General features: G+C 36.2%; 1 protein-coding gene across 2 annotated transcripts; it reads right to left on the bottom strand.

Moving 5' to 3' along the window:
• Positions 1-168,825: 168,825 nt before the first annotated feature.
• On the bottom strand, positions 168,826-288,115 carry CPS1 (carbamoyl-phosphate synthase 1). Of its 2 annotated transcripts, XM_005574178.4 has the most exons (38): positions 287,849-288,115; positions 271,324-271,433; positions 268,281-268,425; positions 267,233-267,322; positions 264,660-264,716; positions 261,730-261,822; positions 256,305-256,394; positions 254,141-254,269; positions 253,470-253,576; positions 252,486-252,624; positions 251,507-251,584; positions 249,865-249,963; positions 248,932-249,027; positions 244,926-245,115; positions 243,052-243,209; positions 241,382-241,510; positions 237,815-237,959; positions 236,124-236,334; positions 234,358-234,556; positions 230,960-231,136; positions 226,631-226,749; positions 205,912-206,053; positions 204,539-204,604; positions 204,019-204,082; positions 201,428-201,609; positions 197,755-197,949; positions 197,275-197,342; positions 195,043-195,118; positions 191,448-191,525; positions 188,924-189,031; positions 187,185-187,274; positions 185,226-185,396; positions 182,705-182,779; positions 179,674-179,772; positions 172,971-173,030; positions 172,100-172,212; positions 170,798-170,927; positions 168,826-170,046 (listed from the first exon to the last, which is right to left on the bottom strand). In XM_005574178.4, exons 1-38 carry the CDS (start codon positions 287,972-287,974, stop codon positions 169,948-169,950), a joined length of 4,503 nt encoding a protein of 1,500 aa, XP_005574235.3. In that variant the 5' UTR covers positions 287,975-288,115; the 3' UTR covers positions 168,826-169,947. The 2 variants fall into 2 exon arrangements, 1 of the variants encoding a protein (XP_005574235.3); XR_012421450.1 differs by lacking the exon at positions 226,631-226,749 and having other exon boundaries at positions 169,767-170,046.
• Between the last annotated feature and the right edge of the window lie 243 nt (positions 288,116-288,358).

Raw genomic sequence — 288,358 nt, 5'->3', positions numbered from 1 at the left:
CCTAAAACTCAAGCAAATTAACTTAAAATATGTCTCTAATTAAGAATCATCATTTCAAAAACAAAGTTGTAAAAGAACAGGTAAACCTCCCAATCCTAAATTTGTTACATAGAGATCTATTTCTCTGTGTTTATTCATAAGGCCAAAAAATATACATTGATTACCTACTCTAAGCCAGGCATTGATCTACGTAGTATTTGACAAGGGTGGCAAGGTTTATGTTCTAGTATTGTGTACATCCAATGGGACAGATAGAAAAAAAAGTAAACAAATAATTTATAAAGATGGACTGGACTGGGGCTCTGGGAGACATGAGCAGAGTGCTGTGGCAGGAATGAAGAAGAGTAGTAGGGACATGGCTGATCAGTCATGGCTGCTCTAAGGAGCAGCCCTTCTTAAACCATTAACATGTGTAAGATGGTGGGATTAGGAGTGTCCAGGAGGGAAGAATTGAGAGTGAGATCATTTGGGCATGAATAAAATATGCTTAAATATTGTGTATTAAATGAACGCTATCTGTGTCTTCCTTCATACATCTTCATAAGGGAGACCACCAGGTTTTTAAAACCAGGTGGGTGTTTCCCAAATTGAGTCTGTATCATTTGTCCTCCTGGACCATAGGCTTCAATATTTACAGGCGTATTAGGATGTTCCTATGCTCATGGTTCCTAGAGCAATGGTTTTCTGTTTTTAATGTGCATAGGAACATTCTAATATACCTGTAAATATTGAAGTCCTGGATCCCACTCTACAGATTTGATTTCCTAAGTTTTAATAAGGAGGTCCTGAAATTTGTCTTCATGAGTGATTCTGATACAGATAGTCTAAGAACCAAACTTTAAGAAAAACTTCTCAGGCCGGGCACAGTGGCTCACACCTGTAATCCAGCACTTTGGGAGGCCGAGGCGGGTGGATCACCTAAGGTCAGGAGTTCAAGACCAGCCTGACCAACATGGGAGAAACCCCATCTCTATTAAAAATATAAAAATTAGCCAGGCATGGTGGTGGGTGCCTGTAATCCTACCTACTCAGGAGGCTGAGGCAGGAGAATCGCTTGAACCCCGGAGGCAGAGGTTGTGGTGAGCTGAGATCGTGCCATTGCACTCCAGCTTGGGCAACAAGAGCGAAACCCTGTCTCAAAAAACAAAAAACAAAAAAACAAAACAAAACAAAACAAACAAAAAAAACTTCTCTCAAAAATTTCTTCTCCTCAGCAGCATAGCCTGGACTTTGCCTAAGAGTTGACATCATAAGTGGTTAAGCTAAAATTGAGGTTGGTGGCCTAACATTCTTGATTCTGCCTTATCCCAAAGCCACTATTAAGGCAAAAATGCCTTTGTATATGTTAGGAAAAAAACCTCTCTCATCTGAGTAGGGCTTTATAGAAAGTCTCCTTTCCTCTAGCAGAGATAACACTGAACTGGGATGCAAAGTTTGGCTAAAAGAGAATGTACTGGATGTTGGCTCCACTATCCCCTGAACTAAGTTGGGCCTGTCAGCAGGGCTTGACCAACTGCAGACTGTAGCCCTACCTTCATCGCAGGGCATACATATCAAGATGTGCACCAGCAGACACAAAGATGGAAACAATAGACACTGGGGACTCCAAAAGAGGGGAGGAAGTGGGTGGGGGTAGAGTTGAAATACTACCTGATGAGTACTATGTTCATTATTTGGGTGACAGGATCATTAGAAGCCCAAACCTCAGCATCATGTGATATACTCACATAACAAACTTGCACCTGTACCCCCTGAATCTAAAATAAATATGCATCAGAATCAAGAGTGCCAAATTATTTTCCATTAAAGTGAATTCATCTTGTTTTGTCTTTCTCCTAGTTTTCAGCGGCTATAACTAGTTTTACTGGTTTTGTGTTGCCAATCACATGTTGCTTTTTCATTTGGCAGCATAATTTATATGATGTGAGAGACACTTCGGGGACATTTTTTGTATATTCTAATTCTTTTACTGTCCTAAATCCAGGAAAGCCTCAGCTCTTTCTTAGTCTTTTTGCAGGTTCTTCGTCTACCAGCCAACCTCAAAATCCTTAGGATTCAGTTCAAACCCCTTTTTCTCTTGTCTTTCTATGTCATTCCCACAACTATAAGCACCATCAATATCTGATAATTCAGAGATTGATAATTCATAGTCTAGTATGAATTCTAGACTTGCATACATAATTAACCCTTGGATGTTTGTATTTAAAGGTATGAAGACCAGGATTTTCAAAAACGAATTACTGACTTCCCTCTTTCAAAACTATACTTGTCCCAGTTTTCATACCCCTTTGATCAAAGTTGAAACCTGGGTAACATTCTTGTTTCTTTTCCTCTACCCTCTGCATTTATCATGGTCTAAACAGGAAAGGAGAAACCACTTACATATTTACATCCAAGGAAATCTTATGCAGGGAATTGATTACACAGGTAATTAAAAAAAAAAAATGCTGAGCAGCTAAACAGGAGTTGATGAGACAACTCAAAAATTAGCAACAGAGCCAGGGAAGGACATGGTGTTATGGGGGCTTAGAGGCTAGCAACATCTAGTGGAAGCTAGAACCAGAGCAAGCCAGTCTGGAGTGAGTTGGCGCCATGAATGAAATGCTGCACCTGCAGAGATGTGCTCTCTTATTTCAATCTGCAGCCGGTGCCTGTGGCAGTGGAAGCCGGCCACAGTCAAGGAATGCAGCCTGAAACGCAGAACAGAAAAGGTAACAGTAAGGGGTGGATCTGATGGCACAGCCACCGACACAAACAAATATTCCTAAAAATCTATCTCTTATCTTCATCCAAGCTATCTGTATTCTTCCTGCAGGCTTCTAACATGTCTCACTCCAATTTATACTCAATAGAGTAGCCAAATAAATCTTTTCAAATGTAAATTTGGCCTGTGTGAAATATAATGGCCCACTTTCACTCCTCTGTCTGCTGAAAACATATCAATGGCTTTTTTTTTGTACCTAGCATTGGCAAACACTTAACTTCTGCCTGCAACACTCTACATAATCCAGGCCTTGCAACCTCATCTTTGACTACTATCCATCTCACCCAATTCATTGCATGACCCTAGCCTACTGTTAGCTTCCAGACCATACCAAACTCTTTTGATTCTTAAAGCTTTAGCAATCTTGCCTCTGTTCAGTTCTTAAATGAATGCCTTCTTTTCATCCTTCAAAGTTGACGCGATGCCACCACATTAGATGGCCTGCCCAGGCAACCACATCTGAGTAGCACACCTGCCCACCACCCTGTTTGTTATGCTCCGAGTTTTTTTTCTCAGTTTTTTTTTTTTTATCTGTTGCTCCTGTCTTCTACTATTAAACTATAGGCACCATGAGATTAAAAGCTCATACTATTCCCATTTTTCTTTATATATTCAGAATTTAGCACAGTGTTTGGTACATTATCTCTATTAAAACATGTTCATTGAATAAATGAATGTATAAATCTAGAGAAGACATTGAAGATGAGTGGGAATTTGAATATATTAACTTTAAAAAGAAGGTACAAACATGAGACAAAGAAAAAAATCTGCACAGATGACTGGTATTTTTGTTTTTCTAAATAGTCATTATTATAGAACATGGCAATTATAGTACTAAAGATATTAAGAATATCATAAATGCTATGAAGGAAAAGTTTCCTGGATGTGTTATGGAAATCTAATAATTACACATACTTTTAGAGGTATAAAAATCACTTTTTAACTTCCTGTAAAGCTGTATTTCTGAAGCTTGTTAAACTACAGATGCTGATGTAATAGGTCTGAAATGGGACCTGATATTCTGTATTTTTAACAAGCATGCTGGTGATTTCCAAGCTACTGATCCAGGGATAACATTTTTGAGTAGCAAGAAAGTCATCAAGTTGATGAGCTGGATTTACATGAATGTTTTCTAATGTCCACACCTTTTTAGCTTCTTGGCATTCTGAGCTGGAAAGCAGAAAGAAACTACAAAATCAATACAATGCAATGTTCAATTAGTCTAATCAGTTTCTCAGTTTCATTTTGTTCATCTGAAATTATAGTCTCAACCTCCACTTACTTTACACCAGCATTCTCTAACAGACATTTTAGTTAAAATTTTCATCATTAAGGCATTAACTAACTCATGTTCAAGGACCAACAATTAATGTAGAAATCAATAACCGTAACTTTCATTTGTACAATGCTTTACAGCTTACAAATAACTTTCAGGTACATTATCGTGTTTAATACTCACAGCAATCCAAGATGTAGCCAAGAATCATTAACCTTATACTATAGAAGAAAAAGTTGATGTAGAGAACATTAACTGTGATAATAATCAGCAATACATTCATAATTTTACATTTATAAATCACTTTAATATGCATTAGTTAATTTGATTTGCATAATGATCCTCAAAAGCAAATAAATATCTGTACTTGGTTATTGATCATATGCAGCTGTAATGCCCCAAAACATTTTTTCACATCAGTTTTTGTGCATATCTTCCTCCTTGACTATGTTTAAATAATCTAGACCATGGAATCAGAAAATTTAGATTTGAATTCTTGCTCTATTATTCAATCCCTGTAAAACTTTGTGCAAGTAACCACAATAAGGCTCAGTGATTTTATCTACAAATTGGAAGACATAATAACTTGTTGCAGGAAGTCAGGAACCCTGAACAGAGGGACTGGCTGAAGCTGCAGCAGAAGAACACAAAGTGTGAAGATTTCATGGACATTTATCACTTCCTCAATCAATACTCTTATAATTTCCTATGCCTGTCTTTACTTTAATCTCTTAATCCTGTCATCTTCATAAGCTGAGGATGTATGTCCCATCAGGACCCTGTGATGATTGCGTTAACTGTACAAATTGTTTGTAAAACGTGTGTTACAACGATATGAAATCTGGGCATCCTGAAAAAGACAGGATAACAGAGATTTTCAGGGAACAAGTGAGATAACCATAAGGTCTGACTGCCTGAGCGGCTGGACAGAACAGAGTCATATTTTTCTTCTTGCAGAAAAAGCCAATAAGAGAAATATCGCTGAATTCTTTTCTCAGCAAGGAATAACCCTGCAGAAGGAATGCATTCCCAGGGATAGGTCTACAGATGGCTGCTCTAGGAGTGTGTGTCTTATGTGGTTGGAGATAAGGGATGAAATATGCCCTGGTCTCCTGCAGCGCCCTCAGGCTTACTAGGATTGAGAAATTCCAGCCTGGTGAATTCTAGTCAGACTGGTTATCTGCTCTCGAACCCTGTTTCCTGTTAAGGTGTTTATCAATGACAATGCATGCCTAGCAGGACATGGAACCTCATCAGTAATTCTAATTTCACCCTGGCCTTGTGATCTTGCTCTGCCTCTCTGCCCTTGTGATCTTTTATTGCCCTTTGAAGCATGTGATCTTTGTGACTTACTCCCTGCTCATGCCCCCTCCCCTTTTGAAATCCCTAATAAAAACTTGCTGGTTTTGCAGCTCAAGGGGCATCATGGAACCTACCCATAGGTGATGTCACCCCCAGAGGCCCAGCTGTAAAATTTCTCTCTTTTGTACTCTTTCTCTTTATTTCTCAGACTGGCCAACACTTAGGGAAAATAGAAAAGAACCTACATTGAAATACTGGGGGCTGGTTCCCCTGATAAAAACTTCCATTAAAGGAAACCACATTCCTCTCCCCAGGTTTCCAAAAAGGTGACATCCACTCCATGACCTGGGAAAGAATAGCTTTGGAACAACACTTTGGGACTATCTGTCTTTATACTCCTAGAGCATACTTCCTTCCCAGAAGTAGACACTGACTTATCTAATTGGAGAGATGGGAAAGAGTCTGACATCACTGATCACACCTTTCTACTGAGAAGGGTTAAGTTATTAAATTGATGGTTTCCATCTGGTATTCTTGATATCTTGTGTGCAAGACTAAAGCATTCTCCAGCATACATTAATACTCCTGTTCAAGGATGAGGGTTTTCATCTAAAAGCAGGTGTAGAGTGTCAAGTGATTCAGAATCTAGACTCTGGAGGTTCTTTGGACACAAAGTTATAGAAAAGACTGAGATTCTTTCATGTAGTTGACAAGGTATCTTCTCCAAGTACTTTATCAACCTACAGATGGGGACCATGGTTTAAATCCAGGAGAAATATATTAGACCAGGAGGTTAATTTGTGGTTGTATTATCCAGTCCTGCTTTCCAACTAAAAAGTTTACATTCTAACCCTTCTCAGATACCTGTATCTACTTCTCAATTGGTTTAATGCTTGGAAAGTAGGTAGAGTGTAATTAATTATCATTTTTCAGAAAAAAATCCAACATCTGCATTGAACTAAAGGGGAACTATAGGGGAAATAAAGATTTATTGTGTTTCATAGTTTGTAACACCCAATTATTGGAGCTACCATTGTTAATATTGCATCTTAACTGGCTTGTTGGAATGGGAGTAATAAATTTCCATGTTATATAAAAAGTGAAAAGAGACAAAACAAAAAAAAACTGAGGCTATATGATAGATACATCAGCATTTATGAAGATATAAGTACCAATTGTTAATTTTAGCTTAACAAAACAAATTAACAGATCACATTCTTGAATATGGTTCTCCCTCCTTATCCATGGGGGATACCTTCCAAGATCCAACTCCTACCCCTGCCATGAATACCTGAAACAGCATATACTACTGAACCCCATATATGCTATGTTTTCTCCTATACATCCATAATAATAATGAACATGAAGTTTCATTTATAAGTAGGAACAGTAAGAGATTAACAATAACTATTAATAATAAATTAGAAAAATTGTAACAATGTACTGTGATACAAGTTACACAAATCTGGCCTCTCTCTTGCTCTCAAAACTAGCTTATTTGCATTGTACTCACTTTTCTTCTTCTTATGATGATGTGAGATGATACAATAAGGTGAACAATCTGCAATGAGTTGAAGTGTGAGGAATGAAGTAGGTATTGTAATGTAACATTAGGCTACTATTGACCTTCTGTATTCTTGAATCTCTGCCATCATCCTTGACTTGCAATAAATGACTTGGTGTCACTGTTTCAGGGGATCCTTTGCTGAAGTCTTTGTATAAGAGCAATGTTTTATGGCACAATATATTGCTGTCAATTGGAGCATGCTTCCTGTTTATGTCATACACTTACAAATTTAATGCCTTTTCATCTTAACTAAGCACTTACCATGCACTGTGGCTGTAACTTCTGCAGTTTGAGGTACGACAGTAAAGCTAGCACAACTTTCTCTCTCTTCACAATTTTACAGACAAAAGATTCATTCTTACCATAGATCCTAGCAACCTCAGCATGATTTTTTTTCTTTCTTAAGTCAATAACTTTCATCTTATTACTTAAATGAAGCATTTTATGGCTTTTCCTTGGCATATCTGAATTGCCAGCACTACCACTTTTGTGTTTTGGGGCTATTATTAAGTAAAATAAGGGTTACTTGAACACAAGCATGGTTATACTTGACAATTCATCTGACAACTAAGAGGGCTACTAAGTGACTGATACTAAGTGATTGATGGGTAGCATACACAGTGTGGATTCACTGGATTAAGGATGAGTCATGTCCTGGCCAGGAAAGTAAAGGATGGTACAAAATTTCATCATGATACTCAGAATGGTACACAACTTAAAATTTATGAATTTCTAGAATTTTCCATGTAATATTGTCTGACTGTGATTGACCCACAGTAACCAGGGAAGGCAAAACTGCAGATATGGAGGAACTACTTTATTATCTTTAGCTCTGTTTAGCAGTTTAGAGTGTAGAGTCTCAAGCAGGTGATTTGCCCAAGGAAATATACTTGATAAGTCTCAAGGCTTAGGCTTGAAGAAGTGATTTTTTACTTATATGCTTAATTGCCTCTTATTTCAATTGTCTCACTGATATAAAACAATATCAAGATATCAATTGATATAAAACATAACTAGATTATAATCTGCAAAACAAAAAAGTATATATACATCTCAGTTATACACTTTGAGGTCTTACAATTAACCAAATATCATCTGTAGGCACTGTAGATTTTTTCTTTATTACATATATAATTTTTAAAAATTTATCTTACCTTACAAATTTCTCACAATCAAATTTTACTATTACTACAATAATTATTATCTATGTTTACATTTATAGATTTTACTTTGAGTCAAAGATTTCAAAAGGAAAAATAACAGCAATTGTTATAACATAGGTTCAGGCCCAGAAAATTAAATATCTTATAAGATATCTCCTGATATGAGAGCCATCTGCTTTCCAGGAAAAAAGGGGAATGACCCTGGGCCATTAGCACTGAGGAATGTCCAGAGAAGCAACCAAATATCCACCATGACCAAATTGGTTCAGAGTCTCATTAAGGCAAGAAATGTCCTATTGAATCAGAAATACCATAGTCATTATCCAACTGTAAAAAATTGTGTTGCTAATTAAAAAATATAAACACAAGGGGAAAAAATCCAAACATCTTTCTTCACAAAGGTTTTGACTGACAAATGAAGGACAAAGGAATGTTGAAAATGACCAAAAGATTCATGAAAAAAGTAATTTGGAATAAGAAGTACCCAAAACATATTAGATACATATACCAGGTTTACATACTACCTTTAATTTCATCTGAGAGCGCTTATAGATAAAGGTATAATGACTGCTAATATTAGGGCAAAATATAGATTTTCCACATCTTCCCAAGTTGAGTACAGTCTCACTAAATACTCAGGATTTAGAGGCGCTTCTAAATTTTTGATACACCTATTTGAGTGAGTCCTGAAACTGAATAGAAGGGAAGGGGACAAATAAATAATCTAATCTCATATAATACAATTATATTTTTGAAAACTCTTTACAAAAGTGCTTCATAATTAGATTAATGAACTCCCAATTTAAGCCCTCATTTTAATCAATTTAATAAATATATGTTAAGTATTTACAGAATAAACAAAGATGAGCACAATACTATGTTGAGCCTCAAGGGCATTCACATTTATCAGAGTTGAACCCCATGGCAATTATCCAAAATCTAAATAATAATTGCATAACAGAGGTACATAGAAAAATAATGGAATCAACCAGGAGGCTAGAGAAAAGGACATATCAATGGAAAGAAAGTCAGAGAGATCAAATAAGATCTACACAATTAGGAAAACACAGCTCTCAAATGCTCAACTTTCTTTTTCTGGCTTATCCATTGAATCACATAGTCTCTTTCTCAAAAAAGCCCAAATCACAAAATTCAGTGATATGGCCTAAATCTGGGTGGGGGTTGGAGTGTTTCCTGGTGCATCTAATGCACGGTGTGTCACATAGGCAGACAGTATGCAATAAATGGCTCTTGTTGATAACGACATAACTATAGGTAATTTACACTTTCAGTGTATATAATCACAGCCCACTGATTATCAAAAGATGATTAGGTGAAAGTTTACAGTCACTCACAGAAAAGGTAGCACATAGATAAGAAAGAGAAGAGAAATCTGTTAATCATATGAATGACCTAGGAAATAGAGCAGAAAAGCATCAATGTCATGAAAGGCATGAAGCAAGGTAACATGCTAGCTTCTGTGCAAGCAGTTTCATTAAAACATGCCAGGTCTGGAAAATAGTGAGGAAATTGTTATTTTTAGGGTGCAGAGAACATATTCTCAAGTCCTATGAAATGGTGTGAATACAGTGGGCTTCAATGGAAAAATGTATTACTTTACACAGAAGGCAAATGACAAGAAGAGTAAGAGAAAAATCCTTTCATTTAAAAAGAAATAGAAAGGAAATAAAGGAAGAAATTCTCATTTCCCATGATATAACTGTATTTATTCAATAAAATATAATGCAGACATGAGAAATACTACACATTTCCTGTATTTTCCTCTTCAGGATAAAAATTATATCATTTAAGAAGTCAATGTAGAAAATGTTATTTTAAAATCATGTGCTACATTCAGGGGGAAGAAGGCTCTAACAAGATATTAAACATAAGGAAAAAGAGTTTTAAAGTAAAAGAGAATGTTAATTCAAGGAGATAGTGACTTTGCATTTTCATGGTGTTTTATAGTATGCAAAATATATCACATTATTTGAGGTAGGATGAATAGATATTATTATCTAATTTTACAAAACAGAAATGAGAGGAAGAAATTTAAATGTATGGAATGCTTTCTATACCTGGTAATATTCCTACAATAAAATGTTGAGGAGCTGTAGAAATTAAGTTAAAACAATTTTTGATCAAAAAGCTGCCAAATTAGGCAGTACTTGAGGGTCCAGGTTCATTGAGAAAAGGAAATCAGGTTGAAATTAATCTAACATTTGGTGTTGCTGCTTTTACCTCATGGCATTTGATGATTGGTGATTGGCATAAGGCCAAGAGGCTAAAAGGTTGAGTTGAGTTTTGTGGTTGAAAGCCTGGAAATCTGAGCCAAATTTTTAAGTCTTAGAGGGATGTAGGGGTAAAAACTGAAGTATGGAGCTTCCAAAACATCCAAGATTAGAGGCCAAGACACTGGACAGAAAGGAAGTGCAATGAGGTAAATCCAAAATTCTGTTCCTATTAAGATGAGGAGAGCTTTCCACTATCTCCCAGAGCATGGGACACAAAAATTGAAATCCAAGGCCAACCAAGTAAACATATCCCTGAAATATACTTTAGAGTTTGAGTTAGACTCCTGAGAGGAAGACAGCATCAATCAGAACCTCACATCATTTGTAGAATTTTCATACACAGCTCTTGGCCCTCAGTAAAATTACCAGACATGCCAGAGGACATGAAGTGAAGGTCAAGACCTCAAGAAAATCAGAAAATAGAACTGGTGATTCAGATATTAGAATTACAAGACTTGGACATTAAAATTACTCTGGTTAATGATTAAAATAAAACAGATCAGAAGGAGAATTTCACCAGATAATGGGAGTCTATAAAAGGTACCAAATAGAAATTTGAAAACTGAAAAAATATATATAACAAAAGTTAAAAATACGGAAGTTGAATCTAACACAGCAGAAATGATCACTGTAACAACTACAGTATACACATTCTTTTCAAGCAAGATATATTTTTGGGGGTGAAAATTGACACACTGAATAAGCCAAATAGCCAAATTAATCTTGATGATCAACATCAGATGACTTATATAACCAGCTATCAATATCTATCACATAGGTATATTTATTCAGACAAAGTAAACATGACACAACTATAGTCAATGGAATAGAATAGAAAATCCAGAAGCAAACCCATATCTAATTAGATAGTTGATATATTTCAAAAGTCATCGTTCAGTGCAATGTGAATGAATAGTACACTCTTTTCACAAATAGTACTGGGTCGATTGAATATACAGATGGAAAAATTAACATTGTTTATATTTCATAGTATAAAAAAATCAATCCCTGATGGATCTTTTTATCAAAATTTAACGGTTTGCAATAATGTTTTCTGAAGGTAACACAAGAGAATATTTTAGTAACTGGCGAATATCCAAAGTTATCTTAAACAGGACACACACACACACACCCTAAACATTAAAAAAAATGATAAATTGAACTGCACTAATATTAAGGACTAGGTTCATCAAGAGGCACCTGTAGAAAAATTTAAAAATAAGACACTGGGTGGGAGAAAATATTAATACCTGCAACAGAAAAAGGGCTCTTATCAAGAATGTCACAATGTTTAATGACTTTTTTTCCCCAAGATGGCAGATAGGAGGCTTTGCTAGTATGTCTAACTGACTTGGAAAGAGCAAAACAGTGTGCAGAGATACATACTGTGAACTTTTATCCAAGAAGCAACACAGGACCACGACAGAAAAAGCTGAAAGAAACTACAGACACTTTTCAAGAAGCAACAGGCAGCAGCCTACATGAACCAAGTGGAAATCTGTGTCTCCAGAGTGTGAAAGTGCGTGACTGTCTTGGTGATACACACTCCCACTGGGGAGCTGGGCGATCTAGACCATAGAAGAGCATCTTAACCCTGCCCAGTGCTTAAGCTGATTTGAGCAGATGCTTGCATTAGCTGATGGGAGATGAGAGGACACATCCATTCATTCCAGCCCCACCCAACATTGCCCCACTCTGGACTTAAGAGCAGAGCCCAAGTCATTACATGTCCTGCAGAACTGTCCACAGCCTGAGCATTACAGAGCTTCTCCAGTTGGCTGACAAGAGATATTAGTGACAAATCCTCCTCAGAAGGAAGAACCAAAATTACAGATGAATAATCATAGCCAAAATGGAGTGTTAAGGAGAGAGTAGTACAGCATATATGAGAGTTCACTGGAAGAATCTAACACGCACACACACACACACACGCGCAGGGAGAGATCACACTCAGAGACTTAGTAATCAAGGAGAAGGGTGGGTGAAAGTGCTCTTGGCATCCCTCACCCTTACAGCAAACTTCTGGTATCTGAGCTCAAGGAGAATTTCTTTGCCCTCACAAGCACAGATACTGCAGGGGGCTGCAATTTGGAGACTTCTTGAAGGCATTACCTCGCTTGCACAAGGTTCCCCATTTTTCCTTGGACATGAGCTGTAGTAGCAAGTGCCATACCGGGTGCTCACCCATTGTGGGACTTTGTTCAGCTCAGTGTCCTTCAATTCTTATATCTTCACGTCACTAGATCCCTTGCAGATATTCCCCAGCACCAGCCTGGATTGTGGCTGCCCTACATGGCAGCTAGACCCAGAGGAGCAGCAAGATTCACAGTAGTCTGGCCCTCAAGGACTGTCACTTCTAGGGGAAGGGGAAGTATACCATATCAGGGGAGCACCTCACGGGACAAAGTAAACCAGAGTGCAGATCTTGAGTCCAAACTTTTCATTTGTTGAAAGTTTCTTTCAGCAGAGGCACAGGTGCAGGGCTGGGCTCAGTGAGAAAAGACTGAGTTTCTACTCCAGCAGTTGGGCAGCCCCAGTGCACATGAAGGGACTTTGAAAAGGGAACTCCTTCTCCTCCTTGCCCACCACTGCAAACACAGCTGGGGCTTCTCCCATAGGAGCTTGGTGCAAGTGCACCTGTAGATGACCTTTCTGGAAACCTCCAGGGTAACTGGATCCCCACAGGCAGAGTGCCCTCCAGGCTCAGGCTTATATGAGTCCCAGCGCCTCTCTATATTGAACGTCAGCACTCCCGCAGAGAGAAAGAGGTGCCTATCTGATCTAAATAGCTAGAACATTGGGATAGGAGCATGACAAGGAGGTGGATTGCTTTTCTACCGGCCTAGAAAGGGAGCTGAGCTAGCTCCCTCCCTTCCCCCTGAAAAAATCACAGTGCATTTCACTATAAATATAATTTGTATTAATATATCTTAGGAACAAAACAGAAAAATGAACTTTAACAAATGATACAATGTATAGTAGCATCAAAGAAACATTGAATACTCAATAAATCTAAAAATGATGTAAATTATATGGACAGCTATAAATTATTATTGAGAAAATTAAAAATCTAATTTAAAAAAGTAAGTGGTAGAATATATAAAGTAGATTAATTGGAAAACTGAGCTTTGTAAAGATGTCAATTTTCATCAAATGGATAACCATTTCTTCAAACAGATCAACTAGCCATCTGTCAAGGTTGAGACCTCTGCCCACCATTGAGGCATTGCATATACCTACTTGCTTCTGCTGCAACTGTTTTTTACCCATGGTTATCTCCTACTGTCCTGAAGGCTGAACTGTTCAACTTAGTGGAAAAAAATACTCTGGAAAAGTTAAAAAGTGCACACCACTATAGAAGGAGATATAATTTGGATGTTTGTCCTGCTCAAATCTTTTGTTGACGTGTAATTCCCAAGTTGGAGGTGGGGCCTGGTGGGAGGCGTTCGCATGAATGGTTTGGGCCATCCCTTTGGTGATCAGTGAGCCTTTGCTCTGGGCTCCCATGAGATCTGGTCATTTTAATATGTATGGCATTCCCTCCCCAACTCTCATTCCTACTTTCATGATGTGAAGTGCCTGCTCCTGCTTTGCTTTCCATCATGAGGAAAAGCTCTCTGAGGTCTCCCCAGAAGTCAAGCAGATCCCACTGCCATGCCACCAGTACAGCCTGCAGAACCATGAGCCAATAAAGTCTCTTTGCATTATAAACTACCCAGCCTCAGGTATTTCTTTATAGCAATGCAAGAGCAGCCTAATACAGATTAATGACACCTCTGCTATTCTGGCCCCACAGGAGAGAGTGAACCTACCCACACACCCAACATATTACTACTACAACCAGCACCTCAGAAAGCGATTGCACAAAGATTGTATATCACCAAGGAATTCATACAGAGACTTTGCCACTGAAAACACTCAGAGTCTAAGATAGGTGACCATAAACTAAACACATTAAAGTCACATGTTCAAGGGGAAAAATATTCTTTTAACACCCCAGTAAAATAAAAAATAAATTTAATAATAAGAAGAAAAAATAGTCTACCCAAATGAGAGGAAAGCAGAAAAGTAATTCTGGTTAAATTAAAAAAACAGTTTCACAACACTGCCAAAAAATCACACAACCTATCCAGTAGTGGATCCAAACTAAAATGAAATCTTTGAAATACCATTAAATAATTTTAATCGTTGATTATAAAGTTGTTCAATGAGATCCAAGAGAAAGTTGAAAATCAACATAAAGAGATTATAAAAAACAATTCAGGATATAAATTAAATTTTCTAAAAAGAGAGGTATTTTAAAGAAAAACCAATCTGAACTTCTGGAAATGAAAGACACACTTAGCAAATATTAAAATGTTGCGTGAATTTTTTTTTTTTTTTTTTTTTTTTTTTTTTGAGACGGAGTCTTGCTCTGTCACCCAGGCTGGAGTGCAGTGGTGCAATCTCAGGTCACTGCAAGCTCCGCCTCCTGGGTTTACACCATTCTCCTGCCTCAGCCTCCCTAGTAGCTGGGATTACAGGCGCTCACCACCATGCCTGGCTAATTTTTTTTTTTTTTTGGAATTTTTAGTAGAGATGGGGTTTCACCATGTCAGGCAGGATGGTCTCGATCTCCTGACCTCGTGATCCACCTGCCCTGGCCTCCCAAAGTGCTGGGATTACAGGTGTGAGCTATCGTGCCCAGCTAATATGGTGTGAAATTTTAACAACAGACTAGACCAAGTAGAAAAAGGAATTTCAGAGCTTTAAGGCAAGGCTTTTGAATTAACCAAATTAGACAAAGATAAAGAGAAAAGATTGAAAAGAAATGAATAAAGCCTTCAAGAAATATGGGATTATGTTAAACATCTAAACTTAAGAATCATAGATGTTCCTAAGGAAAAAGAAAAAGCAAAATGTTTGAAAAACCTATCTGAGAAAATAATTGAGGAAAGTTTCCTTGGTCTTGTTAGGTATTTAGACATTCAAATATAAGAAGCTAAAAAACTCCTGGGAGATCCATTGCAAAAAGGACATCACCAAGACATATAATCATCAGGCTATCCAAACTCAATGTGAAGGAAAGAATTATAAGAGAAGTGACACCAAAGATTCAGAAAACATACAAAGGAAAACCTATCAGACTAATAGCAGACTTCTTAGCAAAAACCTTACAAGCCAGAAGGAATTGAGGTCCCATGTTTAGTCTCCTTAAACTGTCATGCAAGAATTTTGTATCCAGAAAAGCTAAGTTTCATAAATGAAGGAGAAATAAAGTCTTTCCCAAACAAGAAAATGCTGAGGGAATTTGTCATCACTAGATCCCTACAATAAATGCTAAACGGAATTCTAAATCTTGAAAGGAAAGGTTGATATGGACCAGTATAAAACCACTTGAAAGCATAAAACACACAAGGTTCATAAAATAGTAACATAATGGAGAAAACAAAGTAATTACGTAAAAAAATCAATATAATGACTAAAACAGCACCTTACATATCAATATTAACATGGACTATAAATGGTCTAAATGCCCCACTTAAAAGATGTACATTGGCAGAAAGGATTGAAGAAACACAAACCAAATACCTGTTATCTGCAAGAGGTATATCTAACATGTAAAGATTCCTATAGACTCAAGGTAAAGGGATGGAAAAAATATCCCATGCAAATGAAAACTAAAAGTAAGCAGCAGTAACTAATTTTACATCAGATAAAGACTTTAAAACAACAAGAGTAAGAGAAGACCAAGAAGGTCATTACATAATCATACAGGGATCAATTAAACAAGAAGATATAATCATCCTAAATATATATGTAACTAATATCTAGAGATATCAGCTTTATTAAAAAAATTACTATTAGACCTAAGAAAAGAGACAGACAGCAACATAACAATAGTGGGGGACTTTAACACTCCACTAACAGCACTAGACAGATCATTGAGACAGAAAGTTAACAAGGAAGAAACACAGGACTTAAATTGGACTCTAGAACAAATGGACATTTACAGAACATTCTACCCCAAAACTACAGAATATACAGTTTTCTCATCAGCACATGGAACATTTTCCAAGACAGATCATATGACAGCCAAAAAACAAGTCTCGATAAATTTTTAAAAATCAAAGTCTTGTCAAGTATTTTTTCTCAGACCGCAGAATAAAACCATAAACCAATTCTAAGAGGAACATTCAAAATTACATAAATACATAAAAAATTAAACAATCTGATCTGAATGATCTTTGGGTCAAAAATAAAATAAGAAATAAAAATTTTTAAAAAAATTTAAATGAATGATCACAGTAACACAAGTTATCTAAACCTCTGGGACACATCAAAAGCAGTGCTAAGAGGAATGTTTATAGAGCTAAATGCCTATATCAAAAACACAGAAAGGTTACAAATTGACACCGTATGTGATACCCCAAGGAACTAAGGAAACAAGAAAAAAATTAAATTCAAAGCTACCAGAAGAAAATAAATAACAAAAAATAGAGCAGAATTAAATAAATTTGAAGCCAAGAAAATACAAAGGATCAATGAAACAAAAATTTAGCTCTTTGAGAAGATAAATAAAATTGACAGACCACTAGCTAGATTAACCAAATAGAAGAAGATTCTAATAAGCTCAATCAGAAATGAAAATAAAGGCATTACAACTAATACCATAGAAATACACGGGATCATTTAAAAGCACTGTGAACACCTTTATGCACACAAACTAGGAAATGTAGAGGAAATGGGTAAATCCTGGAAACATACAATCCTACAAGTTTGAATCAGGAAGAAACAGAAATCCAGAACAGACCAATAACAAAAAAAATCTATTCCAAAAGATTGAAGCTATTCCAAATGAAGAGTGAGAAGGAAGGAATCTTCCCTAACTTATTCTGCAAAGCCAGTATTCCCCTGATATCAAAGCCAGGAAAGAATATAACAAAACAAGAAAACTGCAGGCCAATATCCCTGCTGAACATAGATAAAAAAATTCTCTACAAAATACTAGCAAAACAAATCCAATAGTACATTAAAAAGATAATTCACCACGATCAAGTGGGTTTTATCCCAGGGATACAGGGATGGTTCAACATACTTACGTCAATGAATGTGGTACATCACATAAACAGAATTAAAAACAAAAACTATATGATCATCTCAATATATACAGAAAAAGCACTGATAAAATTTAGTATCCCTTTATGATAAAATCCCTCAACAATCTAGGCATAGAAGGAGCCTGCCTCAAAATAATAAAAGTCATATAGGACAAACCCATAGCCAACATCATAATGATTGGGGCAAAATTTAAAGCATTCCCCCTGAGTACTGGAACAAGACAAGGATCCACTTTTACCACTTCTAATCAGGAAAGAGGAAGAAACAAAGGGCATCCAAATTGGAAAACAGGAAGTCACACTATCTCTGCTTCTGATAGGTTATTATATCTAGAAAACCCTAAAGACTTCCCGAAAAGGCTCCTAGATTTGATAAATGAATTCAGTGAATCTCAAGTTACAAAATTATTGTACATAAATCAGTAGCACTGCTATACACTAACAATGACCAAGCTGAGAGTCAAATTAGAAACTCATCCCATTTACAATAGCTACAAAAGATACAAAATCCCTAGGGATATACTTAACCAAGGAGGTGAACTGTTTCTACAAGGAGAACTACAAAACACTGATGAAAGAAATCATAGATGACAAAAACAAAAGGAAAAACATCCCATGCTCATGTATCCGAAGAATCAATATTGTAAAAATGACCATACCACCACCCAAAGCAATCTACATATTCAGTTCAATTCCTACTAAAATACCACTGTCATTTTTCACAGAATTTGAAAAGCCAATCCTAAAATTAATATGGAACCCAAAAAGAGCCTGATTAGCCAAAGCAATCCTAAGTGAAAAGAACAGATCTGGAGGCATCACATGACCTGACTTGAAATTATACTACAATCAGTATGATACTGATATAAAAATAAACACAGACCATTGGAACAGAACAGAGAGTGTAGAAATAAAGCCAACTACTTACAACAAACTGATTTTTGACAAGAAAGTAAAAGCATACACTGGGTAAAGGACATCCTATTCAATAAATGATGCTGAGAAAATTGGATAGCTACATGTAGAAGAATGAAATTGGATTCCTATCTTTTACTGTATACAAAAATTAACTCAAGCTGGATTAAGTATTAAATTTAAGATCTGAAACCATAAAAATTCTACAAGAAAACCTAGGAAAAACTCTTCCAGACTTTGGCCTAGGTAAAGAATTTATGACAAAGACCCCAAAAGCAAATGCAATGAAAACAAAATAAATCAGACCTACCTAATTAAACTGGAAATTTTCTGCACAGCAAAAGAAATAATCCACAGAATAAACAGACAACCTATACAATGGGGGAAAATATTTGGAAACTTTATAACTTTGATAAAGGACTAAAACCCAGCATCTCAAACAAAACTGCAAGAAGATGCAGCCTGGGAGACAGACTGAGACCCCATTTCAAAAACAAAACAAAACAAAACAAAAACTGCAAGAAGAAAACAAATAATCCCATTAAGAAGTGGGCAAATGACATGAACAGATATTTCTCAAAAAAAGATATACAAATGGCCAATAAACACATGAAAAAAATGGTCATCACCAGTCATCAGGGCAATGTGAATTAAAATGACAATGAGATACCACCTTACCCCAGTCAGAATGGCCATTATTAAAAAGGCAGAAAACAACAGGTGTTGGCATGGATGTGGTGAAAAGGGAACACATACACTTTTGGTGGGAATGTAAATTAGCACAACCACTGTAGAAAACAGTATGGAGATTTCTCAAAGTACTAAAAGCAGATTTACCATTTGATCCTACAATCCCACTACTCGGTATCTACCCAAAGGAAAATAAGTTTTTCGATTAAAAAATCATCTGTACAAGGTTGTTTATCAAAGCACAATTCACAATTGCAAATGTGGAACTGTGAATAGGAATTAACCTAAGTGCCCATCAGCTAATGAGTGAAGAAAATAAACGTGGTATATATACACCATGGACTACTACTCAGCCACAAAAAAAGAATGAAATAATGTCTTTTGCAGCAACTTGAATGGAGCTGGATGCCATTATCTTAAGTGATGTAACAAGATTGAAAACTCAAATACCACAAGTTTCCACTCATAAGTGCAAGCTAAGTTATGAGCACACAATGGCATACAGAGTGGTAAAATGAACATTGGAAACTCGGATGGCAAGAGGACAGGCAGAGGGAAAGGAATGAAAAGTTACCTATTGGGTACAATGTACACTATTCAGGTTGACAGTTACACTAAAAACTCAGACTTCACCACTATACGATGTATCTATGTAACTCAAAACTACTAGTACCCCAGCAACAGCTGTTGAAACAAATAAAATTTTAAGAAACAAAATAAAATAAAATTTGCCCTTCCCATAGAAAAAAGAATATTTGAGGAAAAGATAATTGAAAACAATGACAAAAAACACAAATTGCTCGAAAAGGTGCTTTATAAAATGACTAACAAACATATAAAATATTCTCAACTACTATAATCATGAGTAAAATATAAAGTAAAATTACAATGAAATACCACCACACACACACTAGAAGGACTAAAATAAAAAGACTGACAATATAACGTGTTTGTAAAAATATAAAGAAACTGGAACTCTCAAACACTACTTATGAGAGTGTAAACTGATACAATAACTTTGGATTTTATTGGTGTCTAGTAATGTTATACATAAACCCTGTCACCCAAGGATTTGAATTTTAACAGTTGTACATATATGTTTATATGAAAACAAATATAAGAATATTCATAACAGTATTGTTCTTGACAGCCCAAAACTGGGAGCAACCCAAATGTCCAGCAATATTAAAATAAGTAAATTGTTTTATTTTTACACAATGCAAAATAGTGCATAATGAAATTGAACAAATTACATGCAACATAGATGAATCTCAACATGATGTTGAATTTTAAAAAAGGCAGACACAGAAGCATATATTCTTTATAATGTAATTTATTTTTTAACAGAATTCAAAAATTCTGTTAAATGGCAGAATAGGGATTACTTTGGGGAAAAGAACCTAAGACTAGGCATGACTGGGACTTCTGGGCTATCTGTGATCTTTCGTTTCTTGATCTGGTTAGTGAGTATATGAATGTGCTCATTTTGTGAAAATTCATTGAGCTGTATACTTATAACATGTGTACCTTGCTGTATACATATTACCCTTCAAAAGTAGCTATATTTTTCAAAAATATGTTAAGCACTGTTAGGTGCCAGGCACTATGTACAATGCGTAAGGTTGGCATTTTTTTCAGAGCTTTTTCATACTAGAACTGAAAAATATCTCACCCTTCTTCCTTGTTGATGTCATGTGTTAAATCCTAACTAATAAAAGGGGGCATTTGTAAGTACAATCTCAAGTGAGAAAATGCATACAGGATATTTTAGCATAATCAACACAGAGACGTGGAAAGAAAACCATTCTAGCAATGGAAAACGTTCGACTCACAAATATTCCACCTAAAATATCTTGTAGGGCTATCACCCCTCAGCCCATCTAAAATAAAATATGATAGAATTGAGTGACTAGTGACTAAACTGAAGAATTAACAGAATTCAACTCTACAAGAAAAGGATGGAAGAGTGGTTGAAAAGAAAAGAAAATATGTCAATTCAAAGAGAGAGGGATATGAGTTCACAAGTGATGACAGACTCAGACTCTGAGACCTGAGAGAGAAGAATCCATGCCTGAAGAAGATCTCAGTGACACTTTTCAATTCAAAATCATGAAAGGAGTACTCTACAACAACCACTTTCTATGGATGTGCACAAGTTGGTAGATACAACTGGAACTCAAAGTAATAGTTATACTAAGCTCTGAATAGGTATTTGCCTAGCAGGTAAGGGCATTCAATAATGCACTGTACAAACCTTCCCAATTACCAGTTAATGCATTGCACTAGGATTATCCTGCTAGGGGAAGGGGTACAGAAGGTACTACTATAGCGCAGGGTAAGGCTGCGCCTGAGTCAAAGTAAGCCATGGAACTGAGTCGAAGAACAAGCTGCCTGTAGTGAAAGTAGATACCAAATGAGAAGTAATTGTGCTTAGAACACCCTCATCAAAAGAGAAGGACATGTTGAAGTTAGCCATGTTCTCGGCCCTAGAGTTGCTAGGAAAGCAGGCCATTTAAAGTAGATACTTAAACTAGATTACTGGAAACGTACCTTGATATGGAAAGATAGTTTCTGCATGTTGCTCAGGGAAAATGCCGGGAATAGAAGACCTAGGAAGGGCAGTATATGTAGCCACATCATTCATAAGATAATTTTAAATAAAATCTGTACTGTTTTTTGAAATACAGGAAAGATCCATCATCAAGATAGAAGAGCTGGTAGAAAGTCCAAAGAGAACTGTGATCTGTATTATAGTCCCGGTCATAGGACCTACAATAGAAGATAGGAGAAGAAATGCAGCCATGTGGGAATGCTATTAAGGTACTGCAGCCGAGGACTTCTAGAAGGTCTAGAGTGGGTGCCGGGAAGGAGGAGTTTGCATTGTAGATTAAACAAGATGAATAACTGTAACAATAATCTCTTAGAAAATAGAAGTGTGTTATGGAGCACCCTTGGGATTCCTCCTCCTGGTGATAGGAGGTTGAAAGACCCAGGATGTATCAGCCTTAATGCAGGACTCATGGTGTGTCCTAAAACCAGTTTTTAGGAGCAGAAAAGGCCAAAAAGGCAAATACCAAATCCTTTTACCACAAATAAATGAGGAATAAAAATAATTCTGTTCCTGAGGTAAGACTGGAGAAACGTGTACAGTGTAATAGAGAAGGAAGATAGGGATTCAGTCAGGAAACCAGCATGGATCAAATGAAAGTTAGCAGGAGCCATTGAAAGTGGGTTGGGGGCAGATCTAGAAATTCAGTTTTAGATAATTTGGACATTAATGATACCTTAGGATCTGAGCGATGGGAGGAAAAATTAAAGGGAAGCTGATGCTAAACTGTTTTTTCCTTCGTAGATCTGCAGCCACCATCCCCATTTGTGTTTTTCTTTTCTATACAGGTTCCATTTGAAATGCAAAGGCAGACTTCCTTGAAACAACTTATCTTCCTATCTTAGGGATAGCCTAACTTATCGAGGAGATTGTGTTTGGAGTTCCAGAGAAGAGGGAGGAAAGGAGAGTGACAGCGAAGGGGAAGACTTCCATGACACAAAAAAGGAGAAAATGCCTGCATATTATTTCCAGACTCTTTTTCAGTGTTCTGAGGAGGTGGCTTCAACTCTGGGGGAAATGGATGTAAAGTATACCTAGGGATGTTGGATTCGGATTTCCGAGCTCTGGTGCATGGACAACTGAGCTATGTGATTTCAAGTGTGCTCTTGGTCCCCAACAGCAATGTGTATCTGCATATCATGGCTCCTACACGTTCCTGATATTGCTTCAGTATTATCAGCTGTGGAAAATGCCAAACTGACTCAGTATAAAGGAAAGGAATCTGTACTGTTGTGCTATGCTTATAAAAAACCAAGGGAGGGTTTCACACTATTTAAAATCAGATATGGCACAGGCATCTCTATATCAGGCACTGGCCCTGAACAACATGCATGAATATCAGACATAAATATCTCAGCCCTGGGCATATGTCTTAAAATATATATGATTTATTTTATTACATGGGAAGATAGACGTGTTCAAGTAAACATTTAAATATTTTATGATTTTAAATAAAGTTAGACTCTCATCTGTACATACCTTCTGGTTTATTATATAGGTGACTAAAGCCTAGTCATAATAATTACTGGTGAAAGAAGGCTCTGGTTTATAAAATAATCACACACACACACCTTGTGTCAGAAATGTTCTTGTTAAGATACCCGAGTTGCAGATGCCCCAGCTCAGCTTTCAACAGTAAAACCTAAGTCAATTTTGTAGCTCTGGGACCAACACAGCAGGGCTTCACTGCTACTCACAGTGTGCTCCATGTATTATCGTGCAGAATATCAGTCTTCTCCCTCCACTGCCCCCACAAACATTAAAGTTTGAGAAGCACAATGGCATGAGTTTGTCCAATTTAAGAAAGTGCATGATTTAGCCTCTATGATCCCCTACTGTTTCAATTCAGTTTGGGCAGTTTAATTCAGTTCCTTCTAAGTGCATTAGAAACTCCTCTTCCCACAGTAATGCCCCAAGAAAAGACCTGATTCATGGGGCTTAAAACATACCCACATACAGCTTTAATAGCTAAAGACTTGCACAGGCTTCAAGGACATGGACTGCTAGTGATAAAAGACAGAATGCATTTTGCATTTTCATTAGTAACATAAAAGTAGCTTCATGTCCCAAAGTTTTCATCAACGCTTCCACAGAGAATAACATTTAATGATCAAAATAGGTCAACAGTGAATAATTCCTAATCATTATAAGTATGACCACTAGGTCTGTAACATACTTAGGGCCTTTGTTTTATGAATTCTACCTTGTTTTCCTTGAATATCTACCCTTTTCAAATTCTGTAGTATTTTTATAAAAGGTAGGAAAACATAAGTTTATAAGTAATGCTATTGGTGAAAAATTCTAAGAATTTTGGTAATGCATAAGGCTAAACAAATTAGCTGGTATAATTCTAGATTATTAGTTTTTAAATTTACTTTAACTTCTAGGATACATGTGCAGAATGTGCAGGTTCTTTACATAAACATGTGCCATGGTGATTTGCTGCATCTATCAACCCATCACTTACCTATTAAGCCCAGCATGCATTAGCTATTTATCCTGATGCTCTCCCTCCCTCTGCCCCTCCGACAGGCCCCAAGTGTGTTGTTCCCCTCCCTGTGTCCATGTGTTCTCATCGTTCAGCTCCCACTTATAAATGAGAACATGTGGTGTTTGGTTTTCTGTTTCTGTGTTAGTTTGCTGAGGATAACGGCTTCCAGCTCCACCCATGTCCCTGAAAAGGACATGATCTCATTCCTCTTTATGGCTGCATAGTATTCCATGATGTATATGTACCACATTTGCTTTATCCAGTCTATCATTGATGGGGCATTTGGGTTAACTCCATGTCTTTGCTATTGTGAATTTCACTCACTTTTCAATTGCATCGTTTTTGTGTGGGTACCTAGCAGTCTTCATTTTTTAAATATAGAAACTGAGGCACAGAAAAAAACTAAATAAGTTGCCTAAAGGTACATAAGAAACTTACATAACTTTAGAACAAGAACAAGAAACAGTAAGGTCAGGATTAGAAAGCTCATGTTCTTTGTATACTACAACACAGTTTCTTCTTTCAGGATTAGGTTGAGGGCTTTATTTTAATAAAAATATAACTGCAAACTTCAATAAATTCTCTAAGAAGCTGATGCCCTTCTTAGAATATAGCATTGTTTAGATACCATGTTGGTTTGCTGCACCTATCAACCTGTCATCTAGGTTTTAAACCCTGCATGCATTAGGTATTCGTCCTAATGCTCTACCTCCCCTTGACCCCACCACTCCAACAGGCCCTGGTGTGTGATGTTCCCCTCTCTGTGTCCATATATTCTTATTGTTTAATTCCCACTTATAAGTGCTTATGAGTGAGAACATGTGGTGTTTGGTTTTCTGTTCCTGTGTTAGCTTGCTAAGAATTATGGTTTCCAGCTTTATCCATGTCCCTGCAAAGGACATGCACTCATTCTTTTTTATGGCTGTATAGTATTCCATGGTATATATGTGCCACATTTTCTTTATCCAGTCTATCACTGATGGGCATTTGGGTTGGTTCCAAGTCTTTGCTATTGTAAATAGTGCTGCAATAAACATACATATGCATGTGTCTCTACAGTAGAATGATTTATAATCCTTTGGGTATATCCCCAGTAATGGGATGGCTGGGTCAAATGGTATTTCCAGTTCTAGATCCTTGAGGAACAGCCACATTGTCTTCCACAATGGCTGAACTAATTTATACAGTGTAAAAGAGTTTCTATTTCTCCACAGCCTCGCCAGCATCTATTGTTTCCTGATTTTTTAATGGCCACCATTTTTTTTTTTTTAACTGTGTAGAAGTTCTTTAGTTTAATTAGATCCCATTTGTCAATTTTGGCTTTGTTGCAATTGCTTTTGGTGTTTTAGTCATGAAGTCTTTGCCCATGCCTATGTCCTGAATGGTATTGCTTAGGTTTTCTTCTAGGATTTTTGTGGTTTTCAGTTTTACATTTAAGTCTTTAATCTATCTTAAGCTATTTTTTGTATAAGGTGTAAGGAAGGGGTCCAGTTTCTGTTTACTGTATATGGCTAGCCAGTTTTCCCAGCACCACTGATTAAATAGGGAATCTTCTCCCCATTGCTTGTTTTCGTCAGGTTTGTCAAAGATCAGGTTGTTGTAGATGTGTGGTGTTATTTCTGAGGCTTCTGTTCTGTCTGTTCCACTGGTTTATATATCTTTTTGGTACTAGCACCATGCTGCTTTGGTTACTGTAGCCTTGTAGTATAGTTTGAAGTCAGGTAACGTGATGCCTCCAGCTTTGTTCTTTTTGCTTAGGATTTTCTTGGCTATATGGGCTTTTTTGGTTTCATATGAAATTTTAAGTAGTTAATTCTGCCAAGAAAGTCAATGGTCACTTAATGGGAATAGCATTGAATCTATAAAATACTTTGAGAAGTAAGGCCATTTTCATGATATTGATTCTTCCTATTCATGAGCATATAATTTTTTCCATTTATTGTGTCCTTTCTTAATTCCTTGAATAGTGGTTTGTAGTTCTCCTTGAAGAGGTCTTTCACGTCCCTTGTAAGCTGTATTCCTGGGTATTTTATTCTGTTTATAGTAATTGTGAATGGGAGTCCACTCGTGATTTGGCTCTCTACTTGCATATATTAATTTATTTTGAGCAGAAAAATAAAATGATTCACACTGAAATAAAAATTATTCTGGAAAACATATGCAGTGGTTTAAGAAGGCATGTTTTTGTCAATTCCCCATTAAATCCCTTGGTTTCTAAGCCAAAGCTATGGCTAACATAAATACCAGTTAACATTTATTACTTTGTGTCAGGTGCTATGCCATGGCAAAACTGTTGTCATCCTGGGTTCTTGAATGATTATGTGGCACAGAGCCTGCCTACTAGCTTGTTATACAAACAAGAAATAAACTTCTATTTTATTTCAGCCATTACATTTTTGCATCTATTCATTACAGCAGTTTGGCATACCCTAAGACAAGTAGGTATCATTTATTATTCCATTTGTTACAGGTATGGAAATGAAGACTTGGGATACTTGCTCAATGTTTCACAACTAGTAAGTGGTAGAATTGAGATGGAGTTGACATTGTCTAAGTCTAGAGCAATTGTTCCCAACCACCAGATCACAATGGCCCAAAGTTATAAGGCTTCATGAAGGGTTCAATTTCTTATGTAATATATATGGCTCTACATTTAATCCTAAATTCATAAATATAATTCCTCAGCATTTTAATGTTCCTGTACCTTTGTCTTTAGTATTTTCCACCTTGGAATGCCCTTTCTGTCATTGAAATCCTTTCAGTTTCCCAAGAATCTGCTCATATGTTACTGCCTTAATGATTGACCTGACCCCCTAGCTAAAACAATCTCATCCTCCCATAGTATACTTTTTAACTTTGTTAGACTACATGATAATCTGTCTTGCTCAGTGATTTACTTCAAATTATCATCTCCTTATTCAATTTGGAAGGCTTTTGTTTTCGCCTCGTGAAAGGTGCTCCTGTGTTCTCTCCATAACCATTTGTCCTTTTTTTAATCCAGATGTACAATCTTGTTCAAGGGGCAAAGTGTCTAGCTCCAGATGAGGAAAGATAGTAAAGGCATGATGGTCTTCTAAATCGATTACACTTATCCTTTGACCCATTTTCAGATACTTTCCCATCTTTCCTGCACCTAAGAGTTGCCCAGTGACAGGGTCTAACTAATGAAAAATAAAGGATAATCTGCTAAGAAAGCAGAATTTTTTCTTCAAGGAAAATATTCCTTCTGATGTGAGAGAGACAGAGAAAGAAAAAAAAAGACAGAAATCAAAGAAGAAAATCTGCTTCCTCCTTCCTGATTTGGGATGGACAAATGAGGATTTGATATTTATAGCTATAGAAGTCTTCTGAAAACCATAAGATGGCCAGGCTAAGGACAAAAATCCATGATTCTGGGAAAAGTAGTACAGATATATGAAAAAAGCCTAATCTTGTATATCATCCTCGAGCTCCTATATCAGCTTTTAGACTGCCTATCTACCCTTATTGTGTGAAATAACTGAATATCTTTATGAGCTAATCTTAGCCATGTTTTAAAGCTAAAATCATTACCGATATAGAATAACACCTGAAACAGTGCCTGATTATGGTCACCAGGACTATTCACAAGTATTCCACTTCCCCTCCTTCCACATTCATATTCAAATTACCACTTCCTCACCCACTTCGCAGTTAGGCGCATGGCCATGTAACTTGTATTAGTTGACAATATGTGAGCAGATGTGTTGTGGGACACCTCTGGGTGGAAGTTTTAAGAGCGTATACAACTCACTGTAAGTATCCTTTCTCCTGGCACAGTCATCATGGTGCACATGTACAAATTCAAGTCTCAGTCCGGATTCTCTAAGAACTATGAGGTACAGAGCTCCCAGATTCACACATGTTAGACATGTAGATAAGCAACAGATGAGCCCTTGGTTTATTAAGCCACTGGGATTTTGTAGTTGTTTTACGTGTAGCGTAATTGAGCCTACCTTTACTTATCCTAACAGAATCAATAGTCACAGCCTGAGGACACATACTTCCTTTCTCCAGGATCTGCTACATCAATTCCACTGAAACATATTAAGTTTGAGAAGTATTAAAACAAAGAAATGATAAGCACAGTTTAAAAACAAAATTATTTAGAAGAATATTTTTGTGCATGTGAAGATGTATTGTTAGCAGAAACTCAATTTTTACTACAAGTAGAGAACTAATACTTATTAAATGCCTATTAGCCACAAGACAATAAAATATAAATAAAAGATTAAATAACATAATGAATAATGTTACCAACACAGAAAACAATGGTAGTTTCATTTAAATAAATCTTTAAACAAGATATTTTAAAAGAAAATGTGTGTGTAAGTTCCCAGAAATATTATGAAACACTAAGTATCATTTAACAAAGAATAGTTGTCTTTCTTATCACTGTGGAATGCTGCCAATCAAGGTTTTAGCCTCGATATAATTAGCTATAGTACTAGCAAAAGTTAAACTAAAAAACAAAAAAAGCCTTACTTTATAATAATCACTAACGCCAAAAAAATTTAAATTTATAATTTAACACGGTAAACACTGTAAAAAAAGACTAAATTTCAAAATCAAAAGCTCTAATTTTAGGCTAAACTGTATTAGCTTGTATATGCATCAGAAAGTCTTTGGAATTTTATTAGGACAACATTTTTGGAATTACATAACACCAATTTTTTAAATAAACCAATATAAAACATTACAACCCAGTTGTGGTGATTAATTTATCTGTTCACTTGGCTGGGCAACAGTACTCAGATGTTTGGTCACACACCAGTCTAGATGTAGCTGGGAAGATATTTTTTAAATGTGATTCAACTTAAGTCAGTAGACTTGGAGATTATCCTACATAACGTGGGTGGGCCTCATCCAAACAGTTGAAGGCCTTAAGAGAAAAAAACTGAAGTCCCCCCAGGGGAAGAAGGGATTCTTTCTCCAGATTACCTTTAGCCTGGAGACCAACATCAATAGGTCACCAAACTGCCAATCTGCACAGATTTTGTACTTTCCAGCCCCCATAATCACGTAAACCAATTAAAATTAATCAATTAGTATCATTATTTCTCTGTGTGTGTGTGTGTGTGTGTATATATATATGCAGAAATGTATACACACATAATGAATATATATCCACACAATCAGTTAATATCTCTATATACAAGTACACACATACATGCATAAATTTTATTGTGTGTATGTATTGGTTCTGTTTCTCTGGAGATTCCTGACCAATATACCCATTATTTTAAATTTTTCATCACATGGCTTCAAAAGTCCTAGGGGTTAGAAATTATGTCAGCCAAAATTAGGAGCTATGTAATATAGAAATTTAATAACATGTATAGCTCACAGAGTGTAAATCAGTCCTATTTCAGAAATACCAGTGTTACAAGGGTGTCAGGTTTTAAGGTTTATAGATACATAAAGACATCCACAAGCAGAATTCTTCAGCATGTAAAACATTGTATAAAATCTTTCACCAGGCTCCTAGATCATGCTACCAAATTTGATGACTAAGGTATCACTTACAAATCTGTTATGGGTAATTTATAAGCACTAAACCAAAAGTTGAAAGAAATGAATAAAAGAGACATCATGATATACTGAAGCTTGCACATTCTCTTCACAGCAGAGAAAGCATCAAACTGAAAAGATCGCTGTTACACAATAGATTAGCTTCTGGAATGACATTGCTAAAATATGTTATTTTTAGCATTACTATCATTTAGAAATCACATTGTTGTGTGCCTGGACATGTAAAAAGCATTCTTCCAGGATCAGTGACAGTGATAGGAGAGACAAATTTTAATAGAAGTGCATGTTCAAAGTCAATCATTTCTTCTGATACTCTCTAGGCTAGTTCCAGTATAAACATCACTTTTGTGAGTTTGGCTTTGTCTAGTGGAAAGAACAAAGGCTTTCAAATCAGGAGTCCTGAGTGTTTTTCTCTGCTCCAAGTATTTAGACCACGTAAGACCATGGGACCACATAAGACCATGGGACCACATAAGACCACTGCACTTCTCTGTTCCTCAATTTCTTACTTCAGAAATAAGAGAAGTATTTTTCCTTAAAGTAATAAATTAATTAGTTAATATGCAAGAAAGCAGAACCCATGAAAGATATGGATATTGAGCACAGTATTGAATAAAATCCCAGGATGAAATCAATTATAAGAAAGTATCAAGTATCAAATACTGTGCTTCTGTTTCTTTAAGTATTGTATTTTTCACGCAACGTTTAAACTTGTTTTACAGGCAATAAACAGAAATTATAATAGAAAACAGGCTGGGAACCATAGCTCATGTCTGTAATTCCAGAACTTTGGGAGGCTGAGGTGGGCAGATTACTTGAGGTCAAGAGTTCAACACCAGGCTGGCCAACATGGTAAAACCCTATCGCTACAAAAATATAAAAATTAGCTGGGAGTTGTAGGGCACACCTGTAATTTCAGCTGCTCAGAAGGCTGAGGCAGGAGAATCACTTAAACTCAGGAGGCAGAGGTTGCAGTGAGCTGAGATCGTGCCACTGTGCTCCAACCTGGGAGACAGGGCAAAACTCCACCTCAAAACAAACAAACAAACAAACAAACAAAAACAAAGTCAAGTCATGTCATACAGAAAATAGTATTGAATGAAAATAGTTTTGAATCTCATGGTACAAAGTAAAGGTGAACTATATGAGACTTAGTAACTGTGATTTGAGAAATTATTGAATTGTTGAAACAATTATTTTTCTACCTGAAATTGACAACACATACTAAGGTGTCCATGTTATAAAAAAGATACGTGGGGAAATATCAGAGCAAAAGAAAGATACCCTATGAATAAAGAAGCTCATGCCCTCCTAGAACAACTAAGAAAAGTATTGAGCTTCAGAATAGACGCTACAGAAATTAGAAATGTTCTGGTCTTTATTGGTTACTTATGCATGCCCTACAGAGGAGGTTATTTGTGCTTCAACAATAGACTTCATCTGGGTACCATCTTTGATTCAATATTACTTAGAAAAATTAGCCAAATAACTGGAATATAATTTAGAAAATTACCACAGAAAGTGTCAACACACTGGGTAATATAGATAATAGTTTAAGAAGAGGAGAAAAATACATGCAAGCTCTAATTGTGCCTGGAAGTATACCAATAACACAACCATTGAGTCATCTGTTTATCTTATGGTTCATCAGCAACCTATACTGACAAGGATATCTGAAAATTGGATCCATTTCAGAGAGAATGGCAGAAGGAATTAAGGCTCAAGGTAAAATATGCCTTGCTAAGCAGGAAACTGTTAATTAACAAGGCAAGCACAAAAGGCAGTTAGTAAAAAAATGGAGACTGAGACATGGGTGAGAGCTTTACCAAATAAGACTCCAAAAAGAACAGATGTTTTTGCTTTAAGTCTATTCATAAATACAGACAAGAAAATGAGGATGTTTGCTCTGAACATTTTACAGTTAGGTTCAGATCATGGGAGTTAATTGTCCTTCACACTCATGAGCCCAACCATTTTAAAAACACTAAGTGAGAAATACCAACTTAGAAGACAATGCAGTGTCAATGATAATAGCCTATGTTTATTCAGAATGTATTATATACCAGGCACTCTGCAAATCACTTCACATGCATTCTTTCAGTGAATTCTTAGCAATCTGGTATGTACATCTTGTTATTATTGCTCCTCACAGGATTAGATTCTGAGGGTAGTAAAGATCTCACAGCAAATTAGTGGTAGATATAGGACTCCACTGGTAAATCTTTATTTTTTGCTTTTTTTCTTAATTCCAAATTCTATATTCTTAGCACTATGCAATCACTATATCATCTCTTGACACAGAAATTACACAATGGACATGATGATATAAAGAGAGCTTTAATATTCTTTATTCTTTTTGTTGATGAAAACCTATCTTACAGGAAAGCAGAATGACGACATTTCTCTTACACCATTCAATAACTGCCTGGCAAACAACAGCCTAGGACATTATGTTCAATTAGTTCATGTCAATCACATGCATATTGTCATCCCCCTTACAAATTCGAGATGTCTTCATCAAACCGTTTTTCAAAGCACATTAATTTGCATAAATCTGAGAGAACTAACTAGTACCTTGACTACATGCATACACACAAACTACAAATACATATGCATATACACATATTGGTGTTTGCCTGTTGTAATGAAACTGTTTCTTCCTAACCACTTTTCACACAGGCAGATAGAGGTCTACTTCTCTCCATTGCTCCTGTCAGGGATGATGCCTGATTGCCTTGTTCTATACCTAAATTATTATTTAAAAGCACAGATACCAACACTATGAACTCCAGTTAAAAGGTTACAGAGCTCCACACTCTCACCCTGCCATAGTCATTATATTGTAAAATATATTAGAGATTAAGAAAGCCTCCTGCAAAAATCAATTCCCAGTTGTCAAAGCCTGCCTTTTGAGAAAATTTCTAAAGCAAAATCTAAGCCCTAGGAATAACTCACTAAAGCAAAAAGCCAACTTCTCAGTACAGATAAGATCACACAGAAGGAGAACAAAGAACCCTCGCTGTAGCAAGGCCAATCCCTTAGTCACAGCAACTCAAGGCCAATCTCTTAGTCACAACAACTAAGGGTATGATGCAAAGAGAAACAGGAAACTACTTAAATATCTTTGATAATTTGTTATACAGATAAATATGCACAGCAATCTCGGTATTGTTCTTATTACACACAGTGGTTCCCGTCATTCTCAACAAATTCTATTGTCGTCCACAGAAAGTTTATAGGTAAAGAATATTGTCACAGAGTGTTGAATCAAGGAGAAACTACTTCTCTGTTACAGACTTGGCAAAAGTTTTTATACCACATGTCTTGCAAAAGGCAGTAGTCACCTGTGAGATACAAATATATGTCAGGTGTTTTTAACCTGAATATCAGAAACTTTCATTTTAAAAAATCTGTAAATCTCTTGAAATTACGGTACATGCAAAATTCATATGTATATTAATTTTTTCTGTAAAAAATGTTTGGCTTTCATCAGTTTCTCAGAAGTATCTGTGACCTCAGAAATGGTTAAGGACTACTATACTATAGTATGGTATGTTAGGAAAACATGCATGTACCACTTTAAAAGATAACATTGTAAAGCAAAGATCCTCTCACCTGTCATCTGGGGTAAAGAAAAAATAACAGCAAAACAAGCATTCATTGGGGGAGAAAGCAAAAAATAAAAATTAAAAAGTAATACTCCAGGAATAATAGACATAGAGAAATGATTCTTTCACTTCTCTACAACATCTAAAGCCCAAATTATATTATTCTCAGATTTTCTTGATGCTATTTAAAGGGAAATAATTCACCTAAAACTTGGAGACAACAAACAAGCAGCAATGATGGGTGTGGGTTTGTTGCAACTTGTTTTTATTTACAAATGTATTATGAATATCTTTTTCTTTCAACATAAGGGTGAACAGATTGTCATCTCTTAATTTTTATGGAAAGATAAAGAAGCAATAGCTGATTAAAGCACACATATAGTAGAAAGGTCAAAGAATAAAGACCTATGGGCTCACTCCAAAATTCAAAAACAAAAAATAAATAAAACAGATAAAGAAAAAAAAAAAAGAACTGAGAAAAGGTTAGGCATTTACATTGCAGAGTTAATCTAAATATAATTAGGCCTAACTTGGCCTTTCTCCCAGAGTTCATAAACCTACACCAAGAAGCTCTCTGTGGAGCAATATAGTCAAATGTGTCTTCTTTTAATGGCCCACTTAAAGGGCCAGTCTTGTCCTACCTGCTCTCAATTTTTCTGTTTATGCCATCTACTGCTTTTTTTTTTTTTAAGTACTTGACTATTTGCCTGTATATAAGCTGTTTATTATGGCAACTTGAAACTAAAGCAAAAAGAACCTGTACTATAATGTCTATTCTGTCCATTTCAGCCCAGTTACACCTAATTTCCCATTTTATTTAATGTAACTATGGACAGTTACATGAAACTCACATGCGTCTGTGACTCAACTCAGAGAGAAAAACTAGAAATGTAAGAAAATGCCATTTTAAAAATGTTTAACTAGAAAATCAAATCTTATTAATGATGGGATTTTTAAAAATTAATGAATCATTGCATAAAGAAAAAATCTAAACATCCAAGTCAGGCAGATCCAGGTTTGAATCCCAGCCTCAGACTTCGGGTTTCAGTGTTCACATGAAAGACCTTAGGAACTGTCATTCTCATCCTTACAAAAAGAAATAAACAGCAACGACAACAAAAGAATGAAGTGAAAATAAATTATTTTCCTTGGATTCAGACAGCTGAGGTCTCAGGGCAAACTTGAAACTTGGAGAGACAGACAAGATCTGCTTACCTGGAGGAGAAGCTGCTAGAGCCATTTACTGTAGAATATTTAAAATGATCACTTTGATGAATTAGTAGAGGCTGAATGCAGACAGTCCTGAAAGTGAGAAAGTACTGGGGCCAAAAGTGTTCAGAGGGATCCCACATATTCACGGGTTTTAACCTCCGGGTACCTCATAAAGTTTTCATGGTGAAGAGTCAAGAAAGATTTTCTTGTAGCTCTTGCAGGGGAAGGAAATGTAATCATTGTGAAATAAGCCCTAAAGATTCTTCATAACACAGGCCTACTCTCCAGAGAAAAAGACTTTACCAGACCTACGGGAAGGGCATTTCTCCCATTTTAGCCCCCTCCAGCCCTCCTGTCTAGTCTAAAGGAGAAACAGTGTAGCCTAATAGAAACAATTGAAGGTCACAGTCCAGAAACAAGTCCACCAAAATTATAAGATGACAGAACATTTTTTCTTCTCTATGACTTACTACCATGCCAAGTCTCAAGTAGATTATAGCTGAAAGAGCTGCAAGACAACTGTTTGAGGAGGGAAACTTAGAGAAACTCAAAGCCAAAAAAAAGAAGAGAAAGACACGAAAAACTAACACTTACACTTACAGAAAACACTTGAAAAAGCAGATTAACATAAAACTTTACACTAAAGCCCTATTTACTTCAGTTATTATTACCCAATACAGCATTCTGGTTTTCAACAACAACAAAATAGAAGATATTCAAAAGGCAAATAACACAGATTGAAGAGACAAAACAGATATCAAAACTAGATTCAGATATGACATAGACATTGGAATTATTAGACAGAAAATATAAAATAACTGTGATTAATAAGCTAAGAACTCTAATGGAAAAAGTAGACAACATTCAAGAATAAATGGGTAGTGAAAGCAGAGAGATTGAAATTCTGAGAAATAATTAAAAGAAAATGATAAAAAATTTTAAAAACACCATAACAGAAATGAAAAATGTCATTGATGGAGATATTAGTAGACTGGGCACAATGGAGAAAAGAATTAGTGAGCCTGAAGATATATCACTAGAGACTTCCAAAGCTAACATGCAAAGAGAGAAAATAATGGGGAAAATAATAAAACAATAACATCCAAAAACTGTTGTGGAAAAATTTTTAAATGTGTAACATAAGTGATATTGGACTATGAGACAGAATATAAAAAGAGAGCAGAAAATTAAAATAATAATTGCTGAAACAATTTTAAAGTTAATGACAGACACTAAACTATAAATTCAGAATATTTAAACATCTAGCAGAATAACAACAACAACAAAATTAAATCTAGACACATTAAATTGAAACTGCAGAAGGCTGGGTGCGGTGGCTCACGCCTGTAATCCCAGCACTTTGGGAGGCCGAGGCAGGCAGATCACCTGAGGTCAGGAGTATGAGACCAGCCTGGCCAACATGGTGAAACCCTGTCTCGACTAAAAATACAAAAATTAGCCAGGAGTAGTGGTATACGCCTATAATCTCAGCTACTTGGGTGGCTGAGGCAGGAGAATCGCTTGAACCCGGCAGGTGGAGGTTGTAGTAAGCCAAAATCATGTCATTGCAGTCCAGCCTGGTTGACAAGAGCAAAATTTCATCTTAAAAACAAAACAAAACTGCAGAAAACCAAAATTAGAGGAAAAAAAAATAATGTTCCAGTGGTAGAGAAATAAGGATACAAATTACAATGGATTTTTCATTTTCTATTAGAAACTGGAAAAAAAAAAAAAAAAGCAGTAGAAAAAAATAAAGTGTCTTTTAAAAAAAAATCTAGAATTATATAACTAGTAAAATTATTCTTAAGTAGATAAGCGAAAATAACTACTTCCTCATACAAACAAAAACAGAGAATTCATTACCATAAGACTTACTCTACAAGGAATGTTAAATGAAGTTCTTCAAGGAAAAGAAAATTCTTCAAGGAAAAGGAAAATTATGTAAGTCATAATTTCAGATCTACACAAAAAGAAAGTGTATCAGAGAAGGAATAAATTTTTAAAAATATTCTTGCTCTAAATTCATCTACAAGAAGACTTTGTTTAAAATAATAACAGTAATAAGTAAATAAATGACAGAAGTGTCATAAGGAAAGGGAGGGAGATGTAGGAAATACTTTATAATAAAGAACCTTACATAAGAAGTGGTATAGTGTTATTTATAGGAAGACTTAGATCAGTTAAAAATGTATACAGACTGTCAACAGTAATTTATTGTACACTTTACAATAACTAAAAGAGTATAATTGGATTCTTTGTAAAGGATAAATGCTTGAGGTGATGGATACCCCATTTACTTTAATGTGATTATTATGCATTGCATGCCTGTGTCAAAATTTCTCATATACCCCATAAATATGTATGTATACTATACTATTTACACACAAAAACTAAAATTTAAAATAAAAAAAGTATACTGAAACTCTAGGGAAACCACTAGTTTTTTTTAAAAGAACTATAATTGCTATGCAAAGAGAGAGAACAAAATGGAAGCATACAAAATAGTCAACTAAAACAATAGAAGACAAAGTGTGGAAAGAAGAAAGAAAAATAAATGTAATGAATAGAAGAGAGACATGGTAGATATTAACCCAACTATATTAATAAGTTTTTAATGGGAGTGGGGTAAATGTACCAATTGAAACAGAGATCAGAGTAAATAAACCACATACTGTCTACATACTATTTACAAGAAACTATACTGTATGCTGTCTATAAGAAGCCTACTTTAAATATAAAAATACAGATAGACAAAAATTAAAGGGATGGACAAAACTATACCATGATGACACTACACAAAAGAAAGTTCAAGAAGTACATTAATTTCAGACAAAACCAACCTCAGAACAATAAAAAGTATTGAGGATAAAGAGTCATTACATAATGATAAAGGGATTGATTCTCCAAAAACACTATTAAAGGAATGGACAAAACTATACCATGATAACAATAAGCAAAAGATTTGGAGAACTACATTAATTTCAGACAAAACCAACTTCAGAACAATAAAAAGTATTGAGGATAAAAAGAGTCATTACATAATGATAAAGGGATCAATTCTCCAAAAATACATAACAATAATTAACATATATGCACCTAAAAACTAAGCATCAAAATACAGGAGGCAAAAACTTACAGAACTTAAAGTAGAAACAGATGAATTCACTATTGTAATTGGCGATTCAACACCCTTCTTTTCCCACTTAACAAATTAAGCAGTCAGAAAATCAGTAAAGATAAAGTTGACCTGAAGAGCATGATCAGTTAACTTAACCTACTTGACATTTATATAACACTCCATCCAACAACAGCAAAAAACACATTTTCTCAAGCTTGAAAAAAAAATTCACCCAGATAGACCAAATTACAGGCCATAAAATACACATGAACAAGTTTAAAATAATAGAAATCATACCAAGTATATTCTTAGACCCCAATGGAAAGAGAATCCAATAGCAGAAAGATCACAAGTAAATTCCAAAATATGTGAAAAGTAGGCAACACATTTCTAAGTATCATATAAATTACCAATAAATGTCAAGATAAATTTTTGAAATATTTTTAACCCAATGAAAATAAAAATACAACCAGTTAAAATTATAAGACAAAGTGAAAGTAGAGCTTAGAGAGAAATCTATGGCTATATATATTTGAACAAAAATCAATCATCTAAATATGTACCTTAACAAACTAGATGAAAAAGAGCAGTCCAGTCTAAAGCAAGCAGAAGGAAATAAATAATAATTCATGCAGAAATAAATTAAATGAAAAATAGAAATAGAGAAAAATCAATAAAACCAAAAGCTGTTTCTTTGAAAAGATAAATTCCAGCCTCACCATTTAACAAAATGTAAATTACAGTAAACAACATGCTTTCTATGTTTACTCATTTTTTTTTTTTTTTTTGGTTAATAAAAGTGAGACAGTGATGCCTATTTGATAGATAATTATGAAAAGGCAATTGACAAGGCATCTGGTACTAAGAGTTCAATAAATATTACTTAGGAATTATTAAGTTTATATCTCTCATAATAAGAGGTATACCAAAGGGCATATGTAAGACAAATAAATGAAATAAAGAGAAAAGGGAAAGAAAAAAGAGTTAGTGTAGATCTGAAAACACATCAGAAGCAAGTTGAACCTTCCAAAACTAAGCAGTGCCAATAGTGTTACTATTACCTTCTTAATAAAAGGTTTTCCTAATTGAATTTCATCCCACAATATATTCTGGATAAGCAGCATGAATTAACACACAGGCTGAAGCTGAAACTAAGCTTCTTTCTGTTTCCATTTTCTCATTCAATCCTCACTCCCTCCAAAATGCTCAGCTATTATCCTCTAGATAACAGTCAGGTTCCTACTTGGGTCTCTGGTTGGAAATAAGATTGTAGTTTTCAAGTGTATTCTTTAATCTTCCCCCCCCCTCCCATTGGATAAGGAAACCAGAGCTTGAATTACAGAATGCTGTTATCATCAAGAAATTATATGTATTTTCTAAATATTATAATTGTGAGGTTGTGCTCTGATAGCTTGCTATTGAAACATTTTATTTTGGAAAATTGGAAGTATGAATTAATACAATTTTGGGTGTCCTTTGTTATCTCTACCATTTCTGGGGAAAATGACTCAGAGCATATTTGCTGGCAGAAACCAGAGAGCAACCAGGCATCTATGTAGGATTCCTATGGCTGAAAATGAGTATAAAAAAATAAGGAATAAATGATACCTGGATTTTAAAATTTCTTCAAAAGAGAAGATATTTTATGCTATAAATTAACATATCTTTGGTAATTAAATTTTTTGATTTGCATTTTAATTTCCATTATGGAAATTAATAACAGAGGGTATTTATTTTGTGACTGTATATTTTTAAAACAATACTGTACAATACTTTTTGCATACTCTCTCTGATGATCTGGATTGGCTAATATAACTGACTATAGTTTGAAATGAGAAATAAAATACTGAGTGAATCCTCAGCAAAACCCATGACATTTTTCTAGTTAAAATGAGTTATTATGAGCAAATAATCCAAGCTTTTGCAGGCAATATCTAAACTGTTCATTCTATTAGCACTATTTGGTAGGCTGTGGCTATGACCCAGCTAGGTTCACTGAAAGCTCAAGTATACCAAATGACACAGCAAGGAATAATTATGGATACATGTAACTGTGTCACCGCAATACATTCCTTCTATAAGGATGAGGTAGGGCCTTGAGGGTTAACATAACCTCACCACAAATAGTACAAAGGCAGTGAATCTACACTGTTGAGTTTCTCTGAATTGGTAGATTCCTTACTCCATTAAGATCTCCATGAGAATTAGGGAATGAGCTGGATGCTATATTTTATTACCTGAATGCATTAGCCAATTGTCTTCCCATGATAACACGTGGCAAGATACATCTACATCTTCTGAGGCCACCTTTCCCAGGAAGTTGTATCCTAAAAAATACTCTAAGAACTATAATTTCTTTTTCATGAATTTCTATCATGTTCCATCTCCCAAAGATTAGATGAGTGTCTAATGAACTTATTCTTTAGCTTGGAAATCAAGTTATCATATTTACGTTACATTTGTAAATTTTGTTAGTTGATAAGACAGCAACAAATAACCAGTGCATTTCATGTGTCTTTGACTATTTTAACAAAATAAGGTATAGGAATTAACCTATACACTGTTAATGCTTTGGAAATTTTGAGAATTCATTCAAAATTTTTCTTTTCTAAGTAGTAGTTTTAACATGATTTATACAAATAATTTACTCAAATAATTTTAAATCTGATTTGATGTAAATTAGAAAAAATTAAGTATTGATCAGGTAAAAATATATTAAATTTAAATAGCAATTATAATCCCAAAGAACTACAATAAGAAAGAGTGCTTATGACAGAAGATTACAGAACATTATATTTTATCTGGGAAAAGAGACCACTCTTCAGGTAAATTAATAATAATTATTACCTACATGATAGATTATGCAAGATGTTGGCCAGCTGTTTCTCATTTCCACTGAGTACTGACTATGAGAAAACATGTTTCAAAACTCAGCAGAATTTAAAAAAAAAAAAACCTGAAGAAATATTTTGGAAAACTTTTTATGGTAAAGAGTGATAATTAACATAGAAAAGTGTAACTATAAGTTCGATTAAGATTTCTTTCTTAAGGGATGTGTTACATATTAGCATACAGACTAAGTATAATATTCAAACATTTGATGGCCAGTAAAGTACTTACCCTCTAATGTTAAAGTTTTTCCTACAAGACTAAACATGTTGTAGTTAAAAATAATGTGACTTACTTTAATTAGCAACATTTGCAGATGTGTTATTCTCCTTGAGTGTTTCACTGTTGCTATCACATTGCATATGTTTGAATCTACTTGCTATTTTAGTAAATAAGTGAGGGGAAATAACTTACAATGTCACACAGAGCCCTACATTGTCTACCTGCTGGCGCATGTTACCTTCATAACCTCCTATTATTAGTCTTCTTCTTCCTTAGTCCTCTCCAGTCATAGTGACCTATTTGCTACTCCTTCTGCCTGGAACTCTCTTTCCCATATATTTGTGTGGCTAAACCCCTTATTTCTTTCAGGAATTTGCTGAACTATTACGTTCTCATGAGATGATCCCTGGTAACTCTATCTAGCATTAAAATCTGCTCCCTCTATTACCATTAGCCAGGACACTCTCAATTCTCCTTTCCCTGTATTTTGTTTTTCTTATAACACTTGTCACCTTCCAATATATTATATAATATTTTTATTATGTTTACCATTTACTGTCTCATTTCTTCCCACTAAAATGTAATCCCCATACATTTAGAAAACTTTGTTTCATTCACTGAATTACAGGTATACAAAATGTCTAAAACAGTGTTTGGTACTCAGCGCATATCCATTGAATAGTGAGTAAATCAGTGAATAAAAAATCTAGATTCAACTGAGTACCCAAATTGAGTCACTGAATACCTGATTATACATAATTCCAAAATGTCTTGTCTGCTGTTAACCCATGAGGATTCTGTAAGTTCAAGTGCAATGAATTGTAGGCACAAGAAATAGATGGAGATATACATGTATACAAACATAAAAGTAGATTAGATGTCCTGGAATCAAAAGATAATGGCAGGAACTACCTATACAGATTTTCTAGAGACTTGAAACCCCAAATACCTTAGAATTTTATGTCAGTCTTCATATAATTATATTTGCCAAGTTTCTGATACCATTAATCTTATCTCAAATATTGTGATAGCTAATTGGCAAGTAAAAGAAGGATACTATTTTAAAACTAGGAAATTTTAATTCAAAGAAAAAAATTGCAAGTTTGTTACATAAGAAAGGTGCTAAACTGAGTTAACCTACTCATCCAGTGCTTGCCTTCTGTAACTTTCTTTAAGCCATGACATTTACTAAATTTTTTTCTAAATCAAGAAATAAGGTAGGTGCTTTACGTTAACTACTTCTGATCCTCTAGTAATTATTGTAAAATAGGTATTGGTGTCACGTTTTACAGGAAAGACAAGATTTTAAGAGGTTAAATTCTGCAAACGCACAGCTAAAATGTAAAAGAGCCTGGTTTCAGGCCGAGATGGTCTGGCTTTAAGACCCATGGTCTTTCTACTAAGGAAGCACCTCCCTTACTTATGATTGTTTCTGTCCCTTTCCCTAGAGGGTGGCATTGTTACAGGTCATCAATTCAGCCAGTATTCTGGCTCCACGGCAGCCATCATGAAAGGGAAGCCAGGGATGTGGAGAAGAAACTTGTAAACTCTCAGACCCTTTTGCCCATAACACATCGCAGGTTTTTGCAAGACTTCAGATCATTAAATCAGTTCCTTCTTGACTCTTCTCCTCTGCACTCTACACTCTACTTTTTAGGCAGAATATTTAGTGCTACAAGCAAAAATAAAATAAAATAAAATAAAATTGAAAACCAACCATGAAACCTATTCTTAGAAGGTCTGGTAGATCAAGCCTTTGGACGACAGCATAGCTTGTGTTTTTAGCTCTAGTTGGAAATTATTCTGTTTATTTAATTTTGTTTCAAACTAACAATATATGATCTCATTAAATAGAAATTGACATTTCAAGACCATATAAAAATTGCCAGAACATTATACATAATATCTATACAAAAAGTTTTAATGTGAACTTTTTATGACTTCATTTTTTTTTTTTTTCATTCTCTCTCCTTCACACACTACCTTTACCTTTTCTGTACCTAAAACTTGTAATTGTCACTCACTGGTAGAACACAAGACTCAAGCAGTGAAATTCTCTCAAGGAGAATTAATTATTCTTTCATTAATCAATGAATTAATCATTCATTCATGCTCACTTTCTACCCAGGAACATCTGAAGCACAGTAAAGAATAAAAGCCAATAGGTACTTGAATTTTAAGTAGAGTCTACCAGTTGAATCAGATACCATTTATTGACAAATGGCTATCTCAATTGCCAATGAATGAAGGTAATACTTGGCCTCTGCTTTCAAGGATTCTATGGCTTATGAATTGTGGAATTTAAAGTCAACTATGTATATAGTCACCATGCGCTATCCAGTTGGGTGATGTTAAGTCATTTCACCTATCCGTATCTATAAATATAATAATAGTGGTAATTATAAAATGATACCAGATATGTAATACACACCTTTCAATGTTTTAGAGTTGTAGCAAAGGATAGATGAGCTTGCAAACTGAAAACATGCAGCAGAGACATTTGCCATCATTCTAAACATCACATGCTCCCCACATTTCCCAGCCATGCTTGCAACTAGGCAGGACCATGTATTTCTTGCCAATGGCTTATCCTAAGTGTTATGAGTCACATTCAAACCAAGCCATTTAAGAAGTGAAGGTCGACACCACTAGCATTTTCCCTTTGCTGAAAATGGATACTTTGTCTTCAGGCATCAGAGCAATGAGATGGGTAACCCTAAATCACTGAGTCACTGCACTGGTAATGGAATCATAATAAAGTTTTCATGTGTTAGAAATAACCTCTCCTTTGCTGAGCTACTAAGAATTTCAGTTTGTTTGTCATTGCAATATAAGTATAGCCTTTCTTGAAAAACAGAAATATCCTGGTATAGTGAAATATTGTGGATGCTCGATAAATTTTTGCTGAAAAAAATTCCATGGACACTACATTCTACAAGACAGTATGACATTTGGTGCTAGACTGTGCAGTAAAAACCACAACTGGGAATTTATCTGGGACGGAGGAATATCATCAATGTTGAATGGGATTTCATGAGGCAAAGTAGACAGAAGAGTTATTTATGCAAATAAGAAAAATTACATTAGCAAAGGAAAGGTGAGCTGGGATGAGCATGGTAAGTTTTTGGTAGAGAGATCTGCATGTCTTGAGCAGATATGTGAGTTGTAGAATGTTCATTGTGAGATAATGAACATGCTGAAAACTGGACAGAATTTAGATTTCATTCAAAGGCCAATAACAAATTAGAAGAGATTATGAGTCAGTGATAAAAGTAGTGATTAAGGAAAATGTCTACCTTTACCATTTATAAAATATAAGTCAGAACAGGATTTCTCAAGTGTGCCTGTGCATTACAATCACAAACAATCCCATTACTGGGTATATATGCAAAGGAATATAAATCATTCTACCATAAAGATACATGCACGTATACATTCATCACAGCACTATTCACAACAGCAGAGACATGGAATCAACCTGAGTGCCCATCAACAGTAGACTGGATGAAGAAAACGTGGTGCATATACATGGAATATCATGGAATAATACACAGCCATAAAAACAAATGAGATCATGTCCTTTGCAGTAACATGGATGAAGCTGGAGGCCCTTATCCTAAGCAAACTAACACGGGGACAGAAAACCAAATACTGCATGTTCTCACTTATAAGTGCAAGCTAAACACTGAGTACACATGGACACAAATAAGGAAACAACAGACATAGGGGGCTACTCGAGGGTGGAGGGTGGGAGGAGGGTGAGGATTAAAAAAAAACTGTCAGGTACTATACTTATTACCTGGGTCATGAAATAATCTGTACACCAAATCCCCAGGACACATAATTTACCTATATAACAAACCTGCACCTGTACCCCTGAACGCAAAATAAAGGTTAAAAAAAGAATCATATGGGAAACTATTAAATGACACCAAGGACCCTCCCCTTATTCCTGATTTAATGAAGGCGTCTGGGGATCAATGTGCTTTTAAAGCTGAGAAAGTGCTTCTAATTATTCTAAACTGCAACAAGCATTGAGATACCGGGGAATCAGAGGATCTTGTCTTCTTGAAGGCCAGTTATAAGAATGATACAAGATACCCTTATAAGTATAATAATACCAAGATTTTGCTTATTTTATGCAGGGTTGAAGTGGGTGTCATAATGAGGAAGTAATAGTCTGTATCTTTGCCATTTTTAATTCCAAAAACATTGGAGCAAGAACAAACTGCACTGGGGCCCTTCTATTCTTTTCTCCATTTTTTAAAAATCTTACTCTGTAAATTCAGGGTTCTATTGCACAAGTTGAGAAGCTGAACTACACAAATTCCTCTCTGTATTCCATCTCAGCAACCCAACATTCTAAGTCCTGGATCTAACCATCATATGAAACACTGAAGATTAAATATTTTGTTTCATGTACTTGTTAAAGATTTATCCAAACCTCTAAGTGGTTTGACCAGGCTTTCTGTCTCCGATGCTTTAAATTTTTTAACTCTGTAACATACTAAAAATTAGTGTGGCCTTATCACAAATATCACCTACTTGTGATCAGTCCTATTCCAAATCATATACCCAAATTATAAGGTACCAATATAGTGATTTCCATCATTTATTACATAACTTCTTGTTCCCAATTCCTTTTCCCACACTCCCTACAGGCACCCAAACACATATCCCAGAATATGCACACAATATTTGAGGCTGAGTGAGCTAAAAAACAAAAACAAAACAAAACAAACAAACAAACAAACCAATCAGCTTTTTCAAAACATACAGACTTCAGCACAATGGAACATTTCCTCACCAGAGACTTTTATGATGGTGGTGATCAATTTCTTAAAAGGCTAACAGAATTCTCTTTAGCTTTTTAACAAAATTATCCCAGTCATTCAGACGTTGTACAGGCCAGAGACTCTAGCATGTTCAGCTTCATAATTTTGCATAAAATGTTTTAAATATCTGAGGACCTCTTACATAATGACACTTATTTATTGGCCCCACATAATATTATGTTTGTGTGTTTGTTGAGGATAGCTTTTTGTTTTACTCTTTGTGGTTTGCAGGCTTTGAAAAACTGTCTGCCCCCATAGGAAGCCATTTTGATCTAAAGGAGTCATTCTCCAAAGAGCATGAAACTGTTGCGATATTTATGAAATCTAAAACCTCTATTCTTGATCTTTTTAATAAAGATCCCAGAGGAAGGTGTTGAGGCTAATAAAGAAGGAAGGAAGAAGGAAAAGCAACATATAAAAAATCTAACAGTGTGCTCTCAGCAGACTGCTAAAATGTAAACAGAGTGATCAATGATAGACTGTTTCTAAATTAAAATCTTAAAATGCATATTAATGAGTGCTTTTTGAAAAAGCATGTTATATTGAGAATGGCACTTAGGCAAATAGAAACGACTTTTATTTTAGATTCCAGTTCTCATTCAGCTGAGTTTCCTGACTAGAAAATACTTGCCTAGTTAGTGCACAGAGTTGTATGGTTCATTTTTAAAGTAACCTGGAAAGATTATTTTTAAAAAATACCCCAAACATAAACAGGTCAAAATGTGGCTCTCAACTTATCCCTGAAGGGTCTCTTAGAAAGCCTCACAGATGCTCATTTTTATAAGGCCACCTGCCATACTGATGAAAAGGATGGGATCGCTTTGAATAGCAAGGGAAAAAAGCCAACCACCTGGAAATAAGCATGAAAAACTGAAAAGATTAGAATTCAGTATCTCGATTCTAGGAAACAACTGTGCAACATAAAGCAAATTCATGAATCCAAGAAGAAACAAATTTAGAATTGGCCTAATTCAAATGGAATATTTTTCTATGGTCAATGGCATAGTAAAACCCCATCTTTTTTTTTTTTTTTTTAATCAAGTAAGTGTTTAGATGAGTGTGATGAAGCATAAATTAAAAGGCAAGAGGGTTTTAAGGGATTGGGCTGACAAGTTGGTCAGTGGGGAGGCAATGCAGACTGTTATCACAGAGGTTGGTGGCTTTCAGACTTTGTTAAAGCACTCAGTTCCCTCCCTGCCCTCTACCTCTTTCATCCATTTACCTAAAAGAAAATGCTTTGTGGAACTAAAATATCCAAAAGGATAAAAATGGAACTAGTCTGGTTAAGCAGGGAAGTACAGAGTAAGAGTGCAGTGAGAAGACAGAAACCGCTTAAATTTCCCCTCCTAGCCCCATCACCACCACAGGGACCCTGAATTACTTCCAATAATCCTTAAGGCTTTCAGAGAGCCATTTTGAACACTACTTAAATAGACAATGATAGATACTTTCACCCTTTAAGCAAAAGGTGAACATGTCCAGATTATTATTCAGATGCCAAGCATCATTCTGAGAGGATAGGTTTGAGCTTGTGAGTTTGAGGGCAGGGAAAGAGTTGGGAGACTATTGCATTTGTCTGGAATAAAGAAGGCTAGGCGTCTCAACTAAGATAGAAGTGATCAAAATGGAATGGAGACATATTTGGGAGGTGATTTGAGAAGACTTGGTGATTGATTAAACATGGGAAATTCATGGATAAGGTGGATTCAGTAGTATATCCTAAGTTAGTTCCAAGCACCATGACTGGTGAAAGGGTACAGAGAATTTAAGAGGAAAAGGTAGATGTTTCCGGGGGAAAATAAATTGTTTTAGCTATTACCAGGTTGGGGGTGTGTGAAATGTTTAGTTGGCAAGAATATATATGAGTCTGAGTCTTGAAAGACAATTCTAGTCCGCAGATTTTTTATTTAGGGTAACTAACACATACACGGTAACTAAAATCCTAGCAAAGAAATAGGAAAGAATAATCTATTTAGACTTGAAATCTATGGGCCAACAACACTTAAGGGATGGATAATGAAGAGAAGTATATGATGGAGTCAGAGAAGACAGTGTGAGAAAAGAGAACAAGGAGAATGTCCTATCAAAGAAACCACCAGAAAGTTCTAATTAGAAATAAAAATGTCAGCACTGTGAAATGCAGCAAACAGATCAAGAAGGATGAGGATAAATAAAATATACTGAGTTTAGCATTTAAGAAGCTATGGGGGGCCATAACAATCAAAAGTCAGGCAGGCTACAATTGGTTGACAAATGAATAAAAGTCTAAAAGGAACAGGTGATGACTACCAAAAGAGCAGGAGGAAAAAAGAACTGGACAATGGAAAAGGATTTCTAAGCCAAGTGGTCTAGCACACAAAACAATGGCAAATAGTACATATACAATCAATATTTCTTGAAGGAATAAGTGAGTGAGTGACTGCCAGAATTAATTAATTAAATAAGTGGGCAGAATAGTGTAACAGGTAGCATGAAATTGGAGAAACATAAGGTATGCTTATAGGGATTATTTTAATTTATGTTCATCAAGCTCCTTCAAATCCTTTTGGGAACTGGATGAGAAATTAATTATTTAATCAATAAGGAATCCTTACAGTATTCAAATTTGCTACAAGTCTGGCCACATTTTCTAATCCTGGCACTTGTAAGAAAAGGAAGGGAACTGCGCTAACATTTATTCATTGAGAGCACTTTGCCGGCATTATAGCATTTGATCTTCAAACAACCCTGTGAGGCAAGTATTATTATTTCATCATCCTACAAATGAGGAAACTGAAGTTCAGAGGGGTTAAGTGATTTGCCTCAGGTCTTACATCATTATTTATATGGTACTATTCTCAGCTATCAAAATCAGCGGCTATAAATACTGTATAAAAGAAGAAAATAGGTCTGTGAGTGTAATTTAAAAACCATTCTGACTGGGGAAATTGAGTGGCAACAGAATATGTTTAGAAAAATTGAATGGAAGTCAGGAAATTCTTTGAACACTGCAGTATATAGAGGATGAGAGAGTAACAGTAGGTTTTGGAATCAGATTGCCTGTGTTCTATGACCTTGGGCAAGTTATTAATTCTCTTAATGCCCCAATATCTTCATCTGACAAATGGGTGTTAGAATTCTCTCTCCCTAATGCATGAAATAATATATGCAAAATACTTAACACATTGCCTGCCACATAGTAAATTCGAATATTTTATCATTTGTAGCATTATTATTATCACTTTCTTATCTGGTACTAGAGTGACATAGAGGAAAATTGTAACTGTGACATTCTTTTTTTAAAAAAAATGTGTGGCGATCCTGTGATACGAAGTGCAAAAGGGGATCCTAACGAAACCTGGTGTCAGAGTATGCTCTAAGCAGAAAAACTCCAGCAGCACCTCATAGGTGAGAGATGTAGGTTTGCTGCCCAAGGGAATGAGAGTCAGGCCAGATTTATCCAAGCTCTATACCTGAAACCATGAAAGAACAAAAATAATTTCCTGATATGTGCTATATAGATCACGGAATGAAAACATCCTTTAGCTCTGTAGCTGAATGATAAGGTGACTTGATTTGGAAGAGTGGATATTCATAATATATGACAGGCAGTCACGCCAACATGGCGATGCTGCTTCTAAAAGGTATACCCTGCTATGGAATAAACCAGCCATCTGGTAGTAGAATTTTTTTTTCTAAGGTGAGAAATCCAAGGAAGAAAAGGCAATTCCGTTTCTCTGGATGTTCTGGTAATTAACTGTCCTTGAAAAAGTGCATTCGTGCTCCATCACCCTGAAGTTAACCACTGAATTATTTGTCATCACCCTGTTGCATAGCCTCCCCTTAATGCAGCTACCCAACTCTGGATAAATCCAGTCCTGGAAAGAGGGTTCAGTGTTGAAGATACTCTTCCCCCTCATAATATTGATGACACTGATTAAATTGATTGAAAGGAGGTAAGGAGGTTTTGATTCTAGAAACGAATGTATGAAAACAAAGTGACATTCTGGAGCAAATCAGGATGACAAAGTAAAGTTATTTATCAAGCTTGGCCTTTGAGTGCCAGAGTTTGCAGGGACCATGTTCTGTAATGGAAACAAATTTCTTAAAGGATGCCTATGGGAGTCAAACAGCACATAAGGGTAAAATATAGCTGAGAGCTGAAAATGATGAAAAGATGACCTGTGACCCTTGGGCATAGCTTCAGTTTAAGGAAACATTTTATTAGCTTGGGATAAAAGGATCAGCAAATGATTTTCCCTCCCTCATTTATGTTCTTGCTATCTTTGAATATAAATATCATCTATGGACAGTGAAGATAAATACTACAGAAGGGCACAATGGATTGGAAGAATATGACTGAATTATGTGCAAAAATGTAATAAAAACATAATAATACAAATGCAAGATGTCCCTAGACAATACTACGAGAGGAAATATATTATCATTATAAAGAGCCTACAGGCACTAGCATCAAACTGTCTAAGCCCGAATCCCAGCTCTATCATGTATTATTAAAAATATGCTTTTTGGGGGCCGGGCACGGTGGCTTACGCCTGTAATCCCAGCACTTTGGGAGGCTGAGGCAGGTGGATCATGAGGTCAGGAGATTGACACCATCCTGGCTAACGCAGTGAAACCCCGTCTCTACTAAAAATACAAAAAATTAGCTGGGCGCGGTGGTGGGCGCCTGTAGTTCCAGCTACTCGTGGGACTGAGACAGGAGAATGGCATGAACCCGGGAGGCAGAGCTTGCAGTGAGCCAAGATTGCCCCACTGCACTCCAGCCTGGGTGACAGAGCGAGACTCCATCTCAAAAAAAAAAAAAAGAATATTCTTTTTGGGGAGTCATTTAACTCCTGGTGGTGTCAGTTTCCTTATCTGAAAAATGAAAATTACATTGGTACCTTTGTCCTGGGGGCCAGGTAAAAAATGTTTCTCCTCTTATTTAAGTATGTAAGAGTTTGTTTAGGTCTCAGGGTTTATTTCCTGTATTCATATTTATATCCCAAATTCCTGAGAGTATCTGGCACATAGTAGGCACTAACATACTTGTTGAATAAATATGGAACAAATTATCTGTTTAACGTAATCACTGGATCACCGATGAGTTTTCCTATGATATATTCAAATTTATATGTGGCTTAATGCCAAACAGAATCAAGGGTAGTTTACATGGTCTTAAACTGATAGTTTATATAATCTGAAAGATTATTTAATAAAAAGTGTAAAGATTATAATCAAATCTTGGCAAGCCACAAAAATGAGGGGCAGTAAAGAACTGCTTATTAAAAATATTTGAACACGGAAAAGCTTAATAGACATTCTAAAATCACATTGCTTCTTAGTGTTGTTAGTTATATAAAATTAGGCTGTCAAATACTGCTTTACGAATAGTCAGTAAGGAAAGAAAGAATCACAAGGGACAAATCACTGTCATTCACAGAAGACTACCTGGCAGACTAAGAATTAAGTTCACTCTTCAGGGCACGCTATCCTCAGCTGTTGTAAATACGCCGGAATGTCTCTGTCAGCAGGCTCAACACACAGGCTGCCTTCACCAATATGGTGCTTGCAAAGAGCAGTCTGTTGCTCAGAGGGAAAGGGAACAAAGACATTTTGTTTCCAATTATTGTCACTTTGCCTTTTAGCTCAACTGAGCAATTTTAGGACCAGTAAGACAGAAAGGATTCTGAACAGAAGAGTAACTAAACAAAATCCTTCTAATTAAATGCCAGTTGGCTAAGGGCAGAGAACACCTACAGTCTAGTTTGGAGGAAGTCGTCTCTACATGGAGTCAGTAGGTTAGAATTTGGGGATTAGAAAACACATTTGCAGACTACTCCACTGCCTCTCTCTGACCCACATTTAGTCCTTAGCTACCTATGAATTTTCTCAGGGGCTTGCCGATTTATAGATTTTCATGATATATCATAAAATAGAGGTCTTGGGTATGACCATTGTCTTTTATAAGTGATGCACAATAGCAGTTTCTTGGTCTATTTTTCTGCCTGCTGTTTTAAGCATATACAACCTTATCTATATACTTGCATGCCTGACATTACTTAAGATTCTCATATTTACATATTCAGCTGAATTAGTAGAAGTCAGAGAGCTGGTTTGTACACTGTGTTCAGGAAAATCTCAAGATTTTCTTTGTCAAATGATGACCTGTGCAAATCATAATAGAGTCAATCTGTAGCTATCCTTTTAGTTCCAGTTCTGAAGTCACAGAACCTTCTGGAGCTCTAAGGTCTAAGATACTCCAGGGGCCAGGGCAGGAGGTGAATGATGATACCTGACCAACAGGTCTTCATGGACCACTGAATGAATGAAAGGAATATCATTGTACAAATAACAACACAAAATGTTAATGATTCTATTCTTATAGTCATTTATGGAATATATAACTGTTGTTCTAGAATCTTCTACTGGAAACCACAGAGTTGTAACCTACCTTGGGGGCTATGAATCCCTTGGAGCCTCTCTGGAGTAATCAATGTTCTTCAAATCCAAATGTAAAGGAGGCATTGTTAGAAGAATGAATAACCATCTCTTAATACATAAATGTACTTTGCAAATGTATACTGAAATCAATAAATACATCAAGTTAATAAAATATTTCCTAAAAGCATAATATCTACTCATTGGTACATATTTTTACCATTAACTAATTTTAAAAGTTGAAGATGGAAAGTGACTGCAAAATAAATGCTGATATTCAAATGAGGTCCTCTCATTCAAAAAGATTAGATGCAATCCCAAAGAGCAAACAGTAAACTTGATAGGCGTCAAAATGGGCAAGAAAAAGGAAAAGTGTCTCAGCTATCCAATCTTCAGCCCAAAGAAGAGATCTGGAGTTACTGAAACTTATTTTAGGTGCACTAAAACCTGTCTACCTTCATAGAGTATCAGTATTCTGCTGTAAGATACACATCAATGTGGCTCTCTAATTAGCACGGTGATATTTTCTCCTTCTTCTCCTTTTACATAATAGCTAAATCTAAACACTAAATTTGCCAGTCTACTATTACAGCATAAGTTTTATGAGACTTTCAGTAAGCCATTATTCTTGATTATTCATTCTTTCCATTTCCTCTATCACCTTCTATCTGCAGAGATCTTAGTCATAGATGAGTGGCTTATGCTGACATACTGAGATTTTTAAAAACATTTATCTTGTGATAGGTGAAATGGTCTATATGTTTTAATATCTGAATATATGCTCCAAGTCTGACTCAATTCCCCAAGCAGTATAGAAGGGGCAATCTAAACACTTCAGGTAGAAGTGAATCATTTACACTAAGAAATAGTTCTTGCTAATAGCATGTACAATGATTTCTACTTTACTCACTTCTCAGTGAGATGAATGCTTGCCTCTACTAATGACCTTCATATTATGACAGGGATCATATGGAAACCAAAAGTGGAATTATTAACGGTTGGTTCTCCAAGAGCAGAAAATTAGTTGTTTTTTATTTTATATTATACCATTACCTCCTAGCTTAATAATTGGTATATTGAAGATGCTTATTAGCTTTCAAATGAATAAATGAGTGAATTATATCAGCAAATTAGTAACTCAACAAACTCACTTTGGCCTGAAATAATTAACTCAGTAGTAAGAACAAGATGTAGATTAGAATAGTTGAGCAGGGGTTTAGAATCCATACCCCCACTAACTCTTCCTCAAAGTCATTTTAAACAAATAATATGCAATTTGAGTGAAAACAGTCTGTTATCTTTCTAGGCAAATCTTTCTTCAAGGTAGCTTCTTTGGCACATCCTTCCAACAAGACTACATCCCAACCCCAAGCTTACCTTATAATATCATTCTAGAATTGCAACTGAATCATCGACTAAGCCAAATGCATACTTTTTCCTCATTTCATTTTCCTGCCAAATATTTTTGTTGAAATTTCCAAAATTCTGTACAAGCCAGCCATGGCATTACCTTTCTTGATTATTCTGAATCATTTGAATATAAGCTCCACAAGGACAGGGATCTTTAATCATTTTGTTCAATAATTCATTCTATGCACTCAGAACAGTGACATATAATAAAACTAAATATTTGTTGCATTTGTTAATGTTCCATCTATCACACTTAAACACACCATAGCCTTTGAGGCTCTGTGCCACTGTAAAATTCTCTGCCTACATTGATTTCTTATTATCTGCCTTGATACTTTGTTTTCCAAATTCTGTTTCCTTTACTCAAAAGCCAATTATGAGAAAAAGCACTTAAATGATACAGTGGAGACATTTCATTATTTACTAGACTTCTACTTAGATATTGTTTTTTGGGGATGTTCACTGGTTCCACACTATAAGACGCTACTACTAAAGTGACAGAACAGGAAGGTGTCAGATGAAGGGGGTGAAATAATCTTTACACACATCAACAGTTACAATTTGTAAAGCACTCTGTATATGCCACCTTATTAAATCTTCATAACTGTACAGTAAAGAAAGGAAGGTCTAATTTTCTCAGTATTCAGAAAGAGACACTGAGGTTCAGAGAGGATGCCTGGCCCAAAGCACACACAACTAATAAAAGTTTGAGCATTTCTGTATCCCTTCCCCTTACACATTTGCTTCCCATCTAGCACTTTAGGTCCAAATGCATTCTGGAGGTGGATGCATAGGAAGTTAAAAACAAATGAATGAGAGACAAGGATACATCTTACGTTTGCTACTCTAGATTGCTGTGTGATGGCTGTAATCACACTATGTGAGTAAAATGAAAGACTGAAGAACAAGCCTTCATCTCTTAAAAACAAGCCCTCCAGTGGAACAAATCTATGTGCAGTAAAAATTGGAAAACTGTGCGGAAGGTAGAGAAGTATGTAACGGCATAGGTGGACAATCTTTCAAAGTGAAAGAGATAATTGTAATTCTGCAGGGATGCACACCCTCCAGACCATGTGGCAGCTGCTTTTGAGACCTCTGTCACACTCTGCTCTGCATGTCCCTGAAGTCAGTGGGGGAAGGCGGGCTTCTTTCCTTTCTCACTAATCATCCTTGACATCCAGTTGGCACACCCATCAGAAATAGTCTATTTGCGGCTTACTAGGTCAGCCTGGCACTGTGCAAGGAGAGTGTCAGTATTTATAGGTAGCCTAGGATTGTAATTAGAGTTACTCTGCATAGTTTGGGGAGCTCTGTGATACCTGTGCTATCCCTGGGATTCAATTTGCCGATATGTTTCTGTGTCCTTCGAGGGAGGCAGATTCAACCTGAAGTTAAAGAATCTTAAGCTTTAAGGTCCTTCACTTTCATGGGCCTATTCCAAGGCCCTAAGAAGAGTCAAAGTAATATCTGTACATAGCCAAGTATTTTGTTTTAAATTAACAAAAAGTGCTGTGTTTACCTATTCTGTCTACTCTTCCATTACATTTTCCTCGTGTCTGGTGGCATTGGAGTAGCTGCTGGTACTTATTAGAGAGAGCTAAAGGTGGTTTAAATTGGAGATACATTTTATATATATATATATATGTGTGTGTGTGTGTGTGTGTGTGTGTGTGTGTGTGTTGTATTTACTATGGAATATATAGTGGGATATATTACATATATATGTTATTTATATATGTGTGTATATATATAGTGGGATATATCTATTATATATATTACATATATATATATATATATATGTTATTTACAGTCACTTCCCTGAATAGTTCAACTGTTGATATTAGGATAGTCCAGCTGGTAAGTATAAAAGATGGTACACAAACTGAGCTTTGTCTGGCTCTAACCCTAATAAATTTAGCACTACAGTATATTGCCCTTCAAATGCTTGGTGATCTGTCAATAGGTGTTCAATTCCTTACATTAAAGGCAAGAGAGGAGAGGCTTAGCCATTTGACATTTGACACTAGATGCCATTTTTTTTTACCTGGCCCCAACACACTTGTCTCTTATTGCTAATTGTTGCCTTCTTGTACACACCAAAAATATGCTACATTTCTCTATATCCTTATCTATATATTCTTGCATATGCTCTTTCCTTGGCCCGAAATGGCCTGAACCAATAACATTTCTAGAGGTTCTAAGTAAATTCTGGTTGATTTAACATGAGGTACTGAAATTGATGGATAAAAAAGTCGTAATATGCCAGTATTATGAAGATGCTAATAATTGTTTAATGAATGTTGTCAAACAGTATTTTAAAATTCTTATGGTACATGGAAACTTGTAATGACCCAAAATCTTACAGTTACATAAGAAATTTTTTTCTAAATTTGACAATTCCAAAATCTCATGACGACACCAATAATGAGTTCTGACGATAAAAATAACTTTTCTAAGTTGTCTATTATCCAATGTAATTTTTTAAAATCAAGCCTGGTCAAAAAGACTTAATTGTGTTTGTCTTTTCTCTGTAGAAAATGATTATTACAAAACTGTTGTCAAAGATTATGTGGTAAGAATGTAGGTAAAAAGTTATTACAGAGGTGTGTCAGACATTGAGTTAATAAAAAAGTGTGCCTTTTTAGATTTTGTTATTTCTGTAGTATTTTTTACCTTATTAAAATTTGTACTTTGATATTTTTTCATCCTATTTATTTTGTTTTGATAATTTTACACTATTTTCCATAAAGAAGACCATCAAATTTTATAAGCTCTTGGCTCTTTGAAACTTGAGTTTGGCTTTACTGGTGGATTTTATAGATAATACAGATTAAGGATGTGTCCTACAGACCTGAGTTTAGATGCTCTCAGGGCAGCACAATGGGCCTCCCTGGCAATATAGAGTAAGATGAAAGTCACCAGGAGCTGAAGAACTCAAGGACTCCTGCCCTACTTCAGGACTCAGCAAAGGAAGCCCTTGGGAGTCAGGGTTGCAACATTCTCTTATGTTCCATAGATTTGTTTCTTTAGGCAATTACAAACAATACAGGGAGAATTCTTAGGAAAGTTGCTCTCAGCAGACCTGCATGTGAGTGGTGTTGATGCTGGACAGCTGAGTAGGAAGATGATTTTGCATGTCCTCTAGGGAGGTTGGGGGAGAAGCCTAGGGGAGAGCCTCTAGGAGTTACTATAAAGGACTTCTGGAACCAGGATATCTGAAACCCTCAAGGGCTAGTCAGTGGTGACAAAGGGTCAAGAAGCTTTCTTTTAGAACTACTGATTCACAGGATGTGAAAAAGCAGAATGGGTGAATGCAGAGAGCAGCAATGCTCAGTGGGAGCCATATCACACTTACAGGATGTTTGGAAATATGTAGAGATATATTTTGTTATTGAAATGATAATGAAATGCTGCTGGCTTTAGGGAGCAGGGATTCTGGATGGTCTTCATTGTGCAGAATGGTTAAAACCAGTAAATCCATGCTCTGCACTGGTTTATAGTCCTCTGCTGGATATTAGCATTGAATGGGTGGTGACCCCATTTAGAGTTACTTGCGTCTTTTTATATAAACACAAAGTACCTTTATACAGTTTTAATATACACTGAATTTTATGCCATGTAAATGATAGAAATTTGTTTATAATTCCCCAGGCTTGTTCATCTCTTCAAACTATGATGACATTTATTTTTGGCAAAGTACAGTGTGTCATTTCATTATTAATATACCCAAATTATTCTCTATGTGTAGTGTTGCATTTATAGGAACTGTATGTATACACAGAAATATATTTACAAATCAACTTCAAATTGTCAACAGTATTTTAATGTCTTATAACCTATCCACTATAAGTATGTGTAAGCACAGATTTCATTATTTATTCTATTGTAGTGGTACCTGAAAACATATGACCAAAGAATAATTCAAAGATGTTTACTTAGTTATTTTTCCACAGAAAATTGGTATCTTATATATGAAGGAGTCAGCTGATAAGTTGAATCAAGTAATAATGGCAAGGCAGACTATATGAGAGAGAGGGTTAAGTTGCAGTCTGGAGACAGTGAATTTTGTTCATACAAAACTTTAGGTAATGATATTGGCTGGCAGCAAACATGGAAGTCAAGTTAATGCATTTTGACTTCAAGTAGGATAGTTAGGTTACAAAATAAAACAATTTCAGTTATTTATGGATTCTCTAGGAAGCCTTGAGGGTTGTTGACATGAGCATACACGACAGGTTGCCTGTGTTGTATCCCCTTAGTTAGGTCTGCATCATTTCCTTCATTACAAATATTAAGTCTTAACACATTAATAGTTTATTTTAAATTATGTCTTTTAATTCTCTTTTATATTAAACTAAAGATAACATTTAGTTTTTAGGAATTAGGTAAATAGAGGGTTTACATCATCTATGACTTTTATACCAAGACAATAAAGGGGTTTTATTAAAATATTTGCTATAAAAAGTTGAGCATGATAGGGTTTGGGACTGTTAGTGCCAAGCAAAGTGGCAAGCAAATTCTTAGAGGCTTTAAGAGTCTCCCCTAACTCACAGGTGTCTCCCTCACACAGAAAGGGATCTCTAGCAGAGTATCTTCCATATGAGAGGAATCCAATTCAGGTCTAACAAACAGACGAATGCATTTAAAATAAAATTAGATTTCACAACCCTCATGTGCCTGCCTCTGGAAATAGAATGAAGGAATTTTTTTGTTTTGTTTTGGGTTGTATTTAAATGATCCACTGAATAGAAAGGTGACTTGAGAAGTTTGGTGTCTCCAAAAAATTGTAAGAAGAGAAGTAGAAGAAACTCAATATTTCTCCTCAGAAATCCTTCAGATTTGGCCTGGGGAAGTTCAATTGAGTATCTTCTAAAAATGAATAATTTTAAAGAAAATTTTATGAGAAATAAAATCAGAAGGCTTCTAATTACCAAAACAGTGAGGCCATGTTAGATATGCTTGCAGCTAAATAATTTTATTGCTTCATGTAATAAATGGACAAACCAACCTGGATATTGCAATTTTTTTCAGGAAGAGTGTTTCACATATCAGAACGCAGACATATCAGCACTTTATTCTGATACGAATAGTCACATCACAATTTTTCTGAAAATGATGGAGATTGTGACACACATGTGTGTACATACATGTGTACGCATATGGGCAAATGTATATATACACACACATGCCTTATCCATGAATTCTTGCTTCCCCTCCCAATGCAACAGTTGAATATACTTTATTTTATTTATTTTTTTTTTTTGAGACAGAGTTTCGCTCTTGTTGCCCAGACTGGAGTGCAATGGTGTGATCTTGGTTCACCACAACCTCTGCCTCCTCAGGTTCAAGCAATTCTCCTGCCTTAGCCTCCTGAGTAGCTGGGATTACAGGCATGCTCCACCACGCCAAGCTAATTTTGTGTTTTTAGTAGAGATGGGGTTTCTCCATGTTGGTCAGGCTGATCTCAAACACCCAACCTCAGGTGATCTGCCCGTCTCGGCCTCCCAAAGTGCTGGAATTACAGGCGTGAGCCACCACGCCCGGCCAACAGTTTAATATTCTTAAGTTTGTAGTAGATTCACAATGATGTTACCTTTGTAATACTTCTCAAAAATTACTCATTTTGTTGTATTGGTTAAGATTTCAATTGTCATGATACAGAATAATTAAGCATTTAAAACTAATAAGCAAAATGCCATTTAAGAGTTTTGCTTATTAAAATATATCATAATAAACATGATATAACAAATCAAAAACTGGGAACAGATCTTTGCAAAAAATACAAAGAATCTATATGTTAAATTTAACTAACAAAATACTGGGGGAAAAAATCACAAAATCCTAAGGAAAAAAAAGCAAACTTCTGAATGAGACTATCATAGATGAGCAAATATGAAAGATCATTCCTTATAAAAAGTCAAACTCTTAGGTAATCACAAAAATGCAAATGAAAATCAGAGTGAGTTACCTTTACAAAGCACTGGCTTAGCAAAGATTTGAAATTCTGATAATACTGAAAATTAATGAATACATAGAATAATGGAAGTTAGTAAGCATTAAAGGAAAGCACTAATGTTTAAATTATGATTTTATACCACCAATCTAGAAAATAATACAGCATCAGTCGTTAAATAACAGGTATATATCCATCAATACAACCTAGAGATTTTACATATAATCCAAAGAGTTTTAATTTCAATAAACAGAAAGAAATATGAAAAGGAAGAAGGAAAAGAAAAGAAAGGAAGATAAAGGAGAGGGGAGAAGAACAATCTAAGTGTGTCTGTCAACAGAAGAGATCAGTGTTTTGCTATTTCAATAATGGACTACTATGTAGCAGTGAAAATGGAAAAAACTGCCACTATACTCATCTGTGTAAATGAAGTTTAAGCATTATGTTGAGAGAAAAAAGTAAGTCACAGAAGAATATATAATACCATTTACATATGTTCAAAAAAGCAAAACTAAAAAAATAGATTTAAAGATACATATGTAGATCACAAAAATTTAAAAACAAGGGAATGATAAACTTTAGAACAATGTCTAGCTCCTGAGAAAGGCAAAGAAATATGATTTAGAAAGACATTCAACAAAGTTTTGGAGGCATTAGTAATGCTCAAGTTTTTAAACCAATCAGTGATTTTCTTATTTAAATAATAATGAAATTATTGAAATAATTATATTTTCTATAGTAATTATAACTATATAACATACATATGTTACACGTGTATGTTTTGCACATAAAATATTTTAATTTTGGGGAAGAAATTAATAAGCCCCAATTTTAAAAACCAAAATTTAAAGTATAACATATAGAAAACCCTTCACAGTCAACATCTTTTGGGTAGTCTTCATCTTCTAAACCCTGGATATTGGTGCAGGAGTGGAGCATCACAGTCGCATCTCATAAATAGCACTGCTCCAAGTTTAAGTCTAAGGCAGGAGAGAACTATGCATAGAAAATAACTGCAAACTTCTTTAGGTTTCCTCTGGCTCCCAACAACTGGCGGAAGGATATCAAATATTAATACAAGTGATGTTGAAAGTAAAAAGTCACATGTGTAAGAAGAATAGTTGAATCAAGAAACAGCTCATGAGAAAAACTGACATTAGAGACTTTCGTGATATATGGGATTTGTACATGAAAAATGTCTTCAAAAACTTCATAGGCTGACATCTGCTGCCAGGAGGCAGGCTCCTTGACACAAGACTCTTTAAATTGTCTGCTAAGCGTGGCATGTACTGTAGTCTCTCATTCAGGATGAGTGGGGGCATGGTTTTGTCTGGGCCTTTACCCTGTGCCTGGCTCTATTTCACTTGCTTGCGGAGAATATATGGGCTAGAATGGCTCTCCCTTAGGTCCAGTTTTCCCTAAGAGTAGGTACTAAAAGAGAGGCTGGCGATGATAAATGCTCTCTGAATTTGATATTTATGAGTCAGAATATGAGGAACTTCTGTTGTCATAAAGTGTGACCATATTCAGTACAGTATTTCCACCAGTACTCTACCTCTGTCTCCACTATCACCACTTACCTATTAAGTGGAGGAAGAGCCTGTTCCCCCTACAGCTCCAATTCATGTCACTTTATGAAAGCAGAGCTCATACTACAAAAAAAAAAAAAAGGAGGCCACCATAAAAAAACAAAAAAAGCTCTGAATCCAGAGATGGTTCTGCTATAACAGGGAAGGAGGTACAACCACACGCTGACAAGCAGGAAAGGTCTAGTCACAGGATTTGGTGATGAGCATATGTTACAATCAGATATGCAAGGGTAGCATGGCCCAGAGAAGGTTAATGGTAAATAGCCAGTGTTTGGTTCCAAGAAGTCAAAAGGCAGGTAATTTGTGAGGCTGCAGTGAGGGAGAAAGGCAGCATCAAGGAGGTCTGAGAGCAGATGCTTGGGTTACTTTTGTGCACTGAGCTTCTGAGGTGAAATTCAAGGGCCACAAACTGGCAAGAATAAGGCAAGACCCTAGTCTCAGAGGAACTGTGAATGAGAAATCAAAGTAGAGATGAGAGATGAGAGTACAGGAAAATGGAAATAGCATTCATTCTCAGAACCTGAAGTACACAATAAAAGACGTGTTAGAAGAAATAGTAAAAGTCAGAATGAAGTCGAAGCAGGAATCTGGTGAGAGGCTATCAACAACAAAGCTGGCAATGCATGCATACTCTCTCTGTTACAAGGCTGGGGCTTTTCAAAATCCCCTTCAGATAAGGAATCCCAAATCCAAAGCAGATTTGAATTTGCAGATGGAAGAAGAGTTTCACAGCTCTAAGGAATGAAGTGATGAAAATGCTAGGCGTATGAAAGACTCTTGTTTCATTCCAGCAGACAAAAATGTTCTACAAAACTAAAGAGTAATATAGAAATTGCCTGACCAAAGTTGGACATTAAAGCTGACTAAGGAGGGAAGGGGATCAGAAAATATGATCCCCAACCATGCCTGTTGACTCCCAGAGCATTGTCTTTGTACCCAGCAGCACCTAGAACACGTGCTGGCAGGTACCTAATAGACTTCATTAAACACTGTTGAACGGATGAATGCACAAACCTGTGGGCATAGGTGGACTTGCGATTTCCCATGAACACCTGGAAACTTGATATCTGCTGTAACACCCTCCTTCAAAAATCTAACCAGGTGAATAAGCCAATCTGACACTTGGCAATTTCCAGTTGGGTGAAAGTATGTTTCAGGTACTCCAAAATTATTCCACACATCCATCGCAATTTCTTCACTGCAAGTAGCTCCTCATTCCTATACAAAAAGAGCCTACTAAAAATACCACATTCATACTATTTTTTAGTCTTCCTTCTTGATTTACACAGGTCAAGATCAAGCTTTCTAAGTACAGTTTGAACTTTTTCCCTAAGTTGCAAAATGATGATATTCATACAAGCAGCCAATATTTTATAACTGGGTAACCAAGTAAGTGCCAGTAAAGACTTTGATGTTCTATACATACAAAATTCAAATGGTATTCTGCTGGTTAAATTGTTTCCAATTGCAACTCCTCAAGAAATACTCATTTCCAAAGTCATCTGTCCATACCAACACCTACAAATACCTTTTCTGAATAATATAGTCATCTTACACTTCCCATAGACATATATCCCAGATAAACTCTCATCTTAATTTTTTCCTGTATCTAAGCGGTGCCTCTATTATAACAGACCTCAAAACCAACTTTCTTTCTTAGACTCAGCCTATCTTGCCAGCTCTTGGCTCTTAGTGGTGCTTTGTTCCTTTCTGCAAATTACTAGCAATTCCAATGATAGTAATGGGTTGACAGTGGAGACTTACTAGGAATTGCTGTATTTCTGAAAGTTTCTTAGTATTCACATATTCAAATACAACATAGGTATGATATATATTGTACATATTTATGTATATTACATAATATTACATATATATATAGGTTTGTGGTTTTGTTCATGGTTTCTGGCTCATAACTCCCATAGTCCTTGTGATAGTGAACAGAATCCCCCTCTCTGCCCTCCTTTTCACCTGCCCACTGAAGAGCTCTAATCTGATCGTGGGTCATAAAACCCCTATTCCAGAGGGGGTCCTCCCCTTACTCTGGAGGAAGGAACATTGCACAGAGAGGCCAAGGAGAGTTTGAGCAGACAGGCCTTGTTGGGTCTAGATCATACCCCTTTGTCTAAACACATTTGTACATGGCTGACCTGACAATTGTGTCTATCCAATGCATTCTCCATAAAAGGCCCAAGAGAACAGGGTGTGGGGGCTTCCAGAGAGCTGAACACATGGAGGCTGACAGGAAGGTGAATAAGAAGTCATCCACATGCTGAGATGTGGTGCACCCCAACTCCACGAGGACAGAAGCTCCTGAGTTCTTGGGACCTTTCCAGAACTCACCCTATGTATGTCTTAATTCAGCTGTTTATATATATTTAGAATATTGTTTGTAATAAACCAGTAAATGTGTTTCCCTAAGTTCTATAAGCTGCTCTAGCAAACTAATCAAACCCAAAGGGGGGGTCAAGGGAATGCCAACTTAAAGCCGGTTGGTCAGGCTTGCAACTGGTGTCCTTAAGGGACAGACTTGAGGACTGAGTCTTCAACCTATGGAATCTGATGCTCTCTCCAGATAGACAGTGTTGGAATTGAAATGGAGGATGCCTAGCCTGTGTTCATTGCAGAGCACATTGCCTGCTTGCTGGTGGAGGTTAACATATTTTAGGGTCATAGAAGTCTTCTCTTGATTGTCGTCATTGTATGAGAGTAGAGGAAAATGGTTTGAGAGTTTTCTCAACAATAGGATAGCATAATAATTATTTCATTCACTCATTCATTCACTCACTCACTCACTTACTATTGGACAAGTCGTTACATTTTTCTTTGGGTACTTACCGTGGCTTCAAGTCTGACACTGTATCGGCTAGTGCAGAATGAACACATTGCCATCATGAGGCCAAATATTTTCTATCGTTTGTCAGACTGCTGCCAAGGTGGCAAAAATCACTCTCTGTATCTGACAAGGCTCTTTAACTGAACAAAGAACTCATATGAAAATGATGGATGACTAAGAGTCACTAAAAATACTTTTCAGGCTTTTGGAAGTCAAAGAAACAATTTGTGATTTTTAAAATAGAGCAACTTAAATCTTTTCTGGGTCTTTTCATTAAAACACTGTGAATCGGAGTTCATAAGTAAAACTCTAAACTTTTTTTCTGAGATGTAAACTGTGATGGCTATGGCTTAGAACTACAACCAAATGAGACAACATCCCAGGCACTAACACAATGCAAGCAGAGCATCACAAAACATTTGACTAAGCAAAAAGTAATACACAATCTCTACGCTACTTTTAATTGATATGTTTTTAAGATTTTTTTTTTCTTGATCCTAAATATGGCAACCCTGCCTAACAATATTTAGGCAGGATATTACTGGCTATTACAAAAAAATTAAAATTAAGGAAAGGAACTGAATTGGATTATTTGACTTAAAAGTGCTTTTACTACTCATCTTTCTTTTCCAGCAGCAGCTGAATAAAGGCAGGGACAACACCATGCTTCGGTTCAGCTATTCTTTTCAGCCTGGCTGGCTCCAGATGCTAGGATTGCTCTGGAAATGTAATTAGTTTCAATTACCTAACATCTGTCTAAAAAAAACAATATATTTGGAATTCAGGTAAAGGAAAGCACATTTCCACCGTGCAAGCTTGTTTACTAAACAGTCTGAAAAAAGAAGGCTAAGAAATCCTGTTTTGGCCATTAAGAGCTAATTTATTAGAAATGGATTTTAAAACATATTATCTGAGACTTTCTTCATTTTTAGGTCTCTAGGTTAACCTCCAACATAATTACATGAGTCAAAATCTGTATACATAATACTAAGCCAAATCATATTCCAACAAATACCAATTCAGCTGAAATCTCCGCATGTCTCAACTCCAGCCAAGAGTTCATCTAGTCCAAGGAAAAATGTAAATCTAGCTTCAATATGACAAAAGAAGAGTCCCCTTGGAATTGGCTGTAGCAAAATTTGAGTGGCTTTTCCATGGAATGACATGCATGAGGGAAGAATTTGGCCTCATGATAGTTACGAGTGATTCTTTATATAGGAGCTATCCATAATAATAGAGATGATAAATCTCTAATTTCATGTACCACATGGAGAGATCATACTCAACATTGTCAGGCTTAGTGGGAATAAAACTCGTGCTTCATTAAAGAGAGCTTGTGCTTCACATGTGCTTATGGAGCCATTAGCATGATACACTTCTATTCAAATCTGAGACTTCTGTGAATGCAGAATTGCCCATGGCTGAACATTGTAAACACCGAAAACAGATTTTAATCTGACTAAAGATGGTAAATAATTCATGTCCTATAAGACCTATGTGGAAAAACACTTGGTGACTTGCTCATTCTCATATTTGTAATACATAGGTAGAATTTCCTTTAATCATCATCCATAATAAAAATTCAAATCAAAAGTTATGTTCAACTTTAAGGGGTTAAAAATTTGACGCTACTAGCTTCAAGCCTCTACCAAATGAAGATTTGTAAAGCACGTTGGCACTTCACTGCCATCCTGTACCAGAGGAAGAACTAAGCCAATGCAGACACTACATTTGACCTTCTAAAAGTAGCTTTTTCACATTAACTATTCTATGTATAGAATGAGATTGTCAGTGGTGACACGTTTCAATCTAGTCAGTCTATTAGCATCATGGCTATATTTCTCACAGCCCAGTTCAGTTACATAAATCATACACTTAGAATAAACAACAATACTAAGAAACAGATACTATAGTCGTAAGATTAAAGTCACTAAAAGACAACTTCAGCCGGGCGCGGTGGCTCAAGCCTGTAATCCCAGCACTTTGGGAGGCCGAGACGGGCGGATCACGAGGTCAGGAGATCGAGACCATTCTGACTAACCCGGTGAAACCCCGTCTCTCCTAAAAAAAAATACAAAAAAATAGCCGGGCGAGGTGGCGGGCGCCTGTAGTCGCAGCTACTCGGGAAGCTGAGGCAGGAGAATGGCGTGAACCCGGGAGGCGGAGCTTGCAGTGAGCTGAGATCCGGCCACGGCACTCCAGCCTGGGCGATAGAGCGAGACTCCGTCTCAAAAAAAAAAAAAAAAAAAAAAAAATTCACATTTAATTCTTCCCTTTGCATTTATACATACTAAATCTTCCCATTTGGGAAAAAATCCAACATAGACACACACACACACACACACACAACAAAAAAAAAAAAAAAGAAAAAAAACATCCTTAACACTATATACTTCTAATTCATGACCAAAATTCTTGGTGGAATAACCTACATTGATTCTCCATTTTCTCATTACTCATTCATTCTCAAACGATGCTCTAGTTTTATCACTTCACTAAAAAACAAATATCTCTCAACGTTCTTCTTACATTATCTTTATGTTGAGTTTAACACAATTAGCCTTCCATTCATTTGAAAATATTTTGCTATCTACCAGACTCTTGCTTCTATTTTCAGTTTCCTGCTCACTCCTTCCCTGTTGGCTCCCCTCCCTCTGTGTCCACTTTAAATGTTGGTGCTGCCTTGGGTTTCATCTTAACTCTCCTGTGTTCCCAGGCTATGCAGTCTCCATGGCCAATCCCATTTATGGCTTCAACCACCATCTCTCTGCTGACAACTATATATTGACTCCATATCTCCTTTCTAAGCTCTAAACCTGAATTTCTAACTGCCCACTGCTTAGTTAACTCTACATGATTGTTCTCTATGTCCAAAATGAACCTCTTCAACTTTCTTCATCAATTGGCTCCTCCTACTAAACTCCCAATGCAATGTATCTCATCATCATCCACACAGTCTCCCAAACCAGAAAAATGAATATTGTCCCAATTTCCTCTGTCTTCCTGACAACCACTGTTTCAGGTCAGGCCATTATCTTCTCTCATTTGGATAAGTACAACAGCCTCATAACAGCCTCCTTGCTTTGAGAGATCACCTCCCTACCTTCAACCCCAGGCCTTAGCAATTCATCTTTCACAGTCTAGATGCAAACTGACCATGTTACTTTCTTAATTAAAAGTTATAATTGGCAATTAAATGTCTTAGGGGTAAAATTCTTTCACTTAGGAAATAAAGGCTTTTTTATTAGGTTAATATCAACTTTTTCACTTAGAGTTACATACCACCAAGCTCTGGTGTGCTAGATGTTCTGTTGTCAAGTTGGCTACACTGGGAACTACATTTTCTAGAATCCTCTTTTTCTATACAGTTTCAGGTAAAAACGGACTGAAGGCAAGATCATGAGGCATTTAGGAGTGAGAAGTAAAAAACATTATTACATTCTGAAGGTCATCGATAGTTAGAGGTGATGACAGACAGACGCACAGGTGCTGGAAAGTTCTAGCTTAGTCTCTCTCTATTCCATGTCAAGCTCTCACTCATGACTGCCAACTCTGCTAAGTGATGGAGGCCTCAGGCCCCACAGCAGAAATTCCGCTGCAAATTCACTCAGGTGGTAGCCACACAAACTAACAAATATCTGCAGCCTTTTATACCAACCCTCCCTTACAGCTCTACTCCAGAAGCTGCTGCTACCTCCCAGGTTTTCTTGGCAGCTTCATACCAAGAAGACATTTTTCTGATTCTTCAACTCTCCTTTTTGAACCTTCACTTTCCCACATCCTCCTATAATTGTGTAAGTCTAATCCTTATAATAAATTCCTGATTTGGTAATATTCCCTGACTGAACCCTGACTGATCCATGAAGATTGTGCATCAGATGTACCATACTCATGTACTTGAGGTCCTCCAAGCAGGCTTGTGCCCATGCTGTTCCTTTGGTCTGCTGTCTATTTTACCCAGGCTAGCTCTTTTCTCCCCAAGTTTCTCTGATTAATCTCATATTAAGCCTCATATTCAACATCATTATAATTTCCTGTCATGATTTCCCTGCTATGAACTGCTTGCCTTCCCCTGACATTATATCAATTACCATAACATATCATAATTGCTAAGTCATCTGCTGTCATCCTCCCTAGATGGTGAGACTCCTAAAGGTAGGTACAATACTATAATATGTCTATATTTTTAAGGCCTTGCACAGACTTTGTGAATGAGATCTGAAATAGTAGCCAGATAAGAAACGACTTCAGTCAAATTCCCTGACATCCAGATATATGGAACAAATTTTTTCTTTATTTGCAAAAATTTTGGCCTCAAAAGACCCACACTAATTGAAATGTGACCTCAGATAGCAACTACAAATATTTTATAGAGTTCAAAATTCAAATTCAATGCCCAAAGGACTGTTATCTCCATTCCCATTTCATTTTATAACGTGTTAAAAACCTTCCAGGTATACTTCATTCTAATGTAGTAGTTTTCTAACGGGGTTTCTAAAATCCCAAGATTTCCTTGGAATTGCTACAATGTTCCTTGTAGAGGACAGGAAGAAGCTGGTAAACCCCAGATAGGAGAATGGAGGTGCTTAGCCCAGGCACTGACATCATCAGTGTTCAAAAAGTCATTATTGAATGAAACCCTTCCACATATAAAGGATCACAATTCACTAACAATTTTAGACTAAAGAAAAAGAATGAGAAAAAGAAATAGATGGTGACTCTGTTTACTTAGCTCCCAGAATGTGCTAGTCTATTTTTATACATTTCCTATTTGACTCTCGGAGACATTATTTGAAACTGATATTATTGTTCTTACTTTACAGGTAGGAAATTGTGGCTTACAGAAGTTAGGTAAATCACATGGAACTGGGTGTGTAGGAAGTGAGTAAAAAGAATTAGATTTCAGTGTTACTTCAAAATCCATGTCTTTATGCTAGAATAACATGTCAATACTACTAGCCAAGGGTGTGAACCTCTGCTCTGTGTAAGTCCCCCATAGTATTACAGTCTATTTGGTTTTTCCAAATTTTCCTTGCAACCAAGATTTAAAAATAAAACAAAGAACAACAGTCTATTTCTAAGTATATGACACCTACTTAGTCAATTTAATAAACATTTATTTAGTACCAACTAAATGCAAGTCACTGCATACAGCCTTAGGAAAGATATAAAATGAGAAAGGCATGGTCCTTGCCCTTCAGGAGCCCATAATCTAAAAGCATACATTAACAATTCTGAATGGAGGCAGATGGTGATAAGTGCTGTAACGGAGGCACTTACAACGTGCTAAGGAAGCATAAAGCAGGGAGAGACTGATTCCAACCATGGCGTAATAAAACACCTTGGTAAATGTATCTTTCACTCTGCATCCAAGAAAATCTTTTATGACCCAAGCCAAAGGATGCATTTCTTTGTAAAATACCAGAGCTTATTCAAGAAACTAATAAACAGGACTTTTGCTAGCAAGAATAGAATTTAGTTACAGTGGAAGCAGACCTACCTATATGCGTTTTTGATAGTAATTGGAGGAAACCCACAGGTCTATTTATTTGAAGGGCCCTCAGTCTCTTTAGAAGAAACTGTACATGGTTCTACCTACAAATTCCAGTTCATTCATAGTATTTCTTTTCAGTTCAGTTATACTCTTAAAATGAGACTAGTCAATCTTGATGTAGGAAATGTAGGAGATTTCAAAGGAGGCAGGTCATATCTAACCAGTGAAAGATGAAGGTAAATAATTTTATTTTCTTTTTACATTTTAACAAGAAGCAACTATAGCATCTTAGCTAGTTGAAACTTCATTTCAAAGTGCTTAAATAACTGTGAATGAGGCCAAGAAAGCTAAATGACTTCCTCTATGTGTCAAGTCGATTCATTAGGTGCTGGCACCACTGTACCAGCTTAAATTGGTTAGACTAGACATAAAAGTGAAAGCACAGAAAATTCATACAATTCCATTACTATAGGATCAACTTATGGAATTTGCCCTGTTGTTTAGAAGTCAGAAGTATGCTCCATACACAAAGGAAAATAGATCATACAAAGTAATAGTATTTTAAAATAAGGAGGCCCTTGCGTAATGTAACAGTGCATCATATAGAATAAGCTTGTTTAAAAAAATAGTTTTCTTAAGGTAAATATATCCACCAAAAAATGTATATTAATAAAAGGTCACAGTATTATTATTTCTAAAAGCTGTCTCCCTGGTAGAATATTCATACCATATAGCAAAGGACAAGTAGGAATTTGCCGAATGCCAATGGATCAACGAAAGGTTTTGCTTGTGTGAAATCTTGGATTTGCTTTAGACAGAACAAGGAAATTGAGGGGAAGTTCTATGTTTTGAATTTGGGTTGTCCCCAATACTCATGTTGAGGCTTGGCCCTCAATGGAACAGTGTGAAGAGGTGGTGGGACCTTAAGAAGCATGCAGGTCATGAGAGAACCTCCCTTCATGAAAGGATTAATACAGTAGTCTTTTTGGAATGAATTTTTGCTCTTGTGGGAATGAAGTAGGTCCCACAAGAGCAGGTCATTATAAATTAACCTCTGGTGTTTTGCCTTTTTTCACACGTCCCTTCCAATTCTCCACGTGTTTTTGAGGAAACACATGGTCCTTACCAGAAGCCACCAGATGCAACCTAAATTACCTCATCTCAGATGTTCTGTTATAGCAACAAAAATGAACTTTGACAGTAAGAATTCATGATCTTATTGCCTTCTAACTTTTTGAAGCCTTTCTACTTCAATTATTCTCTCTCTCTAGCATCCTCAATCTTTCATTCTGTAATACTAACTACCTCTGTAGTTTCAGAGTTGAAAAGAACCTTCTTATATTGGGTAAAAACTCCATTCCTACCAATATATTCTATTATAGTAGATTTGTTTCTCTTTTCTTTAATTGTAACAAGCAGTTTATAACAGCTGCTTCTACTTTTTCACTAGTGGTTTTTTTACTTAGGGCATTTAACCTGGCATTTGTCCCAACTCTGGCCATTATACTAAAATAGTCACAATGTCTATCAATTACATACTCCAAATTTGATAGCCATTTTCTAGTTCTTATAATAATGATAGCTTTCTTTAATCTAATTCCAATACTGCTTATTAGGTGGAAAACACTTCTTCCCAACTCCTGACATCTTTTTCCTGTGAAGAAGGCTCAGTTAATATAACTCAGGGCCTTCCATTGTCCCTTTACTCAGTCTAATCTGGGAGAGATGATGCGACTTACCTGATTTGTAAATTTGGTAGGAAAACTGCACATGTTGGGCTCATCTCCAGCTTCTTCTTTATCTTGGGGTGAAGGTGCTGTTAGTCCATTCTCACACTGCTATAAAGAAATACCTGAGACTGGGTGATTTATAAAGAAAACAGGTTTAATTGGCTCACGGTTACGCAGGCTGTGCAGGAAACATGATGCTGGCATCTGCTCAGCTTGCAGAGCAGGAGGGAGAGACAGCAGGGAGGTGCCACACACTTTTAAACAACCAGGTCTCATGAGAACTCTATCACAAGAGCAGCACTAGGGGGGCAGTGCTAAACCATTAGAAACTGCCCCATGATCTAATCACCTCCCACCAGGCCCCAATTCCAACTTTGGGGATTACATTTCAACATGAGATTTGGCTGGGGACACAGATCCAAACCATATCAGCTGCCTACTGAAAGCTTGCATTCTTTTCTGCTTCCCTATACCCCAGTTTTACACATTCAGTCACCCACATCAGCCTAGATAGAGAAATGAGTGTGATCAGATAAGTTAAACTGGTCTAATTCTAAGTTCCTGTTAACAGGACTATTTAAATCCCATTTGGCTCCTGGCCTCCACCAGTAGTAAAGTTATCTTTGTGTCCTTAATTTTTCTTTATTGAGCAAAACCTAGGTATAGAAGAAAAGTGTCTCTTCTAAACCCCAATAACATTTTGTTCTTGAAAACCCCTCTCCCATGACTTCTGTTTTTCCTCCCACCTCTCTTATGGTTCCTTCTTTATTGTTCTTGTATTAATAATTCCTTTTCCTCTTCACAAAGATGTCATGTTTAATGTACTGTTTCTCTCTTCCTTCCCCCTTTTTCCCCTCTCTACACACACACACACACACACACATACACATCTGATACATACATATACACATATGTATATATACACACACGTGTGCACGCACACCCATATATATAGCTGTCCCTTCATATCCATGGGTTCTGCATTCATGGATTTAACCAACCATAGATGGAAAATATTTGGGGAAAATATTCCACAGTTTCTAAAAGCAAAACTTGAATTTGCTGTGTACCAAGTACTACATTGAATCTACAAAAATGAAGTGATGTGTAAGCAGGCATTGTATTAGGTATTATAAGTAATCTAGATATGACAAACTATATAGGAGGATATCATTAAATGATATGCAAATACTATGCCATTTTATATAAAGGACTTGAGATTTGTGGATTTTAGTATCCAAGAGGAGTCCTGAAACCCATTCCCCATGGACACTGAGGAACAACTGTATATGTTCTCATTGAACACATGGGGGAAGTTCAGCACTTTCTTCTACTGAATAAATCTTCAGACTGCTCCTCCTACAGTGTCCATTGTTTTTGTGATTAAAAATGACCATTAGGCTGGGCGCCATGGCTCATGCCTGTAATTCCAGCATTTTGGGAGGCCAAGGCAGGTGGATCACCTGAGGTCAGGAGTTCGAGACCAGCCTGGCCAACATGGTGAAACCCGGTCTCTACGAAAAACGCAAAAATTAGCTGGGCGTGGTGGCGTGCCCCTGTAATCCCAGCTACTTGGAAGGCTGAGGTGGGAGAATTGCTTGAACCCAGGAGGTGGAGGCTGCAGTGAGCCAAGATTGCACCACTACACTCCAGCCTGGGTGACAGAGCAAGACCCCATCTCAAAAAAAAAAAAAATTACCATTAAACCCACCATTCTGCCTACAAAAAATGGAGTGATCTTAGACATCTTTTATCTAATTTCCTATATCCAAGCATTTGCTAATAACTGTCTGTATATCATCATTAACTTTTAGAGCTTTGTTTAAATATTCTTAATAAATTATCAACAAATTTATATTTATGAAAAATTTACAACATGACATGCATATTAGATAAACAATAGTAATGAACAAAACAGACATGGACTCCACTCTCAGGGAGCTTACATTCTAGAAAAGAAGGTATATAATAAACATCTCTAAATACCAACTGTGACACATTATGGAAAAAAGTGCTATTATAAGAAATAACAGAAGGAACTGATTTACAGTGACAGATAAGGGAATGCTTCACTGATTGACATGTAACCTGAAACCACAATAATAATTTAGATTAGGTGAGATCAAGCATAAATCATAATTCTTAGATGGAAATAGATGCTTATTTTATTATACTTAAGTGACACACATACAACCTTCATTCAATTGCAAATTATAAATGTTATAAAATTAAAAAATCAAATATCATTGGAAGATGTTTTTTCTAGATTATAGGAGAGATATTATGTTACAAGGTTGTATATATAAGTACATATGTATAGATATACACGTAAACCTGCGTATTCTTTTTAAGTTCTGAGATACATGTGCAGAACATGCAGCTTTGTTACACAGGTATACATGCGCCATGATGATTTGCTGCACCTGTCAACCCATCATCTAGGTTTTAAGCCCCACATGCATTAGGTATTTGTCCTAATGCTCTCCTTTCCCTTGCCTCTCCACCCCACAACAGGCCCCAGCGTGTGAACTTCCCGTCCCTGTGTCCATGCGTTGTAATTGTTCAACTCCCACTTATGAGTGAGAATATGTGGTATTTGGTTTTCTGTTCCTGTGTTAGTTTGCTGAGAATGATGACTTCCAGCTTCATCCATGTCCCTGCAAAGGACATGAACTCATTCTTTTTATATGGCTGCATAGTGTTCCATGGTATATATGTGCCACATTTTCTGTATCCAGTCTATCATTGATGGGCATTTGGGTTGGTTCCAAGTCTTTGCTATTGTGAACAGTGCTGCAATAAACATACATGTGCATGTGTCTTTATACTACAATGATAATCCTCTGGGTATATACTCAGTAATCGAATTGCTGGATTCAATGGTATTTCTGGTTCTAGATCCTTGAGTAATAGTCACACCGTCTTCTATAATAATTGAACTAATTTACACCCTCACCAACAGAGTAAAAGCATTCCTATTCCTCCACATCCTCACCAGCATCTGCTGTTTTGACTTTTTAATGATCACCATTCTAACTGGCGTGAGATGGTATCTCATTGTGGTTTTGATTTGCATTTCTCTAATGACTAGTGATGAGCTTTTTTTCATATGTTTGTTGGTCTTATCAATGTCTTCCTTTGAGAAGTATCTGTTCAGCTACTTCACTCACTTTTTGATGGGGTTGGTTGTTTTTTCTTATAAATTTGTTTAAGTTCCTTGTAGATTCCAGATATTAGACCTGTGTCAGATGGGTAGATTGCAAAAATTTTCTACCATTCTACAAGTTGTCTGTTTATTCTGATGATAGTTTCTTTTGCCGAGCAAAAGCTCTTTAGTTTAATTAGATCTCATTTGTCAATTTTGGCTTTTGTTGCAATTGCTTTTGATGTTTTAGTCATGAAGTCTTTGCCCATGCCTATGGGTATTGCCTAGGTTTTTTTCTAGGGTTTTTATGGTTTTAGGTTTTACATGTAAGCCTTTAACTCACCTAGAGTTAATTTTGGTATAAGGTGTTAGGAAGGTGTCCAGTTTCTGTTTTCTGCACATGGCTAGCCAGTTTTCCCAGCACCATTTATTAAATAGGAAATCCTTTCCCCATTGCTTTTGTCAGGTTTGTCTAAGATCAGATGGTTGTAGATGTGTGGTGTTAATTCTGAGGTCTCTGTTCTGTTCCATTGGTCTATATATCTGTTTTAGTATCAGTACCATGCTGTTTTGGTTACTGTAGCCTTGTAGTATAGTTTGAAGTCAGGTAGTATGATGCCTCCAGCTTTGCTCTTTTTGCTTATAATTGTCTTGGCTATATGTGCTTTTTTTTGTTGTTCTAAAATGAAATTTAAGGTAGTTTTTTTCCAATCCTGTGAAGAAAGTCAATGGTAGCTTGATGGGGAATAGCATTAAATCTATAAATTATTCTGGGCAGTATGACCATGTTCATGATATTGATTCTTCCTATCCATGAGCATGGAATTTTTTTCCATTTGTTTGTGCCCTCTCTTATTTCCGTGAGCAGTAGTTTGTAGTTCTCCTTGAAGATCCTTCATGTCCCTTGTAACTTACATTCCTAAATATTTTATTCTGTTTGTAGCAAATGTGAATGGGAGTTTATTCTTAATTTGGCTCTCTGCTTGTCTATTATTGGTATATAGGAATGCCTGTGATTTTTGCACATTTATTTTGTATTCTGAGACTTTGCTGAAGTTGCTTATAGCCTTAAGGAGTTTTTAGGCTGAGACTATGGGGCTTTCTAAATATACCATCAGGTCATCTCCAAATAGAGACAATTTGACTTCCTCTCTTAATTTGAATAACCTTCCTTTCTTTCCCTTGCCTGATGTCCCTGGCCTAACTTCCAACACTATGTTGAATAGGAGTGGTTAGAGAGGGCATTCTTGTCTTGTGCTGGTTTTCAAAGGGAAGGCTTCCAGGGACAGTATCATATTGGCAATGGATTTGTCATAAATATGTCTTATTATTTTAAGATAGTCTATCAGTACCTAGTTTATTGAGAGTTTTTAGCAAAACATGCATTTTTTTTTGGAGAAATCCATTAAGCTTCATGAATGCCAAGAACCAAGTTAGCCAAAGACTCTTGGGCTCAAGTTTTTTAAAAAAAATCTTAATCTTTGCTCAGTCGACATATTTTAAAATGGACCTGCACCAATAAACATAACATATATGATTTTCACATCAGTCACACTATAGCCACTCCTTTAAAAATGAACTTAAAGTAGGAGGTTGACTCCAAATTCATTGATTACCCATCCTGTTACCCTCAAAAATGAAGACAATGATGATGATAATGATGACAGCAGCTCCAATTTCATAAGGCCAGAGCATGAACATTGTACTCAGATAGGCCTAAAATTATATCCCAGATATAATTTCTCTTTCCTTATAAAACTGAACTCCTAAATTTAAAGAAATTATAGTACTATCATAGCAGCCTATAGACTATATTCTTATCATTTCCCAGAATAGCTCATTCCAACTTAATCTCTACATCATCTGACAGGTGTACAGACATGAAGTCTTACGTTGATGGGGATTAGGCAAATTCCTGAGTTTCTCCATGTAGCATTTCATGTTTTAAAGCAGAGGATTAATTACTCATATAATTATCACTGCTTCCTGCTAGGACATTTTTGTTTAAGTTATGAAGTCTTCTGACAAATAATAAAATTATTATGTTGAAACTACTTCAAAAAAACTTAAGATATTTGTTGGAGTTAAGATAGTCAAAGAATATGTTTAAAACATGATTAGATAAATATCATACTTTTATAGCTCAGTATATATTTTGTGAATTTAGTTTTCTAATGAATATGTGCAATTGCTTCACAGGTATGAAATAAATAGTAAATGCATTTCTCATTTTTGTTAAATGGATATTTCTAAATTTTGAACCCAGTTGTGACATTGCTTGTTATTTAGGCAATTTCCAATGTTGCGTGCTTAGGATCAATTTTAGATGTTGAAAACTACAGCCCAGGTTTCCATCTAGATTTCACACCCATCAGTACTGCAGGCTAGAGCTTAGTCCTAAGGGGACTGGTGCTCAGAAAGTATCGTTCATTTTCCTTACTAGTCATTAAGGTTTCAAATACACAGTTAAGAATGAAAAATGAATAAACAAATTGGACTTGTCAGAGCTTGCATCGCCCAGAGAGGCAAGGAAGGAAAACAAAGAGAAAAAGTTAATATGGTCTTGTTCCATTGGCAGAGCAGCGCTAAAGCACATAGTTCAGAAAAATTCCCTTTGCCTCCATTTACCCAACATGGAGACAAATGTAGTTCTAGTAGTGCGGGGAAATACATGCTTGTGCAAGGAATCTGACAGAAAAGGGCTTCCGCACAAACTTCCCACTGTTCGCTCTGCTCTCCTCGAATGCAGGACTGTGTAGAGACTGCTGACAATATCACATGCTAAATTCATTTTGTGCTTTGGTGGGCATGATTTGTTCTCCTGACAGAGACAGAAATTCACTAGAGACACAAATGAGACTGTGACACTCATTCCACTTGTGTGCTAAAACAAATTGAAATGCCACAGTTGGCGGAGTGGGGGTTACATAAAGAAGTAGTTACTGGACCCCCTCAGTCTTCTTTCTTAGTGAAATCAGAGCAGAATAGCTGAGGCAGGCATCTTTCTCAGCTCTCACTAGGGAGAAATCCTCAACAAACATCGCCAAATACATGTAAAAAGGAAAGGGCAACCCATCATGATTCTTTTAAGTTTAGGTTTAAAATGCGTTGGGGGACTTTGAGTTGTTATTTTAAGTAGAATCATCCTACTCTGTAAATGAATATATATTTTGACTCCTTTTTCTGTCTATCCAACTCCTCTTCACAAAATACCCTCCCACGTTTCACCGCCCCATGCATCCCCACATCCTCTCCTAGGAAGAGCAATTAAACCCCATTATCCTTTAGGGGTGCCACTCAAGCACAATGGTTACTGACAGCCTGTGAAATTGTTACCAGATAATCGCCATCAAAGTGGCTCAGAGCTTCTGTCAAGAGCAGCCTGAGGAATTCAGCCTGGAGCCCTGCAAGCTGCTCTAGCACTCTCAGGAGTCCTTCCCACTCTCAGGGAATCCTGTTTCAGGAGCGTCCTTAATGATCAGTTCCCACTGGAATAAAGTCTTCCATGGGGAAGAAAGCTGCCTGCCCGGTCATTTTTCCAGAGTATTTAACTGCCACCAGTATGGTAGTCCTTAATGTGGCCAGTTCACATGACCCTGGAGGGAATAAGAGCTTCCTGTCATTTACATATCATTAAAGAAAACCCCAGGGCAAACCACAAGATGTCATCAGTAGCAGGGAAGGTGACAGTCATGTATCATCCTATGGCAAATTCCAGCCTTGTCAGTCATTTTGTCCTTGGACACCTACAAGGTCCTTTCCCTGCTGGTCTGAGAGCAGGATTTGAAGGCTTCCATAGCGTAGTGTTTTCTGTTCAGTGCTCCTTCTTTACTCTCAGACTGTACTAGGTATAAGCGCAGTTTTCATAAGTCATGTCAGTCTATTAACCTTTAGAACATTGCTATTTTCTAGGCTTGATGTGAATAAATCTTGTAAGAAATGGAGATAGACAATCCCCAGTATGCAACTCTGAGAGCAGCATTTATAGGCATCTGGCCTGGCTTAGAAAGGGCAGCTATCTCCAGCTTCCTCAGTACACCTTTCAACAGGCATCCCATAGAAAATGCTTAACAGTGTTGCCTTTGCTCCTCAGTTCATAGAAGTACAGGGGAGTCAACCAATGGGGTGCGGATAAGAAATATTCACAAAATGCTTTCTTTAGATAAGTTTTCCATAGAAGAAAAAGGTGAGTTATAATGTGATCCTTCCTATAAAATTAAAAAGGAGAGAAAAAGAAAAAAAAAAAATGGAAGGAAGCAAAACCATACTTGTTTTGCATATTTAGATTTCATGAAGTCAGTGGTTTTTATACCAGCAATAAATTACTTCGGGATAAAGCTTTTATGAAATCAGAGTTTATAAATATTTAGTGGTTAAAAAAAAAAAAAAAAAAAAAACCTAAAGGTAGACATCATCGAGCACTTAGAATAGAAAACTGGATGAACTGTAGAGATTATTTTTATTAACCTTCTTCATTTGCTGATAAGGGAAAGAGAGCCCTGGTGGGTAAATGGCTGAGAGCTAGCACACTGTAGTGTAAACACTGTATAAATACTCTGTGAATAAATAAATGAACGGATTGGCCCAAAATTACCCAGAAAGTTAGTACAGACAAAAAATTAGAATGACTCTGGATTCTGAAGCCTGTGTTTTCTTGCCATATATCTCTGTATATTATTCAGCCCATTTATGCAGATGAAAAGTCAGGAAACTACTATATGGTAATAGTAAAATATTTATTATTGAGGATAAAAGGACAATTAAAGACAGAAAGAAAAGCAATAAACAGGCACTGTAAAATCAGTAATTCTAAGTTCCCGGAAGATGGCAGGGAGAACTGCCCTGCTTGGGTGAAAGCCAATTTTATATACTTTTCAAACTTTCAAGAACATTCAAAAATACAGATAGTAAATTGTGGTCTTAAGAAGCTACTTCTGAATCAATGTTCATGAAAACACACGCACTTTGCTTCATGTGTGGATATAACTTCTCAAAAGGTATGTGATGGGGATGATATTTTGAAAATCCTCCAGATACATTTTATTTCTTTTTAATACAAATTTTCTCTTCTCCATAAGCCCTTGTACTACCACAGGTGGGCCAAGAAATGTATTGCATAGAAGACGGAAAAAACAAAATTCAGTGTAGAAAGCCATCCATCACAAAAGAAACTACAGGGAAAAACCTCCTTGGAAAGAGTATGGGGAAATGATGATGGAGCCTGGACAGGAAGAAAATAGTCAGATCAAAGGGTGTGATATCACTGTTTTCACTTCCTTAAGCTCAAAGCCTCTTAAGAAGACCTGGGAGAAAGGGAGAAGTTATAGAGGTAGATACAACTAGGTAGATTTGACGGAACCCACAATTACATAGGCTAGGACCCTACTACTCTCCACATAAACTGGAGGGAACTGTGAATCTTAGAAAGTCTTCATTTTGGCATGGTACTCAATCCAACATGGCATCATTGTCTCTGCATGAAGTGGCTGTGGCTGAGCAGGTACCTGAGTGCAGTCTCCCTGAGCCATGCCCATTGCAAATGAATATGCAGAGAAACAGTGAAGAAAGGGGTGTGTGTGTGTATGTGTGGTGGACAAGCATATCCTGGGCTTATAGGTTCTAAGATAAATAGTGGACTGGAGTCAGCCTGGAATAAATACAGGGAGTCAGTGGAGGCCTCTGAAATCCCTGATTTTTCACATGTAAATGAATCTCTTACATTCACAAATTTGTCTTCTTTCACTTGGTTGCTCTGAGACCTAGCTCATTTTGGAGGTAACTGTCTCTAACTGCTGGTGGTTTTTCCTTTCCTATTCTTCACATGGCTGGTTTTGGAGATCGCTTCTCTCATCTCTTCAACTGCTCATTCTATCCGACTGGACCCCTCCTGCACTACCTTATCTCAGTAACCCACAGACTCAGAGTGGGCTGTGGAGTCACTTCTTTCCATTTCTTGAAATGTAAGACCCTGGTTCACTGACAATCTCACAAGCACCACTTGTTTCACAACTGACATTTCCATTTCCACATAGTTACACACAAAATGTTCAGATGTACCGGCTTTTTAATTCCTGGCTTGGTCCTTGATCTGCTCTTTAATGGTCTTCCAGTTTTTTTCTGCAAATAAAACTAAAAGCCATCTTTGACTCTTTTTTTTTTTTTTTTTTTTAACTCCCACTGGCCTATCAGCTTTTGGGGCATCTACGTCACCTCCAAGTAGCCCATTTGCTTCTGAAGATGGTTCTGGGGATGAGGAGGTAGGGGAGTATCTTGCTAACTTGAGCCAAACTGCACACCCCTGCCACAGTGACTGGTTCAGAGAAGGGAATATGATCCACATGGCTCAGTAACTATAAGGAGATGTCTGTGGGGAGCTTTTGGAAAAGCATCCTTCTTGATCATCTGAGAGAGCTACCTAAAGTTCTTACTCTTTCTGAACAACATGGTATAAAAATGTGCCATCTGGAACTGCTGCAGACAGTTCTGCTATGATGTTATCTGCTCTGAATCAAAGCATACCTAAAATTAAGTGAGCAAATAGACCTCGTGGTCTATTTTAATGCACTAAGGCAAAAAAAAATAGTCTGGGAAAAGAAGTGGCCAGAATTACTAAAATAAATAAATAAATAACCAAAGCTTTGATTGGCTGAGATACACCAGCAAATTCTTCAGAGAGTTTCTTGAATCTTGAGTTGGTAAATTCATTAAGAAACAGGTAAATTACTTAATTTTTCAGTATTCCCTTAGAAAAATTTAAGACCACTCCAAAACTGTTACTGTGTTAACCACTGAGAGGTTGTCTGTTAGAGCAGCAGGCACTATCCTAACTAGTGTACCCCTGAAAACTCTGGCAAGAAGTTTGAATTCTATTCTGCATGCAACAGGAAAAAGTCAGAGGAGGGTAAAAAAGCAAGAGAGTGATGTAAGCATTCTTTCTAACTTTTCTCATCTACTCTCTAAAATTTCAAGTCTCAATGAACAGATTCTGACTGAAAAGTGGGCCCTCATATATAGACTAGTGCATTTTTAAAGGCTGTATTCACATAAAATGATGATAGCTATCACTCTATGAGGCTTCCTTATGCACTATAGGTCTCTCTTGAATTTGTTTCTTTCAATTTTTCCCTAATAGTCACTTAAGTCAGTAATATATTCAGAAACACAAGGAAGGCAACTTCAATTCTACCCAAATAATTGTACATTGCTCTGGCCTTTTATTTAACATAGGCCCTCATGCTTTCTATTGCTCCTTGCTTGAATCAGCTGTATGGGCACACAACCTGTGTGGTCAAACAGCCCACAGATTTAACAGGGCCCAGTGCTTGATTTAATTTTTTTGTCGCTATCTTCGAATTATTGATATTTTGAACAAGAGGATCCATATATATTTTCATTTTCCCTGAGTCCCTCAAATTATATAGCCAATCCTGCTTCCACTCATCACCATTACACATACCACACACACATATACACACTGACAAAGACTCTCTCCTTGACCTAACTTTAGTCAGAGTTCCTCTAAGCCCACTTTTGAAATAGGCCTTGATCTTGGCCCCCATTCTGTCTTTGACCTGCCCAGCCAAGTAAAGAATTCTGCTTAAATCATTTTGGAGATAATCTTCCACCCTTGATACCTAATCAAGATATTTATCCCTCACTTTTGATGTCTAAGTCCTTGGTCTGTCTTTAGCAATGATTTTCTTAGAACAGTTTTGCTAGAATCCCCTTACCTTTGATGTCTCCTTTTAGTAATTTTTCATCAATTGATCCCCTCACTCTGTTCATTGATTATCAATCTCCACCTGTCTTACCTGTCTTTTCCATTTTTGGAGTTGAGCCTGATCTTGTTCCTCCATTGCAATACTTCTATTGCAATAGCCTTGAATAAAGTCTTTCTACCATTTTAACAAGAATCAGTGATATGGTTTGAATTTATGTCCCTGCCAAAATTTCACGTTGAATTGTAATCCCCATTGTCGGGGGTGGGGCCTGGTAGGAGGTGTTTGGATCATAAGGGTATATTCCTCATGCATGGTTCAGCCCTTCCGCTTGGCAGTAAATTCTCTGAGTTCTCACAAGATCTAGTCATTTAAAATTGTGTAACACCTCCTTGCCCACTCTTTCTCTCTTGCTCCATTCTCACCATGTGATGTGCCACTCCCCATTTGCCTTCTGCCATGATTGAAAACTTCCTGAGGCTTCCCCAGAAGCAGATACCACTATGCTTCCTGTCCCACTTGCAGAACCATGAGCTAATTGATTCTTTTTCCTTATAAATTACCAGGCTCAAGTCTTTCTTTAGAGAAATGCAAGAATAGGCTGATACAGAAAATTGGTGCCAGGAGTGAGGTATTGCTATAAAGATACCTGAGAATGTGAAAATGCCTGTGGACCTGGGTAATGGGCAGAGGTTGGAAGAATTTGGAGGGCTCAGAAGAAGACTGGAAAATGAGGGAAAGTTTGAAACATCTTAGAGACTGGTTAAATGGTTGTGACCAAAATGCTGATGGTGATATGGGCAGTGAAGTCCAGACTGAGGAGTTCTCAGATGGAAGTGAGAAACTTATTGGGAACTAGAGCAAAAGTCATTCATGTTATGGCTTAGCAAAGAGCTTGGCTCCATTCTGTTCCTGCCCTAGGGGTCTGTGGAAGTTTGAGCTGGAGAGTGATAACCTAGAATATCTGGCAGATAAAATCTCTAAGCAGCAAAACATTCAAGATATACCTAGCTGTTTCTAGCAGCCTATGCTTAGATGCAGGAACAAAGGAATGGCTTAAAGTTGTAATTTACATTTAAACAATAAGCAGAACATAAATGTTTGGAAAATTTGCAGCCTGGATATGTGGCAGAGAAAGAAAAACCTTTTTTAGGAGAGTAATTCAAGCAGTCTGTGGAGCAACCACTTAATAGAGAAATTTGCATAACTAAAAAGGAGTCAGGTGCTAATAGCCAAGACAATGGAGAAAAAGCCTTGAAGGCACTTTAGAAACCTTTGCAGCAGCCCTGTCTATTCCAGACATAGAGGCCTAGAAGAGAAGAGTGTTTTCATGGCTAGGTTCAGGGCCCCACTGCCCTGCACAGCCTCACAACACTGCCCCCCATATCCCAGCCATTCCAGCTCCAGCCATGGCTCAAAGAGGTCCAGGTACAGCTAAGGCTGCCACTTTGGAGAATGTGAGCCATAAGCCTTGGCAGCTTCCATATGGTGTTAAACCTGTAGTTGCACAGAATGCAAAAGTGAAGAATGGTTGGCATTCTCCACCTAGATTTCAGAGGGTATATGAGAAAGCCTGACTACCCAGGCAGAAGTCTGCTACAGGGGCAGAGTCCCCACAGAGGGCAGTGCCAAGGGGAAATGTGAAGCTGGAGCTCCCACACAGAGTCCCCAATGGGGTACTGCCTAGTGGAGCTGTGAGAAGGGGGCCAATATCCTCCAGACCTGAGAATGATCTATCCACTGACAGCTTGCACCCTGGTCCTGGAAAAATCTGAAGGTACTCAACTCCAGCCCATGAAAGCAGCACTGGGGGCCAAACCCTGCAAAGCCACAGAGACAGAGCTGCCCAAGGCCTTGGGAGCCCACTCCTTGCAGCAGTGTGCCCTGTCTATGGGACATAGAGTAAAAGGAGATTTTGGAGCTTTAAGATTTAATGACTGACCTGCTGGGTTTCAAACTTTCGTGGGGCCATTAGAACCTTTCTTTTGGTCAATTTATCCCTTTTGGAACAGGAATGTTTACCCAATGCTTGTAACTCAATGCCTATAATGTATCTTGAAAGTAACTAACTTGGTTTTGATTTTATAGACTCACAGGTGGAAGGGATTTGCCTTGTCTCAGATGAGACTTTGGACTTTTGAGTTAATACTGGAGGAGACTATTGGGAAGGGAAGATTGTATTTTGCAATGTGAGAAGGACAGGAGATTTGAGAGGGGCCAGGGGCTGAATGATATGGTATGAATATATGTCTTTGCCCACATTTCATGTTGAATTGTTATCTCCAGTGTTGAAGGTGGGGCCTAGTGGGAGGTATTTGGACCTTGGGGGCATAACTCTCATGAAAGGTTATCTGATTTCCTTGGTGGTAAGTGAGCTTTCTGAGTTCTTAAGAGATCTGGTCATTAAAAAGTATATGGGATGGCCCCCATCCTGCTGCTCTGATCTTGCCATGTAATGTACCTGCTCACCCTTTGCCTTCTGCCATGATTGGGGCTTTCTGGGCTTCAGAAGCAGATGCTGGTATGATTCTTGTACAGCCTGCAGAACCATGAGACAAATAAATAAATGTTCTTATAAATTACCTAGTCTCTGGTATTTCTTTATAGCAATGCGGGAACAGCCCAATACAATCAGAATAATTTTTTCCTCAACGCACACCCATACACATGCCACATGTGCACACAAATATACAGTTTCACTCCATTGCATCCATTCTTGAATAATAGCACAAATAGCTAAGTTTCAATAGGTTTTATTCCTGTTATTTGCTAAGCAGTGAACTTAGTGTTTCATACACATTACCTCACTTTGCTTTGATAATTACCCAGTAGGAATAAGGTTTTTTATTTTGCCTATTTACAAGTGAAGCAGGAAGAGATTAAGTCATTTACCCAAATTTGCCCATCATTTAAGAGACTGCACTAAGATTTGAACCAAGGGAGTCCAACTTTTAACTGCTTAGAAATCTTTTAAAGTAGACTTTAGGTTCTGTATTTAAAACGGAGAGAAGGAGGAAAACACTGCATCTGGTTTTACTTTTCCCTGCAAATCACCTCTGCTACTTTTATTCAGAACCACATCATGTAGTCCATATGATTATCAAAACCACAGATAACAACAACCTTTCTTGAGTAAAACATATGAATATGTGGCTTCAGTAAGAGAAACAAATTTATTTCAAATTGTGCTCCACTAATATTCTATGAGGCAGCTAAGAAAACTAAAATTTATGCACAATATTCCCCTTAATCTCCTTAAATATCAAATTTTGACTCATTCAGTTGTTTAACATTCATAACATAATGTTATCGGAGTTGGGGATGAATTATTAATCAGAATCTGAAAAAAATTCATAATTACATATTTATAAAAGTAATCCCTATCTTTGGTTCTACACTTGCAAAGAAAAGGCAGCTGAGTCTGTGCTATAAGGATCCAGCTGCCAGCTCTTTTCATTGCAGCAAGAAACAATTGCAGATGTGATATCTTTTAAATATGCTCAAAGTGCACATTTTAAAAATACTTGGATACTTCTAAAAAATAAACTGAGAAACAATATTTCTCAATTTTTTAGAAAAATCCAAGTATAATATCATTGATGTTACTAACATCAATCTGTTAGTAAGAAACAAAGGCCATTTATTCATTTTTTAAAAAATCAGGTTAATTTCTGCCAATGTCTCAAGTTAACGACACTTAACCTAGGGTGCCTTCTCCTTCTCATTTGGGGCACTGAGATGTGACAAACCATTCTACATTTAGAGATGGATGATCGTTTCTCCCTGCTCTGTCACCTCCTACTGTACGATGCTCTTTTCAAATCATTGCTTTACTTTCTCCTTACTTCCAAGGGATGAGCCATACTTATTGTAGCAATGACTCATTTCATTTTCCAGCTTCATGATACAAAAGCCCTAAATGAGTTCCATTTTCCTATGCCATAGGGTAACAACAAGAAATTGTCATTGCATTTATCTTTAAAATAGTCATGTTTTATTTGCTTATGATCAAACATATCCTTTTTGAGAGGCAACTCTTTAAAACTTTAATTGCATTTTCCCATTCATAATAAATCACATCAAAATTATTTTTAATTTTCCTAAGATACTATGTTTCTTATATTCCTGTGCCTTTAATATTCTCGTTTGACTCACCTGGCAAGTGAATCCCATCCTTCCAAAATAACCTCAGAAGCAGCTTACTTAAGAAGATTCCCTGCACTCATCCTTCCCCAATAAGTATGTGGAAATCAAATGCCTTACTCATAACCTTACCTTTATTATAGCTCTGATTATCATATTGTAGAATATCAGCATATTTTCCTGATTGGATCTTTGATGTTAGATCCTATCACAATCTAACACATCATAAAAAATGTTTGTTTAAGGAATATCAAAGATAATAGAAATTTTAGGGAATTTTTTTCTGTACAACTATTAAGGTTATGTGTGGCTTTTTATATGTGTACAATGGGTTACATCACTGCACAGTGTTAGTACACACTGTTTGATCAAGAATCTCCTAGTGATTATTTGAATAATTTCATAATGGTTGAGCAACAACACTCCCAGTATTTATTCTGGTTGTACATTCTACTGGTGTCAGTCAGAATGTGATTCCCAGATCAAGTTTATAGTATTTGAGAAAAACATCCCTAACAGCTCGCTTTTTAAGTCCTCACTTTATTTCATGAAAGAGATGCTGAAAAAGGTGACAGCCAATTTAGTTCCCACATGGGTTGTGTTTGTTACACGGTATTTAGTTACTTTTGTTTGACTCTTAAACTAGGTCTTTCCTTGGAACAAATTAAGGTAACTTACATACCATCTACTTACAACACCAACCACCTAATAAAAACACTACCTGATAATACCCTTAGGAAAGAGATTAATTCCTGAAGGGTAATACTCCCCTCTTTATCCCTGCAAAAGCGTCGAAGTAATGACTGTTCATAAACCATATCACTAGGACTAAGCATGATGAATTATTTTCTTTAGAATATACCTTCTTTAATGGCATGTGACTTATTCTCATCTTATAAACCCCATCTAGGCCACCTGGAAATATCAAGTATTTATGAAATCACTAATAATTTCAAAGAAATGTTTTTGGTAATACATAATTTTATAAAAATATAAATGTTAGTGTTCTCATTGTACATGTGCAATAAGGTTTAGCTATAAAGTAAATTCTGAGTAAATAAGTCTTGATAAGAGTAAATATTAAATCTTTATTGTGTGCTTACATGAAACAATGAATTTTCACAACAAAATGACAATGAAGCTTTTGTGCATTATGACATTCTGCACTTCCTGTAAGAAAATTTGTCTATATTCTTTCAGAATTCTTTGCTCTTGGTGATCTTTTTACTGTTTTATAAAAAGCTAGATTTCTCTTTTTATAAAAAATAAAAATACATATTTCATGGGTTTAGAGTAAATGATGGTACTGAAAATATACGCCACCAAGCATTCTCGAAACACTCCCTGTGAGGCCTTGGAGGGAGGCTCTTCAGAAATAAAAGCCAGCACCTCAGAAAAGGTGAAATGGGGGTATATAAGAGAGTCATGTAAATTTCCAATTGCAAAAATCATATCATATATATTTAGAGTCCAGAAAAAGGAAAATGTGGCTTCAAATATAAGCCTCAAAGCTATTTTCAAGGATAGATGTTTTAACTTGCAGGTGCAAATTTTCTATCTAGCTGTTTCTCATATGGAAAACTGTGTAATTCCAAAATAAATATCAACAAGAATTTATTTACTTAACAATAAGTAATGATTATCTGCAACTCCAAGAAGGTAAGCTAGTATGGTGCGAGTTTGGGAGAACACCTAAACACAAACGCTGAATATTTAAATGAAACATACTGCTACTTTGGAAAATAAATTCAAATAGGCTAAACATTCCGCACACATATACACAAAAAAATTTCATTAGTGAAGGGAATTATTTCCTTTCATATTCATTTAAAGTTTGGAACATCATGTGTTTATTGTTAAGTATTCTGAGTAGTGAAATGTTGACAAATCAGGACATTCATTTAAATTACCTAATAATCCGTCATTTGTATTTTACGAAATGGAAAGAATTTAATTTAACATCTTGCCAGTTTAACCACTGATCTAGGTTCTTTTATATGCCAGTAATTTTGATAATATTTGCTCATAGAAAACAAATACAAAGCTTATCCTTGTAGGATATATAAACTCATTTATATGAATAATCACCAACAGATTATGACTATGATGTAGCTTCACAAATCCCCAGTATGTAAAACTGAACAGAGAAATTAAATAAATCACAATAGCCCAAATCAAACTAAGCAAATCTTTCTTCTTGCTGGATTTTACATTAAATTTCACAAGGTCGTTTGATTTACCCTGAGGTTACCAGGGATCATTTTACAGGTGCTAGAGACAGACAGAAAGCAAGCAGCTAATAACTTGTGCCCTCTTGGAATTTATATTCTAGCAGAAAACAACAAAATAAATGACTACTAAGTTCCCTCTGGTTTTAGCAAGATTGGTTGCTAAAATTTCCATTCCTGGGACATCTGATTGCCTGTAAGTTAACATCCTCCTTTCACAAAACAGCAGAATGACCCAACCTGACTGTCCCACCAGTAGAGGAAAGATAGCCCACTGAGAGCTCCTATGGGAGGAATGGCTGATATTTCAGATTTGTAACAGAACACAGCCGTATCTCTGGTATTCTTGCCAGACCTGATGTTCCCAATTTTGTGTTATAAAACCAGAATCATTATGCCCAAAATAATCCCAATGAATACAATCTAATTCCTGGTACCTTATATTTTAGACTCTAAGAAAAATATGTATGTGATCTGTACACAACATGCTTTGGTTCAAAGTTAAAGTCTGATTCCTTGAAACTTTTTCCCAGCGCTCATTGCATGCTGAAGGGACAGGATTAGCCAAGAGTAATTTTTATAGAAAAAAAAGGGAGTTTCTGAAAGCATGTTCATCTTTTGCCTCTTTTTCTGGTCTAACACAAAACAATTCCCAACAACAAACCAGTCTCTCTTCCCTTGATTGAATAACCCATCACTAGAGATCAAACACATTGCAGCCCTTCCTTACTCGAGTGCTTTGAGAGTCTTGCTAAATACAAAACAAATGTTTTATTTGCTCCTACTTTCTAACTCACCCACTTTCAGTTTGGGCTTTTAATGATTACTAGTCAGATTTTTTTAAAAAAAACAAACAAGACTGACCCAAGGTCTATTTTCTTTGCCAAGGTCATTCTCCTTGCTCAAGATTTCTAATCACTTCTTCAAGTAGATTGGCTTCTACATGAAGTTTATCCACACTGTTGTGAACAGTGAGGACATACTGAATGATCTTATTTGCCAGTATACAGCAAATATTGTTACCAAATTTTATGATGTTTTCACTTTGGCCTAAAGTGTTTCTGCCACAACAAAACAAGCAAATGTTAATTTGGCTAGTGTAGATGCTAAAAGGGGATTTCCCTTGAGGTTAAGCGATACAGACAAAAATCAAGCCCCAAGACATAAAAAATTATTTTAAAAATAAACCTTCAATGAACCAAAAAATTAGAATCATTTCACTCACACAAAAGTCTCATTAAGCCCCTCCTTTCCTGCACTCATTTAATAATTTATGCACTCAACAAATCTTTACAGAGCAATTACTTTGGATCATTTTATAGGTGCTAGATAAAGATAAAAAGAAAGCAGCTAACAACTTGTGGCCTCTTGGAATTTATATCCTAGCAGAAAACAATAGAATACATTGTCTACATAAAATATATGTCAGATGGTAATCAGTACTGTAGCAAAAAAAAAGAAGAAAAGAAAAAGAAAAAGCACAGAAGTGAGGTAGGGAACAGTCAAGGAAGGAAGGGGGCAAGAAAGGATAAGGAAGGTAAACAAGCAGAGGACCCACAGGAAAGGAGGCATGTGAGTAAATGCTTAGCAGAGATGGGGGAATAAGCTGAGGGCCTATCCAGGGGAGACAACAGACCTGTGTCTGAAGGCAAGTGATCCTGAATAAGGAGATTAAAGGATAGAACTGAGGCAAGGGCAACCAAGGCTGGAGCGGGTCAGGATGGAGGAGCGTCATCCTGCACAGCACCCAGGCCCAGCCTGGATTTACTCAGTGAGGTGGGGTGACCTTGACAGAGTTGGAACAAGAGAACAACACAATCTGGCTTCGGTATCACTTTGGCTGCTACATACAATGAGGAAGGGGTTGGAAGGATAATGGCAGGGCAGAGAAGCCTGGCTGCCCAGAACTGTCAAACAGAACTTTTGGACCTGCTTTCTCTAATGAAGATTCTCAGCATCTGTTTCCTCATGTGATAAAAGCATAAGTGTACCTGTCACATCTTCCAAAGGGAAACTCCTCCACTAATACCAAGGCAACTTCCTGTATGTTAAGAGTCACTCTATCAGTGCAGCCAAAGCTCCCTCTGGACCTAAATGCTTTGAGAGGGCTTCTTAATTGCATCTAATTGAAGAGCATGTAAACAGTCTTAATTTGAGATGTCTATGTGAGGATGAAGTTTAATTATATAATATTAAATTTAAAAACTCTTCTCTATAAGTGGATTATTTTCCCCTCATATGAAAAGCTGATATTGCTACATTCTGTGGACTAGACATATGGTGTGGTAGTTTTATAACCAAGAAAATATAAACAATTTAACTCTGACACATGCTTAGAATTCTATCATATGGTATCAGATCACATACGTTAAAATTCAGAATTATAGAAGATAAACTTAAAAACATTTTTGTGTTTTAGGGAGATGTTTTTAATCTTCACATCAAATTACCATTGGATTTCATTAAATAGAAAGTTCCCATAGGGAATTTTTAATATAGTAATGTCAACATGTTTAGAGAAATGTAGTTATGATTTAAATTGAGATTTCTAATTTGGGCTACTAGGGTTCATTATTAGTTTTCCTGGGTTCTGCAAAATTCATAAAATTATATTCAAAATATTGTGTGTGTGCACGTGTGTACGAAAATTGTGGTCGTAGATTTGCCAGTTTCAAAGAAAAGCTTTACCCAGTGAATTTTAAAAGCTTGGCACGCTCAGTATGAAGAAATAATTTCATCACAAGAGAAGTAAGAGTATAAGTAACATGTTAGTATTTATCCTGAAATGCTTTTTCAGAGTCTTCTAAGTACAGAGTACTGCAGAGCCCACAAAGAACCTAAGGCAAGAACTAACTCTCCTAAAACTTGCAGTTTTCCCCTAAAAGATAAATAAAATCTACACACACACAAAAATCTACACACAAAAAAAATCAGGAAAATGACAAGGAAGTGATCTAAGCCAGGAGCAGAAACCCAATCTCACTGAATTAGGTAAAAGTGAATTTATTATTAGGTCAGTGACAAATAATGGCAAAAACTGCAATTACTTTTGCACCACCAACCTAGGAATCAGAAGAAATGCACAGATCCCAAGTGCCTGAAGTATGCCCAACTGTCACAGGAGTTGAGACATTTTTTTCTTGCTCTTTTCTTTTTCTTCTGCTCTGCAGAATATCTGATCCATTCTGCTGTCTGCCAACTGTTTCTGAGAGGCTTACAATTATTGCTTCTCCAAAAATTGGCTTATGACCAGTTTTGGACTGCCATAGTGACAATGGGGAATGCCTAATTCACCAAGCTTCTCTGTCTCCCAGCTTGACAAAATCTGATGCAGCCTCTGTGTTTCTTAAGAATACATCAGTTCTTTAGAGAAAGGGAATCTGATATTCACACCTTGAATTCTGAATCCATCCCTGGTCCATGAAGAGGTAGCATCATCTAGTATAAGCCTAGCCACCTGGGGACTTAAACACATCCATAGACAGTTGCACAATACAGGTTGACAGCCCAAACCCATCTGTCTATCCTGGTAGTCTGTGACTAAGTGCCCAAACTGGCCAGTGTTACGTTTTGTCCTTTAATTTGTAAAGCATCTGGGACATAATTTGTGCACATTAAGTATTTTTTTAAGTGAAAGCAAGTTTATTTAGAAAGTAGAGGAATCAAAGAATGGCTACTCCATAGACAGAGCATCCCTATATTCATTAAATATTAATGCTTTCACCAAACACACACTTTCATGAGTCTCACATACATATTCAAACACAACTATTACACTTACAAGGTCTCACCTTGTCCTGGGTAGCCAAAAAGATAATGACAATTATAAACCTCCTTCCTGTCCTCAGGGCTCTTACAATTCATTATAATATAAAAGAGTATGTGGTAAGTGCCAAATGGGTGATCCATACAGGAGTGCTAAAACTAGAATATCCAATACCTGAGGCAGATCATTTTTCAACACACCTCTGTTCTGTATGACAAAATTATTTTCACCAATAACCTTTCAATTAGCCATAGTAATAAATCCTTCAGTAAGCATCATATCTTTCCATATAACATGAAAGTTAACTTGGACACCTCCCGGTATATTTGTAATGGGTCAGAAAAGTTACATTGAGCACGGTTCTTGTCCTGGACTCACACAGCACAACATATTCCTGCATTTAAGCAATAGATTTGAAATAAACTATGAGAGCACAATGATTGTAAAGACAAAAAGCATTGAGTTACTTCGAATCTCTCATTCTGGAGTCTTAATTGTGCTTAACATTAAAATACTAAAATAGAGTGGCTAGAGTGAACATTTACAAATCAGACCCTGCTGAATCTGATTCCAGAGAAAATCTCTTTAGTTTCTTCTTTAAATTAACATGTGTATCTGCATCTGCATGTCTTGATTTAGTGGTAGTTACACATGTATTACTAAAACTCACAAGTAACTAGAGCAAATGTTTACAAGTTAGATCAACAAAATGTATTTTTAGGAAACAGGGTTTATTATTGATGTTATTTAGAATTGCCATCGGTGGTGATAATAAAACAGACCGAGATTTAGCCTGTGTTATTATTGTTTTTATATTCTCTACAGACAATGCATCCTGGGCAGACTGCTCCTTCTGCCTCCAATATCCTGCCTTAATATGTGATACCATATACCAAATGCCCTGGCAGTGGAGTGAAAGGAGATTTTAATACTAGTACTATTTAGGACATAAATACCACTAGCTAAGTCTGAAAATATATATTAATATATTGGCTTAAGGGCTTAAGACATGGAGATGAGTGAAAACTGTGCTGCCAGGAAATGTTAGGAAATATTATCAGGACCTTCTCGCACTCTATCTCTCAGTTGTAATTCTTCCTCTGTCGTGTCCATTCTCAGATAGGCTCATCTTGTCAGGTACAAACGTATCTGCCAATAGCCCTCAGCCCTCCTTCAATTCTCTAAGCAGGCCCACCAGAAAAAAAAAAAAAAAAAAAAAAGTGTTTTTTTTCCCCCTTGCTGTCATTCTAACTCTGACTAGGTCATATGCCCATCTTAAACAAATTAGTGAGGCCAAGGATGTGCAAGGACTGGACAAATCTGGTGACTATGTCTATTCTTAGAGCTAAGAGTCAATTAACTGCAATCCAACCATAAGAGTGGGAGTAAGACATGGTGCTTCAATTAGTAGAGAAAAGAGAACCTTCTGGGCAACAGTCATAGCTACCCTGTGCCAGTCTTTACGCTTACCTGTGATGGTTTAATTTGTGTGTCAGCTCAGCTAGGCTACTGTGCCATTGTGTGGTCATATACTGATCCACATGTTGCTGCTGAGATTTTTTTTTTTTTTAGTTGTAATGAATATTTAAGTCAGTAGACTTTTAAAGTAGATGACCCTTTATAATGTGGGAGAGCCTCATCCAATCAGTTGAAAACTTTAAGAGAAAAGGTTGAGGTTCACTGAAAAGGAAGGAATTGTGCTCCCAATTGCCCTTGGAATCATGACTGCAATGTCAATGCTTGCCAGAATTTCCAACCTGTCCTGGACCTATCAGCCCTGATAAGTGCCTCCATCTTCTGTAGAGGAACGGCTCCAAAAGCCGAGGGAGATTGTAATGTTAGAGTGCATTTATCACTTAAGACCTGCTCACCTACCCTGAAAGGGTCCAGAGGGCACATCTTTAACCACGTGATAACCATGACTGAGAAATCACTTTGTGAGGGAAGCCTGGCATCCTTGAAGAGTTCTGTAGTTACTCTTCTCTATAGGTCAGAAAGTACAGTGGGGACTGCTGCCACTGAATTGGAAACCTAAATGCAGTGGGGAATCATTGGATCTGGAAGTGGCAGGGGCTAAGATGCAACACTTGATTGCTAAAGGCATGATGGGCATGATTACCACAAGGGACAGCAGAGTCAAAGCAATAATCAAAATAGTCCAACTTACAGAAAACTATGGCTAGTTGATCACAGTGTTCCTAGATATAAAATAGTTGAGCAGTCAACTAAATTCTTACTTCATCTGTGTAAGTGGAAACGTTCTAGGTCCAGTGAACTAAAGTCTTACCTGAATCACAAAAAGTGAGCCATGGCCCATCAATGAATTCTCTAGAGAACCCTGGCTGACCTAGGGTTTTTCCATTTTGAGATAGTATAAACTATCTTTATATACATAAAGAAACTGAGGGTGAGAGAATTTCAGTAATTTGTCCAAATTCATACATTAAGGAATTCTGTAGTCCTGGGATTTTTACCATGCTCTAGAAATATATCCAGATTATTAACCACTTAAGTCTAGCTCCTAGCCAAGTACATGACCTACATATAGTAACTGTTCAATAAATATCTGTTGAGTGTCCAAAAAGAATTTTACAATGGTTTCTCAAAATATATTAAACATTAATATTACAATGGTCATTATAAATATATTACTGATAATATTCTAATAACTAAAAGCTAACAAAAACATGTTAAAGTTACTAATAAAACTGACTTGGTAGACAGAGGGAGAAAAAGTGAGAGGGAAGTTGCATAACAACCACAGAAGAATTTTAAGATTAATATACTATGGTGAAATGTTAGAAGATGAAGACTTCATTTATCTTACTTTTTGCTCTTGATAAATATAATAAAGGAAAATTTAAAAAGAAAAGTACAATTTTTAAAGAATATCAACTTTTTGTGCTATATTTTTCTCCCAAACTATTATTCTTAAATTTGACCTACATAAATAGCTTTGAAGAAGAAAAAAAAAAGTTTTCACTTGGAAGTAAAAGACTATAAATCTTCTTTCCTTGCTCTGGCTATAAATTTGTTGGGGGAAAAAAGCCCATCATGGGTTCCTGACTCTGTCATCATTCCCAACTCTGTGAAACTAAAATGTAGGTGGTACATTTTCCTGACCAGAATTCCATCAAGATATTACCTCATTAAATTTTAACAATGACAATGAAAAATAATTGAGTGACAGTAAGTTACTGGTAAGATCTTTGTATCTATCAAGTGATTTTTAAATAGATATATAATAGATACTTTATTGACTACAAAAGTATTTATATGTTGGCAAACATTCAAATCTAAATTCAAGATAAATAAAAAATGATTGTTTTCCATCTATTCTGAAATTTCATTATTTCTCTTTTTTTTCACTAAACATATATATTACTAAATATTTATAAGTCTCATTTCTTCAGACTCCTCAGCCTCCTGAGCTTTAGGAATACATTTCAATTGTTTAGGCCACCCAGTGTTGGGGTGATCAGACCCAATAACAGGTCGCAGGGGTGACAAAGTCTGGCGGAGTCAAAGGAATGAGAAAAGACAGTTTGAGAGAGAAAGTGGGTCCAGGGGGCCATCACTAGTGTATGGAGGCTGCGAAGGCCCTGAGCTCTGGGAGTCCACCCTATATATTGGTAATCCAACAAAGAAACAGGTGGTGAGAATGCAGGGGTCGAAAGGGCACGTTGCGTTAAGCACATGATTTACAGCTGTGATGGTTTAGCATTTCCTCTGCTACTTTACATAATGGAGAGCAGGTTCTTTTAACTCAAGATACAATCGATCCTGGGAAAGCAAGGAGCCAGCAAGTCTAGTCACATTCCAGAGCCACGAGCCCTGGATTCTATCCAAGCCACGAGGGGTTTTACGCCCTGGGCTTAGATTATGGTGCCTCAGGGTAGCCTCCCACCCTCGAGCACAGGGCTTGGCATTCCGAAGGCCACAAGGGGTTTTAGACCCTGGACCCCAGACATGTTCCAAGACTCTTTTACATTATGTCAGACATGCAAGCCCTGCCTCAGCTTCTCCCAACACTCAGCTTTTCTCCCAACAACCCAGAATATAGTAATTTGGTATAGAAGCACAAACTGACTGAGACATGAACACATATGGCCACTCCCAAGGTCTTGCTAAAACATCCAAATGATTTCTTTAAATTGTATCTGACCTCAATGGGACTTATTTTATGTTATTACTATTGCGGTATATATGGCCTATAAAAATAAAGGAAGGAAGGAGAACTTTAAGTTTGGTAATTTGGGAATTTGAAATGTGAGTTCAATATGCTTTTATGTAGGCCCAAATTTCTGCAGTGGCCATGCAGTAACGTAGAAAAGCATAAAGTAATAGAGAAGGCAGAAATGTAAAATTGTAGAATGCAGTCAATGTAAAGTGGGATTGTAGAATCTCTTCATTCTAGTTGAGATTTGGCATGTAGGAACTTGGGTGTAGCATTGTCAGATGCTTTAGATTTTCAAGATAAGCCAGAAATCCAAATTTCATGTGATTTTAAAATGTCACTAACAAATGTTTTAACATTTAAAGCTGTGTGGGTGTGGCAGGATGCACATGTGATGGAAAGCTCATGTGCTCTATCTTCAGACCTATGGCCCACTAGCTTGTAATTCCTGGTTCAAATGGTACACAAAATTAGTTTAATATTATACAGCCTTCCTTAACTGATGGGAGCAGAGTGCTACAAACTGCAGATGTTCAGAAACAAAACTGAACTATGATTCAGCTTATGAAAAACAATATAGAAAATAAATCAATTCCTAGTATAAAACTAATTGAGCAATCTTACCTCACACATGCAACAGAACTGGGGTGGGCTTATTTCAATTCAGTAAACACACAGTGCTCTGCCAGGCAGAACCATTCTAGGAAGTAAAATATCAGGAAAAAATCCGACATAAGCAATTATGTCATAATCACAAACTGCTTCAAGTCAACATCATCAATCTGTTTTAAATAAGCAAAAAACAACTAATTAAATCCAGAATCATAACAGATTCAACAGTTAAAAATTCTTGTTGCCAAACCAGCTATTTTTTGTCTACAGATAAATCTTGATTTGACATACCCATAAGTTACAGCTTCTAGGCTTCTATGTGCCCACCCTCCTTTTATAAAAGCAAAGAACACATCATTTAATTATTTCACAAGTGCAACAATTACAGAATGCAATCCAATCAAAAGTTTGGTCAGCATCCTAACTTAGAAATATTTAGAGGCTTGACTAGTGAAGTCAGTTTTATTGTCCCTTCCTGTATCCTGCCTGTAGCTGTCCCTGATATTTATTGTTTCACTTCAGACTTGAAAAGTCTACTCTAATAAAAAGGCTGGCAAGACTTAACAGTATTTACGTCAAAGTCTCAATACGCAAAGGAATTAATATTTTCCCAATGGAAACATTTCCTAAAGCTTTCAAAAATGCCCCTCTGCTTCTAGAACTCTAGATAGGTACCCAACACCTGACCTTCTTACAGAGCGTTTGCCCATGCTTCAGATTTAGCATTATTATAGCACTTGTCACAAGTCTCATCTTGTTTTTAAATAACTCATGTATGTGTTTGTCTCCACAGACTTGTTCTAGATATCTGGAAGGTAATGATTTGGTCTTATTTATCTTTTATTATTCTTTGATAGATGACCAACCCATAATAAGGCCCTACTCAGAGTAGATACTTAACAATGTTTATAAATTAATTACAATATAAAAACCTGAAGATTTAGAGATATGAAAGCAAACCATCCTTTCCCTTGTATTTTTTGTTTTAGATGGTAACTTCTTTCTGACTGTAGCTGTTGCCACTCCATAATGTTAGAAGATATACATCTTCTTGTTGAATTACACAGAATAGCTTTTGAGTTTCCCATTTGTCAACAGACGATATCTCTTAAGACTATGGGGATAATACACATATACATTATATACACTGACTCTTTAATAGAGTGTGGTAACCGATGAGAGCAAGGATCGCATTATATTAAATTCACTCTTTATCTCTTGCTTAGAATACAAGTCCTTGAGAACACTGATCATTGCAAGTCTCTTCACATTTCGAACACTAAACAGAGCGTAGAGCTCGACAAGATATACTCAGTAAATAACATCTCTTAAAAAATGATCAATAATATATAAATATGAATAAAAATGATAATAGCAGGCCAAGTGTGGTAGCTCACACCTGTAACTGCAGCACTTTGGAAGGCCAAGGTGGGAGGATCACTTGCGGCCAGGAGTTTGACCAGGAGTTAGAGACCAGCCTGGGCAATATAGCAAGACCTTGTCTCTACAAAAAGTAAATAAATTGAAAAGACAATTGCCAGGCATGATGGTACACAACTGTGGTGCTAGTTACTGAGGCAAGAGGTGAGAGGAGGCTGAGGCAAGAGAATTGCTTGAGCTCAGAAGTTCAAGGTTAAGTGAACAATGATTGTGCCACTGCAGTACAGCCTAGGTGACAGGTCCTGTCACAATTTTTTTTTTAAAAAAAAGACAATAACAGACAAAAGAAACGAAATAAAATGTAGTAAAAGGATTTCTGGTTAAGATAATGATAGCTGTCTAAATTTAAATCTCCAGGTATCATCCAAAAATTATACAGATAAACAAAAAGAAAAATAATTATAAAATAAAATTTATAATTTAGATTATATAATTTAGATTAAAATTACATAATTATATAGAAATATTACATAATTTAGATAAAAAATAAAATTTTTATCTTTTCAGAAAAGCTTAAAAACAAAAAATGCAACAATCTTCATTTACCTCAAAGTAGAAAAATATGTACCAATTACTATGGGAACTATTTCTATAGCTCCTGCTACAACCTTTTGCAGAGACTATGTGGGATTTGGAAAGTGTATAAAAAAGAGAAGAGGGGATTGAGAAAAAAAAATATGTTCCCACAAATAGAAAGTCCCAAACTAAGAAGAAAAGATAGATTAAAAAGAAACAAAATAAAAACAAAAATAGTCCAGGTACATCCAAGCATTGACCATAGAGATGTGATGTAAAAAAATCACACACAGAATGACTTCAACAAAAATGGCAGTGTAGGTAGCTCCAAGGACCTGTCCATCCACAGAATTTCTGAAAAATCAAGGATAACTTTGAGAATCAACTTTGTAATAATTCTGGAAAAATTCAAAGACTTACAGGAACCAAGGAAACCCTGAATCAAGGAGGACACAACTTAGAAATTGTAGAAAAGCTTTGTGGCATTGCTACTTGCCCTAGCCCCACCTAACTTCCCAGCCCAGTGGTTGTCTTGAGAGGGCAGCCCACATTCATACTGTGGGACACTGGTCCCTGATTCTGGGGACAGCACAGCAGATCTTATTCTTGAAGAATTGTGTTTGTCTATGCTAACTTGCCTGGGGGCTACCTTAGGAGCTGACTCAAAACATTTGCTTTTGTTTTACCTAAAGCAGAGTACACTCACGGCAGTAAAGCAGGTATGCAGAGGGTATTCCTAAAAGTCATTGCAAGGGAAGTGAATAATTGTGGCAAAAAAAGGACATGGCAATCCTGGGAGGAAAAGTTGGTGAGAACATTCCTTTGGGTTATTAGGAAATTCAGAAGCACTCCTGTATACTGAGAAATTTAGGAAGTCATGTGCATATGCAAGGCAAAGCACACGTGCAGAAAAGACTTTAGAAGACCCTAAGCTTTCACCTCTAGCTACTCAGGGTGAGCAGTAAGTTAAGGTCTAGGCAGAGATGTACATAAACCAGCCAAGTGTTGGAGAGCCAGTCTGCAAAGACTGACAGAGTTTTGTTTTCCTGTTTTTTTCTTTCTCTTTTTGGAAGAACTTAAGAGGGATTGGTATTTTCTTAAAAAGGCAAAACTATACTGAAAAGGAAGAAAAAAACTGGACCATTGATACTTCTCTACTTTAAATCTGACTACTAAGCTACAGTAACTGAAATCATGTGGTACTACCATACAGATAAGCATATAGACCAATGGAATAGAATTGAGAAACCTGTACTTCTATGACAAAGGGTGCAACAGTCACTCAGTGAAGGAAGAATAGTCACCTAAGTAATGCATGCCATAGCGATAATAAATGACGCATTCATGAATAGTCACTTTAACAAATGATGCATTATAGGTACCCATATGCAAAAGAATGAAGTTGGACTCCTACCTCATACCATATACAAAATAATAAACTCATAATGGATAAATAACTTAAATATGAGTGCTAAAACTATAAAGATGTTAGAAGAAAGCATAGGAATAAATCTCCATGACCTTGGATTTGGCAATGGATTCTTAGGTATGACACTAAAAGCATGAGCAACAAAAGAAAACTCTTACTCCTCAAAAAGCATAACAAAAGAAAACTTATTCCTCAAAACTAAAAACATTGCTGCATTCAAAGAACATATTCAAGGAAGGGGAAGGATACCTACATAATGGGTGAAAACATTTGCAAATAATATGTCTAAAAAGGATCTAATGTCTAGAATATATATTTTTAAAACTCTTAAAATTCAATAACAAACAAGCATTTAAAAATCACCTTAAATAATTTTAAAAATTAAAAACCAAATAAGTTTATTAGATTCAGGAAAGATAAAAAAGGACAAAATTATATCAAGAAGGAAAAAATTAGAAATTGCCAAAGAAAATTAAATTTGAATGCAATATAATAGCATTAAAGAAACACAACTAGGAGATTAAAAATAAGAAAAAGTTGTACAAAAAGTCAGAAAAAATGGCTATGAAAGTATTCAAAACAATCTAATATTTGTACAATTTGAGTCCTTGAAAAAGGAAAACAGAAAGAAAGACAAAACAACCTTTAACCTTAGCACAAGGAACTATTCTAGAAATAAAAGATCTAAATTTATTAATTGACAGGGCCTAATTAGCACCTAGACAAATTGACCCAGATTTATGAATGCCTAGATATATCATAGTAAAACTGTTAGAATTTATAGAAAAAATATCTTCTCAGCATAAACCTCTAGGCACAAAGATCAAATAATGTACAAGTAGAGTGTCAGGAAATTATCCAAAGCAACCCACAAAGTAAAGCAATAGTGGGGTATCTTTAAAAAAAAAAAAAACTCAAGAAAAGCAGATATGAACAAAGGGATTGTTTTAATCCAACCAAGCAATCCAATCTCTTAAGTGTCAATAATAAAGGAAAACAAATTTTAAAAAGCAAGAATTTAAGCAGCTATGTAACTATGAGTTCTTTTTGAGTTATCTACTAGACAATGAACTTCATTCAAATAAGAGATACCAAAGAAACTAGCAAAGTAACTTATGATGAAGATTTAATGTATTTAGTTACAGATCTGAAACTTTCATAAAAAAGGAACCAAACATTTGAGGAAGAAATTATTCCAATTCTCTATAAACTATTCCAGAAGATGGAAGCAGAAGCAATACTTTCTAACTCATTCTAAGAGACCAGCATTACCCTAATACCAAAACTTAACAAAGACGTTGTAAGAAAACTAGAGCCAATCTCTCCCATGAATATAGAAACAATCCTCACCAAAATACTAGCAAACTGAATCCAATGATGTATAAAAAGAATTATACACCATGACATGTCCAAGTAAGATTTTGTCCCAGGTATGCAAATCTGAATCAAATTTTAAAATGAATTAATGTCCTAACATAAACATTGCAATTAAAGAATATAAATATATATGAAAAATTGTGTATATACTGAACATGTACAGACTTTTGTCCTTGCCCTTATCTTCTAAACAATACAGTAAAACAAGTATTTTAATAGCATTTACATCATATTACATATCATAAGTAATCTAGAGATGATTTAAAGTATGCAGGAGAAGCCAGCTGCGGTGGTTCAGACCTGTAATCCCAGCACTTTGGGATCTCTTGAACGAGCCAAGAGGCAGAGGTTGCAGTGAGCCGAGATTAAGCCACCGCACTCCAGCCTGGGTGACAGAGCAAGACTCTGTCCAAAAAAAAAAAAGAAAAAAAGGAGACAGGAGAATATGCACAATTTATATGTAAATACTATGGCATTTTATATCGGGGACTTTTTTTTTTTTAATCCATACAGAGTCCTAGAACCAATTCCTCAAGAACACCAAGAGACTGCTGTGCTTTCTTACAAGACTTTTCAGCATTCATGTAAAAGAAGCAATTTAAACTACAAATTTTTCTTTATTCCCTTTGATATAAGGGGCAAAAGCAACATGGTTTACATAAAGTAAAATACTCTTTTTTTCTTTTAAAAAATAAAGCCTGCAGTTTTTTTATATTAAAAATGAATTAGTATAATCCATCATATCAACAGGCTAAAGAAAAGAATCATAAGATTATAGCAAGTTATAGCAAAAGATGCAGAAATCACATTTGAGAAAATGTAACAGCTAGTCATAATAAAAAACTCTCAGCAAACTAGAGAGGGGGACTTCCTCAACTGAATCAAGATCGTCGACAAAAGCCTACAGCTGACATCATACTTAATGGTGAGCTTCTGTCCTACTGAAACTGCAGCTGGAGTTGCCCCTAAAGCAGAAGGAGAATTCCCAAGAAGGACTACCCCAAACTGTCTGAAGAAAAGGCTGGGTGGAATTCCCAAGAAAGAAGCACTAAATGCCAGGATGATGAAACCAAACCATTTATTAAGGGAACTTAATAGAGAGGGGGCTTCAGCTTCCTCGTGATGGACAGCGAGGAAAGATTTTCTACCTAGGAATATCCACTACAAAGGGGTGGGGTGATAGAGTTTATATGGAGGTTAAAGAAATTTAAACTCAGGGCCCAGGCTAGTTTCTAACTGTTCAGAAACATGTTTGATCTTTCAGTGTTTTGGGCATAACACCAAGAGTGAACGCTAATTTACACTACGGACTTTGGGTGATAATAATGTATCAGCGGAGGTTCATGGAGTGTAGCAACGGTACCACTCTCATGTGTGATGTTATAGAGGAGGCTATGTACGTGTAGGGACAGAGGCATATGGAAACTCTTTGCACTTTCCGCTCAATTTGCTGTGAACCTAAAACTGCACCCTTAAATGAATGCGCTTACCTCGATTTGACTTAATAAAAGAATCCATGAATCTAGGCTGATATAAATAAATGAATAAACAAATAGACATAAATCAAATTTCTTCCTTATAATGGAATCCAACTGACAAATGTAGAAACAGTGAGGAAGTTAAAAAATTAGCATTAGCACCCATGATAATGAGTCAATTATGCAAAAATATTTATTGGATGCTAAAACTGATGGTTAAAGGTTTGATGAAAAGCAAACTATTTACACAATTCTAAAGTACCTTCTCACAAATTACTTAGTAATTACAAAGAGTAAAAAACTACTTTCTAGGGGAGAAATCAGGCAAACTCTACCTCAACCAAATGATTAAAGTTGAGATCACTAGTAAGGGGACAAACCAACATCATATGACTTCTGATATGACACACTGAGGATATATCACATCTGTGGCGCTCCTGCCAGAAAGTCATATAAAAATATCAAACATTAAAAGAGGTATCTGGGGTTTTTGTTTGTTCCTTCAATTTTTAATTTTTGTGAGTACATAATAGGTATACATATTTATGTAGTATATGTGATATTGTATACAAGTATACAGTAGGTAATAATCACATCCGTCAGGATGAGTATACATCACCTCAAGCATTTATCCTTTGTGTTACAAACAATTCAATTATACTGTTATTTTTAAACGTACTTTTAAATTATTATTGACTATAGTCACCCTTTTATCAAATACTAGATCTTATTCATACTGTTTTTAAAAAACATTACCTAAAACCAGTTAATACAAAAGCTGACATAATACTAAAGCATATGAAAGTAGCAATTTAATAAAGAGAATTGAAATACTGTCTTTGACAGATATATATCCCTTAAATAACATTCATTCCTCATTATTCTAAGGGTCTTTAAATTCTTCATAACTGGAACATAATCATGTGGAAAATATCAGAAAAACTGAAGTTGATGGCAATTCTACACAAAATTAGCTTGTACTAAAAAATGGCAAAGTCATGAAAGAAAGAAAATACTGAGAAACAGTTCCAGAATAAAGAGATATTATAACCAAACTCAATGTGTGATTTGGGTTCAGATCCTAAACTAGATAATATATATATATGTATACACACATATATGACTATAAATGACATTAAAAGTAATTGGCAAAATTTGAATAAACCCTGTAGATTAGACATCTCTACATTAAGTTAATGAGTTGGGTCACTATTTTGTGTTGTATAAGAGTGTCCTTGGGTTCTTAGATAATATATGTTGAAGTATTTAAGGATAAAGGGGCATTTACTCTCTCCATAAGGTTCAGAAAAAATAATTGTGTGTGCATGTGTATATTCAGAGAATGATAAAGCAAATGTGGTAAATGTTAGCAACTGGGAAGTCTAGGTAAGAAGTAAATAGTCATTCGACTTCTTGCAATTTTCTGTAAGTTTGAAATTATTTTAAAATAGAATATTATAAAAATTTTAAAAATAAATCTAAGTATGTAGTAACAAATGTTACAATGTTTAGTTGTAGGATATGCTTATACAGTAGGTTGTAGGAATAGGATATCTAGTAATAATTCTGATAAACCTATTTCCTTGTTTGGATGGAAGAAAAAAAGGAACTGGAATTGACTCTACTGCCTACTATTCTTAATGATTCACTGAAATGCAATTTTTTGAGCATTTTATGGCAGTAACCTAACCTCTCTTCTCTTCCTTATTCATCTTTTCAGAAAACCATGTTTCTTTATCGTTTCATGAGATCCTCTTTGGGCTTAGTATAACAGAAGCTTCCAACAGATTTGTAAAATACAGAACCACAAACTCTCTAAGCAGAAAACCCTTTATCTAAGACTTAGTTGATTCCTGGATGAGTATCTCAATTTGAGGTACTGGAAGTGAATAACTTATAATGTTATTTCAGCAGTATGACTTAGATTTCTGATATAAACCTATTTAAATCAAATAAAATATTAAACAGTTAAAAATATAACAGATACGTGTCAGAAGCATCAATTTCCTAAAACCAAACAAAAATGTTATAAAAATCGACAAAATAAAGCATGTTAAACTAGCAGTGTAATAAACAGAGAATAATTTTTTTCTCCTGGGCGCAGTAGCTCACACCTATAATCCCAGCACTTTGGGAGACTGAGGCAAGAGGATCACTTAAAGCTAGGAGTTCAAGGCCAGCCTGGTCCACATAGTGAGACCTCACCTCTACAAAAAAATTTAAAACAGTGCTGTCAGCTATTCGGGTGGCTGAGGCAGAAGGGTCATTTGAGCCCAGCAGTTCAAGGCTGCAGTGAACTATAGTCATGCCACTGCACTCCAGCTTGAGTGACCGAGCAAGAACTCATCTTGAAATAAATAAATACATTTTTTCTCTCATCAGGCATATCTCTCTTAAATATGCATGCATTCTTCTAGTGTAAAGATTTTTCAACTGCATTCAAAATTATCAACATCACTCTCAAAAATTTTATTGCCAATTTTATTTTAATGAACATGTCAAATTATTTGAATGAAAAATTCTAGAAGATATAAGATTTCATGGCTGCTATTTATTCTTAAATAATTATTCCCCACTTTATAAACATTAGATATCTGAAGTAAGCAATAGCATTTCCATTGATTTCAGCTGGATTCAGTGCTAAAATTCTTCAGTGTTTCCATAACCACTGGTAGCTTACCCCCAGACTTTGTGGCTATTTCAGTCCGAATTTCTAAAGTCACCACTCATTTTTTGCAATAGCAGCTAATTTCTATACAAAGCAAAAGATGTTGTTTTATTTTGAGACATATGGATTCAGTGAGTCTGACCACGCACCCATGAAAAATCAATGTTTTCCACATCATGACTTAGCTTATCTTGTTATCCACTGATTTAATTGATCAAAACGAATCAACTTCAATCATAGGTTTTGTGTCCATATTAGCCATTTGCATAAGCAATTGTAAATATATATTTTTAATGTTACTGTAGAGGGTTCTATACCAGTAGTGCAGCAAATACCTACTCTGACCTGGCAATTACCAATGGTAATGTAGAAAGTTGACTTTTAAAATGATCATGCACTGAGTAAACATATTGCGGTATGTAGCCACTCCACCAGTATTAGCATTTATTGGTTCTCTTGCTATATATAGTATTTGATAAATGGTAGGATACTACTACAGATTAAAAAAAAAATGAGGAGCATTATGCATGATATACTTCAAACAAATCCAGCATCTTAAAGACTCCCATTTTTGTCATTAACTATCCAATAATAAGGTTTGAGATTCACATCAAAACAATATAGAACAAAAAGAAAGAAGGTGAAGGTACAGATGACAAAAAACTGCCTGAGAGTTATTAATTTTTGAAGCTGGGTGATAAGTTGACGTAAGTTCTTCATAATGTCTTTCCTATGGTGCCAACTTTTATGTATGTTTGAAATTATCCATTATGTTTTAAATATACCACCTTTCATGCTATTGACATAAAACTATATGCAAAAAAGTCAAAGTTTAAAAAAAGGTACAGAAGATAAGGATAATATGTTAACTTTTGGGATTAAAAGAATATGAAGGTAGGGGTACACATTTATTTATGTGTATAAAATTGATTCTAAACAAAATAAAACTTAAAAATTAAATCATACTACTGTATAATTTAATAAAAATGACTGGTTTTAATTAATCACCTTAAAATAATTGTGTTTAAGACGTTGGACTGGAACTTGTGATCATGTATGACTGCTCATAGTCCACCAGGACATGGCTCAACACATTTTTACTGTCAAGCATCATATGTATCAGTGATTTACTGGTATTAAGGGTTAGGTAAAGCTAAGAATTTAAGTTACATCAGAAACATTAAAAAACTGAGACCATAATTGATGAACTGAGTATTTTCAGGTCCATAAAGAAACAATTCTGAAGAGTTTACATTTCAGCAAACAGTTAAGAGCATGAAACAGACTGCCTGGTATCAAAATCTGCCTCAATTACTTACTAGTTGGCTAGCTCTTGGGCTAATTCCTTGACCTCACTGATACTCAGTTTCTTCATCTGTATAATGGGAATATCATACCTCAGAGGGTTGTTGTATTATTGTGTCTGGAATCGGTTCCTTCCGGTGGGTTCTCGGTCTCGCTGACTTCAAGCATAAAGCCACAGACCCTCACGGTGAGTGTTACAGTTCTTAAAGATGGCGTGTCCGGAGTTTGTTCCTTCCGATGTTCCCATGGGTCCAGTTTGTTCCTTCCGATGTTCAGATGTGTCCGGAGTTTCTTCCTTCCGGTGGGTTCATGGTCTCACTGACTTCAGGAGTGAAGCCGGCAGACCTTAGCAATGAGTGTTACACCTCTTAAATTAAGGTGGTGCATCTGAAGTTGTTTCCTCCTTCCGGTGGGTTCGTGGTCTCGCTGACTTCAGGAGTGAAGCTGCAGAGGTTCCCAGTGAGTATTACAACTCATAAAGGTAGTGCAGACCCAAAGAGTGAGGAGCAGCAAGATTTATTGTGAAGAGTGAAAGAACAAAGCTTCCACAACATGGAAGGGGGCCTGCAGGTTGCCGCTACTGGCTGGGTGGCCAGCTTTTATTCCCTTATTTGGCCCCACCCACATCCTGCTAATTTTTCCATTTTACAGAGTGCTGATTGGCCCGTTTTTACAGAGTGCTAATGGTGCGTTTATAAACCTTTAGCGAGACACAGAACGCTGATTGGTGTGTTTACAATCCTTTAGCTAGACAGAAAAGTTCTCCAAGTCCCCACCCTACCCAGAAGCCCAGCCAGCTTCACCTCTCATTATTACATGAGTTAATCCCTGTATAACTGGGTTTAAGGTTTCCTTTTAATATTTTTAACCACAAAATCAGTCACATAACAAAAGTAGGAACAAAAATAATAGTTCTACAGTATGTATTTTGCTAAATAATTTACAATGGTGGTAGCACAAGTCCATAGTCCCTTAACTAAAACTCTTAAGCTTCATATATTTCAGAAATCAGAATTTTTCAGATTTTCGAAAGATAATACACAGCAAAGGCTGCATATTTTATACCTCCAGTGAGGTCTGAAGTAGCACCCAATAATCAAACACATTAATATTCTGTATAGAAATGCATGAATATTCAAATCGAATATAGCTTTACCAAGATTATAAGTCACCTCAGCTCAGTAGAGGTCAGGTTTTGCAGCCAAATGACTTAAAAGAAAGCTTTTAGTTTTCCGAGATTTGAGATTTCAGAATTGTAGATAAGAAATCATGGATCTGTGGCCGGGCGCGGTGGCTCAAGCCTGTAATCCCAGCACTTTGGGAGGCCGAGACGGGCGGATCACGAGGTCAGGAGATCGAGACCATCCTGGCTAACACGGTGAAACCCCGTCTCTACTAAAAAATACAAAAAACTAGCCGGGCGGCTGGCGGGCGCCTGTAGTCCCAACTACTCAGGAGGCTGAGGCAGGAGAATGGCGTGAACCCGGGAGGCGGAGCTTGCAGTGAGCTGAGATCCGGCCACTGCACTCCAGCCTGGGCGGCAGAGCGAGACTCCGTCTCAAAAAAAAAAAAAAAAAAAAAAAAGAAATCATGGGTCTGTATTTGCATAGCTATTAACAAAGCTAGGCACACAGAGATTTCTTTACGTACCTGTTAACTGGGTGATTGTCTGATATAAGGAAGTTTTCACAAAAACATTCTTGTCTCTTGCAAAAAAAGAATCAAATGTGCACTTTACCCACATTAAGTTTTATGACTTAACTGTGAACTCATGTGCTTTTCTAGCCAAAAAGATCTGGTACGCCCACAAAATACGGCCATGTACCCACTAGGATATCTGTAACAGTTTCTATATCTGGATTAGATTCTCTTTAGGATATTCAGTAGCTTTGCTTCAGGTCTTCCTAGACTACTAAAATACAAAGTAACATACAGGTAAAAAGGATTTCATTGAAGGAAGAGAATAAGGAGGAGGCGGGAGAGAAATCTTCTGTTCAGATTAATTGGGTCCTTTTGCAACTCAGAGTTTAATCCTATAATAACGAGCATTTTTAACGGTTTTGTCCAAATTTTTGTCTATACTTCTTTTTAATGCTATTAATATAATCCAAAGAGTGTAAATTTTATCTTTTCCAAGAAAAGTGTGTCCATATAATTTTTTTCTTTTTCTTTTTTTTTTTTTTTTTTTTTTTTTGAGACAGAGTCTCGCAGTGTCGCCCAGGCTGGAGTGCAGTGGCATAATGTCAGCTCAATGCAACCTCCGCCTCCCGGGTTCAAGCGATTCTCCTGCCTCAGCCTCTCAAGTAGCTGGGATTACAGGCGCCTGCCACCACACCCAACTGATTTTTTGTATTTTTAGTAGAGACGGGGTTTCATTATGTTGGTCAGGCTGGTGTCAAACTCCTGACCTCGTGATCTGCCCGCCTTGGCCTCCCAAATGGGATTACAGGCGTGAGCCACCGCATCCTGCCTAAGTGTGTCCATATAATTTTCTAGATGTCATTCGTTTGAATGGTCTTTAGAAAATGACTTTTTTTTAAAACAAATGGTCAATAAATAACTATACTTTTAGTTGTTGCTCTACTTGCCTGGATTTATACTAATTACTTAACTCTCCATGTATTTAATTAACAGGAGAAATCAGAATGCTTTGTCTGGGTGAAAGGCCTTATAATTATGCTGACAACTATTATTAATAATTACGAAAGTAATTCAGGATAACTTAATTTTGCATGTAGTAAAATCAATAAGAAAAACCACATACTGAGCCTGCAAAAACATTATTTATAATCAATTTTAATTTCTTTCTCAGCAAATTTAGTTTTTATATTTGCCATACATCAAAGCTATGGATGTTTAAAGCCCAGAAGCCGAGAAATAAAATGAAATAATCCAACAGGCATTTTTAAAGTGAGAGGCATTTCTATTTATAAGTGGAAATCCTATCATTATCTCAAATAGTATATTATACTTGACCAAAGTCACTTTTAGGAAGATAACCAAAAAGAATGCTAAATGTTAGAAAAATTATTTTTCTAATATTAAAGAATCTTACTTAGGACCCCTGTTGATCCATTTATGTGGGATTTTTATTATTTTTACCTTTCAGGCTACAAAAATCAACAGTTGACATCAAAGCCAAGGTAGACACGTAAATTTTAAACTTGTTTATTCTTCGTCTAATGAATGCCTTAACCATCCATGAGAAAGAATCGACAACCTTCTACTTAAAAGACAGCAGTTGTTTTTAAAGCTTCATGCTTTATCCACTATGTCTGATAAGAGTGATTACTGGGGATCATGGTCCATTCATTTAAATCTCCAGAGTAAAGTTTCAAACTCAATGGGAAAAGACCATACCTACTACCACTGCTGTACCTGACCAGGCTGGAAGTACTTGTTTATCATGCTCAAAGCTGAGGTACAAACCTTATCTCTTCCCAAACCAAAATAAATCACTCAATGTCCAGCTTGACACTAACTACAAAAGATTTTACAAAAGAAGTAAAGGGTCTCTTCGGTTTTACTGAAGGAAAGGAAGAGACATCTAATTCTTGTGAGTGCCAATTGCAAATGATTAATTGAATCAACCCAAGCTAACAGGAATGGGAGTAAATCAACACAGGGTCAAGTGGTCTAGGTGTCAAAAGGCTGAGCAAATAAGCAATTTGTTGTGATGTTTGTAGAGGGTTTTCCCAGGGAAGGTCACAAGGTACTGTGACTGCAAATAGAAGAGTTATGAAAATTCCTCTGCTGACTTCTGGGGAGAAGCCCGTCTGCATTCCTGATGGGTGCACACAAAAGCGTCTGTCCTTAGGTGCCTGCTGATCTTGTTAGAAAACAAGGTGTCTTGAGAACGTTTTCTCTCTACTCTGTTTACCAGAGCAGACAAACAGATTCTAGACTGCACAAAATGAATATTCAGAAAAAGGTGAGAGGAGAGGGAGTGGGAGGAATCCTAGAAGGTGAAATAAACAGAATATAAGCCGTCATAAACTGAAAGGAAGAACATAAGAAAATCTGCTTCTCTGTTTATCAAAGTTTCAAAGGTTTGCAGAAATTGTTGTTAGTAATAAAGTTCATAGGCGCTTACCACCTACTGCAGATAAACAGAGGATCTTTAGGCCGTAATAGACAAGAATCTCTGTTCTACACATAAAGAAACCCTTTCAAGAAGAGAGAAGATTGCATTCAGACCAGTTATTACTAACCACTGTTACTGTTTCTGGTAACCACTGGGAGAAGCAGACTGCTGTTCTGCTGAGGCAGAAGCAAGATGAAAAAACACTTACCCATCAAACAACCTGTGTGTTCTGCAATCTCAGAAGAGTGAAAAATACCTCCAAAAACGTAACAACAAAAAAACCCTGGGTTGTAACTTCTGTGTGAGAGTATTGAATCTAGGGTCCACAAACACTATATTAAAAGTCCCCAAATCTTTTTTTTTTTTTTTTTTTTTTTTGAGACAGAGTCTAGCTCTGTCGCCCAAGCTGGAGTGCAGTGGCGTGATCTCCGCTCACTGCAAGCTCTGCCTCCAGAGTTCATGCCATTCTCCTGCCTCAGCCTCCCGAGTAGCTGGGACTACAGGCGCCTGCCACCATGCCCAAAAGTCCCCAAATCTTACTCCCTCCATGTACATGTGATATACTGATTAATCTGTGTGCATTGTTCTGACTCTTATAGCCTCCATCAGATTCTCAAATGGTCCTTAAAGGTTTAATAACCACCACTTTAATATCCTCATAGCCAGTAGGAGGTAGTACAGGACTGAAAGGAAGAAATAGCAGTGATCCTCTGTTTAGCTAGCTAACTCCAAAAGAGGGTTTGTCATGACCTTCTCTTTCTCTGTGTATCTGTGTGTGTGTGTTGAACAAAAAAACTGAGTCAAGATTCAAAAGTCTTGGTATATTGTTAATATTAATAATCACACAATTTTTAATCAATTTTATAACAGAGTGGAGAATTTTACCAAGTGACAGGAAGACTGTAAAAAGAACTAAGGATAATATGTTAGATAGGGTATTTGTTGATTAATCAACATATTGTTAAATTGAAATTTAAGGAAATGTTTTATAAGTTCCCAAGCAGATACAAGGCATAGCATCAAAAGGTAAATTGAAAGAACCATGGTGATGCATATATGGGTGAGCAAATACTCCTCAGATTTCATTGGTTCATATAAAGAAATAACACAGATTAAACATTTTCATTATTAAGGAGTACATATCTTGCATATTTTTTCCTTTTCTATTCTGCTGGTGCTCCAAAAGGAGTATTCAAAGTCAAATGTTTTCTCATGAAACATCCACGTGAAATTATTTTGTAAGATAAGTGAATAATAACCTTTGCATTGAAAAACTTAGGAATTTTTAAGACTGCTTATGAAAGATAATATATTGATATGAGAAAGCAAAATCATTAAAATCCTGATTAAAATCCTTTAATTTCAAAATTGAAAGAGTAAGAAGAAACATAATTTACCGATAACTAAAATTAAATACAATGTAGATAAGAAGATATGTAGCTTTTTCCTTGCAAGATGAAATCCAAGAGACATAAGTTCTTAGATGAGGTGAGTAAATTGTTATTTGAATCTTCAAATTATGGAAACCTGAAAGAGGGATTATAACACTAACACAGTCAAATATTTTGATTTTCAAAAAGAGATTATTAAATTCTGCTTGCACCGAATGTTTAAATTGGCATTGTTCCCCTTCCAAAGTTTAGAATAGGTTATTAACAATGGATTTGAGTACTTAGAATAGAAAGTGGGGCTACTCATGGCCATCATGAGCTTACTGGGAAAAGTGATGCCAATATGAATGGTGTTCCTTGTGACAGAGCTTCTTCATCTTGGAGAGTTCTAGATCTTTGAGCACACTCTGTGGGTATTTCTCTGTATTGATCAATATTTCGTATCAATGAATTTGAGTGAAGGCCTAAAAAGGGAGAAAATAAATGCCTACTGCATTTGGTGGGATCAAGGCAATTATGATAGTTGAATGATTCAAAAGCACAAAGACTAAAACTGGAAGGACTTGGAACCAAAACAAGATGGAACTTCTTGCAAGCTCAGTGGGATCCCTGTAAGATATGTGTTTATCATAAAAAGTAAACAAACAAGAATGTATAGATATTTTAGCTTAATTATACAAGCTAGAAAATAGTAGATATTCAAATAGACTGAGGTATAATTAGTGATAAAATATATGGTCATGAAAATGCAATACTCAGAACCACAGGGTATGTAGAGTCAACAATTCACCCTCATCCAACCATTCTCACGCTCTTCTTTAAAGTGCCAAGCTCAGGATACGGATATAGTGATCTACCGGATTCCTTGGTTCTGAGACCCTTAAACTTTCATACTTGAGGCTAGGTAACTCCCAGATGCAGACTCTGAAGCAGTGACTGCAAACTCAGAAACTCAGAGCTAAGAAGCATGAATGATAGGGTTGCTAACAAACCAGAGGGCCCATAGGCTTCCAAAGGGGGAGACCCAATTCTGTTCCAGCCTGTTATCAAGTGGCAATATAGGCCCATGTGGACAGACCTTCCAAATGCTTGACAAAAAACAGAAATATGCATTTTCAAATGCAATCTACTGGTTTCTTAATATATTGGCAAGTAATTTTAAAAATTGTATAAATGGAAGAAGATACATTAGTGAAATAGATAAGTTAACATTGCTTTCTTATGGGAAATTTAAAGTGCTCTAGGCCTAGCTTTCATTAAACCTTCATGTTAGTGCTACTTTGAACTTATTCTTGGGTTTCACCTTCCCTCTTTTTGTCCTAACTCCTCTAATACAAGCTTCTACCTTGGTTCTTGGCATGGTCTGGAATCCTAAGGGCCTGGTCTGATTGTTTTTGCTCTTCACTGTTCTGAAAGCCCTGCCAGGGACAGTGGAACTTCTCAGAATCTTCATTTCTGTAGCTTTTGTCACAGGTCTCCTCTATTGCCCTCAGATGTGCACTGCTTTCATGTCTAGGCTGGAAAAATTGCACATTGTTGCTAAAAAAAAGTCCACTCCCTTTTTTGTTTAGTGTCTGATAAATGAAACAGGGTCACGTCATAACGTCAGGCGTGTCAGGCAAAACATGCAAGGTACACCATCAAAGTCATGGTCTTTGCTATTTGTAGTGTATTATGGCAATTTTCTGGCAGAAGGAAATAAACTGTCTTAAGTTGGGAGTTCTCTTTCTAATTTACACAAAGGTATCTTTTGGGCTGGATGTGGACCTTCCCACTTTGCAAGTTCTGCCCTTATAGATTTTACTGTAAAATGTTTTTGTTTTCAGTTGGATTGGCTACAAATAACAGAAATTAACTCAAGCTGGCTTTAGCAATATTAAAAAAATAAATTAGATGTTATAGAATCCCAGAAATAATGCAGATTGGGAAAAAGTGATCTAACTACATTACAAATACATAGAGCAACTTCGTTAAAACACCTGGGAGAGAAAGGTGATGACATGAAGAACTTTGGAAACGAGCAAAGTCTATAAAAGGCAAAATAAGCTTCACATTAAGCACTGTAATCTAGTTGATAAAGTTATTTTCCACAGGCAGATGGGTTAACAATTCTGATGTTGCTATCCATGTATAATGGAGTTAAGTAAATGAAGTGCAGAAGATGAGAGAGCCATGTTTTTCACTGTTCAAGTGAGAACTTAAAGATAAACAAGGGAAACAGGATAGAATAATTCATGTGGCAGTGTGTTTGAGGTGTAGACATGAGTATGAACTTAAGTTTTGTTTAATATAGATCCAGATGATTGCATATAAAAATATTTATAGATAGGTGTATATGCACGTTAGTATATATAAGGGTTATTAAGTATACATCTATTTCCTTGCTCTGTCAGCTTAGAGGGCCTGAAAGCAATGACACTCCATTAGCAATGAGCATACCTAATACCCAATGTTGGCTTCTAATACTATTCCTCAATAATAATAATAAAAAAGAACAAGGGCTCTTTAGAGAAATGGTTGATTCTAGGACTGGAGCAGGAAATGTACAACATGAACCTGAAATATCTTACAGTGCCAGAAAGTAAGGAAGTGCTTTAAAACAAAAGCAAAAAAGAAACAACCCTACAACAAGATGTACTCATTTGCTTGGGCTGCCATAACAAAATGCCAAGGACTGGGTGGTTTAAACAACAGAAATTTATGTCTTACAGTTCTGGAGGCTGGAAGTCTGAGATCAGGGTACCAGCATTGTGAGTTCCGGTGAGGGCTCTCCAAATTGAAGATGGCCACCTTTTCACTATGCCCTCACAGGGGTAGAGAGAGATGGAGAACAAGCTCTCTGGTGCCTTTACTTATAAGGGCACTACCACTTTATGAGGGCTCCATGCTCATGACTTCATCTAAGCCTAATTACCTCAAAGGCCACATCTCCAAATACCATCACATTGGAGATCAGGGTTTCAACTTATGAACTGCAGAGGTGGGGACTACAAAGTTCAGTCCATAGTAATGAGGACATGTCAAATGGACAAAAAAGCCAACTGAAAGAGGTTCCATTAGCCACAGGAACAATTTGGGCAACAAAATTAAGTTTCATGGGATTATAACCCAAAGTATAAAGTAAATACCCATGAACCCATACTTACATGAATGTTAAGTACATAAACGCAGAATAAGAGAAAAATCTCTCATGCAGAATTTCAAATAATATATGTGGATACTCAGTTCTAAAGGAGATGAATGAAACATAACTCCCTAAGTCTTAAGTGTAGGCTGTGCATAGTGATTTCCTTCCAAAGATTACGTTATAAAAAGGAGGAGGTAAAAGTATAAATTTATAGTTAAGAAATCTGACAAACGGTATCTCAACCAGGCCATTAACATTAATATCGATACAAATATGCCACCTGGATAGTATATATCTTGATATGATGTGATAGAAGGATACTTTCTTTTTCTGGTCTTCCTTTCAAAAACATGTAAAGCTCAGTCTAACCATGAGAAAAACATCAGGAAATAATTGTGGGATAATCTACAAAATATTTGGCCAGTACTCTTCAAGACTGCCAAGGTAATCAAAAACAAGGACCATCTGAGAAACTGTCAGAAACAAGGAAGCTGATGAGCAAATATAACCTGGTGTCCTGGATGGGATTCTGGAACAGAAAAAGAATATTAGGCAAAACCTAAGAAAATCTGAATAAAATACTGACTTTAGTTAATAATAGTGTTTCAATATTGCTTCATTATTTCTAATATTATAAATGCATGATACTAATATATGTTAATAATCAAGCAAACTGAGTGTGAGGTATATGAAAACTCTGTGCTATCTTTGCAATTTTTTGATGAATCTAAAATCATTACAAAATGAAAACTTTATTAAAAAATAAGTACATCGGGAGACTGAGGCAGGAGAATGGCGTGAACCCAGGAGGCAGAGCTTGCAGTGAGCTGAGATCACGCCACTGCAGTCCAGCCTGGGTGACAGAGCGAGACTCCATCTCAAAAATAAAAATAAAAAAATAAGTACATCAGTGTGAATATACAGGAATATACTACTAAAGGTAAGGAAGACATTTGAACAACCAGACCTCAAGAAAAGCATGAAGAAGTAAAACTCTGTAGACCTCAAGTGTGGAGTTCTTGTGTCTTCATCTGGTTTACTGCCAGTAAAATGATTCAACAAGCACCGGGGCCTATCATGGGGAGGGGGGAGGCGGGAGGGATTGCATTGAGAGTTATACCTGATGTAAATGACGAGTTGATGGGTGCTGACGAGTTGATGGGTGCAGCACACCAACATGGCACAAGTATACATATGTAACAAACCTGCACATTATGCACATGTACCCTAGAACTTAAAGTATAATAATAATAATAATATTAAATATTCAACAATTGATATAAAAAAAAAAAAGAACTACTCACAGCCTTTGCCTTTCTCTTGTCCAAATTCTAATTTCCAGGAGAAAATGGTGATCAGTCTAGCAGAGATCAGATGTCCAACATGAACTTAAGTGGCCATAACACAGAGAGCAGTGGTTTAATGGCATGTCTGCATTCTGTTTATTGTGAACAGATCCAAGAAATAGGGAATGGTAGTCCCAGCTACCGAAGAATCTATACTCTAAGGAAACTTGAAAGGAAGCTATTGAAACAGAACTGGGCCAAGCTATACCCAGACAGAAGGATAAATGAAAGCAATGAACATTTCACTGCCTTACATTTTTAATTGGTATATCACTTAGGGTTTGAGTGAAGTGCTATAACAACAAGAGCCAAAAATTAATTCAATAAAATAGAAGTTTATTTTTATTACATATAACTATCCAAATATGAGTAGCTTCAGCCTGTTGGGTGGCTCTGCCATCCTCAACACTTGGCTTTCAACTCTGGGACCATGGCTGTTCATTTGTTACCACCATTTCCTGGCTACCAGGGAGAGATTAAAGAGTAGAAGACAATAAGCTTTCTTATGAAAAATAAAAAGTAAAGAGAAATTGTATACATCATTTCTATTCACTTCCCACTTCACTCCCACCCCTCACCAAAACATTTATTCTACCTGTTACAGGTCATGCCTCATTGCCAAAGAAGCCTGGGAAGTATAACCTCCATCCCGGTGTCCATAACCAACTATAACTTGCAATATTCTATTTTAAAAATGAAGAGAGAATACTGGGGATTATTAATTATCTCTGCCACCACCAATAATCCTTATCCATTTGTTCCCATGGACAATATTTTCTATGTTGATCAATTCACCTTGCTAAAATCTTATAAGCCTCCACCACCTGTGTTTAAAGGTATCCAGTGAAAACTTGCAGTTCTATTTTATCCTAGGATTTTTAAGTAGGTTTTATGATTGGCCTATTACTATATAGTTAGAGTTGAGATGACGTGATGTAGTCTTGATATAATCTAAACACCACAAATATTGGGATTCTTTCCCAGTATCCATCCTATTCTCCACAGTTATGAAATAGCCCGGCTCATAGAACCACTCAAGCTTCAGAAAGGTGATCTAATTCCCCTTGCTCCAGTTATTAGTTCAGGGGCAAGCACATGAAATAATTGGATCTAATAACAGTGAATCTCAGAGATTTTGTTTAATGGTTTGGGATAGGGAAGTTCTTTTTCTCCCCCAGGAAATAGGATCATCCAAAGTCCTGATGATATCATAAACTTCTGCATCAAACCTACACCACTGATGAAATTTCTGTGCAAATTGCTTATTATATATAAGCTGGTTTGAGCTGTGCTTTCTATTACTAGTAAGAGAACTCATTCTGACTGATGATTTTTGTGTCTACCTTATCAAATGCTTCTGACAGTTAGGAAGGACAGTATGCCTCGGAGCAGCATTTTAACAGGGACACCTTAATCAATACAGGATTATCAAGTCCTGGTTAATTGGTGCTCTTTCGTATTTGAAGGGCACATGTAAAAAGGATAAGATGCGTTGTTAAAACCTTGAAGACAACTCTGAAGTGAAGACAGAGTTTAAATTGTTGACTTGCTCTTCTACTTCTCTTATTGTCTAATCAAAGATCTCACCCCTTATAATGAAATGGCTACTGTTAGGATGATCAGAGGGGGTTAAACTGTGAAAAGATTATTATGAATGATCTTAACATATGATATGGAAAGATATGGTGTAAATAAACTTGTAAAAGTTTATTCCTTTAAGTTACACTTTGAAATGTTATCACGTAACCCCATGATGCCAACATGCATCTCAAAGTCAGTGGATCTTTTTAAGATTTGGTGAAGTCATATACATCTTTTAGCACTATGACATCTAGCTCCATGGAGGGCATATCTACTGTCTGCAGCATGGGGAGAGGGTGAAATGAACAGACTTTCAAGCCAATATGTGTCAAAGATTAAATAAAGCTAAACAAAAAACAAATAATAGCAACACATATAGACACTAAGTCAACAACTTTTTAAAAAGCCAAGCCAAAGTGTTTGGCTAAATTTGACTAAGTCTTCTTTTTATTTAAGCAGGGGGTTGGGGGGAATATGGTCAACGCCTAGGAACACTTAATTTTTACTCTCTTTAATGTGACTGCAAGATTCCATGGGGATAAATACCAGTTTTACATTTCTCTTAAATACCTTCTCCCCACCTTCCCTGCAGAGCTGAATTTCCACATTCCTCATATAAAACTTACTTGTTGACCAGGTACGGTGGCTCACGCCTGTAATCCCAGATCTTTGGGAGGCCGAGGTGGGTGGACCATGAGGTCAGGAGACTGAGACCATCCTAGCCAACATGGTGAAACCCCATCTTTACTAAAATACAAAAAAATTAGCCAGGCGTCGTGATGTACACCTGTAGTCCCAGCTACTTAGGAGGCTGAGACAGCGGAATCGCTTGAACCTGGGAGGCGGAGGTTGCAGTGAGCCGAGATTGCCCCACCGCACTCCAGCCTGGTAACAGAGCAAGACTCTGTCTCAAAAACAAACAAACAAAAAAACTTACTTGTTGATGGATGGGTCTGAGTTCAGAAAATCCCCAAATAAACCTTTTTTATATCATAATGGCTACCCAATGACTTATTTTACCTTTTGTTTCCTATTTTTCAATTATTTGTGGACTGTAATAAAGATGTATCCAAAACACTGCATAGAAAGACAGTTCTTATAATTATACAATCTACATGAATGAAAAAAATTTAAAATAAGAGCACTGATGAATTAAATGTAATTAGATTTGGTGGACTAGACTGCTTCATTACTGATTCATTTGAACCTGAGGAAATGGTAGCTCATTAAATGCTTTTCAACATACTTATATGAAGCTGAAAGATATTATTTTTTCTATATCGTGATTAAAACAGAAAAAAAGGAAAAAAGTGGCTGAGAACTGATAGTGAAACTCCAAACTAAATTGTATGAAGATTAAGACAAGAGACCAAGCGCCATTTACAAATTGGCATAAGGAACTTGGAGTGATACATTCTTCCCCTCTTAAGCATCTAGGGAATTTCATAGCAGTGGGAAAAGGTTATAGTAGAAGAGAATAAGATACTGCTTTCTTCCTTAGGTTATGTTTATAAATTCAGCACAGAGGTTCTTCTCCAGAGTTTGGTAGAGAGGCTGAGCATAACTACATAGTCCAGCAGTGTCTATTACCATTGTTTGGATGCAAGCAACAAAACCAGCTATGGATAAATTAAGAAAAATCTGTAAACAATTCAACGTATAGCAGAAGACTCCCTCCCCCCTGCCCCCCGCAAAAAAGCTAGATAAATGAGGCTTAGGAATTGGCAGAAACCAGATTTGTTCATTACCTAGGGAGCAGGCAGTCCCCCATAATCTCTTCTCAAAAGAATGAACTCCAGATGTTTTCTGTCATTATTTTGCTTGACACAAAATTCAAATTCAAGGGAGAGAAGTCTCATAAACCTAGCTTAGTCTCATGGTTAGAAGGGCTACAACCTCCCAAGTAATAATTGCAGTACACTCTATACAAAGAGAAGACAAGGAATCCCCCCTGTCAAATTTGGGATTCTATTACCAAAAGGATGGATGTCAGGCCATTTTTAAAAAATGACAAACATCCACTTCCACAATTAGAAGTCTGAATCAGGCATTAGACAAATGTTCATTTCACCACCCACCTTTTTTTTTTTTTTTTTAAGAAATATCAGGTTTTTTAAAATCCACACTGAACATAAAAGTACCTGCTAATCATTCATCAGAACAAAGATAGATTCTTACAATTTCATTTGCAGATAAGCTAATGATTGCATCAGACACTAAAATTAATATGAAGTTTCAAAATAATTGGATCTACTTTGGAAAGATAGTTATTAGTTCAAGAAATGAGAGAATCAGTAGACAACTCTCATTTTAAAATCTTTCTTATGTAGACCAATGTGGATTACATAAGTGAATAGGTTTTATAATAAAAAAAGACAAGATTCATTGTGAGACTGAGAAATGAAAGCCTATTAATTCACAATATTACTCATTGAGGGGGCTTTCCTAGCCTTCTTTAGGCTTTAGCTGGAATGTCCACTTTTAGTAGACATCTGCAACTATCTTCCCAGGAGGTGGTGGAACTAGCAGTCATACTACCCTACAGTAGCAAGAGCTGTTCGTTGTTCCCCAACATATGTTTTCCCCTGCTTTCATAATAACACAGTGAATTCATAGCCAATCAAATAAACACTGTGTTTCCCACTCTTTCTTTCAATGGTCCTCTATGTTTTGGTAGATGAAATAAAACTTCATGAGACACCTTCTGAAATCCTCTTGAAAAGACTTTTAACAAAAAGTCCATTGCCTTTATATCTATGGACTTTCTTTCCTGATAACTGGAATATAAATATGAAAGTAGGAGCTGGAGCAGCAACATTAGAGTATGAGGTCATCTTGAAATGGATCTTGAGACTTCTTACATCATAACAAAATAAACTTGAGTCCCTAAAACTTTTATGAAGCAGAAGTGCTCCTTAGACTTCATTCTTGCCACTACTGTAATTGGAATCTGTTACTCACTAATCCTAACTATAATACAGCTACCAACCCCCCCTAGTAAATGGCCACTGCCCCCACACCCGGCTCATTACAGTAGACCCTTACCCCACAAGGTGGTCTTTCTAGCAAAAAGCACAGACTTCAAGTTGTACCAATTAGTGTCCTTAATGGAGACTTCATGTATAGAAGCCTACATCCTTTGGGGCTGTCTAATTTGAATAAGTATAGCATTGATTGCAATAAGCATAGCAAAGGAAACTGAGAGGAAACAGCTGCCAGTAAGATCAGAAGAGTATCAGAAAGAGGCTTTCTCATGGGCAAGTGAGGCAGATTTCTAGGTGGAAGGAGTAATCAAATACTCCTGATCAATTTATCTTCAAATTTATGGTTAAGAAGTGTTCCCAGCAATGCCACTCTATCAATGCTCAGTATGCCCCCAGCCTTAACCTTTACTCTGTCATGAGCATAAGACACCAGTACACTGACGCCTGACAAAGATTGGTTCTCTCCTAGCAACTGGAAAGTATCATTTTAATTCTTAACATCTCTTCCCCAAAATATGGTAACTAAATCACATTTGTTTTGGGGCCAATGCAAGGTATAGAAGAAGCAAAGAAAAACAATTCATGCCTAGTGCACAGTTATAGGTGCTCAATGTGTGTTGATTGAAGAAGTGAATAAAAGAAAGAGGTTGGGCTACTTTTCCGCTGTGATCATACCAAAGATAGGAAGGATAATTGTGAAAAGAATAGTTTTGACTACATGCTATTAGGATAGTCCAAAAAGTTTCATAAAGTTATATATGATGGACTCTCTTTTTTTCATTATAATTAGGAAGCAAGGAAAATTATCTTAGACATAAAATTAGAAGTTGTTTTAATCAGGTAGAAAACTTTGCAATCCTTTGGCATTTTTAATTTTCTTGCCTCTGTAACTCACTATGGCAATATCACATGCAGCTCAAGGATTACCCCAATTTAGGAGCTTCAGTTTTTCCCATATTGAAGGTAATTCTGATTGATGGTATTAATATTATAGTATTATATCAGAAAAGCTGTCAAAAAATCCAACACCAATTTTTATTACGTGGAATGACAATAACAATTACCTGGGAAAGTACAGACAATTTGCCAAATGAATTCTAAGATTCCTATAAAGTTTTATTGATTTTACTTTGGAAGCAGAGACCGGGACATCAGATGAGTTAACTAAGTCTTTCTCAAAGTATGATCCTTATACCAGCAGAAGCAGCATTACCTGGGAAATTGTTGGAAATACAAATTCTCAAGCCCTAACTCAGACCTACTGAATCAGATACTCTGGGGGTACCCCAGAAGCCAGCAATCACTGTTTTAACAATCTGTCCAGAGGACTACAATGTGCAGTGGAATACAGTTTGAGAAGCACAGAGTTAAATGATAGGAAAACGGGAAAGCAAGCTATAAAGAGGAGGAAGAAGATTAGCATAGGAAAGAGAGAGAAGAAAGATAAAGGGAGAAGAGAAGTCATAAATGAGGAGGCAACAAGGAATAGGAAAATGAGGAAGAGAAAGGGAAGGAAGGATTAGCAGGGGAGTAAAAGGAAGGGAAAAACGTAGGTATCCTTTGATAGCAATAAACAATTAGGTGTCTACCAGCTAATTCCAAAGATTCAACTCTTCGCTGTTTGATAAAAACCATAAAATTCGCCTGGCTAGGAAATTTAAAGATTAAAAATACCACTAATTACTTCACAGAATTGTTAAGAATTGAGAAAGATAAACAATTTTCTAAATATCCTGGCACGAAATATTGGTAAAATCTGTACAAAATTTTTGACCAAAAAATAGTTTAATTTTAAATGACCTCAACATAGCCACTCTAACAATCCTTCTATTTCTCCATTATTAATAATAATTTTCACTTATATTCTGCTAGAAATTCTATTCTTCGTTTCATTCACCTCTTGACTTGCTTTAATTCTGCTTTCATTCTAGATCCCTCACAACTTTCTCGAAAACCCCTTCAGAGTCAATACTCTAACTCATCCAACTGACTTCCAACTAATAGGAAAGGTTGAAAAGGTACTAATTGAGGAGTGAAAATGTTCAACAGTGTGACAATTTTGGCCAGGAATCATAGATGAGATGGATATTTCTTTAAACTAAGACAGGAACACTGTCCTTTTAAAAGAGCCTAAAAGAAACAGAGCCAAATGATTTTTAGTATCATTTGACTTCCTTATGAAGATTCGAAGATTTCCTGGAGTTTTATTACCAAGAGAAAGCACCTGAGAGGCCAACTAATTCCAAAGATTCAGCTCTTCTTCGTTGTTTAATAAAAACCATAAAATCCACCTGGCTAGGAAATTTAAAGATAAAAAAACAACTAATTAAACTTAATTGGGTCAGTCTGGGCAGGCTGATTGCCCTGTTTGATTGGCCTCAGGAGAATCTGATCATGGATTCACCAACTGCAACTTGGCAAAAGCAAGCCTGAAGCCAAGACAGGCGCTATATTTCTATCTGGCTAGAGAATTTAGTTTTTAGGAAGAAATACAAAAAAAAGAGGTTAAAAAAGGAAACAATGTACTGGGGCATAGCACAACCAACCACAAACAAGTCATTCCAGACTCATCCTATTTTCTCAAAGTGAGCAAAGGGAATTATTTGAATAATTCAAACAGCAGGCTTATTTTGTAGGAGGCCTTAGATTTTCCTCATCCAAATTAACCAAATGTATTTTGTCAGTTTTTCTTTGCAAGTTTTGTTTTTCTCGCTTGCAACCCAGAGGACATAAAGAGAGCTATGTAGGATGAATCAAATACATGCAGGAAGGTGAAGTTTGTCTAAGTGACCCAAATCACAATATACTATAGATTAAAGCATCGATTTCTAGAATCTAAAAGCAATCTTATCCCAACAGTGTACATACTTACGGTAATCATTTATTCTACAGTCCCTTATTCTGAATGTAGCAATAGTTAATCTGGTTAATATTTTGATTGCATCAAGATAAAAATGGTTTTGGACATAGAAGTTATTTTATATCTAGAAAATTACTTTAAGCTTTCAGTCCTATATTTTACCTTTTAGAAGAACTCAAAGGAGTAATTAAATTTTCTTGAAGGATATGTAGATCCATGCTTCTGAAAGTGGCCTGTGGAATACCTGCATTACAATTATGGGTTAAAAATACAGATTTCTAAGCCCCAACCCTGGCTACTAAATATCTGAATCTCCCATACTAGGTTCAGGGAAACTGCATTTGAAAAACAATGCTTCCCAGGTGGCTCTTGTTCATGCTAAAACCTGAGAAATGTACTTCCAGAATTTTGCTGAGTGGCATAGTTGTTAAAACTTTGAAGGTCAGCTCCATTATATCATGCGACCTTGTTTTACCTTTTTGTGCCTTGTTACTAAAGATTGTTAAGAACTTCTATTCCAAAATGTTGTTGCAAAGATTAATACATGGAAAATTTTTAGTACGTACCTGGCTAAATAAATCTTACCTCCTGCTGTCTTTAACATTACCTAGATAAAAATAAGTCAATTAAAAAAAGTGACGTCTCAATGAGATCCACATGGTGACCCTGTTGTATTCCTACATTTTCATAGTTCCTGCAATGCACTAAACAGTCTTCACTAAAGGCTAATTTATATGTGGTTTCTTGAACCTTCTTTGGGTCTTTTATTGCATTCCTAGCACAGTTAGCTGTCAATCTCATGAAAGAAAGAAAAGGAGACAGAATAACGACATAGGCAAACTTTTTTTTCCCTATGGCACAAGAATAACATAAGAGATCGAACCTTTATGAAGTGCTTACCATGTGGCAGGTATGACCACATGTAACTGAAGGATGTTGCTGTAGATCCCATGACCCCCAATTACCCAAGATAAAGCCTGATGACCCAAAGAGAAAAACTCAGACACAAGCCAAAACTGTAAAAAAAAAAAAAAAAAAGAAATCAATCAATCAAGTTGGTGATGAAGATTGTGAAATATATTGTGTCTCAAGACTCTGGGACATGTAAAATATTTCATAAAGAGAATAAGAACAAAGGAAAATAATGGGTTTCATGCCATGTAAAAGCTACATCCAGATTACACGTGCTTCATCAACCATCGTTTTTAGGTTGCTCCTAAAGATTCATGTGCATAATCTCATTTAATTTCATTCCCAGAAAACTATGCAAGGAAGATATCATTCCTTTTCACATGGAAGAAAAATAAGGTTCAGTGACCCACCCCTAGTCTCACTTCATATTCTACCAGCGGCTAGCTGTTTTCGGCTCCAAAATTCTGCTCTTCACCACTAGGCCTGAGTAGTAAATACCAAGGAGCCTCCTGGGTAACCAGCACTGACATAGGGTCTGCGGACACAGCAGTGACATGACTTCATGGAGCTTTCAGTCTAGCAGAGACGGTAGAAAATGAATACATTCTGATTAATATTATAAGTGCCGTGGACCATAAGGAGGTAAAAGGATTTGTAAGAGCATTTAACAAACTAGTGTTATTGTGAGGCTGAATAAAGGCCTTCATCAGGGAGAGACATTTAACCTGAGACGTAAAGAATGAGTAGGGTCAATAAGACAAAGGGAAAGGAGGAGTATTAGTAATGGAGGGAGCTGCATGTGTGAAAAACATAAAGCAAGAATAAATCAGATGCTTTGAAGGAAAATAATATCCAGGAAGGTTGGAGTTCCTCAAACAAGACTGGAAAGGTGGGCTGGAGCAAAATAACAAAAGGCCTTATGGGTCAGGTAAGACTTTGGAAGTTTATCCTAAAAGCAAAAAAAAAAAAAAAATCAACAAAAGGATTAAGTAGATGACTGGCAGGAGCAGATTTTTCTATAATTCACACTCATGTCAGTGACTGGTAAAAACAAGGTTAGACTAGAGTTAAGGGTTTCAGCCTTAACTCAACATTCTATGGCTTTCTTGATACTAAACTTTTGCTAATTCAACTAATGCACTATGAATGCAATAAGTCCTATAAATACTTTGTAATTTCTACTCATGTATAGCTCCAAGCACCACCTCTTAGCTTGATCTCAAGATGTACATCAGCTGTTCCACTCTTGGCTTATTGTCTGCAGCTGTGTAATAACAATACCCTGAGCACCCATTAGAGTCAATTTTATTGGTAACTTCTGCTTGCTTAGGAAGACCATCATCAATCAGCTTCTGGAAATCAAAGCCAACAGCAGCTTCTGTGGTGACATATACTTGCTTACACAGAGTACAAGAACCATGTGGAAAGACAGATAGAACAATTTTTTTAAAAAAAAATCAGTACACAGAAGTAGCCTTTTTGTGTCATGTTGATAAGTGACTGGCGGCCTTAATTTTAGTTGGAGTTGCCACTGACTATAGAATGAAACTCATTGTGCTAATCTTGAGTAATGCTTCAGTCATGAATGTTTCTTAGAGCTTCTAATTTTAATTTTTCATTGATTAGCTGGAGATTAAAAAATAGGTGTGTGAGTAAGTAACTAGGCTGCCTTTATTTCTTTTTTGATTTGCTACTAACTATAAACAAGATTACAAACTTTACCCTTTTATTCCCTTGCCATTCCTGCTTCCCTCTATCTCACGTGCACCTGTCTCCTGAAATCTTCCCCTTGGCTAACCCAGTCTCGCTTCTTCATACTTTTTCTCTCTCAAAGTTCCTCTTCTACTTTAAGAATTGAGTTTAGAACTAAATGTTTTCAAGATTGCACCTAACCCCTTGGAGGAAGCAAGCCTCAGAATGTAAAGGAGAAATAGAAAATAAATAATGTATGTTGTAATTCGATGTTGTGATTCTCATCAGCGTCTACAGAGCAAATAGATAAAAGTTGGGGCACTGCCTTGAGAGAAGAGATTCTGCATCCAGAAAGATGGAAAGAAAAATGCTCAGCAAGCTCTTCCCCCTGAACTGATTGTTCAACCAGTAAGCCACCACTGACTATTCTGAAATTAAATAAAAACCTTGAATATTGGCACTAAATATTCTTTTAAATTTGTCTTAGTATAAAAAAAATTGTGCCCTCTCCCCCACAATGGGTCATGCCCTTATATAATCTTGAGAGCAGGTAGGACTTGTACAGACTTCTAAACAGTAGATTATGACAAAGGTGATGGGATGTCACACCCATCATTAGGTTACTTTATATAGCAAAGGTGATATTTTATATTTAGCAGGTGATGCTCCCACCAGTATGTTATATTATATAAGACTCTGACTTACAAAACTGAAGAAGGAAATTCTCCTGGTGGCCTTAAGATAAGCTGTCATGTGAGAGTGCCTAGGAGGAAGCTCCCATAGCAAGGAAATGTACGAGGTCTCTAGTAGCTGAAAGCAGGCCCCAGCTAACGGTCAGCGATAAAACGGAGCCCTCAGTTCTACAGCTGCAAGTAGATAAATTCTGCAGAGACCAGAGAGAGCTTAGAAGCAGAACTTTTTTTGTTCCAGGATCTGAGGAGAATGCAGCTTAGCTAATATCTAATTGCAGACTATGAGACCCTGAGCAGAAGAAAGCCCAGCTGAGCTAGGCCTGTACTTTTATCCCACCATGTGTTGTAAGCGCACCCGATAGCAACTACTGAAGCATACCCTGAAAATGACCCTGTATAGCAGATGCACGTGAATGTGTATTTGGAGCTAAGGAATCTGGGAGTGGCCAACCCGGAGATTCGTTGCTTGTCTATGAGGAACATCTGAGCCTCTAGCTTGTGAAACACAGGAGATACAGGGCATCAAGGCCCTGAGTTTGGGTTGAATGGAGGTTGCCAGGTGGGGGTTGTTGGGGAAAGGATGCTAAGTGAAAATGTTATATAAATGGTTTGCCTTTTGCAAGAAGTTGCAGTTTCTCTGTCCAGCCCACTGCCACTGGACTCTCTCCCCTGTATATAAACCCCCAATAAGACACTTTTTTTTCTTTTTGCCAGTTCTGGGTCTCTTCTTCAGCCTCTTGAACCTGGTGTGACCCCATTGGAGTTGACAGGGGTTTGATACAACATACAGAAGTTATAATCGCTGGTTCTATTTTTTCACTTCCACGCTACGATAGTATTTCATTAACATTTCCAACTTGGTTTCTGTTGCAAGAAGTATGACATAAAATGGACTTCTCTGTAGGCATTCTACTCTTGTTCTTTGTACTTTGTTAGAATTTTCTTTGTGTTAACCGAATTAACCTACACACAGTCTATACGTTCTTCTTAAAACACAGGTAAGAGACATCTCACGAACGGCAACACGAGGCTGTGAACCCTGTTGCCAGTGAAACAATCATAACTGGTGAAAATTGCTATAAGGGAAAAAGATTTAAAGTCTCTATTGTCCTAAAGACATATAGGAAATGGAAAACACTTAAGATCTCCCCCAATCAGTGAGAGTCAGTGGCATTTTGAGGCATTATCTGCCCTTCAGCATGATGGTAGCTGCACTTTAGGCAGGTACAGCCAAGAACACAGGGACCTCTTTCCCTCTAGCCTTCAGTCAAAAGCTATAGTATTTCCCCTGGCAGGGTAAGCCACCAGTACTTCTCATCCTGTATCTGGTTTGCAGAAGCTCTATTCCAGGCAAGAGTGGCTGGGAGGTCTGGGGTTCCCTTCTTTCACTCAGCCCTCATTCAATTGGTAGAGACTTCTCCAGGTGCATCAGACCAAGCATACTGGTTCCTGATTGCCCTTGTCTCAGCTTGTTTGTGAGTGAGGTAGAGTTTCTATGCTTCAAGAGGCAAACCAAGAAGACCAGAGGCTCATGCCCCACGTAGTGCGCCACCTGTGGAGAAAGGGTATTGCTTTGGAAACAGCTCACTGTCCTTGCCCCCAGCTGTGGAACAGTGGTACAGAGGACTTGCTCTTTTGCACTTAAAGGGAGACTAGTAGCTCCAGGAAAGCAACAGGCTAAACCACAGAACACATGGAAGTTTCCCAGAGAGAACCAGAGAGAGAGACAGCAGCGAAGACTATCCCTTCGGGAGTAAGAACAAACCTCAAAGTCTAGTTTCAGAGTGTACCCCTTCGAAGATGCTAGAATTAAATTGGATCAGACTGAAGCAATTTATGACCCAGGACACTGCTGAAAGCAATAACACAATTAGCTACAACTAGTGGTGACTAGCAGCTGAGTGTGGCACCAAAGGACACAGACTGTTAATCAGATACCAGGGGGAAGAGACAGTCAAAAAATGGTGTTTTTCAGAGGCTACGTGGTTAAAAGGGTATGGGAGGATGGGAAGATGCTGGTCAAACGATTTATAATCACAAGTAACGGGAGGAATAAGTTCAAGAGATCTGTTGTACAGTGTGGTGACTATAGTTAATGATACATTGTGTTCTTGAAAAGGCAAATAGAGTGGATGTTAAGTGTATTCACCAAAATATAACTATGTGAGGTGACACATTTTTTAATTAACTAGATTTGAGCCTTCCACAATGTAAATATACTTCAAACTATGTACATTATAAATACATAGACTCTTATCTATCAATTTAAAAAGAGATATCCCTGATAAAGTCATTGTCATTCCAAGTGACTGTGCGATGCCTAAGGTTACATCCTCTAAGGCAGCACACTTGGAAAGAAACAGACTTCACTGAAGATAATCCAGCAAAGCAACTGAAAATCTAAACAAACATCAACCACAATGAGCTCTGGAGGAGCATGAGTATTAGTATCAAGATTTGGGGCTGGGTACAGTAGCTCACATCTATAATCCCAGCACCTAGGGAAACTGAGGTGGGTGGATTTCTTTAGCTCAAGAGTTTAAGACCAGCCTGGGCAACAGGGTGAAACCCTGTCACAAAAAACAAACAAACAAAACCAGGCATGGTGGTGCATGCCTGTAGTCCCAGCTACTCCAGTTTCAGCTACTCCAAGTGGGAGGATCGCTTGGGTCTGGGAGGCAGAGTTTGCAGTGAGCTGAGATTGCATCACTGCACTCCAGCCTGGGCAACAGAGTGAGACATCATCTGGAAAAAAAAAAAAGTTGGACCTCACATAGATAGCTGGAATGCAAAATGGTATAGCCATTTTGGAAAAAAGTCTGGCAGTTCCTCTAAAGGTTAAACATAGAGTTATCATATAACCTAGCAACTCTACTTCCAGGTATATATCTCCACAAAATAAAAACAAATCTCTACACAAAAACTTGTACACGAACGTTCATAATAACCAAGAAATGGAAGCAACACAAATGCTCACCAACTGGTGAATGGATAGATAAAATGTGGTGTATTTATATAATGAAATATTTGGTAATATAAATGAATGAAGTATGGATACGTGTTAGAACATGAATGACCTTTTCAAACATTATGCTAAGTAAAAGAAGCTGGTCACAAAAGACCACATATTTTCCAAAGAGATAGAAGTAAATAAGTGATTCCACAAAATGGGCCACTGGGAGAAAATGGAGAATGACAGCTAATAGTTATGGGTTTGCCAGGGGGGTCATAAAAATATTTTAAAACTGATTGTGGAAAAGCTTGTACAACTCTGTGAATGTATACATTGAATTGTATACTTTAAATGGGCAAATTAAGTATACAATTGAATTAAAGTTTGTAATTGAATTGTATACTTTAAATGGGTGAATTGCATGGTAGGTAAATTATATCTCAATAAAACTATTTCTTTAAAAAAGAACTGTAATACAACCAGTTATTTTCCTAACTGAACCAATATTATGTTTACCCTATTAGAATTTCCTTTAAAATTTTGTTTGCCTGATTTTTAGAGCATTGCTTTAGTTGTGTGTTAGAGAGGAGAGAATTTTAAATTTCTTGGCCCCTTCCCAGATTTCTTTTAATAATAAAGTATATATTGCTATAAATGAATACACAGTCAGGAACTGAAAGGTTTGATATACCTCAGTAATATGTGGTTTGCCTCAAAAGATTGTGAGGCTTAGTAAATAGAACCCACATTGTCCTTCTGTTCCTAAATCAACAGTTTGCTTAATTCATCATCAGTGCTTCTATTCAGGCATACAACATGCTTCTATGTTGTATTTTCAGTTTGGAAGAGACAACCTTTAAAATGAAGCTTATTCACCCCTCAAAAACACTGGGCCTGTAATTTTGAATCACTGCACAACATCTGTGCTCTTTAAGGAGGCAGAGTTTAGTCATTTAAGAAAAGAGATTGAAATATATCTTTTGGTATTGAAACATCACTTTATGAAAGCAAATGCGTGTAAGTAATATTAACTAATGAAACATAATTCCAACAGAGAAAGTTTTCTTTAAGAAATAGAGTTATGATGCACTCCTTAGTATTAAGCAATTACAAAGACAGACTTTTTAAATGCACATTACCAATCAAATCTCAGCTGTGGTCGAAGACACTCTGAAAATTCATTTTCTACAGTACTCAGCATTGGAGGGTACAGAAGTCTATTAACTTCTTTGTCACAGCCACAGAATATTTTTCAGAGTGTCCATATTAATTATAGGAAAATTAGTTTACCTTTGCAATGTACTTGTGTTTAGAACTTCTAGATCCTTCCCTGATGTAGTGGAAGGGAGAAACCTCTGTATCTAACCTAACCTTTCACACTTGGCCAAGGTCACCCAAATAGTGAGCTTTCACACAGTAGTGCTGTCCCTTTTTTCCCTTTACTCTTTTTAACTCCTCCTTCCCAGCTGATATTCAAATCCTTAGGCAGAGCTAGATGTAACTTAATGTAACTTAATATATATTTATTTACATTTTGGAGCCAACCACATCCAATTCAGGGAACAGATCCTCTTCTAACTGGTGGCAGCAGCAACAAATTGATAAAAAGGATGAATCATTAAGTCCTGCTAATTAGTAAGGTATTATTCCTTCTATCAAATTTGAAGTATAATTGATTTTATCCCTTAACTTTAACATATGTTGCATTAATTTATTTTTCATGTCTCAATAGTAATCTTTCCATGTTTTTAATACAGTCATTCAAAAACTATATATCAAGCAATCAATATATTTATAAGTTCCAAGGAGGCGTGAGTTATTATGCAGGACTTTATGGATAACACAAAATACTTTGGTTTGAATGTTTATCCCCTCCAAAACTCATTTTGAAATTTCACTGATGTAGGACCTTTAAGAGGTGATTAGGTCATGATGGCTCCACCCTCATGAATGGATTTATGCTGTTATCCCTGGAGTCATTTATTTATTACAGGACTGAGTTTGTTGTAATATCTGGCAAGTTAGCCATGTTTCGTCTCTCCGCCCCATGCACTCCTGCCTTCCACCCTTCCACCATGGAATGACCATCACCAGATGCTGGCACCATACTCTTGCACCTCTCAGCCTCCAGAACTCTGAGCTGAACAAATCTGTTTTTTTCATAGGTTACTCAGCCTCGGGTACTGTTATAGCAGCAGACAATGTCCAGAACACACGGATAGAGAAAAATCTCTCTTGTCACCAAGACACTTAAATATTAATTGGCTAATTGGCAACTAAGAATATTTTTTAAAGCAAAAAAAAAAGATGTAATAAGTATGCCAAATGAATTGATTGAATCTTTTTTAAGCAATGATCATCATATTGGCCTTGAGATTATCAAACAATGGTTTTATTATTGATAGCACTCACATTGGCTGCCCAATACCTTCATTATAATTAGCAGTAGAAATAAGAATATTACCATTTTCTCCAAAAATGGAAACTACAAAACAATTCAATTTCTACTGTCAAAAGTCATTTTTATTTTGACTTGACATTATAAAATATTGGCCTTTAGATTATTCATTGAAATATTTCTTAAATCATTTTTATAACCAATTATTTTTGCGTTAAACTGTCACTAATGAATATTCTAGCAATTACGATATAGATGATATAGACAGATTTTAAGTTTTAATCTGCTAAACCAAGTACTCTACAAACTGCAAAGTTGCCTATACTTCCCACACCAGAGAAACAAGACAGTGACAATTTGAACTGAATAGTTTTAAGAATGTTAGGAAAAGCACTGACTGCATATCCATAGCTCATCTATTTTTTAATTGCCCTTTTTAAAAAAGGGATAGAGAGGCCTCTTGTACCAGATTATTTATTGATGATAGATATGTGACTCTCTACATATGATACACTGTGATCCTTGGCTACACAAACTGTTCATATCAAGGAAGCTGTTCATATACAGAAAAGAGAAGCACTGACCTGAAGTTCCATTTCATCTCTAGTAGGTGTCATATCATAATTTCTTTAATCTCCTTTTAAATTCGATTAAACACAGAGCAAATATGTTACTGCTGTGCAAGGGTGACACATTCATTAATCACAACGCAATTTATAATTATGAGCTACATTTGTTTATTACACTAAAATAATAGCTGCCATATGAGTAACTAATCTGATAATAATATACTAAAAGAGTTCAACTCTACATTATAAATCTAAGCTATTAAAAGGATTTAGGGTGATTGGAGAGTTTTCTGTTCTGTCATAGCAAGTGTCACAGGCTATTATGAAATGGTCAATAGAAAATACATATGGCAGCAGGGATTTCACTGTGAAGATACCTATAAGTACACATAGAAAAAAATCCTGCCTTTTATTTTTATAGCATCATAATTTTAGTCACAAAAGCTGTTAAGAGTATAGTACATGAAGGCTTAACATTGTTAAAGCAATACATTTTATGATATGTGCACAAAAATAAAAGTAACCACAAATGCCTGAATTCTAACATGCTGATAGTTAGGAATTTTCTCTTTCTCATGAATTCATGTTTCTTATAGATAACAAGTTTCCCTGGGGAAAAGAGCCCTGGAGAGAGAAGGGTAGTAACTATTACTGAGCATTTACAAAGTGCTAGACTCTATTAACATTTCTCATTCCTTGATGCCTGTCTCTGACAGCTCCCAAAGCTCAGCACTAATGCAAAAGCTTTAGCAGGTGGATGATGGAAGGTTATATGGTGTAGTTGCTTTCTGGAAATAGCACAGGTTTGAAATCAGACATATTTGGGTTCAAATCATGACTCTGCCAGCTAGTAGATATGTGGCCTTGGGCAGATGGCAATCACTTGAGCTTCAAGTTTCTTATGTCTAAAATGAATAGAGGCCGGGCACGGTGGCTCATGCCTGCAACCCCAGCACTTTGGGAGGCCAAGGTGGGTGGATCACTTCAAGGTCAGGAAATCGAGACTAGCCTAGGCAACATGTCAAAACTCTGTCTCTACCAAAAAAAAAAAAAAAAAACTAGCTGGGCATGGTGGTGCATGCCTGTAATCCCAGCTACTTGGGGGGCTGAGGTGGGAGGATCACTTGAGCCCAGGAGGCAGAAGTTGCAGTGAGCTGGGATCATGCCACTGTACTCCAGACTGGGCAACAGGCAACACTCCATCTCAAAAAATAATAATAATAATTAATTAAAAATATAGCCTATTATCTACCATCAAGATAAAATGTTACAATGCATACAAATACCTGCCAAATCATAGGTGTTCAATTAATTCGAGTTAATACTATTTTAAATATTTAAGGCTACAATGTGGCAGGCACTGTACTAGGAAATACAGATAAGCCTGACGGAGCAACTTAGGTTGATCAACTGTTTCAGTTTGCCCAAGACTTTCCCAGGGTTAGCACAGAAAGTCTTCTTGCATCCCAGAAACTCCTGAGTCCCAGGAAAACCAGGACAGTTGATCACACCACCAGAGCATTTAACTTAACAGACTATATCTAGATTCTAGCAAGAATATTCCCAGAGCATGAAACTGTAGTTTCAGAGAGTAGTCAAAAGGGAAATCAAAACTGTCTTTCCTAATCCTGAGTTGAAGTGAACATGAGAATCCTGGAGGATTCCAAAGGTGCTGGTGGGAAAAATCAAGAACTGAATTACAAACAGAGGGTGTGAGGAAAATTGGGAGAATAAACATCTGGCAGAGCCATAAGAGATTCCTTGAAGCTCTAAACTGTCCCTGAGGAAACATTCTATAGGGTGGATGTGACCTGCCTTTGGATATTGAATGGAGGAAGAAAGTATGAAGTAAACCAAATTGTGTAGGTAACCATACCACTTGGAGAGGAACCACAGCATAGAACATTTTTGCTAATGTCTTCAATAGACAAAGCCTGACTGGACCACAGTCTCAAAGCATCACATAATCCATGATCTCAGATAAGTGCCTCCATAGTGCCTCTGTTTCATAATCAGGGAAACCAAAACTCCAGTTATTACCCTCAGCTTCATTTTCCTTAGCCATAGCTCCAAATGTCAGCCCTGTTGTTTATTTCCTTCTTTGCCTGAACTCTTATCCCAGTACTGCCCCAAACTCTTTCTCCCTAAACTACTTTCCCAAACAAACATCCCTAGGACCTCTGGAGGCCCCATCTCTATTAGAGACTCCCATCAGAGTCTGTCTACTGCATCTGTATTCCTCTTTGTTCTTGCCTTCTTCATTCAACTGCTGCTGTTTTAGCTCAGGCCTGCATCATTCTCTGACTTGCCACAGCAGCTTCTAACTGGTCTTTCTTCCTCTATTCCACCCCTTTCTAATGTAGTTGCCAAAGCTGTCAAGGAGACTTCTAGAATGAGAATATGATCATGTCTGTTCCTCACTTTAAAATCATTCAAGCGCCCCTACTGAATGAACAAGCCTGTTCTGGACAAAGCCCTGAATTCCTAGTTTGGCTTACAAGCTAAACACTGATGGTCTTTTCACCCATGCCAGTTCCATGTTTCCCAAAGTGTGCACCATGAAGCACCATTTCTGTGCACATGAAAGCATTCCATTAAAACAAGAAGTTCTTTGGTATCATAAATTTGGTATTTAAAAAAGTTTTTAATACTAGAGGATTTCTTATAATGTTAATATAATACCTTTATGAATTTTCAGAACAGGAATATTAACTTGCTTTGTTTCTCTAAATCAACTGAGTAGGAAACACTTTTTGCAATGCTCCCAAAAGAACTAATGTTCCTCAAAAGATATTTTGGGGAATGTTGCTGTAACCTCATTCCCTACCATCCTCCTACTAGTAGTAGCCTTTACCCAACGCATATACTAGTTCTGAAACCCATCGCACGTTTGCTGCGCTCACATCTTTGTGTGGGCTGTTGCCTCTTCCTGAAATGTTCTGCATTCAGTCTTCCTCCTAGCTAGTTTATACTGCACCTTCAAGATTTAGTTCAAATATACCTTCTTAGGCCTCCTTCATCAGAGTTAGATGCTCCTCCTCAAACTCAGAGCATCTAGTCAGCTTAGTACTCTGTATTTCCCCGAAGATGAAGAACTTATTTACCTTGATTTTAACAGTGATTAGTCAAATATCTGGCATGTAACAGATGTTTAATTGTTGAATCAATGGGATGTTGAAGATGATAGTAGAAATATTTGAACCAAAATTTAATGGAGGAAATTGGACCAGCAGTATAGCAACTGCCTGTCTGCAAAATTAATAAGAAGAAACAAAGCTGTCTTTCCGGAGTGCTCTAAGTGCAGAAAAATGAACTGCATGACCTCTGGAGTCTTCTACTTGCCTTCAGAGTCTGTGAAGTTCTGGGAGAATAATACATGCCTCTATGAGTTTGATCTAGCCCTTTCAAATGGATTATTCTTTATTTAAATAATGTATGACTTACCCTTCCAGCTGAATATCAATAGGAAAAACAAACCTGATCTCAAGTTTCCTAATATCTGCAAGTTAGAATTACATTCAAATTCAATGAGATTACCAAACTTTGATTAAAAATTATTGAAGATTTCTTTCCATTCTTTTCAATGTCATTTGCATAGCCTATCTTTTTCATGTTTATTTTGACTTTCTAAATCTTCTTAAAGAGATTCTAAATTATCTTTTCTTGGCATGTTCAGTAAAAACATTTGAATCTACAGATAAAATTTGTTGTATTTATAACCATCTTTTCCCCCTGTCAGATACTTTTTTCCTTGTTCTTTTATGGCTTCTTTTTTTACTGATCCACTCTGCCAGGGAGTTTGACAGCTGAAATATGTGATTAGTGCCATTTTATACCTCAATGTATAGACTTAAATTTAGTCACAGTGGTTCTACTTGAAGTTTTGATTTGTCAAAATGTTTTAGTCTTAAATGAAAGCTACCCACACATGCCTTTTACAAAAACAATTCTTACACAAAAAAGATTTACAGTATCCCTGCTTCTTAGTAATTCTGAACAGGTCACCTAGAGCAGCTGAAAATGGCAGGTTTCATTTCATTCTCTCTATTTTGGGTTTGGATATACACAGTGAAATTTTTTATGCATGCCAGTACTTAAGACTCAAGGAACTAACTTTCTCACGAACTGGAAAGAGTTGTCTGCTAACTTTACTTCTTCTATTCACTCTTCAACACACTCCAGTGTGGCTTCGACTCCCCCACCTTATGAGAACCTTATTTGAAATGCTTTTAACCTTTGTGACATTCCTCAGCAGTGATGGATTGAGAGGTAGGAAAACATAAAGTACTTTAAGTACAGATAAGAAAAGGAATTTTGGGAAAGTGGGATTTAGTCTCCAATTATTTTAGCTATCTAAATTTTAACCCCTCTACCTGTGCTTTTCCATTTTACTGGCCCAGAGCACATGAAGGCAGACTGTCATTCTTTTTAAAGAAAAATGTTATCAAGAATACCAGGAAAGGCCGGGCGCGGTGGCTCAAGCCTGTAATCCCAGCACTTTGGGAGGCCGAGGCGGGCGGATCACAAGGTCAGGAGATCGAGACCACAGTGAAACCCCGTCTCTACTAAAAATACAAAAAATTAGCCGGGCGCGGTGGCGGGCGCCTGTAGTCCCAGCTACTCAGGAGGCTGAGGCAGGAGAATGGCGGGAACCCGGGAGGCGGAGCTTGCAGTGAGCCGAGATCGCGCCACTGCACTCCAGCCTGGGCAACAGCGTGAGACTCCGTCTCAAAAAAAAAAAAAAAAAAAAAAAAAAAAAAAAAAAAAAGAATACCAGGAAAATCAGAAATTCCTAAGTCTAGTTTGTCACAGAGACAATGCATTAAAAAGCATATTGTCCTTGAAGTGCCTCATTTTTACTCTAAATCCAGATTTATACCTGTGAACTTATTACTTAAAGAATTAACATATTTTGAAGGTTTTAATGAAAAATTCCCTGAAGGAAAAACTATGTTCTATATTATTTAATCCATTGTGCCTACCACACAGGCATTTCAGTATTTTAAAAAGCACTACATATTGAATATTAAGTAGAGAATGGAGGCAAATGACTAATGTTGAAAGATATATTAATTTCTTACTCTCAAATCCGCTTGTTGGCCTTTCCAATCATTGTTGTGGGGGATATCTTATTTAAGAGAATGGGATCACCTTAGTTGGAGCATCTACCAGAAAAGTAGGAAAGTTTCTTCAACTAAGCAACAAAAGGTATGATGTTCTACAAGATCAAACTAACTTCCCATGGTCAGGTCTTAATTATGTCAGAAACAGACAGCACAGAAACCTTCTCCACCAAGCTGAGATGCCAGATTCATACCTTTTAATCTACTTCAGACGGCTACAAATTCCTGGAGAAAAATAATACAATGGAATATACTTGTGTTCACACAACACATCAAAGCCACCCTTAAGATTGCCTGGCTTATTTTGTAACACCCTAAATGGATGATTTCAGGTCTTCTGTATTATCCTCACAAGCTCTGACCTTTCTCCATCCTCTGCCATTTCAGAGAATGATCCTCTATTCTATCTTATTTTGCTGATAAATTAGAAACATCAGAGAAACATCTATAACTCTTACGACTAATTATGCACACCTACTCACACAGGCACTCAGATTCACCCATTTTCCTACTTTGAAAATGGAGGAAGTATCCCTCCTCCTGTCTTACTTCCAGCTTGTCATCAACTTCATGGCTGGAGATTATCTTCCCCTGCCTCCTACGCTGCATCTCTTCTCTACTAGATTCTATCTCTTAGCACTTAAGTATGCCTTAATCATTCCCTTAGAAAAAAAGAAATAAAGTCCTTAGACCCCACATTCTCCTAAGCTACTCTTCTATGGCTTTTGTCCCCTTCACTCTTATAAAGAATTCTCTACCTTCACTGTCTCTACCTTCAGCTGACTCTTCAACCCATCCAGTGTGCTTCTGCTACACCATGCATGAAAACAATGTTCAATAAAGTCAATAACATTTGTGACTCAAAGTTTTGCTTCTTCATTTTATAAGACTTTTTAACAGCATTTGACAATGTTGAACTATCAGTCCTTTTTAAAACAGTTTTCCTTGGGCAGTAGGGCTCCGGATTTTTCTTCTTTTCCTCCCTCTTCACTATGACCAGTCTGTCTCAGTCTCCCTCATCTTCCTTTACTCAGCCTTTAAATGTAGGCTGGGGTGGGGAATGAAATCCCTGGTTCTCCACAGTGCTTTTCTTCTCCCTTGAAACTGTTACTAACTCATCTTATCCCCTCCTACAGCTTCAATTACCTTCTATATGATAGTAACACCCAAAATTATGTCTCCTACTCAGAACTCCCTTAGGAAGCTCAGATTGTTTATCTCACTGTTGAACTGAGGTCTGCACTTGGATAGCTCCTAGGTACATGAAACTCCATATGCCAAAACTAAACTTACGATTTTTATTCCCAAACCTACACCTTATCCAATGTTTTCTGTGTAACCTGAGCCCTATATTCTTTATCTTATAGGGAGAAGGTATGACAATTATGAATAAGAAACACTTTTACTGGACTAGTAACTTTTGCCCACTGACAAAATGTATGTATCTACTGCTGGTGGATCAGGGAGGCTTATGAAGTATGGCCTACTCTCTTCCACATATTGTCAAATACACACACACACACACACACACACACACACACGCACACACACAAAGGGCTCCCAGATTCCAAATAAGTTTGTGTTTCTTGAGGCTGAAGTAAGGACTGAGAAATGGTGAACTTAGTTTATCTTACCCAAGCACTGTGTACTTACCTCTGTACTTTTAGAGATAGCCAACAAGGTCATACCCCCTTCATCTGCATGGAGAACATATCTTCTCTCCTGTCTAAGGCATTAGCCCTTTTAATATCTACTCACCATAAAGTCCCAACATTCGCTTATATCACATCCTCTAGCATAATTGAGCCATTCACTGTTCTACCCCCTTCCACTGCTAGATGGAAAAGAGAGAGAAATTTAGTTCACAAAGTAGGAGGATATGAAGGAGCGTTTCATCAACTTGTTTATACCTGGGAAATATACAAAATGTTTAGCCATATCCTACTCAAGGTTATAATCTTATTTACTTACCTTCTAATCAAATTTATGTTTTTTTAAAAGTGTTACTTAATGTTACTTTAATGTTATTTTTAAAATTGCTATTTCCTTAAGTATGAGGAGCATGAGCCTCAAGAAGGAGTCTGAAGATGAGTTCATTTTTGTGAAACAACTTTCTTAGTAAATGGAACCACCATCCATATAGTTGCTCATGCCAGAAATGTGGAAGTTATCCATCTTTCTTTCTACCTTACTCATCATGTTCTACCAGTCAACCAAGTCCTGCTAAACATGTTATATATTTTAGAATTCATATACTTGTCACCATTTTTTTTACCATCACCACCTAAATACAAGTCATTATCATCTATCACCTAGAATACTACAACAATCTACCAGAAGTCTTCATGTCCAGTCCTTTGTTTTTGTAAAGCATTGTCATACTCTAGCCAGAGTGATAAGTTAAATTATTAACCTCAACCTCTTAGAAATCACCCAATATAGCAAGAAACAAAATTCCAAAATTTACCTTTAATGAAATTCTTAAAAATCCATTAAAACAATGAAGAAGTCACCAAGTGCAGTGAAGATAAAACAAGAATGCAAAAGTACACCAAGGGAAAAAAAAGCATTTCAGACAGTTTACCATGCTTTGTCTAAAATAACCAGCCAGTCTAAAATAGAAGTTAACCCCTGAAATTCAAAACCAAATGTACTTAAAAGCTTGATGCTGGGTTTGCTCCTGCAGATCCACTCTACATCTATTCCAAACTGTTCTGTCCTGCAGTTAGCTGACCTCTGTGGACTGCCAGGTGCCTCTGCCTTTAGCTTCCCATTAGCTTTAGTTAATAAAAATCATCTCAGAAGATGATAGAGTAGGAAGATAGTATGGTTGAAATATTTATCCACCAGTTTTTTTTCCTGTTGAGCCACAAGTTTGGCAGTGGCCATGTTTCTTTACAAAAGGACACAGATCCAATTAGGTGGCCATCAGGATCTTTCCCCATACCACCAGCTCCATCTCCTATACCCTTGTCATTCAGAGATTCTGGCTCCCTGTTGTTAGTCTTATGGTACTTTATCATCTCTTAGTGGTCTCCCTATGGAAGACTATACTCTTACAAGCAAACTATGTTGAATTCTCTTCAGTTACTCCATTTAGATAGACTACTTGCTTTCTGCTGAGATCCTGCTTGGGAACATTGTTTAGAACAATAGGAAGAGAGTACATGGATGGAGGTGTGTACTTTCTCGAGAATAAATTTGGCATCACAGAATAAGAACATAGACACACCATCTTTACAGAAAGTAGTCCACAGATGAGTCTAGGGTGAGGCTGAATTATAGCCATTTTTGGTTGCTGAAAAGACAATTGTTGATGTGAGGATGGAATGGCAAATAAAGGCTGAACAACTCACATACAAATAAATCTCTGCCAGTTATAATATTGCCCAGGCACTGCCTCACATAGACTTTGCGCAAATGGGTGGCTCAAATGTGATTAGTCACCTCAATCAAAATGTGTTATAATAGAAAAAGAATACTGCACAGAATCATTTAAAAATACTTTTAAGAAGAAAGGAACAGGGAAAACAAATGGTAGACCAAAAACACAATAACTGGAAAAAAATATTGCCACCAAGTAGATGGCAATGTGCCTGGCCATGATTTTCATGAACTCAAAATAACTAAGTTAATTAATCAAAGACTTCAAAGAAGAACTACAAGAACTCAGGGAAAAAAAGTAGAGAACAGAGGGAGATGAAACACAGTCTTACACAGCTCAGAAAAAAAGTGAATTAGAATCACAAAAACAAAATCCATCAGAGAAGAAACAAAAAGGAGACAATACTGCTAAAAACACAGTAATAGATATAAATAAGAGGTTTGCGAAAATTAATTGGAAATAATAGAAGTTGTAAAAAGGAGAGAGAGGCATATAACACTAATATCCTCAATTTCATACACAGAATATAAAATGCATTATTTAAACTTAGTAAATCAAGTAAGGGATGTAAGTTTTTAAAGGAGGTAATCAATAGAGAACCTTATAAAAATAATGTTATCTATGGAAATCATTTCATAAGGAGAAGGGGATCAAAAGAAGAAAATATACACCAATTATATATACCAATATACCATTCTGAAAAGTGATGGATAAAAACTAAAGTTGTATTAATAAAAGATATCTATGACTTAACATGATATAAATGTATCTATGTCCCTCTATGTGCAGGAATATAGGTGTAGATATAGATGTATTATTTTGAAATAACTAGAAAAAGGGGGAAACCCAACCAATAGAAACTTGCCAAACTGAAAAACAAGGAGAAAAAAAGAATAATATAGAAGAGAACAGAACATTCAAGACCTGTGGAACAATTTCAAAGGTAAAACACATGCAAAATTGGAATTACAAAAGAAAATTTTTTAAATAATTATAGCCTAGAATTTTCCAAAATTTCTGTTAGATAACAAACCAAAGATCCAGGAAGCTCAGAGAACATCAGGCAGGCAGAATAAGTGCCACAGTCTATACCTAAGTATATCATATTCAAATTTCAGAAATTTAAACACAAAAAGAAAATTCTGAAAGAATGTAGAAAAAAATGCCTTTATCAATAGAAAAAAATAATAATCACAATAAACTTCTCATCAAAAATCATTTAAGCAAGAAATATAATGAAGTGTTGAAAGGAAAAAAAAAAACACCTAAGAATGTACATCCAGCAAAATATCCTTCACAAGTGTAGGAGAAATAAAAAACCTTCCAAACAAAAACTGAAAGAACTCATTGCCACCAGACATGCTATGAAACAAACATTAAAAGGACTTTGTCATGAATAGGTGTTAACCTAATAGTGAACAAATCAAGGAATTATAAAGAAGGAATCTACAGACCAATAATCCTCATGAACCTAGATACAAAATCCTCAATAAATTATTACCAAATCAAATCTAATGATGTATAAAAAGTATGTACCACAGCCAAGTGGAATTTGGATCCACTTGGTATGCAACACTGGTTCAACATTTGAAAATTTATCATTGTAAATCCACCATTTTAATAGTTTCTTACATAGCTAAACACAGTCTTACCACATAATCTAGCAATTGTGCTTCTAGGTACTTATACAGCTATTTTAAACATGTATGTCCACAAGTAAACTTGCATGTCAATATTTATAGCCGCCAATTCTCTCTACTGAGGACTGGAAGCAACCAAGATATATTTCAATAGGTAAATGGAAAAAAAAACTGTGCTATATTAATATAGTGGCTATTCAGTGACTGAAAAGAAATGAGGTATCTGTGTTAGCTTGCTAGGACTGCTATAACAAAATGCCACAAACCGGGTTGCTTAGAAAATAAATTTATTTTCTCATAGTTCTGGAGGATGGAAGTCCAAGGTCGATGTGTCTGTAGATTTGTCTTTCAACAAAAGCCATTCCTTGGTTTGCAGATGGCCACCTTCTCACTGTGTCATCACATGGTGCTTCTTTGTGTATGCATCCCTAGTGTCTCTCTGCTTGTCCAAATTTTATCTTCTTATAAAGAAACCAGTCATATTGGATAAGAGCCCAACCTAATGGCCTCATTTAACTTAATTACCCCTTTTAAAGGACCTATTTCCAAATAATCACATTCTGAGTTACCGTTGGTTAGGGCTTAATATAGCTGTTAATATAGCTCCATTAATATAGCTTAATATAGATACAGATGGCTATATATAACAATATTTATACATTTGTGTATATGCATACGTTAGCATGCACACAGATATTCCCTTGCTCTCTCAGCTGAGAGGGCCAAGAAACGACACCCCATTAGTAATGATTACATAGCACTCAGATGTTGGTTTCTAATACTACTGTCTACAAAAAGTAATCAGGGCCCCTTGGAGAAATCGCTGATTCTAGGATTTTGTCAAGAAATATACCAGCTGAACATGGAGCATCTTCTAATCTTGTAGAGTCAGAAAGTAAGAAGTGCTTAGAAAAGGAAAAATCTCAACAATAGGAATAGGTCAAAGAGAAAGGAATCAAATGAGAGAGTGCCCGATGGTCAATGCTGGAGCGATTTGAGCAACGAAAGAAAGTTGTATTGAATTAAAAACCATTGTAAAAAATAGATATCCATGAGCCCATACTGATGTAAATAAATGACAAATAAATTTTGGAGAAGAGGTACATCTTCAGTGCAGACCCTCTGCACTCAAAGGGAATGGAACTTAACTCCACGCTCAAGTGCAGGCTGCACATCCTGGTTTTCTTCCAAAGAAGATAGCACAGAATAGGGAAAATAAGTAATTTTCTAAGGGAGATGTGATGAAAATGACACTTCACCTTTGTGGTCTTCCTCCCCATAACACATAATCTCATCTAATCATGAAGACAATTTCATAGAAATACAAAATCATATTAAAATTAAAACAGAATCTAAACAGAATGATTATGAGTTAAATAATTTTCAAAAGTCATCTTCTCAACAAAAAGCACTAATCCTAGAAGACTTCAAAGGGATTGATATCATGGCTTTAATTTTTAAAGTCCTAATATACCACAGGTGTGAAACCAGACTGAAATAAACCAAAAAAGAGCAAAACAGACTGATTTTTCATTTATGAATATGGACATACGTATTCTAAATACAATAAGAGAAACTGATGGATATTTTCTTAACATGATTATGCTTTATGGAAACATGCCTAGAAGTATCTGCTTAAGATTAGAAACACAACAAATATATCACCTATCACTAATATTAATATTTATAATTCTTTCAGAAGAATCAGCTGAAAGAAAGTTGAGTGAAAAGTACAGGAAGTAAAAACTTCTACAAAAAAAAGAGAAAAATCACTATTTGCAGATTAAATCTTAGAGAACCCAAGAGAAACCACTGAAAATAATAACAAACACTAAAAGACTTCAGTAAAATTGCTGGGTACAAAATCAATATACAAAAATAATAGCCTCAATATATACAAATAAAAACCTGTTAGAGGATATAATGGAAGAAAATATGTCATTTATAGACATAATTTTGAAAAATAACATAACTAGGAATAAGCCTGGGAAATGTATATATTTATGTAGAAAACATTAAAGTGTTACTGAAAAACCCAAGTAAGACTAGAATAAATGGAAAAGCAATATCTGTTCTTGAATTTCAATGCTCCATAAATTAATGTATAAATTTAAAGTGACCCCAATACACTGAAAACAAGCAGTATAGTGGAGAAAGTATAGTCTTTTCAATGAACAAGACTGGGAAAGCAATGAATCTTACCTCTTACTTCACACCTCTAGATGGATTGCAAATGTAAATGTGAAAGGGAAAACTGTAATCAAATTAAAAACATAGATGAGCACATCATGACATTTGAATAGGTACAAAAAATTTCTGTTTATATAATCAAAGCAGGCACAACTAATTTATGGTGTTAGAAACAGAATAATGGTTACCTTTGTGAGGAGGTAGAGATGAAAAGGGGCTTCTAGGGAACTGGTTCTATTCTGTTCTTTGATCTGGGTGGTAATTACATGGGTGTGTTCACTATACATAAATATCAAGCTGTGTATTTATGATATGTGCACTTTTCTGCATAGAATTATTTCGAAAACAAAGTTTATTAAAGCAAATTTTTGGAACAAAATAAGCTAAACTTCATATAGAAAAATTAATAGCATGAATTAAGTGGGAGCTTATGAAAGTTGAGTAATAATGACAAGGCACTAGCCTTTTAACAAATCATATTTTAAAATTATGATAGTTAAAATCATAGAATAAACTGGTCATTGTCTATTTTCTTCTCTAGAACCATCATCTGCCTTTCTCTTTTTTTTTTTCTTTTTTTTAAAATTTATTTATTACTATTATACTTTAAGTTGTAGGGTACATGTGCATAACGTGCAGGTTTGTTACATATGTATACTTGTGCCATGTTGGTGTGCTGCACCCATCAACTCGTCATTTACATCAGGTATAACTCCCAATGCAATCCCTCCCCCCTCCCCCCTCCCCCCTCCCCATGATAGGCCCCGGTGTGTGATGTTCCCCTTCCTGAGTCCAAGTGATCTCATTGTTCAGTTCCCACCTATGAGTGAGAACATGCAGTGTTTGGTTTTCTGTTCTTGTGATAGTTTGCTAAGAATGATGGTTTCCAGCTGCATCCATGTCCCTACAAAGGACACAAACTCATCCTTTTTTATGGCTGCATAGTATTCCATGGTGTATATGTGCCACATTTTCTTAATCCAATCTGTCACTGATGGACATTTGGGTTGATTCCAAGTCTTTGCTATTGTGAATAGTGCCGCAATAAACTTACGTGTGCATGTGTCTTTATAGCAGCATAATTTATAATCCTTTGGGTATATACCCAGTAATGGGATGGCTGGGTCATATGGTACATCTAGTTCTAGATCCTTGAGGAATCGCCATACTGTTTTCCATAATGGTTGAACTAGTTTACAATCCCACCAACAGTGTAAAAGTGTTCCTATTTCTCCACAGCCTCTCCAGCACCTGTTGTTTCCTGACTTTTTAAATGATCGCCATTCTAACTGGTGTGAGATGGTATCTCATTGTGGCTTTGATTTGCATTTCTCTGATGGCCAGTGATGATGAGCATTTTTTCATGTGTCTGTTGGCTGTATGAATGTCTTCTTTTGAGAAATGTCTGTTCATATCCTTTGCCCACTTTTTGATGGGGTTGTTTGTTTTTTGCTTGTAAATTTGTTTGAGTTCTTTGTAGGTTCTGGATATTAGCCCTTTGTCAGATGAGTAGATTGCAAAAATTTTCTCCCATTCTGTAGGTTGCCTGTTCACTCTGATGGTAGTTTCTTTTGCTGTGCAGAAGCTCTTTAGTTTAATGAGATCCCATTTGTCAATTTTGGCTTTTGCTGCCATTGCTTTTGGTGTTTTAGACATGAAGTCTTTGCCCATGCCTATGTCCTGAATGGTACTACCTAGGTTTTCCTCTAGGATGTTTATGGTATTAGGTCTAACATTTAAGTCTCTAATCCATCTTGAATTAATTTTCGTATAAGGAGTAAGGAAAGGATCCAGTTTCAGCTTTCTACTTATGGCTAGCCAATTTTCCCAGCACCATTTATTAAATAGGGAATCCTTTCCCCATTTCTTGTTTCTCTCAGGTTTGTCAAAGATCAGATGGCTGTAGATGTGTGGTATTATTTCTGAGGACTCTGTTCTGTTCCATTGGTCTATATCTCTGTTTTGGTACCAGTACCATGCTGTTTTGGTTACTGTAGTCTTGTAGTATAGTTTGAAGTCAGGTAGCGTGATGCCTCCAGCTTTGTTCTTTTGACTTAGGATTGTCTTGGAGATGCGGGCTCTTTTTTGGTTCCATATGAACTTTAAAGCAGTTTTTTCCAATTCTGTGAAGAAACTCATTGGTAGCTTGATGGGGATGGCATTGAATCTATAAATTACCTTGGGCAGTATGGCCATTTTCACGATATTGATTCTTCCTATCCATGAGCATGGTATGTTCTTCCATTTGTTTGTGTCCTCTTTTATTTCACTGAGCAGTGGTTTGTAGTTCTCCTTGAAGAGGTCCTTTACATCCCTTGTAAGTTGGATTCCTAGGTATTTTATTCTCTTTGAAGCAATTGTGAATGGAAGTTCATTCCTGATTTGGCTCTCTGTTTGTCTGTTACTGGTGTATAAGAATGCTTGTGATTTTTGCACATTAATTTTGTATCCTGAGACTTTGCTGAACTTGCTTATCAGCTTAAGGAGATTTTGGGCTGAGACAATGGGGTTTTCTAAATATACAATCATGTCATCTGCAAACAGGGACAGTTTGACTTCTTCTTTTCCTCGCTGAATACCCTTGATTTCTTTCTCTTGCCTGATTGCCCTAGCCAGAACTTCCAACACTATGTTGAATAAGAGTGGTGAGAGAGGGCATCCCTGTCTTGTGCCAGTTTTCAAAGGGAATTTTTCCAGTTTTTGCCCATTCAGTATGATATTGGCTGTGGGTTTGTCATAAATAGCTCTTATTATTTTGAGGTACGTTCCATCAATACCGAATTTATTGAGCGTTTTTAGCATGAAGGGCTGTTGAATTTTGTCAAAAGCCTTTTCTGCATCTATTGAGATAATCATGTGGTTCTTGTCTTTGGTTCTGTTTATATGCTGGATTATGTTTATTGATTTGCGAATGTTGAACCAGCCTTGCATCCCAGGGATGAAGCCCACTTGATCATGGTGGATAAGCTTTTTGATGTGTTGCTGAATCCGGTTTGCCAGTATTTTATTGAGGATTTTTGCATCGATGTTCATCAGGGATATTGGTCTAAAATTCTCTTTTTTTGTTGTGTCTCTGCCAGGCTTTGGTATCAGGATGATGTTGGCCTCATAAAATGAGTTAGGGAGGATTCCCTCTTTTTCTATTGATTGGAATAGTTTCAGAAGGAATGGTACCAACTCCTCCTTGTACCTCTGGTAGAATTCAGCTGTGAATCCATCTGGTCCTGGACTTTTTTTGGTTGGTAGGCTATTAATTATTGCCTCAATTTCAGAGCCTGCTATTGGTCTATGCAGGGATTCAACTTCTTCCTGGTTTAGTCTTGGAAGAGTGTAAGTGTCCAGGAAATTATCCATTTCTTCTAGATTTTCCAGTTTATTTGCGTAGAGGTGTTTATAGTATTCTCTGATGGTAGTTTGTATTTCTGTCGGGTCGGTGGTGATATCCCCTTTATCATTTTTAATTGCGTCGATTTGATTCTTCTCTCTTTTCTTCTTTATTAGTCTTGCTAGTGGTCTGTCAATTTTGTTGATCTTTTCAAAAAACCAACTCCTGGATTCATTGATTTTTTGGAGAGTTTTTTGTGTCTCTATCTCCTTCAGTTCCGCTCTGATCTTAGTTATTTCTAGCCTTCTGCTAGCTTTCGAATGTGTTTGCTCTTGCTTCTCTAGTTCTTTTAATTGCGATGTTAGAGTGTCAATTTTAGATCTTTCCTGCTTTCTCTTGTGGGCATTTAGTGCTATAAATTTCCCTCTACACACTGCTTTAAATGTGTCCCAGAGATTCTGGTATGTTGTATCTTTGTTCTCATTGGTTTCAAAGAACATCTTTATTTCTGCCTTCATTTCGTTATGTACCCAGTAGTCATTCAGGAGCAGGTTGTTCAGTTTCCATGTAGTTGAGCGGTTTTGATTGAGTTTCTTAGTCCTGAGTTCTAGTTTGATTGCACTGTGGTCTGAGAGACAGTTTGTTATAATTTCTGTTCTTGTACATTTGCTGAGGAGTGCTTTACTTCCAATTACGTGGTCGATTTTGGAGTAAGTACGATGTGGTGCTGAGAAGAATGTATATTCTGTTGATTTGGGGTGGAGAGTTCTATAGATGTCTATTAGGTCTGCTTGCTGCAGAGATGAGTTCAATTCCTGGATATCCTTGTTAACTTTCTGTCTTGTTGATCTGTCTAATGTTGACAGTGGAGTGTTGAAGTCTCCCATTATTATTGTATGGGAGTCTAAGTCTCTTTGTAAGTCTCTAAGGACTTGCTTGATGAATCTGGGTGCTCCTGTATTGGGTGCATATATATTTAGGATAGTTAGCTCTTCCTGTTGAATTGATCCCTTTACCATTATGTAATGGCCTTCTTTGTCTCTTTTGATCTTTGATGGTTTAAAGTCTGTTTTATCAGAGACTAGGATTGCAACCCCCGCTTTTTTTTGTTCTCCATTTGCTTGGTAAATCTTCCTCCATCCCTTTATTTTGAGCCTATGTATGTCTCTGCGTGTGAGATGGGTCTCCTGAATACAGCAGACTGATGGGTCTTGACTCTTTATCCAGTTTGCCAGTCTGTGTCTTTTAATTGGAGCATTTAGTCCATTTACATTTAAGGTTAAGATTGTTATGTGTGAACTTGATCCTGCCATTATGATATTAACTGGTTATTTTGCTCGTTAGTTGATGCAGTTTCTTCCTAGCATCGATGGTCTTTACATTTTGGCATGTTTTTACAATGGCTGGTACCGGTTGTTCCTTTCCATGTTGAGTGCTTCCTTCAGGGTCTCTTGTAAGGCAGGCTTAGTGGTGACAAAATCTCTAAGCATTTGCTTATCTGTAAAGGATTTTATTTCTCCTTCACTTATGAAACTTAGTTTGGCTGGATATGAAATTCTGGGTTTAAAATTCTTTTCTTTAAGAATGTTGAATATTGGCCCCCACTCTCTTCTGGCTTGGAGAGTTTCTGCCGAGAGATCTGCTGTTAGTCTGATGGGCTTCCCTTTGTGGGTAACCCGACCTTTCTCTCTGGCTGCCCTTAAGATTTTTTCCTTCATTTCAACTTTGGTGAATCTGGCAATTATGTGTCTTGGAGTTGCTCTTCTCGAGGAGTATCTTTGTGGCGTTCTCTGTATTTCCTGGATTTGAATGTTGGCCTGCCCTACTAGGTTGGGGAAGTTCTCCTGGATGATATCCTGAAGAGTGTTTTCCAACTTGGTTCCATTTTCCCCCTCACTTTCAGGCACCCCAATCAGACGTAGATTTGGTCTTTTTACATAATCCCATACTTCTTGCAGGCTTTGTTCATTTCTTTTTCTTCTTTTTTCTTTTGGTTTCTCTTCTCGCTTCATTTCATTCATTTGATCCTCAATCGCTGATACTCTTTCTTCCAGTTGATCGAGTCGGTTACTGAAGCTTGTGCATTTGTCACGTATTTCTCGTGTCATGGTTTTCATCTCTTTCATTTCGTTTATGACCTTCTCTGCATTAATTACTCTAGCCATCAATTCTTCCACTTTTTTTTCAAGATTTTTAGTTTCTTTGCGCTGGGTACGTAATTCCTCCTTTAGCTCTGAGAAATTTGATGGACTGAAGCCTTCTTCTCTCATCTCGTCAAAGTCATTCTCCGTCCAGCTTTGATCCGTTGCTGGCGATGAGCTGCGCTCCTTTGCCAGGGGAGATGTGCTCTTATTTTTTGAATTTCCAGCTTTTCTGCCCTGCTTTTTCCCCATCTTTGTGGTTTTATCTGCCTCTGGTCTTTGATGATGGTGATGTACTGATGGGGTTTTGGTGTAGGTGTCCTTCCTGTTTGATAGTTTTCCTTCTAACAGTCAGGACCCTCAGCTGTAGGTCTGTTGGAGATTGCTTGAGGTCCACTCCAGACCCTGTTTGCCTGGGTATCAGCAGCAGAGGCTGCAGAAGATAGAATATTTCTGAACAGCGAGTGTACCTGTCTGATTCTTGCTTTGGAAGCTTCCTCTCAGGGGTGTACTCCACCCTGTGAGGTGTAGGGTGTCAGACTGCCCCTAGTGGGGGATGTCTCCCAGTTAGGCTACTCAGGGGTCAGGGACCCACTTGAGCAGGGAGTCTGTCCCTTCTCAGATCTCAACCTCCGTGTTGGGAGATCCACTGCTCTCTTCAAAGCTGTCAGACAGAGTCGTTTGCGTCTGCAGAGGTTTCGGCTGCGTTTGATATTGTTTACTGTGCCCTGTCCCCAGAGGTGGAGTCTACAGAGACAGGCAGGTTTCCTTGAGCTGCTGTGAGCTCCACCCAGTTCGAGCTTCCCAGCAGCTTTGTTTACCTACTTAAGCCTCAGCAATGGCGGGCGCCCCTCCCCCAGCCTCGCTGCTGCCTTGCCGGTAGATCACAGACTGCTGTGCTAGCAATGAGGGAGGCTCTGTGGGTGTGGGACTCTCCCGGCCAGGTGTGGGATATGATCTCCTGGTGTGCCTGTTTGCTTAAAGCGCAGTATTGGGGTGGGAGTTACCCAATTTTCCAGGTGTTGTGTGTCTCAGTTCCCCTGGCTAGGAAAAGGGATTCCCTTCCCCCTTGCGCTTCCCAGGTGAGGCAATGCCTCGCCCTGCTTCAGCTGTCGCTGGTCGGGCTGCAGCAGCTGACCAGCACCGATCGTCTGGCACTCCCCAGTGAGATGAACCCAGTACCTCAGTTGAAAATGCAGAAATCACCAGTCTTCTGTGTCGCTTGCGCTGGGAGTTGGAGACTGGAGCTGTTCCTATTCGGCCATCTTGCTCCGCCCTCCTCATCTGCCTTTCTCTACCCTGATTTGAGCCCCTGGGGGACTGAACCTCTGTGGATTTATCATCAGACATGCTAATGGTTGGATTCTACAATGGCAGGCACTAGCGGGAGAGATTTAGAGGGAAGGGAAGAGAAGGAAGTCAGGTTATGTATTTTCTTGGCTCATGCTCCTTTTATGCTGGGGCTGTAATTGTGAAAGTGGTTGGAATCTTCTATGGCCACAGCCCCTTTTGGTCCAGCCTTTTCAATGGCTGCAGGCCTTCCTGGGTTATGGCAACAGTGATTCCTCTTGTGGTTCTCCAGGGGTGCAGGTGTTAATACCTTCCTATCATTGCTACTCCCTGCTACTCAATATCCTTGTTAATTCCCTTAACTTTGCCCACTCCTGTGTATATAGTATGTTTCATTCTCTTCAAATAACCCTTTAAATGTGCCACCGATCTCCTATAAGAGCCCTAACATATACTAGAAACATTGCTCTTATAAATAGACAAATAGATTATTGGTGCAGATAAAGATGCTCAGAAACATACAGGAATGTAGTATATGGTAAATGTGACAAACATATAAGTAGAGGAAATAAGAGTTATTCACTAAATAGTGTCAGGGTATCTAGATAAACTTCCAAATTTAAAAAAAAAACTAATAATGGCTGCTTCTCTCTCTCCTAAATCGCCAAATGGATCAAATACATTTTTAAAAAATGTTTTTCCATAAGTAGTAATCTCAGACAGACAAAATCTGAACTGTACGTAAAACCCTTATTATATGAATTTGACAACTTAAAAGTAGCTGTTCTTTCTAGTCAGAGAAATAAATAAAATAAAAACCTACCATAGATGTCGTCAAGTGAAAAAACAACAAAAATCAAAATGGAAAAAAATAATTGAGATATAAATAATGAACAAAGGCCCAATTTCCTCTATATATTAAAGCTTCTGCAAGTTAATTTTTCAAAGTACATGAAACTGTACATCAAGAAGGAAAATGGCATGTAAACATTCCCATTGAGAGGTGAGGTCTCTTTCCGCACCTTAAGCAGAGTTTAGCTGTGTGGCTGGTTTGCCCAGTGGGATTCTAGCAAACATAATGCATGCAAAGGCTCAACATGTGCTTACTCATCAGGGCTTCCATTTTTCTTGCTTTTGGAAACCAGCCACCATGTGGCACAACACAGGCTAGCCTGTAAGCTGCTAAGAACTTAGAACACTATCACTTCCTTTAATCTAGCAACCTCCAGACATGGAAATGAGCACATCTAGGACTAATCAGCCACCAGCTGACAGCAGCCACATGGAGGAATGCTCGAAAGACCATCAAAACTGCCCAGTTGAGCCCATCCTGACTGCCAGTCTACAGAATGTGAGTTAATAAAAGACTATTGTTTTTTGCCAGTAATTGGGGAGGTGGCTTGTTATACCACAAAGGCTAATTGATACAAATAGAGAACTGTTAGGGAAATTTTCAATAGCTATCAAAAATAAAAATGTACATTCACTTTGATCCAGTAATATCGTTTATGGGAAATTATTTTTTACATGTGGGTGGGGTACACCCATCTGTGTACAAATAGTTATTTCTACATTGTTTATAACAGCAAAATATTAAAAATGACCTACAAGTTCATCACTATAGGAATAATTAAATATGATCTATCTGACTTGTTTATACAATGATATTTTATGAAATAATTTAAAAGAATGGGGCAACTCTCAGTGTAATGATGTGGGAAAATCTCTGAAATGTATTCTTAAGTGAAAAAAGTAATGAGTGGGACAGTATGTTCTAATTAGAGTTTAAAAAGTGTATTGTTGTATGTGTGTACTTTTGAATATTTTCATAAAAGTAGCTGCTCTGGAGAAGAGAAATGACTACCTGGGGGACAGTTTTGAAAGGATGAGATTTGTTTTCATTGTATACTCTGTTTACATTTTGAATTTTGAACCATGTGCACAAATTACTTTAAAATTTTTTAAACTCATGATCTTTTAAAACAATTCAATATTTTCCCATTGCTCTTGGGATATGATCTAAAATTCTATTACGACCCTGCCTGATCTGTCCTCCAACAAATTCTCCAGCCTCCTTGTAAGTTCCTTTTTACTTCCTGTATGTCAATGACACTGGCCTTTATTAATACCTTTGTACGGGCCTTGCTTCTACCTGCCTCACGACTTTTACCCATGACTCTTGACTTTGTTTTCTTTCTTCTTCTTCCTCTTATAAACTCTATCATTCACTCCTTATCATTTCCTGATTAACTCTATTTTGGGTATCAACGTTAATATTACTTTCTCGTGAAAGTATTTTTGGATTCCTCAAATCAGCCTAACCCCTCCATATGTATTTTTTAGCATGCTCATATTGTTACATTCTAGTCATTTTCTAACAATGAATTATAAAACTTATTTGGTATATGTTGTCCCTGGTGGACTATAAACTCCATAAGGACAGTTAAAAAAATCATTTTTATCATTGAATCCTCAATCATAATGTTTGAAAAAGGTAGGCACTCAATAAGAACTTATTGAGGTAATAAATTAATAATGGCACACACCCTTATAGGCCAATCACTAATAAGCTTACCCTTGAGCAAGTTGTATAATTCACATAAGTCTTAATTTTCCCATTTCTAAAAGTTTTTTGAGAGACCTCTCCAAAGTACCTCTTCTCTCTGCTTCAAAATTTTATCAGTCTAAAAAATACTATAAGATGGTGTGTTGCTTCCTCAAATCAGACTGAGATGAGTGGCCGAATCTAGACCAGGAATACGTTGTATTATTGACTCTCTCAGAAATGTGACTGCCTCTTCACAAAATAAACATAAAAGCCAGACCTGGACCATTTTAGACTATGTCTTTGGGCCTATGTAGTTAATATGTTTCATCTTCTCAACTGGTTTGGTGAGGTTGTCCAGTAGCTCAAATTCTCTCATCTGTTGAAAAACCTTAGCTAGACTAGAATAATTATCAAATTCTTACTCCCAAGGCAGCCCACTACCTAGAAGTCCCAAGAACCCAGGTTAGAGAAAGCAGACTTTCTATTGGCTGACTTGACTGATGAGAAAATTCCTTGTCTCTACCCCAAGCAAAAGACCCAAAGGGAGGGGAAGAATGGCTGTATGAGCTAATCACGTATTTCACTGTCATCAACTAAGAGTGGCCTCAGTGGATAACTGATCCTGTCACCTAATTACTGTCAGAAAGTATGGCTTAATGACACCCACTCTAAAGCTTTAATAATCATTTTGGCAGACCTCCAAAGATTAATTGGCTTATAGTTAACAACTTTATATCACAGGTCAATTCATTTAGTTACCTAGGGGTATATTTTTATAACCACTTTATCTTGGAGATGTACCAGGAAAATGTCTTTGATTAATTTTAGGCATCTGATATTACCTTATTGATACGTTTATGACTACCACAAATGATTTGAAACACCCGCTTTGACTTTTTTGTTTTTTTCAGAAGAAAATTATTATGACCATATTGTGTAAGTTTTATGCCAAATTCCACTTTGGCACACAATTTTGGGAACTTGAGTGTCCTTTTATTAATCTGTTGGAATAGACCTGACACTTAAAAATGCTCTGGAATCATATGGCTTGTCAAACATTGTACTCAAATTCAGATGGCAATTGCAATGAGAGGTGAGGAACCTGACATTCACTGATTTTCTTACTTTCAGGTTCCTGCCAGAAAAGATATTTTCAAATTATCTAATGTCCAATTTTTAAAAGTGTTTGACAAGTGGTGGAACTCAAAGAGGATTTCAGCTACCCATTTTTCCAGATATTCTAAATTGTTTGACCTGTTTCCCATTGCCCTTAGAATAAAATCAACATGTTTCACCATCAGTTACTATGACTTCTTGTAATCGCATCTCAACTTCTCTTCATCTCACTCACTATGCTCTAGCCACACCAGCTTCCCTGTTATTTTTCCAACTCACCAATATTGTTTCCTCTTCTGAGGTCTCACAATTGCTGTTCTCTATACTTGCAATATCTTTCCTTCTAACCTTGTCATGATTGGTTTCTTGTCATTTAAATGTCCTCAAGTATCATCTTTCAGAGAGGTCTTTCTTATCCTCCTAGTTACTCCCCATCACATAATCCTGTTGTATCATCTTCATAACACTTATCATCATTTGAACCGAGTTTAATGATTCGCCTATTCTCCCAATAGTATGTCATCTCTGATACCTTATCTGTCTTGTTCACCACTTTATCTTCAGTGCTCAGAACAGTGTCCAGCAAATTGCAAGTTCTCGATACATCTTTTTAAATATTTCTTAGTTGAATGAATAAACAAAACTGTGTTATGAAAGGAGCAACCTACACTGAGGAACACACAGCCATGAAATCTAGCTTTGATATTATATAAACAGCTTTGAGATTTAATACATTATATCCTTCAGTGTTCCTCTTCAGGATTTATGAGAGATATTTATCTTGGGTATGTATATACAGGACTAACTAGCAACTCAAGTGCTAGCTAAGATAGTATTTCTCTTACACCCAATCTTGTTTCTATTCCTGGCTGCCAAGAAACTCAGGGCTAAATCTGAGACCCATCTCCAAAAATCAGACAGAAACTTATAGTGCATATTTGGAATCCTGAGCTCACCCCTGGAGTTATTGCATAGTGTTACATTTATCTATCTCTTTATTTTTGATCACAATGTACTGTGTACATTTCTGTAAGTTGTCTCAAATCCTATTTAGAATGAGATGAGCTGAAAAACAAAACACATAAATTATGCATGTCCATTTAATACCTGTGGGCAACTCCGGACCCCCTCTCTGCAAATCCTTCAAGTGCCTATCCCTCTCGGAACTAAGATGGCCTTTCAGGTTCATTGGTTACAACTCAATATTTGATTAAATGCTGTTTTATAGTATGTTTTTGTCATTTCATAACTTAGAGGCCATAAGATGTTCAAGTTCTTGTGTATTCATATGTTCTTCATAGCACCTAGACTAGTGCCTGCCACATAACAGGTGTTCAACAGACATTTGTTCGGTGAATGAATGTGCAAATGGCTTAATATGCTGTGTTACTCAATGAAGGGATACAACTACTTTTAAAACCTCTAGGGAAAAACAAAATAAGTTCAATCGCTGAAACATTTTGGAATTATACCTATCAAAGCAATGGAAAATTGGGGAAATTTGGTTTAACAGGTTTCTTACAAGAACAAAGAATTGATGATGTTTAACTATATAAATATTAACAGTCTAAGCCATGTTTTCAGGATGCAAAATTTTCCTAGACATAGATTCATCAACTATGCCATGCCTTTGTATTGACTCTAAAGTGGTTTTTAGATGAAATGTAAAAGCCATTTGCTGAGTGTGAGATTTTGCAGGCTTGGGATTGTCAATAAATATGTTTTTCTATAATTAATAATGATATGTTCTTGCACCTGTGGAGAAGATGAAGCATTATTCTAATTTCATGTTCAGCAATAAACATGAGCAACTGTCTGCATGATTCCTCTTTTGATTCCAGCTGCCAACAGCTTGGAATAGTTTGAGTCCAGCTAACTCTACATTCCCTCATTAACTGGTGTCCCCATTTATTTTTCTGCCTAAATGGGTAGAGAAGTCATTTTGTTTAGCTCATTCGGATCTATTGAGAAAGATACTAGCAAATCAACACCTGTCACTTTTCAGTAAATCCTAGGAGGAACTGGGCTTTGTGGCAGATTTGCCTTGGCAGGAAACAAAATACTCTAGGATTGTAGTAAATGACTGAATTCTATGAAACTGTTATCTCCTCCCCTAAAGTGGGGAATGAGCATCAGTCTATTATGGGCGTAATTAATCCAAATCACTTATAAGACAATAAAATTTAATTATGGGTTCTTAGAAACTAATAACCCACCAATTATTGTTAATAGGCTTTTTCTTAATTGTAGCTAGTGAGTCAAATTTGTTGAGGCTATTTTTCCAACAGTTAATTTTTTTAAAATAAAATCACTATATTTTTAGCTAAGTAGCGATGATGTAACATTGCCTTGTAGTGGTAGACAAAATACTCCGCTGACCTCAGTTTAGTTTTTGTATTTTAGAAAATAATTATTTAAGAACTAAATTCCTGGATGTGTTTTTATATGTTTGGCATTTATTGTACCTTAGAAACTTTCCATCTTTATTATCTGTTAAAAGAAGCATTTCCAGGCAGCTGGATATCTATCTCTACATTGGTTTTCAGGTACCTTTGTGTTCAGGAGTGAAAACATGGAAAATATTTAAAAGTTCATTATTATTTTATCGGATCCTATGGTGGGTCAATTGTTGCATCCCTTGAATGTTTAGTAACAAAGACATTACGGATGTAATGATCCTTTTATCTACAAAGGGTTAAGCTGTCCCCAGCGATCAGTAATTTATTTTTAAAAGGGACTTTTTAAGAACTAGTATTTATTGAGCTTTTGCTATGTGGCATGTACCTTTCTATTGCAGTCTTCATGGATCATTTTATTTACCTACTTTACAATTCTATAAACTAGCTGCTATTACTTCTGTCACTTTATCAATGAGTAGACTGAAGCACAGGGAGCTGAGATAGCTTGCCCAAAGTTAGGCAGCAAGTCAGCGGTGGAGACAGACTTTAAACCCAAGAAGGCTTGATTTTAACCATTATACTCTACTACTCTTTGTTGGCTAGAGGGTAAAAGGATGTGTATACATACACATGCACTAATTTCTTTAAAACCTATCATGTGCTTACTAAGTTGCAAAGCATTTTAATTGATACCAAAAAAAATCCCATATGTGTGCATGCTATGTATGAGTGCCTCGTTAGAAAAGTCTGTCCAAAGTAATGGTTAGAGCCAAGCAGACGTTATCTGTTATCTATTTCTAGCTATGCTACTATGTCAAAAATGTGTGCCTATAACTCTTCTAAACCTCATCCAAATCTTTCAGGCAATGATTCTGTTTTGCTTTAGAGTCAGTCAAAATTACTATCATTATAGACCTTGACCTGAATTGACTTTAAAGTATCACCTAGCCTTCAACAACAAAATATTATTTTCTGCTATTGGGAGATAGATATGTCTTCAAATGAAAAAGAAATGCTGTCCATACACTGATAAGATTTGTGCGCTGAATAGTGCTCACAGCTGTCATGGTGACCTGTGCACAGAAAACTTCAGAGTTTTGAATCAATTAAATTATTTGCAAGTCGTCTAATTGGAGTTAAAAGTATATGATTAAGTATATATGGCTGTAAATTCTTTGGTACTCCTTCCATTGAGAAGTAGAGTTTAATTTTCCTCTCCTTGAATATGAGTTGACTTAGGGTTGTGTTTGACCAACAGAGTGCAGGGAAAGTGACATTCTGGAAGGTCTAAGGCTAGGTCATAATAAGACTTTCCACTTCTACTAAGGTCTCTCCAAATGCTCACTTTAGGAGGAGCCAACTGGCTTGAGACTTCCACATTAGAGAGGTCAAGTGAAGGCACCCTGGTCAAAGCCTCACCGAGGCCCATGCCTCCAATCATTCTGCCCGAGGCACTATACATGTGAGTGAAGCTGTCTTGGACCTTCAAGACTACCCAAAATACCAGCTGAGTACACCAAATGACATCAGCCAATGTCACAAGAGCAGAGGAATTATACAAGTCTGGTCCAAATTTCTAACCTACATAATTATGAAATAATATTTTATATTTCATAATTATATATTTCAAGGGTTATTTTAACTCACTAAGTTTTAGGGTAGCTTGTTATACAGCAATGGTAACCAAAAGAGTATCATATGTGACTCTGCCACAAGGAAATCACACCTGACATTGTGATTCTATCATCACAACCCCAAAGCCCTCGGGCCCCAAAGGAGTCACTTCACATTTATAACCAGATTTCACTTTCATATTTGGATCCATCTAAAGAAACATAGGGCTCTGACTCTCCCTTGTAACTGGGCCATCAGTGTTTCCAGTGTGAGATGGTTTAGCTCTGTGTCCCCACCCAAATATCATGTTGAATTATAATTCCCAGGGATGGGGGAGGGACCTGGTAGGAGGTGATTGAATTATGGGGTTAGATTTCCCTCGTGCTGTTCTCATGATAGTGAGTGAGGTCTCATGAGATCTGATGCTTTAAAAGTGTCTGGCACTTGACCCTTCACTGTCTCCCTCTCCCGCTCTGCCAGGTGAAGAACATGCTAGCTTCCCCTGGCCCTTCTGCCATGATTGTAAGTTTCCTGAGGCCTGCCCAACCATACTTCCTGTACAGCCTGCAGAACCATGAGTCAATTAAACCTCTTTTCTTCATAAATTACCCAGTCTTAGGTAGTTCTTTATAGCAACGTGAGAATGGACAAATACTGCATTCAGGAATGAGTCTGGACAAGCTGGCTACTCTCTGGGAACATTTCTCTATCCTCTGGGTCCACTGAAAGGCCTCTAGCTCCCAACGCTTCTGAGTGTAGCTCACATTTTCATTGACATCTTCAAAAGGATCCAAAATTCAGTTTGTGTGACTGAATGAGTATTCAGACATCATCCATTCCTTCCTGATTTGTCCATCCCTCCTTCCCACTTCTCTCTACTCCTTTGATCTCCCTCCTGCTCTTGTTTACTCTTTCCCCTGCTGCTGCAGACTCATTGCTTTTCTACACTTCCTCCCTTCACCTTCTGTGTGACCTCAGGTGGCTGCTTCACCTCTTTAAACCTCAGCTTCACATCTATAAATTTAGGGATGCTGTAAGCATTAAAATGAGATCACATAATTAAAGCATTAGCATAGCTCATAATAGAGTAAGTGCTGAAAACATGTTCATTATTAATATCACTATTATACTTCAGCACTTTTCCATCAAAATCTGAATTTCCTTGAGCTCATTCAAGTCTACCTCTACCATAATCAGAATGTCTCAGTAAAAGTAACCACACTGCCCAGAAACTCACAGCATGACATGCTGTGAAGAAGAATATCCAGCCCCATCACACAGAGACACTGTCTACCAAACTGTCACTGAAGCCATTCCAGAAATCCAAATTTTCCAACTAAATTATGCTTTATAATTTTATGATCATGCTCAATAAAGCTATATTACTTCTGATGAACACATTAAAGTTATTTAAAATTGGGTATATTTTAGAATATTAAAACTTGCTATGGTACTGACATATATATTTAATGTTCAACCAAAAGTAATAATTTTTAGTTTTGTATTTCTAGAAGTTTTTTAAATTCAAGAATCTCTAAACATCTTAACATTGAATCAATTTCACTTTTACATTGTTAAGGAGTCAGTGATGACTATTAGGACTTTCTGTTTTAGGGGTCAAAGTTTCTCAAAATATAATATTTGGTAAGATATGTACTTATAACCAAAAGCTTTCCAATTTTTAAAACTAAGTATACAACTGACTACTAGATATCTCCGTTTGGACATTCCATAGAAATAATAACAATAATAATGGCTAACACTTACCATAGCACTTGCTCTGTACCCAGTAATATTCAAAGTGCCTAACTCACATTTTCTCAATCCAACCCTCATAATAACATTATGGGCAGGTATTATTATTCCCACATGAGAGAGGGGAAGCTGAGATATGGGAAATTTAAGCAATCTACTTAAGATTATGCAGCTACTATCAGAGCCTGGACAAGAAGCTGGACAGTATGCAGCTACTGTCAGAGCCTGGACAACTCAAGAAGACTGGCTCCAATGTCTGGCTTTTAATCACTGACTGGATACTATTTTCATTCTACCTCTCATAGACACCTGAAGTTCACATGTTCGAAACAGAACTTACCATTTTCAGCCTTTTCTCACTCCCAGGTTCTCTGGGGCCAATAAAATCAGGTGACTTCTCACTGTTTTCCCAAGCCAGAAATGTGTAACTCTGAATCTGAGTACCTCCTCTCACTCATCCAAATACATTACAACAGTTCTTTCTCCCAAAAATATCATTCCTCAAATTAGTTTCTCTTTCCTACTCTAGTCCAAGCAATCTCTCTCTATCCTCTCCTCTCTTGCTCTCTTTCTCTCCCTCTCTCTTTCTCCCCTTCTTTCTTCCTCCTGTATCATGATAATGGCTTCCTAACTAGTCTCTCTGCCTCCAATCCTAGTTTATTTCATTCATTCTTCATTCTGTAGTCAAATTGAATTTTCCCAAAATGCAAAAGTAATTGTCACCTTCTGATTTAAAACACTTCAACAGCTTCTTCTTACCCTTAGCAAAGTGTTCACACTCCTTAACATGGTTTACAAGGCTCTATGATTTCCCTACCCTCATCATCAAACCTGTATGCACAATGCTCCAGTTATGCTCAGCTTCCTTTAATTCTTCAATTCTTCAAACACAGAATGTTTTTCTTGCCTTGGGTCTTCATCCGCGTTGTTGTCACTGTATAGAACACATCCACACTTCTTGGTCTGGCAAATTTTTATTTATCCCTTGGGTTTCAGCTTAGATGTTACTTTCTCATGGAAGCCTGCCTTGACCTGCCCCATCATTTATTAACATAGCCCCCTAAACTTCCCTAAAACCAAGCTCTATTGTAATAGGTTTTTTTTTTTCTCTCTCTGTATTCATCACTAGGCTATAAGCTTTGTAAGTCCAAAAATATTCTATTTTATTAAAGGTACTCAATAAGTATTTGTGAACTTAATGAATGAAGGTTAAGACACAAAGAAGCTTAGAAAAGTGATGCATGAAATGACACACTCCTAAATTGTCTATTTTCTATAAAAATATAGATTTAAGTGAATATACTGTATGAAATATTCTATAAATTGAAATTAAAAAGTAAAAGGAACAGTAAGTGGTCATGAGCAAACCATAATGGAGAAAGAATAAGGGAAAATATAAATACATTTTTAGAGATCATAAGTACATATTTAATACTATGGGCATAGAGATATATATGTAAGTCTTCATTAAATGACTGGAACAATAACTAAGATTGAAGACAACAGATCTATTTGTAGTATCAAATAGATTAAATATTTGCAACAATTAATGTTTATCAATGTTTCCTACACAAGGGCACATAAACTGCGCTAGTTTCTTGAGTACCTACAGAGCAAGGCTGAGGCTGAAGGCTTAACACAAACTGTGGTTTGAGATCCCTACAGTCAAGAGACGAGATAAGAACTTGGAACTAAAAGAGAGGACCAAACACATCTCCCTACAATCATTTTCTAGTATCAAAATTTTGTAGATTCAATAGTTTTTGACATCAACTATATTTAAGTTCTGGGAACACAACAGTCAATAAAATAAATATGTCCCTACCTTCTATAGATTTGAATTATGTACCAGAGACTCATGATTATCTCTTAGCTTGTAAGTATCAGGCTGAAGAGATGCTCAAATAATGTGGAATGATTTATAGTGGCAACCTTAATGGACCAAAGAAAATCACCATTGATTAAAACCACCTCATCACATCAATGTTAGTACAATGAGTACAACAACCAAAGCAGCTTTGCATTTCTTTTATTCTTGAGAATATCAGCCTTCCAGAGGTTAGCATAGCAAAACCCGATAAGGTGAATAAGCCAGGGACCATACGAGGAGGAGTCAGTCGGCCAAGTACCATCCCTTTGCGTTAAGAAGTCCCTGGGGGCTCCACAGATCCACAGATTTCAGCAGCACCAGGGCACTAGAGTTAGTGAGGTACCTCCGAAGCAAGCAGGGCTTTGCTCAGGATTCTAACGCACGTAATGATAGATTTGGCACAAATAATTATTTGCCCTGGAGGCATCCTCAATGTTGAGAAAGTTAACTCCGTGTTGCCTTATCTGATTCCAACCCAATTAATAAAATGTGAGCCTAATTCACATCAAATGCTTAGGCCTCAAAGTTATTAAAAATCTCTACAGGGCCGTGCGTGGTGGCTCACGCCTGTAATCCCAGCACTTTAGGAGGCTGAGGCCGGCGGATCACGAGGTCAGGAAATCGAGACAATCCTGGATAACATGGTGAAACCTCCTCTCTACTAAAAATACAAAAAGTTAGCCAGACGCAAACTAGCCGGGCGTGGTGGCAGGGACCTGTAGTCCCAGCTACTCGGGAGGCTGAGGCAGGAGAATGACGTGAACCTGAGAGGCAGAGCTTGCAGTGAGCCGAGATTGCGCCACTGTACCCCAGCCTGGGCGACTGAGCGAGACTCATCTCAAAAAAAAAAAAAAAAAAAATCTCTACAAACTCCTACTCACTTTTTAACTACAACAATACTATTTTTCCCTCCAGATCCCTATATATTTTAGTTATGAGTGGGAAAGGAAGTATATCGAACCTGGAAAATAATATTGTGTCCTCAGTTTAATTAGAAAACATTTTTTAAAAAGGATCCATATGTAATTCGTCTTGAATGGGGAGTTCAGCGAATTTTACAGTCTGATTATATTATTCCATATACATTTCATTTGCAGTATTCTATGAGGAAATTTCTAAAGAGTTATGGAAAACACTTAGCAAGATACTTCTTTTATGACAAAGTCCTCAAACTCCTGCCATATTTCAACCTTCGAGGCCCTGCATAGGCAGAGAGAAGAAAGATCACTAAAGAGATTACTGAATGCCTTTAAATTTCAGACAGGAAAACATAGTTGTCTGGGCCCTGGATATTAGAATGTATCCTTTATTAGTAAAACACATTTTCAAGTGATTTATGTCCTTTAATAACATTTTGATCTTGTTGAATTCTCACTCCTTTCTAAATGTTGATCATATTTTGTCTGTCCTCACTATGGCTGCCCGACAATACTGAGCTTTGTGTGTGAAATTATCATTTGGGGACACACACACATCTTTCCTCCTTTTTTTGTGAGGCTGCTGGTGTTGCTTCTTCTGAACAAAAGCTCCTCACTGTGGTGTGTGCGATTCTAATAGGGAACACCTTAGCAAAATCATTAGGTAGGCTGGTCGTTTCAGGAGAAAGTAGACCTTTAGTCCTACTGGAAAACCCTATTTTTTTTGTTTGTTTTGGTCAACAATCAATGGTTTTCTTTGTGGATGTAAGTCCTTTATAAAATGAAAGTTATAAAGACTCAAAAATGATCTTTAAGCAACAAGAAGCAGACACAAATGGTGCTAATTTTGACTTGCTGAGTCTTTTTTTCATAGCTGCATTGATCTCAACAGCTGTAGGTACTTAAATTCTCTTTCTGGAACCCTTGCACCCTACATTATGCACAAGAAAAGAAGTAGGAACGATTATTACCAATTTTTCCCAGAGCCCAGGGAGCCACTCGGGGAGGAAAGACATTCTTCCTACTACCACATTACCTTCACACTCGCCAATTGTAACAGCTTCTCATGAAATAGCACAGTAATATTAATTAGGAAAAATGGAATTTTTATATATAAGAACAAAGAGAAAGAACTAAACTTGAGCTAGTCTTTTTTAAGTTAAGGGTGTCTCAAATGATATGTAATGAAAGGTCTTTGTGGATTTGATTGGGTGTGTGTGAGCATTTATGGCACCTGTGCCCACAGGAGACTACACCAGCCGCCAAATGGCAACACTGGCGTGTAATTACAGAGCACTTAACTGCATTCAGCCATGGTTTGTTTCTCTGATAATTTCCACGTTCATTGTTCAAGAGGCTGTGGACATTGTGGAAGCTGAGGTTCAAGTACCTGCAGCTGTTGAGATAAATGACTGTTATAGTTGTTTTTAAAAGTTTCCAGTAGGAATTCTGTTTAAGAGGAAAGTTTGACAGAAGTAAAGTTAAAGTATTATACTTACCTTTCCAAAGCTATAAAATCCTAAATCTATAAATGGATCATTCTTTATTCCTCTTAATTTCAAAAGCTGGCTGAGCTCCTTTTCTCCATAGAACCCATCCTTCTTACATGCTATTAAATTATCAGTATGGAAAAAGTTAGATTTGCTATTCAGCTCTACAGACATAGACCCTGTGTTGTCTGAACTTGTGATATATAATAGATTTGGATATTTAAAACTGTGTTAACATGTTTATATGAAATAATATGTTTCAAAAGGACAGAGCCTTGCCAAATCTGAACACAAATGTTTCCAATTTTTGCATTTCTCTCCTCCAATCAAAACTCTTAAATGTGTTATTTATCTGTAGTTAAGTATTTTTAAAGTTTGGAATGTTGGAAAACAGAAAGGCAACCGAAACAAAAATTAATGTAATTCCATTTTTAGCATCATGAGGTCTATCCTGTCTTCTGGTTTTCCAAAGGCCTTTTGTCAACCAAAAACAGTTTATATAGACACAATGTTAAATTAATTATTATTAATCTTCAAATTTTACCATATCTTACAAATATCCAACTCACATTAATATAAAAATTAGGACCCTTTATTAAATTCTCACAACACAATAATTAACTCATTGAGTTTTTGATAGTTTCAGCAAACAATTGTTTATTTAAGACATTGAGTTAGATATCTAAATTGGTCACTAACAGCCTGCTCATTTTTAGTCAACATGTAATTTTTATCTTCCTCTGTGAATATATACATGTGTGCAAGTGTGTTTAGATAGAGAAATAGATGATTGATAGAGTAGAATAAAGCAAATGAAGTAAAATATTACCAATAGGTAAATCTGGGGATTTCTTTTTTACTTTTAAAATTTAAATCCAAAATTATTTCCAAATAAAAAGTTTTAAAACTTCTACCTAGTTTAAACATCCATCATTAAGAGTCCAGTCTCAGCTAAAGCTACTAGCTCTTTCCCTGCACACATACCCTGAGTTCCAGTCATAACAACGTCCTTGTCATTTTCTTAAATGTCCTTACCTTCTAGTCTTCCTTGGGAACGACAAGACATTATTCAAGACAACACATGAATTCATCTCCTTAAAATGCCCTTCCCTGATCTCTGCAGGCAAATTTAGTATTTTCTTCACTGTGAGGAATGATTTCTTTTTACATGTCTACCTTCACCAGAATATGATACAAAAAAGTGAGACTGCATTTCGTGTGACCTTGAGCATATTACTTAACTTCGGTATGCCTATGTTTTCTTATTTATAATATGGAGATAACAGCACCTACTCATAGGGATATTTTGTGGATTAACCAGGTTAACTCATGTAAAGTACTTACAAATGCCTGAAAAATAGTATGGACTCCATAATGTTAATTATTATGGTGATGGTGGTTGTGGTGCTGGTGATATGTAACAGAAACATGCTAGAATAACAGGAGTAGGAGAGACTGTGATATATTCTACATGAAACAGGGAAGAAACTCATTAAATATTTTCAGGTGAATGAATCAAAGTGATCAGGGATTACACAATTATAAGATTACAGGGGACCAGCCTGCCCAACATGGCGAAACCCCGTCTCTATAAAAAATACAAAATATTAGCCAGGCATGTTGGCTGGTGCCTGTAATCTCAGCTACTCAGGAGGCTGAGGCAGGAGAATCGCTTGAACCCAGGAGGTGGAAGTTGCAGCGAGCTGAGATCGCACCACTGCACTCCAGCCTGGGTGACAAGAGGGAAACTCCATCCAAAAAAAAAAAAAAAAAAGATTACAGGGAAGAAGTAATGAAAGTCTTGACCACAGGAAGAACAAGGAAGAGAAGATGAATACTTAAAACATTCATATAGAGCTATAAAAAGTGGTAATCAATTGACTGTGAGGTAACAAGGAAGAAATAAAAGCTGTTATAGCATAATTATCTTAGGACCTTCACAAAGCCATGGTTTCGGTGGTAAATTGGAGATATGGCATCAATGTGCTCATTGGCACTATTTCCATTAGACAATGTTGGTCAGCCTCTGATGGGGTTAAGTTACTTTTCTGAGTTATGTAAGACATTTGTTTGAAAGTTTACTATATATTTGTGGCAATCTTTAATCAGTATGTGGTTGTACTTACACATTAGAAAGGATCCGGGTCAAAGATGGTTTATAGCCATATAACCACATAATGTTATGATGAGACTTAAAAGTAAGGGGGGGGGGGACAAGAAAAAATGAAACATGTAGCAGCTGAAACTTATTTTTAATGTTAATTTTCTCATACCCTATATGGGTTTGCACGGAAAAAATAAATAAGCAATGCAATCCTGGCCCAAAACTCTGTTTTATCATAGAAGTAAACTGATTTTTGTACATTAATGTAAAATAAAAACAAATACAACTGCATTACCTCTTAATAGTATTTTATTTAAAAGTTCACAATTAGCGTACTTGTAATAATAGAAAACATTTAAAGGTAACAAAGGCTGCCCTTCGGGAAAGACTTTTTTCTTATATGTAGAAGGAATGGTGTTTTTGCCCTTACAGTGGGTAGAATTCATAGTGCAGTGTGGGACCCCATAGTTAACAGAATCCATCATCTTAAGGCAATGAATCTTACTTCCAAGTTATTCCAAAACCGGGGGAGATTGTGAATGATAGAAATCTGATTGTTTCACTTGGGCCAAGTTGAAATCCAATGATAAAAACAACAACAAATCTACATAAACACTGTCTACCATCTGCTGATACAGTCCAGAAAACAAAACCAATATTCCTTAAAGAAATCCGTACTCTAAAGCAGGAGAATCGCTTGAACCTGGGAGACAGAGATTGCAGTGAGCCGAGATCATGCCACTGTACTCCAGCCTGGAGACAGAGCGAGACTTCCATCTCAAAAAAAAAAAAAAAAAGAAAAGAAAAGAAATCCATACTCTAAACACCTCTGTCACATTTCTCAACTTCAATATCATGGGAAGGGATAATAATATTCCTGGATTAGCCAAATGGGTGAGAATGAGGATCAAAAAAGAAGCAATACACAAACATCATGATGGAAGGTTCATAAGTTAAATCTATATTTCATTTTATCAAGTTTTTAGAGTATTCTGCTCTGTTAAAGTGTCCTGAGTTTGCAGATACTGTATTAAAAATAGAGTATCTTAAAGTATAGAAAGAATTCAGAAGGTAGGACAGCAACTTTTCCTGCTTTGATCACCATTAATCAGCACCATAAAATGTAAAAAGCTACAAATAAGCACATAGGCAAGCCTAGTCCACCAAAAATACGGTATTAGTAAATGGATGAAATCTCATGAAGAGTAAGTAACTTACGAAGGACTGTAAGGTTTTGAAGAAGTGACTGACACTTTAATTGCAAAAGATACAGAATATTAAGGCATAACAAAGTAAACTGAAATAAAGTTTAGGTATCAATATTCATCTCTGGGAAACCAAGTTGTGAATCAGTTCCTTTAGATAACATGTGGCTCAGATTGATTTAATAATGGGGCTGTGATGTCTGCATCTCTATGCTGCTTTTCCAGCACTGTACTGCCTGTAGTGGAAAAGACTCTTGGAGTCCACCTTGCGAGATTTCTGCACAGCTTCAGCAAAAAGTTTGGTCACCTGAAAATATAATGGTAGGAATCAGCAACCTCCATGAGATGAAAGTGAATTTTTAATGAATCAAGACTGAGAAGTCACAAGTGTCTGTCCCCAGTTTTCAAAGGGTATGGGATAAGAGGCATAAAAGTTTCTTATTTGATGGAGACTTTCTCCCGCATCTCAGACCTCACCATGGGAAATCTCTTTGGTATCTCGGACGTCACTGTGAAGAAGCTTGTTTCTCCTCCCATAGGGATTAAAACTGATTTTGGATAAAAAATAAATATGATAGGCAGAAAGTTAATGGGTCTCCACTCTGTTTCTCCCTGTGATAAATTTGATGGGTCATGTCCAAGTGAAACTGAACATACCTCATGCAATCATTTTTTGTGAATTGAACAAGCACTTGTGCTACATCTGGACCACCATTAACCTGTTGCTTTTATGTGGTGGCTTTCATTTAGAAACAATGAAATAAAAGTCTATATCTTTATTCCATGTCATGCTGTCACTTTTTATTCAAAGGATAATTGTAAGGAGAGAGCCATGGCCATTCATGGCCTTTGATTATCTCAATTGCTCGATCACCAACTGTCCCATTTAAGCCAGGACCTACCATGTTAGCATCATTATTTCAGATTAATAAAAATTCCTCTCTACTCTGAAAATTACAACGAGGGGAAAAGAGAGATGTGCATCTACTGATTACACTCTTAAGGGAGGCACAGAAATAAAATTCCCATCCAGTCTATATCCAAGGAAAAGATTATACCTGAAAATTAGTGAGGAGAGGGATCCCACTATCAACAGCTGTCCTCCGAATCACATAATTATCATGGACAAATTTAGTGTTGTTGTTAGGAAGGTTAATCACTAGGTCAATGCTGCCATCTCTAATCAATCTGGAAAAATAAACAAATAAAAACTTATAGACGACAAGCCATATTTTATAGTTTATAAAATACCAACATAAATTGCTGTCTTAGCCATTCAAGTCAATGCCATTCTGAGTTGACTGCCATCTGCCCTCCTCTATTGCTAAGTCAATGTTTAAATTACACTTATACAGGGATTATAATTTTTATTGTGTTCTTGAAGGAATTCTGGTGCAAGTCTAATGGAATGCAGATGTTTGTTTCTGTTTAAAATGCTATCTGTTCACTCATTAAGAATTGGTAATTTGATAGATATTTACTTATTTTTTAAAAAGAAGTGATCCCTCCACCATTGAATGCCCTTTCACCCCCATGCTCCCACTCCCACATTAAGTCTATTGCCTCCTAAGTAGTGCTAATTATTGTTTTACAATGCCCCAAACAAGGAGCTATTACATCCTTGGAAGCCTGCTAAGGTTTGAACACAATGCCATTATTTTATTAAAGTGATAATAATTTATGTGTTGGCTTCTCAAGAACGCTAACAGATAATATATTGCATAGAATGGCACAGCCATTCTGTAGACTGTAATATCTTAAAATAGGTGAGAATTATCTCCCATGCACTTATGCCACATAGATCTTTAAGGGCTGATGCAATGGTATTCCTGCCGATTCACACAATCCACTGAAATAAAATGTCTTATAAAATCTATAGTGATGACATGGTCTAAGGCATAAAAACCTGGTCAAGGAATGACCAATTAGGTAATCCAATGGATGACATCATCATAACACTCAACATAGGTTCCTGTATATAGTAAGTGCTCAACAAATTGATTTATTATGCACAACCTTAGTAAAATATAGCTGGTCATCTTATACTTGATATGCATATCTACACACAATGTAAGTTTGACATGAAATATAAAGTGCTGCATTAAATTCTTCATGCTCTCACTTGTTTCCATCAAGGAAGCATCCTTACTAAGAAGTATTTTGAAACACATTTCATATAACCATGTACGCATGATGTTATATATTCCATAGTAATGGAGAGTGAAGCTTTACAATCATCCACAAATGTGTTCATTTTTAAATTTGTTTTAAAAGACTTGCAATCAAGTAAGGTGAAATATTCATGTACTGGTTCTGAAATCCTCTAAATTATTTCAGAAAACAGTATGCCTAGTTCTTACTTTCTGATGGAAGAGAGGCTGGGATTCTGTCCGTCTTGAGACGGCCATGCCACTGGGGTGGCGGGGACATTGTTGGCGTTGAGCCAGTCTGATGTGGCTTCCGTGGCAAAGAGCTGCATTTAAAATGAAAAAATCAATTACTGTATCACAGTGATTTCTTATTTTTATAGAACATGTAATTTACAACAGAAGAAGAAATTACTGAACATGAGAAGTAGTATAATGCCATGGATAAAGACTTGGACTCAGAGTCCAGAGGCATGGGCACTTTAAATATTTTTTTATATATTTGCAGTGATTTAAAAAACTTAACCTCAATTTTATTTGCTTTTGCATTTTAATAATTATACATTTAATTTGAATTTAATAATTCAATGACAATTTCTCATAAATTTAATAATTTCTCAATTATTCATGGCTAATTCCTTGTTATCAGGTCAACAAATCCCCATGGCCACAGGCCCATCATAAGCCTTGGAAATAATTTGTTTTACTCAACAAGACTTTGTGTGGAGGTATTCACTGCCAAGAAGTTTTGCCTGTAAATGTCACAGCTAGAATCTATAACCTCATATGAAAACAAAAAAGGAAAAACATATGGAAATGTATTGGAACTTTGTCTCAATTGTGCTCAAGCTAAACTTCCTCCGTTTTTAGCTGGCAACGTCTATTGAATTTGTGGTAATTTTGTTAAAAGTTAAAACCAGTCTTTTTAATGATTTTACTCTAAGTTTTGAAACTACCAAGTTAGTTACAGCTTTCATATCAAAAGGACATATTTTGGGCTATTTCCTTTCCAATATCCTGCAATATTTTCTTTTGTGGACTGATTCCATGCTGACAGAAAACAACTTAAAACTAATGAACGTACCTTGAAACCTTCATTGTGTAATTGTTCAGCCACACCAAGGAATCTTGGCCGGAATGATTGCTGAAAAGGAATTTCACAAAATTCACTTTCTGGATATACACGTTCTTCATTTAGTCATATACAACATGGTGTTTCCTTACAACATCTTAAAAGACAATGCCACCTGCTTCCAGATGCTTTATATTCAAAAATGACACGTTTTATCCTTTTATCCTTCTATGGTGAGTATGAGTTTTAGCTATATCCCAATGTCAATGAAATTCCATCCACATTATCTTGATCTCCGCTTTTCACCTTGTTTTTAACTCCCTTTATTCTCTATTTAATCCACTTGGTCTTTGTAAGTTCAGATCCACCCCAGTTCTACAAGGACCCTTTTCCTGGTCAGGGAGGACTTAAAAGACACGTGGGTTAGGAGCCAGTACCAAGTCAGGCTAGCTGTTTTACCTATTCGACCTGCTCTTCTTCTTCTTCTTCTTTTTTTTTTTTTTTTTTTTTTTTTGAGATGGCGTTGTTTGCTCTTGTCGCCCAGGCTGGAGTGCAATGGCGTGATCTCGGCTCACTGCAACCTCCGCCTCCCGGGTTCAAGCGATTCTCCTGCCTCAGACTCCCGAGTAGCGGGGATTACAGGCATCCACCACCAGGCCCAGCTAATTTTGTATTTTTAGTAGACGGGGTGTTTCCATGTTGGTCAAGCTGCTCTCAAATGCCCGACCGCACGTGATCCACCTGCCTTGGCCTCCCAAAGTGCTGGGGATTACAGGCGTGAGCCACTGCGCCCGGCCTCAACCTGCTCTTATTTCTAAATTCTAATTGTGTACTGCTCTTCAATAACTAGGCCATTTTCCCACTAGCTCATGTACAAGTCCCTGCAATAATTCAATCATTGGAACTTATTTTTTCATTTACTAGGAGGCAATAAAAAGTTGTAGCTAAAGTATGAGCTCTAAAGTCAGTTAGCTGCATTTCAAATCTTGGCTTTCACCATTCACTAGTGGTGTGTGCTTCAAAATGTTAATGACTTTGGCCTTCATTTCTTCATTTCTAAAACAGTGATGATGATAATAGTAGTATTTCTACTTTTTGAGGCTCCACACCTTATTAAACTGTGTGACCTTGAACATCTTACTTAACAACTCTACGATGCAGTTTCCTCATCTGTTACACAGGAATAGTAACAGTTCTTACATTAGTATGAGTGTTCAATAAACTAATTTAGAAGTAAACACTACATAAGTGTTAGTACTATAATTTCTCACAGTTATTTGCCTATTAATAGTTCTTAATAAATATTAATATAATTAAAATAATTGTTTTTTCAGCCCCCCTAAAGACTTGATTCCTGCCCTTACATCCGAGTTTCCAAGCATGGGTTCCTCTACCCACGATTACACTTACAACCCAAACCGACTGCCCCCTCATTTATATGCATTTCATTTCCACACAGGCTTCTCTAATGCTCCATCTCACTGTTCAGATATTTTCCTACAGTCCATTGCTGTGTCCTTCCTAGGAATCCAGGTGGACCTGTCTAGTGTCCAACCCAACCTTCCCTGGATTCCTGACCATTACCATCAGGGGTTCCCTAGTTCTGAATATACTTTCTGTGATCAAGAGCTAGTGCTTGCAAGATAGTGGTCAGAATGAAAGAAAACAACACCAGGTGACCTACCCAAAGATCAAACCCTGACCTTGACTTCATTAACATGAGTGTCTGAGTAACTGAGCTGGCATATTTAAAATCATATACTGTTAAAAACATATCCATTCTTCTTTAAATAGGAACATTCTTGTTGGTTTCCCTTGTAAAAAGGTTTTAAACAGATGACATAAGCTGGTTACTTCAGCAAATGTCTTGTAATCTGTTTATAAACCATATTAGCGATGGCTGGAAAAAATCAAATGATCTTATTTCAGAGTCAGAAACCAAGAACTGTGAAAATAAAACACATATGATCCTTGCACAATTTTGATAATGTTTAGCCCATAACACCCTCTAATATTTACTTGCAGAGGCTTTCTGAGCACAGATCTAAATCCTAAGAAAAGACCCCAAAGACTATGTTCAAATATAAAATTCTTTCAGATTCTGGCCCTCTCAATCCCAGAACTGCAGTTTTATAAGAGGAAACTATTGGCAAATAGAAAAGATAAATGCAACTGGATGAATTTCAGCTGAGTCAGGCTCAGGGGTTATTCATGACTGCCTTATAGAACATGAATTGTAACCATGCCCAGGACGGTAGCTTTTCATTTCCACTTAGGGCCAAACAGAAAAAATGAGCTTAGATGCAAGAAGCTCATGGTTAGACATAAAAAAAAAAAAAAGTAAAAAATAACTCTTAGTGACATCAAGACAATTGGTTAGACAGAAGAATAAGATAATTCAAGTTTGATTCTCCTCAGAAAAGTCAAAGGGCTAAATTTGATGGCATATAAAATGTTTTTCATGTTTTAAGATTCCTTGGTATATAACAAATATATATATGAAATGTCTATATATGAAATGTCCAAAATGAACTTCTGAATGTTGTTAAATTCCCCTAATATGGAACATTACATTGTGACCCTCTGCTAAACACAGAATAGACTTCAGTAAGTACTAAATCACATTAGAAGGCTTAGCATAATGATCTCCAACACTTACTACTTGATACATTAATCATGCACTCAACTTTTCTCAATCTTTTATACTTTCCCCTAGCAAAAATTCCCTGATAACATGTTTGACAATAATAAGTGCTAACATAACTTTTAACTAGGTTTCTAAAGTACCATTGCTCAAGTAGAGTGGTTCTCAAATTGTGGTCCCTGGGAGAGCAGCATCAGCATTACCTGGGAATTTTTTAAAAATATGAAAATTTGAACCCCACCCCAGACCTATTGAATCAGGAACTCTGGGAGTGCATCCTAGCCATTTGTTGTTTTACAAACCCTCCAGGTGATTTTGATGCATACTTAAGTTTAAGAAAGGGGGGAATAGGAGATAGGAAGACTATCCTCCACTCATTGTGTAATATGAGGTCAAGATTGCATGAACCTTGGCTAAAATCACCATGAGAAACCTTGAGGGAGCAGTACTAGAATGTAATTTTTTTTTTGCCATTTTAAAGTAAAATAAGTCAGCAAGTCCTCTAAGACCTGCAGACACCAGGCAGAACCTCATTATGGAGCTGTTTCAGTGTTGTCCCCCAGGTGGAAAAGATAAATATCCAACATGACAGTATTGACAGTTCCCAGCCAGGGAACCACTCTACCTTCTGGTCTGGGTGTTGGCTTCCATAGGCACATTATAAACTTCTATCAAACATGTATTGAACACTTGTGACACATAAAACAGCCTCTCTACAAAAAGAAATTACAGCTGTCAGCTTGCATCTGAGTAGCCTCAGATTTAAAGGCTGATTGAAAATACCTGTGTAAGAAACCATTTGTTACTAAAGGTGAAAAGTACAAGCTGATTTATTTTCTTGGAAATGTTTATAAAGAAGACAGTCCTTTAAAAGGGAAAAATGTATATATATTTCCTCCAATGATCATTTTCACATTTATCCAATGCCTGGCTACAGAAAAGAAAGCCAAGTTAATACTATGTGATGCCTGTGGATTCTCCGGGGACCTCAGGATTGGCAACTCTATGGTTGTTCCTAATGATTCCATATTAAAGATAAAAGGTTATTCATGCCACTTGGAGTTGTCTTTTCAGATAAAATGCTTGCTTTGTGTTTCTGAGCGATGCTGAAGCGCAGATGTCAGATTGGTGCTTGCCACTCCACAAGCATCACTGAATAGCCCAATCAGAGAGGAAAACACTGAGTGCTCTTGATCTACTCTAGAGTAAATCATTTATTGTTAAAGGGTCTTCCAGAAAACTTCAAAACAAGGCAGATTGCCTATTCACGGCCACTAAAAATAAATCCTAATGCAATGAAAGGTGGCTAGAAATATTACAGGAAAATCAAAGATGATTTTTGTTGCCACATAAACCTCTATTATGCCTGTCTTATGTTAGAAATGCCTTGGTAGAGACATAGGGCATGTAATAGATTTACAAGAATCCTTTGACAAAATCTACATCTTGATTCTTTTATTCTAAGTCCTAGTTATAAGATTGATGTTATGAATATTTCAAACTTCCCAGGTACTTTGACCTATCGGATTTAACTTTGGAAGACCAGAAACGGAGAGTCGGTATGTGTTAAGGAGGAGGGTGGGAAATAGAAAAGAAATTTAAAAGTTAGAAAGACTGCCATATAAAAAGTTCTCTTGGAACTTCATAAGATAACTCACCTTCAACTAGATGCCTTCCATTGGATTTACTATCCCTAACCCCCATTTATATATTAGCAGTCCTTTTTTGTGCTATTTTCAGTTCTAACTTCAAATATCCAAAGTGTTTATACGAGTTCTTCTGACCAAGTGGGATCACGTTAAATAAAATGTTTTTTAAAAGTACAATGTAACCTAAAATATGGAACCCTAATTACTTTATCTGCAATTTCTATAAAGCTGCAGTAAAAAGTTGAGATTAGATTTGGCCCCATTCTAAGAAGTAGTCCAGTAAGTTTTATAGCTATTAACTCTCTATTTAGTATATTCTGTCATGCTTTTTCAGTTTATTAGACTAAGCATTTTTAAAAACATCATTAATGAAAATTCTTCATGTAGTAATGAAGAAACTATGCATTAGCTGATCAATTTTACCATGGCTGTAAATATTTTCATAAGTATAATTTTAAGTATTCTTTAAATACTTTTTAATATATTTTTAAATCTGTGTCCGTATGCTCTCATGTACAGAAAGTTCTTCTCAACAACTCATGTAGCTGCTAGAACATTTATTTATTTAAAAAGGAAAGCATTGAAAGGTAGACTTTCAATAGACAGCACTCACTTCTTTAAGAAAACATTATTTTTTCTAATAAACCCTTTTTTCCCCGACAAAGCAAAATTCTGTCCACTAATGCCAAAATTATGCAAATACTTCATAGGGATCAAATTAATTTTTGCTTCACATTTCCCTGCAGCACTAGAACCAAACAAGGCACAATTTTATACATCACTGCCTTCTTAAGCTGGCATTTTAAGATGTTAGCACTATTATGATTAGATGTGAAGATGTGGACTAAGGAAGGGCATGGTCTCCTCTGAATGCCCCCAGGTCTCACATTAAACTTTAAGCCATAACTGGAAGTTGGGCAAATATTCTCTTACTTGGGACTTATTAATACTTAATATCCATTTATAACGTTATGAGTCTATCATATGGTGTGATATGTCTCTAAACTGCCATTAAGCTTCACAATTGCAAGTCATCTTGTTAGCCTCTGCTCTAACTATTCACCATTGTCCTTCTGGTACCTTCATAAAGCAAAATCCCAAGTTACTCTTTGCAGAAACTTCTCCAAAGCCACTACCTGTATAGTCTCCAGAGTCTAATTTGCTAATATTAAGACACCCTAATGAGATGGAATCTAAAATAATCACCCACTGGCTTGAGAATACCTGGTACTGTTCTAATTATATTTTTATTGATTTTTATGTAGCCATGCAGAGTTTGAGCTTATTAAAAGCACAGCGGGGATATTATATAAGACCATTTGTTTTTTTTTTTTTATAGGAGCCAAGAATTACTAATCTCAAATAAAAATGAATGACCAGTTGGGAAGCCTCTAGTATTTTTTCAGGAAATTTATAAACAGGACAGTTTGTACACACTTGCAATTAGTAATAGTAACAGAAGTAGTTCCAAATAGTAATAAAAAGCATTCCAAATAGTAATAGAAGTTTCCTATCATTTTGCCCTAAGATTTATATTTAACTTACATCAGTAAATTGATAATGCCTTTTTTTATTGCATAAAGATATCCATTTCACCCTACTTTGACCTAGAAGGCTTACCAATGAATAATATTTCAAGAACTTCCACAGTATACTATGAAATAAGCTGACTGTATTAGGCCCAGTAAATCACTACCCTTCAAAAATTTTCAATCTGGAGTGTTAAGTTGAGAAATTTTATTAAATAACGTCCATGTATTCAACTTCGAATCCTTGGCATTTGATAGTGATTGAAATGTGAAGGATTGAATGAATGAAAGGAAGGAAGGGGAGATGGTCAGGAGAGAACAGACATGATTTCAGTTTGAGAAATTTTGGATTTGAGATATTCAAGTGGAGGTATGCAGCAGATTGTTGGAAATATGGGATGGCTGAGGATGTAAATTTACAGGTGGTAGTTATAGATAGAAGAGTAGGTACTATAGACGTGGATAAGTTGGCAAGGGGGAAAATCAAGAGACAGAGAAATATCAAGAGAAACAAACAGAGGAAGTGAGACCCAACCTCATTATAATGCCTATGTTCAGGAACTAAGGATGAAGAGCTAAGAGGAAAACATATAGAAAAGACAAAACCAAAGATTAAGAGGTTCATTTTTTAAGGTACCCTGCATCCCATTTAGAACAAATATCCCTTCGCTAGAAATATTTTCTGTCTGTATTTTATTTTTGCATGGACTGATGCAACAGAAGGCAAAATCAAGAAGCAAATAGAGAACAAATGTCTCTTCTTCCTGTAAGTTGCCATAAATGGAAACGTAAAACAAATCGCCCTTCTTCTATACCACAATTAACATTCTACCCTGCTCTTCCCCACTTACCGTGTATGACCATGGGCAAGCACACAGCCACAAACCACTTACCTGGATGCCAATCAGGATGCCTTTCTGGGGTATCTTAAATCCTGTGGAAAGCATTGCCTTTAGGAAGGCTGTATGAATACCTTCACCAAAGCAAGCCACCTGTTTAGAATAAATAAAAAATTAAAATAGAGGATGCAAAGAATAGTCAACCCCTCCTACCAAAAATTAAAATTAAAATACACACACACACACACACACACACACACACACACGCACAAATGGAAAGTACTTTACTCATAGACGCTTTCTGTAGATTTTATTAATGTTGCCCAAAGACCACGCAATCTGAATCCAGGGATTAAAAGGCTGGCCAGGGCAGATGTATCTTATGTTTTTAATTAAGCATAATGAATGAATAAGCAATTCTTTCTCTATCCAACAACACTCAATGGAGCAACATAACTGGATTCTACTGTGAGTTATTTGGATACAAATCACAGCTTCTGGTCCATAATGTGGTAAGTTTCCAAATGTTAATATGACTTACTGTTTAAATAACAGTATGTGTCATATATACTATGCAGCCGTGCATGAATTTACTGGTCAGTAGCTGAAATCCATAACTGCTGAATTGGTTTGGAGTCATTTCATAGAGCTTATGAGACAGCCTTCTGAGAAATTTAATAACTCCATGAAAACCTCAAAGGAACCTGTTTTTCTTTTTTTAAAAAATCATTTTTATAAAATGAACCAAAATATCCTGCTACTAGTCCTGAATACCACAGTCATATGAGGAAAAAACAATTCCAAACAAACTAATATATATAGTAATGTTAGAGTACACAGAAGTTTCATTTAGGTTTACGGTAATTGTGCTACAATATAACTACAAGTCAAATAGCCAATGTAATTATAGAACAAGTGGTATATTTGAACCTGATAGGAGTCAGTTCTGCCATGTATATCATCATTTGGCACAGGCACGGAACCACCATTAGAGTAACTACCACTGATGGCTAAATTCATTTCTTAAGCAAATTACCATTTCTGTGCAAGAAAAGTTCTTATGACTATAACCTTCAGTCAGTCACCAGTACGTGCAACTGCTGCTTTTCTCTCCACAGTGAACATTTTACTCAGTCAAGTACTGGGCAACTAACTTAAATAAGGTCAACCTAAGTTAATGAGTCTCAAATTCTACTGAAAAGAATTGGGTAATCCCATCATAAGTGCAGATGCTTCAACACAGACAAGGTTTTAAAAATTGTCTACAGAACCATAGAAAATATTTAAATGTGCCATTAAAGATCAGGACTAACATCCCCACTTTACCACTAGGAACATAAAATGTCCCTTACTTATATCAGTAGTTAGATGTTTAATCCTACAACAAGCCATTTGGACACTGAAAATGTCTCTTTGAAGCATAATTGAGATTTTACTAAGCTAGAATTCTGATTTCAGTAATAAAACAGACCTCGTAATATTTTACTTTATCACACTTGGAAATATGACCCTTTCAAATAATGGAAGGATTATCTTTATACTTGAGAAACACATATAATGAAGGGGAGCTGAATTTCTCATTCTTTTCCTATTCTTATATTTCAATAACTCCCATAATGTATGTGTGGATGCAGAATGAACATAAGCACTGAAAACAAATTTGCCATGCTAAAGAAAACAGCATGGGCCGGGCGCGGTGGCTCATGTCTGTCGCGGGCGGATCACCTTAGGTCGGGAGTTTGAGACCAGCCTGACCCACATGGAGAAACCTCGTCTCTACTAAAAATACAAAATTAGCCAGGCATAGTGGCACATGCCTGTAATCCCAGCTACTCGGGAGGCGAGGCAGGAGAATCGCTTGAACCCAGGAGGCGGAGGTTGCAGTGAACTGAGATGGCGCCACTGCACTCCAGCCTGGGCAACAAGAGCGAAACTCTGTTTCAAAAAAAAGGGAAGAAAGAAAACAGTATTAGGGAAAATACATCTTTCTCTCTGATCTGAACAGTGGGCCAGCTAAATCAGCATTACTAGTAGTAGTGACCATGGGATCAAGAAGAACCTGAAGACTGTCTCCTTAAACCGACTGGAGATGTAACATTCATAGCGCCTTCATTTAAAAGTAAGGGGTTTTTGCCCTTAAATTAAAAGAAGCAACAAAGAGGCAAATAGTCCCCTTTCTAAGAGTCGAAATACAAACCGGACAGCCATTTATTCCTGACTGCCTGCCTTCTTGTTTCACTTGGTTTCTCACCACAAATCTTGCTTGTAACCAGGCAACCACATAAAACATCACATACTCTGTTGCAATTAAGTATCTTCTCCTTTTAGGTTTTCCTTAATACCAAGAGGAAACAATGATTGCTTCCAGTCTGATATTGCCACTCGGATGTGCACTGATGAGAATCTGAAGGTTGTATCTAGTAAGTCTGTCAAGGGCTAGGTGATTCACAAAATGTCCTGACACTGACATGGAGAGAACTTTCTAGAATCTGACAGCTCTTTATGAGAAACACATTTCACAATCCTAAAGAAACCTTCAGCTGACACAGCCTCAACACAAGTGAAGAGGGACATCCAGTGGCCAATTCCATTATAGTTTTTAGATAATCCCCAGGAGGTTAAAAGTAGTCCTGAAATTTTGTATGTATCTGCAGATTCCACAATGTTTAGGTCTATGATCTTTACAATGCTGTCATTCTCCATATTACTAGTAAAAATCAAATGATCTAATTTAATGGCAGCGAGGCAGGGAATGAGGTGCTATTACAGAGAGACCTGAGAACCTTTAATAAAAAGACATAGAAGATACTTACTTGGATGTCTAGATAAATACTTGGAAGATGTTCTCATGTGAAAATGAATTAGGAACACGTGTATTATATTCCCATGTTAAAATATAAATAAGAATTTAGACCCTATTCCAAATAGAAGTAAAATATTTTTCAAATTCAAAATTCATAAGCCCTTTGAGTCTTACTCTGATGGCAGAAGTTTTTATTCCCTTTATTTTACTGTATTCAAATCGTAAAACCTTAGATTTCAAAGTAGATTTAATGAACGCTTCCATGGATAATTAACTAGTTACCTCTCCAGTGGAAGCCATTTCACATCTCAGAATGGGGTCAGCATCCCTCAACCGGGGCCAGGAAAACATGGGAGCCTGTCGGAAAAAAAACAGGGAGAAAAATTATGTGAGGGAAAAGCAGAAAATGAATAAGAGAGGATAAATATATTTAGCGAATCATCTCTCACAGGGTTCACTTAGGCTACAGTAGACATGTAAAAAATCTCTTGGGTCCAAGCATCTGACTTGAAAAATAGCTTTAAAACTCCATTCCAAGAATTTCTTGAGCTCTTGGCCAAAACTTTAGGTTAAATAATCACAAATTAATTCTGTAAATAGGGCCCCTGAGACCAGTCGGGACCAGTGTTTCTAATCTGGCCCGTGCATATTCCTATTGGAATGATTTCAAAGTCCACTGGGCATTGGTCTCTCCAGACAGAGTTCAAACACATTTTTTCTCTTTGATAGGCTTTGGAAACATTCCTCTTCTTGTTCTGATCATTTGAACTTGCAACAAGCCACCTTGCCAGCAATGGCTGTCTGTAAGCCAGCTTCTGAGACATTAAACTGTTGTTGACACCTCTTAAAAGCTTTGAAAAACATTCTGCTTAGAAACATTTTTGTGCAGAACATTCATATGAACTAGAATATAGGAGCGCCTCCTTTTCATTTATTTTGCTGATGCAATTCATGAAGAACCAAGTTTCCATTTCTTGCTATATGTCCACTTATCTGGTACATGGAGGAATTTTATCAATTTCTCCATCGATTCTGGCACCCAATCTAAATTATGATGGGAATTCTAGCTTGGGAGTCATTTCACTGGATCATCTTGCTCAAGTTACATATTTCTGCACTTCAGCTTCCCTATTTCCCCATCTGTTGATACCTACTAGCCTCACTAGGCTATTAAGATTGACAATGAATAAGTAATTTGAAAAAACTTAAGATTTATATACAATGCTAACTAGGGAATGAGTAAGCTGGAAGACACAGTGCATTTAAAAAATGCGTATCTACCTGTAATCCCAGTACTTTGGGAGGCCGAGGCAGGTGGATTACCAGAGTTCAGGAGTTTAAGACCAGCCTTGCCAAAATGGCAAAACCCCATCTCTACTACAAATATAAAAATTAGCTAGTTGTGGTGGCATGTGCCTGTAATCCCAGTTACTTAGGGGGCTGAGGAGGGAGAATCACTTGAACCTGGAAGGTAGAGGTTGCAGTGAGCTGAGATCATGGCACTGCACTCCAGCCAGGGTGACAGAGTGAGACTCCATCTCAAAACAAAACCAAAAAAAAAAAAATGCTTATCTATCCATCAATATTATTTTTAGTTAAAAATTCATTTATCAATTTACTAAAAGAAATAAGCATACTCCTATAACTGTGAATAAAGAAACATGAACTTAAAATCCATATATAGAATCTCCAGTGAAAAAAAAATTTTTCTCTATTTTTCTACTAAAAGATTTAACGATATATTTGTGTCATAGTCTCCAGGAATAAAATGCCACCCCTCCTCCAAACATAAAAAGTCACATTCCATCTCAATGCACTATAAAATTCAAGGCATCCTACATTATCAGCTTAAGCAAGATTAATACAGATTTTTAAATGCACAGCTTCAACTTAAAGTTCCCATCATAAAAATCAAAAGTCCAAGTCTGAGCTGTAACACAATTATGGCTGAGGTCACTAGCACATATAGGAACAGAAACCTTTTGAAAACATCAGAAATTTGTCAATTTTACATAAATATATCAATATTAATGTTACATAAATATTAATTTCATTGTGCTCTTCATCTATGTAATTCAAATACGTTTATATATCACCAATCCTTATTCCTGTCCAGCCAAGTAGTTAAAGGTCATAGTTCTGTGCACAATCATAATGATGCAGCTAGAAGATCACAATGGCATTATTAAGATATTACTTAAAATACACATACGTACTGGAAATTTGTGAACAAACTTTAAATTTTCCTGGTTACTCTTTTTAAAGGTGTCATCAATTTCAACAACCTCACAGCACCATATACAGCAACAGCTGTCTCAATTTTTCAAATGGAAAAATCATGCCACTGAAGAAAACATGTACTAAGCAAAGGTGGTCAATGTGGTAGGAATTTAGCCAACCCCCACAGGGTAACCCTCTTTACAAAGGTCATGTAAGACTGGGCACAATTCAAGCTTTATCCTAACAAAGTATGTCCTGGATTTCTATTTACCAGCTAAACTAGCATCATCATGTGTCAGCTGCATAAAAAGCTGATAATTCACTCAGTTACTTGGTTTTGAAGTTATGGAATTCTAGATAGTTTTTTAAAAATTTTTGAAATGTACAATAGTTCACATAAAGTTGCCTATAGTACAACTGCAGTACATTATCAAAAGGAAACATAAATCTCTAGTCCAACCCTTTAGTTAGAAGGTTTTAAAAGTAACAAGATTTTTGATGACAAATTGTTCCTTTAATTTCACTAGAACTCATAAAATGACTAATACATTTCAAAAATGACTAACATTTTTGAAAATGTTACCTTAATTGCAACATAGTCAGCAGGAATTATGGGATGGTCCAATGTTGGAAGAGGTTTCTCATCAACATTCTCTCCAATCATCACCTTGGTGGCCACATCAATGAAGTCAACCCCGAGAGTCTTGGAAACAAAGGGGAAGGATCGAGAAGCTCTCAAGTTACACTCAATCACCTGAAGAGATAAAATTCAAAATGAGAAAGAGGACATTGAAAGCCAGTAACAACAATATTAATATTCTCTCTACCACTGGTTTCCAGCTGTTATTATCTGGGGACCAGCTCTTGTTTTGCTAATCTTATCTCTTTTATCCTCACTGCTTGGATTTTTCCAGGTACTTTCAGTCAGTATCTCTGAACTCTGACTTTTTTCCATGCCTTTTTCCAAATTGCATTCCCATGCACTGCTGATGGGTTTCGTTTAATGCAGAGCTCAAATAATGCCATACCCCTCCTGAAAACCTTCGCTGGATGTCCACTGGCATCAGATTAAAGTCTAATCCCTGAAGGGTTTCTGTCCTCTTGCTTCAATGCACCTCACTATCTTATACTACTCTTATACTACTCTCCTGGACTCAATCTCACTTTCCCAGTTCATTCGTTTTACTCAGTAAAATCATCTGATTCAACTGAACTATTTACTGTCTCCAAATATGCTCTTTTTTCACCTTTACAGATGATGTTCTATCTATATGTAATAATCTCTCTACCATCCTTAACTTGTCAAAATTCCAACCATTTTGCAAGATCCAGTTCACAATACAAAATCTACCCTGAAGTCTTTTATGATCTACTCCTAACCAAGCATAGGATGCTCAAATACATGTTCGTGCACACACACACTGGAGAATATGCCCTCTCTGCTCTATAAGTACAATCCCATTTTATTTGTACATCCCCTCTAGCAACTATGATACTGTACTTGATAGTTTTCTACAAATTTATCTTCTTCCAAACCTTCACTAAATTACAGGATTTTTGAGAGCAGAGGCTTGCCTAATACAGTTTTGCAGCCACCATATGACTGTGAGTAGGAGGTAAATCAATGTTGGTTACTACTATGGTTTGGATGTGGTTTGGTCCCCATCAAAACTCGTGTTGAAATTTGGTCCCCAATGTGGCCGTGATGGAAACTGGAGCCTAGTGGGAGGTTTTTGGGTCACAGGGGTGGATTTTTCATGAATAAATTAATGCTCTCCTGTTGGGGTGAGTTCTCAGTCTGGTAGGAGTAAATTAATTCTCGTAACAGTGGGCTGTTAAAAACTATGGTTTGTTCAGTTTCTCTCCCTCACTTTCTCCCTCACCATCTGATTTCCCTTTCCACTCCCTTTCCACTCTCCACCATGAATGGAAGCAGCCTGAGACCCTTACCAGATGCAGCTTTCCAATCTTAGACTTTCTAGCCACCAGAATCATAAGCCAAGTAAACCCCTTTTCTCTGTAAGTTATACCCAGACTCAGGTATTCTGTTATAGCAACACAAAACAGACTAAGGCAGTTACTGATTAGCTAAACTAAGAAGACGAAATTAATTAGGACTAATCTAGTTCATTTATCTTTTTTTTTTTTTTTTTTTTTTTTTTTTGCAAATGGTATCATCTCTGGGTAAGGAGTAAAGGAGAATTTCAGTACATGTAATTTATGACTACTCTACACATTCAGTATATTTATGATAGTCTGTCTCACCGTATCCATCTATACTATACTGTAGGTGCCATACGGTGACCTTCCCAATGGATCAGTGTGCTTTACAAAGCTGTAACTGACTTATCAGTGCCACCAAGAGCCTGGGCCTTCAAATAAGGTAGACGTTATACGCTATGCATCATTCCACACTCAGACACAAACAGATCCAGGGGTCTCAGTTGCTCTTTGGTGCTCACAGAGAAGATTACCAGATAGATGCAAACCAACATGAGTAACATAGTGGTGGTGTCCTCTCAGGCATCTTGGCATTTCTTACCAAGACATCATTTCCTTTGACAAGAAATTGGACGTTGAATGGACCAGAGATGGCAAAAGCCTTTGCAATCTTCCGGGTAGCATCCTTCACCTAAATTAAAAAGGATAATCATATAGTGTGCTAAAGAGTATATCTTAGTTTTTGAAAACTTTCTAAAAGGCACAATACCTTAAATTTGGATGTCTTTAATTTCTCTTTACAGAGAGCTATATATCTACATTAATAATTATAATGGAGGGCACTATTAGGCTTCTATTAACAAAATAATATGCAATAAATACACACCAAATAATAGGAAGGAAAAGAACAAATAATTTTACATGATTATCTCTCTGCCAAATTCCCCTATCTGCCTACAATTATATAACCTGGTTTTACATTGAGGGTTAAATGGAATCCTTTCAGTCTCATTGCTTTAGCACCAGAAACTGCAGTCCAACCTCTATATCAATGTAATGACCTACCTGCTGGGGAGGTACAGGCCCTGAAATTACATGGTACTGCAAAGAGACCAGAGAGATTTCTTTTATGTTGCTTTTCCATTGCCCTGGACTCTACAAGGTTAGATATTATGTTTGGAAGGAAACAGTGTTTCCCTGTAGGGAGGCCCTGCATGTCACATACAGGAATCCCTGTATTCAACCAGAGCCAGAATGTCCCTATGCCAAGAGGGGGCATTGATTACAAAAAGCAAGAGTTCCTCTCTCATTATGCTCACAAGAGTGGTTCAGCAATGTAATTGGGTATAAAAGGAAGTAGAGTCTATGACACGTTGAGCTCTGAGAGATTTCGAAAATCCTGAGTTCTGAGGATCATTTATCCTGACATGAGAAACTGCCGTACATTTGAGATCCAAGGACTTCTTTTCTTTTATGCTTCTGCTATTACAAAGTATCCTGCTACCTCTACCTTCTAGAACAAAGACCTTCAGAATCCAGCCCACTGTACAACCAGAGAGACGGGTCTGCCTGGATTCTGATGGCAGGGTCACTGGAAAAGCTCACTAAAAGGAGCTGAGCCTGATCTAATATACCTAAAGACTAATGGGACCACCTCAAAGGTTATTTAAGATGATAGGCTCTAAATGTACACCTAGCAGTGCATATTGAGAACTAAGGCAGAGTCATTATTTTTGGGACGTTCTTTATAAGACTGGCTCTCAAAGACAGCTCAAATGAGATATCAGAAAGTGCTGTTTGGAGGTGAAATCAAGGGTGAGGAGGGAAAACATAGATTCCAGAAAGTTCTCAAGTGACTGGTCCACACCTGTTTCCCCACTCCTAACTGAGAAGCATTGCTTCAGATGCTGCTCACCTGTGTGTGGCCCTGAAACATTAGAATCGCCGGGAGCAGTTCTCTATAATCCCCAGACTAGCACCGATAGCGTCACCTTAGGACTTGTGAAAAATGCAAATTCTGGGGCCTGATCCAGAAATATGAAATCAGAAACTGGGGGATGGAGTCCAGCAGTGTGTTTAGCAAGCTCTCCAGGTGTCTGTGATGCACATTCAAGTTTGACCACCCCTGTACTCGCATACAACCAAAGGGGCTCAAAAGGACAGTGAAGAAAATTGTTATCTTTAGAATACCCAGGTGACTCAGAGCAAGGAAGTTAGCCTCATCATTAAATTTAACCTGCAGCATATCTTACATTGCTATCTAGCTTTAAAAAAAAAAAAAATTAGGTTTTTTTTTCCCTCACTGTTGCCTTTTCCCTTCCACTTTTATTTATAAATGACCTTTTCAATGGCCCCTTGGCTGATGGTTTGTGTGGGCAGCATCAGAGTGGCATCTCCCGAGTGGACACCTGCATCTTCAACATGTTCGGAGATGGCATGAGAGATAACCTGGCCAAAAAAAAAGAAAAGTATTTTAGAAAGAGTTTTCAGGTCCTCCTTCAAGAATGCTACACCCTCATCCTCCCCTTTGGTCCTAACAGATGCACTGAGCATGGACCAGTTCCCTTGCTGCATTCCTGATGAGAGCAGTAGAAAGTGCTGCCTCCTTGTGCAGTAACAAACAGATTGCCTCTAGAGGCAGCTAAGAGGGGCTGAGAGCCTACCTCCCTCATCCACTCATTAGCATTGGTATAAGTAATAGGAAAAGAGTAAAACTAAACAAATTCATATTGATGTTTAAGAATGGGATAGGAAACTAAAGCATTTGAAAAGCACTGAAAATATCTTCATCTTTTAGGCACTGGGAAAGAAAAGAAGGTGGGAGAGCTCAATATCTATCTAGGTAAATGGCACAACTTGGGTGGACTAAAAATAAGTCTCAAAGATCTCATCAAAAGATCATTAAATGGAAGTTTGAAAGAGGAAGGAGTCGAAAGGAAAATATTTTAGCCCTTTTTTAGAAGTAAGGAAACAAAAGCAATGTAATAATAAATAACCCAGGTTCATGTGACTGGTATGTGACTGCGTTAGGATTTTGAATCTTATCTGTCAGATTCCAAAGTCTATGGTCTCAATCACTATAACCCATGTGTTAATAATATGTGTGTCCTTGGGAAATGGCGAAGCTGAGAGTAAGGGAGAATAATTGGGTGGGTATAAAGGACTTAAGCAAATCTCTTATGTAATTTATTTATCAGATTTATAAATGTCTTAAAACAGAGTGACATTTGAGTTTCCATCCTTCTATTCTGTGACCTGGGCAAAGTGCTTTACTTGCTTAGCCTTGGTTTATGATAAGATAGGAATAACCTGCTCATAGCATAAGCTCATAGCATAAGGTAAGGATAAAAGAGACCACATATAAGTAAGAGCTCATTTTTTACAAGAGCTTATTTATAAAATAATAAGAGCTCATTTTTGGTGAGGTGTCTAGAAAAGGGGAGGCATTCACCCCACCGAGCTCAGCAACAATCATAATATACCTGCAGTTCTATGTCCATTTCTTAGCATGGCAATTTAAAAACTATGTGAATAACCTGGAACATTTCCAAAACAGGGAGTACAGGACGACGTGCAATAGTTGATATCTGAGAAAACCTTAGGGAAAGCACGTATCCTGGCAACCTAGAGCCAAATAAAGACAACAGACCAGCCTTATTTTACTAGTACAGTATTTGAAAAAGTACAAATGTCTCCAGGCCAGTCTTACATTCTCCACTTCCATATATAGGTATCACATTCCTCTTATTTTATATCTCAACCTTCAAATACTTAAGATGTTGAAAAGGAAAGAGATAAAGTTTTTGCTCTGAAACTCAGAAAACCAGGGATAAGAGTCCCAAGGAAACAGGACTTAGTTCAAGATAAAGAATACCTGAGATGTCAAAAAAAAAAGTGACCACAATATGTAATCCTACAATGTGTCGTGTTTTGTATCACCAAAGTGCTTAAAAGAAAACATATGACCACCTTCCAGGGATGCTGTAAAGAAAACTTCGGACTTGGAGGGTGGAAGGCTGGAATAAATTCTCTCTAAGGGTGTTTCAACTCAAGATTATGTGATTCTGTCGTAAGTACATACCATTACCATTTTTATTAACAAGATCTACTCTGAACTGCTAATCTGGAAGGAAAAGAAGAAAAGATTTAACATCTTCAGTAGTGTTTTGAAGTATTTGCAAAGCAAAAGATGAACGCCAACTTCGTATTTTTCCTTAAAGCAAGTAAAATGGCATAGACTCCCTACAACATAACTTACTACATTTTAAGAGAAGTCACAAATACATTATTAATACAACCATAAAACTAAAGTAAAACATTTTTTATACTTTCATTTCTCCTTGAAGTTGGAGGTATTCATTGTATTAGAAATACAAGATGTGATATGGTAAGCCAATTTCATATTATTATCCTTATCTACTTTGTTTGACTTTGCCTTTATTAACCCAATAAAAAGGGAGGAGGGTGGGAAATGAAGAAAGAAGAAAAAACAGGATTCAATTGGGAACTTCAGAAAGAAAAGTATTAGATGTTTTCATAATATCCATTGAAACATAAAAGGAAAGCTACAGACAAAAGAAAATGAGAGAGAAAATCTATTCAAAAGGAATGATGAGTACAGGATGATAATTACTTTTGAGTATCATCAGAGAAATTCTAACAGTATGAAACATAGAAAATGTTATACCCATGACACCTCAACTGAATTGTCAGAGAATTTGATTTTTTTAACAGCTTCTCCACTATTACTGGAGACCTATTTTATAGATATCGTGAATTCTAACCTGTCAATATTTCAAGACTGTTAAAGAAAAAAAAAATGATCAGAAGGCAGGAATGAAGGAGATGAGAATAAAGCACTTACCCTTCCATCTTTGCCAACAGCATCCATTTCTACTTCTCGGGCCCCTTCAATAAATTTCGTCAGGACCACTGGGTGCTCCTGTCACGAAGGAAAACAGAGGAGCAGAATATTTAGCTAACAGTATGTATATAGTGTCAATAAACCATGTACCTTAAGTATTATAAGTATCAGGGCAATACTTGCAAAACACTCAAGGTTGAACATACTACATAAACTCATTACCTAATCTGTGCTGTAAGAACAAGGTTGTTCTCTGCTTACAGTGAGGCAGAGGGTCTTTCTCTGACTTTGAGCGCTCAGCAAACTGACCATGAATCCTCAAGTATAGGCATCCAGGCCAATTAGAGAAAAGAGGGGACTAAGTAGGAAGCAGAATATGGCTTCTTTCTCTGCTACCAGAATCATGAATATTTCTCTACTTTATTATTATATAGTATTATTGGTTCAGAATATTTCTTTCTTTCTACCCTTATCTTTTCTGAGCACTACAACTCCCTAAATCAGATCTCTCTTTGAGAATAGTGGGAGAACTCAGAATGAGAGTTTCCTTTTGGTCTTACTCATCCTTTACCTCGAGTTGATTTGTCGTATGCCACTTCTAGAGTATGACATTTGGAACTGTAAAACCAAGTATTTTTATTTATTAATCTTAAAACATCCTTCCTTTCTTGGCTGTTTCAGACCCTTCTCATCCTGAAGTACTTCCCACACTCAGTTCCTCCAAGTTAGGGTTGGTATGCCCTCCACAACCTAACCCGCACTTGCTTTTCTCCAGACTAAATGAAGAGGTTGAGGGAAGATCTCCAGGGTTTAGATATCTTCTCCTCTGTGCCATAGGCTAAAACAACCTGGGCCACTGTCTTCTTACCAGGCCCTGTATTCATTTCCTTCCATGAGTCTCTTCCCCACATGCATTCTATCTTTTCTCCTCAGCTTCATCTTTCAAATCTCAACTCACCCTTCAAGGCCTAGGTCATACGCCATCTCCTCCCTGAATCCTTCTCTGAATATCCCTTTTTCCTCTGAACACAAACCCCTTCTGACCACTATCATGAAATACAGCATTATATAAGGCTGGCCTTCTGAAAAAACACTTTCTTCCTTTGGTATCTGTAAACTACATTTTTGGGCTTCTTTCTTCAGCTCATTCGTGGTTCTTTCTTCTCCTCTCTGCCTTAAATGCCAGTATTCCTCTGGTGTCTGTCTTAGCTGTTCCTTTTCTTCTATACTCTCTCCCTCAGTGATTGCTTTCATTTTCTAATCTTCAATTAAAATGATATGCTATTTATTTCAAAATCTATATTTACTTCTCTATCTCTAGCCGTGATCTTGGTACTCAATTCCAAACCTATTATAATAACCCTTGCCTTTAAATCATCTCCACTTGGATTTCTCACAGGCAGTTCATATTCAAAAGGTTAAAAAATAAATATATAATTCCTCCCTCTAGACTTTTCTCCTTCCTCAGTGTTCCCTATCTCAATAAATGGCATCACTGTCTACCCCATTATTCAAGGCAGAAGACTCAGGAGTTATCCTTTATCTTCTTTCACCCTCCTCCTCCATTCATTCACTAATTCTTTTCAATGCACATTCTTATCATTTCTCTCCATCTTTAGTGTCATTACTCTTATCCCAAGCACTGTCATCTCTACCCTGAGCTATACCAATAACTCACTCACCTCTTTCCATGAATTTGGTCTTCCCCATAATTCACTCTGTGTACTACAGCACACTAATCTTTTTAAAATTAAAAATATGACTAAAATTCAAACTCATTATAATGACCAATAAAGTCTACTTTATCTGGTCCCTGACTACTTCTACACCATCATTAATAATCAGCATCACGTTTGATGTCCTAGCCATATAAAGAATGCTTTATCAGTTTTGAGAAACTCCCTACTGTTTCTCCCCTTCAGGCCTTCAAACATGCTGTTCCTTTCTTCCTCCTACTCCCACAATGTAAGCCATTTGCCCAGTTAATTCTGAATCAACCATTAGGTATCAATTAAAAGTCCCTTCCTCAGGGACTAGAGCCCAAGACTTTCACACTCTCCCTCAACATCCTGTATTTTTTCTATTGCAATGTTCATTGCTCATCATATTTAATTGTAATTATTTGACGTCTATTGAGCCTAGCAAAAAGAAGTCCTATGTGACAGTAGAGATCATATCTTTCTTTACATAAGTGTAATTGCTGATACTGAGATCAATGCCACCATATAACAGGTGTTATAAATAAATGAATGCATACATAGATTAGTGATTGATTGGGGCTGGTTTTACTCTAGAGTCATTGAATTTAGTATCCCAGATGCTGCTGTAGTTTGACAGGGAACATTGAACTATAAAGTATTCAATCACAACATCTCTATTATTAAACTTTGGTCCCCTGTGGATTCTATCCATATGCTAATGGAAAAATACTTTAAAAATATTGTACTGAGATCCTATGAGGAGTGTTCGAGGCAGACAAGATGGGACACCTGCCTCATCACTCATGTGAGACCAGCTGAGTACAGTAGTCAGTCCCTGAAAAGGGCCACATGGCAGGACCCCTGGCCAGGAATAAAATAGAGGAGAAGACAATTGATGTCTCACTCCATTAATGAAAACTGGCCCATTGGAAAGATTCCTTTCTCAGCTATCTGATTTGCACACAAACATGAATTCAAAATCTACCTGGTTTTCTTTTTTTATACTCTTTGCCTTTTCTCACTCTTTATTCTTATCTACTCTCTTACCACCCAAACATCCTTGGGAGCAGCTATCATACACAGAAGAGAGATCCAGCGTCATGTGTGCAGAAACAGTCCATGCACTTTATTCCTCTTTGAAGTGCTCCTGATTTCACTCTTCCTCCCTCCAAATTCCACTTGCCTAACATCAAACTCTTCTCTATGAATTGTTCCCCCCCTTAAAAAAAAAAAAAAGCCCCAACAAGCTTTTGAAAGCTTTTAAAAGGAAAACATTACTTTTATCCTCTACAATACAAGATCAATAACCCCACTGGGTAAATCTTAAATGGATCATGCTGAGGTAATACTGAAGGAGAAAGTAAAGGCTGAGGGGAAGTGGAGGAAGGCGGTTGAGTTGCCACAAAATAAGAGATGTTTGTATTAACTCACAAATTGAATGTGCCAACATGAAAAGATAAAAAATAGTTGAGTGAGGGACTATGAAAGTTGCATGTTTGACTAAGGCAAAGTTCCCAGATGTGAAAATTAAAAATCAGGAAAGCTTTCACTTGTTAATGGTGAGCAGGGTTGAGCAGCCCTTGAGACTAGGAATTCCAGAAATACCCTGACCAGCATCTAATTCATGAGAAGAACAAAAATCATTGTCCTTTTAGACTCCTGGAGTCCAAAATCTGTTTTGATAAAATATGCACAGGTATTCCTCTTTTTCCACCAACCTTAAAAATCTAGTTATAATTTAATACCTTCAAGTTTTCTCATTCTTATATATAGGAGACTAGAGGGTAGAAGAGGAAAAAAAGAAAACTCATTCTAACACATTGTGTGAAAAGAAAACATACAAAGTAAGGTTGCATTTAAGAGACAAAAGTCACTACAAAGAAATTGGACACTACCTGGGAAACTCTAGTGGCCTCTTCTAGGAATTTTTTCATCTCATCCTCAGAGAATACCACATTCATAGCAGACCCACTGGAAAAGGAGGGGGAAAAAAAAAGCAGGTCAGGTTTATGCTAATGTTAGACTTAACTGGTTCTCAGAACAGTTCCAGACAACTTTTAGGTCCAGTCCGGGCAGAATAACAAGGTGCCTCTTGCTAAATTGAGACTTTTCTCCATTTAATCACCAGGACAATCAACCAAAGTATAAAACTGACAAAGTTGGCCGGGCGCGGTGGCTCACACCTGTAATCCCTGCACTTTGGGAGGCCGAGGCGGGCGGATCACGAGGTCAGTAGATCGAGACCATCCTGGCTAACACGGTGAAACCCCGTCTCTACTAAAATACAAAAAATTAGCCGGGCGCAGTGGCGGGCGCCTGTAGGCCCAGCTGCTCCGGAGGCTGAGGCAGGAGAATGGCGCGAACCCGGGAGGCAGAGCTTGCAGTGAGCCGAGATGGTGCCACTGCACTCCAGCCTGGGTGACAGAGTGAAGACTCCGCCTCAAAAAAAAAAAAAAAAAAAAAAAAAAAAAAAAAAAAAAAAAACTGACAAAGTTGAGGATAGAAGAAGGTAAAGTGTTGGGGGTCGGTAAACCTGTATTAATTCCCAAAGGGAATCCTGGTAGCTCCAGTAATTATACTTCTCCAAGGTTTGCCCTTTCTGATTTACTATATTAACACTCTGCTGGTTCCAGGTAATTCTTAAGCCTTAGCAGGATTCAGCCCAGAACCTGATTTCTCCAACCTGTTTCTTCAGAGTTCAGTATCAACTGCTGATCTTAGGCCACTGCTCTGTTGTCAAAGCAGGTTATGCTACTCCCTCAACCAGATTGCAGATGAATCAATTTTTAAAGTAATATTTGCTAACATAATGTACAGTATCTGAATAAAATCTTTTTAACTATATCCTTTCTTTTTAAATACTTGAGAAAAAATGCTATCTGAAATCAATTTACTCTGAATTTCAACATTTTCAAAATGGGTTGGGAGGGGAGGAGAGGAGGAGTAACAGAAAGCAAAAAAAAAAAATATATATATTACTTTGCTTTTAAACAGAAGCATTTACCTCTTTTACACTACTACAAATTTCTCTTTTAAAGTTAAAATATATTTTTAATTGGTAAATAGTAATTGCATATATTTATGAGGTATTATGTGATGTTTTGATCTATGTTTTGACATTATCGAAAGTCAATCAAGTTATTTATATATCCATCACCTCACCAGTTTATCATCCTATTACAAATTTCTGCCTAAAGGGCTTTCAATTGCTTCATTTGTTTAAGAGAGGAAGGCTAGAGCAATAATGCTTATCATTCAGAGTATATGAAACTGGAACAAAAATATAGATTGCAAAAAGGGAAACGAAGTGTGATAGCAAAGCTGTTTTTTTAATCCTTCCTTAAATGTGTGCATGTTTAAATTAATTTACATTAACTCTTCAAAGAGGTAGTATTATTAGACTATGGTTTACACATAATGATATTTAAATAACAAGATTTCCACCTCATTTGAAATTTTTCATTTTCATCATTTTAAAGGAACTCATATCAAATTCCATTTACACTTTCAAATTGTGCAGAGCAAATTGTGTTTCTTTTATTATCCCCTGTTTAGTGAAGTCATTCCTTACATGTGGTAACATCTGAAGAAAGTAAGCGATAATTCACAACTTCTCCTTTCATGATAAAACTTTCTTTTAAAGTTTAATATAAAAGATCCTGACTGTCCCTGTTCCTCACCATTATAATTTATCTATTAAACATTCTTATCTCAAAAACTTAAAATTTTAAAACAAAGGCACTATCAGAAGGTGCTGACAATAGTCAAAGATAAGCTGTCATTACTGGGTATCAGAAAACATGCTGGTGAGAGATACCTCAATTTGTGTGTGTCTTTTTTTAATTGTCCTGTTCTCTAATACAAAGCTACCCTCTCTGGTAAGGAGATGCCTTCCACTACACTTCTAGATGAAGAACTGTAGTCTCTTCCTATGGCCACTCCCTGAAGGGAAAGCATTAAACTAGAAGACCACACATTGGTCCTTCAACTGGCTGTGATGGTTTGGAAATTGTCAATGGATTTATAAATTACTACATATAGAACCTTAGTGTTATTAGTATACAGCATGCATTTCTGTATCTCCCAATTTTCGAATCATTGTTTTGAAAAACAATATACAGTGTTACCTCAAAACATAGGAAGGCCTCAACAAGCAGGGGTAGTCCACAGACTTTGCAAATTCCAGTGCTTCATTCTAATTAATAGAAGCAACGACAAAAATGTATGAATAGTTTAAAATATGCAATAAAATTACAGAATGTATCATTAGCTCAAGTGGTAACCCAGCTTCTTTATTCTCTAAAAGACACCATTAAAATGTAAATTGGACACTGAAATACATAAAATTCCTAGCTTTTGATTCTAAATATCAAATCTTGTTCAAAACTGGTTTGAAATTATTTTCATTGTCTGAATCTTAATGAGAATACTGCTATCAATTCATAATCAGCATTTAACTGCAATCATGGATATACAACAACTTTAAAGAAAATTCACTAAGTGTATGCATTCTATCTGCCCTGTAGTTAACATATCCAATAGTCAACATTCAGGTTACAGCTCTTCAAAATAGAACGTTAAAAACAGATACTTGTTTCTCTCCTTACCAAAGTATTAACAGCTTTCCAAGGTGCCTGAGCCACCTTCAGCTCATCCAAGACGGCTGAGAAGATGGAGCGATCCTCAGCCCTGTCAATCTGCAGGGGGCTTGTGCCCATGATCTTGACACCATTCTTGTACAGAGGAACTGCCAGGTTGTTTGGAATCTGGCCTCCGACTGATATGATGCAGCCACCACATGCCTGAAAAAGACACGCACAATATCAGCCATTGGAGTAACTTCATTATGAATGGACAACTATGCTAATATTGCATCTATTTCCTTACTGATAATTCTTAACCTGATTGTGATATTTACATCTCTCCTACCAATGAATACTGTTAAATGATGCCACAAAGTTTTGACTTCCCAGGCACTTAGATGCTACAATCTGTGCAAGATTTTCATACAAGTACACATGAATATCATTTGTGACGTTCACATGTGTGGCAAATGGAAAGGAAAATAAAGCCAATAAATGTTTGCCACGTACTCTATTCTATAATCAATTAATTCCCGGACTACTGCTGGAATTTCCTAACTGAATACAGATTTCTCCCTTTAACACTCCCTTCTCCTGCACACCTGCACCCTAGCACTTCACATTAAGATTAAGCAAGACTGCTTCATCAAATTGCTCCTACACTCAGAGTTCTCCAAAGGTTTCCGTTGCCTAGAGAATCAAGTATAAACTTTTGACCCCCAGGGCACTTAAGACTTTCCAATCTTATCTATTATCACCCCCTTAGCCTCAAAAAGACTACTCATTAGCCCCAACTACCTACTTTCCCACTAGCAAATTCTTTGCACCACTGAAACTTCCCTGGCTGTTGTTTCCTTCTCTTCTCTTCCAGCTTATCTAACCTTTAGCTACCCCTTAGGTCCAGTCTAGTATCTCAGGTCCCACTTTGATGACCTTCCGCTTTGATGACCTTCCACCTTCCCCTCTCCTTTGCTGCAGCCTTGGTACCTGTTGACAGTACCTAGTAACTGATTTTAGTTCCTACTGCCTTACTACTTGCTTTGCAAACAGTGCCAGAATCTTTAGCCTTATTTCAGATGTTGATTTGTGTAAGATTTTCTTACATAAGCCCAAAGCTCCTATTAGCTGTGTGATGGTGTTGTGCAGGTCTTGCCCACACAGCAAAAGGAATTCAGTATGAGAACATATTTGTAAGATGTTAATATAACATAGTTTTATGGAATAATCCAATCTTAAATTGATCCAACACCAAATATCACGGGACCTGTAGGAACATAGGGATGAGAACCTGGTAACCCACACAGGTAAATCATCATCCTTATCCTAGCCATTATGCCTGAATAGTTTCAAGAAACCTACTGAAATAAAATCTTATAACTTTTGAATATTGTTTAGTAGATTTCTAAAATATTTAGGCCCAAAATTCCATTAAGCTCCCAAAATTCCATTAATCATACCTAGATCTGTTTGCATCCTTTTTACCCATGTTAGTTTTCTGTTTTTTTAAACCTGATAGCACTAACCTACCACAGCACAAGAATATTTCTGAAACAATATCCAAGTTGCAATCATACCAGAAACATATTTTCAATAGAAAAACATTAAAAGGAAATGCTTCAAATTTATTTGAGAATATCTTAACTTATCCCGGCCACTAATCACTTTGGTTAGTCCTTATTTTTATGCACAAATTAGATGTATTACAGAAAGAATGTAACGTGAGAAAATTTATCTTTCTAACAGAAATAGTATTTGCCTCATTACAAATGGCCCTGGTTTTTGGAATTTTATGAATTGTCTCCAATTTATAAAATTCTATCTGTACACCTGCCAATGAGAAGGATGATGCTTTGTATTTTACTAATTTACATTTTAGTAAAAGATGTTTTATAGTTTAGGCAGTATTTTAGGATTACATTTAATTACAATTAAGCCAAATGCTATAAATGAACCTTAATTCTGTCTTGAGTCATGCATTCTCTAATGGGTTTTGCCTATCACTAATTAATGTCTGTCATTAATCCATTCATTTAACTTGTTTTGTGACAGAAGTACCATTGTCTACATTTACATATGTACATCATATTATGTCCTCTAGCATATTTTAAATTACCTCCTAATATATAGTAATACTATATTTTAAATACAAATTAGTTTCAAAGAAGGCCCAACTTAATTCTTTCTGTAACACTGACTTCAGTTTTAGTAAACAAATCTCATTAAGAGCCATGTATAATTGTATCCAAAAGCAGTCACAGAGGTTTTTCATCTTTCTTGAAACCATTTCATGAGGACATAATTAATTATATGCAAAAATGCCTGCTGCTATCATCTGTAATGTTTTTTAATATTTTTAAATTAGTATTTGATTTTTCACATTTATATCACAGATACTAGTTTTATTGTTAATGTCTTGAACCTGTTTTCCTAGGTGTCTATCATACTGAACCTGGATTTATAAAATATTCAAGAAATATTTGTAGGGTACACTTATTTTGATGCCCACCTATCTCTGAAATGAATATTAAGGAGTGATTTAAAAACAACCATGTCAGAGATAGGTCTAAAAAAATGCTATATATTCTATTTAATGGATCAATTTTATGAAAGGATTAGTAGGCCAGGCCCAAGTAGACAACTATAATTATACATCCTTCCTAAACTTGTCTACTTTGTTTTGTAATAGTAAAATAATAACATTATTCTAGCACTATACTTCATACTTTACAATCTGACTTCAGCCATAAACTCTATGTTAACTTCACAGTATTTGCAAGTGGCATGTGTTTATACTCATATGATTCATTTAAAATAAAGATAAAACACAGAGAATTTATGTAACTTAAAGAAATCAATGAGGTTGTCAGTCAAAACTAAAATTTAAGTATTTTGGCTCTAATTTAGTACTTTTTTCCCTCTAATTGACTATATTTTCAACACAGAGATGATTTTCTGTTAAAAAGTAATAATAGTAACTGTAATAATATCAAAGGCCTAACTACTGGACATCACTCTAAAATTTTCCAGTAGTTTTTGTTTTAATTATAAGATAATTTAATTTGTGCTACAGTCTTATAGTAATCTTCAATCCCATGAATTCACAGTGAAGATACTCAGTAATATTGGGATGGGAATGGAGGAGCAACTGTAAATGAAAGCTATAAAAGAAGCAAAATTATTCACAATGAACTCATTGATCTTAAACTGAAGACTAATGGCTTCATCTGATGGAACAAGGAATTAACTGGTCTTTTTTGAACAATTGACTATTTTCAGTGAACTGTTCATCATTAAACCACATCACACAAACTAGAAAGAGGCTGTTTATTGTATGTGTAGACGACCAATTAAATCACTCTGCAAGATATTTATGAGGGATCATCTTGCATTAGTTAATATGTATCTGGCACATGTTATCAAGTAGAGTTTTCAATCTAGCTGAAACCCTTAGAAAGAAAAAGTAAACTTTATGTGAAAAATAATCACTCTGTGCCAGGGGCTCAAAAATATAAGAATGGAGTGATTTTTTTTTTTTTAGAGTTTTACTACAAAATAAGACAATGGATGCCACTGGCAGTTCTTTCTTCTAAGGGGAATTATAATATATATCTACATACCTGAATGCATATATATAAAGTGTATACTGCATATAGCTATCTTCTTTTTTTCTTTTTTTTTTCTGTTTTTCTTTTCTTACCTCCTGATGGTAGATGTCTAGGATTCTCTCCAAGGACAACTCTTCAAAGTACAGTTTGTCACACTCATCAAAGTCTGTGCTCACAGTCTCAGGATTGCAATTCACCACCACCGTCTTCTTGCCAAGTTGACGCAGTGTGCGGATACTAGAGACAGCACACCAATCAAATTCCACACTGCTGCCTGCAGAGACAATGAGATTGGCAAAAGGGGTAAGAGAAGCACAAAGTTACAATACAAAAAGAAGCAGAAATGTATCACCCGTCAGTCCAGGCTAAGGAAGCTAATGACTTTCAATTCAATGTTTAAACTCCAAAATATAAATTTCAAATCCATGATGCATGCTATATTAGTAGTAGGAGAAACAGGTACAAATTAAACAGCAAGGAAATATTGGCTTGTCATATATGCTAAATTCTGCAATAGAAAATCTCAATATTTGAAATATTTAGAACTTCAATGTTAATGGCAGGTAATTTTAATGATAAAAATAACCCTCACCTACTGAAAAGAAATTCAAAGTGAATACATTGACCTCAATACACAAAAATAGTTAATCCAGTGATCAGGATACTTGAGCCCTTTTTTCAGCCTTTCCATTTAATCTACTGTCTGAGGGCTGAACCTAATGATCCCTGAGGTGCCTTGCAGCTCTGATATATCCTGATTGATAGAAAAGTCCTATCCTTTCCAAGCATATCCTTTTAAACTTGGCAAGGCCACCCATGCAGAGTGAGTGACCTTCTATAAAGAAATCTGAAGTGTAATAATGGCCTAAACACCTCGAAATATCACGTCTACTGGGATGCCATAGAATTGAAAGTCCACAGACTTGTACTAATTCTTTGCATTAAGATATTGTCTTCTAAAAATTCTTGTGAAAATACGTTATTCAAATATACTGGCATATTAATGCTAAGTAAGCACACACTTGATTATTAGCTTGATTAGTCTTTGGATCCTGATGTAATGAAGAATTACTGCATAAATAGGTAAAATTTGAAAAGGAAGAAAAAGTACTCCAGAGAGTAGACAGGTAGATGCTGGTGAAATGGTCAGGCTATTTAGCCATAAGATAACTGCCATGGTCTAAACATGTCCCCTGAAATCCATGTGTTGGAACACTTAGTCACCAGTGCAACAGTGCTGGGAGGTGGGGCCTTGTAGGAGGGTTTTAGTTCATAAGTGCAGATCCCTCATGAATAGATTAATTCCATTATAGAAAGCTTGCTGGACATAGTGGCTCCTGCCTGTAATACCAGCACTTTGGGAGGCTGAGGCAGGAGGATCTCATGAGTCCAGAAGTGTGAGACTAGCCTAGTCAACACAGAAAAATTCCATCTCTACAAAAAATAAAAATAAAAATAAATTAGCCAAGCATGATGGCACACGCCTACAGGCCCAGCTTCTAAGGAGGCTGAGGTGGGAGGAGTGCTTGAGCCTAGGACATCAAGGCTACAGTGAACCATGATCATACCACTGCATTCCAGCCCAGGTGACACAGTAAGACCTGTCTCAGAAAAAACTGAGGGTGAAGGTTTGATGGAGGGAACTTGTTCCCTTTGTGCTCCTGTACCTTCTGCCATGTAAAGACAGCATTCCTTGTGGGAAGCACAAGTTTTAAGGTGCCATCTTAGAAGCAGAAACCTATGTCTTACCAGACAACTGAACTTCCTGGCACTCGATTTTGGACTTCCCAGCCCCTAGAACTGTGAGAATTTATTGATAAATTACCCAGTCTCAGGTATTTTGTTACAGCAGCACAAATGGACTAAGACAATGACTAGGGTGGTAAAGATAAACATTTTTGTCCTACTTCAAGATTTGTCCAAAGATTGGTAAACTAACATATCCTGAACCTCTTAGTTCATTGTAAAAACTAAAGTAAACTATGCTTAAAGTAATAGAGTAAGACTACATATATTTAAATCATAGATTCTATCATTTCCATATTATAATGCTTTGTGGAGATTAAATATTAAATCCATATGTTGACTAATATCACTGTCCATTAAAATACATACTTGCATTTGTAATCATCTTTAGTGGTTATTTAATTGGCTGGAGAGAAATGTCATAATTTCTGGTGATTACGTTTTAATTTGCCTATATAATGCTCTACCCGTGCACCAAAGAAACAAGATTTTTGCATTTGATGTAAACAAAAGTCATATATGTTCCATAGGATGAGGTCAGAGATGGTATCTGTGATATAATTTCTGGCTAATGTATAAAGTCCTTGAGTAAATGTAGATCCTTATGAAAAACTATGCTAGAAGATAAAAGATCAACGTCTAATCCAATCCCAACTCCAGCGAGAGGCTCAATTCAGTTAAAAAGGGTGAAAATTAAGTTACACGGTGAAATGAGAGGAGATAGAATTTGTAGTTGAGACCTGCATTTGAATCCCACTCTACTACTAAATAGCTGTATATATTTGGGTTTTATTTTTCTGAACCCCAGTTTCCTAATGTGCAAAACATATATTATAGCATTTATTTGACACAGTTCTTGGAATAATGAAATTAACATGCATGAATAAAACTATATAAATTGTGTAAAGTCCTATATACATATAATTTATTATTTTACCAATGTGATATGGACCACAGCCTAGCACCATCATTCCATGGTCATCAAAATTGATATCATGCTCCTGAGGAAATAAGAAAAGGAAGATGTGGAAATCATTATGTGTTATTATTCCATTTAATTAAACTATTTGTCCTATCATTAAGTATGTATTTCTCATTCTTCCTCTTGTTAACGTGTATTCTCTATTAGTCTCTGGAAACCCATAAATATAAAGTTATACAAGTCCTACTTATTTATAAAAAATAGATATGGCACAATATTTTTAAATTAAATAGTCATGAGAACATAGCATAATTGTATGATCACATAGTCATTGTCCTTAATTTTTCACTTGTTTGATTTCATTATCTTAAGGCAGTTCTTAAAAGACTGAGTACAGGAACATATAATCATATCTCACACATGATGCCATTTTTTATTACCTAGATATCCAAAGAGGTAAAAAATATATATTCCCTAGTGTGAACTGTCTACCAAATCTAGTGCTTTCTGGATATGCCAGTTTGCCCATTCCTACCTGACCATTGTAGGTAACATAGAGATAGTTTGTTACTGACGGGTATTCTGCAGCCAGTGTATCAATCTGTAAGAGAAAACAAATAAACAAGAATGTTATTATAATTTGTTCAAGACTAAATGTTTTTTGCTTTATATATGTATATATTCCTTTAATTCCTATTACTGTAAAGTATGCAGACAGGAAAATGTATGACCCATGGAATTGCTTTCTAATTCTGAAAATAAGAGAGAGATAATAGTGATATGGTCTAGTTATCACTTGAGAAACACGGCGTTGGATCACTAGTAGTAGTAGTATCTCTCATGAACATTGCAAAGTGGTCCTATAGTCAACTGGTTACTAGGAAGACTTACCCCACCAGCTCTCTAAAAGCAGCTGTATATGAAATCTTAAATCTGAGTAAAATAACCTTTATGTAAGGATCTCTTTGGTTTGCAAATTAATGCACAGGATTTAAGTTGCCTGTGGCACTAAGTGTTCGGATGACACAAATACCATAAAGCCATAGGGGATGAACAGGGGGGAGAACAAGATCTCATTGAACATATTTGGAAATCAATTCCACTCTCAAGGGCCAGTAACTCAGCTTAGTGAGCAAGAATTTGGGGCCGACAGGGCAAGCTGGTATAAAGCAGGTGAGAAGGAAGAAAGATAATAATTGCTGAGTGGAAAATATTTAGCATCAAGCTTGAGACCTAAGGGTATGCATGTGCCTCTTGAGCATGCAGAGAAAAGTCAATGATTTTAAAGGACAAAAACCAGCTGGTGGTACTTTAAACCAAGACATCCCTTCCATTAAAGGCCAAAGGAAAAAAAAATCACAACAGCACACCTATGAATGTTCATGCGTGATTGTCATGAATACTAGATGAGCTCATTATGCCCAGCCCTATCACAATGAATACTAAATGAACCATAATGATGGGGCACTTAATATAAAGTATTACCCTGTAAAAAGTTAGTGCCAAAGGAGATAACTATTATTTTCAAGAGGGTCAGCCACCATGCTAGGAAATTTCAAGTCCTTCTATTACACTAAGGATTTCTTAACTACTTACATATTTGAACACAGGTCAAAAAGCAGAGGAGAGAGAGTTTAAATTTTTGTTTTGTTTTGTTCAGTTAGGCCAAGAAAATCAGGTACTCACTCTTATCTTTACAACCTAGTGCCCTTTCCTTCTTTCCCTTTTAAGTAAAAATTAATCATGTGCTCAATAAAATTGGTGACATTATGAGCATCAACCAGATGAGTAGTGTCACTTCTTAATCCCACTCCTCTTTTTATTGACAATGGCCTTTTGAATGGGTGCCTACATTTTACCACAGAAATCCTGTTGGTGGGGGTTGGAGGGAAAGGGAAACTCTTTTACCTGTTTAACCCAAGGGTGGATGTTTTTCTTTAGCCTCAGCTCCCTTGTCTGGGCCTCAGTTAGCCCAAGGCACTTGGAAATCTGCTTATCTGAGAATCCAATCTCCTTTGCTCTTTTCAGGGTTTCTTCAGTAATGGACTCACTAGGATTTAATAGAAAAGAGAGATTCAAGTTTAGACCAAACACAATAAAAAGCAGTGACAAGTTCAATTTCAAAAACACCAAGGCTTCTTATTTTCCACCTTCAAACATATTTAAGTCCTGTTGTCTTTTAAAAATACACAAATAATGACGAACCCACTCAATCTTCCAGCCTCTATGAAGTCTTCTATTTGCAAAGCTGACAATCTCTGATCGCCTGCTTTCACACTCTATGTGACCTCTTCCCTGCTGCTTTTATAAAAAATGGCAAGTGCATTTACTGTTCTAATAAATGTGCTCGTTAGTAATAATCAGAGACTTCACTCTCTAAATCCAGGAGCCCTTTCTCAGTTTTCATTTTCCTCAACCTGTCATCACAAGACCCTTTTGATTATTTATTTCTTAAAAAGATATTCTGGCTTCCACTAAGTGACTCCTCACTCTACTTTATTACTCACAACTACCATTTACTAGTTTGGGTTTCCCCCGCCAGGGCTCTACCCTTTGTTACCTGCTTTTGTCTTCCCTCTCTCCCTCTCTAAATTCGGCCACTGTCATGGGTGCAAGTTGCACGGTTGGTTGGTGATTCCCAAATCCATGGCCTATTCTCCAACATCTGACCTGTGCTCCAGGTCTTTATGCATATGAGCTTCGGGAATCATCTTCACCTAGGCGTCCCAACATTGCATCAGGTTGGATATCCTCTCCATAAATCACCTCTACTTACTAATATCACCCATCGGTCTACGTTGAGAAGACAGTTTTGTCATTTTATAATTGTTTTCTGCTCAAACTAGATTTGTCTTATTTTCCCCCTGCTCCTGTCCATAGTGTAGACTTTATTTGTATTGTTTCTCTCATCTGTAACACCTTTGACATTCCTTTTACCTTCTCAACTTCTCCCCAACCCTCAGCAGCCCTTCAAAGTCCAACTAAAGCCAAGCTTTATTTGTGAAGCCTTTTGGTTTGCTCTCATCCATGCTGAACTTCTAGTGCTTTTGACTGCCTCTTTTGCTTGAAGCGATGGACATAGAACCATACAGTTTAGCATGTCCATTTTCACCTGATACTTTTAATGTCTCTTAACTTTTATTCATCAATCAGGCTTTTTCCTGCTAGATTTAAGTTCCATAAAGGTAAAGAAGACATTTGGCTTATTTACCAGATTACTCCCCAAATCGACCACATTATCTGGCCCACAGAGAGCATTCAATAAACATTGATGAAAATAAATAAATGAAGGATAAATATAAGTAATATAAACACAAATAAAATGCATATATTTTATAAATTAATTATAAATATAATTTATGAATATAAATAAATGAAGGATAAATATAAAAACTTCAATTCCCTAGGTTTTTATTTTATAGAAAAGACAAAGAAATTATTAAAATTAGCTCATAACTAGATTTCAAAATGCACGCAAAAATAATTTGTAAAGAACTGAGGGAAAGAAAACTAAAATACTACTGTAAAAGCATCTTTAACCAGATACCTGTGGGCCAGCTATTTCATGTAATAGTTAATACAATACAATTCAATTATAATAGTTTGATAGTCAATACAATGAAATTAAAATAGTGTATTGCCAGAAGAACTAACTTGCATTAAGAATTTTCATGAAATGCTGTTAATAAAATGTAATTGGATTAAATCTATTGCATTTTGTTCATTCTAATCATTAATCTGCTTTAATTAATTCATATTGTGAGTTTGGAGAAGAAAAATCAAGCTGGCGTATATAATGGCTATTTCTCTGACTTTCCAATGTCAGTATTAGTTTAAATTTTTGCAGCTACAGTTCTTCCTAGTCAATTTGCTTTTCCTATTGAACCTAAATTCCCTTCTGTCTCAAATCAGTGTGTTAAATCTCCCATTGAATTTAATTTCTTCTCTTTTTATTCTTATTTTGAATTTAGTTTTCCCAAGTATTTGTTAAGCATTCTCTCAGAGCAATGCATTTTCCTGTTAAATTCTTGAATGCGATCCAATATTAAGTATTATTGCTGACTTAGTATGTGTGCCAAGCCCTGTGCTTTGGAACTGTGCCATCCAACATAGTAGCCCCTAGCCACATGTGGTTATTTAAATTGAAAAGTTAATTAAATCTTTTACAACTAAAAATTTAGATCTACAGTCACCAAAGCCAGGTTTCAAGTGCTCAATAGCCACACATGGTCAGTGGCTCCAGTGTCAGAAAGTGCAGATTATAGAATATTTCATCATCACAGAAATTTCTACTGAACAGTGCTGCCCCAGAAGATACGGAAGCAATATTTGAGACAATGAAATGATAGTGATTCAAAACACTTTATGGAGGGATAAGCTATGTGGTGCTACGTGAGCCCAGAGAAAGATAATAGTGTGAAAGACTGTACTTGAGAAATACTATGGCAGTGGAGGGATGAGAACAGATCTATAAAGAAAGTTCAATTTGGCCGGGGGCAGTGGCTCACACCTGTAATCCCAGCACTTTGGGAGGCCGAGGCGGGCAAATCACAAGGTCAGGAGTTTGAGACCAGCCTGGCCAACATGGTGAAACCCCATCCCTACTAAAAATACAAAAAATTAGCTGGGCATAGTGGCAGGTGTCTGTTAATCCCAGCTACTTGAGAGGCTGAGGCAAAAGAATCACTTGAACCCAGGAGGTGGGGGTTGCAGTGAGCTGAGATCACGCCACTGCACTGCAACCCAGACAATGGAGTGAGACTCCACCTCAAAAAAAAAAAGAAAAAAGAAAGTTCAACTATATATAGATAAAAGAGTTGACAGATGTACAATAGACAATGGCAATAGTATTGGCTATTGTTTGAGAGCAACAGTGGACATGGCACGTAAGGGAAACATACTGAGGATTTGTAGTTGGAAAGAGTGTACAGGAAAGTGGATGGTGAGGGCAGAGCCACATTCATTATCATTCTTTCATTAGTGCTTTAACATTTAGTGAGTATGTGCTCTGTATCAGACCTGTGCTGCCTATATTAATGATGGAAGATGAAATATTGTATTCTTACATTTAGGAGGTCAGAGGATGTTAGGAAGCACGAATAGCCATTGATATGTCTACATCATGAGAGGTGCCATGAGAGAAGTGTGCACAAGTTGATGCTGTGGCTTACGGCAGGGGCCCCCAGCTTCCAATGGGGAAGTCTGGAAAGGCTTTACCCCAGAGGGGACTTTTGAGCTTCAGAGAGCCTTAGAAACACCAAAGTTTGTGGTTACTTTTAGTTTCGGGGAAAAAAGAGAGAGAGAGAAATTAATTTTAAAAGTAGAGGAAAGATTTCCTTTTTTTTGTTATTGTTGCTATTTGTTTTAGAAACGTATGTTTCTACTTCCCTTGCCAAGAATATGCTCCCAAACCAATTACTCATTTGTTTATGTGCAAGTATGCACTCAGCGTTTCAGTGGAAGTGCTTGACAAATAAGCTATTTTTCTAAGTTAGAACAATAACCACTTTCACTTAAATGACTAAAATCCTAACTCTGAAGAACAGTCATCCAGATACACGTAAGACACATGCCTTGAAAAGAACCATCACATCTATAATTGTGACCATGGGCGAACACAGCAGCAGCACAAGTGCAGGTTCTTCAAGTGCTAAGATAACCAGAAGTCATGTAGTTATCTTTAGCTTTTTCAGTCAGGTTTTTCTATTTGTTTGTTGTGATAATTTTTAGGGGGTCTTTAATTATTTGTTTGCATTCCTTCTTACATGGAATACCAGTCAGTTCTTCAAAGGTCGCTATGTTGTTTAAAATGAAAATTACAAGTAATGGTATTAAATAAGAAAAATTTAGATTCTTCACATTTCTATTAGGGATGCAATAAATTTGCATTTGTTTCATCTACATTCAGCAATGCAGTATTTTCATGCAGGAATGTAGTATTTTCATTTCTGGAATACACATAATTTATCTTGTTCTTTTTCACCACAAGAGTCTAACAGATTATATGTAGACATCTCTAGAAAATATACAAAGTCTTCCTCCTCTACCTACTAAATAAAACTGGGGACACACTTACCAGCAAAGAAATAAAAATAATAAGAAAGAAGAGACAATGAGAAAGAAGAAAGAAAAGTTTGATTGATAAGAATTGGCCTTGTGCATTAAAAAGTGAAATGAGTTAATTTTGTACTCAGCTCTGGTGATGGAAAAAAAGTCATCTGTAAATCAGACTAACTCAATTGTTACTGCTCCCCAGTCCGTAGCATTTCCCACAGCAGAGAGTTTTCATAATTTAAAGGAAAAGTCTGAGAAGAGTAACAGTAACACAAAATAATGATTGTGAATGATACTTCAGAATGGGAGTGAAAACCTTCTACATAGCCATCCCCTTAAATCATACCAGGTGAGAATTTTGAAACAGATGTACCAAGCTAGACCTGCACATTGCATATTTTAATCTCACTAGTTGATTCTTAGGACATTTTCTTGGTGAGCCAAAAACTGCTTTAACGTCTGCCCAATTTTCAAATAACTACATCAATAATATAATACGATATTTTAAAATGTCTTGAATTTTAGAATTATTAAATTGAAATGGTATATTAGTACATTCATGTTCATCTACCTTAACTTGAATACAGATATTGGGTATGTGTGATCATTGGATGTTCAAAGTGATATAATTTCTATAGTATTCATGGTCTCTCTGGTTATTTCTGCTCTTTACACATGATCATGAAATACTGCAAAGCACTTAGCAATCCTCCTCACTGAGAAATCACTGTTGATCCTGACCCACCACAGCCATTAGAGAGGCACAGACAAGTTAGATCCCTTCCCACAGTCTGTGCTGCCTAATTCCACAAGGTACTCCTAACGCCAAGACAGGAAGCCTGTCAATTCTCTGTATTGTCCTCACCTTTCCTCTCCTCTGTTTTCTCTCTTCTGTGTAACACCAGGCTGGCTGATATGTCATTACACACAGAAGAAAATTCACTTTAGTCCCAGCTTGTTCTGATACAAAATTTTATTTTGTGTCCCATTATAATCAAAGAAAAAAAAAAGACAGTTCAAAGACACAATTCATTAGTTGTGGGGCAGTGATTTAGATCAGGTAAAATCTCCTCAGAGTCAGATACAAGATGAATAATCTTAAGCAAACACAAAGCTCATTTAATAATGTGGAGACTCAGATAGATGCTCCTCATCTTTATCTGCCCACATTGTGCTCCCTCCATTTTGTTTGCCAAAAAGAATTTCCATCACGGTGGGTTTTTGTTTTTGTTTTTTAAATTAAGCTAGGTAAATGCTTATTTTTGAAACAAGGCTATAACATTTTTATTTTTCTGAAGGAAAAATAAAAACCTTAATTTGAAACAAACTCAAAACAGAATAATTACTAAAGGAAATATAAATACTGAATTTCTAATTCAACACTGCTTTTTGAAACCTCAATAGGGAATACTCCGTTTATATTATGTTGTAAATCAAGACAGCTTTATGCCCAGCTAGAAATGTGATCAGCTGAAGAAAGCATATTGCACAAAAGCACACAATTTTAAAATATGCATACTAAATTATCCTTCTGTTATTTGATATGTGTTTGTATGTACTAGTATTTTATGTTTATTTTTACTCTTTTGAACATGTACACATTAAATCTGTATTTCAGAACAATGTCCTCTAAAATATGCTATTACATACACAACTTTTCTTTCCCTTGCCATTTTGCTTTGCTTTGAGAGTTCAAGGGCAAACTTTAGAAAAGGTTAGACTTTCATCATTGCATAATAGAATGTATACAGTAAAACAACACACCAAATGGCTGTGATGCTGGCCTTTTCATAATCTTCAGTTTCTTTCTACTTAGCAGCACAAAATGACAGTTTGAAATTTTAGAAGGGGGAAAAAAATGCCTTAAAACCAAACCATCAGACTTTTACACACTCTGCCATAATCTTCAAATGGTGAGACAGCATGGTTCGGCTTCTACAGCAAGAAGTCTCTGGTGTGTTCTCTGGTTTACAAACAATACAAGTCTTTCCCTTCGCTCTCTAAGACTTCCAATGTAGATATTGTTGTTGTTGTTGTTTAAAATTCCTCCCTGTCATCTCTGAAACTTCCTCCACTCACACTTAGTCTTCAATAATAAATGATAAAAGGAAATGGAATAAATTCCCCTTAATGAGGAAATTTTCACCTGGCACAGAGGAGCTGGGGAAATCTATTAGCTGACTGGAGGAACGCCTGCAGCATTCTAATTATCAGGGGAGCAGGCGCACTTCACACAGTCCTCTCTTCCACTTGACTGGCTTTTATCGGATCCACCAACTCACAAGTAATACTAAACCAAATTTCCCCTCCAGATTGCACAAGCTCTAATGTGAAAATGAGCACTCCACCTGGCCTACAATTATGGGATGGGTTTGCAATTTTATTATTATCCTCTTTAAAAAGGAAAAAAAACAAACACTCCAAAATGGCAGAAAAAAACTAAGCCTGATGTTCAGTAATGGCATCTGCTTTAATAAGAGAATTGAGTAAGATATATGTTCTCTGCCTCATGAACCCTCACTAGCCTCTCTCTTGAGTTTTTTACTTCTTCACTTATTATTTTTGGCATTTCATAGGTTCAAGACCATGCCACAATCACAATAATGCTATCAGTGGAGAAATTATTTGCCACCTCTCTTCATTCAGGGAGACAAGTTACTACGTATTTCCTTAAGAGAAATGCAAAAGACAATTTTCAAAAATAGGAGTGGCATTTAGAAGGGCAAAGTATAAAAACACAGGCAATTGGGTAGACACTACTATTTTGTCTCAATTTTTGAGTACCACGGCTGTTTCTATACAGGAATGAGGTCTTTGAAGGAATTTAAGAAGACCTGAATCTTTAAATTTCTTGTACAGAGAAAATAATACCTAGATCCAATGTTCACATGAAAATATGGCATCGAGAAAATTATCTAATAGTGCTAAGTGGACCCAGATTCTATCACAATAAGGCTAAAATGTTACAAGTAATCGTTTTCAAAAAATGGCATACATAAAACTATATTTCACCTTAAAGGCTAGTAATAATAACAGCAAAATCAACATTAAGAAGGAAACCTTATGAGAAACTGATAAAGTAGACATCTTTAAATAGGCAAGTTTTAATTTTCTGAATTTCATCTTCTTTTTTGCTAATCTTTAATAACCCTAATAATCCAGAAATATCATGATATTACTTTTATTCTGGTAAAGCCACTCATTTAGTATTGAATATAATGTCATAATTAGGTTCTATGAATACAAGGAATAATGATGAAAAAAAGCTTAATGTCGGTTAATTGCAATTTTTGAGCCTTAATAAACCACATTTTGTTTTTTCATGTTTTTTTTTGTTTGTTTGTTTGTTTTGTTTTGTTTTGTTTTGTTTTGAGACAGAGTCTCGCTCTGTTGCCCAGGCTAGAGTGCAGTGGCGCGATCTCTGCTCACTGCAAGCTCTGCCTCCTGGGTTCACGCCATTCTCCTGCCTCAACTTCCTGAGTAGCTGGGACTACAGGCTCCCGCCACCACGCCTGGCTAATTTTTTTTTTTTTTTTTTTTTTTGTACATTTAGTAGAGATGGGGTTTCACCATGTTAGCCAGGATAGTCTCAATCTCCTGATCTCATGATCCACCCGCCTCGGCCTCCCAAAGTGCTGGGATTACAGGCGTGAACCACCGCCCCCGGGCCATGGTTCTTAATTTAAGATGCAGTGACTCTCTCTCTGCCCTTGATTTTACCAAATTTGAATTTTACCTTTCATCTTTACCAAGATGAAAAACAAATGGAAACCACCTAACCAAAGCAGTAAGTTATGTCAATTCATAGATAAGAAAGTATTCTCTTATATTCAAAAAAAGCATGCTGATACCAATCAAATAGCTTTTGCTTGAGCCAATTAGACTAAAGGGTTAAGTCCATACTATGAAATATTGTTTCTGTTATTTCTGATGAATACATTTATTTATAATTTTAAATCTATTCAATGTATGCCTTCCCCAAAATAAAGACGTATTCAGTAAGCAAAACTCTTGATTTTCCCCTGAATATAAGATTTTTATGTGTACAGAATTTAAATCTAACAGATAAAAAGAAACACTTTATGAGGCCTCATAGAAAATAGGGATTGAATGGGCACTCTTTGATGTTTTATAATTTGTTATTGCAAATACATTTATTCGAAAGTCCTATATTTTAAAACATCTCTATCATCTTTGTTTAAATCATCATGTTTCCACAGAGCAATTTTCCAAACATCACGTAGGTTGTACCAAGCAACAAATACATAAATATAACTTTGAATATAGCTTTCTTTGACTTCTAGAAAGAATTACGTAGAGCCTTGTTAAAATAAATAACTTTTTTTTTTTTTTTTTAGATAGAATCTCGTTCTGTTGCCCAGGTTGGAGGGCAGTGGTGTGATCTCAGCTCACTGCAACCTCCACCTCCCCAGTTCAGTCGATTCTCCTGCCTCAGCCTCCCAAGTGGCTGGGACTACAGGCACCTGCCACCATGCCCAGCTAATTTTTGTATTTTTTGTAGAGACAGGGTTTCACTATGTTGGCCAGGCTGGTCTCAAACTCCTGACCTCGTGATCCGCCTGTTTTGGCCTCCCAAAAACTTAACAGAAGCCTATCTACTAATAACTACTGCATATTTTTTTCCTAGAAAAATGTAAGATATATAAGAATAATTTTTGACTACATTTTTCTAGTTCTTGAAGGAAAAAATGTAAGCCATTTTTAGAAAGGAGGAAAAGGAGAAGTTTTTTTTAGGAGGATGTGGGAAAATTCTAGAATTAAATTCCCAGTGACATGTCATATTCAATCTATGTTGATATGAGGCTTACTACCTACATGGAAAGCAGATATCTTTATTATCTGGGTTTTTTTATAAGAAAACATATTAAATGCACATTAATATCCATGAGAGCAAAAATTATCCACTTGACACTACAACTGTATACTCATCAATTTATCAGCTGAAGAGTGGGTAGAAGGGGAGGGGTAGAAGAAGTAGCTGCAATTTGATACTGCCAGGTGGATATTGCTGTGATGGCCATTACATTATCATCAGTATAGTTATACAGGCAAATAGTGTCAAAATGCCTACTTCAACCTCAGAAAGGCAAATACCTTTGCCCAAAACCTGCAGTCATACTCCACCATCCTGAGAAAAAGACTCATCAGTCAGATAAAATAATAAATGTGGTACGTATTCAGCACAACAGCGAGAAGGTAATAAGTGCTTAATAGATGCAATTGCTGGAGGAAAAGGAAGAAGGGAAAGAAACAGACCAACAGGGAGGAGAAAGAGGAAGAGGAAGAAGAGAAGAAGCAGGAGAAGTTTAGCAGAGCAAAACTAGCAAGTCACCTACATTTGGCTCAGCACCTCAGCTCTCTTTGTTTTCTTTCCTCTCCTGTGGAGTATTTCTGTACTCATACCTTGAGGTGGTGAGGGGCCACCATACTTTTGACTCCCTGCAAATCAAAATTGATCTTCTGGAGAGAGAGCACTCTCAGGCATTTACTCCACTGTCAGGAGGCGTGGTCGCTGCCTTATACTCTTTGGGTACAAAATGCGTGACTATCCGAAGGTCAGACTCGAAGGTTTTATGCCCCATAAAGGCATCTCAAGTATAAATTACCAGGTGAAGAAATTCTGGGGTCAGCAACTAATTATCCAGCTTCTGTAATTATAGCTCTGGCAGTATTTTGTGTAAATTTAATTTCCATTCTACGCTCAAGAGTTGTTTTACTCATACCTGCCTAAACATGGAAGACAAGGTACTTGTATTTTAAAGAAAATCTATCTATAGACATATATTGTGTATAAATATATGCAATCTTTTATTACAAATAAAGTAAAACTTAAAAAGAAAATTCTCATCCTGGGTTTTTGTACCCTTGAAAATCCTGTTTACATTTTTCAAAGGTGACTTGCTGGGGCTTTCTCCCTGCCAGACTTCCTGTGTTTTCCCCCAAGAGTTTTGGAAAAGGGCAAATTCCTCACAATGTTTCCCCTCTAAGTGGGGTCAACAATGCAGGCAGCTCACAACTTGACAGCTAAGGAGGAACTGATCTCCAGCTGTCTGATTTAAAAGTCATATCTCGAAAAAGAAGCGTTTGAAAAGGGTTAGTGACGAACACTGAAAGTGGGAGCCCTGGGCTAGATTCCTTGCTTTCCTCTGACTGGTGAGACATAAAGTATGACACACACCTCGTGTGATTCAGTTTCACCATCCAGAAAAATAGGATAGTGATATTTTTCACCTTTATTATAATAGAAATGTACTTTAACATCACCAGAGAAATACAGTAGATATCTGTATTTTAAGTAAGTATTTACTTTTGTCTTAACCTTCTTCACTGGTTAATAAAATAATATCCTTTCATATAGTTGAAAATGTCTGTGAATATTTCTCACAAAAACTTCTCAGAAAATGCAAAAATTTGAAAACGTGGATAATTTTTGAAGATCAAGAGTACACAAACACTGGTTAGTTCTCACCAAGAATTAGAGATTTCACAATATACTTATAATGCCTACATGTATGTAATCTTTGACAATATAAAACAATTAGATAAATCTACTTTTATTAAAAAACAGTTTATTCAGAGCCGTCCTAGCTAATTAGTAGATACATAACTACTTTAAAAAATTAAAACCTAGAGATGTTTGTCTACAATATTTCCCAACACAGTCAGTTTATATATTGGGCTATGTATTTTCTAATTAATAATTTTGTGAATTTTGTGAATTCAATCCCTTTGAACAACCAGGAATCATCTGCATTTTGCTCCACTACAATTCTCCCTCCTTTCCCATCACGAAGAAATGATGATTTTCACTTTCTACCAATAATATTTGTTATATTATCATACAAATATTTTTGATGTTTATACAAAACACCATATATCAATTCCCAAGAAAATATATGGTAAATAATGATTTGGAAACCATTTTTATCTATTTCAGAAATTATGACTTATACCTTATGCCACAGTGAACTCTATTCTGCACTCATACAAATTAACAAAATTTCTTGCTAAGAAAGACCTATAATAAAAGTATATTAAGATATTATGGTATTGGGTACTTTCCCTAATGAAAATTACAACTTAATTGGGGGATGATATTAGTATATATGCAATATTTACAGAACAATGAAGTAAGACTGTGTGGCACCCACTGTTTCACCCAATGAACAAACAGGTAGCTAATATCCAATTTAATTTTTCTTCTTATATTATCTTAATTTCCTCATAGTCAGATTTTCACTGTTATGAAAAATAGCATAAATAAGATAAAGAGCAAACACAAATTGTCAGTTCCTGAGTAGAATTCATACCTTTACCTACTTCTTTCTCACTATATATTTGGTCCTGATAGTCTAGCTTCCACTCCTACCTACCCAACATCAAACGAGGACTTAATTCTGTTTCTCTCTTCTCTCTCTAAACCATGCAATCCTCTTGAAACTGTCTTCCTATTTCATTTATTTTAAATTCTCTCTTCCTTTGGCTCCTATGACAGTGGGATATATTGAAGGAAAGAATATTGTCCTTGGATTGAGAAATTTCTGATCTTAAAATCTGGCTCCAACATGTACTACCTGTAAAACTTTGGAGAATTTACTTGAACATTCTGAGTCATCATTTCTTTCATAAAATATGGGATAGAGACACATACCTTCTAAAAACTATACATTGAGACTTGTATGAGATAACATGTGTAAGTTAGCTCAGAGCTTTTGTTTCTAACCTCCACTAAACTTTCATGAATTCATATTTCTGCTTCTCACATGTCCATTAATGTGTCCTGTTTATGTATAGCTATTTGCATAGGTTATAAACCTATATTATAGGCTCAATGGCTAGTGATTATTCATCAACAAATGGCTTTGGAACTAGCACATAGTAGGTACTCAATAAATAATGACTGAATAGAAGAACAAATACCATTTGGTCTAATAACTAGTGATTATTCATCAACAAATGGCTTTGGAACTAGCACAAAACCTTACACATAGTAGGTACCCAGTACTTAATGACTGAATAGAAGAACTGTCTAATAACAGTTCCTAATAAAAATAAATGGCATCAAGTAAATATAGATCCCATGATGCTTAGTTCAGAGACATTAACATAGGAATAATGTATTAATTATTGACTATAGATATATACACACATATTCTGAGTATGTGTTATTTTAAATCAACTTAAAATTTTTAAGTTCTATACTCTTATGAACTATCAAACATACAATAATTAATATACAGAAACATAATAGGCACTTTATGAGTCATCTGAATATTACTCTGAAAACCTTTTAAGCAAAACATTCATCTTGTCCATGCCAGACTCGTAAGTACTCTCTCACACATTCAAAAATGCACAATTATTTGCCAAAACTATGAAAACACTATTAAAATAACAAATGAAGACTCTCAGAACATTAAATATTTGAGGTAAAATGTTTTATCTATCTCAATAAATTATTACTTTAAAAATTAATGGAGTCCTATCAAACCTATGACATCACCTAAAATATCCTTTTATTACATGGAACATAAAAGCAAGTTAAAAATAAAATGTATTTTTGGCATTAGTTCACAGAGTTATAAAATTTCCCATGGTAATACTCTTCTCTTACAAATAAATAAGTACTTGTATATGTACGCCCCAATTTTTAGCATTCCTGAAGAGGTTTATTATATAAATGGCTTGCAGTATGAAGACTGAAAGCATAGAATGGTAATATGTAGTAACTGGTAAGATTGTTTTTCTTTAAAGTTTATTACTTTACATATAGTATATATTCAGCTAGCTGCATGACTGACCAGTAAAATAAGAAGGGAGTTTTTGTTGTTTCCTTTTGTTTTGTTTTTACTAGGGTGAAACTGAGGCTTAGACTATCGTATGAGTTAGTAGTAACATGAGAAGACATAAGACCATTTTCTGCAAGTCAAATTAATGGGTTCCATTAAAGTGTTCAATCATCTCCATTCTCATTTCTATATCCAAAATAATAGATGCTACCACAAAAATAGGTCACAGTAAAGTACCACAAACATTATAATGTAATTATATGTTATATTATCTTTCTTTAAATTACTTGTATATTTAGTAGTTTAAGATGAAAATTGTTGATTTTTTTTCTACCAGAAAATATACATTGTCATCAGAAAGTGCTGACCCTTCTGTTCCTTATATCTAAGTTCTAACAACTCTTAGGTGACACTTTTCCCCCAGAAGCTTCAATCAAGCATAAGCACAAAACGTTCTTGCCCGATTTTTGCCATGCCTCGTGAGCAAGTTAAATAAAAAGTCAATAGAAGCTAGCATGTGTAGGAGAGGACATTCAAAGGGAGTGTTCCAGCTAAGGTGACACCTGCATTATTACATCTGCCAGAAGTTTGTGGCTGCAGGGAAATGGCCAACTTTACTGAGCTCAATTTAGCACTTGAATGCCCAAGTGGAACTCACCAGGGTTGTCCTAGATTGTTTTCCTAAGCAATAGGCACACCTGTGATTTTTCACCACTCACCAATGGACATAGTTTATCACACTGAACATAGTGATTTCGGATGGAAATTGGACCCTTCAAAAGTGCACTTTACTCTTTTTTCTTTAACTACATTGACTATAAGCGGTAAAGAGGAAAGAGAATATCAAAGTTATTAGAGTGAGGATAGCAAAAAAAAAAAAAAAACCACATGAAACCTATAGAATATTACACAAAAGCAATATCTGAATAATTTGTAAATAAATCCATAGTAAAGTTTATGTCAACAATAGGGAAACAAATACAAATCTTAGCTTCCAATACTTATATGGTATAAATTGTATCACAATGGTTATATCTCCTACTTTTGAACATGTGAAATGAATGAAAATAGATGTTTTTTAAGTAGTCATCTACAACATTGCTAACATAAATAGCAGCATTGTACATAAAAACAAGAGAGCAAAATGGACCATTCCAGGAAAATTGCCCAAAATGAATGGAATGCACAAGAACAAACAATCATCATAAATGGTGGAAAACCTTCACTTTGATAATTTAACATGGTATAGCACAAGCAGAGGCTGGCCGTCTTCTTTAAGCTCATCACTTGAAGCAAGGATTCAAAACTTAATTCAGCTTAGTTTTAACCAGTAAAAGAACAAAATTATACAATTTAGGCAGGTATAATAAAATCCCCAAGCTGGATATGTCAGTCAGAAATAGCTAAAGAACCACCCCCGAAAAAAATAAGGAAATAAAAAATTTAAAAAGAGTTGCAGCCAGAGGGAGAAGCAGATGCTTAAAGCTGGTAATTAGTACTCTCACTTTTTTCTTCTTGCCTGTTCATTTGTCTTTTTTTTTAAGTATCATGATTGTCTTTCAATATAAAATTGCCAATCCAGATTGGTATTATAAATAATAATTTTGGGGTGTAAAGTCCTGAAATAGCTCTTTCTCACAAGCTCTATTATAGTTGAATTCCTTACATACTTATAGCAAGAGGGGTCCAACGGAAGGATGTTTGTACCTGTGCCTATTTATTAATAATATAGTAGAAACCTTCATTATATATGCTGGTTCTACCATGATAGGACTATTACCCCTTTATTGGCTACTGTTTCTATACTGAAGGTGTCTGTTTTAGGTTGTCTTATTTCTTATTTCCTCTAGATGTCATCTATACCCCTAAACAAATCTGTTTCTATACCCCAAGCAAACCTGTTCCTGTGTGTATATATATGCTTACGTTTACATGTATTTAATATATTTACATGCATATTTACATACCATATACTTGATATGTAAGTATATAAGCATATACATATATATAAGTATTATTTTTAAGCAGTCATCTATCGTATATAGAAATACAAATATATTGTATTTGATATGTAAGTATGTAAGTATACACTTACATGTAAGTATTCTTTTTAAGCATCATCTACAACATTGCTCACATAAATAGCAACATTGTACATAAAAACAATGTTTACTTTTTAATAAAAAAAGTGAAAAGTATATAAGCATGTACTTAGATATCAAATATAAGGGGTTAAATAGCAAGTATCCTGGGCTCTGGAATCCTGCCTAGGCTTGATCCCAATTCTGACACTTATTAGTACGTGATGTAGAGGAAACTGCTGAATCTCTCAGTGCCTCAGTTTACTATCAATAAAATTAGGATGATCACGGATTTCTTAATGTTGTGTTAGGAATTAAACAAACTAATGTGCTTAGAACAGTGTTTAATATGTAGTCCAAAAATTTGGTGATTATTATCTTTACTTGGAAGGCATTCAGAATTATTAAAATAAATCAAAATTCAAGTTTCAGTATTAAGAGTTATAAATTCATTATTTGGTTACAGTAGGGAATTGGCTATATTAGAAGAACCTAGTTGGTGAAGACATTTGACATCGTTATTTGATTTATCATAGCTGCACTTCCTCTCTCCAGGCAGGAGATCTTTATATGACCAAAACTGAATCTATGCACTAATGGAAAAAAAGAACTAGAGGTGAGATTTTTATAATTTCTAACAGATCAAAGATATTTTTATTTTAGTATTTATTAAAATGCTACATGGGAAGGGCACAATGAGTGAAAGAGTTGGCAGTGGGAGAGTGAGTATGGGAAAATTAGACTAAAATCTGAGTAGCTTAACAGTGAAGGTTAATGGACAGAGATACATGTTGTGGTTCCACTAAAAATTTATATACACTTAACTTTCCTCAAACTCCTTGCAGGGTGATCTGACAATGTGAAGTTAAAAGACCTTTGGTGACCATTAAACATCTAAATTCCAAAGCATACACATAACAAGTATTCGAATCCTACATGATACAACTTATATCACATTGAGTAAAAAGAAACTTCTCAAATCCTAAAGAAATCCACTGTAAATATGTTATCACCCTAGGTCAGTGAATGCTACTACACCAGCCTATAAATCTGGGGAACTGCCTACAACAGTCAGCTTCCCTAGCATACCCTTGGGTAGCAATAAGCAGTTTAAGTGGAAAAGGAGAAAGTCAGTGAGCGTAAGTGGGAAAGAGATTTTTTTTTGGCTAAAGCTGTCTAAATAATGGTTATTACCTAAGCTGGTAAGAATAGATATTGCTTCAGAAGTCTTGCGAGGGTTGCCATTGCTACTATATTCGGGTATTAAAGACAGCATACTGAGTTCTGAGGGGGCCAGCGCTCAAAGCTAGGATGCTGAGTTGATTATTCTGATACCTGTTATAGATTTTACGTTTGTCCCCGCCCCAAATCTCAGATTGATATTTAATCCCCAGTGTTGGAGATGGGGACTGGTGGGAGGTGACTGGATTATGGGAGCAGATTTCTCATGAATGATTTAGCACCATCCCCTTGGTGCTCTCCTGGCAATAGTGAGTGAATTCTTGCATAATCTGGTTATATAAAAGTATGTGGCATCTCCCCCACCGACTCTCTCTCTCTGGCTGGCTCCTGCTTTTTCCATAGGACACAGCTGCTTTCCTTTTGCCTTCCACGATGAATGTAAGATTTCTGAGGCCTCCCTAGAAGCCAAGCAGATGCTAGCACCACGCTTCCTGTAAAGTTTACAGAACCGTGAGCTGATTAAACCTCTTCATAAACTACCCAGTCTCAGATATTTCTTTATAGCAATGCAAGAATGGCCTAATATACCTATCCCTCCTGTCTCATCACCCTGCAGAAAGATGAGACTTCACACATCATCATCAGCATGAATCATGTTTATCTCTCCCCTTCAAGGAGGGGATTTCTCATTGTGATTTCTACTATCTCACAGGCATAGAAAACTCATCAGTTATTTCCATGATGCCTACCTAGTTACAATCATTCTTTTGTTTTCCCCATCTCAATCTGTGAATATTTATATATACTAAATATGTGAGTATATTCATTTTTACTATTTTCCCTTGTATTTTATTTTAAAATATATTGTTTGAAGTTACTGCTTAAATAAGTACATTTATTGTTTACATTTCAAACATAAAAACCTATGTTCTTGTTTTTATATTTCTTTTTTTATATTATTATATTTTAAGTTTTGGGATACATGTACAGAACGTGCAGGCTTGTTACATAGGTATACACATGACATGGTGGTTTGCTGCACCCATCAACCCGTCATCTACATTAGGTATTTCTCCTAATGCTATCCCTCCCCTAGCCCCCCAACCCCCGACAGGCCCCGGTGTGTGATGTTCCCCTCCCTATGTCCATGTGTGGGTATATTCTATTTTGGACTCAAATTCTGAACTTCATTTCAGATGACTGTATGTAAACACAAGTCAGAGACTGACCATCAATTTAGCAATATGCTCATCCTCTGCTACTAAATGTGTTTATCAGACTTTAGAATTTGAGCTTGATTAACAACTGTAGAGTAGGAATTTTTATTCATTAGCATAAAGGAGTGCTATTTATCTTTTGATAAGAATAGCATTTGCATCAGTAGCTATCATTAATTGCTTCCTTTAAAAAATAGGTCTGATATTAAAATAAGTGATGCATCATAAAGGAAATTAAGAAATGATACATTGCAAAATATATAAGCAAATGAAAATTGTGAGTCTGAAAATGAATCTTTAAATATCTATCATATCTACATATCTAAAATCATAATACATAATACATATCTAAAATCATAAAGTTACCTTTATTATAACAAAGAGTACTTTTTATTTTCAGGGGAAAAGAAAAATTTTCTTGGGCCCTCACAATATGTCAGATGTCGTTTATACTTATATAAATTAAGCTTAACCAAAAAAACTAGAAGTAGAGATTAAGAGAAAGAACATGAAGCTGGAGAAATGAAAGAGGTAATGTACTTCTGATTCTATAGTGGGGAGGACTGCGCACCAATCTCTCTGGCTCTGTAGTCTGCTCCTTCCAGTGCACAAGGATGGAACCAGAAAACCCACGTCTAGCATTCTTACTTTTCTCTTAAGTTACTTCTCTTTTCCCAAGTGAGATGCCCACTGCCTGTCTTCCCAAGGATCTATATGAAAAGTACAAAGGGAGTGCGGCACATTGGCACCAGAAATGGATGATGAGGCAGGAGAATTCTTGAGTTCTCTCAACACACAACAAATAAATCGCTAGCTCCTAGGCCTACAGCTAAAGACAGCTATTCTAACACAGAAGCAGTTGAGATCTTCAAAGTAAACCATAAATAAATACAAATGAAAAAGAACAACTAATCTTCTCAGCCCTTCTCCAAACTGGCAATATGTAAGTCAGCTGTAGATCATTAATAGGGAGCTCTTATTACTGTTGGAGCAGTACATACCTTGATGACTAAGCCTCCCTGGATATTGAGGGGCTGAGAAAAAGCAGAGCACTTATGACCCAGACTAATGGTGAGTGTAATTAAAATACGGCAAGGAAATCAAGACCTACATACTTAACATTCCATCAGCTGTCATATCCTTTCAACTTCAGACCCCTATGTGCCACAAAATGATTGAGACAGGTAGCTTTAGTGGCCATCTATTCTTGTTATTTATCTAATACCACTAAATAACAATCATTATCAAATTGCTATGTGTGAATCAATGACACTTCAAAAAGAAAGGAATTAAACCATAAAGTGACACTCAGATAATGAGCTCAGGGTTTATAAAGGTTTGCTAATGCCACGGATCATCTGTGAGGTCCACTCCAGGTTTACTTTAGCTTTTGCTATATAATAGACACTTCAACCACCCTGGATCAAAAACAAATTTATACAGTAGAGATGGTTTTAAGTATATGTTTTTTTTTTAATTTTTGAAATGATATAAAGCTTTTCATAAAGAGTTTTAAACGTAGATCATTATGAACAATAGAAAATATATCTATTTACAAATATATTTATGCCAGAAAAATGAAGATTGAAAATGTCAACTTGCAGGCAAATAAATGCAACAGAATGTGGAAGTCAGAAAAATATTGTAAGTGATCTGTAGCAGTGTGTTGTTTTAATCCTCCAAGGACCTTTTTCACTATCAATATACCCTTATTTATGCTTAGTTAGAATCGCAACCTGCCTTCTGGTTGTAACGAAAACTATTCAATTAAAACATTGAATTTGTCCAAAAATCAGAACGTATATCAAGTGGAAATTTAAATCACAATAACATCTGTTATTTTCCACCCCAGGTCTTTTCCACTGCTGTGACTGGCATACTGTAAGTTTCTAGCACCCCCATGTGGCTTAACTGGAGTGGTTTCATAAGCATTTGAACTCAGTTGCTTGAAACTGAGAACAGTAGAAGAGACTATAATTCAAGACAGAAGTTCTGCTGGCATCATAAACCAAGAAAGAAAACTTAAGTCAGCAAAATTATAAGATAAATGTATAGGCTCAATTCCTAACTTATTTGCTATCTACTGTTCATTTTATGTGATGACGAGAAAGGATGATTTACAAGCAACAATAGCTAGTTTCATCTTCGTCAGGTAGAATTCCTCAGTTTTCAAAACCAAGCATTTGACATGGGCAATAATTAAATAGATGAAAAAGAACCTAATTTTTCTCAAGAAGAAAAGCAAGTGCTTTATTGCCCAGTTTGTCCACATATTGATCAGGCAAATACAGCAACCCAATTATATGTTGCAATTGCTGAATAGTTGAGCAATCCAGGTTTTGAGATCTTCCACTGTCCTCAAAGATATTTTAAGTGATTAAAGTATCTACATTTTGTCAAATCATTTGAGAACAATTTTTATACAAACAAAATTTTTCCTTCTCTAAGCACATCCCTAGTTTGCAGGTGAGACGTCTTTTCAATAGTAGTGTATTTCAGAGTGCTTTTAGAGGGAAGAAGTTCAAGAGGACTATATTGTCTTTCTTAATCTGCTAATAAATGCTCCTCTTATCAAAGATAGATGTTTAAAACTGATCCATGATTTCATCAGCCTAAGGTGCCCCAGCAAACAGTTTTCCCGTGAAAAATTTAAAAGCAGATTTTAAGGCACCAACATTATCAAAATATTCTCAACATAAAGTGAAGTTTAAAAATAATTGGCCCTGATGGAGGTAAAAATGTAAATTAGTCAGAAGTAAAGCGTCTGTTGAGAGAAACCTGAATGTGGCTTATTTGTATGCGGAACTGAATGTCCTAACTTAAAAATAGTAGAACGCAAAAGGAATACATTTTCTCCTCAATATACGGCAATGTATAGATTGATATTAAAAGGGGAAAACAGACTTCAGAATGTAGAAGAAAATTTTTAGAAAACAGAAATATTCATTTAATTGATTAATAAAATTTAAATCTAGAAAGTATTTCATAATTAAATAATACTTGTTCATAAATGTATACCAATTTTGTGCATTCAAGAGACCTTCTTACTATGTCTGATGACAAGGGTGGGAATAGAAGATGATTAAAAAGATTAATGGGTACATTTCTAAAGATAAACATCTAAAAAAAAAAAAACTGCCATTTGTCTCCTGGCTGCAGGTACTATTTTCCCACATCTACCTCATTGAATCACAATGTTGACCAAATGCTTAAGAGTAGGAAGAATACTCTTCAAAAACTGCACTGAAGGTGTCTAGCATGAATGAGAGCAACACTGCCTTACCTGTTGAGCCCTTTCAGTGTCTTTTCCATGTTTAAAATGTCACGCATCTTATACAAAAACCACTTGTCAATGTATGTGAGCTTCTCAATCTCATCAAGGGACATGTTGTCATCAATGGCCTGCCAAGAGGAGAAGAGATACTTTCTTTGGCAAACATTTTTCTAAATGTCTTATTTGGTTGAAAACACATAGCAGTCATGCCTCTGTGTGTTATTTAGAGAGCCTGAGACTACAGACTGAGTTACGAAACATGAAACTGACATCATTGACATTCCTTCCAATAAACATAAAGACGGTGCCAACTATATCCACAAATGGCATACAGAGGAGGTGCCTGCCTTGAGTTATCAGACTGGTGTGTCCTCAGAAAAATCTCTTCACAGGTTTTGACTCACTCTTCTTTATTTGATCGTGTTACCCATTATACCCTAAATTTGGTATATCTCTTTGGAACTAAAGAGGGTCTCTTGAAACTACAGTTAAGCCAAATTGGTAAGAAAATCTAGAATTACTATAATGATCACTTAACTTGTATTGTTGGTAGTTACCCTGTAGGAGATAGCATATTTTTATCACCTCACTCCACATTCACACAAACATACAACTGTCAGTGAGAATTTATGGGTCAGCTCTGGCTTGGCATTATTCCTCCAGAATATTTCCTCACGGATGGCTTCAAACAAAAAATTGTTTTGAATCAGTCACCATGATTTTTGTGCTAAGGCAGGCATTTTAAAAAATCCTAATATATTCCAAAACAAGGTAGTAATAACTTCTGTTCTGATAGGCAGCTCAGCCTCTTCCTCAAGCTCACGTTAGCAATTTCTCAAAAGTAAAACTACAACTATGGGTCATTAAGCTGAGTAGAAATTTCAACTGAAAGAAGAGATAAACTCTCAAAACCAAAATCTTTGTACTAAAAGATGTCTATTTTTATTCTTGTATGTATGTATGTGTATATGTACATATACCCAGCGAAAACAATCAGAAAATATTCCAGGAAAACATATTTTAGAATAGCACACTGCGTTTTTAAGATCCATTAATATTATGTAACTAGTAACTCTGCCATTATATTTCAGCCCAGGGAGCTTACTTTTCTTACAGCTTTTACATAATTGTAGTATCAGAGAGACCATGATTATAATTGTTGAGCTATGGCATGGCTCATAATTTTGTTGACTAGAGTAAGATGACATTTAACAGAAATACTCAAAGCCATGTTCATTTCCTAAGTCAATTGATGTTTCTTTTGTTTAATTCTCCCTGTAATTACAGTCAGGTTCCCAAAGACTTAACATTCTGTCTTACTTTCTAAGCGATTAAAGGCACAATTAGCTGTTGGCCATCAACACTGTGAGGTAGAGAGAACCTTAAGTTACTGAAACTTTTAACAGATCAAAGGAGATTTTCACACAAGCACATACAGTGAGGGAGGGCCTAGAATCATGTAGTCATTTCACTGGAAGGAAGGAAAGGACAACTACAGTCAAATTCATGATTTCTTTCATGAACATATATATATGTTATATATATATATATATGTAGAGAGAGAGAGAGAGAGAGAGAGATCTGGGATACATGGGCAGGAGGTGCAGGTTTGTTACATAGGTTTACACGTGCCATGATGGTTTACTGCACCCATCAACCCGTCATCTACATTAGGTATTTCTCCTAATGCTATCCCTCCCCTACCTCCACACTTGCCAACAGGCCCCAGTGTGTGATGTTCCCCTCCTGTGCTCATATGTTCTCATTGTTCCACTCCCACTTATGAGTGAGAACATGCGGTGTTTGGTTTTCTGTTCCTGTGTTAATTTGCTGTGAATGATGGTTTCCAGCTTCATCCATGTCCCTATAAAGGACATGAACTCATCCTTTTTATGGCTGCATAGTATTCCATGGTGTATATGTGCCACATTTAAAAGTTCATCATCACTGGTCATTAGAGAAATGCAAATCAAAACCACAATGAGATACCATGTAATGCCAGTGAGAATGGCAATCATTAAAAACTCAGTAAACAACAGATGCTGGAGAGGATGTTGAGAAATAGGAATGCTTTTACACTGCTGGTGGGAGTGTAAATTAGTTCAACCATTGTGAAAGACAGTGTGGCAATTCCTCAAGGATCTAGAACCAGAAATACCATTTGACCCAGCAATCCCATTACTGGGTATATACCCAAAGGATTATAAATCATTCTACTATAGAAACAAATACACACATATGTTTATTACAGCACTATTCGTGATAGCAAAGACTTAGAACCAACCCAGATGCCCATCAATGATAGACTGGATAAAAAAAATCCATGATTTCTAACAGCAAGCAAGAGCCTGCCAGTCCTAAGACCTCATCTCCAAGCACTGCAGCTTTGCTATATAACACCGCTGTAATGAAGTCTATAATGACCCCAAACAAGTTTAAGGTTAGTTTAATGTTCCAAAAATCAAAAATAATGCCCTGCATTCTGCCCAAATCAAAAGAGGTGATGATCCAGTCATCCTGAAATAAGACTGCTGTAAAAATCAGACCTCAGAGCAAGTTGCTCTTTTCTAAGAATCATGAAAGCAAGCAAAGATTTACACACTCCCTTCATTCCTTTTCCCCTTCAGCCCTCCACGGTCCTTACACTCTTTGTCAAAATCACCAAGTTCCTGGTTGCTGTGGAAATGAACAGTAATGATGACCTCTAACAAACAGAAATCAGTTCCTTCTCCCAGCACTCGAACAGATCATAATTTATACGCAGACCCTGTACTTCTTGTTCATACATAGGGTACCCTGTGAACGAAAGAACCTCCACACATTTTTCCCAGATTCTCATCCTTTATAAGTCTATTAGAAAAGAATGAGAGATTTGCTTGAGTTTTACAGATTAGCTGGGAACTTGGAAATGCTTTCCTTTTTCATCTCCTTCAAAGTGGCAGAAACATGATTGCTAGACTTAAGGAAAAAATCTATTTACTGTCCTTTGAGATAAAATTATATGCATATGTACACACACACACACACAAACACACACACATATGAATGTCATGAGCTGCTTCTTAAGTAAAAGACTGAAATAGGGGCAATAAATGATGAAGGTGAAATGGTTTTCTAAAATAACTTCTTATCACTGCTATCCCACCCACCAGCACCAGAGAAAAATTCTAATTACCTTGAAACTCAACATGGGAAAATGCCCATCAGGAGATAATAGCAACTCCCAGAATTTCAGTAGGGTTTAAATATTTTCCATTTAGAAACCATAAGAGTAAGGAGAATATGCATTGGAGGCAATGAAGGAAATATCCCTTCCTCTCCTTCTGGTCTCTTAAGGACTCAAAATATGGACATAAAAGTTGCGATGAGTTGAAAATCACTAACAGCATTTTTCTGTTTCTCCACAGGCAAATTACAAAGATGGGAATCCCTTTAAAGAGAAAGTTCATGTTTTCATCTACTCATTCCACATGCACGCACACACACACTGACATACACACACACACACACACACACACACACACACACAAAATGGTCAGTGGAGCTTTGTAGAACCAGTGCAGTTTGATACTGTTGGAGGATTAATGCTTGCGCTTCTTTAAATGTCAAAAAGCCTTTCAGGGATTTCTGACCAGACAGATTCCAGCTGCCCAAGTCACCTTTTATAAAATCAGATGAGCTGAAACTTCAAAACTCTAAGCACAGTAAATATGAAAGGAGATTAACATGGCATTTAATTTACATGAGAAGCAAGTAGTGGAGGGAAGTGAGAAATGTAGAGCCTTTTTTCCTGAAAGTAAGACCAGTAAAATAATTACATGGAAAACCCTATAATCATGGGGCCCTTTATAGTCTGTTGCTGTTTTTTAAACACAGAAAGAGAAGCAAATAAATTAAGATTATTCTAGACTCAAGTAGCACATACTAAGGGACATTATTGTATGCACCTTCCTTTCTACAATACAACTTTACACATTCAAGGAACATGTAATAAAGTTAATAGGAAAGGGCAAGTCAACATTGCCAAATCTATTTAAGAGTAATAGTACTAAGTATACTTAAAAAGGGGGACATTTTATCTATTTAATCATCCTTTAAAACTGCAACGTGCCCTTAAATCCAGGCTTAAAGTCAAATAAAAAATGATAATTTATAATTAATTGTAGAAGACTCTAATGAAATCTATAGACATTTCCAGTTTAATAATATAAAAGAATTAAAAATTTTCCAAAAATCCCTGATTTAAAACCACTTTGTGATTCAGTTTTATTTTCATGTCCAGACTGACTACATTCTGGAAAAACAACTAGTAGCTCTGGGCCCCTTGTAACATCTTACCTTGGCAATGGCATAGATACGGGTGCTGCTTGGTTCAGACAACTCTTTTCTAACATCTAAGTTAGATGGCCATTCTTTGTTCATTGGGAGACGGGGAGTGAAACCTTCTATAGATGGGTGGCACATCCGTAAAGCTTTCTGGAAACTCTCCTCAAAGGTACGACCAATAGCCATGACCTGTAACACATATTTAAGATCTCATACTGAAAGAAAGAGCTTATTTAATTTGTAACTGAACTGGATGTAAAATATGTTTCAGAAGACAAGAACAAAAAATATATCACAACGCCTCTCAAAAAAAGGTGATCTTTTTTTTCTTCCTCGTTCACTTTCTCCACGGTTTTGGTATAATGCATCTTCATTAGGTCAGTCTTTTACCACTCAGGGAGTTCAGCTGTATTTGCTGAGATTGATGAGGAAATCACCTGTATCTGCTCTGGACCATAGTATTAAAATAAGAAATTCAAAGTTGAAGATAGAGACCTTTTCTTAGTAAGATCTTGCTTTATGCAAATGTTCTTTAGAATGGAAGGCAAATAAAGAGAAACCAGAAATATATTAACACAAAAACAGAACTATTTGTAAATGAGTATCAGTCAGTATTCAAGACAGGTTGGCTTTCCTTATAGCTAAGCATTAATATTAATAGAACCTTGAGAGTCATAACAAATACTGATGATTATGATTTTGAACATAGGAGGAGACTAAACTTCCTATGACAAATTCAATGTGTCTTTCCGCAATCTTTACAGCTCATCTTACACTAATCAATTAGAAAAATTATGTGGTGATTTAGTTTGGACAAGTTGCATGTCAGAACTAAACTTAAATTGATCTTGCAACCTACCCAGTTATTTTCACTGGATAAATATTGTCTTTGAATCTTTTCATAGAATAATAGATTGCTATGCATTTTTGGTCTCCAATTTAAAATAATAGCAGTCATAATGCTATCTTCGGTAAACTTTTGTGATTCCTCAAATAGACTCACATTACCACTAATGTCAGTTTAGGAAATCTTCATGTCAATTATGTGACAAGATACATATTCAGTGATCACTAAAGCCAAACAGATAACCTTTTCACACTGTTCCAAATTTAATTAGAAATAGGGAAAATTCACAAGAGCAGGAATAAACAACCTGTTAACACAATTCAGATATGCAATTTGCAAGTCATAGTGGTATCTTGAAGGGTTAGACAATATGTTTATAGATTGTCTAGCCTGGGCATGGAAAAGACTGCCAGAAATCAAACATTTTATGGTTCTGTAAAATTAAGGAAATATTTTGGGTATATTTAAGAAAATTTGAGGTATTACATATTTAAAATTTGGCTGAAATTAGTTCTATAAGTAACTCTCCATATATTTTTATTATTCTTAAGCAACTCTATATAATGATACATGGGATCCATTAAAAAAAGATACTTATATAATAAAGGAATATATAACTATAAATGTTTGCTCAAAAATTGTGCTTTTCAATACTCTCTATATATATTTTTACTTTTTGAAACAGGTTCTCACTCTGTTACCCAGGCTGGAGTGTAGTGGCACCATAGAGCTCACTATAGGCTGGACCCCCTGAGCTCAAGTCATCCTCCCACCACATTTGCCCTAAACTATTAAAATGCACCTTCCTTGAGTGACTATTTCACATTTTTCAGTGGAATGACTGTAATGGGCTTCCTCAACCCTATTCTACTATATTCTCATAGCACCTATATATAAATACTATCTTTTAATATTTACCAGAGATTAATAATTCATCATATATTTGTGTTAGTTTAGATATTCTGAATTTACCAATTGCAGACAATGTATCTCAATTACCTATCATCTATTCTTTCTTTATCCTCAGTGTCTTGCATGTAGTAAGAATTCAGGAAATGTTTGCTCACTTTTTGAACTAAATGTAAGGTGTTAGACAACAAAACTCCACCTGACCTTTTATTTTTTGTTTGACAACAAAATTATTTTAAAATCTTTCATTAGTATCTTACAAATTAAGGAAGACAAAATGTAATAATTCTGCCTTTCATGTGTGAATATGATTGACCAGTAAAACATTTCTTTTTCTTTTTCCCTGTATTGGTGACAGATTTAATCTATATTTTCTGTGATTAGTGACATGCATTTCTGAAATGGCTGGCGTGGGTTTAGCCTATCATCTGTGTTATGGGACAAATAAAGAACAATATGGAACAATATGTCATAAGCCTTTTACTCTGTACTCTAACCAGCTTAGATACATAGACTAAAAGCTCTCACACTGGCCACAACAGAAACAGAGATGAGATACAGATAAACTAAGATAAATGGTAGATAGACAAATGATAGAGAAAGACTGAGATTTGTTCATACTTCTGCACTTAAAACCACTACCCCTATGCAACATTTATGAATACTAATTTAATAATAACAATAATGATGGATTACATTTATTAAGGGGGGTATTATAAGAATCCTGAAAGGTAGGTATTATTATTTCTATTTTGTAGGTATGGATCCTGCAACTCAGTGTCTTGCCTGAGAGTCTGTAGCTAATAAGTGGCAATGCCAAGAGTAATATCCAAGTCCAGCTGGTTCCGAGGTTCACGTTTTCTCCACTATCCCAAACCTTCTGGATGCATAAAATGATTAGGACTTGGTGGAAGGAGGCAAGGGAGTGAATCTCGCAAAGATATGAATTCCTTTCTTTCCTCCCACACAGAAGAATACTGCATCTTTGAAGATGCAATAATCAAAGGCTAACTTCAATTTCAAATAGTATAACACAGCACATTCTAAAAAATCTTCTAAAGATGTTAAAAGCTTAGAACTTTTTAGTATAATTAAATGGGGCTTACTAATCCACTATACTCATATCAATTTAGAATTTTAGAGCTAGAAGGACCCTGAGAGATGATCTAGTCCAGCCCATTCTTTTATAGATATGGGAAATGAGGTCTCAGGAAGTTAAAGCCACAGTTTGCATGAATGGACTAAAGTTGAATTCTTAAACTCAGTTCAGTGGTCTTTTTAAATATATTATATTCTGTATTACTTTCTGGATTTGTTTATAAAATATATTACAACTCAGTTATATATATATGAATGTGTTTTCATATACGTATCTATATTATATACCCAGACATATGGCCTCACCTTTTGAACAGGAAGGCCTTCAAATCCAGCAAAATGGCCATGTAACATATGTAATACGTTAACAGTCAAATAAAGACTGTTGACATATTAGTATGCTAATATTCAGGCAACTTTAACACTGTCAATTGTACCTTTAACACTGTCCATGTGTTGACAGTATCCAGGCAACTTTAACACTGTCAATGGTGTCACAAATTTGACAAAATAACTGAGAACAAGAAGAAAATAGATTAATAAACCAAGGACTCACCTCTCCTACACTTTTCATAGAGCTACCAATTCGGCTAGATGTTCCATGAAAACGGTCAAGATCCCAGCGGGGAATCTTGGTGACCATGTAATCCAGGCTAGGTTCAAAGCAGGCCGATGTCTTCCCAGATACAACGTTCTTAATTTCTGGAAGTGGGATTCCTAGGGCAATCTTTGCAGCAATGAATGCCAATGGGTAGCTATGAAAAGAAGACAATTTTTTTTTCTTTGAGCAATTATTGAAAACAGACCAAAACATAAATTGGTCTTTCTTAAAATTTCTGGTATTATTCTACTTCAGGGTATAAGACACTTGACTCTCTGTTCTGCATCAATATTTAGTAGCCACTTGCGGAAAAACAGGAGTCATGATACAAAGTATACAAGCACAGGTCACAGGAGAATTTACTCTACATGCATTGCTACAAATCTCAACCTTCACCTCTTCAACCTAAAATCAATAGCTTTGTTGATAAATAAAGTTTAACCTCCATTTGTGTTTAACCTCCACTAAGATGAGAATCTGCAAAATATTTTTTGAGAAAATATATACATATCTGTACCTAAGAAGACAGTGAGTTAGCTAGTACAAGGGAGCAGGCATTTCAAGTTTGGGTCCTTGCTCTGTCTCCAAATTATAAATGATAGCAGTATCATTTACCTCAATCAGAAAACAGTTGAAGACTAAAATTAAGGATTAATCTGCACTTTTAACAACATCTGCAAAGTGTAATTAAGAAGCAGATTTTTCACAGCCTGCTTTGTCCACCTAGATTTTGATCCGTTTGTGATTAGCCAGCAAACAAAGCCAGCTAGCTATATCATTTACCTCAATCGTAGCCTTTGAACTTTGGACTCCTTACAAAACTAACACTTTGAGAACTTGGCTGTCTTTATCCAGAATGTCAGTTTGGGTTATTTTGTTTGAAAAAAAATTCATAGAACTATAGAATTAAAAATGAGTTCTTTAGTACAACTTCCATCTAACAAATGAGGAAAGTGATAAAGACAATGAGTGATGTGCCCCAAATCACGTGGTCACTAGAAGAACCAAATGAGAATGCAGAATTGTGACTGCTACACAGAGGGCAACATGCCTTTCGCCACTCCATGCAGTGCTGTGGAACTACGTAAAAAAATCTAAATAAGTAAATATTTTGTTCATTTAAATGCCATAATTTAAGTGTAAGATGCTAAATATATTATTAGAAACAAAAGGTTTTGATTAACTTTCCCTCCAATCATGCCTGCTAGTGGCTGTTACATAGACAGCAGATTTGTTTGGTTGTAACATTTACTTGTGAAAAAATTCCACACTGTTCAGTCTTGTGGAGTTTTGATAAAATAAAAGTAATGTGTATTGCATGCTTGAGTCAAGTGAACTATATTTTCTGTCAACTATTTGCTATAGGGCTATATACCTGAAGAAAACAGTTGAAAACTAAAATTAAGGATTAATCTGCACTTTTAACAACATCTGCAAAGTGCAATTAAGAAGCAGATTTTTCACAGCTTGCTTGGGCCACCTAGATTTTGATTCATTTATGATTAGCTAGCAAACAAAGCCAGCTAGCAGTATCATTTACTTCAATCTGGCAACAAGCTCATTAATAATCATGTCCTCAGGGTCCTATAAATGATTTGGAGCTAACATACAGAAAAGGGGAACATAGTTTGTAAATGCAGCACAGTCTTCCACTATCTGTCAATTTTTCATTTCTGTCTGCAAAGAATCTGCAAACTCACGGTCAATTATTCTGGTCTTACCCAGTGGCTTTTGAGGCCAGAGCAGAGCTTCGGGACAGTCTGGCATTCACTTCAATGATGCAGTATTCCATTGAGGTAGGATGAAGGGCAAACTGAATGTTGCATTCACCCACAATGCCCAAGTGGCGAACAACATTGATTGAAGTACGTCTCAACATCTGAAACTCAGCATTGGAGAGTGTCTGGGCAGGAGCCACAACAACTGAGTCACCTGTATATCCAAGAAGCACTCATTACTTGGTGGCATATTGAAATAACCAACTTCAGCGACTTAACCTCTACTTGCATGATGTAAGACACAGAACAGTCTGAGGGTTGGTTGGGATATATATGTGAAATCAAGTATTCCCCCAATTCCTGTTTCCCCGTGTTATTCTGATACAGTACTTTTAGAAACCTCTCTAACTTTTCCCAAGTTCATCTATCTAATAAGTAGCTATCAAGGCTTCAATCATCTACTTACTAGAATGACTTCAACTTCCCTGCTGTTCATCTCAAATTATTTCTCAAGTTCTTCCTTTCATAGAATATTATCACTCAGACTGGCTCATCACTTGGCTTTCTGTATCTCATCCCTTTCCATCCTCACTTCTCTCATCATAGCCCCTTATATCTGCAATCTTAGTCTCCATCCCTTCTGCCTTCAAACACGGTCAGATCATCATTGCCTCCAGAAGTCTTCTCCCAACGTTGTCAGAGGACCATACAAAGCTTCTCTCTCATTCTTTACATAAATGAGCTTCTTGAAAGTTTGCCAATTCTGCTTACCACTTGATACCATATAATTCCTTTCAACAGAGCTCCCAGAACTGACTTTGCAATGAAATTGTTCTCTTGGACATCCAAAAGAGCCAAATTAGTTAATCAGCCTTGGTCTTGCATAGCATTTGAAACTGCCAAAAACAAAGCTCTTTGATAAAATAGTTCTTGCATTGGCTTAGTTGTTACAGTTCTACCCTGATTTTCCTCTTAACTCTTTATTCTCCCCTTCTATCTTCAACAGTAATACTTCCTCTTTCCCCTGCCCTACAAATCTAAATGTTTCCCAGAGTTCACAGTTCAACCCTATTCTCTCCTCTTTCTATACCTATGCCCTTGAATACTTTGTCTATGCCTATGACTTCAATTATCCCCTTTATGCCAACAGTTTCCAATGTCTTTGTATCAATTTCTTTATTTCAATTTTATTTCTTAAATTCCATCTCCACATTCTCAACTCCCTTTTTTGACAGTTCTGCTCACACCTCAAATTTAGCACTTTTGAATCCTAAGTTATCATCTTTGCCCTCTTATCTAACTAACGTACTTCCCTGAAAAACTTATTTCTATTATTGTGCCTATTTTCTCATTTACTGGGTGACTAACATCTCAGTCTGCTTTAAACCTTCTCAACTTCCCTTCTTATTTTTCAACATCAGGTTTTATGGATCTTATTTCTACCATATTGCTTTGGCTTTTCCTCAGTTAAATCAGGGTTCCTTACTTCACAGGGTTTGTGTAAAGATCAAATTAAATGTGAGATTATTTTCAATACTGTAAAATACTATACTTGTCCAAAATGTTATCACTAGTCTGTCTACTAGAAATAGTAATTTAAAGACAACAACTTTATAAAGACTGCCATGGCCATCAAAGACATTGCTAAAATGAGCTGAAAGCATTGCTATAGTTCTTGAATATGCTTTGCCTACCTGTGTGAACACCCATGGCGTCAACATTTTCCATGTTACAGACAGTGACACAGTTGTCATCAGCATCTCGAACCACTTCATATTCTATTTCTTTCCAACCTGTCACTGACTTCTCCACCAGAATTTGGTTGGTCATAGCAAAGGCCTAGAAATTGGTGACAAAAGATATCAAAGAGTAAGAAAAATCTCTGGCTTCAACAAGGATATTTGGCAAAATATCCTGGCATAAATCCTGGTCAGCACTGAACTCTCAAACCCCATCTCCATTCTCTCCTGCACAGAAGGCACAATGTGTCAGAAAATCAGTGAGGTACTAGGAATAGCATCCTGCAGTGAATATGCTTGATTTACATTATTGAGGCTTGCCATTCAAAGTGCTGATATGACATTAAATCAAACTAATTTAGGAAAAAGAGAAAATAATTGAGCAATCAGGCAGAGGGAAATGAAATTATTTCAGCAGCTAGGCTTCTGTGAAACCAGAAAATGTGATAAGTGTGAATAAATATGGAAAAATAAGTCTAAAGACTCTGGCTCTCTCTAAAATAGCTGAGGGTGCTTTGTGCAGTGACACACACAATAAAAGTTAGTTGCTGTTGATGAGGAGGAGAAAGGAGATGATGATGGTTGTAAACAGTTAGCCAAGATGGCATGTAAAACTTGAGAATTAGAAGAATCATATGGGACTATTATTATGGTTAATCACTGCCTAAATGCTTAAATACTCTGAGTCATATATCATGTATGCCTGATTAGACAGATATGAATTAGCATACATGAATTAGCATAATTATCATTTCATATTTATGGCACACCCACAATGGGTAGAATACTGAACCCAAAATAGGAAAGTGGTAATCTCTGACCTTAGGACATGCAGTGGCTGATAATCCAAGAGAGAAATGTCTCATTGTCTTATAATATATTTGATGTGGAATGGCAGTGAAAGGGAAAGTTGTTTGAATTTTTTGAAATTATTAATAGGCATTAAAATAATAACAATGTAAGTTTTTCTGTAATGTGCCTTAATATGATTTTTTTAACTTCAGTCATCACTACAGGCTCCAGCACGTGCAACTGAAAATGTGACACATTTGTCCCCACAGCTGCCCACGATGAGGTTGTCAAAGTGGTTAGAAAAATCAGTAGCCAATGTTAACAATTTAATAATGATTAATTTGTCATTCCGGTTGCCTGCTAAAAGAAGAAATCTAGGAAACAAAGGGTATAAATTTGGAAAAGTATTTTGCATTATAAAGAAGTGAAACGGGTATTTAGATACAGGGAAAATTGAAATTATCTTCACCTGTTTTCTCAGCTTGTTTTTATTTTTATGTTTTAAAGTCTTTGATTTTATACAAAAAGTTAACTTAGGGACCTGGGTAAGTTAATGCAGCTTTTAATGGTGCTAACTATAACCTCAAGAGAATAAGGGGATTGTTTAGGACATAATGATACAACTAATTATTCTCAAGGTAAGAGTGAGGGGTTTTTTTCAACAAGAAAAACCATTTAAAGGATTATTGATTATTTGAGCACAACGTAAATACTTGAAAACTATCTCATTCCAAAATTCTCTTCATTATAAACTTTCTTACATGAAAAGTTCAGTATTCAGATTGGTTTTTTTATAGAGTAAAAAATAATAATAGAGAAAAAGTATGCATTGCCACTATTGGCAGTTATGAAGTTGTTAATATTGAAAATATTTGGAGCATCTAACATGCTAGAGGAAATAAGCTTTTCATCCTCAAAAGCATGTTTTTGCTTTAAATACATGATTCATATGTCCAGGATGGAAACAAGAAACATTTATGTTATTTTTGTAATTTTTGTAATTTTCACAACTTTAGAAAAATGAAACCCAAGTTATTTATATGTAAGTCTGCCATTGTAGTTATTTAAATATGCTGAATTGTACTTACCTGTTTTCAAAATTCTATGTCAACAATTCAAGGGTCTCATTTCACTTCAGTTCAGTTCAAAAAGTAAGTAAAGATAAAGCAATAAGCTGTCCTTGAGCTATTTCCTAAATAATCCCCAAAATAGCCCTCACAGTAATTCTGTCAAATTCACTTCTATGACTGCCATGTAGGTTACACAGGTTTCTTGGCTGCACATGTACTCATTCTTCAAAGGCATTATTGAGCTCCTGGTATTTCCACGCACTGTTCTGTTTTGTGGAAATAGAGTATAGATGAAAGTCTGTTTTCCTGGAGCATATTTTTCTGTGTTAGTCTCTAGTTTTTGTAGCATATCTTACTTTTCTCAAGGGTTTTCCTCTAATATGCAAAAAAAGAAGTAGTTCCTAATATGTTAAAGTGATTGTGATAGAAAATAAATTATAGCTGGGCGCGGTGGCTCAAGCCTGTAATCCCAGCACTTTGGGAGGCCGAGACGGGCGGATCACAAGGTCAGGAGATCGAGACTATCCTGGCTAACATGGTGAAACCCCGTCTCTACTAAAAAAATACAAAAAACTAGCCGGGCGAGGTGGCGGGCGCCTGTAGTCCCAGCTACTCGGGAGGCTGAGGCAGGAGAATGGCGTAAACTCGGGAGGCGGAGCTTGCAGTGAGGCGAGATCCGGCCACTGCACTCCAGCCTGGGCGACAGAGCGAGACTCCGTCTCAAAAAAAAAAAGAAAAAGAAAAAGAAAATAAATTATAAACCCTCAAATCTCTCATGTTTTTATGAATATATGGCAGTTGGTGGAGTTCAGTCATTTACTGTACTGAGAGGTTTATACCATGTATATTTTAGACACCTTAATTTTGAGTAAAGTCAAACTACTCAATGGGCTTTGTTTCACTTTCTGGATGTCATCCATGCCAGCCACATTATTTCAAAAAAAAATTAAAAATGAGACATTATGTCCTATTTTTCCTTAACCACTAAAACATATTTTAGCATTTTAAATATTTGGGAGTAGATTGTGAAACAAAGGAAGAAGGAGTTGAATTAAGTTCATCTTACTGAAGTCGATAGATTGTACTATAAAGGTGGAATTTGAGGTAAAGTGACCACTGGTTTACCTGGAACCATGTGGTTTATCATTGCATCCTGGCATGAACAGTTGCGCTGCACTACTCTCTCAAAAGTGTCATCTTGGCCGGGTGCGGTGGCTCATGCCTGTAATCCCAGCACGTTGGGAGGTCGAGGCAGGCAGATCACGAGGTCAGAAGATCAAGACCATCCTGGCTAAAACGGTGAAACCCCATCTCTACTAACAATACAAAAAAATAGCCAGGCGTGGTGGCGGGCGCCTGTAGTGCCAGCTACTTGGGAGGCTGAGGGAGGAGAATGGCATGAACCCGGGAGGCGGAGCTTGCAGTGAGCCGAGATCGCGCCACTGCACTCCGCCCTGGGAGACAGAGCGAGACTCCGTCTCAAAAAAAAAAAAAAAAAAAAAAAAAGTATCATCTTTTGGAAGACACTTTTGGAGAACATGACCATGATTTAATAAGTAAAGAAAATGTAATTTCTCATCTACATAACTCTCTCTAGTTGAAAAGATATATCAAGTCAGTTTTTTTGGTTGGTAAGAATATTGTCTACAAAAATACACACCTTTGTGCTGAGGTCCATCAAAGTCTCTCTGTTAGGACAGATGCCTGAGCCTAACCCACCCAGCGCATAGGCGGAACGGATCATCACTGGGTAGCCAATGGTGTCTGCTGCCTTCAGTGCGTCCTCAATCTGTCAACAAGAACAAGGACTCAACATTTTAAAAGCTGAGCACACTGGCAGAATAGACCACACCAAGGGAGTCTGGCAATCAGGTAAACCAACTTATCTGGGGAGAGTGAATATGGAAATGTTCTATTATTCCCTCACATTATGAAAAGCAAATGCTGTTATTCAAATGTTAAGTAAAATTCTAGAAGAGAGGAGATATATATATACACACACACACACACATATATATACACACATATACATATACATATATATATATATATAGCTTTTAAGAAATATACTTTTGTGGTAAATTTTGTCCTGTCCTATTGAAACAGAACCATGGTCAAAGCAGAAATAATCATCATTCATTTGAGAATGGGAGCCATATTGAATGGTTGGATTTTTACATGTAGCTTAAAAGTCTCTGTCTTAATGAAACCAGGTTCTCTGCTGCTGAAGCTAACTTGATGTTACCGCAATAAACCATTAGGAACACTGTGTATAAAGAGATTTTTCATTTTCAGGCTCAGTCTGAGAATAGTCCCAGAAGCTTGGAATTCTTTTTTTAACTTACAGAATACAACATATGGTGGCTATATTTTTCTGTCATGGAATATTATTACACTACCAATGGGAATGTAATTACACCTTTCCCATATGCCTGTTTCTTATCCTGGGGAAGCAAGGACATAATTAAATCTGGCAATGAAAGAATAAATGTATGGCAAGAGCTTCCCAAATTGTGCAGCAGAGTTATCCTGGGATTATTTGATTGACAAGTTTGTAACACAAAAGATACTTGGTAGCATTGTTTTCTGAAACATACAGAACCCATTTTTAGTTGTCCCAGCAGTACCTGCTTTATTCCTAAGGGCGTGCCTGATTCTACCATGGAGAAGTTGCATTTAACACTGCCCTTAGCACCCTCACTTCACCAACTATAAGCCTGAAGTCAAAAATAAAGTCAGGGGCAAAAACAGATATAAAGTGAGTTGATTCTTTTTCCTGATAATTGGTAATAGCTTATTGATAGGCATAAGAGGCAATGGAAATAAATAATAGAAAAGTAAATCTATCTTTCTTAAATATCGAAACTACGGGTTTTCCAGTCATTTTACTGACTGGATCCATTTTATTCTAAAATGTTTATTTTATTTCAAAAAAAATTTAAAGCCAATTTCCCATTTGCAGGGCATTCACACATGCAAAATGTGTGACTGATCCCAGAAACAAGGTAAAACTTGCTTTGGTATTGCAAGTTGATATGGTTCTGAGTTTCGGTTCAGGAGATCGGAGATTCACTGGCACTTCAAGCCTTGATAAACCACTTCATCTCTGGACTTAGGTTTTTCTTTTCATAAAGTAAAATGTTAATACCTATCATTTCAGCATTGAGTGCTGTAATTAATATACAATATTTCTAAACTATTAACACTTTTCTAGAAGAAAATGCATACAACTATAATCATCTTAACTATTATTATTAGGCATGAAAAATCATTCTCCCTACAACCCAAGACAAATAATGCCCTCGTTTCTCCAAAGCAAAGAATCCTTACCGATTCCACTGCAAAACTTGGAGCAATCTTTTCATTGATCTCATTTAGTTTATCTGAAAACAGCTGCCTGTCCTCCGTGGCCATAATGGACTCAACTGAAGTTCCCAGGACTTTCACACCGTATTCCTTGAGCACACCTCTCTTGAATAGTTCCACTCCTAAACAAGAACCAAATAGGATTAGTTTTTAAAATCTCGAAATTTTATGCCTTTTTAAGCAGACAACTGAATACAACTATACAACTATTTCTTTTTTTTTATCTTAAAATCCAAGAAGTTACCACTGTCTACAATAGAATTGCACTTAGGGAAAAAAATTGAAATAAAAATTCTGAAGATAGTCTGACAAAATATGTTACTGATGCTACTATTACTTATATTACCATCTTCTGAAAATCATTTTTATCCTTATTAATAAATGTCATAATATTATACTGAGTCTTAAGATTTCAATATATTCCCTTTCCTCCTAAAGTCCATTTCTATAATGAGATTCTATAATTTAAAAAATCCTAAATATATGAGTACCTACCTGGGTTAAAAAATTATCATCAAAATGGTTTGTGTTTTCACTATCTAGCCATCTAATTTTGCCTATCTCTTTTTTTTTTTTGACATACAAATTATATAACCCATTGCTTACCCAAACTAGCTAAAGAGATTCTTATTCATGATCTAGTTCCAAAGATTTGAAGAATTTTTTTTATTATTATACTTTATGTTCTAGGGTGCATGTACACAACGTGCAGGTTCGTTACATATGTATACATGTGCCATGTTGGTGTGCTGCACCCATTAACTCGTCATTCACATTAGGTATATCTCATAATGCTATCCTTCCCCCGTCCCCCCACCCCACAACAGGCCCCAGTGTGTGATGTTCCCCTTCCCATGTCCAAGTATTCTCATTGATCAATTCCCACCTATGAGTGAGAACATGCAGTGTTTGGTTTCCTGTTCTCATGATAGTTTGCTGAGAATGATGGTTTCCAGCTGCATACATGTCCTTACAAAGGACGTGGACTCATCCTTTTTTATGGCTGCATAGTATTCCATGGTGTATATGTGCCACATTTTCTTAATCCAGTCTGTCATTGATGGACATCTGGGTTGGTTCCAAGTCTTTGCTATTGTGAATAGTGCCGCAGTAAACATACGTGTGCATGTGTCTTTATAGCAGCATGATTTATAATCCTTTGGCTATATACCCAGTAATGGGATGGCTGGGTATTTCTAGTTCTAGATCCTTGAGGAATCACCACACTGTCTTCCACAATGGTTGAACTAGTTTACAGTCCCACCAACAGTGTAAAAGTGTTCCTATTTCTCCACATCCTCTCCAGCACCTGTTGTTTCCTGACTTTTTAATGATCGCCGTTCTAACTGGTGTGAGATGGTATCTGAAGAATTTTAAAGAGAACAAAGCAGTAGACTCAGAAGATGTATGTAGTAATAGTAGAAAGACTGATCTATGTTATTATGAAAACATGTTTGAGAGGCAAATGCTACAGGGCTGATACCTAAGAGCACTTAACTAATGTTAATTCTCATTTTTCATTCATAATAGTTCTCAACACCTCAATAGCAACAGAGAAAAACAATATCCTGGGATAGAGTAGAGAAAGTTAAGAAACCTACTGGCTACTCTGGAGCATTAAAGTGAAAGGTTTCTTTGTCTCTCAGCTATTTTGTGAAATTAACTAGTAATATTCATCATATGACTATTTTAAGTGGCTGTTTGCTAACTGCTTCCTCACACATTAGAGGAAAGGTTTTATGAACACACAAAGCACAATTGTTAGATGAGTTCAAATAAAATATGTTACACAGCAGTGCATATGTCAAAACTCTGCAATTAAGCTTATAAGAACTCACCACAGTTCAGAGCTGTTTGGCCACCCATGCCCAGAATTAACCCATCTGGCCGTTCTGCCTTGATGACCTCTGTGACAAACTGAGGGGTGATGGGAAGAAAGTAGACAGTATCGGCTTGCTTTAAGCCCACCTCATTGGTCTGGACTGATGCAATGTTTGGGTTCATCAGAACAGTTTTGACATTTTCTTCCTGAAAGAAGCAAAAGAATCCAGTACATGAATATATGTTCTAAAGAAGAGAACGGCCACACTTAAATAAAGAAACATGGGGTAACTAAGCTTTTAGGTTATCTGTGGGCTGTAGAGATCCATAATACGACATGTAAATAGAAGTTAAAGGAAGACAACCATTTGGTGAAAGAAATGAAGACATTCTTGAAAATGAAACTATACAAAAGAATTGACTGCCTCATGAAGATCACCACGAGGTGATCTTTGCCACTGTTGGCAAAGCTGGAGACCATTTCTATACAATTTGTCTAGAGATCCACAAATATTACTGAACTCTGTAGTTCAATCAACCTTAAAAGAATAACATATTCCAAAAATTTTAAATTAGTAAATGTAAAATAGAACTGGAGGCAATATGAAAGCTGCTTGCAATTTAGAGTATGTGTCATGTGGTGATGAGAAAAATGTATATTCTGTTTTGGGGTGCAGAGTTCTTACAAAGGTCTATCAGATCCATTTGGTCCAATGTCAAATTTAGGTCCTGAATATCTTTGTTAAATTTCTGCCTCAATGTTCTGTCTAATACAGTGGAGTGTTGATGTCTCCCACTATTAATGTGTGGGAGTCTAAGCCTCTTTGCAGGTCTCTAAGAACTTGCTTTATGAAACTGGGTACTCCTGTGTTGGGTGCAAATATATTTAGGATAGTTAGATCTTCTTGAATTGAACCCATTACCATTATGTAATGCCCTTCTTTGTCTTTTTTTAAATCTTTGTTCATTTGAAATCTGTTTTTTCTGAAATTAGGATTGTATCCCTTGTTTTTTGTTTTTTGTTTTTTTTTTTTCTGTTTTCCATTTGCTTGGTAGATTTTCCTCTATCCCTTTATTTTGAGCATAGGGGTGCACTACATGTGAGATGGGTATCTTGAAGACAGCATACCATTGGGTTTTGCTTCTATATCCAGCTTGCCACTCCATTCCTTTTAAGTGGGGGCATTTAGCCAGTTTATATTCAAGGTTAGTATTGATATGTGGATTTGATCCTGCCATTGTGCTATTAGCTGGTTATTATGTTGGTTTGTTTGTGTGGTTGCTTTATAGTGACACTGGTCTGTGTGTCTAAGTGCATTTTTGTATCAGCTGGTAGCGGTCTTTCCTTTCTATACTTAGTGTTCCTTTCAAGATCTTTTGTAAGGCAAGCCTGGTGGTAATGAATTCCCTCAATATTTGCTTATTCAAAAAGGATCTTATTTCACCTTCACATGTTACCCCCAAACCTAAAATAAAAGTTAAATAAAGCTGCTCCCCCTTCTATTTATTTGTCTAAGAAGAACATTGAATGTACATTTAAAATGCAGAATAATGTGCTCCCTTCTTGCTGGAAGCACTGAGAGCCTTCTGCTGGTTTCCATTTATTTTCCAGATTTTCATGCTTGCTGTAGTGCTTTAACAAAGAACATTATACAACTGTTTGTACATATTATATTTTAAAAACCATATGGCAAAAGAAAACTATGTATGTGCATGCATGCATGTGTGCGTGTCTGTGTGTGTGTCTGTGTGTGTGTATGTATGCATATATCTATATGAAGGTATTCATAGCTCGATCTTATTCCTTACATCAGGAGAAACCTTCAAAATACTTCTTTTTGTAGCCTACTAAGGATAATTGCATTATAAACCAGTATGAGGGTGACACTTAGCAAAATAATTATTATACAATACAGCCAGATGGTTCTAATTATTTCATACATTAGCAGGTCAATTTTAAGTTCTCCTAAAATGTCAACAACATATTCAGATAAAGGTATAGAAATTATTATTGAAAACCCTACATATCTTTGGGGAGGATCTGAATAAAACATTAAATATATTTTATGCTGCTTTAAATTCAAATAGTAACTTAATGCTTGTAATGTACTTTTAGTAATGTATTTGATTTTTATACCAAGACTATGAAAGAGATTTCAACCTTTTGGATGAAGAAACTGAGATTCAGTAAGGTTAAATGGCTTGCTAAAGGTCATACAGCTAATAAGTGGCAATATTAGGGCTCTAATTCAAGTGTTATTATTCAAATCCTGTGTTCTTTCCTCAATATGAGTCATCTCTCAAGATTTTAAGAGTAATATTATTAATAAAATGTCAGGAAGATACAAACAGATAAGCAAATGCTTTTATAATATGGGATGAATTTTAATAATTGAGTCCCAACTGACAACACGTCAGCAACAGAAGTTATAGAAAGCCTCACTACTAAAGAAAAGTGACAAATGTTAGTATATTTAAGTATTTTTCTGAATGTGCTATACAATGAATATGGTGATTTTTTTATAAGTCAAATTATACAGGAAAAGATCCTATACATACACATGAGTGTTCATTTATTTTAAAACTTATTTCAAGCCATCTTAATTTTAAATCATTTTGTTTTATTTTTCTAATTCTTGTTACAATATATGCGCCAATTATAATGTTTTTAGTTTAAAAATTCATCTCTAGTTATTAACTTTCTAAGTGATCACAATATAATCTAATAATTCCTGTTCTTTAGTTAAAAATGTATAACTTTACCCAGTTGATGTAAAACACATTAAAATACAAACTATAAAAATTCTAATTATTTGTAAAACTCCCAAATAGAATAAAAACTGTATACTAGTTAAATGTATTCTAAACTCTGAATACACTTAGATTGTGTTCTAACTAATCTAAACCACTGGACAGTCTCCAATTATCTAATGAGAAATTAAAGCATAATACAAAGAAGTGAAACATCATTTTGAAAACGTATTCCAAAAAATATGCGAGTGTGCATGTACGTGAATGGAGGAGAGTATTAAAAAAAAAAAGAAAACAAATGAGAAAAAGAGTAAAGTCATTGAGACTGTGTTCTACCCCTTCAACAGACACCCATCAGGTGAAAATCTTTGACTATAGAATATCAACAAAAAGAAAACCTTTGGCCAACTGTTTGTCCCATGTTTGCTGTCCCAGTCTTCTGCTGCCATTCTATGCTGCCCTCTACTAGCCTGGTCTCTGGTGAATGGCTTTACACTGCAAAGCCTGAGGCAATGTCACCAAGAGCTCACATTGCCTCTGAATGGCCTGATTAGCACGATGAGGGTTACCAACTGAACTCCTCAAGAGAAATACCTTAAATATACAATAGAATTTTTCTAAAGTTTTATTTTACTACAGTAAGTGTTGGGAGATCTCCAGAGGATTTAAAGAAACAGGGAGGATGTCCTTCCACACCTGTATATCAAATCCTCTTTTCTACTTGAAAGTGTTGCCATATCATCCCATTTCCCAGGCACTGATGGGAGAACTGTGTCCCCTAGTGACAGATAATAATTTCTAAAACCTGAACAAAATGTATTGTTGCCCTTGCTCTTCCAACCAGAGTTTCCCATTTCAACCACAGAGATGCCCACAGCATCCTGTAGAGCACTTGAAGGATTTTAAAGCAACAAAGATGTCCAAAATTTCTCTTTCACATAAAAGACAAGTATATTTGAAACGCTCACTGCCTCAAAAGAAATAAACAGCATCAATAAATGTGGCGTTATATATGTTTTCACTATAAGTAGGCAGTAACCTAAATAATTTTGGAGATTAATCTAACCTCAATTTACAGATGTGCACATTTGAGAAAGTTGAAATTCTTGCTCGTGATCAAGCTTCTTTAATACAAGATTTATAAAGGCACAGTTAAGGAAAATAATTACAGCAACTTTGAAAAGAGGTAGTGTCATAAATCTAAATTATAAAATACTAATTAGACTCATTAAAGGAAGCATATTAATTCTAACGAAGATCATATTCTCTCACCTTCATGGCTTTTACAGCTTGAGATCCTGAGTAATCAAATTCTCCAGCCTGACCAATGGACAGACCTCCTGATCCTAGGATAAGGACTTTGGAAACCTATAAGCAATAAGAAAACGACATTGTTATTACTGCTAAAATGGGGAAAATAAGGCATTTTCAAGAGTGGAGAAGACAAACCACATTGTCTGAGTTTATGTGGTCATTTAAGGTCTAATGTTATGAAAAATATGTAATAGATAGAGAAAAAGACTAATAATTTAAAACATCTCTAATTTCAATGTGATTTCCAAAGTTTATTAAGGTTTTTCACTTAAGTAAAAAATTTTTGGAAGAGGTTTACATTTTATTAAACATATATAAATATCCAAAAATATGTACATATATATAAATACATCTATGTGTGGTATTTTTTCAAATACACATACATCCTTCTAAATTTTAAATAATGATGTAAGTGTACAGTTTACAAAGGAAATGGGTAAAAACCTTATCACACTAATATACACATTCAACTTAAGGATTCAAGTGTTATATTAATCCTTGAATAACAGGTATTCTGGTTGAAACAAAAAGAACTCTATCATCTGTAATGCTTCTGTAGTCTGAAATGTATCTCATGTTTACATAGAGCTATGGCTTTGTGGATAATGGGAAATAAATTCTAAACTAAACTCTATTCTTTGTTATGTTATTACAACTACTCTGGAAGAAGTAAACTTTAGAAAAGACATTATTTTAACTTAAACCATGAAAGTTCCACAAAACATTATCAAGAAGGAACCAAATAATTAGTTACAAAATGACAGACTATTACAGTCTTATCAGTCATATTTTATTAAACACTAGTATACCTTATATCATTCAGTTTTTAAAAATCATCACATGATAGGGACAATCCAAATTCATAAACCAAAGACAAGCCCACATACTGACCTCAACTCGAGATGCAACTAGTGCTGGCTTCGGTAAGACTGATGTAATGGTGGTACCTTTTCCTGTCTTCATCAGTGAGAAAAAGGAATCAAACAGGTACTAGAAGAAAATATAACTAGTTAGAAGCTTCAAAATTCTTAAGTTCACCAGATGAAACACAAGATGCCCAGTTAAATTTGAACTTCAGATAAGCAACAAATAATTTTTAGTATAGCATATGTATTTTTTTGCTTTTTTGTCAATAACTACATATCTTACTAGTATAAGAATTTAATCAAATAAACACTTCTCTTCACCTCTAGTGTTATAAAAAAGAAGTTTCCAACAAGCAATAAACATATCAGATGCCTTCTGAGAATGCCAAGTTTACAGCAACTTGTATATCATTTGCTTCTTCTAAATCAAATTCTAGGTGGATATAACGATTGAAGCTATATCACTTAAGATATAGAAAATTAGAAATACTAATTTAAATTTAAATTTCTATCAGCTCTAAAAAAAAATTCCTGAAGATTATTCTTAAACTTTGCCAAAGGATTTACTTCTGTTGTTTCACTAGATATGACAAATTACAGCAAAGAATATTCATTTTGCAATTATTGGAAAGATAAAAAAGAAGAATTATGTGATAGCAGATATTATTACATATCTTAATTGCAATGTTCCTAATCCAAAGTACTAATATATGCTAATTTAAATTTTAAATTAAAAAACTACTTAGCATGTGTTAGATGATACGCATAACTAAATTTGATTTATGAGTTTCATCATGGGTTGGTAATATAATACTGATTTTGGCTATTAAGAATCAGTATTTCCTAATAATATTAAAACAAGAACAAAATACAGATATCTAAAAAGGCAATTCAGACATGAGAGAGTAGAGCAGAGCTTGCAGAAAGAAAGCTCTTATTCTCTTCCCCATTTTACCTAGAAGTCATTTCTGAGAGTTCTGACAATGAAGATTTGCTACTGGAGGTCCCTGGGTGTGGGGAAGTCATAACAGACTTCAGATTTTTCTAGATGTCACCCGAAGAATTTATTTGGAAAGATGTGCTTGAAAAATGAACTAAGAGCTCACACAAAAAAAGTGAAAATATTTAGATTAAATACAAAACTCCTCTAAGCATTCTTTGTGGTTCTTTTCTGAAGCTGTCTGAATTATCTATGTATGTGCATGCATGCCCTCTCTCCCCCATACACCCCTTCCCCTCCTTCTCCTGCTGCTGTTTATTCTCCCTTAGTGGCTACACAACCAGTTGCCATAGGGATTTTTGTGAAGTCACAGATGGGGGATTAAAATTTCATTTCAGTCATGAGACCGAGAGAGAGCAATAGGGAATTCATTTGCATAGTACAACAATTGTAAATTTCAGAACTAAATATATTAGAATGATAATGGGTTTAAATAAAAATAGCATCGCTTCGGGTTTCTTAAGGGCTTTCCCACTTTAAATTTTAAAAAAGATAAAAATTTCCTCTGTGACATTCATGGGGAGATTTTAATACAAAATGTGTGTAACCAAAGCACTCTTCTTGAGAATGTTCTGCTCAAGATCATCTGGGGTGATTATTTTGGTTTTTTTGAATTTCCACAATTTTTTTTTTTACATACATAATAGGCCTCATCTTTCTAACATACCTCAGTGTCTGTTGGCCCTGGGGTGACCTCTGGGTGGAACTGCACAGCGAAGAAGGGTTTGCTCTCATGCATAATCCCCTAAAGAAATAAGAAATGGGAAGAAATTCCTTCTGTAATAGTGAACGTCAAGTGTGGCTATGTATTATTCAGGGGACAATAAAGCTCAAATTTAAAAACTGAGTTAGATACTTAATAAAATTTTTGTAACTAACAGTACTATTAAGTAACACGGCCTGATATCTTAAGGACTTACATATCTGACCATTTTGATAAGTATGGAAAATGGGTCAATGAAGACTCAACTGAATGTATTTTCCTTTAAAATAAATAAATAACAAATTTGGTCTATAGCCTTTGGGACCCTTCTGGGTTCTATTCAGAATAAACCCAAGTCCTCATCTTATCCCCAGGTCCTAAATTACTTTTCCAAGGGTCTTCTTAAAGACTATACCAGTCCCAAGTAAGTCCCAGAGACCCACCTAGACTGGGCTCAAACAGATTTGGATCAACAGCCCACTAACATTGAACGTATAAGATAGTTGTTGATTAATGACTCAAATAGTGAATCTTAACAAGTCAACTGATGAGAGAATAAGAGAGAGAAATGACTTTTTAAAACACAGAGGGCTATGGGAGAAAACCTATAACTGTTTTTCAACACTCAACCAAATCACCAACAAACAGTAGAAAGGTATTTGCATCACAGTGTACTTAAAAATTCTGGGTGAATATTCTGAGTGAATAATTTATTGCACATTTCAAAACAGCTAGAAGAGAAGATTTGAAATGTCCTCAGTACAACTAAATTTTAAAAATGTTTGAGGTGATGGTCATCCTAGTCTGATTTGATTACATATGATATGCATGTATGAAAATATCACATGTATCTCATAAATATATACTATGCTTATGTATCAATTATTTTTAAAAACCCTGCATTTCTCATCACCAACTGAACAGGTTTATTGACATCATTTACCTCATTTGTTTGATCGTTGACATTCACAAAAAGTGGTTTCCAGCCAGCAGGGAGGGCGTTGTCCAAGGCATAGCCATGATTCTGAGCAGTAATGAAAGCCTGTCTGTTTGTGATATTCAGAACAGGCTGATTCTGCCCTCTGGAAAGAAAAGGAGAAAAACAATAGGGAAAAGGAAAAGTGAAGAGGATAATATAAACGTATTCCTTATAAAGTAGTGAAAAAGTAAAGCCTATTAAAATTTAAAATTTCAATTGCTTAGTGAAAATCAGTCTGTGAGAAAAGTCACAGATTGTTAATCCCAATAATTTTCCCAACAAAAATCAATTCAGGAAGCTTTGTTGAGTGTTAAATACACAGGTCTATTAAATTCTATAATCAGTTTTAGAAAAGGGGACATTGCGCTCATAACAAAAAGGGTTGCTCACCAGCTTAACAGAAACTAAGAAATACGAGTGACTTATTTTAAGAGAACTACAATAATTTTAAAGCCAGAGAGTTATTGGGAGATAACAAATAGAGGACTGCTTAGACCTGAATTGTACTTTATGTAGAGGGTGGACCATGGGGGAAAGCCTGATGTTTAATAAATTAATATTGTTTGAGGCAAAAAAAAAAATGAGAAACCGAGAGGATCTAAAGATTTCTCGGTTCTAAAGTCACACTTACCTTCTGAAAATGTTACAATGTTCTGAAATTAGGCTTAAAATCAGAACAATTTCCCTTGAAGTATCATTTGATTGAGTATTATAACCTCAATTTATGCCAAGGGAAGGAAAATAACTTTAAATTATAGCAAGGTTATCATTAGAGAAGCCTGCTTTCCAAAAATGCAATAAAAGTGGTATCAGGTAGTCAACTGTCAACCATGTAAGGTATGGCTATTTATTTACTCTAAAGAAATGGCAGGTAAGTCTTCTGAGTTCTTTGTACTTAGTTAGTATGTCAGAACTGGTTTACTGTAAGCAAAAGTGAAACTACCTCACCTGTTGGCCATGGACATCTTGTAGGTTTTGGCACCAGTAGCCAATCCTGTTATTAAGTTTCCTGTACTGATTCCAAACAATGGCTCCTTGCGATCACTCTCCAAAATCTAAATCAGGGAGAATTTTTATTAATCAATTAGTACAGTTCCAAAAAATGTTGCTTCTGAATGAATAAAAACAAGGTATCCTTTTTTCTTAAGAAGGTAAAGAGAATAGTAACTGAATTAAAGGAGAATATATAAAAGGACATGATTGACAAACTTGTAGCATTAGAATTCAATAAGATGTACTTTACATTCAGACTAAACTAAATCTGATTTAATATTTCTTTAGAGACCTGCAGGTCTTATGGGTCCCAAGGTCATGATGAGGAACCATGAGTTGTCAGTTCACAACTGTAGGGCAAAATACATTTGGCCATTGGACTCCAGTTCTTTTAACTCAAGGACATGATCGCAAAGTTACTTTGCCTGAAGAAAAGCCCTATTTTCTCTGATATTCTCTCCTCATTGGTTCCCCTATAAATATCTCTACTGACACTGCCTCAGAAGTCACAAATACCAGCATTGAAAAATGCCTAAATAAATAAAATGTATCACAGCCCTTTCAGGGTACAGAGCGGAAGCCCCCACCTCCCACACAGATACACGTTAATTCCAGGTTCACTGCACCTTTCTGACATTCTGAATTAGTGGTTCTGCAAGAGCTGGGTTCCCCGGTCCTCCTGCGATCAAAATCCCATCATACTCCATCTTGGTGAAATCGTGATTCCAAGGAACTAAGTGCACTTCAGCTCCTCGCTGGAAAAGGGACACAAGAATGACGAATTTAATAACATGTTTCTTTGCCAAAGTATAATTTTGTTAGACTTTCTCTTGACTAACCATTCCTTAAAGGGAAGGAAAAATTTGTAAACATTTCAAACAATGCAAAAATTTCTTTGGGGCCGGGCTTGGTGGCTCATGCTGGTGATCCTAGCACATAGGGAAGCTCAAGGTATGGGGGAATTGCTTGAGCCCAGGAGGTCGAGACTAGCCTGGGAAACAGGGCAAAACCCTATCTCTACCAAAAAAGATAAAACAAAAATTAGCCAGGTATAGTCCCAGCTACCCAGAAAACTGAGATGGAAGGATCACCTGAGACCAGGAGTCACAGGTCCCAGCGAGCCAAGATCACACCATTGCACTCTAGGCTGGACAACAAAGTGAGACCCTGTCTCGAAAAAAAAAAAAAAGAAAGAAAGAAAGAAAAAAAAGGAAAACAATCACCATTAAAAGTTTTGATCCTGAAAAAATAGATAATGCACCGTCCTGCACTCAAGACAAGTTTCAGTGCCTATAAATGCCATGATTGGACTGACAGGAGAGTAGGTTACCTTCACACTACCAATTGCAAAAAAGTACAAATCCATTTTCTGAAAATGTTAAGTTGGCCCACATCAGAACTTTTTCAGTCTTGCCTTTTTGTCTTATCAAATTTTAACCAGCCTTCTTTCCTAGGGTTTTCTCATTATCTGTAAGATTTATATTCGAATGGAAAATCAGAAATTTGTTTTAATATAAAAGCACATAGGAAGGTGTCTTTGCGGGTTTCCCATGAAGCATTTCCCGAAACAAGGATTTGAGAGAATAAAAGCTTATTTGGAAGGTACTTCCTTCTAATCAGAGAGGAAGTGACATCATGAAACACCCCAATAAAGTATGCATTAGCAAGCAGTTACCACTAGGGATAAGTGAAGTTTAAGCCCACTAGGGCACTCTGAGAGCCCATGTGGAATAGTTACCTTAGAGACTGTCTATCCATGGGACGAAGGAGCCACGGTAGTTAAACACTGGCTCTTTCGGAGTTTTGGTTGGGGGCTACTCCAGAGATCATTAATTCTATGCCATTTACTGCCTGCCAGTAGGCTCCAGCCATCAGGCAAAGAGATATAGATATTAGAGATTGGAAGATGGGCAACATGAATTAAAATGGTAACTTGAGAGTGAGATACCATTTCACTCTTAGAGTGACCTGTCTAAGGTCTTAGAGTGACCTTAGAGTGACCTGTCTAAGGTCATCCACAGCATCTGCTACCATGCATGCTATCCATGCAAATGTTTGTTAATAAAATTGAAAAGAATTTGAAATCATGATTTGAATATTGCTGATATTCTCTAATAAGGAGGTACAATGAAGAATCTCCCAATATGCACGCTAATTTGGTGTTATGCAAATGTGTGTGTGTGTGTGTGTATGTGTGTGTATGGAGGGGAGATGTGTAGATAGAGACAGACTGAGAGAGGAGTGAGGAGAAGGAAAAATCCTAACCAAACTTTGTTTAAGGAACATTATTATGATGGTTAAGTTCTCCTTGAGAATTGTTAAGATTTAATTTTAACTGGTTGTCTAACAGTTGATATAAAAGCACTGTGACAGTTCACACTGTGTCAGGGCATGATTCCTACAAACATGTGGTGCATAATAAATGTAGGCCCAAAGAAGATGCTATCAGACAGGCTCTAGCTTTTTGGTCATCTCTATACCACAAAGAAAGTGAACATGATGCATCTTAGACTGTCAGTCAATTAATGACAAGAAAAGTCATCATTTTCTTCCACGTTTTAGTGGCCCTTGAGGTTTTTTTTTTTTTTTTTTTAAGAAAAACCATAGCAGTCTATATCTTTAATTTGAACAGGGATAAATCTGTTATTTTGTAAATCAAAAGCAACAAGAAGAGTGTAGACCCCTGACATTCTGAAAGAATGCCTAAGTTCCTCTGTGACAGAGGAAATTGGCTGAACACTAATGGTCAATATGGCAAACCCTCACCTTTGAGATGAACAAATTACTTACCTTTACTAGCAGGCGGATTACATTGTTTTTAATCCCACAGTCTACAGCTACCACTTTTGTGGGGTTTCCTTTGCCGTACACCTTGACATCCTGCCATTTTAAAAACCAGAGAATGAGAGGGAAGTCCCAGCTATGGGCAACAGACCAAAACCATAAACACATCTGACAATGCTTTGCACTTAGATTGGTAACAGATTGACTGTTAACTACTAGGGAGTGACTGGCAGTTAACAAACAATTTGTAAGAAAGGCACAGCAAGTGCCACAGACTGTATCTTTTTTATGAGAAAAAAAAGACTTTACTGTTTTATATAAACTGTTGATTACAGTAATAACAATGATCTCTAAGAAACTGGTTGCGTCCATAGTTAACCATCTTTCCCATGTTTTGCCTCATTAACAACTACTAGCAATGAAATTTTTAAGTATTATTGCCTGATTCAGCACTAGACAGAGGCGGCAATAGATACATTGTGCTTTAAATACCACTTGATCCTCAACTTGCACTAAAGATCGAATGGGGTAAAGCTGAATTACTGTACATTAGGCTTCTTCAGTGGGGCCTAATGGATAAAATCAGTATGAGAGTCACAGGAATTGCTAGGCAGGTATAGACCACCAGTTCCTTTAGGTTGCTGTGCAATTGTTTGCATTTAAATGGTAGATTTCATGAAAAGACCCCAGAGCATATCATAATCATTATCTATGTCTAAAGCACGGCTGGGAGGCAGATCTATTTTCACAGGCATTAACCCAAGAAGCAGCTCCCCAAAGTCATAAAAGGAGAAATAATAGAAATAGAGAGAAAGCCTAGAAGGCTGGGCACACACACTGGTTCCTGCTTTGAGAGTTGTTAGCTAGCACACTGTGAATTTAGGATGATTTCATCATTTGTGAAAAATTTCAGATGAAAAGTGAAACTGAATATTTGAAAGAACAGTTTATTTTGACTGAAATATCTACCTCTCCATTAAGTCTATATAGAATGTGAAATTATAATCCTTAGACTGTAGTTGAGGAAAAAATATATTAACTATATGTGGTTTTTTTCCTCCCACTGACTATTCTGAAGGAAAAAACATACCCCCATCCTTTCATGATCTGGGGGAGTTATTGCTGAATTGAATGCCACAGGTATTCTTTCTCACCAAATAATTTGAAAAAGTTTAGATCTATTCTTAACCTTAGGCTTCTGCTGTAAAATAAAGCAATATTACCATCTAGTTGTAGCTACAGAAAATTGTAATTACAAGACAATGAATGAAGTTATCAACATTTCCAAGGCATGTAGCCAAACAAAACTCACAAAATATATGTAATCTCCTGATACAAATGCACATTTTATCATAGCTATAGTAACATTATTTAATTGCACTGGCATTAAGAAACAACAGAGCCAGCTTTCACCATTGCAGCATCTCCCTTGATTTGACATAGATAAAAACACAGATATGCTCATTTTTGCTGGTCTCTACACAAATACATTAAAAACTATCCATAAGAATAACAGAATTTACACAAGACCTCATGAATACTTGCATATATGGATTTGTGTTTGGACTTACGAGAGAAGAATATATTATGCAGCATTTTTCAACCTTCCTTGACCACAGAATTTTTTCAGATGAACTGCTCCACACCACCGTTTTCCAATTTAGGAAATGGTAGACTAAACCACCAAGGCAGTTCTCAATTCTAACATTCTATCATCTATCATCACCCTCTATCATGCTATGTTTCAAACTAAATCATTTCACAGGGAAATATGTAAAACAAAGGGAAGTCATATGAATAGGACCAATTTTAAAGTTAAAAATCAGAAGTGAATATTGCAAACACCATGATCAAATTCCATACATATAAGTAATTACATATCTAACTTAAAATTCATTTTCTTTAACAACACATGTTTTGAATGCACATCCCTGCCCGACATGGACATCACGACTCAGTACTAATTTATAGGAACCCCAAACCCTTGTCTCTCATTTTCATGTGACAGGAGCCTGAATACCAGATAATATCAATGTGTGTTTCCTCTGAGTCTTACATGTTACTGATCAGACTATTTGACTCTTTGAATAACTTTTTTTTTAAAGCCTTTAAAAACTCTCACACTGGAACTCTTCCTTAGAAATGTTCTCTATAATCCTTCTGATTGGTGCTATATCACAGCATGAATATTTTCCCAGATGAACAGGTGTCAGGAAAGGCATGGGAACATCCTTTCTAAAGACCCTCAGTGACAAAGTTTGGTCACAGGAGGGGGTAGGATACTCATACAAGAAGAGTCTGTTTCCAGCATATTCACATATTCACATATTTTACCATTTCTGATTTAAAATTATCGAATCCTTACTCTGCATATGTAAAAGGTAGGAGTGAAACAATGTAAACTTATTTGAATATGATTACATGGTAGTATAATGATGGTTACTAATAGTATAACTGTTAGTAGTATAACCATTATTTGTAGTATGTTGAAAAGCAGTATGAGATGATGTTTTCTGAAAGGTAGACACTAGACCAAGCCTTCCTACATATAAATCCTGTGGCCATTCACACTGAGGAAGGTATTTAATCTCTCTACACCCCAGTTTCTTCATCAGTAAATGAGTTCCTAATAATATCCATCTCATATAATTGCTCTAAAGATGGAATAAGTTAATCAGTGTAAAGCATTTAGAAGAAACCTAGCAGATAATAAGTACTCAACAGATCGTGCCTATTTTTTATTAATAAGACATAGTTATTAATAATGATAATTTTATTATATGAATAATGGAGATCATAGAACCATAAGAAACACTGATTAAAGGATTTGAAGGGAAAATAAGAATGTGCAATTTCTTTACCACCAACTCTAACTACCATTTACTGGCTTTGTATATTCCTTTATCTATTCACTATTTGTTGACTATGTACTATGTGAAAGGTACTATGGGCAGTGCTGGGGATTCAAGTAAGTAAACCATGGCCTCTCCTCTCAAAAAGCCAACCAAGACAAGTGAGAGAGACAATCTTTCCAGAGAGTTAAATTCAATATGATCCTGGTTATACTGAAGCTATTTATTAAATGACATGGAATCCAAAGGTTAGCTGAGTCATGGAAGCTTCACACAGGAACAATGAGCTGACTCTTGAAACTGACTTCTTCAGACAAGAAGGGGAAGAAGAAAGCATGAGAAAAGGTTCGTAGGTAGAGAAGCAAACATATTCAGACCTTGTAAGATGCAGGCCAAATAGAAAATAGGTTCACAGGGAGTCTTGAAGAGGTTTCTTGAATTCATGCAGCAGAAATCTAGAAATTGAGCTTTTTAAGGCTTTTCCATCAAACCCCCATCAAAATGCAAAGAAAAATAGCATGAAGTTAGCCACAGAGACTCTGGAGTCACTTGAATTCAAATTGATGCTAAATTTGGGCAAGTTACATTTGATTTTATATAGACTTACTTGCTAAGCTTATTTCTTCATCTATGACATGGAGTTTTTACGAAAATTAACTGAGTGTTCAAAAAAACTTGGTTGTTATTATTTTCCTCAAAGACCAGAGCTACCACGTTGAATAGACCATGATAATTATGAAATATCATAGGCAAAAAAGTGTATGTTTGCTATATCTAGGAATAAAATGTTGTAGTGAATAAACATATTTAAAATCAAACTTTGTGTCCACATGTACTTTTTCTATTCCTTCCTGTCAAAGAATTTCAATCGCCTTTGTTGAAATAACACTCACTTTCTACTTGGATAAAGTAGAGTTTCTCTGAGAGACTCCATTGCCACACTGGTGATGGAAGAGAAGTTTGCAGCCATCTCTGCTATAGTATAAATAAACCCCAAGGTAGAACCAGCCAATAACAATGATGCCACACAGGCTTCCACAGGGCTAAATTCTCCACATGTAAAGCCCCGTGGTAACCAAATACATAGTCCTTGGAAAGAGAAGCTCTATTTTTATCTCCCATTGTATGTAGTAAAAACAGAAGGTAGCAATTCTTCCTTTAAGTTTCAAAGTGGATCAAAAACTTTTCTTTAAAAAAATTTTATAGCAGTATCCCATAAACATCTCAGATATCGAATGACATAATCACTATGCTCAACCAAACTAGTTGAAATCCTTAGGTGAGAAAATAGGATGATCTTTTACCTGGCCACATTCAGCACCTCCTTCTCCCATTTGTATAAGCCGCCTAGGCTGCTATATCTGTTCTTGCTATTACTGCTCGGTTCAGGGTCTCATAAGTTTTGTTCCAATAAGTTACAATAACCTTCTAGTTGCTTGCTCTTTTATTCAGTTTTACTTTGCTTCAAAATGACACTGAATGAGTTGGCAATAGTTTCTGGAAGTGCTGATTAGCCAATGATATGAAACCTTCTAGACCTAGCTTCCTTCAGTCCATCTCCACTCATCCTTCCCCAAGTGTGTAAACCAATAGGTGTGAACCCCTTTGTTCAGCCATCCCAAACTGTGCGTAACTCTTCAAACATACTATGTTATTCTGTACCTCTATGCCTCTTGGCAAACCATTCCTTCTGCCTGAAACAAAGTTCTTCTGGTTCTCCATCGACCTAACTGTTACTATCTGCTCTTTGTGTCTCGGAACGAGGCTCACTCTTCCACAGAGCCTTCTCTGATCCACCTATCCCATTTCAATGCTGCCCCATGCATGCCCTTGCAGCATGCTATGCACACTCCAAGGACAGCATTTATCACAGGATTCTGCACATGGTGATTTACTTGCTTGCTTGTTCCACAAGGCTCTATGTTCCCCAAGGACAGAGACTGCATCTCAAGAAACTCACTCACACCTACATTCGAAACATTGGTTTCGATCAAAACCAATGAACTTCTTTCTAAAATGTATTCTGTACCTTTTTATAAATGTATACTAAAGGAATTTCACTTTAGGGTGACTCAGTTGTCATTATGAACATTAATTTTGAAATAAAGCTATAACACAATAAATCTTTAGTGTATGAATAAATATTTTTCCCGCACAAAATGCCCCAGACTCTGATTACTGTACCTGATTTCTGTAAAATTCTCTTGGCTCTCTGGCAGGTTACTAGCTCTGACTCCTCATCATCACTGTACCTATCTTTGGCAATTCAGTGCTCCCTTTATTTGACATTGTTAAAATCCTAAGCTGAAGAATCAGAAAGGGTGGAGGGAACACTAAAATAATAGTAAAAATCCTCTAAATCGGGGCATGAAGTTTCCCATGTAAGCCTGTAAGTAAAACTTACCAGCTTTAAATGCACTGATTTTGTAACGTGTATTTTAGCCACTATGAGATCCCTTTTTTCCCTCAACACTGGTGCTTCTGGAAGATAAATTCTGCCTAAATGAAGATTTTGATATTTCAAGAAAGATCTAAACAGGATCAAATAAAACTTAAAAATATAGAGGAAAACCCCTCACCTTGGTTGAAACCTCAGCAATCAAATTCTGTTTATTTGGATCCACAAAATCCACAGGCTGACCTTCAAATTCAATCTTCCCAAGCATGGTACCCTATCAAATTAAAAAATTTAGTTAAAAGGAAGCAACGATGAAGGTGTTGACAAGATAAACTCAAAGGGACTTTAAACAGCTGCTCCAAGATTTAGATGTCTTTATAACTACTCATAATCATCAGTGGAAGATCTTCGTCTTCTCAAACTGAAAAGATTAAGTAATTTGCACATGCATTTTGGGAAATACTCTTGGAAATATAATTAGTTCTTCTAGGGCTGACACCATTGCCTGATGTAGGCAAAGTCAAAAGGCATCAGAATTCAGGCCTCCAGGCTCTGGGCTGATGCAAATTGGGATATTTAGTAAACTTACACTCCTCGGTGTATATGACCTAAAGACATTTCTGAGAGAAGTGGACAAAAAAAATCTATTGAGACAATAAGGAATCTAAAAATACCAAAAAAATAAAAAGAATGAGAATTCATTTATTGTGATAGTAATATTAATTCACAAAGATGAAATGCAACATAAGTCATAAACTTCTAGAATTTGCAACGAAAATATTCACTATTTTAGACATATTCATGTCCAAGTGTTCCCAAGGGCCTGAATTTAAAGAATGTTCAACCCTTTGTAAAGTTTTCGCAAACTACCTTTGCTAGCTTGAACATGACAATGTCATCTTTTTTCAGCTATATCTTGAGATTTACTTATTTGTTAGTAAGTCTGCTTTTAGAAAAATGATATGCTATATTTAGTAGTCAAGATTTTATTGAGGGGTAAAAATTCAAAATAATTCATTGATTTGCCCTTCTCTGACGAAATTATTGCATTGAAGGAAATAGAAGGAAGCCTTCATTTCCCTTTTAAATGTATTTCTTGGGGGAGAAGTCACTTGGGGGTAAGTGAGAGTAGAAAGTACCTATGTGTCATGCAAGCATGATGGTTATTTCAGTGCTATTATTAAATTCAGAGTGCTGCCTCTAAGTCTGGGAACATTACCTCAAACACACCTTTCACTTCCATAGTAAATTACTAAATTTCATGGTGGCCTGTATTTACTTTTAGAATCCAAGTCACATAATCTCTTGTCTATATTTATGGATCCCTAATTTTGAAATTTGGTTTTCAGTTATCCTTCCCCTTTTCTTAAAACATTCTGAATGAAATACGATCTTATTTTTCAAACTAAGATTAATAGAAGTGAAAGCCATAATATACATTTTAATACGAACCACCATCACTGATAAACAATTATGAGGCAATACTATTTTGTCTGTGCCAATCTATTCAGCCAATTTTGAAAACCTAACTGCCTATGATAAAAGGAGGGCTCATTTTAACCTAACATATCACGTGAAAGACAAGTACGGTCTTGTAAAGTTTTCCTGAATCATTAGGCCTGACTATATTTTATTCAACCTGCCAATTCTGCCATCTGAATTGATTTTTTCAACTGTATTCCTTTCCCACCTTTATAGTCTCGTCATTGTTTACTGCTCACACCCATCATTAGGCTGAGAGAACACAAGAACCTCCCTGGGATATATAATTTCACTAACACCTATTCTCAGGAAAATCATGGTAGAGTGAATAAAATCAGAGGTGGGATAGAATGATGGCATAAATGCTCACTGTCTTCCTTCTGGCCATGGGTATTCGGACGTGTTTTTATTTTCAAAGCTGTTTTTCCTTCTGTTTACAGAGAGCCTGTATCCTAACAAGAAATCTACAAAAGAGTTTTTTGAAGATTCCTTTTCCCATATGTACTTTTTTTTTTTTTTTTTTTTTTTTTTGAGACAGGCTCTTGTTGCCCAAGTTGGAGTGCAGTGGCGTGATCTCAGCTCGTTGCAACCTCTGCCTCCTGGGTTCAAGTGATTCTTCTGCCTCAGCCTCCTGAGTAGCTGGGATTACAGGTATGTGCCACTACACCTGGCTAATTTTTGTATATTTAGTAGAGATGGGTTTCACCATGTTGGTCAGGCTGGTCTCGAACTCCTGACCTCAAGTGATCCGTTTGCCTCAGCCTCCCAAAGTGCTGGGATTATAGGCGTGAGCCACTGCACCCAGCCCACATGCGTAGTTTCAAATTGTATCATTTATCTTTTTATTTTTATGTAATTATATTTAGTAAGAAAACTTTAGTTGCATTTGGGGAATTTAGTTAACATTAGTGAAGTAATGTTTCTTTCTGATTTGGAATGTGGAAATTTCAAGTAAAATAATAATAAACTCAACAAGCAGATGGTGATGAGATATTCTCAGAGGAGGGGTCAGATGTTGTAGCAATCAGACATGAAAGCAAAAGATAACCTTCCCTTTTATCACCTTGGTCATTGATATGGTCTCAACAAAGACTATATAATTGAAGTAACGCATGCAGGGCTTATTTGGCACATTCATGAAAGATAATGCATTAATTTAACAGATAACTCTTTCACAAGGACAAAACAAATAATAGTAACAATGCTGTACACTTCCTGGAGTGTATTTTTCAGCATGTAGGTTTTCATTTCAGGCAACGTTGTTATGCAATTTGTTACCTTTTCCACTTGTTTCACTAAAGTTCTATCACATGAGCTGAATTATAAATGCCTTGACTTGTTGGTATAATAAACACATAGCGGATACTCAACAAACCGCCAGGTGAATGAATATCAAGTCCATTTAGTCAAAAACATACCAATCAAATATTCAGTCTTGAAAATTGCACTGAAAATAGTAAAGCAAAACAACAGAGACCCAAATAGCAGATGCTGGCCAGATTCACTCCTTTACATATTAATGGATCCCTTAGGCATTGAGGGAAACATACATACATACATACATACATACATACATACACACACACACACACAGAGAAACATATATTTGGCTAAAGATGATGATTATACCTTATCCCGAATTATTTTAGTCAGCATTCTTGTGTCCACTCCATAAATTGCAGGAACCTATACGAAAAAAATTGTAGTGACAGTGAAATTGGAGGAAATTAAATCCAGCATATTGTTTCCAAGTTACAAACCTGGCCTCATCTATCTTCTTGGGCAGTAAATAATTTCTCCACTCTTTCTTTTCTCTGACCCAGGGTGACTGTGTTGTCAGAACACGGTAAATTGTTGCTACAGTTAGGCATAGGACTCTTAATACCTAGGTTCTTTCTCAGAGTAAAAAATGAGAAATTTTGAACATCAATCTTCTGCTACACTTCGGTTGCTTTTAACCCAGGATGTTAAGTAAGTTAAATCACATTGGTGAACTTCATAAGCAATAATATGCAAATCTATGTTTTGAGCCAAACGTTCCTGGCACAGAGTAGGCCCTCAACACATTTTTCTGAAGGGCCATGTTGAGTAGTCATGTTGTTCTAAAACATGATCATCCTATTAGTCCATCATGCAAGACCACCATTTGTTTTGTTTCTTTGACTAGGTTGGATAGAGACACATGTAGTATAAAGAAAGAGTAATGAGTTAGGAATCAAGAAAACAGGCTCTATTCCCCTGGAGGCTTTTTATTAAAACAACAATTTTTAAAAAGAAGTTAGAAAAATGAAAACATGTTTTAGTTTTTTTTTTCTTCCACTAATTATCTGAGAAATGTTTAAGCAATGTATTTGTTCTCATCTGTAAATTGAAGGAGTTGAACTGGTTATTATTTTGGATTCTTTTCTACTCTACATGTCTGTGATCATGGAAGAAGATCCAAAGCACGTTTAAAAAACAAACTTACAAGCCATTGGTTAGACTTACACTAAAACTATTAGTTCTGACATGGAAAAGCTATGAGAACAAGGGTCAAATAACAAAAAAGGAAAAGGAAACCTTGGGTTGTGGGGGCTGGGGGGAGAAAAGTGTGTCTCCCAAATGACGATTACAGAAATTAGCTGCCTGGATAAGGAAGATAAATTCAGATAATAGTTGAGAAGAAAATGACGATGGCCCAGGATATGATATGGATGCCTTCTTCTCCCTTTTAAAATTTAGAAAGAATGAGGCCGGGCGCGGTGGCTCAAGCCTGTAATCCCAGCACTTTGGGAGGCCGAGACGGGCGGATCACGAAGTCAGGAGATCGAGACCATCCTGGCTAACACAATGAAACCCCGTCTCCACTAAAAATACAAAAAAATTAGCCGGGCGTGGTGGCGGCGCCTGTAGTCCCAGCTACTCGGGAGGCTGAGGCAGGAGAATGGCGGGAACCCGGGAGGCGGAGCTTGCAGTGAGCCGAGATCGCGCCACTGCACTCCAGCCTGGGCGACAGAGCGAGACTCCGTCTCAAAAAAAAAAAAAAAAAAAAAAAAAATTTAGAAAGAATGAGATCTAAAAAGCCAGGATCGAGATTTTTTTTTATTTGTCAGAAAGAAGCAATGTTTAGACCCCATAGATAGACACTCATTGGAGACGCAGCACTTTCTTAGAATAAAATTCTGTCAATATCAGGCCCAGCAGTTGAACAAAAAGCAGCTACAGCAAAACTGGAGATGAAGTTAATGGATGCAAGTCCATACTTCTAACATCCAAACAAGGCAAATGCTGTTATTTCATTAGAAATTAATATTTACGGCTGGGCGCAGTGGCTCACGCCTGTAATCCCCGCACTTTGGGAGGCCGAGGCGGGTGGATCACCTGAGGTCAGGAGTTCGAGACCAGCCTGGCCGACATGGTGAAACCCCCTCTCTACTAGAAATACAAAAAATTAGCCAGGCATGGTGGCAGGCTCCTGTACTCCCAGCTGCTGGGGGGGCTGAAGCAGGTGAATCACTTGAACCCAGGAGGCAGAGGTTGCAGTGAGCTGAGATTGCCCCATTGCACTCCAGCCTGGGCAACAAGAGTGAAAGACCGCCTCAAAAAAAAAAAAATAATAAAATAGAAATTAATATTTAAACTAAAAGTGTAAGATAAAGTTTTATAACCCTTTTCTGATATTATTAATACTTCAAATGAAATTATATACAATTACATGTCATAATGTTGAAGCCCAACGAAACTTGATGGTAATCTGCTTATACTCATAAGAATTAGAGATGACACAAGTATTGCATAGAATGATTATGTGACCTGCACAAAGTTACACAACCAGTTAACAGTAGAGCTGGTACTAGAATACTAGAACCCATGAAGCAAGTTCCATAACTACATTCTAGATAAAACGGTGAAGGAGAGTAAAAGACTCAATTGCTAAAAAGAGAAAATGCTAAAATTTTATCTTACCCCCTTTCTCCCAAATGTGAAATGCTACCAAGCATGTATGAGTGCCACCTAGTGGATAAACTGAAAATACGTGCTCATCAGCACTTCAGGAGGAATCCAGACATTTCAGCCTTTATATAGTAAGAGAAGGAATCCCTCTCTGAAATGCAAAGATCCCAAACTACATGATCTTCTTCTGTCTGCTTGTCACTTCTGAATCTACAGGCACCTTCTCAATCTTCCTTAGGTAATGATGGATGCCCTATTACATTTCTCACCTTTTCTTCCTGTAGCCATTGCCCTAAACTCTTGGTAGCCAGCCAATGGTTGTAGTCTTTACTATAATCCAGCACCAGCAAACCTGCAACCTAGAAAGACAGGCAGTCATTTTAAAGAGGTTATCACAAAATATTATCTAACTCTTGTGAGTCAATTTGCATTTGTTTTTAAGTTTTATGATATCCACTGACATGAGACTTAGGATTTTTGAAAACAAGAAGAGGCAAAAAAAAAAAAAAAAAAAAAAAAAAAAAAAAAAAGTTCTTTTTTTAAAATACGTAATTGTTGCATTCACCATCATGAGAGGGAGCAGGCTTACCTGGCTTGGTAAATCCTGAGGCTAAACTAGGTCCCCCTTCTGACATGCATGGCAAAAAAAATCAAGAATTTAATTAACAATTACTGGTTTAATGCACATGATGAACAAAATCATTTTTAATTTACATTTAAGGGAGAGAAAAAAATTGATGGGAAATTGTGAGAAATAGTGAAAACTAAGTTAAATGATCAGTTGAAGTCATTCAAAAATGGAATGGTGAAAAAATAGGATTGAATTTGGAATATAAATTTTTGAATTGCTCATATGATATATATTCCTAAGATAGTATTCAAAGTTACCTTGTTTAGGAAATCTTAATATGTTTACTTTTAGACTGGCATAAAAGCTATCATTAAATCATCCCCTAGAGATTAAGCTTAAAAAGCAATTAATTGATACAGAATTGATTACTAAACTCCTTTTAAAAGGTGATTCTTCCCCAATTATTTTATAGCACAGTTGTTATTTGAACTTATAGCAACATTTTTTTTCAAGTTAAGCCAAGTTTCATCCAATGCATTAAAATTCAAAGTGCCCTAAGAAATGAAACTCAAAATACTGTCAAGTTAAAGATTATTCTCATATACCTAGGAATAAGATTGAATACTTGAGCTTAATGATTTGTACTACCATATTGAGGAAGAAACTTTGGCCATCCTAATTCTTAAGAATAAGTTAACTATACTCCCTCAAATTGAGACTTTTTAAATGACCATCACTGGTACTACCTTGATTCCATTAGACTCCAAATATTTGCTAAGTCCCAGTTCATCCAGAGCAGTAGTATCAGGGGCTCCACCATTCCCAATAATAGGGTTGGCCATTGTGAGAATCTGTCCCTTGTAGGCAGGGTCAGTAATAGCTTCTGGGTACCTGGGTAAACATGCCAAAAAAGTATCAACAAGTAATGTATGTAACTACAAAGCTATAATCTGCATACATGCTCTGAATTATGTAACCCTTGAAAATGAGAAGAATCCAACAAGAATGTCTCTAGATTTTAGCAAACCTAGGGAAATTTTACGACAGAATATAAAAATTTATACCATGATATAATTGATATAAAGAAAAACCAACTCATGAATACCAAGGTATATTTTCATATAAGTTTTATCCCCTCAATTTCTTTATATTTTTAAATTCCTTTAAAAATCCCTTTCTAGCATCTTAATTTTTAAAATATTGCTGCTCTATTTAAAGTTTGCAGATACTCTAAAGACTTCCCTGGCCTACCAGATATCATTGAGCACAAACTGATATTTACTGTTGAGGGCTGCCAGTTTCACCAAGATAGTAACCATCAAAAAATTGAAAAGCTTTTCTTGATATTTTTTAGGATACTGAATAGTATCCTGATTGTGTTAGTGGTGGTTGCATGAGTATATATGATTATTAAAATTCAATGAATATTTAAAATAAGTAAGTTAATTTATATGAAAGAATAACTCAATAAAGTTGATTTTTAAAATATTTTAATTTTAGAAAGAAGCATATAAGTTTGGGAGTTATTATCTGCTAAGAAAAAAAATTCATCTGACAGACCTGACTTGAGGCCTTTCTGACTTCTAAGTTAAAAGATGCTGATATGTAATTAGGGAGGAATGCAGGAGGGCTATATTTTAAAGTTTGGGTGAGAGGAAAAATACAAATATATCATGTGTGTGTATGTGTGTGCATATACATATCATATGTGTATATATGCACACGCACACACATTTCTTATTCTTAAGAAGAAGAAACACTATTCCCATAAATACCAGGAGATATCTACACTTTTTCTATGCACTGGAATACATTGCAATTCAGGGAGGTTTTTTCTGCTCTCTTCCATGTTCACTTTCTGCAAAATGAGTTAAGCCAAATCTTTTTTGTGGATTACAACTGAAAGTGAATTTAGGTGCTCAGGGGGACAGAATCAACGATTTTGAAAGCAATAAAGTTTAACACAGGCAGTAGTCAACATAAATTCTTCAACACCATCCAGACTAGCGCCTACCAGAACTAAATTTGTCAACAACATACTTACTCTTCCAGCTCTGCAATCCCTAAGGGGACTTGAGGGCTGTGGTATTTATCCACAGCTTCCATCAGTTAATTTCTCAGCTGTCTCTTATCTGTCAGGAACTGATAATTTTTTAACCAAGGCCTGCCCACAATATAAAGCATTGCTTGAAGATGAAAAACAAAATAACCCCTTTAATTATCAACCACCTTACTGAGTGAGGCACGTAATGAATGAAAGCAGCATTTCTCAATGGAAAAATAGGGTCTATGGACTAATCTTATAAATGAATGCCTTTTCCTACATCAAAAAAAAAACTTTAATTAATTTGATTTTACTTCTCTTTCTTCTTTCTTTCCATAAAAGAACTGACCATTCCCTTTAAACATATGCTTACAATACTCTTCAGTAAATGAATAAATACACTTTGTTTTAGAGAACTACAATGTTGGGAGCAAATTAATCCATCAGCTCCTGTTTGACTTGTGTGATGTGACAAGATTTATTACCTGTAATCTATCACAGAGAAGAAAACTCTAGTGCCCTCCATCATTCTGATCTATATTAAACAGTTGTTTGTTGGCAGGTATATTAACACAGCTAGTAATTAGTGCTGTCGAAAAGCTTAAATAATTGCCTGGTGAAGCAAAACTTTGCAAACAGGTTTCAATACACTGTAATTTAATGTTCTCACCAGTGGAACTATTTAAAAACCCATCTAACATTCTTCATTTCACACAGGGAGGCAAGACTTTAAGAAAGAATATAAATTAATAATATAATGGAAGTTTGGTCAACTAGTATCGGTGAACCTAATGCCCCCTTGTCTTTATGAGGCTAACTCAAATTTCTCTAAAGAATTTATCAAATATTTCATAGAATACTAGTTGGATTGAATCTCTATTGGAAACCCCTTCAATCAATCTAGTCATGTTTTTAAGACATGTTTAAATCCCCAGTTTAAATTAGTATCTAATCCAGCCCCCCACTTTTTATATGAAGAAACTAGAACTCAAAAAGCTTATGTGATGTTCCCAATATTATATAGTTATCCTTAGAACTGAGACTAGAACTTTAGCCTCCTGATTCCCAGGTGAACAAACATTTATTAACTAGGTAAAACCAGTCACTTAATTTCTGTAGCAACTCTCATTTTCATTGCTGTACGTGTTAGCAGGTCTTAAATACTAAGGCAGGTCATAGTTGATAATTACTGAAAATATTAGATCTACACAGCTGCTCTCTCATTGATTAAAGATAATAAATGTATCTGTTATTTCAACTTTCTTACTAGAGTGCAAAATTACATAAAATACCCAAGGACTTTCTTATCTCCTTATAGTATTTCATATTAGATGTGCAAAATTGATTCTTTCCTAATGAAATGACACTAGAATGTACTATCCATTCTTTTCCTTGCTCCAATTTTCACCTTAATTAGACCCATACCTCCCCTTAGATAAACCATTTGGTAATCTCACATAACCTGTGTCCTCACAATCTAAGTTTCTAGAATTCATTTTGTTCTCTTTATCCAGGGGACCACCAGCATGCCCATGTTGTCTTTCATTTACAGTAGCAGGACGTTCATGTCTAACTTTCTTTCAAGGACGGCTGCAGTAGGCTATGCACAAGGCACGGTGCAACTTCAGGACAATATGAAGTCTAATTATGATGCAGTGATTTCAACTTGCCACCACGAGTGAGATCATCCGGTTATTTCTCTACATAGAGGAAGAATAAAGCCTTGGAAAAGAAGCATTACTCACCCTCCCAGGCCAGTATTAAAAACCACTTCACCAGCAACAGAGGATGGATGGCCAAAGGAGTAACCTTTCATCTTAGTTCCATCTTCCAGGACAATGTGTGCTGTCTGTGCCTGAAGAAACAGTTGCATGAATCTTAGCAGAATACACAATACAAAACACACAAAAATATTCCAAAGGTAAAATACACAGATATATTAAATAAAGGCATAGTATATTTAATGAAACCACAATGCCCAGATTTCCAGTTGCTTTCCTATTGCTTGTCACTTTTCTTCAGATATATGGCTCCTGTAACTGGCAGATGTTTTGTTTTGTTTTCTTGGAAGAGGAACTGAAGCATGCAGATACATTGTCTATTCTAAGTTTACTTGTAGAGTTGTTGACAAGCCAGAAATACTTCACTTTAGCTGAAATGTTTTATGTCTATCTTTTCCCCTTTATCATTCTCTAGCTTTGCTCAAGAACAGCTTTAAGGAAAGTTCATGAGTTTGCAAAAACATTGTGAATTGTACCATACAGCTCAGCATCACTCTGAGATTTAGAGCCAGAAGGAATCTTCAAGATTATCTATCAAATTGTGTTCTGCAGAGCTCTTGTGTTTGATGGAGTTGTCCTAAGGGTTGCCCTCTCCATGCCAGAATTATGTTCATGAAGAAACTGAAACTTTATCACTCTCTTAATACTGACACAAAACCAAGCACTGTGGAACATTCTAGAAGTATATTGTATTTTGCTTTTTATTAGAGTTAATTATATCCATGTCTACTTCCTTCTCTATACTATGGCGTTCAGAATTGGATAACTTTGCCATAATAATCTTTGAGCCAGGGTCTACCAAATTCTTAGCTAAGAAGAGGAACAACTGGAAAAACATCTAAGAAGCAGACATCATTTACTCCTTATAAATACCCTAAATTCTGTTGTTGAAGCCATTTAAATCTAACTCTCAATTTCCATAAAATTCAGGGGAGAAAGAAATGTTTTCAGCTACACCTTGGGAGACAAAATATAGACTCCCTAAGAAACTCTATAGGACAAGCTAATTAGAATGTGATTTTTAAAAATTAAACTATAAAGAAAAACATATCTGAAATAATTGAGGAAATTAGAATCATAAATTGATATTTGATTATATGAAGTGTAATTTTTTAAGATTGATCTTAGGATTGCAGTTATATTTTTAGTCATTGTCTTTAAAAGATATACACTGTAATATTCAAGGATAAAATAGTATGATATCTGAGATTTGCTTCAAAGTAATCAGCAGTCAAGGGGATGGACAGGGACATAGAGAAAAGAAGTCTGGCCATGAGTCGAATTTCCTGAAGTAAGGAAGATCATTGGGCTATTCTTTCTGGAAGGTTTAAGTGTAATCATCGAAGACAAAAAAAAAAAAATAAATAATACTAATTATTCATTTTACTTCCCTCACAGTTTTAGGACTGAGGCCAAAGTGCCTAATCCTTTTAAATCTTGCCACCCCACCTCCACTCCCATTACACATACACATACACATATATACATACAAACACACACACACACACACAAACTTTAGTAGGCAGCAGGAACTCCATAAATGATTTCTAGACCTTTGTTTCTATGCTCCTTTTGCTTTATAACATGCACTAAACTTTTCAAATGTTAAAATGAAGAAAGCCCGTTATTTTTCTATAATAATTCTCTCTGTAGAAATAAGATGCCTCTTTTAGATCCGAGTCTCTTGTTATTAGAATGATTGTGTTCTGCAATGTAAAATCATGTCTTGATTACCTTTAAACCAATATACTATGTTCCAACATCTTGTTTATGTGTGAGTGTGTATACATGTTAACTTACATTTACACACAAAACTATGTTAATGTTTTCCATTAAAATTGATGGGATATGTTTAAGATGTTCCTCTCAACAGATAATTTTATTAGTTTCTTTTTTAAATCAGAGGTACAATATGTGAATTTCAAGTTTGTATTTCTGAGAAAGATTGAACAATGTACTGTACTGCACATTTTATGTGTGTTTGTATATGTGCGAGTGAGCATATATGTGTGTTCCTGGGCAACATTAACCAAAAATATCTTGTCCTTTACTTGACTTATCAAATTATCTTTGAGTTAAAGTTTTATCTATCTCCTTCGACCCAGTGTTTGAAATCTCAAGCTTGACACTTTAAATAGTTGGAGTTTGTCTTTATTAAATTTAAAAATATTTTAGAATTACTCAGCACAAAGGAAACCACAATTATTTATTTATTTACTATAAGTGATGACCAGACTTCTACAGAAGAGATGATCTTATACAGAAGTCTGAATTCTGCTTCTGTACCCAGGAAATCAACTTACATATCACTTCTGATAACATGCTATTCTGATTCTAAATTTTGTTTTAATTTGCCAATTTTTGTCTAATTATAATTCAAGACAGAAGTTGAAGATTTTAGAAAGTAAGAGTGATAGTATTCGGTGTATTTCCAAAGATTATTATAAGCTATTCAAATATCTCTGCTAATGGGTCTGAGTAGAAGTGTGTTTGTTAGGAAAACTCCTCAGGTAACTCTGATGTGTTTTATTAGGTGAAACCCTTGGTCTAAGTAATGAAAATTTACCATCGAAATATATTTTCTACTGGAAATACTGTTTTTTAGTTCTTGAGGAAATCATGTGTAAACCTACATGCTTTTACAAAACGAAAAGAAAAAGAAAAAAATTTTAGATAAGATGTAACTTTGATAGAACCTAAAACAACTGTATTTAGTTGGCAAAATTGGGCGTAAATTGTAAATTTCACTTGTTTTCTGTGTATCAGTTTATCTATGCTACTCTGAACCATGCTTGCTTAAGATATTACCTTGGTTTATATTTTTATTTTGCTTGTCTCTATTCTCATCTGAGAATTTCAAATTATCCGATATCTGGGTTAGACACTTTCTAATCATTTTAAAGAAAGGTAAAAAATAACATAAGAAAATCAACACTTGTGAGCCTATTCCTATAATTCTGTTTGGGATTTTTCTCACTCCCTTCATGAAACTAGTTTTCTATTTTACTTTCCATCTCTATATTTGAAGAGACATTTGCTATTGCCTGAAATAGTCCCTGAGATTGTGTTCAATATGTCTTTTTGTTGCTTTAATTATATTTTTGGTTCTTTTGGCAATTTTTATAGATCTTCCAATCCTCTTTCCTACTACACATTATATTGTAACAAGGCCTCTGTTTATTGCTAAAGTACTCTTTATATTCCTCTTAACTACACTGGCCCCTGATGAATTTAAAATGATGAGTGCCAGTTGACTTATCTATGAATTGATGGACGAACTCTGAACAAAGAGCTATTATTTGGAATCCTTTCTTCTAACTAACAGTTCCCCAAATGCTATTTCATTCCAAGGAGTATAAAAGAAATCACCTTGTTACCATCATAAGATATTTTAGTATCCTCAGTCCTAGTTGACAGAGGTCTGCAGGCGAGGAATTAGATTATAACATTAAATTATAATTTAAGTGCCTACTGCCAGAGCACTTCACACTTTGAAAAGGGGAAATACAAAGGAAATCTTAATGAAAAGAAGTGTATATTCTTGTGGAATGTCAGGAAAAGTAACCAAAGGATTATATAAATGTGAGTTCTATAAAATAAAGGACCTTATCATGACATGATCCCTATGTGTTTAATAAAAATGTGTATGCCAATAAGAGCATTTAGACATTCAAGTCTCAGACAGTGAACTCCTACCAGGTGTCAAGCACCTTGCTAGGCTCTGTAGATAAATGGATGAATGTCTCCAGTCTTCTCGTTTAGTAAAAGGCTAGATAAGGAAATGGATTACAAAACAGAGAAAACTTCAGTAAGGATATCACTGAGGCATCACTAAAACACATGGAAATGCAAAGATAAATATTTTTCCCTTGAGAGATTAAGCTTTAACACTAGAATTTGCCCTTTCTTTTCCACTGATGTTTTAAGCAATAAAAATAAAAATTTCAATACAAAAGCTTGCCAAATTTTGAATTTAAAATCCAAAATTTAAAGATCCCTTCCTCTTGGCTTAGATGTCATTTTCTCGGAGAGGTCTACCTTGACGCCCTCATTTAAAATTACAATATGTTCCCCAGCCCTCTTTCTCCTTGGTCTGCTCTTTCTTCATAGCACTCATTACCTTTTAACATACCATCTAGTGATTTATTTATTATCTATTTCATCACATTAGAAAGTGAACCTCATGTGGGCAGAGTATTGGGTCTGCTTCATTCACTATTGCACCTCCAGCCTATATCGGTGGCTAGCACAGAGTAGACAAGTAACTAAGCTTTGTTCACACTTTAGTGAAATTATTTTAGTCAGATAATCTACTGACTATTTAGCAGAATATTTCTAAATGATTAAATAATGACTTTGATAAGAGAGGAAAAGTTATAATAGAAAAAATATACAAGCATATGCTCTCCTACCCACACCCATCGTCCTGATTATTTCTTTCAATGCTGAAAATATTAAACACTTATATTTTCATCTTACACTGCATAGAATTTTTTATTTTAACCATGTTTCAAATTCTTAATTCACTTTTCTTATTATTGGTGGGATTGTCATCTAAAATGTAGATATCTAATGCAATGTTTTTTCTAGCAGTGGTTAGTCTTACAAATATTTTAAAACCTGAAACATTAAGTTTCTTGGAGTCTCAATCTCTCTCTGTCATATTTTCCCAGTATATCTTGGAGTTACAACTGTCAAGTCACACCTGGTCCTACAGGCTAGTTACTTAAATAATACTCCAATTAAAAATAGTTCTACCTCATCACATAGTATCTAATAATGATAATGGCTATAACTAATAAATAGTCACCTATTTGCTTTTAGAATTAACTTCACACTATACGAAATTGCATGACCACCCAAGACAAAAATCCCATCATCACCTACTATTGCCTCCTAATTGTTCTGGCTGCCTCCAATCTCTCCCTGCTTCTATCCATCCTATGAAGTAGAGTCAAGGTTTTCTTAAACATTAATTGGATGACACTAATCCCCAAATTCCTCAATTCACATTCAAAGTCCTTTCATCTGGCCCGCTCTCTATATGGAATACCTTAGATTCCCCACCTCTCTTTGTCAGTCCTTTGTGCATAAATGTCTTCCTTGTTGCCTTTTTATATCCTGGCAATGCTTCCTAGTACCCATGGTATGTACTAAGTCAGAATTAATCACCGATTTTCTTGTGCTTCCACTGACTGCGTTTGGTGTATACTGTTGTGTGTTACCTTTGAATTGCTAAAGGTATTTTTCTACCATACTAGATTCTAACTTCTCAGTGTTGCATCTAGAAAGCACAATGCCTAATTCCATGTTGTATCCCCACTGAAATACCCCACTGTTGTCTACACAGTAATATTCTCACTACACAGTTGGTGAATGCATAGAAACGTACTTCATTATGTGACATTAGCATGTGACAGTGCTGACACTATGGTGTTTTCAAAATAATTCTTTGATGCTCACTGACTTCTGGTTATTTTACCAATTTTCATCTTCTCCTCTTGAAAGCAAAGACAAATATTTCACACAGGTATAGTTCATGCTAAAAGATAGAAGATGAAAGTAAGGAATGAGTTAAGGCTGGGTGGCAATTACTGCCCAAATGATACCCTTAGGCTTTCATCTACCAGTCAGGTGTCATATAAGTAATGTCTTCAGAAGAAGACCCTAAAAGGTGATTTCTAAATGTCATTCTTTAGGTTTCCTCATGAATTGTTTCTATCATTAATATTAATTATCTATGTTACGTAGAAATCTAATCTTCCATCACTAGGGAAAAGAATAAAGCTGCATTAAGTATATATAACCCAAGCATTCTCTTTTTCTTCCTTTATTTTTCATCTAAAATGCTTGCCAAATTTTACTGTATGTCAGCAATAAATTTGTTTTAATTCACTGATGTGGTTTCATGCTGACAACATTACATTTCTATACCAACTCTCCAACTATGTTATAACTAATAATTATCCCATTTTCTCCCTCTATTAAAAATACCAAATCTATTATATTTTTATTGTTTTTGTTGTTGAGGTCTATGTATAATCCTGGTACATCTTTGGCATTCAATAAATGTAGGTATAATTAATTTTGGAAATAGTAACTAAAGATAATGTATACTTTAAGCTTTCTCTAGTGTGAGTTCAAATGTTAAAATGCCTCCCTTAATAAAAACTGTAATACTGATATTTGGATAAAGTAAAGCATTAACATTTCTTAAGCATGTCTGGTAGAAGTAGATTGTTCTGTCACTATCCTATTTCTACCTTCTGCCATTACTTTACTGATAACCTATTAAGACATAAACTGGGTTGCATAAATACTTGTCTATGTTTATTAAAGTCTATATGCAGTTGTACAAATAAGTTGAGAATTTGGATTTGAATAATAAATTTATACTGTTCTGGGAAATGTATCTTACTTCAAATAGAATTATGAAGCTATGTTGAAAAAGTAGGGTTTGGGAGCATGTTGTGTCACCAAGAACTCCATCCTGATCAATTCCCTATGACATCCTTAATAATAGTTAACATGAATGTACTGAATACTATCTTTAAAGCCATTAGTGGGTTTTCTTATCTAATCTTCACACACACACACACAAAAGATTAGGTAATATCGAAATCTCCATTTTACACGAGCTAACTGAGCCTCAGAGAAGTAAAGATCATTCTACTAGCAATTGGAGGAGCAGCAGTTTCTGAATCCAGTCTGACTTATAACCTCTTTTTCTTTTTCTAAGCTTACTTTTATTTCTGCTTTCCAATTTCTTAAGTGAGGATAAAAAGAAATTTAAGCGGCCTGACGCGGTGACTCACGCCAGTAATCCCAACACTTTGGGAGTCTGAGACGGGTGGATCACGAGGTCAGGAGATGGAGACCATCCTGGCTAACACGGTGAAACCCCGTCTCTACTAAAAAATCCAAAAAAATTAGCCAGGCGTGGTGGTGGGCGCCTGTAGTCCCAGCTACTCGGGAGGCTGAGGCAGGAGAATGGTGTGAACCTGGGAGGCGGAGCTTGCAGTGAGCCGAGATCCCGCCACTGCACTCCAGCCTGGGTGATAGAGTGAGACTCTGTCTCAAAAAGAAAAAAGAAGAAAAGAAATTTAAGCATGAACTCTATTTAAATTTATTATAAGAGCCTTAATTCAAAATTGCCATGGATAAGCCACAACAGGCCCAGGTCAACCAAGAACTACCTATCTATAAATCTGTAAATTGTCAGAGTGAAATGTCAAGTCATTAATTATTTGAGTCATTAAAGTCTGATGAGAACCAGCAGGTTTTGAGAACAATTTGCACTGATCCTAGGCCCTTGAGTTCTTAAGCTTTGAAGATTGTTAGAACCCTAGATGCTGTGATGAATAAGGAGATCTACCTCTCCGTCCCCCCTCCATTTTCCCCAGTGATAGAGGATTCAATTTCTAGATAACATAGATAATTATTCATATTAATAATGGAAAGACTTGCTGCCCTGCTGGGAGGAGTGAGGTCAGCAAACCATCTCCTGCTGTCAAATTGTTCAGGGTCTGTCTCAGCTGTAGAGGGCTGCATTGCCCCATGACCTTCCTGGAATACGCCATGGCCAGTGACCGAGTCAGGCCCAGATATAAAGGCTCAGGTCCCATCCAGGGAAGTCTGGTGGGCAACAGCTTCCTATCCAGTTGGCCATGGCTTTATCAAAACTGCATTACAGTTTAGTTCTCTGTCCAGTTCTACTTTCTGAAGCTTCACAAAGGCTGATCCCTAATAGACAGCATGCTCCCCAAACATCATCTCAGCATTTGTTTACAGAGAACCTAACTCATGCTAGGTACTTAAACCAAATGATCAAAGTCTTTATGCCAAAGTTAATGTTACTTCCAAGTTACCTGATGTTCAAGAGTGGAGGCCACATGTGAACATTCACTTAATTTGAACAACTAAGCACAAGTTTAGCATGCAACTGCCTAAAATAAAATTCATACAGAGAGAAAGAGAGATTTTTCTGTACTTTCTAAAAATCTTACGTTTTTATGAGATTTTGTTTGAATCTCATAAAACACACAAATATGTTTAAATTTTTGAACCAATATGTTTAAGTTGTGGCTACAATTAATAACATTATCTCCACCTTTTTGGAATTATGTTTGTATGTTTTTCTTCTCCCACCCATGTAGTTATATTCATAAAACATGTAAACATACCCCAAAGAAATAGGCCAGGGATTGTAGCTAATATGGATATCAAGAAAAATGCCTTAAGGCTAGTTTCCACTAACAGTCCGGCATTTTTTAGTCTGGAGCCTACAGGTATTGTGAATCTGTGAGTCAATCAGGTTATAAAATAAGTAGTGAAAAATTGTGTTCTCTTGTTACTTCATATGAATTTAAAAATTAAAGATTAAATTACTAGTCTCTACGGCCTAGTAATACTAAATGTTTCTTTTGTCTGCAAATTTATTGGAGGAAGATTCGTAACACTGTAGATTTTTTCACACACAATATTTAGGACTAAAACTGAATTTTCCTGTGTATATGTAATTGCTCCATGTTTAATCTTACTTTATAATTGTATTTAGTACTCCTATTTCTAAATTAAACTGAATTACAAAAATAACTATATGATCTCCATTCTTATATTACTTTTATTTTTTATTTCTTTATTTATTTATTGAGATGAAATCTCTCTGTCACCCAAGCTGGAGTGCAGTGGCACAATCTTGGCTCACTGCAACCTCTGCCTCCTAGGTTCAAGCAATTCTCCTGTTTCAGCCACCCCAGTAGCTGAGATTACAGGTACTTGTGCCACCACACCCAGCTAATTGTATTTGTAGTACAGGTGGGGTTTCACCATGTTGGCTGTGCTGGTCTTAAACACCTGACCTCAAGAGATCCGCCTGCTTTGGCTTCCCAAAGTGCTGGAATTACAGGTGTGAGCCACCACGCCCGGTCCCCATTCTTAAATTACTTTTACAATGAGCATTCTAAACTAAATTTAATGCTTCATTTCTTAATATTTGTAAAGTCTGAGGATTCTTTCACAAGTTATAAGTCATTTTTAATGAAAATACATTTTTGTGAGGGGTGGTTACATATAAGTAGAAATTCCAATAAACTCTCAATGGCTATTTGTTTGTTTGTCTGCTGTGGATGTCGGTATTATTGTTTCACCATTGTCATACAATATTTCAATTTTCTAATGATATTACCAAAGAGAATACTTCAAGATCTGAAATTTCTCTAAACATCTCATCTCTTTTAGGGGTTTTAAATTTTCCTCACAATTAAAATTCACTGTAAGCCTACATTTATGGGTCTATTTTCCTTTCTTAGTAAGATGATTGATTAACTTTATGGGACCACAAAGAAGTGACTCCAATTTCTCACTTTAATACTCTCAGTTTGAGATTCAGTTGAAAAGGGTAGATGTTTCAAAGTCTTTTCCAGAATAGGAATAATGCAACAACTATTAATGAGAGTCACACAGCTACATTCCCCTTGAAAAGGGTTTGAACATGTGTCCCTGGTGCTATGCTAAACTGATTTAGAGGGCTTAGTCTTAGGAAGTAACAGCCAAAACTCAAACATAATTTATAATTTAATCTATAAAAGTTTTTGAAGCAGCCTAGTGTTTATCATTATTGTTAGGTTTTCCTTTGCATTCAGTATTATGCTATTAAAAATCATCTACTCATTGTTCATGTATCGTTTCCAACCCATCAGCATTCTGAACTAACTCTAAGGATATCGATCCTTTACTTCGAACCAGTTTTCTTTGGGTCTTTTATATCAAGACGGAAAACAAGTGAAAATGAGACTTTTCTTGCAGCCTAAAATTGCATTAGGTTTTTGTATATGTGGAACTTACAGGACTATAAGAGAAAGAAACACATTGAAACTGAAAAACAGAATGTTATGTTACAAACACATGACAATATTTAGGTTGAAGTGGAAGAAATATGTCAACTATAAACAGCATTGCCCTAAAATGTCCTATTTGTAGAATTGTTGACAGCCATATAAAACAAGAATCCTTACTTATTATTTGATTTAAACAACCTATTCTCAAAAAAAGAAAAGGAAAGGAAAAATTAAATTTGTGTTGTATTGCGATAACGTTCAGTATGTAAATGAGCTCATGAGTAAGCAATAAAATAACAGCAGAAGAAATGACTTAGAACATTCTGAAGCCAGGTTAAACAACAACTATGGCATCAGATATATAAGTACAATAACAAAACTTCAAATTAAAAAGACCCATCTGTTGTTTGAAGCCTAATTAAAATTCTAACCAGATTTGCTAATGTTTATTTTGTTTTATGTACAAAAACAGGCAACCATGTGTCCTTGTTTTAACTGCAGCACTTACATGTCTGTAAAATAGGAAGAACAGAAATGTTTCTTCTCCTGGATAAGAGACTCCACCACTAAAATGTTCTGGATGTAAAGCCTTAAGCTAATTCAGCAACAGATTTCATAAAAGGTTTGGAAAAAAAAAAAAAAAAAAAAAACACCATTATAAAGTCAATAATCCCCTTAAGCTAGTAGTAAAAATGAAAATAATTTACTCTGGGATTGCTGTATTGCTGTTGAATCATTTATCTACGTAAATTATTTGCACATCAGAAAAAGTAGAGGCCCCACATGTTTTTTTTTTTTTTCCATTTTCACCAAGGCCTAAAGCTATATAACATACTTGCCTTCTGGCTTACCTGATGTTTCTTAGCTATTAGTACGCCTCAGTACTCATCCTCTTAAAAAATAAATCTGAACTAAGCGCTGGAAAGTAGAAAGCCTAAAGCCAGAATTTATTTCGGGTAATTATTGTGTAGATAATATGGTAAAAAGTTACAATCAAGTAAATGAAATCTTATTTTTTTATTGTTGGAGTTATACTATTAAGATACAGATATTTGAAATTTAGAATTTCAGCACAATTTGTCTTTGAAATATTTCATGAGACTTCTCTGCGGTTACAAGGCCTAACACTTCAAAATTTTGAAGCACTGTAACAGCAGTAATCAATTAGGTCTTACCACATTCTAAGTTAATAATCTTACAAACATTCTAAGTTAATATTAAGTCATCGGTCTTTGGTTAAACATAAGCCAACATTAGGGGGACAAAATCACAAGGTTAATTTACTTGAGTATTTTATGTTTGAACATTAATAAACAAAAGATTTAGATTCATGAATCATTTTATTCTAATAAGATTTCTCATTGTAAATGAAATATAGCACTTATAAAAACTACATTACAAAGTATGTTCATAAAGTGTAGGATTATTAATATGCCTTACTGAGCATCTGCTATGTGGCAAGTTGTTCAGAATCCTGGAGGAACCTAGATATAATAAGCTAATTTTTACTGTATGGTAATAAATTAAAATGGTCTTATATTTCATTCTGCATTATAGAAGAAACTTAGAAAAATTCTTTAGTAATATAGCAACCCTACTGATTCATTTACGAGAACTTCAAATTAGTCAATTACCTCCCTGTGAAATTTAAAAGATCAATGTATAGCATTTAACAAGTTGAAAAAAATAAAAAGAAAACAGAGTAGCCTTGAAAATATTTTTATAAGTTAAACTCATTTAGATCACATGAAGAAAATCAAATGGAAGCTAAAGATCCCTAGGACTGAGGAGCCTAACACAAACTTTGACCTTGGCCCGTGCAGCTTTCTTCGGGCCTCCGTTCATTGCAAATGCCCCAGGAACTATGAGTCACATCAAGGGCAGTCAGTATGGCATACCAAACTCCTCCTGAAGGCTCAAAGTAAATTCTAGCATGACCATTGCATAAGAGATATTGAAAACTTTCTACAGCACCCCTCAATTTTTGGAACAAGTTGGAAATGTGAAGAAAATCTAATAGAGTTGTAAAGGCAGAGGAATAGTCTCCATTTCCATAGCAATAAGACCTAATGTCACCTCTAGATCATCAGAAAGTCTGGCTAGACATGAGCAAATTGGAATGAGAGAGAGGAAAGCATAGGTCAAGATTAGTACTAGTCCCTTAGGCAGTTCTACAGCCAGAATGCTTAGCTTCTGACCCAAAGCTGGGACTGGGGTACTGAGTGATGTGCTTAGGGCCTAACACCCAAAGAGGTACTCCATGACACTAACAGTGACAGCCTCCTTAAATTTTGCATCTCGGGTGTCTATCTCACTCACTTAACCTAGTCTATGACATTTAACCTATAGTTTTTTCAAGGGTTTTATGTCAAGAAGCACATAATTTTGAGGCATTGTTGGTAACAAATAAATGAATCTATATTTTAGAAAATTGGGGATATAAAAAATGGAGAAAATAAAAATATTCAAAAGAAAGGCCATCTCCCAATTAGAGAAATATTGCATGCCAAAAATATGTAAAGTTGTCCATCAGGCAAACTAATTCTGCAACAGCTTATTTGGGACTGAACCCAATTAATATTTCAAAAATGTAGATTGCCATAGATGAAATCCAGTCCTAAAAATATGTCTATATGTAGTAAAAGTCCAATAAAATAGTTATTTTTAAAAGTGTGTGATAACCCTATCCCCACTCTTACATCTAATGTGTACAGAAGCTCCAATATAATAATGAGTTATATTTCCTGTGAATATCTATAAAGCTACTACAATATAAGTAAATGATTCTAATTGTAGGAGTTTTTATAGTTGCCAATTTCTAATCAAATGACAATAGCTCCTTAAGACTGAACTGAATAGATACTTCTATGTCAAAATCAGAATATAAAATCTTACAAAATGAATGCCTTTCAAAAGAAATAATGACTCCCAGTGCTTATTCATAGCTGAAGTATCAGAGAGGACACTTAGATTGTTAGGTTCCTAGCTTAATTATAACACAGGTCACCATTGTTAAAAAATGAATGGATTAATGTTAGAAGGAGTACTTATTGAACAATTTTCTATTCATAGGGAACTTAACCTTTACAATTTAATACCTTTGATTTCCAAATTCATTTACAAGTAAAAATAAAACTATTTAGTCTTGATGACTTTCCCAGATTTGAGAACTCAGAATTCTTAAGTCTGTAAGTTTCTTGAAATCAGAGACTATCCTCTTCCCACTTACTTCTATTTATCATTCTTCCTGTATACTCCCATGGTAGAGGTTTCATGTTTACTAAAGAATAAATGAATGAATAAAAGAATGAATGAATGAATGAATGAAATAGGTTATTATGGTGTCTATTCTGCCTTTTGGAATTAAATTTGCCATACTGAAAAAAAAAAGATTATTTGCTTCATTTTCCTTGAGTCTGATTTATTATAAGAAATATCTTCTTAGAGATGTTTAATATAAGGCAAAGGTGAACAAATCATTATTATAAATATTTGAGAATTCTTATCAAATACCTTGTCATTGCAACAACTTGAAAAACATAAGGACTCTTTGACATAACCCTCTACTAACTCCTCCTACTGTATAGAATGGAATTTTTTTTAAATATCCAGTTTTTGCTTAAAAACATTCAGTTTAATGGTTTAAATTTAAAACTTTAAAGATTTTTAAAAATTGTTCGTGTGTGACAATCACATACTTTTTCGAGTAAATCAGTCATCATTTCCACTATACAGATGACAAAACTTAGGTTCAGAGAACATGTGACTTGTCCAAGATCAGAGCATTAGGAAATGCGTAACAGGGGTTAGAATCCAGATCTTTTTGTGCCCCATCCAGGGTATATCCCACTATACTGTTGCAACTTGTAATAATGAGCACTGAACCTTTTCAATACTAATGGAAAAAGATTATGGTCTCTAAAACTTCTTAGTATTTACAATTTTATGGTTGTTGATCATTTACACCCCTGATATCAACTTTCTTTAAAATACAGAGAACCTTGAAATTATTTCCTCTTTCCTGTAAGTAAAATACAACTGTGTCAATTGACAAGGCACTCTATAAATATTAGCTACCGACAAATACCCAGGGAAGGGCCACATAAAATTATAAGTGCGTCATTGCTGTTGCCAAACCCACCCTCTCTGTCTGTCATCAAAGAGAGAGGAAAAGCGACCTCTAAATACGTCGAAAAAGCAACCCAATTTACAGGGCAATGATTATAGATGTGACCACAGGGTGTCTTTCACAATCCATTTACCGTCTATAACTAGACATAATGCTACTAACCTTTAAAGTGACTGTTCTCAGTGCCCTTCACTGACCATTATGTAACTACATCCTAATGATTTTAACTGTCTTTAAAATATGATGTCAATCTAAAAATAGTAAATTTGGCTATATTTTTCTAAGACAGTTGAGTTTTTAAGGTGAAGGCAGGAAGAAAAGTAGGTAGAGGACTCCCCTTGGGCTGCTCTATGGAATTTTAATTCACTATTGTGAAGTTCAAGAACTTCTATTTTTTGTGCTTGGCATTCCTCCAAAACTCTGGCCAGTAATGATTGAATGTGAGTAATGGCTTTTACACCATGAAATGATGGCTTAGTCCTCCTACAAATTTGTCATTCTTAGCTGTGCACTGTGACAGACCCTTGAAACAGATCTGTCACCATGAGCTAGAACTGCTTTCACAGTAATCCATCCACATGATTACACCATTTTGTCGTGGTTGTGATTGTGGTGGTGGTTGTATGGACTTATTGTGATCTTGGAGAATTGGATTCTAATCTCAATCATATCTCCACCATTTTAAGTCAGTACTCACTCAATTTCACGGTTTCTGGTGTCTGATGAAGATGCGCCTATCCTTACCTACATACCTGCCTTCTCACAGAGTGACAAGAAGATATTCCAAGTCACCTAACTTTGAAGTATTAGGTGGCACATATAATCATAGGGGATAACTTTCATTACTATTGATTTTCTCTGAGCTGATACATGAGTACACTTGAGGTATTACTAACAATAAATTCTCATAGTTTACATCTAGTTACAATGTCTTTGATGTTAGTTAGGCTTTCCCATCTTTTTCTATAATGAAACTAAATTCAAGAAAATGTCTATAACTAGACATAATGCCACTAACCTTTAGTGACTGTTCTCAGTGCCCTTTATGGCCACATGTAACTACATCTAATGATTTCAACTATCTTTAAATATCCATCTAAAAAGAGTAAATTTGGATATATTTGAATATATAACCACATAAAAGACATTTTCTTTTCTGGTTTTGTTAATTTAAAATGGTAATTTCCTACCCTCTTGTTAGCATCTTCTCAGTGTTAAAGGCTGACGTTGTTAACACACCACTAAGTCTACTATATGTATTTCCTCCTTTTTCCTGGGATCTTGAGCTTGTTTCTCTCTCTCTCTCTCTCTCTCTCTCTCTCTCTCCCCCCACTCCCTCTCCTCCCCTCTCCCCCACCATCCCTCACACTTCTCCCCTTCCCCTCTCCCTGTCTCCATCTCTCTTCCTTTTCTTTTACTCCCATTCCTTTCCCATTCCTATCCCTGGGGTCCACAAGAATCTATGAGTATTCCTTGGCCTTGCAGGTGTCAGAACCAAAACCCCACTGAATCCTGACTTGAGCAACTGAAACAATAGAAGCTTAGTCAACTCAATGAGCATACAAAGTATAAGCACAACACTCCAAACTATGAGATCCCATTTTCACATCAACAGAGGTTTTCTTTTGTTTTTTCTATTTCAAATTTTACAGCTTTTACTACTAAAGAAGCAATATATCTAAAGATAATATGATTGCTTAAACTTATAGTCACTAAAGATTATTTTCATTGGCAAAGTTCCTATGGAGTAATTTCAGGTTTCTCTGATAATGAACGTCTTCATAAAGTTATAGGAAGGAGCAGAGGTTCCTACAGGAATTTCATAATTCAATGCTGGGGGGCAGGAAGAAGGGCAATTAATGTTTCTTTCCTGGGCTTGCCCCCTCAATTATAGATACCTCTGGAGGGAGAGAATTATCAGCTGCTATCTGCCTCCATGTATTACTCTACAAAATGAAAATAATAAATTTGGCCTGTCCAAAAAAACAGCTAGAAGGAAAAGGAAAAAGCTGAAGCAGTGTCTACATGATGACCTGCAAATATCAAAACCACATATTTTCTAATTATATTTAAAAAAATTTTTAATGATATTTCAAAAGAGAACTTTTCAGTAAGCCCTTTTTACAGAACAGAGCTTAACACACTATATACCATAGTGTGGCTCACACACATATGAGCAGCCCCATTTTTTAAAATCCAAACTGTAAGCAATAGTATCTAGGCACAGAAAGCTATCTGTGAAAGAGAAGATGTTTCTTTTCCAAGCAGTGCACTTACATTTTACATGTTCACAGGAATTGTCATCATTCTTTATGTTGGGTAAAAATTACTGTCATTTTACTCAGATAAGATGAAAACTAGCATTTGCTAACTCAGTAGGTTCCATAGTAAAGGAAATATTAATACATTAGTACTTCGGAGCTATATTCAAAACTGTATTTGCTTTGTAAGGGACACCTTTGCTTCACGGCTAAACTCTACCCCGTACTATTTTATCAGAAACAATCAATATGAGTATTACCTTGACAGAAAGGAGCCTGATGCCAGGTCTTGAAAATTTCCATTTTTGGTGTGCAGTCACATTGGTAAAGCCAAAACCAGTCTTCACTGTCCTCACCACTTTGCAAGCTGTCAAAATCCTCGTCATTTTGAAGATGATTTATGACTAAAATTAAATGAAATTACATATATTTTATGAGATTGTGTGATAAGACTTTTTTTAGTTAATGTAAAAGAAATCTGGGAGGGGGTGCAGTCAGTGTTTAAGGCTGACTACACAGCGATCTTTGAATTTCCATTCATTCTGCCATTAAATGTCTTCAGCCACAGCTCCTCCTTCTCTTAACCCCTCCTCCTGAGGTAATGTCCAAAGATGTTCCATGGGCATGTAGCACAAATTGCAACACATCAAATACTACCTTCTCCTGCTAAAATAATGCTGGGGTTGTAGAAAACCAGCCATCCATCAAAGGAATTGCTTATGCAGCTGAATGGAATGACATTGACATCATGGACAACCTTATCCTAAAGA

This window comes from Macaca fascicularis, chromosome 12 (assembly GCF_037993035.2).
Source record: "Macaca fascicularis isolate 582-1 chromosome 12, T2T-MFA8v1.1".
NCBI lineage: Eukaryota > Metazoa > Chordata > Mammalia > Primates > Cercopithecidae > Macaca > Macaca fascicularis.
This window is presented reverse-complemented; position numbering and strand designations above follow the sequence as displayed.

Coding starts and splice junctions, on each gene's coding strand:
- CPS1 (XM_005574178.4), bottom strand. CDS start 287,974: ATGACGAGGATTTTGACAGCTTGCAAAGTGGTGAGGACAGTGAAGACT. Junction 264,717..267,232: donor AATGGCTACAGGAAGAAAAG/GTGAGAAATGTA, acceptor TTTTTCGTATAG/GTTCCTGCAATTTATGGAGT. Junction 182,780..185,225: donor CTGACTATGTTGCAATTAAG/GTAACATTTTCA, acceptor TTTTTCCGACAG/GCTCCCATGTTTTCCTGGCC.